A 288,358-nucleotide genomic window follows, 5' to 3' on the forward strand; every position below is an offset into this window, starting at 1 on the left:
AGAAGTGTGATTATCCCAAGACTGCCATGTTTGAAAGAGACTTGGAGGTGCTCCGGTTGACAGTTCTAACTCAGTCCATTCTCTCAGCCATCCCCACTAAGGCACCAAGCGTGGTACTTATCAGCCTTAGGAAACTCGAGACCAGTTTATCTGTCAGCTGTGTAGAATCAAGTGACCTCAGTCGATGACACAAGGAATAGAAAAATCACTTAACTGAGACCTGCGCAATTCCCTGGCCCACAAAATGGTGAAATAAAAAGTCTTTCAATATAGTAAAATGATTGTGTTTAGCCATAAGAGAGGTAGTTTGTTATGTAGCTATTAATATCTCGAACATTACTAGAGACATATTTTAACTCATAAGATTTTTTTACATGTTTGAATGGCAGTTTTCCTTAGGTTGATTTTTAGTAACTATTTCCCCAAATGTTTAGTAATTCTCAATGCTCTCTGAGGGTTTAGTGGGACCTGTGCCTTCGAATAGCAGGATTTTGGACGGGAGGGCAGGGTTCCCTCTTATTTTGGGGGATCATAAATTACCTGTCATTCTTCACTGCCTTTTTGGTCTCCGTTAGAGCTTCTTGTGTCAGAAAACCCACCTTAGAGAAGTGGCTGATTTACTTATTCCCTTTCTCTTCTCTCTGTCTCTTCCATCAGCACGGATGTTTAGAGTTACATCATTGCCCTTCTCTCAGGAGCTCCTGACGCTAGTATTCCAGGCAGACTGCTTTGGGGAAAGGGACACAAACAATAGTAGCCACCCCTTATGACTTTCAGGGGGAGGAAAAGCTCTGACTCAGGTAGCTCATTCAAAGACCACATTTAATGAATCACTCTGACAATTGTGCAGAAGCTACTGTAATTTTCTTTTTTATTGACTTTAATCCTTTTTATAAATTTTAAAAATTTATTTATTTTAGTGAGATACTAAGGGAGAGAGAGAGAGATAGGAACATCGATCTGTTCCTTTATGTGCCCTGACTAGGGATCGAACAGGCACCCTCTGTGCTTTCAGAAGATGCTCTAACCTGCCGAGCTATCGGCCAGGGCTGTTGACTCTCATCTTAGCATATATCTGGAATGCTCTTATTTTTATGGTGGAGTTTATTATATTCATGCTTAATTTTTCAGAATTCAATTATGTTGTAGGGGAAACTGGGCAAATGAGTTTGTAATATTTTTATTTTTTGAGTTTGCTCACTTTTATTGTTAAAAAATGGCGCTGGGCAGCCACGTGTATGCTTGCCCTCAGAGCAGGGCAGTGATTGCAAATTGCAGATTGCATTCTTGCTTGGGAGGGGCCATTGTTTTCGCTAATATTTGCTGGAGGAGAGGTCTTTGTGGGCTCAGCCAGTTTTGCAGGGAAAGCAGAGAGAACGCAGAGTGACTGAAGAAGAAGCCAGTTTTGCCCAGAGAGAGAAGGTGTGCAGATGGGGAGCCAGAACTGAGGGGCTTTGCGAGCTCCACTGAGACTGGCGGGGCTTTTGATTCTAGGATGAACCAGAAAAGATTCTCTGGGTTGTGGAACTGGAGAATGAGACAGGGTTTTGAGAGCCCTGAATGAAAGGGAAATGATTTCCCTGCCTGTTTTATTATTATTATTATTTGTATATTTCTGAAGTGAGAAGCAGGGAGACAGGGAAACAGACTCCCGCATGCGCCCAACGGGATCCACCCAGCATGCCCACTAGGGGGTGCTGCTCTGCCCATCTGGGCTGTTGCTTCATTGCAACTGGAGCCATTCTAACACCTGAGGTGGAGGCTATGGAGCCATACTCAGTGCCCGGGCCAATTTTGCTCCAATGGAGCCTTGGTTGAGGAAAGGGAAGACAGAGATAGAAAGAAAGGAGAGGGGGAAGGGTGGAGAAGCAGATGAGCACTTATCCTGTGTGCCCTGGCCAGGAATCGAACCCAGGACTTCCACATGCTGGGCTGATGCTCTAGCACTGTGCCAAACGGCAGGGCCACCCTGCCTGTTTGCTTGTTGGCCAGTGTGAGACTTTAAGAAAGAAATGGGCCTGACCGGGTGGTGGCGCAGTAGATAGAGTGTCAGACTGGGATGCGGAAGACCCAAGTTCGAGACCCCAAGGTCGCCAGCTTGAACGAGGGCTCATCTGGTTTGAGCAAAAGCTCACCAGCTTGGACCCAAGGTCGCTGGCTCGAGCAAGGGGTTACTCGGTCTGCTGAAGGCCCACAGTCAAGACACATATGAGAAAGCAATCAATGAACAACTAAGGTGTTGCAATGCGCAATGAAAAACTAATGATTGATGTTTCTCATCTCTCTCCGTTCCTGTCTGTCTGTCCCTATCTGTCCCTCTCTCTGTCTCTGTCACACACACACACAAAAAAGTGAAAGATTTTGATCTCTGAGAAAAGAGAAATAAATGAGGTGACCCCAACAATCACTTAGCTTTCTGCGTAAAGGCACTTCCCAGAAATCAATTCAGAGAGAGAAAACCAGACTGGGAATGGAACCCGAGACTTCCACACGCCGGACCAGCACTCTGCCACTGAGCCAACCAGCAGGGCCTGGCTTTCTTGTTAACTATAGTGTTTTTATGATTCAGCCATGATTTTGCTTAAAGCAGTAGTTTGTTCCTTTTTATTTCTGATTAGTATTCCATTACATGAATGTATCACAATTTGTTTATTGTGTTACCAGTTGATGGACATTAAGTTGTTTTCTGTTTGAGGATATTATGAATAAAGCTACTATGAACATTCACTTGCAAGTCTTTTTGTGGACATATATTTTTATATCTCTTAGGTATATACTAAGGAGTGGAATTGCTAGGTGGTATACGGGAAACAGATGTTTAACTTTGTAAGAATATACCAAATGGTACTCAAAAGCAGCTGTGCTATTTTGTATCCCTACCAGGTTCAATTCCCAGTCAGAGCACCCAGGAGAAGTGACTATCTGCTTCTCCACGCCTTCCCCCTCCCCTCTCTCTATCTCTTTCTATCTCTCTCTTTTCCCCTCCTGCAGCCATTGCTCAAATGATTCAAGCAAAGTTGGACCTGGGGGCTGATGATGACTCCATGGCCTCGCTTCAGGTGCTAAAATAGTTTGGTTGCCAAGCAACAGAGCAGAGCCCAGCCGGGCAGAGCATCACCTGGTAGGAGGCTTGCTGGGTGGATCCGGGGGTTGGGGCACATACAGGAGTTGTCTCTGCCTCCCTGCCTCTCACTTAAAAAAAAAAAAGCCAGGCATAAATAACTACAAATTATATGGTTCTACTTACATAAAATTCTAGGACAGACAAAATTAATCTATAATGATTAATTTTAGATCAATAGTTGCCTGGAGCCCTGGTGGGTTAGCTCAGTGGGCACAGCATCAGCCTGGCATATAGACATCCTGGGTTCGATCCCCTGTCATGCTACACAAGAGAAGTGGCCATCTATGTTTCTCCCATCCCTCCCTCCCTTATCTCCATCTTCCCCTGCCCAGCCGGTGGTTTGACTGGTTTGAGCATTGGCCCCAGGCGCTGAGGATAGCTCCGTTGGTCAAGAATGTCAGCCTCAGGAGGTAAGGATGGCTTTGACCCCAGACAGGGGTTGCGAGGTGGATCACAATAGGGGTGCATGCGGAAGTCTATCTCTTTAAATCACTTAAAAAAATAGTTGCCTGTTAGAAGGAGAAAGGGAGGGTACTGACTGCATTGAGGGCCAAGGAGACTTGGAGGTGATGAAAATGTCCTAATTAGAGTAGTATATTTTCTATACACTTGAGTGCATATGTTTGTTAAAACCCATCTAACAACTTAAAATATGACTATTTCATTGTATATATATATTATACCCATATAAAATGATTTTAAAAAATAAACCTTTATCTTATAAATTTAAAAAAAGTGTTTCTGATATACAACTTCAATAGGTAAAATAAATATGGAAGACTCAATGATCAAATTGGTGAGCTAAAAGATCAAAAGTAAGTCTCTTAGCCCCAAAAAACATAGCAATGTTATTGAATAGTTGGATATTTTGGATAATTAAAAAGATTCAGCAGCCTGATCAGCCAGTGGCACACAGTACAGGACTCTAAGGACTCAGGTTAAACCCTGAGGTCACCAGCTTGAGTGCAGGTGGCCAGCTGAGTGTGGGATCATAGATATGTCCCCATGGTCACTGGCTTGAGCCTAAGGTCACTGGCTTGAGCAAGGGGTCACTGGCTCAGCTGAAGCCCCCCAGGCAAGGCACAGATGAGAAGCAATCAATGAACAACTAAGGTGCCACAACTATGAGTTGATGCTTTCTCCTCTCTCTCCCATCCTTTCTGTCTATCCCTATCTCTCTCTCTCTCTCTCTCTCTCTGTCTTAAAAAAAAATTCAACAACCACCAACAGTGGCTCTATATGGTAGAAATAGAGAGGAAGAATGGAGAATTTTCTAGAAGAAAAATACAATTTCCCAGACCTGAAGGAAGTCAAGGGACTTCACACCTGGCTACAGAGAAATCAGGACGTATGGGGAAAAAAACAACAACAATATTTTAAATACTGGTGAAATTTCAGAATTTCAGGAGAGCACAAAAATTCTAAAATTTTTTAGACACAAAACTATCTACAAAGAAACAAGCATTGATTAGAGTCAGATTTTGCATTGGTAAGACTGATTGTTAGAAGATAATAAAACATCTTTAGTATTCTAAGAAAAGAGCCATTTGTAGTCTAAAATTGAACCAAGTCAAAAGCAGCATTCACCTGGGAGGGTAGAATAAAGATATTTTCAGATATACAAGAACTCAGAAAATTCATCCTCCTGAGACTTTTCATGAAATACTTCCGATCTTTCCCCTTATTTCCGTCTCTTTTCGGTTTACTGCTGCATAGCCTCTCTGCCTCTGGTCTTGCCTCTGTTCCATATCTTTTTTACTTTAGAGTTGCGGTGAACTTTTTTAAAGGCAAATTTCATCATTTACTTGTTTAGTAAAAGCCTTCTCTGAATGTCTTGTCCACACTCATTTCTAGCCATTCTCCTTCCCCTCCAGTTTCTTCTGATCTCCTGAGAGCCCTTCCTTCTCCCCCTCTCTCTGGGCTATTGTCTCTGAGTCTGTGGAACGCACCATGTTTCTTCCTGATTGCCTCCACTGGGAATTCTCCACCCCTGGCTCGTAGTTCACCTTTCTTCAGGTCTTTCTTAGTCTTGTTATTGTTTCCTTAGAAAAGTGTTCCATGAATCCCAAGTCCACCCCTGCCCCTCCATCAGAGTACATTTGACTGCTTTGTTATTGACCCTAACAGATCTGTACTTTTACTTATAATGAGCAGTTGTACTATACAGCTATAAATATAACTATGTATTTGTATAATCACTTAATGTTTTTCTTCCAAATAGATAATAAGCTCTAGAAATGTAGTTTCATTTTATCTACAGCTCTGTGGGTGAGAATGCTGTCTGTCCCTACTATTTGTTCTCTACTTCTCCAGTAACTAGACTAGATTTTCCAGTCTCCCTTGGCTATGTGGCTACGTTCTGGCTAATGGGATGTGAGCAGAAACAACACATGCAATGGGCTGTGTCCTTAAAGGAAACAGCTTTGGCCTTCACTTCTCCATTTCACCTTCCTACTGGCTAGTAAGCCATCATAAAACTGACTGAGGTCAAAACTGCAAGGACAGAGGACCCCTAAGGCAGGAGCAAGCGTCCCTGTCTCTGAGGAGCGACCTCCTATCAGTCTTGGAATGATATTCTTGGGCTGTTACTGCAGATTAGATTGGCAGGCCCCCGGATTCCTCCTGAAAAATATACCTCTCTCAGCAAAGAAACAACTCTAGACTTGCCTGTCATTTCACTTGTGATTTCTTACATGCTTTTTTCTTTCACTCATGGGTACCATAAATATTTATTATATTCAATGATCTATTTATATAACCTTTCAATTTTTTATTATTCAGTTATCTAGATGCCCTCTGTAAGACCCAGTGCTTTCACATTATCAATCTTAAATTATAATGGGGGAAAGGATGTAACTGCAAAATACCTTCTTACAAGTTATTTTTAGAGTCCTACACATGTCCTCACCCCAAGGAGAGATAGGATATCCATGCCCAAAGAAGCAAAATGTGAGTCAGTATGGAAAGGTCTTACTGTAGCTTAAGTTTCAAGGGGCATTGCCCAAAATGGCCTCACACACAGATGAGCAGTCAGCTGTGTATGTGCAAGGATCTATGGACGAGTGCAGAAGTCTCATAATTGATCCACCTGCTTCCACTATGAACCCCTCAAATCTGTCTGCCAAAGTGATCTTTCCAAACTAAAAATCTGATCATGTCACTTCCCCACTCAAAAGTAGTCACTGGATTTTTATCACTCTTGGGATAAACACCAAAATCCTCAGCGTAGCTTGCAAGCCTCTTAGGATCCTCTGCCTCCTTCTCCCTTGTTCTGTGTGACAATCAAATTACCTTTTTTCTTCAGTTCCCTCCAAAGCACCATTTCCTTCCCCCTCTGAGCCTTCACACAGGTTGTTCCTTTTGCTTGAAATAGTCTCGCCCTATGCCTCCCTCGACTTGTATAACCACTACTCAAATGTCACACTTTTAGGGAAGCAAGACTTCCCTGAATCTTCAGACTTATTCACATTTCTCATTTTAGACATTTATACTATTATACTTTTTGATAAATTGACTAAGTTTTAATTATGTGTATTTGTAAGCATATTTGTGGCCTTATTGGCTACAAGACTCATGAGAACAAGGACCATGTCTCTTGCACACCATTGTATGTCATGGCTTAGGGGGGACTTAATAAATATTGGTCAAATAAAATGAATGAATGAATGAATGAATGAAATGTGATATGTAAGGGAAGGGAAAGGTCACCGTGTTTACCTTCTCCATCTGCCTGCTGTGAGGGCTTGGGATTCTTTCCACTGTTTAATTTACTGAAACAACATGGGATGGGACTGGGATTCTCTCCACTGTTTAACTTAATGAAACAACATGGGATGGGACACTTGTTACGGGTTTCTACAATTTGATTGTTGAGCCTGAGATAGATGCTTATCAGGCTGTAGTTCTACCTGTAACTTCCAACTAGAAACACTGTGAAGCGTAATGGCCTTATGGAGCTGTAGGCAAAGCCCTACATACGTACAGAATACTCTGGAGTGCAAGCGCCAGCGTGGAGAGGGGGGCGGAGGCTTGCCGAGGAGCAGCAGCGGGGGTGGGGATGAGCTCAGACTTCCCAGCCTGACTCTCTGGTTTTGAATCTCTGTCCCATATCACTTAGGAGCTATTACTCATAGGCAGGCTTCTGTCCTCTCTGTGCCTCATGTTCTAACTGTAAAATGGAGCTAAATACTGTGTGCCTCACAGGCTTATGAGGATTCGATGAGTTAGCATTAGCAAAGTGCTTAGAAGAGTACCTGACAGAGGACAAGGGCACAGTGAGTATTTGTAGGTAAAACATATTGCATGAGAGATGCTGTCACCAGAGAGGCAAAGATCTATTACTGGTCACAACAGTCAGGTATAGATAAATGCAACTTCAGAGGACAGACATCAGGTCCGCCCCCATTTTTGCCATCCTCAACACATTGCTTCGGGATAAGGAATTGTGCCGCTTAGGAGTTTCTTGTTGTATACAGGTGTCTTTTAGGAACTATAAACAGGGAGCTATTTTACCACATCCACCCTTCTTAGCAAACTCATAGTGCAAGGCCTAGGATGATTTATTTTAATAAACAGAGGCTGGATAAAAGTCATTCATTTAATCTAGCAAATATTTACCGCCAATGGCAGAGATGGCTAACTGTTCCGTCACCCATTCTCTCTGCCTCCTTGGTACCCGGTGGTCTGCGTGACCCAGGCCCTGGCACCTAGGAAGGGAGTGAAAGAGCTCTCCCAGGTGCACTGTGTGGGCTGTGAGCAGAGGGGCAGTGGGATGTCAGGCCATGGCAATTGACAGCAGGTGTTCTGCTGCTTTACCCCCCTACCTGAGGACCTGCTGGAGGACAGGGGCATCCTGCACACAGCAGAGCTCCCAGCTCCCTCCCTTAAACTCAACCCAGGCTCTCCCTTTGCTCTTGAGTTTAAGTTGGAACCAAGGAGTTATTTTAAGGAGGCTTCATTACCAAGAAACTTGATGAATAGTTTTATATTTAAAACTAGCTTTGCTATTCAAGGTATTCATTCATTTTAGACTGCTTTGTGAGCAAGAAATTGTGTTAAACCAGACAGTTGGGGGCCATGTGTTATGGCCGTTAGCCTACACTGACTAACAGCCAAGGACTAGGCCAGGCACTCTGATCAATTTATGTAACTCAGTTCCAGCTGAGGTTTCCACATCCACTGTAACCCAATGTGCTGCTCAGGTCTCAAGTCCTCTTCCAAGATTATGGCAACATATGAAGTTGTTTCCTATGCTCGCCTCTGGCACTGAGCGCTTGGTCTGCAGAACTAGAAGAGCTTATTCCTGCCCTTTCTCAAGTGCTTTCTCTACTTCCAGCAGCCTCAACGAAACATGAAATGCAACCTCTACTCAGTTTCCAGCTCCTTCCCCCTGCAAATTCCACTCTGACAAAGCCTGGTTATTCAGCTGGCTTGACTGAATGTGGGGGTGCAGGAGAAAGTGGTGGTATTTACTTTGCACCATCCATGAACCTCAAAGAGAGCAGCAGACATTTTTTTCTTAGAAGTCCTTCACCTCTACTCCACCCCAAAATACTACAAGAGCTAGTCCTCAACCTCACTAAAATTCTTTTTTCTTCTTAACCCTCTGCTTTGGACTGTCCCTAACTTGAGAACTCCAAATTTTTCTCCTTACAGTATGTAAGTCAGCAGTTTTAACTTAATGAAATTCATTCCTGTACCTAAACTCACTTTTAGGTCCATCTTTGCAATGCTATACCCATTAAGGTCATCTTCCATGCAAGAGGGTGCATCGACCCTTTTCACAAACACAAAAAAAGGCACGGTCACTCCCACGGGGGCATACAGTCCCACAGAAAAGATAAGACAGCTACACAAATAATTATAAATCAGAATAGATTATTATACCGCGTTAACCAGCCTCCTTCCCTCACACCAGCAGGACGCAGAGAAAGGCGCAAAACCGGCATGAACAGCCCCTCCACACTCCACTCACTAACAAAGACCTCGGAGCTTTCAGGGAATTAAAAATCTTTTCCTCTGACAAAAGGGGAAGGACCTTTGGTCTACAGCTGCTTTTAAACTTCATGAGAGGCTTCCCTCTCCCCATGGAGAGAGAATTAAATCCAACCTCACTACTCTAACCCCTCAAATAGTAAATTGAGACTATAAAAACAATTCCAATTCAAGGTTTCTTTTTGTTATGTGAGCTTAAATTGGAACCCTGGAGTTATTTTAATGATACTTTCTTTGCTGAACAGTATTATGAATGGTTTTATATTTAATATTAGCTTTGTTATTGAAGCTATAGATAAATGATTCTTGGTAATAGTAACCTTCGGTGCTTCAGTTTCTGGGTTATTACATTTTAAGTAAAGTACAATGCAGAAAACAATGCAGCACCTTAAAGGCCCAGGATAGTGTGATTTCATTATATTACTCATTCTGGGTCAAATGGTATATTGCATCAGTGATAGCACTGAAGTTAGATTGCAGAAGAGAATGTTGAGAAATCCATTACAAAGCTGATATTTGAAAGAACGCATTAATTTATTTTTGTTAAGTGTCCACCGGAAATGCAGATGCTATCATAGTAATATGATCTCTGAAAAGAAGGCTCATATTTTTATTAGAATCTCATAGCTAAATGTATCTTAATTGGTAGATTGAAATAATAAAACTTTTTTAGTCTCAAAATCCTTGTTTTCTCTTTTGCCCTTTAAACATTAATAGCTATAATCTTTATTTTACTGTCATCATAAAGAAAAGTTAAATTTCATTGCTACTTATTTTAAAATATAGAGTTTAAGTTTCCTCTCTGAATCACTAACTTTATTCCTTTTATGTGGCAGATGTAAAGATTAATAAGAAACTGATGTGAGTTAAAAATATTTTTTCTGCACTTATTTAATAATGAAAAATAAAAATATCACATGATTCCCAAGCCTTCTATATTAACTCCACTGAATTAACATTCAAAACCAGATGAAAGCATATCTTAGGTAAACCCTGTGTTCTAAATTATAATTGGTTGACTGCTGTACCTTTGAATCAGTATGTTATCCTCTCCCAGAAACAGCTGCATTTCAATATATCTTTTCTGTTAGCATGTTACCCACCAAGATAGAGTTGGACCTGCCAACTGTTTGCATATCTTTCCAACATCTATACGACTGTCTGAAATAAAAGCACAGATTTTCAGAACCACAGTGACTCTGGACTCTTCAGTTATCTCAACAGCCCACTTGCCATTTGTCAGGTAGTGTCTGTTTGAATAACAAGGCAAATCTTAATCAGGCTTTGAAAAAGAGTAAAATGTAACTTTGAAAGCCACATTTTAATAACTTAAACAATGGGTAAGCTGTTAAGTAGTAACAGAAGTGAGATTACTTTATTATCTTGGTTTTAATTTGCTTTTTAAAAATGATTCAAGAGTTTTGTTTTTAACTTAATTCTCCTTTGTTTTCACTGTGCTGTTGTTATACACAGTGCCTGGGCTGCAGGGAAAACCACATGGGGCCTGGGGAGATTAGGAGGAGACCCAGAAGATGAATGACAGAGACCAGAAGGTGACCTGGTCTAGTGCATCCCAGCCTGCAACGCAGCAGAGCCCTTGAGGGGAGAGGGGTCTTGAAAACGCAGATTCCCAAGTGTTACCTAGAGATCTTGACTTAATAGTTCTAAGTCAAAATCCAGGAACATATATATGTATATTAAATTTCTCGGGTAATTCAGATGATCAATGAACCTTACTTTAACCCAGTCTCCTCATTTTCTGGAGTATCTGAAAATGGCTTTAACAAAAATAATTAATAATCAGAATTGAGCTTAAATACAAGTATCCATATCCCATGTAGAATAAGTAATGATTCTAATTAATAACCAGAATTGAGATTGGAATCCACATCCCATGGATTGCCGTATCCTTGTGTCTTCCATGTCACTGTGCTTAAGGAAGGGAAGGAGGAGGGACTATGGGCTGTACACTGAGAACAGAGGGCCTAAGCTATCTGATTTCACGTTGGTTAGTCCTGGCGTTTGTTCTGAAGAATTTGAGTCAGCACTCTCACTAGCATTATGATAGTGGGAAAGCTGGAAACAACTTAATTGACCAACAAGATACATAAATTACAATAGAAATGATAGCACAAGAAAGAAATATGGAGCCTCTACCAGAGATGATGTAGATGTATACTTCAGACATGGAAATAGATTCCCGATATACATATATCTGCAGGAAGAAAGATCTGCATCACAACATCGACATGGTTTTCTCAGTGAACGGCTTTTCTCACTCAGTGGCACAGAGATCACAGGAATCTTGTCAGAAGTTTGCTAACCAATTTTCATATATTTTGTCAATAGTTACATTGATTACAATCAATATATGCATACATCATACTCATGAACCAATTCCGAGGTGTTATGATTTTGGAGGCAACACGTTATATAGTTCAATGATTCTGTTGAACCAATGTTGAGCCCAAACAAGAGTAAAGGTGATGAGAAGGTTGCAGGATTTTCCCTTGATACACTTTCCTGTGGGTTGTATGTGTGTGTGTACATGTGTCTTATAAAACTGTAATAAAATCATACATAATGTGTATATTTGAACTAATTGTGTGCTTGTTGAAGGTATGTGGTTAAATGAAGGCTCTTCCATATAGTTCCTAGCATATCAATGTTTGCATCCAATATGTTAGTTTCCCTCTCCCTAAGGAAGGTAAACTGGTGGATTAGAAGGGCTATAATAGGCCCTGGCTGGTTGGCTCAGTGGTAGAGCGTCGGCCTGGCGTGCGGAAGTCCCGGGTTCGATTCCCGGCCAGGGCACACAGGAGAAGCGCCCATCTGCTTCTCCACCCCTCCCCCTCTCCTTCCTCTCTGTCTCTCGCTTCCCCTCCCGCAGCCAAGGCTCCATTGGAACAAAGATGGCCCGGGTGCTGAGGATGGCTCGATGGCCTCTGCCTCAGGTGCTAGACTGGCTCTGGTCGCAACAGAGCCACGCCCCGGATGGGCAGAGCATTGCCCCCTGGTGGGCGTGCCGGGTGGATCCCAGTTGGGCGCATGCGGGAGTCTGTCTGACTGCCTCCCCATTTCCAGCTTCAGAAAAATACCAAAAAAAAAAAAGAAGGGCTATAATAATACAAATGTATAGTAGGTTTGGATAGAAGGAAAGAAATGGGATTTTATAATTGACTTAACATTAGATCTACAGTTCTACTAAAGACCTTGCCTTCTACACTGTTTATTAATAATTTAGCTACAGTGGTATACAAAGGAAGTGGTATGTAGTTATAGAAAAAACGTTAAAACCTCCGTTGAAGATAAGCTTATATGGTCCAGCAATAAAAATATGTACATGTGTAATACATTACTATCTTTTCCATGTTGACTGTACCTCTAGTAAGTCAAAGGTGGTTATTTCTTTTATGAGACAGGGTTGTGATGGAAAGAGCATTTGCTGATTTCATGATTCTAATCTCTTCTCTTCTACTGAGCTGTTTTGTGATTCTGGGTAACAGATAAATGCTAAGTTCAGAGTTCAAAACAAATATGACACCCTCTACAGAAAGTATCCCATTTATATGTGTGTGTATAATCTAAACAATTGTAAGCACATGTTTATATATGCAATATGTACCCATAAACTAAATATACAAAGTTCTTAAAATATATTCTTAAGCTAAGAATTTCAGCATCCATAAGCTAGACTTATCACTCTTTTATAGGCCATTTAAAAATAGATTACTATCTTTTGTGAAGTCAGATGCTCTGGAACATTAAATATTAAACATTAAAAATAGAGGGATGACAGCACAAGCGGTACTGTTCATAGCCCCTGCTTCTTATTGCCTTGCGACTTCTCTGCTAGTTTTTTAATGGTGAATACACCATGCTGAGGCAGAAGGCAAAATTCTAGGCTGTGAGTGTGAGCTGGTGACGTTGGCTCCACATTTGGAGAGTATAGCTCTATATACCCTTAAAGCACACGGGTGTATCCCAGGCCCATGGTCCCAGCAGTGAGGATAACTAATGTCGAATGCCTATTGCTTGTCAAGCCCTGCACTAAAAGTTTTACACACATTAACTCATTTACTCTTAGTTTTGTTGATGAGGAAATCAAGCACTGAAAGGTTAATTAACTTGCCTAATGTTACTCAGCTACTGAGAGACATAGCCAGGACTCATGTAGGACACCCAGCCCTAGCACCACACCCCTAACAGTTCCCTGCATGGCTTCCTCTCTGGGGCTACGGCCCAGCCCGGGAGGACAGAGGCTGGGTCTCTTGTATGCTCATTCTATTCACAGAGCCTGGTTCTGAATATATACGGAATAAATATACCTAAACAATAAATAAATAATACTGGTGTTTCACAAATCAGATGCAAGGTATTTTGCAAATGATTTGTTTCAAATAAGAAAGTACCAAAGTTTCAAATTGTCTACTTCAAAAATAAATAAATAAAGTAGAGCAGAACCTAGGTTGACTGAGAAATGGAGTCATTCTTAATTCATTTCTTTTTCATGTTGTAGTAAACAAGCCCAAATATTTCTATCACTTAGCACGTAAGAGTTTGTTCACTGTAGGTTGATCAAGTCAGCCTGTCGTCTTCCATATAGTATCTCAGTCCACAGGCTGCTTTCCAATGACCACCATCCCAATGTAAGGATCAGGAAAAATAAAGCTGCAAGGTCAAGCAGGATTTTACACCTCATCCTGAAGTGACAGTGTAAATGACATGTCACTTCCACTCCGTTGTTAGTGGACAGAATGAGGTATACAGCCCCAACTAGCTACATAAGATTAATGAGTACAGTCATCCGTGTGCCCAGGAGAGCTAGAATAGACGAGACCTACTAATGCCTTTCCCAGAGAGAAAGGAATGGATGTAGAGTAGGAGCTGGCATCGCTCAGAACATTAGAAGGGCCTGTTGAAATGTGTCACAGTGACCAGTGCTGCCTCGGGGGGAGGAGGAAAATGACTAGGTGGGGAAGAAGCATAATTAAAATGGTGCAGGGAGAGAGTATGATCATGTATTCTTTCTGTTCATGAGGTGAAGAATTTGTACACAGTTTGTCATACACACATGCAGAATGAAGAAAATTACCTCACCGTAAACAAACAAAACATTTTCAATGGGTTAAAGAGCTGACTATAAAAAGAAAATCTATAATGTGTTTGCAAACATATAGGAGAGGAACATTATTTCCTTGGCTTGGAAAGTCCATCTTAAGCAAGACACAGTATAAAAACTATAGAACCCTGACCAGGCAGTGGTGCAGTGGATAGAGCATCAGACTGGGACACAGAGGACCCAGGTTCGAAACCCCAAGGTCACCAGCTTGAGCCCAAGGTCACTTGAGCAAGGGGTCACTTGGTCTGCTATAGTCCCCCTGGCCAAGGCACATATGAAAAAGCTATCAGTGAACAACTAAGGTACCGCAATGAAGAATTGATGCTTTTCATCTCTTTCCCTTCCTAACTGTCCTTATCTGTCCCTCTCTCTGACTCTCTTTCTGTAAAAAAAAAAAAAGAAAATAAAAACCTATAGAAGAAAAAGATTAATTTTTAACTACGTGAAATGTAAAGCTTCTTTTACAAAAGACTGAGCAAACAAAGTTGAAAAGCAATTGATATACTGGGAGAATGTGTTTTCAATTTGTCCAACAGAAAAAAAAGAATTAACAATCAAAATATATAAGAAGTCCAGCACATAAAAAAGACAAAAAAAAATCAAAGCATTGAAGAAGAAATACCAAGTGCCAATAAGCTAATTAAAAGATGCTTTACCACCTGCTCAGGTGATGGTGCAGTGAATAAAGCATTGGACTGAGATGCAGAGGACCCAGGTTCATAACCCTGAGGTCGCTTGCTTGAGAGCAGGCTTACCATCTTGAGCGCAGGGTTGCTGGCTTGAGCATGGGATTATAGACATGACCCCATGGTCACTGGCTTGAGCCCAAAGGTCGCTGGCATGAGCCCAAGGTTGCTGGCTTGAACAAGGGGTCACTCACTTTGCTATAGCCCCTCCGGGTTAAGGCACATATGAGAAAGCAGTCAATGAACAGCTAAGGAGCCACAACAAAGAGCCACAATGAAGAACTGATGCTTCTCATCTCTCCCTTCCTGTCTGTCCCTCTCTCTGTCTCTCTCTTTGTCTCTGTCACCGAGAAAAAAAAAAAAGCGCTTTACCTCAGTAATAATTAAGAAAGAGCAAATTAAACAGCAAGAAGATACTTTTAACTCATCAGACTGGCAAAAATGAATATGATTAATAAGAGCCTTAGAAATATTCTATATAGAGTTATATATACCTTTCTGTATAATGTTGGTGGGAATGGAGACAGCAATACGTTTCTGAAAGTTATTCAACGGTTGTTATTAAAATGCACATCCCACCTGACCTGTGGTGGCACAGTGGATAAAGCTACCTGGAACTCTGAGGTCACAGGTTCGAAACCCTGGGCTTTCCTGGTCAAGGCATGTATGGGAGTTGATGCTTCCTGCTCCTTCCCTCCTTCTCTGTCTCTCTCCTCTCTAAAATGAATAAAAATAAATAATAATAAAATACACATCCTCTTAAACACAGCAATTCAACCTCTAGATTTTATTCTACAGAAATGTGGATGGATATAAAAATGCACGGGCAAGATATTTGTTAAAGCATTATATGTATTAGGAAAAAAATAAAAACAAATGTTCAACAACATTGAATCATGAAGTAAATTATAGTGTATCTATGCCATAGAATATATTTAGCAGTAAAAAAGAGTGAGATGAAGGTAGTTAGAAACACCAGGAAGAATAAAAATAAAACTCCATAAGTAAAGGTATAATGCTAATATTTTTAAATGTACCGCAGTATGATTTTGAACAAGGGCCAGACTGAAATAGAAAGAATTCATTGTAATATTCTGCCTATAGACAGTGTTGTGACATTGGAACAATAAATAAGGGAAGACATTGCACTGTTTATCTCTGCGGTGAACAGTATTTACATAGTCATGATAATGTAAGTGCTACTTATTAATTTTCATCTTTTAGGATCAACCTATGAAGCATTACAGATTTAATTAAGGTTATAAAATATTCAAAAAGTTACCAGCAAAAAATTGTTACCAACTTGAACAACCCTACAATAAAGATAACCATGGCCTGAGGTGCTGGGTGGGAGGAGCCGCGAAGCGGGTGGCAGCAGCGTCAGCATAATGACACCCTCGTTTCTCAGGGAGGACTGTTTCCCATCTGGTAACAATATATAATGGAATATAAATACACTCATATAGTTTTGTGTACTTAATCATAAATTTCAACTTTTAAATTCAATTTTTTTAATGAAAATGAAAACAAAGTGTGAGAATTATTTCCGAGAGCCCTTGAAGACCTATCTGAATATCTAGATATAACTATCAGTACATTTAAATCTAAGTATCTGGAAAATTCTTTCTATTTTCCTCTTTCGGTATATAGAGCAGAATCATTCTTCAACTCCAATACTTTTTATAAATGTTTTCTAATATATCCTGTAAAGAATCCAAAGTATCCCTCTTTAATTTTCCCATTGAGATCAATGTATATTACATAATACCATTGGAATCCTTATAATATGGTATTAATATAAAACCAAATGAGAAAAATAGAACAAGAAAATCACCCTACAATGTATTATTACCCTACGGCACTGCCAGCTGTCTTGGGTCATAGATAAAAGAGGTGGCATAAAAACAAAAGCAGAGGCCCTGGCCTGTTAGCTCAGTGGTAGAGCATCGGCCTGGTGGGCAGGAGTCCCGGGTTCGATTCCCGGCCAGGGCACATAGGAGAAGTGCCCATCTGCTTCTTCACCCCTCCCCCTCCTTCCTCTCTGTCTCTCTCTTCCCCTCCTGCAGCCGAGGCTCCATTGGAGCAAAGTTGGCCCGGGCACTGAGGATGGCTCCATGGCCTCTGCCCCAGGCGCTAGAATGGCTCTGGTTGCAACAGAGCAACGCCCCAGATGGGCAGAGCATCGGCCCCTGGTGGGCATGCCGGGTGGATCCCGGTTGGGCACATGCGGGAGTCTGTCTGACTGCTTCCCCGTTTCCAACTTCGGAAAAATACAAAAAAAAAAAGAAGAAGAAGAACTCACGTGCCTGCCTGGTGGTGGTGCAGTGGACAGGGCATCAGTCTAGGATGCAGAGGTCTGAGGTTCAAAACTTGAAGTCACTGGCTTGTCATCTGGTTTGAGCACAGGCTCACCAGCTTGAGCATGGGATCACTGACATGTTCCCATGGTCACTGGCTTGAGCCCAAAAGTCGCTGGCTTGAAGCCAAGGTTGCTGTCACTGGCTGAGCTGGAGCCAGCCTGCCCACCCCCCAGGTGCCTGAAGGCACCTAGAAGCAGCAATCAATGAACAACTAAAGTTGTTCTCATCTTCTCCCTTCTTGTCTCTCTCTCTTTAAAAAAAAAAGGGGGGGACCTGACCAGGTGGTGGTGCAGTGGAGAGAGCGTCGGACTGGGATGCGGAAGGACCCAGGTTCGAGACCCCGAGGTCACCAGCTTGAGCGCGGGCTCAACTGGTTTGAGCAAAGCTCACCAGCTTGGACCAAGTTCGCTGGCTCAAGCAAGGGGTTACTTGGTCTGCTGAAGGCCTGCGGTCAAGGCACATATGAGAAAGCAATCAATGAACAACTAAGGAACAGCAACGAAAAACTGATGATTGATGCTTCTCATCTCTCTCCGTTCCTGTCTGTCTGTCCCTATCTATCCCTCTGACTCTCTCTCTGTCTCTGTAAAAAAGAAAAAAAGAAAAAAAGGCTCTGACCTGTTGGCTCAGTAGTAGAGCATCTGCCTGGTGTGTGAAAGTCCTGGGTTGGATTCCTATTCCTGGTCAGGGCACACAGAAGAAGCACTCATCTGCTTCTTCACCCCTTCCCCTCTCGCTTTTCTTTCTCTCTCTCTCTCTCTCTCTCTCTCTCTCTTCTCCTCCCCTTCTACAGCCATGGCTCAATTAGAGCAAGTTGCCACCCCCAGGCACTGAGGATGGCTCCATGGCCTTTGCCTCAGGCACTAAAAAATGGCTCCGTTACAATGGAGCAAGGGGCACAGAGGGCAGAGCATTGCCCCCTAATGGGCTTGCTGAGTGGATCCCAGTCATAGGGATGCATGTGGGAGTCTGTCTCAGCCTCCCCTCCTCTCACTAAAAAAAAAGAACTCCTGGTCTGATAGTCAATACCTATTTACTATTTTAAAAACCTTGGTGTCCTCTAAGTTCCTGTGCTAAGTTTCTTCTAATCAAAAATTAAAATGAAGAGCAAGTAGAGGCATAAAGTATGCTAATGAGAGCTTATTTCTACTCAGACCTATGATTTGTTCCCTCTGTATCTTCCCCGGAGAGCAGGGTGGTGACTGGGATGTCCTTCCGCAAAGCAGGAAAGAGCATCTGCCTGCCAGAGTCTGGGTTGCTGAAAACCTTGCTGACCTCACAGTTGTTTGTTTGTTTGTTTGTTTGTTTTTTGGTGTCAGAGACAGAGACAGACAGAGAGAGAGACAGATAGGGACAGACAGACAAGAAGGGAGATGAGAAGCATCAATTCTTCGTTGCAGCACCTTAGTTGTTCATTGATTGCTTTCTCATCTGTGCCTTGACTGGGGTGAGGGGGGGCTACAGCAGACCAAGTGACTCCTTGCTAAAGCCAGTGACCTTGGGCTTGAGCTGGTGAGCCTTGCTCAAACCAGATGAGCCCACGCTCAAGCTGGTGACCTCAGGGTCTCGAACCTGGGTCCTCTGTGTCCCAGTCCTACACTCTATCCACTGTGCTACTGCCTGGTCAGGCTGACCTCACAGTCTCAAGCCCCAGGGAGGTGAAATGGTCAAAGGCTGCCTGCCCATCACCATCAACAGAAGGAAAAGACAAGGGTAGCTGTCTTCTCTCTTCTCCCTTCCAAATCTCTCACCAATACATTTAACTGGTAGAGCCCACATTTTATATAAAACCATACTGGCAATGAAATATGAAAAATGCTGTTCCCAGGTTTCTAGCTTCTCCAAAATAGGGGAGATATAAGAGTGTATAGGGGGCCAGATACCTGTAGACAATGTGGACAGACCCATGGTGTATTGCCAAATTAATAGGAGTAGCCGTGTTTGACTAGAAAAGAAGCATTTAATATGTATAGAGAGGATTGATTCCTGGTTGAAGAGAGTGGGAGAAGGGGAAGGGAAGGGAGAGAAAGCTAGAACTAAAGATGAAATGGGTTAAATGGACATTTACAGGAGCTCTATTATAGCCCATAGCAAGGAAGCTTGCATCATGTAGAGCAGTGTTTAGGACAGTGATAGCACTGGAGTGGTTGGAAGGACTCTGTCTGGTGTGGGAGTAGAAAGAAAGGAGGAAGGTAGAGCCTGGAAGTGGGCAAACCTCTTTAAGGGAATTTCAGGAATCCACAAGTGAGCTCGTGGAAATTGTAGATTAGGATAAAAGTGGTAAGAATAGAGACAAAAAGGCAAGGTCATTTTGAAGGAGTAGGTCCCTGGGTCCAGAAAGTGAACTCTGTCCCTAAGAGCAGTCCAGTGTCAAGCAGCAGCCGCATTAACTACTGACACCTGTGCGTGTCCCGAGGAGCACCAGCAGACTGTGAGGGGCGCGGCCACAGCCTCACCCGCCAGCCTGTCAGCAAACCTCCCTTTTCTCAGAAAGGACCCAGGCTTGCTTCTGCATTTTTATCTCCTATTTCAGTTTCTTGGGAGTACTTACATTAAATATGGAAATAGGAGGTAAGATGAGCCAAGGAATGCCATCATATTCCCTCTATCCCATTGCCTAAAGCAGCGTTTTTCAACCGTCAGTCCCTGATGTTGAATAAAGAGTACAGAGTCTACAATCCCTGGGCCCAAGAAACCACTGGCCTAGAGAACTGCAGACTCTTGTCTCAAATCCAGCCTCCTTACAACGGTGTTATCTACTCCAACCCCCCTGGAACACTGCTTCTGTCGGGCTGACCTTCACCTATTCATTCCCTCAGTCACTCACTCGCGTGCTCTTCAGTCAACAGAAATTTAGTGAGTACCTACTCTATGCCAGGGTCCACTGAGGATCTCAAAGTTAAAACAACAGCATTAACAACAAAAATCCCTCGTCACGGAGCATGTGTCCACATAGGGAGACGCAAACAAGAAGTAAAATACCGAGTATGTTAGAAAGTAAGTGCAGGGAAGAAAAATAGTGCAATGACCACCTTCATAGAATCCTCTCTCTCTCTCTCTCTTTTTTTTTTTTTTTGCCTTTCTAAACCCAGCTTACTTTTCAAGATTTAGAGCAAATTTTCTTTCTGCTCTGTGCTTTGCCTAACTCCTTCAGCCCACAACCACCTCATCTTTTCCAGTGCCGCTTATTGGCCGCCTCATGCCTGTGTGCTGTTTATGCATACAGCACTCCCCTCTTCTTAGAAGCACTGCATACAATAGATGCGGTTACATGTAAACAGAAGGGCTCAAGAAGTTTTCTTTTAAATGTTCAGTGAGATCACATGGTGTCTGTAGCAAGATGATAATGTTGTCTAAAAGTCTAATTGATGTATCTGCAGTAATGAAATAAAAGGTTGGGAGAAAAAGACATAATGACCTAGACAGGAAATTGGGAATTAGGCGGAAAAAGGGAGAACTGGGGTCAGAGCTGGATTGGGGCAGACTTAACAAGAGGTCTTCGTAATGATGCCATGGAAACAGAAGAGGGAAAGAGGAAAATGTAATCCGTATGGAGTAAAACACTTTGAAAGGAACATTATGAGAGGAATACTTACAGAAAAAATATGAGGACATAGAAAATAGAAGCAGCAGCTGAAGGGTAACAGTGTATTACTATAGCTCTGATCATGGTAATGGAAGGCTAATCAGAGATATCCTTTGGATCAGTAATCCTCAAATTTGTTTGATAAGAAAAATCCACTGGCATATTTTTTTTTGACAGAGAGACAGTAAAGGAGAGAGATGAGAAGCATCAACTTGTAGTTGTAGCACTTTACTTGTTTATCGATGGCTTCTCATATGTGCCTTGACCAGGGGCTCTAGCTGAGCCAGTGACCTTGGGCTCAAGCCAGCGACCATGGGATCATATCAATAATCCTATACTCGGCCGGTTGGCTCAGTGGTAGAGCATCGGCCTGGCATGCAGGAGTCCCGGGTTCGATTCCTGGTCAGGGCACACAGGAGAAGTGCCCATCTGCTTCTCCATTCCCCTCCTTCCTCTCTGTCTCTCTCTTCCCCTCCCACAGCCAAGGCTCCATTGGAGCAAAGTTGGCCCGGGTGCTGAGGATGGCTCTGTGGCCTCTGCCTCAGGTGCTAGAATGGCTCTGGTCGCAACAGAGCGACGCCCCAGATGGGCAGAGCATCGCCTCCTGGTGGGCGTGCTGGGTGGATCCCAGTTGGGCACATGCGGGAGTCTGTCTGACTGACACCCCGTTTCCAACTTCGGAAAAATACAAAAAAAAAATCCTATACTCAATCGGCAACCCTGCGCTCAACCTGCTGAGCCTACACTCAAGCCAATGAGCCTGTAATCAAGTCAGCAAACTCACAGTTTTGAACCTGGGACCTTAGCATTCCAGGTTGACATTCTATCCACTGGGCCACCACTGGTCAGGCACCACTGGCATGTTTCTTTTTTCTTTTTTTTTTTTTTTTTGACAGAGACAGAGAGTCAGAGAGAGGGACAGATAGGGACAGACAAGAAGGGAGAGAGATGAGAAGCATCAATTCTTCGTTGCAGCTCCTTAGTTGTTCATTGATTGCATCCTCATATGTGCCTTGACTAGGGGGCCACAGCAGAGCAAGTGACCCTTTGCACAAGCCAGTGACCTTGGGCTTCAAGCCAGTGACCTTTGGGCTCAAGCTAGCAACCACGGGGTCATATCTATGATCCCACACTCAAGCCAGTAACCTCTCACTCAAGCCGATGAACCCATGCTCAAGCCAGTGATGTTGGGGTTTCGAACCTGGGTCCTCCGCGTCCCAGTCTGACGCTCTATCTACTGTGCCACTGCCTGGTCAGGCTGGCATGTTTCTTTAAAAATATAAATTCCTTATCACCAGTTTGAAACCCCAGGCTTACCCAGTCAAGGCTCATATAAGAAGAAACTATGAGTTGATGCTTCTCACTCCTACACTCCACTTCCCTGCCTTTCTCTCTCTCTTTCCTGTCTCTAAAATCAATAAATAAAATCTTAAAAATAAAATAAAGAAAAAAATACTTGAAAAAAAAAAATATATATATATAAATTCCTGACTCTGTATCTAGACCAACTGAATTAGACTCCTCTGTGGATGACCAAAAGAGTGTGTACTTCTGTTTAATATGTATTCTAAGTGATTCTTGAGTCAGCAAAGTTTGGAAAATACAGGTTGGCAAAGCCCATGGAAGTGGGTATTAGATCTTACTATCTACAATGCTTTCTGGTTATCATTGGCGTCGAGAAGAACCATAAATAACAATGGTCCAGGTCTAGGATAATATTAGCAAAGCTGGTATGTCAAATCTCTGCCAGTTTATACTGAAAAGCTGTGGTAGATGCTGTTAGTTGGCTGACCAAGAGTAATTCCAACTCCTTCACCACTTTCACTATAGCATCCGGAAAAGCTAAATACTTACTTTGCCAAGTATATTTGCTGCTAGGCATGTCCATGCAACACATATGAGTTGATTAGATATAAGCTCGTTTCCTGGAGGTTTCTGTGAATGCTTTTGTTTTCTGGGTATAAAAGATGAACAAGACTGGTGCTACCCCTGCTTTTCCCTGCTGGAAGCCAGGTATGATGCCTCTCTCAGCACAGTAGACCTTTTGAGACTGAAGAAAACTAGCATAAAGGACAAGCCAAGGGAGATAATGACCCGAGTATTGTTGACCTGGACGGCTAGTTGAGAAGAAGAAGGAGAAGAAGGGGAGGGAGAAAAGACGAGGAGCAGGAAGGGAAGACTTCTATTTTTAAAAGCCATTTTAAAAGTTGGTTTTCTTTTACTTGCAACTGAGCATACATCCATAACTGAAGCAAAGGAAAAGTGAAGTAAGCCAAGACTCCTCCTCTTTAGAAATACACATGCGTGAAAGAATAGGCTCACTTTCACATTCAGGGATGGGTGAGGTAAGAGTGTCAGGATGTTGAGCCTTAGGATCTGAGTCTGAGTGAGGAGTCTCTAGGGGGAATAAAACAAAGAAAAATGACACATTATGCCTGTGCTGTCCTAATAAGAGGGTATTTGCCTGGGATAAAGCAAAATTAATTTGCCTTAACAGGATATATATTGTAACTCCACATTCCCTCAACAAAATGCTAAATGGTCACAAGCAAGTAAAGGGGGCGTCAGCTGCCAGGGCATCTGTGGGAGGTGTAAAAGCAAAGCATCTGATAAAGTAATCACTTGATTTCTGAGCATTTCGTCTCCCGTACTGTAAAGGAAACAACCAGATGAACTGCTGCTTTGTATTTAATTCTAGCCGAGAGAGAGAGAGAGAGAGAGAGAGAGGGAGAGAGAGAGAAAGAGAGAGAGAAACTAGTTGTGAAATGGATGTGGAGTCTGAGGAGAAAGTGCCCAGGTCACCTTAGATTGTGTGATATCAAAAAATGTCAAAGGTGCTTCTAAACTCCAGGAAATGAGATTTTAGGAAGTTGAAGAGAAAGCTAAGTCAGATACAAAGGCCTAAAACTCTGAAGGAAGGATTATATTTGGAAAGCCTTTCAAAAATGAAAATTTCAGCTCAACTAATATGCATTGATCACCAGCAACATGGAACAACCAGGAGCAATGACTCATACCCTCAAAGAATTTATAGTCTGTGTGGGCAAAAAAGGAGATGAGCTCTCAAATGCATGGCTACTGCTTATTGAACACTGACTGTGAAAAACAATATGATTAATAATTTACATATAATATTTTAAATATTTACAAATGCTCTGCAAGGTAGATATTAGCCTCAGTTAACAAACGAAGAGACTAAACATTTAGCCTGGTTATAAATTGCTTCAAAGCATCCCAGCTCAGGAGGAAGCGAACCTCCACCCTCTCGCATTTATTAGAGCAGCATGATTCCAGGGGCTTCCCTAGTGAGGCCAAAGGAAGCCTCCTCTCCTCTGCTTTCTCCCAGGGATATTAAAGAAACCCAAGAGTTTGTTCCAGTGGATTTGGACCCTAAAACTAGCAGCTTTTAACAACTGACTACAAAGGAGTAAAATTAGTTCCATCTTTGAAACTGTAATTCTTGCTCACCTCTGGTAGCATTCACTCCCTAAATGAAGGACCATCATCAATCCTTCGATATTTAAAATCATCCTCTTAAACTGTCAGGAACTTTGGTATATCAGCACCTAAAATACAACAGCCTAATGAGAGAATGTGTAAAAAATAGTTCTCAGCATTCTAAGAGGAACTACATGCTTAAAAAAATAGATCAACTCTTCAGTGTTGAAAATAAGTTAGTGGTTCAATGTTTAGAAGCCTAAAATGTTAAGAAGTAGATAAAGTTGTAACAGAAGAGTTTTACTTTAGACATTTAGTGAATTATATACAGATTATATGGTTGACTAAATAAAACTGAAGACTTAACCAATTATATTCCAATCAATTTTGGCGTGCGTGTGTGTGTGTGTGTGTGTGTGTGTGTGTATTTCAGTTTGAGTGAAACAAGCTAAACATTCATTTTCTCCTCTACTGCAGTTAATCCTTGACTGAATTATTGGGAAATTAGATTTTCACCACTCATTTATTTACCTATGGAAACTCAACTTATAGGTTTTAGTTAAAAATAAGAGAACCAATGAGGTCACTAGATGTGAGTAGTCTAAGAATTATGTCTTCAGAGGTTTGTTGCTGGTTAAGACACCAGCAATGAGAGGTAGTTTCAGCCAAAGAACTTCAGAGTGGAAAGGGCCACAGAACTAACCACACCTCCTTTCCCATGGAAGGGAAAGCACCCAATATACTGAAGTTTGTATTACAGCAATTATTAGTGTACACACCCGCTTTCCTGGAAGTTGAGGGGAAAGTCTTCTATGCTTCTTTTTTTAGTAGCAAAAACAAAAAAGGACAATGTTTAGAAGTAAATAATGGTGAAATCTGATTCGTTCACATCTCTCTATACACAGAGAAATTAGAGGAAAATCACAAAGCACATTTAGTCAGTTATTTGCTTTGTACAGAGACATGCTTACATATTTCCAAATTCTCTTAGGACCTATAAGGCTGCTGTGTTGTTACTAGCGCCAGCACAAGTGGCATGGGTGAGTGTTAGCACCCTACCTGCTTCGCCTGGTCATGCCTGCTGCCCTGCACAGTGGCAGTCTCAGTGGATGGAGAAAGCTGTATCGAGTTCTAGCTGGTCCACTCAGAGGGGCACAGAGGACCTAGGTGTGCTGGTTGAGGCCCTCAGTGGCCCTGGCCCTGCTGTCCTGAGTGAGGAGTACAAAGGAGGTAGCCTGGAAAGAGGCATTCTTATGGAGACATCAGAATAAACGTATAAATGTGACTTTCACTTGGTACTCCTGCATTTTGGACAGCGCTGATCTGAGGCTGCTGAGTGCAGGCCGCATCACTGCCGCTTTGCTAGAGGGGATGGGATAGACCCACTCCTGCACACAAACATGCACTTCTCAACCAGAGGGCATTTATATGATCCTGGTGGCTCTCAGGGAATATATTATTTTTCTGCCGAAAATCTGTCCTTAAATAGACCCATGACCAATACTTTTCTATGGCTCTGATGGGAAAAAAGTATTCAATAATTTGCTCTTCTCCCTCTTCCTTATAGTCTTTCCCCCCCTTGAACCTAATTACTCCTTGACCTTGAATCCAGGGTATTAGAAAGTGAAGGGTCCTTGGAGACCAAACCCAGCAGCGTCTTGCTTTCCGCACGGTAACACTGAAGCCGCTTTGTGCCTTCTGCCCCACTTAATTTTTCTGGTATCTGCTCACATTTTGCATCACTCACAACTCCTGGAAAATATGAGTTAGAAAAATCTGCTCACTGCAAATCCTGCTCTGCCTAGTCCCAAATCAAAACTAAAGAGTACTAGAAGAGTAAGAAAGAAAATGAGAAACCTACCTGCTTTCAAAACTTAAAGCACGCTAATATTTATTATACTATTTGTACTTCATACAAACCTTTTATTTCATTAGTTAAAAACTTCTTTGAGAGTAGGGGCTGTCTTTTAGAGTATCTTTTAATATATATGAAATGTAGCACAGTATCATGAATGCCCAGGAGTTTAATAAATATTATTTGTTGATGATGAGCTGGTCTATCCCCTGGCCTACTAGCAGTATCCCGAATAATCATCCCAGACCTAGGAGAATCCATCCTGCTTTTACAGACCTCCAGGGAACGAGAGTCTTAACCTTCTTCCATAACTCATTTCAGGGTCTAATGGGGCTTACTGTCTGCTGCAAGATTCTTCCCATGAAGGTGGCATTTAGGAATGTTGCATAGTAAATGCTGGACTCCCTGTAAGGCATTGAAGCCAGTCCCTGCAATGACTAGGACCTATCCTGGGGGGTAGGGTAGAGGAGGCTGGGTGGGTGCTGGTGTGGATGGTAAAATGAGGAATAAAAAGGCAGCATGACCTGTGGTGGTGCAGTGGATAAAGCGTCAACCTGGAACACTGAGGTCACCAGTTCAAAACCCAGGTTTGCCCTGTCTAGGCACATATGGGAGTTGATACTTCCTGTTCCTCCGCCCTTTCTCTTTCTCTCACTCTTTCTTCTTTAAAATAAATAAAGTCTTTAAAAAAAAGCAGACACTAGGTTCTTTTCTGGCTCAGAGGAAGTGGCACTGTTCACACCTGTTGTGGAACTGCTTAGTGTTGAAGGAATTTAGGATGGGTAGATGTCAGGAAGTCGTGGAGCTAGGGAGGGCTCTATGATGGTGGAAGGCAAGGCTGCCACTGACTCCCTAGCTTTTTGCACTCGCTGAGGATAGCACTGCCATGACCATGCCGCAGTACTATTCCGTGGATATCAGTGTTCGTTCCCGTTAATAGAGAAGGAATCTTCATACCCTAGACATCATACTACAAGTGATCTGATTACTTCCTTTGCAGTGTGTGTGTGTGTACACACGTGTGTGCATGTGCCTGTGCATACCTGTGGAAGTGCAAAGCTAGAGTGATAGGAGGTGAAAAAATAAGGATCGGTGTGAACGTAGCAACCTCTCAAGCAGAAGGGACTGCAAAGTCAGTGAAACCCTAGGAGAGGAGGTGGGAGGACAGAGCCGGAGGGAGCACAGGACGGAAGGAGTAAGTACAAGCCTGCTGAGGCCTCTGCACTGGAAGGGAGGAAACAGAGCTGGGCCTCTGGGAAAACGGGTTGGCAAGATCCAGTTGAGCAGTGAGTTTCAGCCTAATGGCTGGGATACAATCCAGGCTTCCATCCACTCTGTGTGCATATCCTAGGCTGACGGAAGGACCTTAGGACGGTTGTGGTCAGAAGACGTAGGCAGAAGGAAGGTAGATGGGTGGCCTATCCTCCTTTCTGGAAACTTGAGATGAAATTCAACTGGATGAAGTCAGTATCACTGGATCCAAAAAACTATTCAGATGGGGAACAACCAAAACAAACATTCAGAAATTCAGTTGTTCCCTGATGGATGAAGGTGAGAACATGGCCTGCACCGAGCTGGAAGCTTGCTCTGAGGTAGCTGAGACTAGGCAAGTTTGGGGTATGTAAGGCCAGCAGAGAGAACTAGTACCTGATAACAATCCTATAATTAGTCACTTAGAAGAATCTAGGTCAGTCAGGTTGAAAAACACCCTGATGCACCCTCCCGCAGCCAGTCTTTCTCAGGGTCTGCACACGCAGAATGCAGCTGATTGGAGAACAGTAGGAAGCAGTGGGATTAGAAAGCTGGGATAACATAAGAAGCCCTAAGTGGCATTAAGAGCTTGAAAAGGAAGTGTAGGTGGAAGGGAGTGAGTCATAAATAGTGGTTTATAAGCCTTCTAAGGACTGTCACCCCTGGGAGTGGAACAAAGGTTCCACACTCTTGTTCTATCCCCTGTTTCTTATCAGCCCCCACAAGTCCTTTTCTATAGCTCTGCAGGAACCTGATGTTATTTTGCTTAAATTGTAAATGATTTTTTAGAATGCTGAATCACAGGACAATGGTTAAAGAAAATGAACTCCACATATAAGAAAAGAATCCCTCATCTGCTCCCCAACTCTTCTCTTCCTCCTTCCTCTGAGTGTGTGTTGTTGGGATGCTGGTCTAGGCATCAGCCTTCATGTTGTCTGTGAAGCACAAGTTTGAGCGGCTTTCAGGTCAAAAACTTGAATTCAAATCCAAAGCTGCCTAGAGCCCTAAATACCATTCCCGCTTTTCTTGGCACTTGCTAATTACTCGGGCACATATTTATGAATAATAATGAAATGCCATGTATTACAATTTCTGGTTAGAGTGGACCTTTTGTACACTTTTGCTTATGCCCTATTGTGTACCACCTAGTTTACATTTAATCAAATGTCTACCAGACACAAGCTTGACCTATGATAATATTGGGATTTCTATAACACTCTACTAGCTCAAATATTTCCTCTGTAAATCAGGGTTGTGTGTGTGTGTGTGTTGTTTTAAAGCTATGATTATGTATTTTATTTTCTTATTTTCTCCATGTTTAATTTTTTTATTTATTGATTTTAGAAAGAGAGGAAGGGAAAGAGACAGAAACATAAATCTGCTCCTCTATGTACCCTGACTAGGGGGTCAAACCCACAGCATTTATGTGTTGGGGTGATGCTCCAACCAACTGAGCTTTCTGGCCAGGGTAAAACATTGTTTTTTCTAAAAAAAAAAAAAATGTTTATTTTATTGATTTTAGAGAGAGAGGAAGGAAGAGAGTGAGAGAGAGACAGAAACATCAATCTGTTCCTGTATGTGCCCTGACCAGGGATCGAACTGGCAACCTCTGTGCTTCGGGATGATGTTCTAACCAACTGAGCTATCTGGCCAGGGCAACATTGTTTTTTCAAATACATAATCTGCCCTGGCTGAATAGCTCTGTTGGTTGAAGCATTGTTTGGAAGCACGGGGGTTGCCAGTTCAATCCCCAGTCAAGGCACATACAAAAACAGATCAGTGTTCCTGTCTCTCTCTCTCCCTACCTTTCTCTCTAAAATCAATAAATAAATTAAAAAGAAAACGATGTTTTGCTATATACTGATTTTGGTTTAAGAAATTGCTAGGCTGTAGGCATGCATCTCATTACTAACACTGGTCACACAGTTTTAAAATGATAGAGGAAAAGGAATCCTTTCTACATATTTATACTGAGTTTTATAATCCTCTTCTAAGTGCTTCTCACATTCCCACCATGTTATACTCAATAGTGGAACTGGTGCCCCTGTAGGCTGGCCCCTGTGAGGTGGGCAGATAGGGGTGTCTGAGGGTGTGTCCAAAGTGCGCTGCCTGCAGTTCAAGTGGTCTTTAAAAATTCTTTTATCTTAAAATTCCATAATATCTCTCTTTTTAAATTACTTTTAATGGGGTGACATTCATAAATCAGGGTACATATGTTCATAGAAAACATCTCTAGGTAATTTCGACATTTGATTATGTTGCATACTCCTCACTCAAAGTCCAATTGTCTTCTGTCACCTTCTATCTGGTTTTCTTTGTGCCTCTCCCCTCCCCATCTCTCCTCCTCCCCTCTCCCCCAGGTAACCATTACACTTTTGTCCATGTCTCTAAGTCTCATTTTTATGTCCCACCTATGTATGGAATCATATATTGATAGTTCTTAGTTTTTTCTGATTTACTTATTTCGCTCAGTATAATGTTATCAAGGTCCATCCATGTTGTTGTAAATGATCCAATGTCATCATTTCTTATGGCTGAGTAGTATTCCATAGTATATATCAGGGGTCTCAAACTCGCGGCCCGCCCACCAATTTTGTGCGGCCCGCAGACTAATCAAACTTCGTGGATTAGTCTGCGGGCCAGTCTGCGGCCGCACAAAATTGGTGGGCGGGCCGCGAGTTTGAGACCCCTGGTATATATGTACCAAAGCTTTTTAATCCACTCGTCCACAGACGGACACTTGGGCTGTTTTCAGATCTTTGCTATTGTGAACAATTCTGCCATAAACATGGGGGTGCATTTCTCCTTTTGAAACAGTGCTATGGTGTTTTTGGGGTATATTCCTAAAAGTGGGATAGCTGGGTCAAAAAGCAGTTCCATTTTTAGAGGAATCTCCATACTGTTTTCCACAGTGGTTGCAACAGTCTGTATTCCCACCAGCAGCGCAGGAGGGTTCCCTTTTCTCCACATCCTCACCAGCACTTATTCTGTGTTGTTTTGTTAATGAGCGCCATTCTGACTGGTGTGAGGTGATATCTCATTGTGGTTTTAATTTGCATTTCTCTAATGATTAGTGATGTTGAGCATTTTTTCATATGCCTATTGGCCATCTGTATGTCCTCTTTGGAGAAGTGTCTATTCATTTCTTTTGCCTATTTTTTGATTGGATTGATTGTCTTCTTGGTGTTGAGTTTTACAAGTTCTTTATAAATTTTGGTTATTAACCCCTTATCAGATGTATTGTCAAATATGTTCTCCCATTGTGTGGTTTGTATTTTTATTGTCTCTTGTCTTTAGCTGTGCAAAAGCTTTTCAGTTTGATATAGTCCCATTTGTTTATCCTGTCTTTTATTTCACTTGCCCGTGGAGATAAATTGGCAAAAATATTGCTGTGAGAGATGTCAGAGAGCTTATTGCCTATGTTTTCTTCTAAGATGCTTATGGTTTCACGGCTTACATTTAAGTCTTTTATCCATTTTGAGTTTATTTTTGTAAATGGTGTCAGTTGGTGGTCTAGGTTTATTTCTTTACATGAAGATGTCCAATTTCCCCAACACCATTTCTTTTTTTTTTTTTTCTTTTTTTTTTATCATTTTTTTTCTATTTTTCTTATTCTTTTTTTTATTTTATTTTAATAATTTTATTTTTTTAATGGGGCAACATCAATAAATCAGGATACATATATTCAAAGATAACAAGTCCAGGTTATCTTGTCGTTCAATTATGTTGCATACACATCACCCAAAGTCAGATTGTCCTGTCACCTTCTATCTAGTTTTCTTTGTGCCCCTCCCCCTCCCCCTTTCCCTCTCCCTCCCCCTTCCCCCCATAACCACCACACTCTTATCAATGTCTCTTAGTTTCACTTTTATGTCCCACCTACATATGGAATAATGCAGTTCCTGGTTTTTTCTGATTTACTTATTTCACTTCGTATAATGTTATCAAGATCCCACCATTTAGCTGTAAATGATCCGATGTCATCATTTCTTATTTCTTAAAGAGGCTGTCTTTACTCCATTGTATGCTCTTACCTCCTTTGTCAAATATCAGTTGTCCATAAAGGTGTGGGATTATTTCTGGGTGCTCTGTTCTGTTCCATTGATCTATATGCCTGTTCTTATGCCAATACCAGGCTGTTTTGAGTACAATGGCCTTGTACTTGGTATCAGGAAGTGTGATATCTCCCACTTTATTCTTCCTTTTCAAGATTGCTGAGGCTATTCGTGTTCTTTTTTGGTTCCATATAAATTTTTGAAATATGTGTTCTATATCTTTGAAGTATGTCATTGATATTTTAATTGGTATTGCATTGTATTTATAAATTGCTTTGTGTAATATAGACTTTTAATGATGTTTATTCTTTCTAACCATGAGCACGGTATATGCTTCCACTTGTCTGTATCTTCCTTTATTTCTTTTATGAATGTTTCATAATTTTCCGAGTACAAGTCTTTAATCTCCTTGGTTAAATTTACTCCTAGGTACTTTATTTTTTTGGTTGCACTAGTGAAGGGGATTGTTTCCTTAATTTCTCTTTCTGATAGTTTATTGTTAGTGTATAAAAATGCCTCTGATTTCTGAGTATTAATTTTATATCCTGCCACATTGCTGAATTCATTTATAAGGTCCAGTAGTATTTTGACTGAGACTTTAGGGTTTTCTATATATAATATCATATCATCTGCAAAAATGATAGTTTTACTTCTTCTTTTCAATTTGGATGCCTTTTATTTCTTCTTCTTGTCTGATTGCTGTGGCTAGGACTTCCAGAACTATGTTGAATAAGAGTGGTGAGCCTGACCAGGCAGTGGCACAGTGGATAGAGTGTCGGACTGGGATGCAGAGGACCCAGGTTCGAAACCCCAAGGTCGCCAGCTTGAGCGCGGGCTCATCTAGTTTGAGCAAAAGCCCACCAACTTGAACCCAAGGTCGCTGACTCCAGCAAGGGGTTACTCGGTCTGCTGAAGGCCTGCGGTCAAGGCACATATGAGAAAGCAATCAATGAACAACTAAGGTGTTGCAATGCACAATGAAAAACTAATAATTGATGCTTCTCATCTCTTTCCGTTCCTGTCTGTCTGTTCCTGTCTATCCCTCTCTCTGACTCACTCTAAAAAAAAAAAAAAGTGGTGAAAGGGGGCAACCCTGCCTTGTTCCTGATCTTAAGGGGATTGTTTTTAATATTTGCCCACTGAGTATGATCTTTGCTGTGGGTTTGTCATAGATGGCCTTTATCACATCGAGGTATGTTCCCTGTATTACCACTTTGCTGAGAGTTTTGATCATGAATGGGTGCTGGATTTTATCAAATGTTTTTCTGCATCTATTGAAATTATCATGTGGTTTTTCTCTTTCCTTTTGTTTATGTGATGAATCACATTGATTGATTTGCGAATATTGTACCAGCCTTGCTCCCGAGAATAAATCCCACTTGATCATGATGTGTGCTTTTTTCATATATTGCTGGATCCAGTTTGCTAATATTTTGTTGAGGATTTTAGCATCTAAATTCATCAGGGATATTGGCCTATAATTTTCTTTGTGTTGTCTTTGCCTGGTTTTGGAATCAGAATTATGCACGCATCATAAAAGAAGCTTGGAAGTCTTCCTTCCTCTTGAATTTTTTGAAATAGCTTGAGAAGGATAGGAGTTAGTTCTTCTTTGAATATTTGGTAGAATTCACTTGTAAAGCCATCAGGCCCCGGACTTTTCTTTTTTGGGAGTTTTTTGATAACTGTTTCAATCTCATTTCTTGTAATCGGTCTGTTTAGGTTTTCTGATTCTTCCAGATTAATTTTTGGAAGATTATATGTTTCATGGAATTTGTCCATTTCATCTAGGTTGTCTAGTTTTTTGGCATACAATTCTTCACAGTATTTTCTTACAATATTTTGTATTTCTGTTGTGTCAGTTGTTATTTCTCCACTCCCATTTTTAATTTTATTTATTTGAATCCACTCTCTTTTTTTCTTGGTGAGTCCGGTTAAAGCTTCATCAATCTTTTTTACCTTTTCAAAGAACCAGCTCCTGGTTTCATTGATCTTCTATATTGTTTCTTTAGCCTCTATGTCATTTATTTCCACTCTGATCTTTATTATTTCCTTCCTTCTACTACCTATGGGCTTTACTTGCTGTATTTTTTCTAGTTCTTTTAGATGCAGGGTCAAGTTATATATTTGAGCTTTTTCTAGCTTCTTAAGGTAAACCTGTAATGCTATGAACTTCCCTCTCAGGACTGCTTTTGCTGTGTCCCATAAATTGTGAGTTGATGTATGCTCATTATCATTCGTTTCTAGGAATTTTTTTTTTTTTTTTTCATTTTTCTCAAGCTGGAAACGGGGAGAGACAGTCAGACAGACTCCCGCATGCGCCCGACCGGGATCCACCCGGCACGCCCACAAGGGGCGACGCTCTGCCCACCAGGGGGCGATGCTCTGCCCATCCTGGGCGTCGCCATATTGCGACCAGAGCCACTCTAGCGCCTGAGGCAGAGGCCACAGAGCCATCCCCAGCGCCCGGGCCATCTTTGCTCCAATGGAGCCTTGGCTGCGGGAGGGGAAGAGAGAGACAGAGAGGAAAGCGCGGCGGAGGGGTGGAGAAGCAAATGGGCGCTTCTCCTGTGTGCCCTGGCCGGGAATCGAACCCGGGTCCTCCACACGCTAGGCCGACGCTCTACCGCTGAGCCAACCGGCCAGGGCTCTAGGAATTTTTTTATTTCTTCTTTAATCTCATTGTTAACCCATTTATTATTTAATCACATGCTATTTAGTTTCCAAGTGTTTGAGTATTTTTCAGTTTTTCTGTTGTGGTTGATTTCTAGTTTCATGCCATTGTGATCAGAGAAAATGCTTGATATGATTTCAATCTTCTTAAATTTGTTGAGACAGCTTTTGTGTCCTAACATGTGGTCTATCCTAGAGAATGTACCATGAGCACTTGAAAAGAATGTATATTCTGCTGCTTTAGGGTGAAAGGTTCTGAAGATATCATATCGAGTTGATCTAGTGTGTCTTTTAAGTCTGCTGTTTCTTTGTTAATTTTCTTTCTTGAGGATCTATCTAGTGATGTTAGTGGGGTATTGAAATCCCCTACTATTATAGTATTGCTGGTGATCTCACCCTTATATCCATCAAAGTCTGCTTTATATATTTAGATGCTCTTATATTAGGTGCGTAGATATTTATAATGGTTATATCTTCCTGTTGGATTGCTCCCTTTATCATTATGTAGTGACTTTCTTTATCTCTTACTATAGCCCTTGCTTTAAAGTCCATTTTGTCTGGTATAAGTATTGCTACCCCAGCTTTTTTTTTTCATTTCCATTTGCATGAAATATTTTTTTTTTATCCTTTTACTTTCAGTCTATGTGCATCTTTTATTTTAAGGCCTGTCTCTTGTAGAGAGCATATGTATGGGTCCTGTTTTCTTATTCATGCAGCTACCCTATGTCTTTTGATCGGATCATTTAATCCATTTACATTTAAGGTTATTATTGGCATGTAGTTGTTTATTGCCATTTTATTCTTTAAAGCTGTTTTCCTCTTTTGCTATATTCTTTTTCCCCTTTGATCTGTTTACAACAGGCCCCTTAGCTTTTCTTGCAGCATTGGTTTGGTTGTAGTGAATTCCTTTAGTTTTTTTTTGGTCTGGGAAGCTTTTTATTTCTCCTTCAGTTTTAAACAATAGCTTTGCTGGATAAAGTAGTCTTGGTTGTAGGCTCTTGTTCTGCATTACTTTGAATATTTCTTGCCATTCCCTCTGGCCTCAAGTGTTTCTGTTGAGAAGTCGGACGTCATCCTTATGGGGGCTCCTTTTAAGTGATAGTCTTTTTTTCTCTAGCAGCTTTTAATATTTTCTCTTTATCACTTAGCTTTGGTATTTTAATTATGATATGTCTTAGTGTAGATTTCTTTGGGTTTCTCTTTAATGGAGTTCTCTGTGCTTTTTGAACTTGTGAGACTTTTTCCTGCATTAATTTAGGGAAGTTTTCTGCTATAATATAATTGAACAGTCTCTATCCCTTGTTCTTTCTCTTCTTCTTCAGGAACTCCTATGACATGGATGTTATTTTTCTCCATGTTGTCACAGAGCTCTCTTTGAGTTTCATCAGTCTTTTTGAGTCTCTTTCCTTTTTTCTGCTCTGCTTCCATGCCTTCATTTATCTTGTCCTCTAACTCGCTGATTCACTCCTCAGCTTCATCCATCCTGCTTTTAATTCCTTCCATTGTGTTCTTCATTTCTGATATTGTATTTGTTATTTTTGACTGATTCTTTTTTATTATTTCAATGTCCTTTTTTATATTTGCTATCTCTTTATTTAGGTGTTCATAATGACCATCTATTGTTGTTCTAACATCTTTGAGCATCCTAACCATCATTATTTTAAACTCTGCATCCAGTAATTTGGTTATATCTGACTCATTCAGATCCTTTTCCGGGGATTTCTCTTGATTCATTTTGGTTGCACTTCTTTGCCTTCCCATTTTGTCTGTGTATAAGAAGGTTTTGGCCACTGGAGTCCAGTGGGTGTGGCTTCTGTGTTCCCTAGGTGTGGTCTGTCTGCAGGCCCACCACCCCTTCTGATGCTGCTGCCTAGGGCCTTCGGGTATGGGCCCTAGGCCCTAGGCAGTGCCAGCCCGCTGGGGCTGTTGCTGCGGTTTCTGCCTCTCCTCCACCAGAGGGGCTGTGATCACATGCCCGGGTCTCCAAGCCTCGGTAGCCTTGGCCTTCACCCCGTCCCCGTGGGTGGGGTTATGTCCTGTGCCTGGGCTGCAAGACTTGGCATCGCAGGCAGCGGTGAGTTCCTTTGCTCTGCTTTGGGTCTCTGCCTGATTCCGGGCTTTTGCCCCGCCCTCGCAAGATGAGCCCACTTGCCGGTGGGCTGCAAGCCTCACTCTGCTGGCCAGGCAGGGCTGCATGCCTACACTTAGTCCCAGGACTCCGCCTATTCTGGGCTTTTGCCCCACTGCCGGGGTAGGAGCCAGCTCGCCAGTAGGGCAGCAGTTCTGCAGGCCAGGGAGGCAGCATGCCCACGTGTCCTTGCTCAGCAGCGAGTCTCCACCCCTTCCAGGCTTCCACTCTCCCTACCCTCCCCCCACAGGGGGGACTGCAAGTAGAGCCGGCTACTGGGACTAACCACTTTCGCCTGTCCCCTCCACCCCCAGTGGGCAAGACTGAGCTCATGCCAGGGCCTCTGTTGTGGCCGGCTGGCTTCCACCCTTACCAATGGAACCATGCTTTTGCGGCCAACTGCCACTTGCCCTCCGGCAAGCCCTCAGCAGTGTGGGTGGGGGCACTGCAGCTCAGACCCAAACACTCACTACTGTAGTCCGGAAAGCTCCCTCCTTCTAAGCAGCTCTGCTCTGAGTGCCACGGGAGAGCTTGTTTGGCTGGTGTCCTGCTTCCCTTTGCTGGTATTACTTTTTCCAGGGGAAATATTCGCTTCAGATTTGGGGAGTGACTCGCCCCATGGGTTAGGGTGGCTTTCTCCCAAAATGTTTCTCCCTGTGCCTCCTAGATTACACTGTCTTCCTGCTGCTCCAGTCCTCCTCTCTCTCCCTGACCCCCAGAACCCTGGATGGGTGTTTGTGAGAAAGGTTTTCTGCGTGGTCCCTTTAAGAAGAATCCTGGGTCTGAGAAATCTGTCTGTTTCTCACAAAAAGTATCCTGACTTGTTTTGCGGCTAAATACTGTCTGTAGCCTCTTCTAGGCTCTGGGGCTGCAGGCTGGGGCTTTGGTCCTGGGGCTCAGGACCCTCTCCTCTCGGCTAAACTCACTTCCTGCCACGTGAGTCTCTCTGGGCTGCCGTTAGCTCCGAGGAGCTGGGCAGCCCTCTCTGCGTTTCCGCTTTTCCTACCAGTCTCAGTGTGCCTTCTTCAGTGTTCCATGGTTGAAGAGTCCTCTTAGTTTAGTCCAAAGTTGGTTTTTCCAGATGATGGTTCTTAAAACTAAGTTGTAATTCACTTTGGTTCTGGAAGGTGGAAGTTGGTACGTCTGCCTACTCCATAGCCATCTTGCTGCTCTTAATATCTCTTTGTTATGTATAAAAACACTGCCCCTCCCCAACACCAACTACCCTATGAATAAATTGACCCTTCAGAACAATACATCATGTTTGTCTAGTAGATTTGTTTCTATTAATTTGTCAGATTGAGTAGTTTTGCATCATCTTTATGCACTGGTTAAATTTTGGGGGGTCAAATTTTAAGCAGTAAACTTGCAGATAGCATTCCAAAAAACTCCAAATGAAAAGTTGATCTTTTTCAGATGTATATAATAATGACAGCTCACCTTGAATGTTTAGTCTGTGTCTTGTACACTAATAAATAAAACAAACACAAATCTTTGCCATCAAGAAGCTCATGGTCTAGTGCAGGGGTCGGGAACCTATGGCTCGCAAGCCAGATGTGGCTATTTTGATGGCTGCATCTGGCTCGCAGACAAATCTTTAATAAAAAATAATGTTAAAAATATAAAACATTCTCACGTATTACAATCCATTCATTTCCTACTGCTTATGTTCATGGTTGCGAGTGGCTGGAGCCAATCACAGCTGTCCTCTAGGACAACACCAAATTTTTATTGGATAATGTGTAACCAACACAGGCCATTGTATGGCTCTCACAGAATTAGATTTTAAAATATATGGCTTTCATGGCTCTCTCAGCCAAAAAGATTCCCTACCCCTGGTCTAGTGGATGATAGAGACTGTAAATCACATAATCAGACAAAAACAAACAAAATGGCCACCATGATAAGCACTGTGAAGGCGCAGACCTGTTGTAAAGACCAAGCAGATTCAGTAGCTTTAGTGCAGGGGGGTCCCTAAACTACAGCCCATGGGCCGCATACGGCCCCCGAGGCCATTTATCTGCCCCCCCGCTGCACTTCCGGAAAGGGCACCTCTTTCATTAGTGGTCAGTGAGAGGATCATAGTTCCCATTGAAATACTGGTCAGTTTGTTGATTTAAATTTACTTGTTCTTTATTTTAAATATTGTATTTGTTCTCGTTTTGTTTTTTTACTTTAAAATAAGATATATGCAGTGTGCATAGGGATTTGTTCATAGTTTTTTTTATAGTCCGGCCCTCCAACAGTCTGAGGGACAGTGAACTGGCCCCCTGTGTAAAAAGTTTGGGGACTGTAGCATCCACCGGGTACGAGAACAAATGTTGGAGACTTTCAGGAGTTAAGATGTTACTTTATTGGCCAGTTTAACCTGCGCAGGGGCGAACTCCCGAGATGTCCGGAGACACCTTGCCCACAAGGAGCTGCAAATGGGAGCCGCGCCTGGAGCTTACAGCCAGGCCCTTATATATCCTAAGTGAGCAAGCATAGACAGAAGCAGATGTGGCAGTTTAGCTATTGGCTAGGGAGGTCACACGCAGCATAGCAACAGGGGCTGGCATAGCAACAGGGGCCGGTTTTAGCTTAGTGGCGAATTTCAAACCTAAACTTCTGATAAGGGTCTCTGACCTTCTTTGTTCCCAGCCTCACAGGAGCCATATCAGCACTTACTGTTCCTGCAATAGTTACACTCTTTGGCAGCTCCAGTACTCCCTGAATCTAACAGGGACCCCTGCTTTAGTGATTACAGTGATTAGCTAAAGATGGGAAGAGAAGACTGTTTTGTGTCTAGTTATGAGACAGATGGTTTGGGCAGTTGGTAGGGCAATGAGCTGTCCCTCTAATAACAAAATATCTAATAAAAAATTTGAAATGACCTGGTTTTACAGCTGATCTTCCTTATTGCATAACTGGGCTCTTTAAAGGAGACATTAAAGCTGAGAGTCAAGTTTACTAACAGCTATACTTTCTTCTCGCTGAGGGCAGGCTAGGCTCTTCTCAAAGACATGGAGACATTCCATTTAAGGGTACTGAGAGGGAAAGGTTGCTACTTCGTGTCCCCTGAAATATAGTAATACTGAGGTTCACTGCTCTCCAATATTGTTTTAGGCATCGGTTCCCAAATGGAATGTGGCATGAAACATAATTCTTGCAGAGTTGCTCACGCATGCAGCTGAGCATGGCATAAAAATCCCCAAAGCAAACCTTCAGGTTGCCAGACCGAGTCAGTCCGGAGGCACGTCTGCAGAACATACCTCGGAGTCACAAAGCATCACCAGTCGGAATCTGTATGCCCCCTTCCTCATCATAGTGGCCCTCCCACTCCTAGGCGGCCCTGATTTGAGTGAAATGGCCAATTGGAGAGGAGACGGGGTCAGACTCAGGTAAACAGTAGATTTTAAAGATTATTATTTCCTTAATAATCTTTAAATTGGCAAAGAAGTTGGCAAACTGTAACCCACAGATGAAATCCAGCCACAGCCTGGGGCTTCAAATACATTTTTATGGGATTGAAGCAAACAACAACTGGTAAGGCAATGCCTAAAATAGTTACTATCTAACCTTTACAATTCAGAAGGCTCCCGTCTCCCATTCTCTGCCCTCACTCCTCAGATTCCTCCGACTCCTCTGTAGGAAGTCTGGGCCTAGTCTCAGCTCCAGGTTTGTTTACTCAGCAATTAGAGCTAATCTTCGTACCTAAGCAAACCCTTTGAACTGACAGCCTTTCCCAGCGGGAGGGAGGACTGCTGTTCTGCCTCTTTCTCTCCCTTTCCCCGCCCCCTACACCGGTCCCCACGGCTTCCACTTTGAAGTGGAGCTGCCCCTTTGCAGGCTGTGGGTACCCCAGCTCTCAGTGCCCTGGGGGCTAGGGTTCCTGCAGCAAGGAGCTTCTGGAGGTCAGGGTTTGGGTATCCTCTGCCAGAGCCGTGAGGAGGTCTGCTTCTTGGGCCTCCCTTGGGTTATGACACCTGTGGTCCTGAGGCAGGATAGCAAGTAGCTAGGGAAGGTCCTTGGCAAGTAGAATGGGGAAACTGAGACAAATGGCTGAACAGACTGCTGAGCAATTTACAGCCAGATGCTGTAATTGCAGTTACCTCCCTAGAGATAACATCTAGGCCTCTCTTGTATTTTAGTTCCAGGCCCAGGTGGGCGATGCCAGGACCAGCTACAATGACTAATAACTCCCACCCCTGGGGCTAACAATATGAATATTCTATTGACAACCTTCCCTAAGACCAACCCCTAAACTCGCAGACTTTAAAAAAGTCTCAAAACAAGGACTCTTGGCTCTCCTGGGAGTACTCGTCCTGCGGCCCTTTCCCTTCCACCTTCCCCTCTCCTTCCCACCACAGGCGTGGATCGCCTAAACTTTAAGAGTTCCTCTGAGACTTGCAAACCGGGTAGCAATGTGCAGTGGCAGCTGGTCTGGGGCCAAGCCCCTGAACCTGTCTCCAAGGCCCCTTTTCTCTGACCTCCCAGGGAACCAGAGCAGGCCCGCCCAGGCCCATTTCTTCCCTCTAACATTTCTAGAGAGAGACAAAGCAGCCCCGCCTGGGCTCTCCTGTTGTCTCCAATATCCTAAGCCTTCCTTGTTTCACTGTCCTGAGCTTTAATAAACACACTCTCAAAATCACCTGGATGCACAAGGGAGATGTTGAGGGGAACACGGGAACGGGGTGCATTCGGGGCGACACTAGAATCTATGTAAACACAATACATTAAAATCAATAAAAATAAATAAATAAATAATAATACAATAAAACATCACCTGGACTCATGTTATGAAATTTTTCCTGCATGAAGTCAAGAACCCTCACATTACTGGCTGGCTTTAGGCAGACCTGAAGGGCCAGGTACCCTGTCTGGTAACACTCCTAAGAGACGCTTCCCAGGACTGGGCTCAGCTGGTGACCCATAATGCTCTCTGGCTGCCAGCCTTTCAGCACACACCAGACTCAGATCTGTTTGCTCTCTAGACTAGTGGTTAGGGCATTAACTAAAGCATCCAGATGAGAACCGAGCTGTGACATTACCTAGCTAAGGAACCTCCTGCAAGTCCCTTAATCAGCCTGTGACAGTTGTCTCATCTGTGTACAGGGGATAATAATAGTTCCTCCCTCATCTGGTTGTGGAGAGGATTAAATGAGTTAATCTGGCCCTGGCCGGTTGGCTCAGTGGTAGAGCGTCGGCCTGGCGTGCGGGGGACCAGGGTTTGATTCCCGGCCAGGGCACATGGGAGAAGCGCCCATTTGCTTCTCCACCCCTCCCCCCCTCCTTCCTCTCTGTCTCTCTCTTCCCCTCCCGCAGCCAAGGCTCCATTGGAGCAAAGATGGCCCGGGCGCGCTGGGGATGGCTCCTTGGCCTCTGCCCCAGGCGCTAGAGTGGCTCTGGTCGTGGCAAAGCGACGCCCCAGAGGGGCAGAGCATCACCCCCTGGTGGGTAGAGCTTCGCCCCTGGTGGGCGTGCCGGGTGGATCCCGGTCAGGCGCATGCGGGAGTCTGTCTGACTGTCTCTCCCCGTTTCCAGCTTCAGAAAAATACACACACACACACACACACACACACACACACACACAAAAAGAGTTAATCTGCATAAAATTGTTTTGAACAGGGCCTAACACATGGTAAGTACTCAATAAAGTGCTAGCTTTTACTACTATTTGATGTTTTGAGGTTAAGCTGTGTGGAGGGCTGGTCTGGGCTCAGGTTTCTACTTCCTCAGGCTCAAGGTGGTGTGTGCTCTCAAACCTAGGCTAGGCCACCCCAAAGGACAGGCAAGACTGTGAAACAGGTCAAGTGCATGTGTGGGCTTTTTTTTTTCAATGTGTTTAACAGATTTCCTACTCCCTTATTCTCTGTGCCTTTTACCATACAGAATAATAATGACTAAAAGTACTTTTGTTTTTGTTAAGCCAGGAGCCGTCATTGTGGCCATTCACATGCAGGTTCTCATTAGATTCAGACAGATGGTAATGAAACAACGGAGCCAAGAACTGGTGGGCCATCATCTTTAATCCTAGCTTGCACCCGGCGGGCAAGTAAAAACACACACTGGGCTCCAAAACCCACTCATTCAGTGCTCACAAAGCTACTTACTGACTTATCCGAGTTTCCTAGAATCAAAGGTTTCTAGCTCACCAGACTTATTCACCTCTGTTCCCCATCTCCTTCTCTCTGCACAAACTCTGCACAAACTGGCTTCTTCTTCAGCACTCTGCCATCTTGGCTGCTTCTCCTGGCCTCCTCCACGTGGCCTTTCCCTGTTCTCCTCTCTGCTCTCTCCTCTAATGCTAATCTCAGGAACCGAGAGAGAGCAAGCTCCCAGTCTGCCCCACTTTACAGTGCAGAAATCAAAACATTTAATCCAATATACAAAATGGGGAAGTCTCTGATACAAAGTTCACCCCACATCAAAAAGGGTGGGAAAGGCTTAGTCCTAAAACCAAGCCCCAGGCTACAAGGATCCTGCCTGCCCACAGCCCACCCCCAACACACATCAACATCACCTGGGCGATGGCTTCCACATGGGCAGTGCCATCTTTAACAAAGTGAGCATAATATATTTTATCTGCCCAACACTTTTGTATGCAAATTGTAATCTGCTTTCAGAAACTTTTCATTTGTGGTATACAACAGCGCTGTGAAACAGCTGGCACATTGTAGGCACCCATAACCGCTGACCAAATGAGGAAGATGAGCCCAGAGCCTGCCAGGAGGCAGAATGATTGGGTATGGCTGACCAGTCAGTGGTCATGCACAACTGGTTGATAAATATTTTGAACATCTACTCTGAAACAATAAGTGTGATCTCTATATTATCAATGAGGATGCTGAGTTATCGAGTTGTTTGTTACTTGGTATAAGATCACACAGCAACCAGGGTAGACCTACATCTAGAAGCCAGATCCCCTGGTCCTAAGCTAGGCCTGTGGCTGATATACCTACTACTAAATATGCATAAAAATCAAGTTTGTTTTATTTGATTCTGATAATAACCTGGGTAACGACATGCAGTCTTCCAGCATTTTGCTTGTTAAGGTAACAGTATTAGAAGGCTGATATGGGGAGTTCTCTGCACTCTGTGTAGCCCACCCTCCCAATGAAGAGTGACTTCCCAGATTGTGGGAAGAAGGTGAATGAGCACCAAGTGCTCAGTGACTTCCCCTCTTTTTTTTTTAAAGTGGGGGGGACTCGCCTCAGGGCACAAACGCCCTTGGCTCCTGGGTAGACAGTTTACCCTGGGGGAAGGACTGTTCAGTTCCCACTGTGGCTGGGTGAGATAAGTTTAGGAAAATTTTAGGAAGCCCATTAGTTGTATAATTAACATTTGATCCCTCAATAAATAAGTAAAAGATAAATAAAAACATTTTACCAAATACAAACGCAATATACCAGTATTCCACAGAATACTAGGTATGCAAAATTTTGAAAATCTTTAAAAAGGGAGTTCAATGGGTTTGAGAGGCTTTTATATTGCAAGGCTTCTTGGTCTTTTAATATGCTAATAAACACTACAAATCTCTAGACGGTGCATTTGACATGTGAGATTTTCCAAACTTCTTTAATGTTGGAACCTTTTAATCCCCAAAGCACAGGCTATGTGCCCATGATAAGTGGAACACAGTTGGAGAAATCTTGACATAAAAACATGATAGTAGCCCTGGCTACATCTTGGTTGGTTGGAGCATTGTCCCGGATCACGCAGGTTGCTGGGTTCAATTCCTCGGTTAGGGCACATAAAGGAGCAGCTCGATGTTTCTGTATCTCTCTATCTCTCCCTCTCTCTCTCTCTTTCTCTCTCTCTCTCTCTCTCCTTCTCTCAAACCAACCAACCAACCAACCAAAAAAAACAAAAACAAAACAAAACAAAAGAAAACCATGATAGAAATTGTGGGGAAAAAAAGGAAAGGAAAAGGCAGTTACCTACTGTTGGTCAAATAAGTTTGTAAATATGATATATAGGTTTGCTCGCTTATAGTTTGCATTGGGTGTGGGGGAGAGGCTGTAAGGAGGCAGGGTTGTTATACCCTAAGGCTTAATTTTTTTTTTTTTTTTTTTTTTTACAGAGGCAGAGATAGACAGGGACAGACAGACAGGAACGGAGAGAGATGAGAAGAATCAATCATCAGTTTCTCGTTGCGTGTTGCAACTTCTTAGTTGTTCATTGATTGCTTTCTCACATGTGCCTTGACCGTGGGCCTTCAGCAGACCGAGTAACCCCTTGCTGGAGCCAGCGACCTTGGGTCCAAGCTGGTGAGCTCTTTGCTCAAGCCAGATGAGCCCGCGCTCAAGCTGGCGACCTCGGGGTCTCGAACCTGGGTCCTTCCGCATCCCAGTCCGACGCTCTATCCACTGCGCCACCACCTGGTCAGGCATAAGGCTTAATTTTAAGACTAAGCCTTTTCCACCCTAAGTGACTTTGTATCAGAGACTTACTTGTTTGTATATTAAAGGTTTTGATTTCTACAGTATAAAATGGGGCAGACTGGGAGCTTGCACTCTCTCAGTTCCTGAGATTAGCATTAGAGGAGAGAGCAGAGAAAGGCCACGTGGGGGAAAGGAGAAGCAGCCAAGATGGTGGAGTGCTGAAGGAGAAGCCAGTTAATGCAGAGTTTGTACAGAGAGAAGGAGATGAGGAACAGAGGTGAATAAGGCTGGTGAGGTAGAAATCTTTGATTCTAGGAAACTCGGCTAAGGCAGTGGCTTTGGAAGCCCTGAATGGAAGGGGAAGTCTTTTCCCACTGTGTGTATTTCTTGCCCGCCGGTGCAAGCTAGGATTAAAGCTAATGGTCCACCGGTTCTTGGCTTCGTTGTTTTATTACTGTCTGCTGAATCAAATGCGAACCTGCATGGGCCAGACGGCTCGGATGGTGGCCGTGGCTACTGGCTTTACACCTACCAAAAGACATTTAGGGCATTGTGCTCAAATAGTGAAGTCAGCTCACTTTCTAGTGGCTACAGAGTCATGCACCACAGAATGATGTTTCCATCAACAGGTGGACCACATATAATCTTCCATAAGATTATAATGGAAATGTTCTATTGCCTAGTGACATCACAGACATCATAAATGTCACAGCACATTACTCTCGTTTGTGGTGATGACTCGGGTGTAAACCAACCTACTGTGCTGCCATTCATATAACAGTGTAGCAAATAATATGTACAGTACAAAATACTCGCTAATGATCATAAATGACTATGTTACTGGTTTATGTATTTACCATACTGTCATTTTTATTGTTATTTAGAGAGTACTCTTTCTACTTACAAAAAAAAAAAAAAAAGGCTTGCCATAAAACAGTGTGCTGTGATATAATGGCCGCAGCCTCATACAGCCCAGGTTTACTGTGTCTCTTGGTTGCATCATTTTCTCATGTGCTTAAGTTAATCTCATGTTTTATAAATTTAGTGTAGCCTACATGTAGTGTTTATAAAGTCCTCAGTAGTGCACAATTGTTGGTCAAATAAGTTTTTAAATATGATATATGTTTGCTTGCTTATAGTTTGCATTGAGTTTGGGGGACAGTCTGTAAGCAGGCAGGGACGTTATAGCCTAAAGCTTAGTTTTAAGACTAAGCCTTTCCCACTCCCCCCCCCCCCTTTTTTTTACAGAGACAGAGAGAGAACCAGAGAGAGGGATAGACAGGGACAGACAGACAGGAACGGAGAGATGAGAAGCATCAATCATTAGTTTTTCGTTGTGCGTTGCGACACCTTAGTTGTTCATTAATTGCTTTCTCATATGTGCCTTGACCGCGGGCCTTCAGCAGACCGAGTAGCCCCTTGCTCGAGCCAGTGACCTTGGGTCCAAGCTGGTGAGCTTTTGCTCAAACCAGATGAGGCCACGCTCAAGCTGGCGACCTTGGGGTCTCGAACCTGGGTCCTCTGCATCCCAGTCTGACGCTCTATCCACTGCGCAATCTCCTGGTCAGTCTCCCACCCATTTTGAGGTGGGGTGGTGCACTCTTATGAGGAATCCCATTATGCCTCAGATAAGTGACTTTGTATCAGAGACTTCCTTGTTTGTATATTGGATTAAAGGTTTTGATTCTATACTATAAAGTGGGGCAGACTGGGAGCTTGCTCTCTCTCGGTTCCTGAGATTAGCATTAGAGCAGAGAGCAGAGAAAGGAGAGCAGATAAAGGTCACGTGGAAAAGAGGAGAAGCAGTCAAGATGGCAGAATGCTAAAGGAGAAGCCAGTTTGTGCAGAGTTTGTGTAGAGAGAAGGAGATGGGAAACAGAGGTGAATAAGTCTGGTGAGCTAGAAACCTTCGATTCTAGGAAACTCGGATAAGTCAGTAGCTTTGTGAGCACTGAATGAGTAGGCTGTGGAGCCCAGTGTGTGTTTTTATTTGCCCGCCGGGTGCAAGCTAGGATTAAAGCTAATGACCCACCAGTTCTTGGCTCTGTTGTTTCATTACCGTCTGTCCGAATCAAAGGTGAACCTGCATGGGCCAGGCTGCTGTGATGGTGGCTGTGGCTACTGGCTTTACAACAGTAATGTCCTAGGTCTTCATGTGCACTCACTGCTCACTCTCTGACCCAGAAGAACTTGTAGTCCTGCAAGTTCCATTCATGGTAAGGGCCCTATAAAGGTGTAGCATTTTTACCTTTTTACTGTACTTTACCTCTTCTATATTTAGGTACACAAATACTTACCATTGTGTTCCAACTGCCTACAGTATTCAGTACAGTAATCACTGGACAGGTTTGTGGCTGAGGAGCTATAGGATATACCATATAGCCTAGGGGTGCAGTAGGCTAAACCAAGTAGGTTTGTGTAAGCGCACTCCATGATATTCACACAACTATGAAATGACCTAATGACACATCTCTCAGAACATATCCTGGTTAAGTGGAGCTTGACTGTAATAAGGTTTTGGGGTCGGTGTGTGTATCTGTGTGTGTGTGTTCAAAACTGCAGAGCCAGCTATAGACAGGAGAGCATGAACAGTTACTTTCTATAAAAATTATAGCCCCATCAGAAGGAAAAAATGAAAATAATTCAAATTCATAGTAAAATGAAGAATATAAATTGGTTAAACTCAGCTCTGTGTGTCAACAATTTACCAGTAGGGGTACAAATTCAAATCATTTGGAAGAAATAGATGCAGCCAGAATCTGTGGACAGAACTGTGGTGAGACCCCCCCATTTGACAGCAAGAAGAACTTGGGGTTCCCATAGGTGGGTATTAAGGATGGTTTAGCATGTCTTATCAACTGGGAGAAATACTACCCTGATGTCTGCATCTGCAGCCAGAACCTCTCAGAATAAGCCACTCAACTCAGCCCACGGGAAAGGCATCCCAACTCAACAGAGTCAACAGAATTGTTTATTTAAAGCATACATTTCTTTTAGCCGCAGGCAAGCATAAAGTTGAGTAAAGGAATATAGTAAGCTCCTAAAATTACTTTATTTTTAATTTAGAAATAACCTTTGCATTTTTGTATTCAGTATTTTAAACATTTGTAATGTTTTGTTTCCTGAAGGTAATTTTACATTTTAGAATGTCTTAACAGGTTATCCTTGTGCCATTTTAAAATATCTAAATGAGCCCTGTAATTGATTTAGATATGAGATTTTCGAAAATAAATGAGAATTTTATTAAATCTATAAACCTTTTTCTAACATTCAATGGAATTTAAGCTTCATATTTTATAAAATTAATGTATTATATTTATGAACGTTACTTAATTACTTGTGATTTTTATTTGTTGAGCAATTGAAGCATTTTAAAAAGAAGACTGAATATGTTGAATGTATAAATGCAGTTTAATAATTCAAGGGAGTTTAATTAATCAAACTGTAAACATTCCCTTAGAGGGGAGAGTTAGATTTGGATCTTGAAATTCAAAGCTTGAAAGAAAATTAGCTTATCAAGTTTGTAATAAACGAAACTGAATTCCAGTGGATTGTTTCTGTTGCCCACAAAACCTGTCTGTAAGAACACTCCACACCCAAATTGCCCTGTGATGGCAGGGAGGTGGCATGAGAGGCAGGGAGGAAGTGGGACAAAGGTTTTGCTTGTGTAATCAGCAGATACACTAATAGTGTCAAAGAGTACAACAGTGAATCCAATTGATTAATTATAACCCATCTGCATTCAATAAACACTTTTTGAGATTCTGATCTAGGAAATGTGGGTTATATAAATGTAACTGAGACGGGGTTCTTCTCCTCAAGCAGTTTCTCCTTTTACCACTTTGCATTTCTCTGCTCTCCTCCTGCAGTGAGACTTCAGCAAACACTTGCGCTTTCTTGCCTTGACCTGCTTAGTTTCACTTGGTTGAAAAATAGACGCTGCACTCAGAAAACACTGAGTTCAAATCCTCATTTGCCATTTCCAGCCTGACCTTTAGGAAAGCTGTCTGGTCTCATTACTTTAGTTTCCTCATGTAGTAAACTGAGATAACATTATTTACCTCTCCAGGTTGTTGAGAAAATTAAGACAACAAAAATAAAACTGCTTGGCAACATGCTCAATAAATGACAGCAATTAATTTACCTATGGTTTCCATCAGTGTCCTTGCCCAGACAGTATGTCACCTTATGTTCCCCTATGATAAAATGTTTTCGATTTCTGATCACATCAAAAGCAGGGGAGCATTGGTAATAAAAGAAAACATTTAGGGCAGCAGATAACTGGAAGTAACAGAGAATTTTTCTTTACCCCTACTCACTCTAGTTCATTGTACCTGGACCTACGATTTTAAATATTATTACTGACGTGTCCCAAAATTCTATTTCCAGCTCTGATACCTCCTCTGAACGGCAAATTAGTTTATCTAGCTTCCCACCCTGTATCTTCATGGGATATCCAACAGGCCCATCAAATTCTAAAACAAAAACCCTTAATTTTTCTCTCATTAACTTTCTCCTCTTCCAGCCTCTATTTCAATAGAAGGCAACTCCATTCTTCTACTTTTCTGGTCTGAAATCTTGGAATCATTGCTTAAAATGTATAGAGTGTAGCTTCTTTGAGCTAGCTCCTTCCAGCATTACCCTGCTACGTTCTCTCCTTGGGATCTGTGCACCGGGTCCTCTGACTAGCTGTTCTCCTTGCTCTGCTGCGCTATTGCACCGGGTCCTCTGACTAGCTGTTCTCCTTGATCTGCTGTGCTATTGCACTGGGTCCCTGACTTAGCTGTTCTCCTTGCTCTGCTGTGCTATTGCACTGGGTCCTCTGACTAGCTGTCCTCCTTGCTCTGCTGTGCTATTGCACCGTGCCCCTGACTAGCTGTTCTCCTTGCTCTGCTGTGCTACTGCACCGTGCCCCTGACTAGCTGTTCTCCTTGCTCTGCTGTGCTACTGCACCGTGCCCCTGACTAGCTGTTCTCCTTGCTCTGCTGTGCTATTGCACTGTGCCCCTGACTAGCTGTTCTCCTTGCTCTGCTGTGCTATTGCACTGGGTCCCTGACTAGCTGTTCTCCTTGCTCTGCTGTGCTATTGCACCGTGCCCCTGACTAGCTGTTTTCCTTGCTCTGCTGTGCTATTGCACTGGGTCCTCTGAATGGCACAGGTCTTTTAAAACAGAGGATCATGGCACTTCTGCTTTCAAAACCTTCCACTGGTTTCCCATCTCACAAGAAGAAAAAGGCCTTTCACATTTGGCCCTGGCTTCCTCCCCTGCCATGTCTTTGCTTACTTCATGCCACCAGTCAACTGGCACTATTTTTATTCCTAGAATACAGCACACTTGCTTTAACCTCAGTTCCTTTGTGCTTGATATACCCTCTGCTTGGACTGATTCTTGTTATGCTATTAGCACACTCACCCACTTGTGTCATTTCATTTTCTGCTCACATGTTACCTTAAGTGAGCAGTCTTCTTTAAAGTAACATACACTTTCAACCTCCTCCCCACCTTGTTTTACATAAGCTTGGTACCTGTCCTTTACCTGACTTGCTAGCAGCTAGGGGTAGCCATGTGCTCAAGTTTTGGCCAATGGAGTAGAAATGGAAATGATAATTGGTAAGTCAGGACAAGTCCTGAAAGAGAATGCGTAAGGCCGCAAATTGCTCCTTTTTAGCCTGGCGGCTGGAATTTGAATGTGATAGCAGGAGCTAGAAAAGCCATCTTAGACTGCCGGGTGGAAGGTGTGTTTTGAGACAGTAGAGAAACCTGGACCTTTAACACCTTGTCAGCTCTGGAATGCTTACATTTGAATGGCCTCCTAAGAGAATAAGCTTTTACCTTGTGCAAGCCACTTTCATATTACCTTTGTTATAGAAGTCAAACTATAGATTAATACAGACATGTTTTTTTTGCAAGTCTGACTGCCCTCCCAACCCCCACCCACAATGGGACTGAAGTGTAAATTCCGTGAAAGTGGAAGCAAGCTGTTTGGTTCACAATAAACAGCTTTCTGAACAGTGTACACTAAGCATTTAGTAAATGAGTGTTGAATGACTGAGCGGCAAAACTACCAACATAATGGAAGGCCTTGACTGTTGCCCTGGGGAAGCACATGGCTGGTCCGCATAAGTAAGTGATTGGTACTGTGTGTGGCTGAATTTCTGTTCTGACTGGAGCACAAAGACAGGATACAACCTGCTATTTCCATTATCGGAGAGGCATAAATACTTGTTAGATGGTTGTGTGTTTCTTTTGTAATTTAAATGAAGGCTCCCAAGTAAAGTTCATGGTTGTAATGAAATCGGGTCACAGAGTCATGGAAAATTGTGACAAGGTTCACACTGATGAGGAAAGGTCACAAGTCGCATGCTAAGCACGGATGAAGAAAGGGAACCTGTGTGCAAAGATCTCGAGATGTGTGGCCAAGATGTGCATCAGCGCAGATGGCAAAAGCTGATAGCTGAAAGAACCACAGACAAAGAATTGCACAAGCTGAGTCAAAATGAAAGACAGACACATCACAGGGTAACAGCAAGATGCTTGGGGGCAAACGCTACAGACATAAAGCCACCAGGTTCCTGGGTGAGTAAGAATATAAAACGATTTATAGTGCCAGGATAATATTTTTGGTATCAAATATCTTTTTCATGCTATTAAGTTTGTTTTGAGCACATTAATTACATAGATCAACCAATGCAAACAACTTAAACCATCATGGTGGCTTAAAAAATATATATGGGAACCAGATCCCGTGGGCCTGGGATTAAATCACCTTAGCTTTAAAATGTTCTATTTCCTGAGTGATGAAAGTTGTAGGCTATCTTGCCATACCACACCCCTGGGTGTACTATTACTGAAATAAAACAAGTCAAGATTTGTTTAGTCATTTTATAATATATATGTAACTTCTGGTAGTAGTTACTGGTATGAGGTTTCTCTTTGTTCAGTAATTAGCTAGAAAGTTCAAGAGAGCTTTCTTAATAATGTTCCTCTTTGCTTGAGAATTTCTTAGTAACAGAGTAATTTCTCCTTTCTAGAAACATAACACTTATTCAAAGCATAAGGACAGCTTTTAGATTAGGACAAAGCACTGAAAATTAGTAACAATAGTTACTTCTTTGTCCTTTACCTCTTTCTTGTGTCTAATTATTGCTTGAATTTTGGCGAGGCCTTTCTTCTTGTATAGTGGATGTATTAGGATGACTGAGGGTAGAGTTAACTATACATACCACCTTTATATGGTGGCTCATTTATCTGAGGATTTCATGTTACAGCCATCCGTCATTTCAGATAGGACCCAGAATATATCAATGAAAGTGATCCAAATACGGTTTCATTGAAAAGTCCTTCACGGGGAAAATCAAGGCTTTTCTACGTCTAGTGCTTTTTAAGTCTTTTCAGTGAACATGGCAGGTGACATGCCCTTTACTGGAGCTAGTTGATGACACAGGTCCCTCTTTTGGTGATTTTTATCATGATGTGCAAATTAATTAATTTATGCACAGAAATACCTCATAAACTACAAGTATGTAAAAAACACACGGATTATTATCATTATGATAACTTCAGTTAGAAAAAAAAAGGCAACTTGGTATGGCATATAAACTTCAGGCTGGAAGCCTCATACCCTATAAAATTGAGAAGGATGGGCCTACCCTCGTAGAGAGAAAGGGGTCATTTTGAGAGAGAATGGGGGTGTTGTTGAAGACCCTAATAAGAATCATGTAGTTGGGAAGTTCACAATCACTGGAAGGGTGGTTTGATTTTTATATAGTAGCTGCTGCCTGAAGACCCATGCATGCAATGCTAAACTTCAGAAACAATCTAGGCTAATAAGAGTTGTTTCACAGGGTGGATGAGATAATGAACCCTAATTGTATTGAGATAGTTTACTTAGTGAAGAGAGGATTATGTTTAGTAACCTACTATAACATTAATCAACTCTTTAAAAAATTAAAACACACAGGAAACTACTGTATTCTCATCACTTCTGAAATAGTCTTTGCAAAGGTGCTAGTTCTGCAGTAAATAAGCCCTGGTTTTAGAATCTTACTGAAAGCAAAACTCGCTTTCCGTGTGCTGTTTCCCTGTACACTCAACGCAGTGTTTTGGAAACCTGCAGTTATCTAAATTCCCATCGGGTGACATTGTTTAATCTAACATTCCCTCTTTCATACATGAAGATAGCTCCAAGGACAGATCCACCAAGATCCTTTGAACTCTACGGGGGTTGGGAGGGAGTTTCCAATCCCACTCCTTTTCCTCTGATGGTTTTCCTGCCCTCCATTTCCCCGTGCGGGTCAGGAGCGCCTCTGGATGCTCCCCCTCACCCCAATCAAGGGCTAATCTGGGGAAACAGCCTTTGACCTTGGCTATAAAAGCACCTGTCTAATCATTGAGTTTATTAGGCCACCCGCAGTACATGCAGTCCAGATGCATGAAAATTACTTTAAATGAACTTTTTTGAGGTGTGTTTGAAAATTTAGGTCTCTGATTTTGAGAAAAAAAGACTTCCTTAAAATAACGACTACACTTATTTTCAAATATTGTGATCAAAGTATGAAAACACAACCCCGCACATAAAGAAGGCTGCAAAAATGTTACTTTGAAGACAGTAATCATTGAAAATAACACGAAACAGGTTTCTTTCAGGTCATATCTTAAAAGGGTAGCTGCTTTTTATGTCTTAGGCTTATACATTTGGTCTTAAAAGAGCCTGACCCCTGCTTTCTGAAGGCCTTAGGAAGATTAACACATTTGTTTTAAAAACTGTGAGGTGCCAGCCTTTTTAAAAACAACCGGCTGCACCCCTTTCTCCAATCATACTGTCACAACATCCCTCATTTGAGGTATACTTTCTTTATAAACCACCTTGGTTTCTACACACATGCAAAAAGTACACAAAATGGGTAAACTTCTACCGTGGATACTACGTATCTTTAGTAATCACTTACATTTTGTGTGTGTGTGTGTGAAATAAGAACTGATCGACCAAACCTTTCAAACAGACTCACCAGAAGATAAATATCACCATATGTTTGATTCACAGTACACTTGGGCATAAACACTTCAATTACAGCTTCGTGTTTAGTATCAAAAACCTTTACTTGTGTGCGTATTTTCTTTACAGAGCCCGTGCTCTGGATTACATTTTGAAAATTGCTTATTACAGATAAAGCACCTTTCCAGGTACGCTTCTGAGAAACATGTATTTTACGCACACAAGGCTGCGCGCACATCTTCACACACAAGCGTCCACATGATGCCTGCGCCGCGCTCCCGGCACACGCCTACTGCGTGTGTGTGCTCGGCCGCGCACCCGCGCGGGGACAGGCTGCCCGGACACGCGAGGGCCCCGTCGGCCTCCCCAGCAAACTTCATCGGCCTTGCCACCCCGGCTGCGGCGAGCGCCGCGCGGCCCACACCCACCCGAGCCGCTGGGCACCCGGCCGCGCGCGGCGGTGGGGGCGGGGCGGCCAGTGCCCCCGAGGCGCCTCGGAGCGCCCGCGGGTCTTTCTCTTTATTTTTGAAAGGCTGCGCCGCACACACCCAACCCCCAGCGCTACCGCGGCGGGCGGCGGGCGGCGGGCCGGCGAGCAGCGAGGCCAGCAGAGCCCCCAGCCCCACCCCAGCCGCGCCGCCGCCGCCGCCGCCGCCGCCGCCTGCCCGCGTCCGCGTCCGCGCCGCCCCTCCCCCGCCGGCCCCTCCCCCGCGCGCCCGCTCGGCGCAGGCCGCTCGGGTTTGTTTTGCTGCGCGGCCGCCGCCGCCGCCGCCGCCGCCGCCGCGGGCCTCGCGAGCTCATTTGTGCCTGGCTGGTCCCCATTCCTCTCTCCCCAGTGTTGAGTGTCTGAGCCGTTGGCTGCTCCGAACCGTTTGGCTCTTTCCCTTAGTAACAGCTTTTACCTTCTGCCTCAATTCCTCTCCCAGCCCGCGCCCTTCCCCCGCGCGCGGCCCCCCCACCGCCGCCGCGTGCGCCCCCGCCCCTCCCCCGCGGCGGGAGCACCTCCGTCCGCCACCTGGGGACCCGCGCCGCGCTCCGCGCCCCCGCCCGCGCAGCGCCCATCCCCCGCGCCCTCCGCTCGCCGGGGTTATAATTGCCTCTCACCCCCCGGAGGGGTTATTTTGGGGGTGGTTGGAGGCGGCGGCGGCGGCGAGGAGGGGAATTTCCTTGTGCCTCCATTCCCGGGAGGGGGGAGCGGCGTCAGAGGCTACCGTTTCCAGGTAAGCGTTGGGGGCCGGACCCTGGGGTGGAGGCGGCCGCCGGGCCCGGGTGGGGGGCGCGGGCGGGGGCGGCCGGGGGGCGCCGGGCAGCGGGGGAGCGGGCGCAACTGGAACATGCATTTTTCAACTTGGCCCTTTGGGGAGCCGGGGCTTGGGTGGGGGAGGGGAAGGCATTTAGGGTGTCCCATCCCCCCCTTCCTCTCAGGATTCTTTGAAATGCTCACGTGCCTGCCCAACCCCTACTCTCTCCTGGTCTTGGGGGATTCTTACCCTTATTATGTTGTCCCCGAAAATGTGCAGCAGGGCCTTCTGCCCCTCTTCCACCCTTGGTGCATTTACACCCCCTTTTTGTGTGTGTCTGTGTGGGGGGGAGGCTTTCAGAAACAATTTGCAGCAAATTGAATCAAGGAGCCATTATGAGGCCGACTCCTTTATAGCCTATTTTTAGCAGAGGAGAGGGATCTTTTTGGTGCACGTTATTTTGTTAAACCTTCGGCGGCAATGGAAATGTGGTTCCCTCCTTGGGCGCAGGTCGGGCCCAGGAGTGGCGACCCCGGCCGGCGTGCCGGGGGGCTGCGGGCGGCTGTCGCGGCCGCGGTCCCGGGCGGGGGCGCCGGCGGGGGAGGGGCGCGGGGCTGTGGGGCCGCACTTCTGGACTTGTTTTTTTGTGACTTAGTGCTTTTTGTCGTCCTGAGGAGGTATTTTGAGTTTCTTTGAAGTTGGGCTCAGAAGTGTAGAATTGGCAAAGTTATTGCCAGCTTCCTGGTAAGTTTTGGGTGGCACAGAGTCACATTATTTTCTGACAGTGTAAAGGCCACGTTGTGTGGGGTGGTTTCTCGGTTACTTCCTCTTTGCAATCGATGTCATTTTTTGAACTGAAACAGACTTTGATTTAAGTGAATTATTAATCTTAAATGGCAGCTCGAGGGAAGCCATGCATGTGCTAACATGTTCAGTATTTTTGGAAGTTCTTAAATTTGCTGATACAGGCATCACTTTGCAGTGGCAACCGAGATTAAATGTAGGTTGTGGAAATGGTGTGTTTCATGTAAAATGTGGGTTGCAATGTCTCTTTAAAAATGCTTCTGTTCGGTTATCTAATAACATTGTCTAAAATAATTTGGTGATTGTAAATGACAAGATTTGGAACCTAGTGAAAAACTAGATTTTCCTCAGTGTCTGGAGTTCACTTAAAACCTTGACGGTGCAGGCACCGAGGTGAATAGTTTTAGTACCTATGTGTTTTACAGCTGACTTAGGGAAGTTTACTATTGGCTTTCTTGTTTACCAAACAAGAACCTTATGTTGATCTAAACAAGCTTCCTAATAAAATATGGTGGGTGAATTGGTGGGTTATTTTTAGTCTAAATAGTTTTGTGCTCCCCCATCTAATTAAGTAATTATCTTCTTCCTCCTTTCTTTTCCCCTTAAGACTCCTGTATCAGATTGGAAATAGAAGGCCCTGGTGGTGTTTTTTATCTACTTACCTAAAACAAATTGTAATAAATGTCCTGGTTATACCTTGAAGATACAGTGAGTGACTTTTTGGCTATCCCAGTGTGGTTCATTTTCACTTTTGGTAGATCAGATCCATGCTACATTGGTGTATTTTAGTAATCCTGACTTCCTGAGACTGTATGTTATAACTATTTTAATAAGTTTATATTCTGAAGAAATAGAGCAGATTTGTCTCCATGAAAACGATGTATATGTTGGGTTGTATAATGAGAATTCATGGCAAGCAAGCTTCGGAAATTATCATTGAGTGTTCTAGAAATAGTTAGTATTTACCTGTGGAGGAGGGGCGGCAGATAGAAAATATGCCTGAGAGTGGTTAGACATGTAACGCGTTGTTTATATGTTTTGCTCTTAAATCAAGGTTTTCCTACTTGTTTTGAATATAATTGTTCTCCAGTTCTTTTATTATGAGCTTTATGACGTATGTAATCATAACTGTTAAATCTATAAATAACTACTATTTTTGCCATTTGAGTATTTAAATGTATTAGACCAATAGGGGAAAATTCTAAATTGTTTGGGGTGAGAACAATATTTACCTGGAAAGAGTTTTTCTTACTGTTAAGGAACTTAATTAAGGGGCTCGTTATGGCTTTATTTTTTAAAATACTTTACTTAGTGAATTTAGAGAGAGGAGAGAAAGAGAGCGAGAAAGGAGGGGAGGAGTGGGAAGCATCAGCTCATAGTAGTTGCTTCCCGTATGTGCCTTGACAGGCAAGCCCAGGGTTTCGAACCGGCGACTTCAGCATTCCAGGTCAATGCTTTATCCACCGGGCAACCACAGATCAGGCTCCTTAATGGCTTTAAACATTGTTGCATAGCTCACTATCATGTTAATGGAGTGAAGGTTGGTTATTTATTTCATGGAGGTACATTGTGCACAAATAAAAGTGGTCCCTTGTGGAGGTTGTCTTTTTGCATTGGTTGCTTTAAAAAATTGTTAAACATTTTAATAGATTTCTTATGTGTCCAGGAATCTTTTTATTAACTTGTGTTCTCAACATCTAATTAAGGTTTACCATTATTACCGTGATGCTAGTCTACCAAGAGACCAAGAAGTAACTGTTTCCTGGGTACAGGGAGCCTTTCAAGCTAATATGCAGAAACAGTAGATTAGGATAAACAGAGGGGTTACTGATGAAAAGAAATGTGACTAATGGACCTTTTGAACAACAACCTGTTGAATAAATAACATCCGTTCATATATTAAAATGAAATATAAGTACAGTCTTGTCAAATGAGTAGCTGACAAAGGAATCCTATGATTTGCTACAGCATTATTACTGCAAAGAATTTCTGACTTGACACATGTTGATGAAATTAGTAGAAATAATTTGGTTTGTTCAGTTTCTTTATTGCTTACATAAAAAGAATTAAGAGGAATGTGAATGGTGCTAAGTCAGGGGAGAGAGATGACAAATACTGGCACTGTCTGGGACTTTGTGTTTTTCTAGTACAAGTGATTTTGACTCACTTCACAAGTGACATTTATAGTATATATTTCACTAAAATTAGAAGAAAGTAGCTAATATGGAGACATTGATGTATCTCCATAAAACAAGGGCCAAGTCCTCAAGGCTGAGTAGTCAAGTGTAAGTAAGAGTGTGGTCCAGTTAGGAGACTACCATGCTGTTATCTCCTGCTCTGCCACCAACAGAACACTTGAATTAAACAAACAAACAAAAAAATCACGAGAGAGCTGTTGCTGGAGAAGTTTGTTGTTTACCATCTCTGAGATTGGACTCCATAAGAGCACACGGATTTGCCTGGTTACAGGAGCCAGAAGAAAGGGCCTGTGCTTGGGAGATGCTTTAGGGAAGATGCGAGTTGCTTTCTGTGCCATTTATACCTCAGGTTAATCCTGTGAGTGGGTGGTATTGGGCTTCATTTGTGAATGACAAAACAGAGGTGCAGAGAAGTTAATTTGCTTATCCAAGGCCACAAAATGATCAAATGATGCACTAGAACCCAAGCCTAGATCTGTCTGAGCCCTATCCATGTTCTTTCTGGAGGGCTGTAGCAGTGCCAAGTTTTCCCAGCTGTTTTGTCTGTCTTTTCTGTATATGTTCTTGCAAAAACTAGTGTTTCTAATCAAAGTTTATAATTATGTAGTTGTGTCTCTACTAACTGGGGCAAATGATTGCACGGATAAATGAAATTCATGGGATTTAAACATTGTCATGCTTAAATCTCTAGAACTGTTTAATAAGATGCAACCTTGTCAACTGCTGTACTTACCTGAAGATTGACAGCAATGAAGTGAAGTGGCTTCATCAAATACTTCCCGCAGAAATAGGAAAATGTGGTTTCAGGCCTACAATTAAGAGGGAAAAGCAAATAAGAGGATGCCCAACTATCATCAGAGGACATATTCCTTGAATGAAAATATATATCTTGTGTAGCATATTGATCGCCATTAGAGGTCCTTGAGGCCAACTGCCTGGGTTCAGACTGAGGCACCATCCCTTACTGTATGTGACCTTGGGGAGTAACCCCTGTGGTATCTCAGTTTCCTCTTCTGTGTCACGGGGACAGTTGACTGTGTATAGTTGAGGATTGCGAGAAGTGCATGTGTAAGGTGCTGAGAACAGAACTTGGTATACAACAAGCATCATAGAAACAGAAGGTGCTCAGGATGATGATGGGTTTGGATTTGAAGTTTGCTTCTTTGTAGTACATTTTATTTGTTTGTTACTTATTTTAAGTTGGGGCATAATGTCATAGAAAGCATTTGGCAACTTTTATATTCTGAATTCTTTGTCAAAATATTTGAAATAAATTTGGCTTAATTTATTCTTGAAGTTACCTTGAAGAATTAGATTAGCTTTTAATAATACCAGGTGACATGGTTGGTGTAGGGATGCTGGTGCGTCTTTTGCTCGCCTTTGTTGCTGTTCTGTCAGTTGGGCTTGGACTTTTTAAATCCACCTATATCATTTGAAGTATTTTCCAACTCTTTAAAATTTTGTTTGTTTTTCAAGGCCAGGTTTGGCAGTACCTAGAATCTGCTTTTTGGATGATTTCTAGTAGGTTATTGTTTCTCCAGCCTTGACCTTTTATCTGTGATCTTCCATATTTCAGCTGCTGTTAAGACATTTATACTTGGAAGTTCTGTTCCCCTGAAATATCTGAGAGCCTGGTCTTTTCACTTCCCATTTTTTACTGTTCTTAATTGAGCAAAAATGTTAATGATTATATAGTTATATGGACCAGGACTACACTGATGCTTTAACAGGTCTTGGTGACAATCTGAGTGAGTGATATCCTGATTTTAGCAGTGGGGAAACCAAGGCTTAGGTAGCAAGGGACATTAGGCCCAAAGGATCTATATTCTAGCTAGTGTTCTTCCTTGCAGTCTACGGTCTCTCAGTGAATGAATGAATGAATGGGTTTTGGTCTGGGTTATTGCATTAATTTTCTAGTAGGTTGCCCTGAGCGGCCATTCTTCTCCATCCCATCTTCTGCAACTACTGGCAATATAATTTATTTAAAATACTGATTTCATCATGTCTGTTCTCCTGCTGGAGAGCCAACCCACAATGGCTTCCCTTTGCCAACTGGATCGAGTTCATACGCTTCAGTCTGGCTTTTAAAGCTCCATTCTACCTATTCGGCTTAATTTCCCATTTCTTTTCTCTCTTTTTTTAAAGATTTTTAAAATTCATTGATTTTTTTTTAGGGAGGAAGAGAGAGAGAGAGAGAAGGAAAGGGGGGAAGAGGGGCAAGTATCAACTCGCAGCAGCTGCTACTTGTATGTGCCTTGACCGCGCAAGGCCAGGTTTTGAACCATTGACCTAAGCGCTCCAGGTCGTCTCTCTAGCTGCTGTGCCACCACAGGTCAGATAACTTCCCGCTCTTTCCCAACTAGGATTATTGCCTATCAGATACTGCAGTTTTCCACTCATTACTGCTTTTGCGCATGCTTTTTCTTCCTTTGTCCTTTGTAGGGTCTGATTTCAATTCTACTTTAGCTTTTTCTTGCCATCCATCAGGATATTTCCTCTCTGAGAGTTTGTTGATTTTGTGAATATCACAAACTCCCTAATTATTCATTGTTTTATGAGTATGTGTCACATCACCTCAACTACAAGTCATATTTTTTGGACCTTTTAAAGGTAGCATTTAGCAGAATTCTTGACTTTCTGTCATACCATCTTCATGTTAAATGTGTTATTTCTACAATGGTCAGGGCTAAAATAGCAATGGCAGTTCTTTTGATGTGGCGGAAGCTTTTTGAATTAGGCTTAAAGGTTTAGGTGTACTATAATCATATTTAGCTGTTAATTTAAATAAAAAAAAACTAATCAAAACTTAGAGTGAAATGAAAATGAATAATTTTGTCTTAACTTATGAATGGTAGCCACAGTATTGGTGAAAAACCAGCTCTAGTTGAGAATCATGTCACAGTAAGTTGGCTTTATCTTGCCTTTTTTTTTTTTTTTTTTTTGTATTTTTCTGAAGCTGGAAATGGGGAGGCAGTCAGACAGACTCCCGCATGCGCCCAACCGGGATCCACCCGGCATGCCCACCAGGGGGCGATGCTCTGCCCATCCGGGGCATTGCTCTGTTGCAACCAGAGCCATTCCAGCGCCTGAGGCAGAGGCCACAGAGCCATCCTTAGCGCCTGGGCCAACTTTGCTCCAATGGAGCCTCGGCTGCTGGAGGGGAAGAGAGAGACAGAGGAAGGAGAGGGGGAAGGGTGGAGAAGCAGATGGGCGCTTCTCCTCTGTGCCCTGGCCGGGAATCGAACCCGGTACTCCTGCACGCCAGGCCGACGCTCTACCACTGAGTATCTTGCTATTTTTGTTGCCAGTTATAACTTAAGATTTTGGGACTTAATTTATTTTTAATCTCTCAGGTTTTTGTTCATAATTTTCTTGGTAATGTGCCTCAGTAAGATTTTGTTTTTAGCTTTCAGTATGTGTGACAGCATTCTGACCACATTGGAGTCCCATTTGAGCCATTCCTATGAAAGTGTTAACATTCAGTATAGGTTGTATCTATTACGTTTTGTAAGGAGTTTAATCTGCCAGAAGAATGTCGTCATGGCATCTCCCTTCAATAGGTTTTTTTTTCCTTTTCTTTCTAGAAAGAGAGTCAGAGAGAGGGATGGATAGGGACAGACAGGAATGGAGAGAGATGAGAAGCATCAATCATTAATTTTTTGTTGCCACACCATAGTTCTTCATTGATTGCTTTCTCATATGTGCCTTGACTGTGGGCCTTCAGCAGACCGAGTAACCCCTTGTTCAAGCCAGCGACCTTGGGTCCAAGCTGGTGAGCTTTGCTCAAACCAGATGAGCCTGCACTCAAGCTGGCGACCTCGGGGTCTCGAACCTGGGTCCTCCACATCCCAGTCCGATGCTCTAGCCACTGCGCCACCACCTGGTCAGGCTCAATAAGTTTTTAAGGTAAGGCTGTGCTGCATTAGTTATAGTCAACCTGTGTAATTTATTCTAAATGCAACTAATTTGGTTATATGCTTCTGAAAATTTTAATATTTAGAATTTTAAAATGTTTTTTAAGTATGATTTTTATAGCAAACAAAATGACTTGGATATTACCCTACTTTTTGAGGACTTAGATGCTTTTTTTCATTGAATTTATTGGGGTGACATTGGTTCACAAACCCATACAGGTTTCACGTGTACAATTCCATAAAACATTCAGTGTATCATGTGCCCTTAGCTCCAGGCAAAGTCTCTGTTCCTCCAAGTGCTTGGATTATTTTTTTATTTTTTATTGTATTTTTCTGAAGTTGGAAGCAGGAAGGCAGTCAGACTCCCGCATGTGCCCCACTGGGATCTACATGGCATGCCCACCAGGGGATGATGCTCTGCCCATCTGGGGCATTGCTCTGTTGCAACTAGAGCCATTCTAGCTCCTGAGGCAGAGGCCATAGAGCCAACCTCAGTGCCTGGGCCAATTTTGCTCCAATGGAGCCTTCGCTGCGGGAGGGGAGGAGAGAGAGAGAAGAAGGAGGAGGGGAAGGGTAGAGAAGCAGATGGGCGCTTCTCCTGTGTGCCCTAACGGGGAATTGAACCTGGGACTTCCACACTTCAGGCGGATGCTTTACTGCTGAGCCAACTGATTAGAGCTGGGCTTGGATTCTTAACTCAGAATTAACACAATCAAACTCTGAGGGTCATGCTGAAAGATCAACAATTAAATTTCTATAAACAGATGGTATTCAGATTAAGGAAAAGATTTGTGTAAAATAAATAGTTTGAGGAATGAAGTGAGGAAGAATAGATATTGAATACTTAATCTGGGAGTTTGCCACCTTTTTTCCTCTGTAGTTGTGAAAGTTTCTTTCAGGAGGTAGAATTTAAAAAACCAAAGAGAATATGAGAATAGGTCAGAGATGGCCATTCCAATATTTTAATAGAATCGAAAAATTCTTTTTATGAAATGGTACTTGGTACTCTTAAAGTGGTTTTGTTTTTTGTTGTTTGTTTTTGTGACAGAGAGAGGAACAGACAAGACTGGAAGGGAGAGAGATGAGAAGCATCAATTCTTTGTTGTGGCTCCTTAGTTTCTCAGTGATTGCTTTCTCTTATGTGCTTTGACCAGGGGGCTACAGCAGACTGAGTGACCCTTTGCTCAAGCCAGCGACCTTGGGCTCAAGGTGGTGAGCCTTGCTCAACCAGATGAGCCCATGCTCAAACTAGCAACCTTGGGGTTTCAAACCTGGGTCCTCCGGGTCTCAGTCTGACGCTCTATCCACTGTGCCACCACCTGGTCAGGCTCAAACTGTTTTTGAAAACTAAAGATGTTTAAAAATTTTAAATTACTTTAAAATAAAAACAGTGAAGAATTTTTACTTTTTAGGAACTAGATTTTAATCTACTTGATATCTTCATTGTTTTGAGAACAAGGTGGTATCTGAGCTTTTCTTTTCTACCTTTTTTTGCACTGTCCTTTTCAACACTGAATGATAGGACATTATAAAGAGGTCATCAGTGACTTTTTATTTTTACTGCTTATCTATTTGAATGGTGTGTAGCATTTTAAATTTTAACGTGGGTTCACTATTAAGCAAATGCATTTTATCAGTTTTTGCAAAGCCGTAGTTCTGTGGGTGAAAGGATTTAGCTTCTAGAAATGTGTATTAAGAGGATCCTGTGAAATAGTACCTAAAGCCTGACCTGTGGTGGCGCAGTGGGTCAAGAGTCTACCTGGGACTGAGGTCACCCGTTAGGAACCCTGGGCTTGCCAAAATGGTTAAGGCCCATATGGGAGTTGATGCTTCCTGCTCCTTCATATTCTCTCTCTCTCTCTCTCTCTCTCTCTCTCTCTCTCTCCTCTGTCTCTCTCCTCTGTCTCTCCCCTCTCTAAATGAATAAATTTAAAAAAATTCTAAAAAAGAAATAGTATCTAAAGTTTGCTCAGTTACCCAAACAATACTTATATGTATAGTCAATACCTATATTAAAATTCTCAGATTATGTCACTTGGGTTCTTTTTTTTTTTTTTTTTTGAGATGTAATGGAAAATTTGCTTAATTTAAGGTGTTTAAAGACTAAAAATCGACAATCTTACACTGAATAATAGTCAGGAAGTACTTGATATTTGTAATATCCTATTTTCATGGTTACCTTCTGCTATCAGAACACAGATTAGGGGCTGGGGGAGGTGTTTTATGCTTTTCCCTTAATTTGAACAGGGTAATTGTGTAGGGTGTACACTTAATTCTGTTCCATCTCTGTTTTGCCGCTACAGATGTCAGTAACTCGCAGAAGGCAATTGGGTCATCTACTTTGGATTTTAGAAATAAGGTGGTAGGAATAATGAATGAATTGCCTTAACATCTTGTTTTCTCTCTTTTTTTTTTAAAAAAATTATCCTTGTATGGGATAGGATTTTTTTATATTTGGGTTGATATTTAGATACTGTTTGTAGCTGTAGCAATGTTCTTTGGCGCCTTTTTTATTTATTTTTATTTTTTTATTTTATTCATTCATTTTAGAGAGGAGAGAGAGAGACAGAGAGAGGAGAGAGAGACAGGGGGGAGGAGCTGGAAGCATCAACTCCCATATGTGCCTTGACCAGGCAAGCCCAGGGTTTCGAACTGGCGACCTCAGCATTTCCAGGTCGACGCTTTATCCACTGCGCCACCACAGATCAGGCCATTTGGCGCCTTTTTATATAAAAATGTAATATGCCATATACTTAAAAAAATTTTTTCTCCGGTAGAAGGAAGGATTTTATCTTTGTAACCTTTCTCTGTTTTTCTTAGTAAGCATTGTGCATTTGTGAGATTATAGACAGGTTAGGAGTGCGGCCTGTTACTGTATCAGGGAAATAGTTTTTCTGTTTTTGTGCAAAAACTTGAACAGGCCCTCCCTAGAAGTATTTTTGACCTTGGACTTCCTTATATCCTGCCAGCAGAGGTCACCAGTTTTAACACCTGGTGAGAGAGGTTTGTGTGGATTGAATTGGTCTTTTACAGATTTGTTTAGATTTGATGTTTATGACTTTGTTATTATTTATAGCATCTTCTCAAAGATACATTTGAATGAAAAAACAAGGAGGCAGAAGATCTTGTCTAGTCACCGGCATTTGAGTTTAGAGAGGGTGAGAGGCATGGAGAAGCCGCACTCGATGGAGACAGCGTGAATGTGTGCTTGTCTGCGTGTTGACGGCGGCTCCAGAGAGATGATACAAGGGTCTAGTGACAGTGGTTTGGGGATTGGAGTGGGGTTGGGGGGGTCAAGAGGTCAGAAAACTACTTATTTTTGTGCATAACTTAATTTTTTGAACTGTTTGAATTTTGTGTTAGTTTTACTGTTTCAAAAAAAGAAAAGATTGAAAAATCAAGGCTTCCAGTTAAGAATTCCTAATCTTTTCTGTGCCTTTCAATTTGGACAGCTAAAAGAAGAGAAAACTGTTCCTTTCATGCTTTTCAGTTCTTAAAAAGCTGGAGCTCAGCTGTGGCTGGATGGTTCAGTGGATAGTGTTGTCCCAGCATGCCGAGGTCATGGGTTCTGTCACCAGGCAGGGCACATACGAGAAGCAGCCAATCAGTGTACAGCTAAATGGAACAATTAGTGGAATGATGAGTGGATGCTTCTCTCTCCCTTTATCTCTTCCAAATCAATGGAAAATTTAAAAAAAAAGCTGAAACTGGATATATTTCTGCATGTACTTAAATTTTTATTTCTCAGATTTGTTGGGAGAATTAGAGCCACTTCATATGATTAAAAAGTGTTGATTCTGTTTCATGATGGGGTCGTCAGACCAGTGGAAATATTTAGTGATAGTGAAATGGTGATGTTTGAGTCCTATCCAAGGTTGATAATTAGAAATTAATTCATTGCAAACTTTAAAAGATTTTGGTTGTATAGAAGTGGTGGTGCTTGACTTCAAAGGTTGTTTTGCCATTGATTTGGAAATTGGGTGAAAACTGGAGTTCTCATAGTTTAGTAGTTGATTTTAATAATTATAATTTTTGATAAAATGGGATTTGTGGAACTGTATATTCTAATATTGTATGGATCCTAACATGACTTGTGAATTTAGATATGTGTATTATTGACCTCAAGGAAATGGATATTAGACTTGGATTCAATTTTTGGTTGCAGTCGGTGTTATTTGTAATTGTACAATGGCTGTTGCAAGACCAAAGAGCCTTCAAACCTAGTTGTGCTCATCAGCTTTAACTTAACCTGGAGCAACCTCAGAGAAAGGTACTGTTTTTTTGTTTTTGTTTTTGTTTTTTTTACAGAGACAGAGTCAGAGAGAGGGATAGACAGGGACAGACAGACAGGAATGGAGAGATGAGAAGCATCAATCATTAGTTTTTCATTGCGCATTGCAACACCTTAATTGTTCATTGAATGCTTTCTCATACGTGCCTTGACTATGGGCTTTCAGCAGACCAGGTAACCCCTTGCTCGAGCCAGCGACCTTGGGTTCAAGCTGGTGAGCTTTTGCTCAAACCAGATGAGCCCTCGCTCAAGCTGGCGACCTTGGGGTCTTGAACCTGGGTCTTCCGCATCCCAGTCCGACGCTCTATCCACTGCGCCACCGCCCGGTCAGGTGGTACTGTTTTTGTGCATTTAATTCTGCTGCTGTGACCTGACACTAGCTAGCCTTTCCTGAGAGCAGCACTTCTTTTTTTTTTAGCGTAGGAGGACTAGGTAGGGTCTGTGTCTGATTTTTGGCAATAACCCCTAACTGTAAAGTGTTAATGTGGTGAAGAGCTCACCTCTGAAGCCAGCCATACCTGGTTTGAATCCTGTCACCCTACTTACTGGTTATATGATATTGAGTAGTTATGTAATCATTCCAGTTGGTTTCTTCTCAAAAAATAATAACGGATAGTTAATACTTTTCTTAATACAGTATTTGTGGGGATTGAAATGTGAATTCATGTAAAACAATTGTTACAGGGCCTGGCACATAGGAAGTACTTAAATGCTAGCTACTACTTGGTGCCTTTCTTAACTGCAGAAGAAACAGCTGTAGAGACAGGCAGGAAAGTGATACCCCTCCTGTAAACCAGTCACGGCTTCCTGTGGAGACGGCAGAGAACGGGATGGTTCGAATTCCCAAGTTAGAGGGTGAAGACTACCACGTTTGGTGACTGAGCTTTTGCTGCTCACTCTAGTGACGGGACTGTGTGGAGCTCGGTTATGTCTCTGATACGTATGTTTTACAGTAATACACTCACAGAAAGGAGGGATATTCTAGAGCTTCATAGTCATTTTGAAATATCCCCTCCTTTTTGTGAGCAGTGTATTTTATGTTGAATTTGGTCACATCTTGATGTGATGTTCCAAGAGAAAATGGTTATTTCCTTTATTGATTAAATAGTCTTTTTGCTTTCTGGGAAGGACTGTCGACTCCTCTTTTCCAGTCTCTGGGAGATCAAACACTGCTCTGGCTCTCAGTGGAGATTGCTTGTGGATGGACCAGTCATTTCAAATAGGCATGCTAGACACTGCGCAAATTTCCTCTCAGTGGGTTGAAACAGGCAAGGTCCTGCCTGGCTGGATAACTCGCTCCAGATAATGCAAAGGTTGCCAGTTCGATCCCTGGTCAGTGTACATACAGGGACAGATCATTGTTTCTGTCTTTCTCTCTCTGTCCCTTCCTGTCTCCTTGGATTCTTACTAAGAAATACATATGATATAATACAGGATGTGTATATGTGCAAAAATACGGAAGTATTCAGGAAATTATACTTGCTTTAATTTAATACATAGTACACATTTTCTGTATTCTTCTTTTTTTGTTTAAAAACATGCAGGGTGATTCAGATATACAAAATGATTTTACAGGGTTTTATCCATTTTTTTCAAATTTATTGACCTTTGTCATACTACCGGAGTTGTGAGGGTTCACTAGCATCCTGCTGTGCAGCTTTGGGCATCTTCAGAGAATGAGTATGCTCAGAACATGAGTTAAAAGAGACAGTTTGATGGACTTGCCCACATGGTCGTCATACTTGTGTACTCTTTCTAGTTTATTTCCCCTTGGTTCTTTCTTCCTCCCTAATTGGGACCCTAGCCTTTACTGATTCTTACTCCTGGTTCTTAACCTTAGCATATACGCTCAGTCTGTACACCTGCTGATGCTCCCCCCTTCTGCCTCAGTCTTCCCTCGGGGTTCCGAGTGTGGACACATTCCATGCCCTTTGTCTTTTTTTTTTTTTTTTAGCGAGAGAGAGACAAAGAGAGGGACAGACAGGCAGGAAGGGAGAGAAATGAGAATCATCAGTTCTTCATTGTGGCACCTTAGTTCATTGCTTGCTTTCTCAGATGTGCCTTGACCAGGCACAGCAGAGCGAGTGACCCCTTGCTCAAGCCAGCGGCTATGGGGTCATGTCTCTGTTCCCACGCTCAAGTTGGTGATCCCGTGCTCAAGTGGGCGACCTCGGGGTTTCAAACCTGGGTCCTCTGCATCCCAGGCCGATGCTCTGTCCACAGTGCCACCGCCTGGTCAGGCTGTGCCCTTTGTCTCTTTAATCCAGCCATACTGTACAAGTGATTCTGTGGTCCAGGTTGGCTTTCTGACCTCCTCTTCTGATCTACTATTGCCCACGTTCTAGTATGCAAACATCCTGTACTTTCTTCCTGTGTTTTTACTGTTGAGTGTAGGCTGGCAGTAGCATTAGCTTTTCATTTACTTATAAGTGGTGATGAGACAGAGTTGGAAGGTAGAGGAGGGTCAGAGTTGGAAGAAATAGGAGTAGGTCATGGCAACACTGTCAGGGTGAGCTAGAGCAACATTTCTTCTGGCTGCTGGTGAAAACACCCGGGCAGTTTGAGATCCTGGGTGGTTGGTGCAGAGGGAGGTTTGTTTTGGAGCCTTCTTCCTCGGTATAAGGGGATTTTTTCCCCCTCCATTTTTATTCAAGATCCTTTTGTCAGAGGGAGATCGTTGAGCTGTTTTCTGGAAACCAAAATTTGCTATAAAGGAAGATAAGATTTTGACTTAGAACTAAAATCATTGCCACAGTATTTCATTGCTATTTTAGGAAATATGCTTTTTTTTTTTTTAAGTCATATGTTTTTTTTTTTTAATTATTTTTATTTATTTATTCATTTTAGAGGAGAGAGAGAGAGATTGAGAGAGAGAGAGAGAGAAGGGGGGAGGAGCAGGAAGCTTCAACTCCCATATGTGCCTTGACCGGGCAAGCCCAGGGTTTTGAACCGACAACCTCAGCATTCCAGGTCAACGCTTTATCCACTGCGCCACCACAGGTCAGGCAGGAAATATACTTTTAAATAAAAATTTTTAGAATTTAGCAGAAACAAAAAACTACCAAGCATAGTACATTTAAAACTAACATTTACATTTTCCTCTTAATGTGTTGAAACAGGCAAGGTCCTGCCTGGCTGGATAACTCGCTCCAGATAATGCAAAGTTGCCAGTTCGATCCCTGATCAGTGTACATACAGGGACAGATCATTGTTTCTGTCTTTCTCTCTCTGTCCCTTTCTGTCTCTAAAATAAGTAAAATAAATTTAAAAGAAAAGGAACTTAAACAAAACCTAGGCAGTGTTCTATTAAAAAGAGACATGAAGCTTATTTAAGAAGCTTTTGTGTTTTTACCCTTTGTGTATTTGTCTGCTGGAGTGTACTTTTGTTTAGGTAGATAACTTAATCTTTTGTATCCCTATGCTCTCTCTTTATGTGGATATGTTTTCTAATTTGTTTCTTCTCTATTTGGTTCTATTTTACTGGGTCATACACTCATGAGTAGCTGGCTGCCTCATTTCATCTAAGCTCATTTGCCTTTCTTGCATTTTCTCCCAGGTGACTCATGTGTATTGCTAGTAGGTAACATTAGTTAGTTGGTTCCTTCGGTCAGACAAACCAGCATAGAAGTGACTTCCTACAAGTGAGAACTGGTAGTAACAGGAAAAGTGGCTTCTTTCTTAAAGTTTGTGCATAAGAACATACTGATTTTTTGATAAATATTACGATAAATGCACATGGCATAATTTATGTGAATGCAAATATGGCTTTATTATAGTGCATAGCAAAAAAACCACTTATACCTACTATTTTGTCTGGCATTATATAAGATGCTCAGTAAATGTCAGTTTTCTTCCCTTTACTTTTCTCTGTGGGTTATCCATCATACTACGGTTTGTATGCCTTTCCTTAGCCTGTGAGGGTCTCCAGCCACTTGATCCTGCCCGTGGCCATCTCGGAAACCCTGTTGTATTTCACAGCACCCTCCTCCATGTTCACTGTGCCCAGCCATGCCAGCTCCACACCCACTGAACAAGCTTGTTCCTGTCTCAGGGCTTTAATTGCTTTGCTCTGTGCCTCAGGCTTGGCCCAGAGATTGTCATATGGCTAATTCTTTTATGTCATTCAGATTTCAGTTCCAACGCCAGCACCACAGAGAGGTCACATTGGGAAGTCACACTGAAGTGTAGCTGCCCACTCCTTAGCCATTTTCAGTCACAAGAGCCTCTTATTTTCCTTATTGCACTTATCTCTGAAACAGGCCTGATCATTGATATATATCAAACATATAATATATATGTATATATTTTCACTTCTATAGTTTAAGCTCCATGAGAACAGTTAAGGACTCTGTCATGTCACTCCAGGACCCAAGACAGGACCTGGTACATGTTCAGTAAATATTTGACTTGTTCTCTTAGGAATGTTTTCATGAGCAGCTGACAGCCTTAACCTGGTTCATCCTTACGGTAGAACACTGGAAAGAATGTATTAAAAAGTCAGCGTTGGAGGGAAGGCTGGAGGAGCTGCACTGCACTGGGAATGTCTGTGTATTTGGAAGCCTAGGGACCATGTGAGTGCCCTCCACTTTTCTTGTGGGAATATACTTACTGATGGTATTTGAATCAATCTGGAGAAAATAAGTGGTGATTGATGAAATTTGAAAATGTGTTTGTGCTAATCATAACTGCTAGATTTTAAGAGGTTAACAGTTTATTTTTCTTTAGAGATAAATGTATCATTCAAGCGATAAGATGAGGGCTAGGTACTTTCATTTATGCTGTATACAGGCTTTGGAGATTTTGTAACTTGTCCTTTAATTACATTTACCAGTGATATTGTTTTGATTAATTATGGTCAACTTCCCACAGTTGATATCTGAGTCAAAACACTTTTAGTTGTGTGGTGGAAGCTCATTCAGATTAGTTTAACCCGAAAAGGGAGATTAATAGGCATGTGGAAATCAAAAAATGGACTGAGTTAGCCACGCTTTAGGACAACTAGAACCAGATCTATTTGAATGCTACCAGGAATTTCTGTTAACATCTTTTCTTTTTTTTGGTAGGTTAGCTTCATTCTGCACAGTAAATTGGCTTTCTTTACACGGAGGAACATAACTTGCCAGTGCCATTTTTTTTTTTTTTTTTTTTTTTTTTGTATTTTTCTGAAGCTGGAAACGGGGAGAGACAGACAGACTCCCGCATGCGCCCGACTGGGATCCACCCGGCACACCCACCAGGGGCTACGCTCTGCCCACCAGGGGGCGATGCTCTGCCCCTCCGGGTCGTCGTTCTGCCACGACCAGAGCCACTGTAGCGCCTGGGGCAGAGGCCAAGGAGCCATCCCCAGCGCCGGGGCCATCTTTGCTCCAATGGAGCTTCGGCTGTGGGAGGGGAAGAGAGAGACAGAGAGGAAGGAGGGGGGCAGGGTGGAGAAGCAAATGGGCGCTTCTCCTGTGTGCCCTGGCCGGGAATCGAACCCGGGTCCCCCACACGCCAGGCCGACGCTCTACCACTGAGCCAACCGGCCAGGTCCGCCAGTGCCAGTTTTTATTCTCTATTACCCATGTGTAGAGTAGGGACTACGTCTTTTTCTATTTTGTTTGGGAAGTTCTTGAAACACTGATCAGTTTGGTTTGGGAAAGTGCTTGCCATGACCAAAGGCCCCACATACACTATGTCTGCTCCGGAGTACCGGTGGGAGGGGGAGGAGAGTAGTGGGAATGACAGTTGAGTAAACAAGGAAGCTGCTGGGCAGACAGCCTGTCCCCGCCCCACTCCTCACCCAAAATGTGTGTTCATTTATAGTTGGGAATGTTGTGCCTTTAATCCATGATAACAAGTTGACTTAAAATTCTCTTTTAATTGGAACTGGCACTTCTTTTTTTCTCTGTTGTTTCCAGCCTTTTCAAATACAAATCCATTTTTTTTTAAAATTTTATTTATTTATTTATTTATTTTTTACAGAGACAGAGAGTGAGTCAGAGAGAGGGATAGACAGGGACAGACAGACAGGAATGGAGAGAGATGAGCAGCATCAATCATTAGTTTTTCATTGCGCATTGCAACACCTTAGTTGTTCATTGATTGCTTTCTCATATGTTCCTTGACCGTGGGCCTTCAGCAGACCGAGTAAGCCCTTGCTCAAGCCAGCGACCTTGGGTTCAAGCTGGTGAGCTTTTGCTCAAACGAGATGAGCCTGCGCTCAAGCTGGTGACCTTGGGATCTCAAACCTGGGTCCTCCTCATCCCAGTCCGACGCTCTATTCACTGCGCCACCGCCTGGTCAGGCTACAAATCCATTTTTAAAATGAAAAATTGAGGTCCCTCGTGATAGTTATTGTAATTTTACGTATCCTGCCTGTTGCTAATACCAGTATTCAAATAAATTTGACTTCCCCAAAATGAGTTACGCAGTAAAGAAAATTTTTTTTTAAATTTTTAAATTTTTATTTTTTAATTTTTTTTACAGGGACAGAGAGAGTCAGATAGAGGGATAGATAGGGACAGACAGACAGGAACGGAGAGAGATAAGAACCATCAATCATCAGTTTTTCGTTGAGACACTGTAGTTGTTCATTGATTGCTTTCTCATATGTGCCATGACCGTGGGCCTTCAGCAGATTGAGTAACCCCCCGCTTGAACCAGCGACCTTGGGTCCATGCTAGTGAGCTTTTTGCTCAAGCCAGATGAGCCCGCGCTCAAGCTGGCAACCCCGGGGTCTCGAACCTGGGTCCTTCCGCATCCCAGTCCGATGCTCTATCCACTGCACCACCGCCTGGTCAGGCAGTAAAGAAAAATTGATGCTATCTATTTTGGTATTGTTTTTAACATTACTCTGCTAATTTAACAGATCATGGAAGCCAATATTTGAAGGGAGTTAGAAAATTATCAATAGGTTAATTATACATACTTAAGGGATATTTTAATCTCTGAGGAAAATAATCACCTACTTCCTAACCAGATAGTTAAATAATTTCTGGCATGTAACAAAATTAACACGCTACGTTTTTGTAAGTTACTATTTTGAGCAATGTTTAATCAGCTCACTAAGAAAATAGTAGTATAATAAAGAACCTTTTCTGATTCGAAATACTCATCTTTCTGGACTTCAGTTGCTTCATCTTTAAAACATTGAACTGAGCCTCTGAGGTCTCTTCGGGATGTAATGCTCTTTGACCCTGTGATTACACATTAAAATTTAAAAATTAAGTCAGTGTTCAGCCAAATTAAATGAATACTATACAGTACTGGTCCTTTCAGGTTAATAATTACCTGAACTGATTTTTCCTAAAGAAAACATTGGCATTTCTCTGAAACCTCAGTTTTGAGCAGGTTAGCTGTACTGAAAATAGTTCCTAGGTATGTATTATAAGAAACTACTGTTTTATCCATTAATCTCTTGAGTTCAGGAGCATCTGTTACACCTCATTTCAGTAAAGAGAAAATTAAAAGAAATAGCATCACATTTTGAGAGTAATTTTTCATAATGCCCTTATTTTTATTGTACGATTGTTGAGTATCAAGGCCAATAATTTTCAGCACTTGAGATTTTATTTTCTGTGTACCACACAGTTTCAAAATTGTACTAAAAGTATATCTCTGAACTACTGTGAGGAAATGCTGTTCACACTCATAATTTTTAAATACTAAAATAAATGACAAGTGTTGCCCATATTAATTGAGAACCTGTGTATATTAAAATAATTTACAATAAAAATATATAGTGAGTGGTGTGACGGGAGAAGGAGCGGATATGCATTAGGGCAGGAAGCTGCCAAACAAGCCGGTCTTTTCCGGCAAGCAGTTCGCCTTATGTCCAGCGTATGGTTAAGTCAGAAGGTAATGTGAATGGACAGGAAAAGTAAGAAGGGATCATATCATGAACTGACTTTTTTGCTGTGATCTGTGGAGCTTGGACATTCTTCTGTGACAGGGAACTTGTGAAGGACTTGAAACAAAACAGCAGGATTATGTTTCAATCCTGGATAGGTGGTACATGATGGATTGAGATACTGGTTTGGGAGGGAATGGGGCTTAGCGCTGGACAGAAAGACCACGTTGAGCTGGTAGTGTGGTAGGCAAGAATGACATTTCATAATTATTATAGTATTGCAAACTGGTCCACATTTCTGAATTCTGAAAGAAAGTGGTTGGAAATTCAGGAGACAGTGTTAATTGAAAAGGGCTAAGCATCCAGGTATTCTTTTTCTGGTTTGCTGTTGCTCCTGTTTTGGGGTGCACGGGGGCATGAGGATTTGGGGTTTGTGGGGGATGGGGAATTAATTTGACTTCCAGGTAGGTCATGGACAAAACCAGAAGGACAACCCAAGGAAGGAAGAGTTGCTGCATAGGAATGAGGAATCTGCTTGTCATTATGACACCTTAAAAACAAAGGTATAATTGATTTAGGTGCTTACTTGAGAATAGTCAGAAAAAGAGTTTGATATAGTATAGCTCAGTGGTTGGCAAACTCATTAGTTAACAGAGCCAAATATCAACAGTACAACAATTGAAATTTCTTTTGAGAGCCAAATTTTTTAAACTTAAACTATATAGGTAGGTACATTCCTTATTGAGGTAGCGCCCGCATGTGGTATTTTGTGGAGAGCCACACAAGGAGCCAGAGAGCCTCATCTGGCTCGCAAGCCACTTGCCGACCTCTGATAGAGCTAGTTAACGAGGTTTCTAGTGAGTATAATTTGTATTCTAGGTTAGTTTTTTTTTTTTTTTTCCCCTATTAATTTAAAACTCTTCTAACGATTTTACATTAAGGCCTGCTTGGGTAGCTTAGTTGGTTAGAGTATCATCCCAGTATGTGCCAAGGTTGTGGGTTCTAGTCTTGGATATGACACTTAGAAGAATCAACTGGTGAATGTATAAATAAGTAGAATAACAAATTGATGTTTCTCTCCTCTAAAATCAATAAAGTTTTTAAAAATTAAGAAACAATTTTACATTAATGTAAGTCATTAGAATCTGTTTGGTAAGGTTGGAAAGTTAATGTCAAGTACTATTTAATTAAAATTACATAAATATTATAATTCTTGATGTTTCTGTGGTGTCAGTCATCACTTTCATTTCTGATTTTATTTACTTTGATAAGTCTGGTTAAAGGTTAATCTTGTTTATCTTTCCAAGAACTAGCACTTGGTTATATTGAGCTTTTTTATATATTTTTTACTCTGTTACATTTGTTTCCACTCTGATTTTTATTATTTTCTTTCTTCTACTCTGGGGTTTATTCTTCTTTTTCCTGTTACTTTAGGTGTAAAGATACATTGTTTATTTGAAAATTTCTTGTTTTTTGAGGTAGGCCTCTGTACTGCTCTGAATTTCCCTCTTAGAATTGCTTTGGATGTCTTGCATAGAAAATGAAATTTTTTTTTTTTTTTTTTTTTTTTTTTTTTTTTGAGAGAGAGAGAGAGAGAAAGAAAGGACGAGCAGACAGGGACAGACATGAGAAGCATCAACTCATAGTTGCGGCACTTGAGTTGTTCATTGATTGCTTTCTCATCTGTGCCTTGACTAGGGCGGGGTGAGGGGCTTCAGCGGAGCCAGTGACCCCTTGCTTAAGCCAGCGACCTTGGGCTTCAAGCCAACGACCTTTGGGCTCAAGCCAGAGATCCTGGAATCATGTTTATGGTCCCACACTCAAGTTGGTGAGCCTGCTCTCAAGCTAGCAACCTCAGGTTTTTGAACCAGAGTCCTCAGTGTCGCACGCTGATGCTCTATGCACTGTGCCACTGCCTGGTCAGGCCAGATTATTATTATTATTATTTTTTTTTAGCTCATTATGTTTTAGTTAACATTTGTATCAAGGTTTCTTTTGATTCTTTTGATCTTGTTTACCCATTCATTGTTCAGTAGCATGTTATTTATTCATGTGTTGGTGCGTTTTCAGTTTTCTTTTTCTAATTGAATTCTAGTTGCATACCATTTTGATCAAAGATGCTAGACATGATTTCAATTTTCTTAAATTTATTGAGACTTGTTTTGTGGCCTAACATGTGGTCTATCTTGGAAAAGGCTCCATATGTACTTGAAAAGAATATATTATGCTACTTTGGGGTAAAGTACTCTTAAAATATATAAATCAATCTGGTCTTAATGTGTCAGTTACGGCTGCTGTTTCCTTGTTGGTTTTCTTTCTGGATGATCTATCCATTGATATCAATGGTGTGTTAACATTCCCTACTTTGACTTTATTACTGTCAATCTCCCTTTATGTCCATCAATGTTTGCATTTTATATTTAGTGCTCTGTGTTGGACATATAAATGTTTGCAAGAGTTATAGTCTCTTGTTGAATTGATCCCATTATCGTTACATAATGTCCTCCTTTGTCTCTTATTCTAACCTTGAGTTTTGTGTGTGTGTGTGACAGAAAGAGAGACAGAGAGAGGGAGGGACAGACAGACAGGAAGGGAGAGAGATGAGCTGCATCTTTTCTTTGTTGCTGCACCTTAGTTGTTAATTGATTGCTTTCTTATAGACCTTGACCAGGGGGTGATAGCAGAGCCAGTGATCCCTTGCTTAAGCCAGCGACCTTGGGCTTCAAGCCAGCGACCTTGGGGCTCAATCCAGCTACCATGGGGTCATGTTTATGATCCTACGCCCAAGCCAGTGACCTCGGGGTCTCAAATCTGGGTCCTCTGCATTCCATTCCAAAGATCCATCCACTGTGCCACCACTTGGTCAGGCTCTAGCCTTGGTTTTAAGGTATATTTTGTCTGATACAAGTTTTGCTACCACAGCCTTTTCCCCCCTTTTCATTTGTATGAAATTTCTTTCAATCCCTTTCAGTCTGTGCCTGTCTTTGGATCTGAAGCAGATCTCTCATAAGTAGCATATATGTGGGTCTCATTTTTCTCTCCATTCAGCCACTTGTGTCTTTGATTGGAACACTTCATCACTTTACATTTAAAGTAATTATTGATAAGTGTATAGTTATTGCCATTTTATTATTCATATTTTTAAATCATTTTCCTCTTCTTAAAGGGAATGGGATCACTCAGCAGTTTGTTGAGTGATTCCAAACAAGAGTTACTATGTACCAGTATTCTTGGACACTGGGATCCAGGTACAAGTAAGACATGGCCATTGATTCCAAGGTGTCTAGATGTGAGAAAGAAAGCTTTCCCCACCGCAATCATTTTATTGAGTGATTGTTTTGTGCCAGGTATTGAGCTATAAGTTGACAAGAAGTAATAAGGATTTGATAAGGAAGGCACAGATTGCTTTTAGGAGCCAGTGGGTGAGGTGTTTATTCTAGTGTTGGGCCAGGTGGAGCATGGAACAAGTTTGTTTTTTTTTTGTTGTTGTTTTTTTTGTGTGGCAGAGACAGAGTCGGAGAGAGGGACAGATAGGGACAGACAGACAAGAAGGGAGAGAGATGAGAAGCATCAATTCTTCATTGCTGCTCCTTAGTTCATTGATTTCTCATATATTCATTGATCGGGGGTTACAGCAGATCGAGTGACCCCTTGCTCGAGCCAGCGACCTTGGGCTCAAGCAGGTGAGCCTTGCTCAAACCAGATGAGCCCTCGCTCAAGCTGGCGACCTCGGGGTCTTGAACCTGGGTCCTCCGCATCCCAGTCCGATGCTGTATCCACTGCACCACCGCCTGGTCAGGTGGAACAAGTATTAAAATGACTTGATTTTTAACTGTATGTGGTTGAGTGGAGAGAGAGAGCAAGGATAAAGGGAGGGGAGCCATTCCAAGAGGTGGGATAGCAGTGTAGAGCCCACTAGGGGTAATTGTTCATGAGTTAGGTCTAAGGATAAGTATGTGTGTGAAATGGTGGTGTTTGGGGTTATGGGAGGAAGTGATGGCAGGATCCATTTTATGAAGGCCTTTGTGAGTAAGCCAAGGCTTTGGAAAGTTGAGGGACCTTTTGAAGGAATTTAGGTTGAAGGGGAATGGATTCAGACCCTGACATCACTTTGGAGAGTATTTCTGTGCTAGAGATGAGAAGTGAGAGTTGTAATTAAGAACTGCAGCCTGACCAGGTGGTGGCGCAGTGGATAGAGCGTCAGACTGGGATGCGGAAGGACCCAGGTTCGAGACCCCGAGGTCGCCAGCTTGAGTGCGGGCTCATCTGGCTTGAGCAAAGAGCTCACCAGCTTAGACCCAAGGTTGCTGGCTCCAGCAGGGGGTTACTCGGTCTGCTGAAGGCCCGAGGTCAAGGCACATGTGAGAAAGCAATCAATGAACAACTAAGAAGTCGCAACGCGCAAGGAGAAACTGATGATTGATGCTTCTCATCTCTCTCTGTCCCTGTCTCTCTCTGCCTCTGTGAAAAAAAAAAAGAACTGCAGCAGTGGCCCCAGGCTGGTGTGAGTCAGTGGAGAGCCCGCTGACCATGCGCAGCTCCACCCAGAGTTTCTGAGTCAGTTGGTCAGGGGAGGGGGCTGAGAATTTGCATTTCCAGCAGGTTATCTGGTAATGCTGATACTGATATTCCTGGTTTGGGGATCACATTTTGATACTTACTAGGCTGTAACATAGAGAATGACCATTGTGGATTATAGAGTCACTCCCTGATCTTTTAAAATTTATCTTTAAAATTTTTTTTAAAAGATTTTATTTATTGATTTTAAAGAGAGGCGAGAGAGTAAGGAAGGAGGAGCAGGAAGCATCACCTTGTAGTTGCGTCTCTTATGTTCCTCGACCAGGCAAGCCTGGGGTTTCGAATCAGTGACCTTAGTGTACCAGGTCGATCCTTCATCGATTGAGCCACCACAGATCAGGCAAGACACTCCCTGTTCTTTTCGTTCACTGCTCCTGTGCAGTCTTGGTCTCTTAGATTTTTAGAGGTGCTGGCTTTTTGACTAGTGGAGGGTGGGGATCAGTTTTGGAAATATTCATATAGGTAAATGTGCAAATTTTTTTGTATTACTAGAAACTTGCCATTTTACTATTGAGCTCCAATTATAATAGTCACTGGTTTTACAGTGGCTTTGTCTAGTATACATGTAGCGCTCAGTTTCCAAAATGTTTTAATGTGGTAGAATTATCAGGGTGGTTTTTTTACTGAGCGCATTTGCTTTGACCCTACATCTTTTTAGCTTTGATTCTTTGATGTCTCTTGGAAAAATGTGACAGAAATGTGAATTTGATTTTTTTATAACTATGCATCTGAACATATTGAAAGTGTTTTTTAAAAAGCGTGAATAGTTATAAAATTTGGAGATTGAGCTCTTTTTGTGGCTGCAAGGTGGTATAATAATAATATTCTTTAGACTGATGATTCCACAAGGTATAACCCTAGATTTAAAGTCTTCAAAGAAATCAGTATCCATGGGATTCAGTCTATTGATTTTTGAACATACTGGTGATAAATTCTCATTTTTTCCTATCAATTAATGTACATTATTATCCAAGAAAGTGGTAAAATATAAATACCATCGCTACTTTAACAACTGAAATGGAATTTTTATTTTGTTAAGAGAATAACGTGTGTGTATGTAAACATGCAGTTAAGCTCTAGGGATTCAAACATCCTAAAATAATAAGGGAAGTAAGTTGTAGAAGGTTAGAGGACAGAAAGACAAACTCACTTAGTTTAAGATGATTGACTTGTTAATGGGATAATTGGATTGGTAAGGCAAAGGCAACCCCTACCGTCCCATCCATGTTCTTCTAGAAAAAGAAAGTTGGCTGCAGATTTTAATAAACTGAAGAAGTTTTATATTTTAAATCAAATAGTGATGTTTTTAGGTTTAATAGGTAATATACTTCAGAAATAATTGGCTATTTTAAAATTAAATACACTAAACTATTTTTTAAAGTCGGTGTTAATATTTTAGTATTAAATGTGCACAATTTTGTAAAAAGAGAACTTGAATATATTCTTGTCTGTCCATTTATGAGTACAAGTGAAGCAGTGTGAAACATGTTGTATTTGGAGCATTTAGAAACTGGTTTATAATTATGTAGTTTCTTCCATAGTGATTTTTTTTCATTAGGAGTAGTGATGTAGGTCTTAAAACTTTATGTGACCAGGTGAACACTTAAATTAAGAAAAAAGATTCATAAATTATTTTAATTGTGATAGAAGCCTGATTTTCATTATATAATGTACCTAATACCTGATATGTTTATATGTATTTATGTCATCACATGTTAAGAATTCAACTTAACTGTAAAAATACTGAAAGTTGTGTATTATTTTTCACTTTATGGTTTGGAAGTCCAAAGTAGTAATTATAAAACTTGGAATAGAGTTTTTGTCCCATAACAATTTTTTAGATACTAAGAGGAAGGAAATCATTAAGGTAAAGGTAAGTAAAATTATAGTACTATCATTTATATTTTTACCATTGTAAAAAATTTTGAAAGAATATAAAAAGAAATAACAATATTGTAGTAGCTCTAAACATGGACTCATTTTTAGTGTCACGGCAAACAGCTATAATAGACCAGGCCACAGTGAATTTTACTCAGCTGTGGAAGTAGGATTTTGGAGATATTTCAGTTTAGTTAAGATATGTTGTTGAATGTATGCATGTATAAAATAAGTTGGATCCTGACCAGGTGGTGGCGCATTGGATAGAGCATCGGACTGGGATGCGGAGGACCCCGGTTCAAGACCCTGAGGTTGCCAGCTTGAGCGCGGGCTCATCTGGTTTGAACAAGGCTCACTAGCTTGGACCCAAGCTCACTGGCTCAAGCAAGGGGTTGCTCGGTCTGCTGTAGTCCCCTGGTCAAGGCACATGTGAGAAAGCAATCAATGAACAACTAAGGTGTTGCAGTGAAAAACTAATGATTGATGCTTCTCATCTCTCTCCGTTCCTGTCTGTCCCTATCTCTCCCTCTCTCTGATTCTCTCTCTGTTTCTGTAAAAAAATAAAAAATAAAAAATAAATTAAAAAAATAAGTTGGAGTTGAATTTATAATTTACTTAGTCTTTCTCTGTAGTCAATTTGTTGCTAATCTCTGATTGAAGAAAAAGATTTCCTTTTCAGGAATATATTGGGAATATATATTTGAGATCTTTTTGGGACTTGGACAAAGTAATGCTGATTAGTCCCTATTAGTCCCTGTTTGATTATAATAAACTTAAATTCAGACTATTGGCATTTTTTAAGATTAAAAGGAAAACAAAACAATTTTAATCCACAATTAGGTATTTTTTGGGTGGGAATCTGTAATCATTATACATTTCAGACATTTATAGAAGTATATCTTTGAGTGTATAGCAGGTGATATGTAGCAAGTAGAGCTCTTCAAAAATGGTTTGACTAGGTAATACATTCACATTGTCCACATGTGTTCCTTCTCATCATCCCCCAAGCCACCCACTACTTCCCTGAAGACATCCAGTGTTACCAGTTTCTTCTGTATCATTCCAGAGAAATACTATACATATATTAAAGCCAGTAAGTATATAATTTACACTCTCATCCCAGCGTTGTTTTGTTTTTATTGTTTGTTTTTTTTTTTTTTTCCTTGAGAGAGAGAGAGACAAGGGAGAGAGATGAGAAGCATCAACTTATGGTTGTGGCACTTTAGTTGTTCATTGATTTCTTCTCCTATTTGCCTTGACGGGTGAGGGGTGATGCGGTTCTGAGCCAGTGACCATGGAATTATGTCGATGATCTTGCACTCAAGCTGGATGGCCCCGTTCTCAAGCCGAATGAGCCTGCGCTTAAGCCAGCGACCTTGGGGTTTCAGATCTGGGACCTCAGCGTCCCAGGGTGATTCACTGTCCACTGTGTCACCACCGGTCAGGCTCTAGATTGATCTTTTAAAATTATTTTCCTAAATGAAAAATCCAGATGTTTGTCCTGTTCAATAATTGTAGGTTTTATTTTAAGATTTTTTTTTGGTTGTTACTGATTTTAGCACGGGGGGAGGGGGAAGGGAGAAAGACAGAGGACCATCAATCTGTTCTTGTATGTGCCCTGACCAGGGCTCAAAAAGGCAACCTCTTTGCCTGGGGATGACGCTCTAACCAAACTGAATGATATAACGATGGCTTATAGATTTTATTTACTGGTTTTAGTGAGAGGAGGCTTCTTGGATGTGCCTTGATCCGGTGAGCTTGGGCTTTTGAACCGGCGACCTCAGCATTCCAGGTTGAAGCTCTATCCACTGTGCCACCACAGGTCAGGCAGTAACTGCAGGTTTTTTTAAAAAAAATGTGTATACTTAGTTCACAGAAGAAGGAAAAAAAAGCTATCATATACCTTGCTGAGTTATTTACTGCCATCTGAATATTCACGGCCTTGGGCCCATGCTGCATGGAGGACTCAGTCTGGTGCTAGTGATCATTTCACAGTAATTATCTTTTATGTAGGACTGTACATGCTTACTGCTGAGTTCAAAGGCTTTGACTTACATTTTATTAATTGCAGATGGAATTAACAGGTTCGTAAGGTACATAACAGATGTGAGGTAGGTGCAGGTAATAATGTGTTTGTGTACTGCTTATAGATATTTATTTTGTTAACCACATGAGAAATGAAGAAGGCACAAACTGGCTTGAGTTATCTGAGATAATAAATGGGCAACATTATCAGAAAAATAGCAAAGCACAACTTAGAATACAATAGAAATGTAAAATACTGTGTTAACATTTACCAAATTATAAAAAAACAAACCTAGCTATGTTGTGTGCATTTAATGTATATAAGATTGTTGTGTAACTGGCTTTGACTGTTTAGTAATTATACCTTTATTGTTTTCTTAAGCGTCTGTGTTGTAGTCTTTAGACTTCTTTTATGATTTTTTGAGTTATAAATAACAAAACCCAGTAATTGAGAGCTTGATAAAAGAAGAATTTCTTGGAAAGTATCTCATGAAACTTGGTGCAGGGATATATCCTGGAATTGGGGACAGAGTGGGAACTAGGGACTCAGGGGAGACTGTCTGGACGTTGTTTCCCTCTTTCTCTCTGCAAACAGCAGGTACTCCTACTTACCCAGACGGAAAGTCGGTAACACAAGGCTTCCAGCAGCTCTTTAATTTGTATGTCACTTATCCAAACTCCTAGAAGAAGTGCTATTACTTATATTTCCTCACTCTATTCTTTTTCCTCTTAGATTAAGTAATATTGTCAGTATCAGTGCAAATCTGCTTTCTAACCATGCTCTTAACCAAGTAGTTAATATTATTAAGTAATTGAGCTCTAAACTATGAGGCTAGACACATGAATGTGGTGGTATCAGTGACCTTGACCCAATGATAAATTAAGTTTTAAAAATTTTAAGCAGATAGCCTGACCAGGTGGTGGCACAGTGGATAGAGCGTCAGACTGGGATGAGGAGGACCCAGGTTTGAGACCCTGAGGTTGCTTGCTTGAGCGTGGGCTCATCTGGTTTGAGCAAGGCTCACCAGCTTGAGCCCAAGGTCGCTGGCTCTAGCAAGGGGTCACTCGGTCTGCTGTAGCCCCCCCAGTCAAGGCACATATGAGAAATCAATCAATGAACAACTAAAGAACCGCAACGAAGAATTGATGTTTCTCATCTCTCTTCCTGTCTGTCTGTCCCTCTCTCTGACTGTCTCTGCCAACAAAAAAAAAGAAAAAAAAAGAAAAGGGCAGATAAACAGGCTGAATTTTACTGAGTAAAAATGTTGAGTCTTATGAAGATGTATAACTATTGTCTTATTTATTTATTTAGACAAAGAGTGGGAGAGATAGGGATAGATAGACAGGAAGGGAGAGAGATGAGAGGCATCATTTCTTTGTTCCAGCTCCATAGTTGTTTAAGATTGCTTTCTTATATGGGCCTTGACGGGGGTTGGGGTGGCTACAGCAGAGTGAGTGATTCCTTTTTTAAACCAGCAACCTTTGGCTTCAAGCCAGCGACCTTTGGGCTCAAGCCAGTGACCATGGGGTCATGTCTATGATCCCATGCTCAAGCCAGCGGCCCTGCACTCAAGCTGGTGAGCCTGTGCTCAAGCCAGATGAGCCTGCGCTCAAGCGATCTCAGGGTTATGAACCTGGGTCCTCTGCGTCCCAGTCCCATGCTCCAACCACGGTGCCACTAACCTGATCAGGCACTAGTGTCTTTGACACTCAGCAGCATAGCCAGCTGAGTTTGAGGCCAGTCTAGCTTGTTTTGAAAACGTGAAGGGTCACCATCAGTCTACACTACTAAGCCCTGCTTTGTACCAGGCAGCTGCAAGTAATGTTACTTGCTCAGAGAGGACTTTCTTGGTGTGACAAGAGCTGGTACTTTTTCATAACATTTACCACTTATTATAATTATTTATTTACTTGGGTGATTTTTTCTTCTCCTTTTCCCACGAGAATGTTATTAAGGACTGACATACCTTTAGTGCTTGGAAGGGGTATTGTAAATGCTTATTTTAAGAATGAAGAGAGAATGAATATGAGAACTCGTGCTGCTAAAAGTGTGATGAGAATTTTGTCTTGATGTTTTCAAGTAGTTTTTTTTTTTTTTTTTTTTTTCTTTCATTTTTCTGAAGCTGGAAACAGGGAGAGACAGTCAGACAGACTCCCGCATGCGCCCGACCGGGATCCACCCGGCACGCCCACCAGGGGCGACGCTCTGCCCACCAGGGGGCGATGCTCTGCCCATCCTGGGCGTCGCCATGTTGCGACCAGAGCCACTCTAGCGCCTGAGGCAGAGGCTACAGAGCCATCCCCAGCACCCGGGCCATCTTTGCTCCAATGGAGCCTTGGCTGCGGGAGGGGAAGAGAGAGACAGAGAGGAAAGCGCGGCGGAGGGGTGGATAAGCAAATGGGCGCTTCTCCTGTGTGCCCTGGCCAGGAATCGAACCCGGGTCCTCCACACGCTAGGCCGACGCTCTACCACTGAGCCAACCGGCCAGGGCCTCAAGTAGTTTTTTGATCAGACTTGTCATCTATATGTGTGTCAATTATATAAATTGACTTTTATATAGTTTTTCTTTTTAATAAATCACCATATTTTTTGTAGCATATGTGCATTTATTATTTTTATTAATGGGGTGACATTAATAAATCAGGGTACATATGTTCAGAGAAAACATCTCCAGGTTATTTTGACTTTTAATTATGTTGCATACCCCTCACCCAAAGTCCAGTTGTCTTCTGTCACCTTCTATCTGTTTTTTTTGCCCCCCCCCCAACCACCACACTCTTGTCCATGTCTCTGAGTCTCATTTTTATGTCCCACCTATGTATGGAATCATATACTTCTTAGTTTTTCTGATTTACTTATTTCACTTTGTATAATGTTATCAAGTTCCATCCATGTTATTGTAAATGATCCGATGTCATCATTTCTTATGGCTGAATAGTATTCCATAGTATATATGTACCACATCTTCTTTATCCAGTCATCTATTGAAGGGCTTTTTGGTTGTTTCCATGTCTTGGCCACTGCAATGAACATGGGGCTGCATGTGGCTCTACGTACCAATGGTTTTGAGTTTTGGGGGTATATACCCAGTAGAGGGATTGCTGGGTCATATGGTAGTTCCAAAATCACCCTATTCTTATAACAACATTGAAATGCTCATTTTAAAATAGAACGTCCTTATTTTTTATAAAGTGATGTTCTAAATCATGCCATAAGTGGTAATTTAATTTTTTTTTAGTTTTTATTTTTTTTACAGAGACAGAGTCAGAGGGATAGATAGGGACAGACAGATAGGAATGGAAAGAGATGAGAAGCATCAATCATTAGTTTTTTGTTGCGACACCTTAGTTGTTCATTGACTGCTTTCTCATATGTGCCTTGACCGTGGGCCTTCAGCACACCAAGTAACCCCTTGCTCGAGCCAGCGACCTTGGGTCCAAGCTGGCGACCTCGGGGTCTCAAACCTGGGTCCTCCGCATCCCTGTCTGATACTCTGTCCACTGCGCCACCACCTGGTCAGGCTACTTACCATTTTTGAGAGAATCTTTTTAGTATTAGAAAGAAGTGATATATTTTTGAGAAGTTTGTTCATTAACTTTTGAAAGTAAGCTCTTTACTTTTCTCAGCAGCAAGAATCAGGCCCAGCGTTTTAAACGCATAAATTTCTCCCTTCTTTCCTCCCATTGAGAACCCCCTTCCCACAAACAAACAAACAAACAAACAAACAGAAAAACACATCTTTGTCACTTCAGGAATTAGAAAAGAATTCTTCATATTATTTTTCTATTTTAGCACATAGAGCTAAAACACTAATCATCTTAGAGACCTTTTTTTTTGTTATAGCTTTAGTTTTGGAGGTGGAAGATTTGTCCTTTCAGTGGCTCCAGTAGTTTAAATGTGGCTCATAGAATGGATATTTCTGTTCTTTAAATGTTATTTAAAAAATTTATTTATTGATTTTAGAGGGTGGGGGAAAGGGAGGAGAAAGTCAGAGAGAGAGAGAGAGAGAAAGAGAAAGAGAGAAACATGGATTTCTTATTTATGCTCTCATTGGTTGATTCTTGTATGTGCCCTGATGGGATTGAACCTGCAACCTCGGCGTATTGGGACAATGTTCTAACCAACTGAGCGGCCTGGCCAGGGACTGGATGTTCCTCCTCTTGATTTATAGTGAATGGTGTATAGAAGAATGGCTTTTATTTAGTATTACTACAGAATAGTAAGGTTAATTTTCTGGATTTACATAACGTTAAGGTTGCTAGTGGTTGTTCAGTTTTCTTTAAGCTAGTGTTGTTTGACCAGAGTGTGCAAGTACCATATGATTTCCTAATCACATCCACACACAAGTCAGTTGGCTTCTTACCTCCTCTTAGTTGATGCTTCTGAACTATCTCCTAGAAACAACATCATAGCAACACACAGAATTTTCAGCCCTTAATTTGAATGTACCGCTGCCCAACTTGTGGCCGTGTTCTAAATTCCCATATGTCAACTGGGATTTTCAACAGGTTTTTCTTCAGTTTAGTGGGTTTTTGTTGTTGTTGTTTGTTTGTTTGTTTTTTGAGAGAGAGAGGCAAGGAGGAGAGTGAGAAGCATCAGCTCATAGATGCATCACTTTAATTCAAAATAAATGAATGACTTAACACACTTTTGTCAAAAATTAGATTTTTGGAGGTTTACATTTCTTAAGATCTGTGTATGTGATCATGATCAATAAAGACAATTTATTCTATTTTTATGATCTGTATGCCTTTTGTTTGAACTGGCTAGGGCCTCCAGGACAATGTTGCATAAGTTGGTGATGCCAGGATATTGTTGCTTTGTTCCCAGTTTCACTATCAAGTATGATGCTAGCTGCAGGTTTTTCATAAATCTTTATCAGATTGTGGATGTTTCTTTTTCCTTTCACTGAAATTTTTATTATGAGTGGGTATTGAATTTTGTCAGGTTTTCCCCTGCATATACTGAGATGATGATATACGTGTTTTTTCCTCTATTATTTAATATTTTCAAATGTTAACTCATCCTTGTTTGCCTTTCAGAGTCATGAAGTACTATTTTTTTAATGATTTTTCTGTCTGTGTTCATGAGGAACATGAATAGTTTTGTGTTTTGCTACTGTCTTTGTCTGGCTTTCACATTGGGGTAATGGTAATTTCAGAAAATAAGATGAACTGTTTGCCTTTTTTATTTTCAGTTTGTATAGGTTTGGCTTAAAAAAAAATGTTTGATTTTTTTTTTTTTTTTTTTTGTATTTTTCTGAAGCTGGAAATGGGGAGAGACAGTCAGACAGACTCCCCGCATGCGCCCGACCGGGATTCACCCGGCATGCCCACCAGGGGCGATGCTCTGCCCACCAGGGGGCGATGCTCTGCCGCGACCAGAGCCACTCTAGCGCCTGGGGCAGCGGCCAAGGAGCCATCCCCAGCGCCCGGGCCATCTTTGCTCCAATGGAGCCTCGGCTGCGGGAGGGGAAGAGAGAGACAGAGAGGAAGGAGGGGGGGTGGTGAAGCAAATGGGCGCTTCTCCTATGTGCCCTGGCCGGGAATCGAACCCTGGTCCCCCGCATGCCAGGCCGACGCTCTACCGCTGAGCCAACCGGCCAGGGCCTGTTTGTTGATTTTAGAGAGAGAAAGGGAGGAGAGAGAGAGTCTGTTTGTTCTTGTATGTTCCCTGACTGGGGATCAAACCGGCAACCTCAGTGCTTTGGGATGATGCTCTGATCACCTGAGCTATCTGGCCAGGGTATAGGTTTGCTGTTCTTTTCTGCAGATGTTTGATACAGTCCCAGAAAAGGTCATCGAAGCCTGCAGTTTTACTTGAGGGAAAGTTTTTAATAACACCACATTTCTTTTATGTATATAGGAATTGTTGTTTTTTCTCTTTTTGAGTCATTTTGGTATTCATGTCTTTCAAAATAATTTTTTTCTTATAATTGCACAACTTTATAGCTTAATATCTCATTCTTTTAATGAGTGTAGAATCTATATTACCTTACTCATTTCTTATAATTAGCAACATATGTCCTGTTCTTGATCACTTTAGGAGGAGAGGTATATCAATTTCATTGATTATTATTCAGTGACACAGATTTTTGTTTTACTGCTTTCTTCAATTGTGTGTCCACTTTCAATTGCATTAATTTCCATGTTACTTTCTGCCATTTACTAAATATATTGTAATTTGCTCTTGGTTTTCTAACTTCTGAAGTTTCTCTTGGTGATATCAATCCCTAGTTCTCTTGTAATATAGATCTACGGGCCTGACCAGGCGGTGGCTCAGTGGATAGAACTTTGGACTGGGATGCAGAGAACCCAGGTTCACAGAGGTCACTGGCTTGAGTACAGGCTGATCTGGCTTGAGCGCAGGCTCACCAGCTTGAGCATAGGCTTGCTGGCTTGAGTTTGGGATCATAGATAGGACCCTATGGTCGATGGCTTGAGCCCACACTGGTTTGAGCAAGGAATCACTCACTCTGCTGGAGCTCCCCCCCCCCCCCCATCAAGGCACATATGAGGAAGCAATCAATGAACAACTAAGGTGCCACAACAAAGACTTGATGCTTTTCATCTCTCTCCTTTCCTGTCTGTTCCTATCTGTCCCTCTGTCTGTCTGTCACCAAAAACAAACAAAAATATATATAAATAATTATAGACCAGCAGCTTACTCACACAACATCAGGGTGGTGTTAAGTCTTGTGCACTGGCATGACATTTCTGGCAGAATGGCACTTGTTTGAGGACTGGTGGCTGACAATATAGACCACGTAGAACTATAAATCTCCCATTAAGTGCTCTTGTAGCTTACATCGTAAAATAAAAGGATAAGCTTCTTTTATTTTTCAATTCAAAATGATTTCTAATCTTTGTGATTTCTTTTCTGACCTTTTGCTAATTTTAGGCACGGTTGTCTGATTTCCAGATATTTAAGAACTCTGTACTGTCTTTCCTTTGTGGTCAGAGGAAATACTTTGTTACATCTTTTAGATTTGTATCTGTTTAATAGCTCGGCATGTAGATTGTTGTGGTGATGTTCTCTTTGCTCTTTGTTTTTGTTGGGTGGTATTTTGTCAGTTTGAATTAATTTAGTCAGGTGTTCCAATATTCTATATAGTCTTACGATTTTTATATTTAGTTTTATTATTTACAGAGGGGAGTGTTACTCTGCAACAATAGATGTGATTTGTCTGTCACTTAAGTTCTATAACTCATGTTTTACATTTCCAGGTTAAGTTGTGAAGTGTACACATTTCAGTGTATTACTTATTTTTTTTAGTGACAGAGTGAGACAGAGAGATAGATAGGGACAGACAGACAGGAAGGGAGAGAGATGAGAAGCATCGGTTCTTCTTTGCAGTACATTAATTGTTCATTGATTGCTTTCTCCTGTGTGCCTTGGCTGGGCAGGGGGCGGGCTACAGCCAAGCCAGTGACCCCTTGCTCAAGCCAGTGACCTTGGGCTTCAAGCCAAGCGACCTTTGGGCTCAGGCCAGCAACCATGGGGTCATTCATGTCTGTGATTCCATGCTCAAGCCGGTGACCTCAGGATTTTGAACCTGGGTCCTCTGCGTCCCAGGCAGACCCTCTATCCACTGCACCACCTCCTGGCCAGGCTGGATATGTTTATAATGGATTAATCATTTTCTCAGTATGAAGTGTTGCTCTTAGTCCTTGTCACAAAAGTGCCATGTTTCATATTAATACAATTACTACAGCTTCTTTATACCTAATTTTTGCATGATATGTTTCTATTCCTTTACTTTTTCCTTTTGTTTTAAAGATTTTATTTATTGATTTTTACAGAGAGGAGGTGTGGAGTGAGAAGTATCAACTCATAGTTGCTTTACTTTAGTTTCATTGCTTGCTTGTTGAATGTGCCTTGACCAGGCAAGCCCAGGGTTTTTAACCGGTGACCTCAGAGTTCCAGGTCAGTGCTCTATACACTGTACCACTCTAGGCCAGGTGCCTTTACTTTTGATTTCTGTATATTTTTATAGTTAAATGGGATTTTTAAAAATTTATTTTTATTTTTATTCATTTTTTGAGAGAGAGGGACAGACAGGAAGGGAGAGAGATGAGAAGCATCAACTCACAGTTGCGGCACCTTAGTTGTTCATTGATTGCTTTCTCATATGCGCCTTGACCAGCAAACTTGAGCCAGCCATCTTGGGCTCAAGCCAATGACCTCTGGGGTTCTGTCTATGATCCCATGCTCAAGCTGGCGACTTCAGGGTTTCCGACCTGGGTCCTCAGAATCCCAGGCCAATGCTCTATCTACTGCACCACCCCTGGTCAGGCTAAACTGGGTTTCCTTTAAAGAGCATGCAGTTGGGTCTTTTTAGTTTTTTAAATCTGGGCTAACAGTTGGTCATTGATTTGAATTTATGTCATTTACATTTAATGTAATTATTAATATGGTTGAGTTTAAGTATACAATCTTGCTATTAGTTGTCTCATTTAAAAAGAAATTGCCTTGTTGATTCAGTAATTTTTTAGCATTTTTTTCATTATTTATTAGCAATATTTTTGTTTACTTTTTTTAGTTGTTGCCTTATAGTTTACTTTTTTGCATACTTTCACAATCTGTTCAGGGAGTATTATTATAGCACTTCACATATAATGTTACTTATTATAGTCTTTCTTTTTTTGTACTATTTTCTACATTTTATTCCTGTAGATATTATAAACTTGAGACTAGAGTATTATTTTTGCTTTATAGTTAGTTACTTTTTAGAGGAATTTAAAAAATAAGGTAAAGGTCCCTTTGTATTAGCATGCATGTCTACCAGTTCTGGCGCTCTTCATTCTTTTGAGAACAGAGTTTTTACCTGCTTGTGTTTTCTTTCTGCTTAAGAATTTCCTTCAACATTTCTACTATTCTGTTGGTGAGGATTTCTAGAAACTTTAGTTTGCCAGATAAAGTATTTATTTCACTTTTTTTTTTGAAAGATATTTTCATTGAATATGGAATTCTGTGTTTTTACCTTTTTGTTTGAGTACTTTAAAGAGATCTTTTCAGCCCTGGCCAGTTAGCTCAGTCGGTTGGAGCACAGTCACAGTACGCCAAGGTTGCGGGTCTGAAGAGCGTAGTCACAGTGCGCCAAGGTTGCGGGTCTGAAGAGCACAGTCACAGTGCGCCAAGGTTGCGGGTCTGAAGAGCACAGTCACAGTGCGCCAAGGTTGTGGGTGTGAAGAGCGTAGTCACACTGCGCCAAGGTTGTGGGTGTGAAGAGCACAGTCACAGTGCGCCAAGGTTGCGGGTCTGAAGAGCACAGTCACAGTGCGCCAAGGTTGCGGGTCTGAAGAGCACAGTCACAGTGCGCCAAGGTTGCGGGTGTGAAGAGCACAGTCACAGTGCGCCAAGGTTGCGGGTCTGAAGAGCACAGTCACAGTGCGCCAAGGTTGCGGGTCTGAAGAGCACAGTCACAGTGCGCCAAGGTTGCGGGTCTGAAGAGCGTAGTCACAGTGCGCCAAGGTTGCGGGTCTGAAGAGCGTAGTCACAGTGCGCCAAGGTTGCGGGTCTGAAGAGCGTAGTCACACTGCGCCAAGGTTGCGGGTCTGAAGAGCGTAGTCACAGTGCGCCAAGGTTGCGGGTCTGAAGAGCTTAGTCACAGTGCGCCAAGGTTGCGGGTCTGAAGAGCGTAGTCACACTGCGCCAAGGTTGCGGGTCTGAAGAGCACAGTCACAGTGCGCCAAGGTTGCGGGTCTGAAGAGCACAGTCACAGTGCGCCAAGGTTGCGGGTGTGAAGAGCGTAGTCACAGTGCGCCAAGGTTGCGGGTGTGAAGAGCACAGTCACAGTGCGCCAAGGTTGCGGGTCTGAAGAGCGCAGTCACAGTGCGCCAAGGTTGCGGGTCTGAAGAGCGTAGTCACAGTGCGCCAAGGTTGCGGGTCTGAAGAGCTTAGTCACAGTGCGCCAAGGTTGCGGGTCTGAAGAGCTTAGTCACAGTGCGCCAAGGTTGCGGGTCTGAAGAGCTTAGTCACAGTGCGCCAAGGTTGCGGGTCTGAAGAGCTTAGTCACAGTGCGCCAAGGTTGCGGGTCTGAAGAGCTTAGTCACAGTGCGCCAAGGTTGCGGGTCTGAAGAGCACAGTCACAGTGCGCCAAGGTTGCGGGTCTGAAGAGCGTAGTCACAGTGCGCCAAGGTTGCGGGTCTGAAGAGCACAGTCACACTGCGCCAAGGTTGCGGGTCTGAAGAGCACAGTCACAGTGCGCCAAGGTTGCGGGTGTGAAGAGCACAGTCACAGTGCGCCAAGGTTGCGGGTCTGAAGAGCACAGTCACAGTGCGCCAAGGTTGCGGGTGTGAAGAGCACAGTCACAGTGCGCCAAGGTTGCGGGTCTGAAGAGCGTAGTCACAGTGCGCCAAGGTTGCGGGTCTGAAGAGCACAGTCACAGTGCGCCAAGGTTGCGGGTCTGAAGAGCGTAGTCACAGTGCGCCAAGGTTGCGGGTGTGAAGAGCACAGTCACAGTGCGCCAAGGTTGCGGGTGTGAAGAGCGTAGTCACAGTGCGCCAAGGTTGCGGGTCTGAAGAGCGTAGTCACAGTGCGCCAAGGTTGCGGGTCTGAAGAGCACAGTCACAGTGCGCCAAGGTTGCGGGTCTGAAGAGCGTAGTCACAGTGCGCCAAGGTTGCGGGTCTGAAGAGCACAGTCACAGTGCGCCAAGGTTGCGGGTCTGAAGAGCGTAGTCACAGTGCGCCAAGGTTGCGGGTCTGAAGAGCACAGTCACAGTGCGCCAAGGTTGCGGGTCTGAAGAGCACAGTCACAGTGCGCCAAGGTTGCGGGTCTGAAGAGCACAGTCACAGTGCGCCAAGGTTGCGGGTCTGAAGAGCGTAGTCACAGTGCGCCAAGGTTGCGGGTGTGAAGAGCGTAGTCACAGTGCGCCAAGGTTGCGGGTGTGAAGAGCGTAGTCACAGTGCGCCAAGGTTGCGGGTCTGAAGAGCACAGTCACAGTGCGCCAAGGTTGCGGGTCTGAAGAGCACAGTCACAGTGCGCCAAGGTTGCGGGTCTGAAGAGCACAGTCACAGTGCGCCAAGGTTGCGGGTCTGAAGAGCACAGTCACAGTGCGCCAAGGTTGCGGGTCTGAAGAGCGCAGTCACAGTGCGCCAAGGTTGCGGGTCTGAAGAGCGCAGTCACAGTGCGCCAAGGTTGCGGGTCTGAAGAGCGTAGTCACAGTGCGCCAAGGTTGCGGGTCTGAAGAGCGTAGTCACAGTGCGCCAAGGTTGCGGGTCTGAAGAGCACAGTCACAGTGCGCCAAGGTTGCGGGTCTGAAGAGCGTAGTCACAGTGCGCCAAGGTTGCGGGTCTGAAGAGCACAGTCACAGTGCGCCAAGGTTGCGGGTCTGAAGAGCACAGTCACAGTGCGCCAAGGTTGCGGGTCTGAAGAGCACAGTCACAGTGCGCCAAGGTTGCGGGTCTGAAGAGCGTAGTCACAGTGCGCCAAGGTTGCGGGTCTGAAGAGCGTAGTCACAGTGCGCCAAGGTTGCGGGTCTGAAGAGCACAGTCACAGTGCGCCAAGGTTGCGGGTCTGAAGAGCACAGTCACAGTGCGCCAAGGTTGCGGGTCTGAAGAGCACAGTCACAGTGCGCCAAGGTTGCGGGTCTGAAGAGCGCAGTCACAGTGCGCCAAGGTTGCGGGTCTGAAGAGCGCAGTCACAGTGCGCCAAGGTTGCGGGTGTGAAGAGCGTAGTCACAGTGCGCCAAGGTTGCGGGTCTGAAGAGCGCAGTCACAGTGCGCCAAGGTTGCGGGTCTGAAGAGCGTAGTCACAGTGCGCCAAGGTTGCGGGTCTGAAGAGCGTAGTCACAGTGCGCCAAGGTTGCGGGTCTGAAGAGCACAGTCACAGTGCGCCAAGGTTGCGGGTCTGAAGAGCACAGTCACAGTGCGCCAAGGTTGCGGGTGTGAAGAGCACAGTCACAGTGCGCCAAGGTTGCGGGTCTGAAGAGCGCAGTCACAGTGCGCCAAGGTTGCGGGTGTGAAGAGCACAGTCACAGTGCGCCAAGGTTGCGGGTCTGAAGAGCGCAGTCACAGTGCGCCAAGGTTGCGGGTCTGAAGAGCACAGTCACAGTGCGCCAAGGTTGCGGGTCTGAAGAGCGTAGTCACAGTGCGCCAAGGTTGCGGGTCTGAAGAGCGTAGTCACAGTGCGCCAAGGTTGCGGGTCTGAAGAGCGTAGTCACACTGCGCCAAGGTTGCGGGTCTGAAGAGCGTAGTCACAGTGCGCCAAGGTTGTGGGTCTGAAGAGCTTAGTCACAGTGCGCCAAGGTTGCGGGTCTGAAGAGCGTAGTCACACTGCGCCAAGGTTGCGGGTCTGAAGAGCACAGTCACAGTGCGCCAAGGTTGCGGGTCTGAAGAGCACAGTCACAGTGCGCCAAGGTTGCGGGTGTGAAGAGCGTAGTCACAGTGCGCCAAGGTTGCGGGTCTGAAGAGCGTAGTCACAGTGCGCCAAGGTTGCGGGTCTGAAGAGCTTAGTCACAGTGCGCCAAGGTTGCGGGTCTGAAGAGCTTAGTCACAGTGCGCCAAGGTTGCGGGTCTGAAGAGCTTAGTCACAGTGCGCCAAGGTTGCGGGTCTGAAGAGCTTAGTCACAGTGCGCCAAGGTTGCGGGTCTGAAGAGCTTAGTCACAGTGCGCCAAGGTTGCGGGTGTGAAGAGCACAGTCACAGTGCGCCAAGGTTGCGGGTCTGAAGAGCGTAGTCACAGTGCGCCAAGGTTGCGGGTCTGAAGAGCACAGTCACACTGCGCCAAGGTTGCGGGTCTGAAGAGCACAGTCACAGTGCGCCAAGGTTGCGGGTCTGAAGAGCACAGTCACAGTGCGCCAAGGTTGCGGGTCTGAAGAGCACAGTCACAGTGCGCCAAGGTTGCGGGTCTGAAGAGCACAGTCACAGTGCGCCAAGGTTGCGGGTCTGAAGAGCACAGTCACAGTGCGCCAAGGTTGCGGGTGTGAAGAGCACAGTCACAGTGCGCCAAGGTTGCGGGTCTGAAGAGCGTAGTCACAGTGCGCCAAGGTTGCGGGTCTGAAGAGCACAGTCACAGTGCGCCAAGGTTGCGGGTCTGAAGAGCGTAGTCACAGTGCGCCAAGGTTGCGGGTGTGAAGAGCACAGTCACAGTGCGCCAAGGTTGCGGGTCTGAAGAGCGTAGTCACAGTGCGCCAAGGTTGCGGGTCTGAAGAGCGTAGTCACAGTGCGCCAAGGTTGCGGGTCTGAAGAGCACAGTCACAGTGCGCCAAGGTTGCGGGTCTGAAGAGCGTAGTCACAGTGCGCCAAGGTTGCGGGTCTGAAGAGCACAGTCACAGTGCGCCAAGGTTGCGGGTGTGAAGAGCGTAGTCACAGTGCGCCAAGGTTGCGGGTCTGAAGAGCACAGTCACAGTGCGCCAAGGTTGCGGGTCTGAAGAGCGTAGTCACAGTGCGCCAAGGTTGCGGGTCTGAAGAGCACAGTCACAGTGCGCCAAGGTTGCGGGTCTGAAGAGCGTAGTCACAGTGCGCCAAGGTTGCGGGTCTGAAGAGCACAGTCACAGTGCGCCAAGGTTGCGGGTCTGAAGAGCACAGTCACAGTGCGCCAAGGTTGCGGGTCTGAAGAGCACAGTCACAGTGCGCCAAGGTTGCGGGTCTGAAGAGCACAGTCACAGTGCGCCAAGGTTGCGGGTCTGAAGAGCACAGTCACAGTGCGCCAAGGTTGCGGGTCTGAAGAGCACAGTCACAGTGCGCCAAGGTTGTGGGTTCGATCTCCAGTCAGAGCACATATGGAAAGTGACCAAGTGACCAATGAATGCACAACTAAGTGGAATAACAAAATGAATGCCTCCCTCTCTCTTTCTCTCTTTTTTCCGTTTTCTGTCCTTCTAAAATCAATTAATAGAAATGTAAATAAATGAATAAATTAAGATTTTCTTCTCCTTCTGCAACATCAGTTAAATGTATGCTTGACTGCTTGTTATTGTCACACAGAGTGCTATGGCTTTTCTTATTTCTTTGTTTATAAAAACACCTAACTTGTTTTAAAAATGTTTCTGATAGATGCTTTGTATCTCCGTTTTCTCCCCAAAGTTATAATACTTTGTGTTGCCCTTTGAGTTCATTCTAGCCCTCCAGGGTTCCTAGTTAAAGCTCCAGGGTTCCTGTTTAAAACTGTGGGTCTGTGGATGGATTCAGACATTTTATTAAGGTCTCGAGATATACTACTTATGTTATAGAAGATGCTGTTCATTATGTACCAATCAATGTCCCTTTCTGGAGGGCTTAATGACAGAAATATCTGTGGTTTTAGGAACAGTAATTGATGTGCAGCCTTTTTTCTCTTTGCATCTTTAAGCCAACTTTGGTTCTCTCTCTTTTTCTTCTTTTTTTAATTGCTGCTGAAATATGACTTTTTAAAAACAGTACAATATATATAATATAAAATATACCATTTCATCTAATTTTAAGTATGTAGTTTAGTGGCATGAAGTACATTTACAGTGTTGTGAACCATCACCAGAATTCATTTCCAGAACTACTTTTTTTTTTTTTTTTCATTTTTCCGAAGCTGGAAACGGGGAGGCAGTCAGACAGACTCCCGCATGCGCCCGACCGGGATCCACCTGGCCTGCCCACCAGGGGGCGATGCTTTGCCCCTCTGGGGCGTTGCTCTGTTGCGTCCAGAGCCACTCTAGCGCCTGAGGCAGAGGCCACAGAGCCATCCCCAGCGCCCGGGCCATCTTTGCTCCAATGGAGCCTCGCTGCGGGAGGGGAAGAAAGAGACAGAGAGGAAGGAGAGGGGGAGGGGTGGAGAAGCAGATGGGCGCTTCTCCTGTGTGCCCTGGCCTGAATCGAACCTGGGACTCCTGCACGCCAGGCCGACGCTCTACCGCTGAGCCAACCGGCCAGGGCCTCCAGAACCTCTTTATTATCTCAAGCACAAACTCTTGACCCATCAAACCAGTGATTTTCTACCTTTTTCATCTCCTGGCACGTAACAAATTACTAGAATTCTGTGTGGCACACCATAAAATAGATTTTTTGCCACTTGGACAAAAAAAATAGGTGTAATTTTCATTCACACTGAATGGCTATTCCTGTGTTGGCTGTTGTCATTTTTTATTTGACAATATACAGAGAAAAGAGGGAAGTGTGCCTGACTAATCAGGTATTACATGTTTTGAAAATTCTTGTAGCACATCAGTTGGAAATCACTTCATTAAATAAGTCCTCTCACTCCCTCCTGTCCCCAGCCCTTGGTAAGCGTTCTGTCTCTAAGAATTTGCCATATAGATACCTCGTGTAAATGGGATCATAGAATATTTGTTGTCTGGCTTTTTTCATTAGTACAATGTCCTCAAGGTTCAACCTTTTGACAGACAGGAAAGGAGAGAGATGAGAAGCATCAGTTCTTTGTTGTGGCTCCTTAGATTGCTTTCTCATATGTGCTGTGACTGGGGGACTACAGCTGAGCTAGTGACGCCTCGCTCAAGCCAGTGACCTGCGCTCAGGCTGGTGAGCTTGCACTCAAGCCGGGTGAGACCGTGTCCAAGCTGGTGACCTCGGTTTCAAACCTGGGTGCTCTGTGACCCAGGCCGACGCTCTTATCTACTGTGCCACCACCTGGTCAGGCTCAAGGTTCACCTTTTAAAAAATTTTTAAAATTTTACTTATTCATTTTAGAGAGGTGGTGGAGGGGGAGAGAGGAGAGAGAAAGGAAGGGAGAGAGAAGGGGGGAGGAGCAGGAAGCATCAACTCCCATACGTGCCTTGACCAGATGAGCCCACAGTTTTGAACTGGCGACCTCAGCGTTCCAGGTTGATGCTTTTATCCACTGCGCCACCACAGGTCAGGCTCAAGGTTCATCTTAAATGTTGTATATAGACATTTCATTTCATTTTTAAAACAATTTTCTCCAATTTTATTGAGATGTGATATACAACATTATATAAGTTAAAATATACAACATAATGATTGGATATCTGTATGTGAAATGATGATTACAATACGTTTAGTTAACATTCATAACCTTGCATGGTTAGAGATTTTTTTTCTGATGAGAATTTTTAAGATTTCCTTTCTTTTTTTTTTAGTTTTTTTTTAAAATTAATTAATTAATTTATTTCAGAGACAGAGCGAGAGTCAGAGAGAGAGATAGATAGGGACAGACAGAAAGGAACGGAAAGAGATGAGAAGCATCAATCATCAGTTTTTCGTTGCAACACCATAGTTGTTCATTGATTGCTTTCTCATATGTGCCTTGACCGCGGGCCCTCAGCAGACCGAGTAACCCCTTGCTCAAGTCAGCGACTTTGGGTCCAAGCTGGTGAGCTTTTTCTCACACCAGATGAGCCCACGCTCAAGCTGGCGACCTCGGGGTCTCGAACCTGGGTCCTTCCTCATCCCAGTCCGACGCTCTATTCACTGCACCACCACATCACCTTTTTGTTATTGCGAATAATGGCTGCTGTAAACATAGGTCTGTAAGTATCTCTTGGAGAGCCTGCTTTCAGTACTTTTGAGGGTAATACCCAGAAGTGGAATTGCTAGATCATACAGCAATTTAATTTTTAGTTTTTTGTTATTTTTTTTACTAAGGGGGAGGCAGGAAGGCAGGGATACAGACTCCTGCATGCACCCTGATGGGGATCCACCCAGCAAGCCCACTAAGGGGTGGTGCTCTGTCCGTCGTGGGCTGCTGCTCTGTTGCTGTGAACAGAGCCATTTCAGTGCTTGAGGCAAGGTCATGAAGCCATCCTCAGTGCCCAGGACCACATTGCTCGAACCATTGGCTCCATGGCTGCAGGAGGAGAGGGAGGACAGAGAGGGAGAGAAGGGGGAGAGGTGGAGAAGCGGAGAGTTGCTAATCCTGTGTGAGTTGCTAATCCTGTGTGCCCTGACGGGGAATTGAACCTGGGACTTCACATGCTCTCTTCACATGGGCCACTGCTCTCCTGTTGAGCCAACCAGCCAGGGTCTATTTTTAGGTTTTTTTTTTTAAGAATCGCCATACTGTTTACACAGTACTCACCAACAGTGCACAAAGGTTCCAGTTTCTCCACATTCTTGCCATCACTTGTCCTCCCCTCTCCCCTCCCCCACCCCACCCTTCCCTCTCATCCCTCCCCTTCTCCTCTTCTTTCCTGTCCCCTTTTTCCTTTTCTCCTTGCCCTCCCCTCTCCTCCCTTTTTTGGATAATAGCCAATAAAAGGGTTATTAGGTGATACTGTCATTTTGAGTTGCAGTTCCCTAATGATTAGTGGTGTTGAACATCTTTTCATATGCATTGGAAAAATATTTTGCAAATATTTTCTAGTATTTTAGGATGCTTTCTTATTCTGTTGATTGTATACTTTGATTTATTTTCCATTTATTTGATAATAGCTATACTGATCAATGTGAAGGTGGTATGTCACTGTGGTTTTGATTTGCAGTTCCCTGACACCTAGTGAGGTTGAGCATTTTTATGTGCTTATTGGCTTATTTGTTGTGTACATTATCTTTGGGAAGCTTAAGATTTTAACAAGTATTTTTGTTAAAATAAAACACTAGCTTTATTACTATTTTTATTTTCTGTTATTTGTATTATGCATTGCTTTAAATTTATTTAGTTCATATTGCTCTCTTCATTTTTACATGCCCCTTTAACTATTATTACTTCTACTATTATTATTATTATTTCTGAAATGAGAAGTGGAGAGGCAGAGAGACAGACTCCCACATGTGCCTAACCAGGATCCACCCAGCATGCCCACTAGGTGGAGGCCATAGAGCCATCCTCAGCACCCCGGCCAACTTTGCTCCAATGGAGGCTTGGCTGTGGGAAGGGAAGAGAGAGACAGAGAGGAAGGAGAGGGGGAGGGGTGGAGAAGCAGATGGGCGCTTCTCCTGTGTGCCATGACCGGAAATTGAACCTGGGACTTCCACATGCCAGGCTGATGCTCTACCACTGAACCTACTGGCCAGGGCTAAATTATTTTTTGAAACAATTTTTATTTTATTATTCTAGGGAAGATGAATTTTTGGTTGGTGAAGAACTGTCCTGCTAGTATTAAGTCTTGACCTACCATTAATAAAACATGAGGCACTGGGTGGGTCAGCTTAGCTTTCTCTGGATCTAGAAAATGTAATGATAGTGCATGTCTCACTTCCACCAGTCTTTAGGCAGCGTGGTCCTGCAGAGGAGTGTCCACTGAATAGCAGTGTGAGAGCAGGAATTGTGAAGAGCAAGATCTAAACAGGTTTTTAGGAAAGGTATGTGGAAAGGGAAGAAGAGGGAGATGGAAGCAATAATTTAATTAGGGCTAATATAGAGCAAAATAATGAAAATTGCAAACTTTGAAGAAGCTCTGTGAATGAGGGTTGGAGAGATCGACATAGAAGATAAACCTTGCCTGAGTAGGTGAGGGAAGTGAGCATGGATGCAGAGCTTTCTGCCAAAGCTTACAGTGGCGCGGAAGGAGTCCCTGGCTCTGGAAAAGCCAGAGAGGAGGGCCAGCGGTGTGGAGGTGCAGTACTCTAAGATGCCCAATTCCAAGTGGGTGTAGGAACTTCAGAGTCGTGTGGACTGAAGAAGAAGGGCGATAGCTGGAACGTCTTGGAAGTTGTTTTGCAGTACAGCCAGGTCAACTGAGTAGTCTTAACAAAACTTGTTATAGTTTAATCTAATTTTCTTTTCTTTTTTGACAGAGGCAGAGAGAGTCAGAGAGGGGACAGATAGGGACAGACACGCAGGAAGGGAGAGAGATGAGAAGCATCAATTCTTCATTGCGCGGCTCCTTAGTTGTTCAGAGATTGCTTTCTCATATAAACCTTGACTGGGGGCTCCAGCAGAACAAGTGACCCCTTGCGCAAGCCAGCGACCTTGGGGTCATGTCTATCATCCCACGCTTAAGCCAGCAACCTCTCACTCAAGCTAGTGAGCCCACACTCAAGCCAGTGACCTCAGGGTTTCAAACCTAGATCCTCCGCGTCCCCAGTCCAACGCTCTAGCCGCTGCGCCACCACCTCGTCAGGCATAATTGTATTTAATTTATTCCTGTAATTCCCTCACATTGTTATCAATATGAATCATATTGGAACAAATTGTAGTATTTAGCAGTGTTTAGGACAAAAGAGTTCTGTATCTAGTGAGAAAACTTCTTTTACTCTTGGGTGGTGAAAAACTGGGATTTTACTAGTGCAGAGAGAGAATCTACCTCAGGTGTTCTGGAATACCTACTGCTGGTTCACATTTGACCTGTTTACGATATTATGTAAGCACTACTAACAGAATGTCATGCAACTGTTTTTTAATATTTATTGCTTCTGATATACATTGATAAAGTTAAGCTATATTGGAGCATAGATATTGAAACTTCATAAGCAGAGATAGTGTAAACCAAACCCTAAGGAGTCATAGAGCTGGATCTCTTCTGAGCTTTGATTTTACACACACTGTGGTGATATGGGCAAGGGCTGTGTTATCTGTAAAGTAAAATAAAGGCCTCAGATAACATCTTTAATCATCATCTATCATATTCTCTGATCTGGGTTTTTGTTTATTACTAGCTTTTCTGAACTGTCTTAGAAACATAACCTTATTTCCAAAAGAGATTGAGTTTTAAGTTCTTAACAACCAACTCACATTCCAAACTTTTTTTATCAATGGAGGACTGATATATTGAGGTCGGATCTCATAGATTTTCACAAGTGGTTCTAGATTGTCTCAATTTTTAAATGAAGGTAAAATAAAAACCTTTGTAGCTACTTCTCCTTATTTATGAATGCCTCCCTCTACTCTTTTCTCAGCCTGCCTTAGCTGGGATTATGTCACAAAATTTTTAGATATTTATTTTCTGTTAATGGTCTTTTTCATGGCACTTGAACAAAGGGTTATATATGATGTGTTTTTCCATACAGAGAAGTCATTTTGGGAGTTGGAGATAGTGCTGAAAATACCACCAACAAATGGGAACAAATTTTCCAAGAACATTTTTAAACTACATGGCAGTATTTGAATCTGAATATTTCAAAGGGACAAATGATTTTTGTGCAAGCTGACTCAGTTTGTAGTTGCTGAAAGAGGAAGACAGAATCAGGGACTAGTCAATTTTCAAATTAAGTGACCTGGTGACTTTTGGAACGCATAGAAGGCACCCTGCTATGGACGTTTTTTGGCAACTCCATGTTCTTTGTCTTTCCACTCGTTTTGCTTAGTTTTAAGGAGTTGAGGACTCTTTCTCCTGCTAAAATGTCAACTTCTTTGACACTTCACTTTTTTGTCCCTCCTGCTGAGTTCTTGAATTCTGCCCTACCTTCCTAGTTGTTTTTTTTAATTTCTTTTTTTAATTCTAGAGAATTAACTTTTTTAATTTCTAGAGAAGATGAATAGTTAGGTACATTTGGCTCTTGGTTACCAGCATCCTGATTGTCCTGAAAATTAATCCTCCTTGAAAGTTACTTTTAGTGTGATATGCTTACCCTTGCTACAGCAGCAAAGGCAGGTGAAAATGAGACCTTCTTGTTTAACTTTGACTATGGAGTAAATTTTGCTGTTGCTGCATGTCTCATGTTGTTGAAGTAGGTAATTAAGGATAATAGAAATGCATATACTGTATGTCTACTCTAGTACACTGCTCACAAAAATTTGGGGATATTTTATCACTTCATATTCATTTTGAAATATCCCCTAATTTTTGTAAGCAGTATATTTGTTTACATTTGACATTTTCTTAGTCGTTTTAGAATAATTTTAGAGTGTAAATTGACATACTGTTTCTCTAATGAGTCAGACAGTAAATATCAGGCAACTGTTCAAGTCTGCTTGCTATAGTGGGAAACTAGCCTTAGCTAATATGTAAATGAGTGGACATGGTTGTGTTCCAATAAAAGTTTATTTATGATAGACATTGAATGTGGGGTCATATGATTTTCACATTTCCCGGCACCTCACCATTTAGAAATGTTAAAAGCAGATTGGATTTGACCCATGGACCATAGTTTGCCAACTCCTGTTTTAGAACAGTGATGACCCTGTCTTATTACGATTTAAATAAGTAATTGTATAATATAAAATTAGCAAAATAAGCTTTCAGATCTAAAAGAACCTGTTATCAGCAGATTACCTAGCCATCTTAAACATCAGTTTTCTTATATATAGAATGGCAATAATACAGACACTAGAGATGACAGTTTTTTATTGTCAATAACAACCCGCCCTGGCTATTGTAAACAGAGTAGGGAATTATTAAAGAATATTAGATAGATTACAGAATCATCGGAGAGTGCTAGATAAAAATTTGAGTCCAAACTTCTGGGAACATTTCCCAAAACCTTCCTGCAGAATTAGGTTTGAAAAAGCCACTGATACTGAGTACTAAATGTCAGGTTCTCAACTTGATTGTAGGTGCTGCTACTGTTCCTGCTGGTGCTTTTTCAGCAACAGGGAATTAAATTATAACCGTGGGGGAATGGCTGACGCTGCTGCCGCCGCCATCTAAACCCAGATGTATCTGCTGCCTTGGGTTTGAGCGAAAGTGAAAGTTGTATTCATTACTTCCAAATCAGTCTCTCTAAGGTTAGAAATAGAATAATACACTAGCTGTTTGAGGATGCTGGGAATTTTAAATTCTAATTTCTAAATTAGAAATAATATTAATGCATTAAGTGGTAGATCATAAAATGTAGGAATGGCCATGAGCTAAAGTCTGCTCACACTTTTAGTCATGACGAATATGAGGGCTGTCCACCACAGGAGACCTTAAACTTTCTCATATTAGCATGTACACTTCATTTTGTACTTAAACAAACTCTTACCTAAAATCCATAGTTTGATAAGTTTTTGGTTCAGGTTGGTATGTGAGTTGCTTATGTTGAACCTAAAGCTTTTTTTTTTCTTCTTTAAACAACTTTATAAGTGAACTTACAAAAGCCAAGTGTCTACTTCATGGCAATAAGTTTTTTACTTATAGATTCTCAGTGTTACCAGCTTGCTACGAGGTGGCTGTTTGTTCACTGTGGAATAAGGTACTATTTGGTGTGGTGGTGAGAGGTACTCAGACTTGTTGCTTATTGTGGATTGTCTTACTCAAAAATATTTGTTTCCCTTTATTGAGGTTTTCTCTACTGAGTCCCTGCCTATGGGAGGAATACTTCCTCCTTCTGACTGACACAAGGCTTGGCGATGGACTTGCTTTAATCATGGGGAAATGAGATGTTATGTATGTCATGTGTAAGCAGAAACTTTAGGAGGTAGTGCATGAATCAATTTTTTGCTCATTTACCTCTTCCATTAGAAAAACAGATGCCCGATAAAGGTGTTTCTTTTGCCAGGATCCCAGAATGAAGAATATATTTTTGTTCTAGTAAAACAGTTCTTATATCACTGTTTATTGAACCTCAGACCCTTTCAGGGTTAAAACAGTTTTAATGATAATACTAAGTGCACTTTTCTGTTTTGACCTTTCACTATGTTTCAGAAGGGATAGTGGGGAAAATTGCTGGTGCCATTTTGGAAAAATCTATGCGGTTCCTTCAAATTATGCTCTGCATCAAAATGTATTTACAAACAAAATACTTTACTTAAGAATATCTTTTTTTGAGAGAGAGAGAAAGAAAAGCATCATCTCATTGTTTCATTAGTTGTTGCCTCTCATATGTGTCCTGACCAGGTCTTGAATTGGCAATCTCAGGGTCAGGCCCTAATTGGGGTTTGAACTGGTGACCTTGTGGTTGAGCTGGTGCCCTCTGTGGTCGAACTGGCAACGTTGCTTTATCCACTGCTGCCAGCCAGGGGATTTAAGAATATCTTTGGTGAAGTGATAAAAGTTACTAACTGAAAGGCTTGATCCTGAGTGATCCTGAGTATGCATCTTGATACAGCCTTTGTGATACCATAGGAAATGTTGAAGCACATGTGTGTGCTGAAGAATGATGGTTGTTGCGGGGAACAGCACTTGTGCCATTGTCTTTTTAGGGAATATCATTTTCCCTTGAAACAGTTATTCAATAGGGTTAATCTGACATGAGCATTTAACAGACATTTCTCAAATGAAGTGAACCTTTACTTCAAGGAAAACTACTGGCAGAATTGGTTACATATATATACATATATGTATGTATGTTTGTATGTATGTATCTGCATATCTGCAAATAAATGTTTTGGAGTTTTTCAGTTAGATATCTAGAAGAAGGATTTCTGGGTTATATGGTAACTGTACTTTAAAAATTTTTTTTTTTAAGAGAGAGAGAGAGAGAAGAACAGACAGGTAGGGAGAGAGATGAGAAGCATCAATTCTTCGTTGTGGCACCTTTGTTGTTCATTGATTGCTTTCTCATATGTGCCTTGACTGGAGGGCTACAGCTGAGCCAGTGACCCCTTGCTCAAGCCAGTGGCCTTTGGGCTCAAGCCGGCAACCATGGGCTCATGTCTATGATCCCACGCTCAAGCTGCAACCCCGCACCAAGCTGGTGACCTTGAGGTTTTGAACCTGGGTCCTCTGTTTGAGGCCGATGCTCTGTCCACTGCGCCACCGCCTGGTCAGGCCACTTTTAATCTCTAAAAAAATTTTATTTACTTATTTATTTAAATATCTATCTAATCTATCTAGCTATATTTATTTATTTTAGAGACAGGGAAGGCAGAGAGAGAGAGAGAGAGAGACAGAAATGTTAGTCTGTTTATGTATGTGCCCTGTCTGGGGATCAAACCAGCAACCCTTGCATACCAGGACGATGCTATCCAGCTAGGTCTCTATTTTTAATTTTGTAAGGAATCACTCCACTGTTTTCTATAGTGGCTGTACCAGTATACATCCCCACCAGCAGTGAACAAGGGTTCCTTCTTTCCCCCACAACCTTGTCAACACTTGTTATTACCTGTCCAGTTGATAATGGCCATTTTAACAAGTGTGAGGTGTTATCTCAAGTAATTTGATTTGCGTTTTCCTAATAGATAGTGAAGTTGAACATCTTTCATATGTCTGTTGGCCGTATGTATTATTTTGGAAGAGGTGTCCAGGTCCTCGGCCCATTTTTTAACTGGATTGTTTGCTTGGTGTTGAGTTTAGTTCTTGATATATTTTGGATATTAACCCCTTGTAGGAGCTATTTGCAAATACAGGTTTGGGCAAAATTTGGTTTACAGTTGTGAGTATGAGAAAGTTTATTCATGTATGATTATTTATTGTATTATTTTATATATGAACAAACTGTAAACCAACTTTTGCCCCATCCTGTATCATCTCCTATTCAGTTGGTTGCTGTTTTGTTTTGTTTTTGGTGGTTTTTTGTTTGTTTGTTTGGTTGTGTCTTTTTTGCTGTGTAGAAGCTTTTTAGTTTGATATAGTCATTATTAGGAGGGGGCCTTTACTTCCCTTGTCTTTGGGGTCAAATTCATAAAATCTTCTCTTTATACCAATAAATACACATTTCAAAGGTGCTTCTTTTTTACTTCTAATAGAGTAAATATAGCTGTAATTCTGTGTTAAAGAGTTTTGTAAGCTGTCCTTTTTTTTTTTTTTTGTATTTTTCTGAAGTTGGAAATGGGGAGGCAGTCAGACTCCTGCATGTGCCCGACTGGGATCCACCCGGCACACCCACCAGGGGGCGATGCTCTGCCTATCTGGGGCATCGCTTTGTTGCAACCAGAGCCATTCTAGCGCCTGAGGCAGAGACCACAGAGCCATCCTTAGCGCCTGGGCCAACTTTGCTCCAATGGAGCCTTGGCTGCGGGAGGGGAAGAGAGAGACAGAGAGGAAGGAGAGGGGAAGGGGTGGAGAAGCAGATGGGCGCTTCTCCTGTGTGCCCTGACTAGGAATCGAACCCGGGACTCCTGCATGCCAGGCTGACGCTCTACCAGCTATCCTTACTTTTTAAGAGTATAAAGGTATTGTGAACTCAAAATATTTAAGAACCATTGGTATAAACTATTACTATTTTTAGGATTATTTGTGACCCTTTACACTGGCAAAGTAAATAAGTCAGTTTTGTTAAGAAGTACAAGTTGGTACAGTTTGTTGAGCCTCTGTTTTATTACTATAGCTTTAAAATTAAAAAAATTTTTTTGTGAGGCCACTGATTAGGCCTTGAGGTTGCTGAGAAAGATTTTGACATTCAGTGAATGGCTTATCTATATGATTCCACCCAATTACAGAAGTATCGACAGCTAGACTTTTTGGTGAGCCTTCATGTGGACAGAAATATTTTCACACTTGGTCAATTCTAACAGGCCCATCCTTGTATCTCGACTTTAAATTATTCTCCATACCTTTTTCTTTGGAGGACCTGACCTAGAAATCTATATGATTACTTCCTTTTCAGTAGTTGTTTTGAACCTTACTCTGTTTCTCTGTCTTGATAGTGTGGACCACAAGATATACTGTCCATGTGGAAGATTTCTCTTTTCAACTTTTCCTTAAGAATGGGGCAGTACAGGATAGTTGAGTCGATTACTAGGTAATACTTGTAATCCAGGCTCATATTTTTTTCCTTCTCAGTTAGCTGGTAATAGAGAATACCCTTTGTGTAGGTATAGACCTGTTTGAAGAAGAAATAGCAGTGCATCAGAAGTAGGCACACTGAAAATGTGAGCCATCTTCTCATGTTCTACAACCAGCCTGAATTCTTTCTATATGCCATAACTAGTTGATGATGTAGTCTTTCTATAGACATAGCAGCTTTGACTTGATGGATCAGATGATAATTACTGATGGGCAGCTCAGGTTTTATAGTTACCTGTGGCTAAATGTTGAGTCTCTACCAAACAGAGATACAGGAATTAACAAAAAAAAGGAAATCTTGGTTTGCCCTAGAAACTCTGCTGTGATTGTACTGGATGGGTTTGCCCATGGCTTCTTAAGGCATTGATCTGTTGGCACTTTGAGCTTCATTGCGGTCAGAGGGTCATTGTGGTCAACTGGCAAAGCTTTGGCAGCCTTGTTTGTCAAGAGAATCTTCTCTTCCTCAGGGCCACATTTAAACTGGTGGATTACAGATCACTCAGATCTGTAATTCATCAGATCTGTAATCTGTAAATAGAACAGCACACCAAATTGGTATATGTTGTTTCCAGCATGCAAAAAGGAGGTCCAGCAAGCTTTCTGCTTTTTTCTTTGTTGTAGGAGGTGCAAGATATAGTGATGTGGTTTTCATTTGGAGGGAATATCTTTTTTTTTTTTTGACAGAGACAGAAAGTCAGAGAGAAGGACAGATAGGGACAGACAGGAAGGTGGGGGGAAAAGAGATGAGAAGCACCAATTCTTCATTGTAGCATCTTAGTTGTTTGTTGATTGTTTGTTTATTGATTGCTTTCTCATATGTTCCTTGACAGGGGTGGGGGCTATAGCAGAGCATGTGACCTCTTGCTCAAGGCAGTGACCTTGGGTTCAAGCCAGTGACCTAGGGCTTCAAGCCAGCAACCCTTGGGCTCAAGCCAGTAGTCATAGGGTCATATCCATGATCCCATGCTCAAGCCGGCGACCTCAGGATTTTGAACCTGCGTTCCCTGCGTCCCCTGCGTCCCCTGCGTCCCCTGCGTCCCAGTCCAATGCTCTATCCACTGTACCACTGCCTGGTCAGGCTGGAGGGGATATCTTGACTTGCCACATCCCACTAGCTCCTCAAAATTTTTAGTGGTGTTAGGAACCTACTGGTATATTTATAAGGGACTTACTCTGTCTTTGGCATACATGTCTTAAGGCACTTGGAATACTACTCTTGCCGCCTCGGTAGGTCCTATTGACTTGATTTTATCAGTGCAGTGTCCGGTGGTGTGGTGAAATAACTAAGGTGGTATGAAAGCTAGAAACTGGACTTTGTTTGAGACAGTGTAGTGAATATGTAGTGCCTTTTAAGCCAGATGAAAGTACATTGCTTCTGGAGTTCTTTGTAGAGATAGAGAACCATTTGCCTGGACTATAGCTGCATACCAGGTACTGGACTGCACTAAGAAGATCAAATTTGGATTATCAGCCATTAAGTTTAAAATATTGTTATTCTCTAAAAATATTTGTGTGTTCTGCATTAGCCAAACAGTTGTATTAAATGAATATCTTCTAGGGATACAACCTGTGCATCTTTAGATTCTTTGATAATTCCCAGGAATATAGTATTTTATTTGGAGGGAGAGCTCCAGGGCCCTCTATCTGCCCTTTCCTGATACAATACAACCCTCTACTTGTCATGGCATCAGTGTGGGGAATTTTGCTAGGAGGATATCAGCTGAGACTCCTTTTTTTTAACTGTACATTCTGCATTTGGGGAATTAACCATAAGATGGGAGGAATGATCTACTCTCTGATAAATGGACTTGAGCCGGAACTTCATGTGTTATTTGCCTACTATAATCCCTTATTCATTCATTCATTTATTTGTTATAAGTCCTCATTCTGATACATATATATCACAGTAGTGCTATGTGTGTCCTCAGAAATTAGTTTAAGAGCTAGATTTTCTAGTCCCCAAAAGGTCAGATTATTTCCCTTTCCCAAGTGTGTGGTTATCCTGAGAAGTGGGCATTATTTGTGAAAAGCCAAGAGGAAAATCACATTGCTTATTATGAAGTAATAGAGCCAGTTGAAGGGCACTTTGCTGTACCTTTATTCTGGAGGCCCTGGGTTTGGGAACTTTGAGAGTCACCTCTGGTCTCTCTGTATGCCATACCTAGAGCTGTTTATTTGTATAGATTAGGGATTAGCAACCCCTTTCTGTAGGGGCCACGTGTTAAATATTTTAGTCTTTATGTGCTGTACAGTCTCTGAAAAAACTACCCAGCACAGTCATTGCAGTGCTGTAATAGCCGTAGGCACTTTGTAATAAATGGCGTGTCTGTGTTTCCATAAACTTTACAGAAACACAGTGGGTCAAATTTGGACCACAGGTTGTAGTTTCTGTTCCCCTGGTACAAATAATACAGGATTGTGGTGGGATGTTCTAATACGATTTTAGGAACTCTCCAAGATTCTTCCAGACAAACCAGTTTGATAATAACCACTGGGTTCCTGTTCCCTCAGCCTTGACTGGTACCATTGATGTTATAATGAAGCAGTTGGGAGACTGCAGCCTTCAGGCGGAACATTGCCTGTACTTGTTTCTTTATGACCCACAGGCTAAACATGATTTTTTTTTACATTTTTAAGTAATTAAAAAATCAAATGAATGATAATCTATGACAAGTGAAAATTATATGAAATTTACATTTTCATATATAAGGTTTTTTATTGGAGCACAGCCAACATTAATTTGTTTATGTATAGTTTATGGCTGCTGTCACTTCCCAACAACAGAGTTGGATAGTTGCAACAGGTACCTTATGGCCTTTGAAAAAATTTACTCTCTGGCCTGTTATAGAAAAAAGTTTGCTGATTCCTGCCCTAGAGATTGGAGAGAAATTCTTTTGACATATTTAGTAACTATCTTGTTCTTTGTCAGTACCTCGAGGCAAGAATTTACACTGTGAATGTCACTTCTCTTTTTTCTGCACTCTCCAATGCTGTTAGAAGCAGTAGTCATACTCCACTGTCCTTGTCCTCATGCCCTTCATAGCTTTCTACTACTGTCTCCACTTTGTCCCCAAAGTCTTGTTTTCAGTAGGCACTTCAATACAGATGACAGTTGATAGTTCTGTCATAGCCTGAATGAACTACCAGAGGCTCAGTTTACATACTGTGTCTTCACTGCCTTCAGACCCAACCAGATTAGATCATGCTCAGATTTCCGTTACCTTGAAGGCTTTCTCATCGCCTCCGTAAGGCTGGTGACTGTGGCCGTGCAGATTCCCATTGAATTCAGGTGGACAGTAAAGGAACTGTGGGGCTGGATGGTGGTCCATTCGGTTTAAAAGGGTCTCGCAACAGCGGATGAGCAAGCAGGCAGGGAAAACTGCTTCTCTCTCTCCCGGCTGACTAGCAAACAGGTGAGGGTGAGGGGAACCCCTTCTCCCACAAACAATAGCAAAAAAATGGCTCCTCCCAATGGCAGCAGGTAATCTGCATTCTGCACTCTGCAGCCCTGAGGGCAAGCTCCCGCAGCCTCACATAGACTGCACACAGGTGGTGCTGTCCCTGCTCACGCACCAGTCAGGAAAGGACAAGCGAGCCAAACCTAACACACCTGTTTGCCCAACAACCTCACAGAGTGATTGTAAGAATTTAATGGTGTAAATAGTATTAGTTACTGATATATTGAATTTTTACTGTGAGCAGGCACTGAGCTAAGTGCTTTTCACACATTAAGAAGTGCTGAGTAGAGTACCCAGTGAATAAGTAAGTAGTTAATAAAGGTTAGCCAATATTTTTAAATTTAGAAGTAAATGTCTCCCTTCCTTGAACCCTTCATGTACTGTAAAAAACTTCATTAGCTATTAAATATTTTAAATCACATTAAGGATAATTGTAATGATTGACACGAATTAATAATTTTTGCCTATAATCCTCGTTTTTTAAAATTTGTAGATACATACAGTCAGTTCTCATTGTTCACAGTAGTTTATAAAGTTGCTGTGAACGCTGAATTAGCAAATATTGAGCTGCTGCTCCTACGGGAGATACAGGGTTAGGTTCCTGTGAGCCTCTGGTCACAACGTTTTTGTCAGCTGATCAATAATAAACTTGTTTTGTGTATTTCTGTTCAAGAACACGTTATGTTGATTCATTAGCACTGCACTAGTGGCAACAGCGCTGTGATTGCTGCATGAAGGAAGCACATCTCCCACTTCCTCCTCCATCAGGCACAGCCCAGTCTCATAGTAGACAGGCTGCCTTTCAGCGCTATGCTTGGGGCTGTTTTAAATAGTGAAATTACCAACAGAAAACACAGAAATAAACAATGACACTAAGTGGACCATACCAAGGATATGTGTTAGAGCAGGGGTCCCCAAACTACGGCCCAGCCGGCGGCCACATGCGGCCCCCTGAGGCCATTTATCCGGCCCCGCCGCACTTCCGGAAGGGGCACCTCTTTCATTGGTGGTCAGTGAGAGGAGCATAGTTCCCATTGAAATACTGGTCAGTTTGTTGATTTAAATTTACTTGTTCTTTATTTTAAATATTGTATTTGTTCCCGTTTTGTTTTTTTTTTACTTTAAAATAAGATCTGTGCAGTGTGCATAGGGATTTGTTTATAGTTTTTTTTATAGTCCGGCCCTCCAATGGTCTGAGGGACAGTGAACTGGCCCCCTGTGTATAAAGTTTGGGGACCCCTGTGTTAGAGGATGAAGCTGAAACTAGGCAGGACATTTACTGATGTGTAGGAGAGACAACTCCAGTTTTCCCTGTTCTGCACCTGTCTAAAGGCTGTGGTGGCACCACAGGTTTAACGTGGGTGTTGCGTATAAACCGTAGCATATAGGCAGACTTCACAAATCTGAAATCCGTGATTAATGACGATTGTATCTTTCCAGATTTCACAGTTTATATTTGTATTGTAGAAACATAGTTTGTTGTTGAGTGATGCCTGTTTTTCCTGATTTGTTTTCTCTCTTCATCGTGCTCCTCCTTTAAGGTTAGTTAGGTTTCCCCAACTGTGTGGTGCATCTGGGCAGTTGAAATGTGCCTGATGCAGTATGTAGTTCTTTCTCTGTTAGGCCTCTGTCTTGAATGGTGGTTCTGCTGTGTTGGGGGTCTATGAAATGGGATTAGGTCTAGACCAGCAGAGAAGACCTCCAGGGAGGGTGGTGAGGAGTGAGCAGACTGGCGCCCTTCTCACTTATGGAACTGATGTCTTTACTGCTGGAGGGCAGTGCTTTGGCAGAGTTCACTGCATTGGTTTTAAGAGCTTGCTCCCTACCCCCCCCCCCCCCCATTTCTGTATTTGTGTTAGAGGGCTCGTGTGCCCTTTGTGTCTCTGTTCTGCTTTTCTCTCAGGCCTGGCTTCTCTCACAGGAAGCGTATGGGTAGGAATGCCTACTTTATAGAACCCAGCTCTCTGGCTTTATCCTAAAGGCACAAGCTGCCACCACCAGCATCTCTGTTCACAAAGTGAGAAGAGAAGAGGTCACCTGCCCAGAATAGGTAATGCAGCACCCCAATGAAATATCTTGACTTTTCCTTCTTGGACTTGTGATTAGTTTGGTTATAACTTGGAACTTCTTTGTGGTGTCCTTGGGTAGCTTTTGATGTCTTATATGTGGTTTCTGTTTTATCCCTTTGTGAATTGCGTCTTCTGCTTTCTGTCTGTCTGCCCAGAATTCTTTAAAATTTATGATCATCCAGGGATGTGTTTTCTTGTTTTGCAACAATGCTATTGTTTCATTTTATTTTAAATTTTGTTCCTGCCATTTTAGTGGACTCTTGGGAAACGAGAAGAAAATAGGTGAATACATTTGTTCAGTCTGCTGCCTTCAACTGTGACTGACTGATTTGTGACTGACTTTAAAAGGTAGATAAGTTCCTAAATACATTCCTTTCAACATGCATGACTTCTTTTTGTGCCTTAGAAGATTTACTAAGTCGTTTATTTTCCCCCAGTAACAAAGAACAGTTTAATTTTCAGTCTCTGCTCAAATACTCATGCTCCTGTCTGGGCATGTGGCCTCTTGAAGAAAACAGCTCAGCCACGGTGACATTGCTGCCACCACTCTCTGATCTGAGTGCCTTTTTAAAAAAATGTTGCATATGTGAGTGAAGTTATCTTTTTTTGACACATGTTGTATAATATTTATCTAATCAGTCATGAAAATGGTCAGAAAAAATTAGGTTTTGATCTCTAGTGATGCAAAGAAAGGAATCATTTTTGAAAATGATCTAGTAAAATCCTGGGGAAAGAGAAGGAAAGAATGAGTAGATCATTTTTGTTCTTTCCATCTTATCTAGATGTGCAATGTAGTCTTAGAATTTTGCTAGAAGGGGAAAACTATGGTACTTCCGTCCCAGCCAGCCACCTTTTTGTTTAATACGTTGTAAATCTTGTGTTTTGTTGTTGTAATGCCTTTAGGATATTGAAGGATTTTCCTACCCACATGTTATAAACCATTAGGCCTTTGATAAGAAATCATGATGTGTCAGTGTAATCACCCGAAGTAAAGACAGTGCTTATGTGGGTAGCATTTAGACTCCTCTGGTCTGTGGTCCACAGTAAAACATACCTGCATTATTGCCTTGTACATGTGTGTTTGACACTGGAATTTGTGAATTCCATAAAACAGTAATTGCCCTTCATATGATCCACTCATATTGCCTATTTAATTAACAAAAAGGATAGCCTCCCCTGCCCCCACTTTATTTCATGATCCACTAGTTGGTTGTGACCTGCAGTTTGAAAACCCCGGGTGTAGATCCTGATCTGCTAGAATAATGGGAGGATGGAGGAATTAGAATTCAAGTCGACCTAAATGGTTCTACCTTAATGTATTTGGGTAATTTCCTTTTATATGTCTGTTTTTGTAACTGTAAATTGGGAATAATGATAATCTTGGTAGTTTGCTTAAGAGGATTGGAAATAAATGTGAAGTGTCTAGCAGTGCTAGGAATGATGTCGATACTTAATAATTGGAAAGTTTTTATTATTGTCCATATTATTTCTGTATGCTACCTGTCATACTAAGTAGGCACTGAGATTCAAACATTCTTGTCTTTAGGGTGGTAGGTAACACTTTTTCAGTGTAGACACACATAGACATACCTTCCCTACAGGGTGAGGAGTAGAAGGTAGAGTATGTAAGAAAGTGGTAGAGTAACTAACAGAGGAGTCAGAGTTGGGAAATGACAGAGGTGCCTTTTTTTTTTTTCCTTTTAAGAAGAATCTCTAAAGCAGCGGTTCTCAACCTGTGGGTCGCGACCCCGGCGGGGGTCGAATGACCAAAACACAGGGGTCACCTAAAGCCATCGGAAAATACATATCACGACCCACAGGTTGAGAACCGCTGCTCTAAAGTTACCTTCAGCTAAAGGGGGCTGTACTTCAGGGATATATAAGGGAGGCTAGGGAAAACAGGAATTATTTTAAAACTGCAAATCTAGGCATTTCAGAGAATTATATACTGTTTTGACCATAAGTGATTGTTTTTATTTTCACACTTTGTGGATAATTGGCATGTCTCTTAGACTGTAACAGTCTTAAGGACAAATTTCATGGTTGCCTTCAGTGGCAGCAGTACTGTACTCTGCCATCATAACTCAGTCTGTCTCCCACGAAGTTTAGTTCTGCTCTCCTGTGCTGTACAATCCACTACAGTGTGACTTCTGACTTCTGTCACACTCCTGGTTTCTTGACTGCTGGTTTTTTGGTTGTAAGCAACAGACATGACTTCTAAGTAATGGAAGCAAAAAGGAGGGAAGATGTGTTCAGTGAAACAAAGAAAAACTGAAGAACGACCAATCTAGTTACAGGAATCAGTGGGCTGAGGTGAGTGGTTAATAACTATTTCCAGTTGTTTTCCTTGATAATTTCTCTCCCTACATTCAGATGTGTAAGACAGAGTGTGTCTTGCGGAGCTGGAGCTGTGTTCCCTTCCCTTGCTGGGGTAGGAGAGGACTCGGGGCAAGTTCAGCGCAGACTTCGCAGCAGGAGCTGTGTAGCCGCCCCCCGCCCCCCCCCCCCCCCCAGGCCAGAGCAGCGTGAGTGCTGCTCGGTGGGAGACGGGCGCGGCAGCCGGGAACAGGCGTCCAGCGGGGTGTGCGTGTGTTCAAGCCCCAGAGAGAAGCGGTGTCTGGCTCTTACTCATTATCCAGTACAGAATATGTTTACTGGGCACATATCTGGTGTAAAAAGTGAACAAAACTTTGAAGCAGCATATGACTATGGCTTAGGGATAAGTATCTTAATACTAAGTGATATGAGAGGAGAGAGAGAATAAGCAAAGATAATGTCATCCCCAAGGATTCTGGATTCATTTATTTTAAGCTGTCAAATGGTATGATTATATTTACCTTTTAGAATATCTAATTTGAAGGCATTAAAAGGGTTGTAGTGCGAGTGAAGGGCTGTGTGAGCAGATAGAGGCAGCAAGAACGCTGCTGGATTAGTTGAAATCTAAATGTATAAGGTCTTCTCTGGTCTGGCCCCTCCTACCTCTCAGTTAATTTTCTGCTATTTCTCCCTTGCTCTCTAGCCACACGTAGCTTTTCTTCAAGTCAGTTTGTTTTTGCTTCCGAGCCTTTTCACTTGCTTGGAATTCTCTTCCCTTTAGTGTCAGTTGCTTGGATTCTTCTCATTCATACCTGAGCTCCTGTGTCCCTTCTTCCTTTCCCGCCGTTGTTTCCAGTCCCACTGCCTTGATGGCATTTTGGTACTAACACCCCAAACTCATTGGACCCATGGTTTCAAAGCAGCGTTATTACTCAGTATGTTTTGTGCTTTGATCAGGCATCAGTGCCATGCGGGTCCTTCTTTTATTTCAGGAATATACTCGGGCCAACTTCAAGCCTTTTGGAATTGACCCTTAGCATGCTTTTTGCTAACATGTTCATCTTTCTCTTCCACTAGACTGTAAAAGCTGTTATAGCAGGAATTGTGTCTTTGTTGGAAGATGTCAATAATTTTGTTAATGTGTTTACAATTGACAGTGGATATTCAGAATGACCAAAAGTATCTTTTCCATTTAGGTTATTTTCTTTTTTTTCAACTTTTATGTTTGGGATCTAATTATCTTTGGAAGGAGCAGGCACTTTGTATGGCGAGTGATAAGAAGGAATGGGTATAAAAGTGAGTGCAATTCTTATTCCTTCATTTTTCCTTGATTTCCCCTTAAGACTCTTCATGACTAGGCAAATAGGTAATTTCCCCTTTTTTGATCTCTGTGAACTGTCTTCTAGAAAAAGAAATAACTATTTTTACAGACAGACGAGGCATGAATATCTACCCATTTTTGGAGTACCTTTTATTCACCAAGTGACGTGGTAAGGTTTTTACTTTTTTAAACATTATCTTTGATTTTTAAGAGAACACTACAAGATGAATAGTAATATTTTTTGAAGAAATATAATTTGAGGCTCAAAAATGAAGTGTACTACATTCATTTTCTTTTTAATTTTTTTTTTGAGACAGACACAGAGAGGGACAGATAGGGACAGACAGACAGGAAGGGAGAGAAATGAGAAGCATCAATTCTTTGTTGCAGCTCCTTAGTTGTTTATTGATTGCTTTCTCATATGAGCCTTGACTGGGGGGCTACTACAGAGTGGGTGACCCCTTGCTCAAGCCAGTGATCCCACACTCAAGCTGGATGAGCCTGTGCTCAAGCTGGTGGCCTCAGGGTTTTGAACCTGGGTCCTCCACATCTTAGTCCAATGCTCTATCTATTGCACCACCGTGGCCTGGAAAATGCTATACCCATTTTCTTAATAATTACTTGGCAGAGGTAGGTTTGAACCTAGATCATGAGGGCTTCAGAACCAAACCTCACTGTACCATTACCATGTAGAAGTAGATGGTGATGAGAACCTGATAGTGAATATTTGCTAGCATTACCTTTAAACATATGGTGGGAATATATGTAGATAGGAAAAACATTCAAGGTTCTGCCTCTTACAGCTTGGTGATCCAACATTAACCATAAGTTGGGGGAGTGCTGTGTCTTGTTCATTTCTTTGTTTCCTTTTATATTTAAGTATTTAGACCACTCTGAGGTCTTTTATTTGGAGGCACTTCAAATAGTTAAATAGGTATCTGAAATAGATGCCCCTGTTACGCTAAGTAAGTTTTCCTTATTATGCTCACAGAAGTATAGTTTTCTTTTGGTGATGTGTCTGGTGAGCACACAGTAAATCTTAGTAATTTAACTGATTTCCTAGTATATCTAAATCCTAGTATATCTAAATTACAGGCTTTTAAAAAAAATTTAAATTGATTAGAAAGGGAGAAGAAGGGTGAAAGAGGAGAGAAACATTGTTGTCCCACTTATTTATGCTTTCATCGGTTGATTCTAGTATGTGCCCTGACTGGAGATTGAATCCACAACCTTCGCCTGTTGGGATGATGTTCTAACCAACTGAGCTATCCAGCCTGGGTGCTTTTTTTTTTAAAAAAAAAACACTTGTAGATAGACCTCTCAGGAGTTGTCAGCAAGTATTTTAATCTAGGCTCTGATTATCTCTTTATGGGTCTGTTTTTGCTTCCCTTTTAGGTTCTTTCTTTTAACTTGTTTTGAATATTTGAACATTTTAGATGGCTCAGTTTAAAATGTTTAAATGTAAATACATTGAAAAATCTTCTGGTGTCTGTCCGCAGTCACTTGGTTCTCTTTGCAGCAACCAGTTTTTATCATTTTCTTAGGCTAGTTCTCCAAGAAATGATGCAATTATATCTAAACAGGTATATTTTCTCTCAACTTAAAAAACAATACTGTATATTATAAAAAATGTTTTTTCCTCTTTTAGTCTAAAAGTATAGCTTGATGATTATGCCTTTATCAGTACCTGAAGGGTCTTTTTCTTTTCTTTTTTCCTTTTTAGACTGATTATCAATATGACCAGCTACTATTGATGGACAGTAGGTTAATTTCTTTTGCTAATGCTGCAATGAATAACTTTGTACATAAGTTATTTTGCATATATGCAAACATTTTGTTCCCCACAGTGGGATTTTAGCATGAAAAGGATATATGCATTTTTAACTTCCACTGCCCAATTGTTTCCATGGAGGTTGTACTAATGGACATACCTACCAGCTATGGTAGAGTCTAACACTACAAAGTACCAAACTGGTAGATGAAGAAATTCTGTCTTGTATTTTTAAATGATTTGTGTTTTATTATGTAACAGACATGATACATTAAAAGGCACAAAAGTAAACCCTGATGACTTTCACAAATGGAACATACTCGTGTAAGCACAGTCCTGGTCGTTGCTTTATTCCCAGCCTCTGGAAAAATAACTCTCACTCTGACTTAGATCATCAATTCATTATTTTCAGATTTTAAGTTACACAGTATGTGTCCTTATATGTGAATTTTTTTACTTAGTATTATATCTGAAATTCATCCAGGTTGTATCAAAAGATCTTGGTGTAAATTGTGATTTGCATTTTTTTTTTTTTTTAACAGAGAGAGAGAGGGATAGACAGGGACAGACAGAGAGGAACAGAGAGATAAGAAGCATTAATCATTAGTTTTTCGTTGCGCATTGTGACACCTTAGTTGTTCATTGATTACTTTCTCATACGTGCCTTGACCGTGGGCCTTCAGCAGACCGAGTAACCCCTTGCTCGAGCCAGAGACTTTGGGTCCAAGCTGGTGAGCTTTGCTCAAACCAGATGAGCCCGCGCTCAAGCTGGCAACCTCAGGGTCTCGAACCTGGTCCTCAGCATCCCAGTCCGATGCTCTATCCACTGCGCGCCACCGCCTGGTCAGGCTGATTTGCATATTTATTATGAGAGAACCTTTTCGTGTTTCAAGCTTTAAATTTTTATGTGCATCTTTTCATGTTTAACTTAAACACTTTTATACTGCTCACAAGAATTAGGGGATATTTCAAAATGAATATGAAGCAATAAAAAGAAGCATTTGATTTTTTTAATTAAAGAAAACATTAGAAAAGCAAACATCAAGTCAAAGATAGTTGTTTGATTATGCAGATGAGATGCAGACCAACTTTTACTTCATTGGTGAAAACGCACTATGCAGAGGGCTGAAAGTACTGGAGTATCTGCAAGTTCCCTGATCTCCTAATTTTTGTGAACAATATATTTTCTGTAAGCTTTTTATTTCCTGTACCTATGAATGGAGGATCATTTTCTTATGGATCTCTTTGTATATAAAGGGAATGAACTCTTTACCTGGGATATGAGTTGAACTATTTTCAGTTAGTCCTGCCTTTTGATTTTGCATATAATGAGTCCTGCATGATTTAAAAAATTATATAATCTAATTAGTTTTTATGTACATTAAAAATTTTGCCTTTTATCAATTATTTTCTCAGTAGGCCTGTCTTCTGAGCATAACATAACTTTTACTAAACCACATTTTAGTGTCAGTAAAAATGAAAGTGCAAGAAAAATGAAAGTTGATCACTCTGAAAGTGAAATTTGAATCAAATGGAACTGGAGTTCTAGAAGAATAGATTGTTTCCCCTGCCACTGTTCAAGGGACTCCAGATGTGCACTCGGGGGAACTTAATGAAGACAGACTCGATGGACAAATGAGGAAAGTGGTGTGATAAAAAAGGCATGTCCCAGAGGAAGTGACTCTAGCAGAAAACTTCACACTAATGGAGCTTTCACTGAGATATTTTATGATATTGAAAATGCAAAGGATAAAATGTTAGAAGTTGATTTCAACATAGAAAGGCATATGACAGTTTCCCAAGTTGTATAAAAATTAAAGATGCTTACTCTGTATCCTAAGTTAGTGTTTTTCAACTGCCAGTCTGTGAATCAGTGCTCATCCACTAGAAATTTTGTGTTAGTCCATGAGAGAGTTAACCACCTTGATGTTGTATGATAATTATAGAGTTCGTAATCATTGGGTCTATAATCTTCATTCAACATCAGGGAGGTGAACTCTTTTGTGGACTGGCATGAAATTTCTGGTGGACTAGCAGTTGAAACTACTGGCATAAGTTATATGATGATAGGAGACAAGTGCTGTTCAAACTACTGGATAGTAGTCTGTAAATGAATAAACCATAGTTCACAATGGTTCTCATTCAGGATTAGTTTTGCTATATTTTTATTTTTTCCACACTTTAAACTGACAGTTTTTAATGTTTTTGACAATTTCAGAGATCATGAGACAGTTCCCACTGCTAAGGTCACTTTGCTGGCTTCGTCTCACATGGTCATTGTTGTGGTCCAGTGCTGCTGTTCAGAATAATGAGGACTGCCTGTATATGCTTCAACAACCTCCCTTCCCCCAGCTTTTTAAATTGACCTGTTTTCAGAAGGGAATCCCTTCACTGTCTTTTCTGACCTTTTACTCCACCATGGGTTAAATAGAACTCCTAATGTGGGATGTTTTTCTTGATTTAGGACTTAAGTTCCTTGAGCTTCTATGGATCTCATTACTTCTCTAAATTGCCAGATGTAGATACTGGGCGTCTCATGAGCTATAGGAAGAAGAGTATGTAAGATAATGAAAAGCAATAATGGTTTGTGTGTTTCAAGCACTTGCTATGTATTAGGCACCAAGTCCCTAAATTGCTGAATTCTTTGCTTTGTTCTGTAAATTGAAAATATGACAATGTTTCTTTTCAGGGACATTGGTGCAAATTATGTATACAAACTGAACCTCATATCTGTCAAGTGGTAGCATATTTATTACATGCCATAACATATTTTTAATACAAATAACATTATGGAAATAATATTGTAAATTGTCTATGGCAGATTAATCTTGAAAACAACTACCCTGCTTTGGGATTGTGAATGCATTTTTAAAGTTATTGTTAAAGCTAGATTTTGATATCTAAACACAATAAATTAAAATCAATAAAAATTAAAAAAAAAAAGAAACCATTACTAATCCCAGGCATTTAAGTCTTTGATCCATTTTGAATTAATTCCATATATAGAATGAATTAGGGTCCCAACTTTATTCTTTTGTCCCACACCCATTTGTTAGAATTTTTTATGAATTTTTGCCTGTATTTTCTAGATCAAGAGATTGTGTTTTACTGACTATACCCTATTGTCCAAAATAAGACTATTACTAAGTATTGGAGAATAAATGTTGTGAATGGAGCACTGTGTTCCATCTCAGGAGCCATATTTTTAGGACACAGACTGGAGCAGAGGTTTGTATTTGTTATGTTACAAATTTTTTTTAAAATTTTTATTCATTTTAGAGAAGAGAGAGAGAGAGGGAGAGAGAGATACAGAGAGAGAGAGAGGGGAGAGAGAGACAGGGGGGAGGAGCTGGAAGCATCAACTCCCATATGTGCCTTGACCAAGCAAGCCCAGGGTTTCGAACCGGCGACCTCGGCATTTCCAGGTCGATGCTTTATCCACTGCGCCACCACAGGTCAGGCACAAATTTTTAAAATAGGAAATAGAAGACTTAAGAGTGAGAGAAAGTCCTTCCAATACCTAGAGATTTTCATGTGGGGCAGAGGTAAGCTTATTTTGTGTAGCCCTAGAGCCTTAAGTAGAAGTTACTTTTGAATCCTAGAGAAGAGACAACTTTGAAACAATTAGAGCTGTCTAATAATTTAGTGAAATAGTCCCCCTCACATGAAAGCGCTCTCATGATTGGAGGAGCTCACACAGAGGTTTGAGTCATTCTGTCATTAAAATTACAGAATGGGTTTCTGTGTAAAACGTGTTGGTTTCCATTTTCCTGTTCTAATTTGCTTTCATGTTCGTGACTAGTTTTCTGTTTTGGGTTCATTGTTTTCCAGACTTCTATCAAGTAGCAGACTATGATTGAAAATAGAAGGTTATTGTCTTCAAGGATAAAATGATAGAAGTAGTTCAGTTTTTTTTTTCTTTTTGTATTTCTCTGAAGTTGGAAACGGGGAGGCAGTCACACAGACTCCTGCATGCGCCCGACCGGGATCCACCTGGCACGCCCACCAGGGGGTGATGCTCTGCCCATCTTGGGGCGTTGCTCTGCCGCAATCAGAACCATTCTAGCGCCTGGGGCAGAGGCCACAGAGCCATCCCCAGCGCCCAGGCAAACTTTGCTCCAATGGAGCCTTGGCTGCAGGAGGGGAAGAGAGAGACAGAGAGGAAGGAGAGGGGGAGGGGTGGAGAAGCAGATGGGCACTTCTCCTGTGTGCCCTGGCCAGGAATCGAACCCGGGACTCCTGCACGCCAGGCCGATGCTCTACCACTGATCCAACCGGCCAGGGCCAGAAGTAGTCCAGTTTTTGATGAGCTAACATTATTATGCATTACCCTGAAAATTAGTCCCATTGCTTGAGCTAGTTCTTTTCTTTTTGGCTTCTCTGATATTGTTGGAAAACAGTTAACAGTGGGAGTGAGATACTGTAGTAAGTGTGAAACCTGGTGAGAAATAAAAATTAAAGTTATAAGTCTAACATCACATTTGTGCATGGTTGGGATTTGTAAATTGTGGATTGAAGAATGCTCGCATCAGTTGCAGTAAAATACAAATTGTTACAGTGTAAATGGAATTTCATTGTTATCCTTCTAAGAAAATCTAAGTTATTTCCTTGATTTGGGGAATTATACTCTTTGGAAATTATTATTATTAATATGTATTTTTCTGAAGTGAGAAGCAGGGAGGCAGAGAAAGACTCCCACATGTGCCTGACTGGGATCCACCTGGCATGCCCACCAGGGGGCGATGCTCTGCCCATCTGGGGCCTTGCTCTGTTGCAACTGGAGCCATTCTAGTGCCTGAGGTGGAGGCCATGGAGCCATCCTCAGTGCCCGGGCCAACTTGCTCCAGTGGAGCCTTGGCTGCAGGAGGGGAAGAGAGAGAGAGAAAAGGGAAAGGGGGAAGGGTAGAGAAGCAGATGGGTGCTTCTCCTGTGTACCCTGGCCGGGAATCGAACCCGGGGCATCTAAATGCTGGGCCGAGATGCTACCACTGAACCAACCAGCCAGAGTGTAAATAATTCTTTATAAGAACATATTACTTAAAGGAGAAAATGTACTAGTGCATATTTGTACTTATGTGATGGTGTATTTTAATTATATATAAACCAGGTTTGGAGAAATTTGATCATTATATATGCTGATTGAGGCAAATGAATTTAAATTCCTAGCCTTTAGAATAATTTAAAGACCTTTGGTGATGAAACTCTCAGACTGTTGCCTAAAATAGAATTGGGAACATGAAATTCTACACAATAGGGAAAAACTTTTGAGCTTAGCCTGTATATACTGGGTTTTAAACATTTATCCTGTTTGTTCAATTTTTTTTTTCAACAGAGACAGACAGAGGGACTGATAGGGACAAACAGACAGGAAGGGAGAGAGATGAAAAGCATCAATTCTGCACTGTGGCACCTTAGTTGTTCATTGATTGCTTTCTTATATGTGCCTTGACACCGGGTATGGGTGTAGGGGATACAGCAGAGTGAGTGACCCCTTGCTCAAGCCAGCAACCTTTGGGTTCAAGTCAGTGACTATGGGGTCATGTCTGTGATTCCATGCTCAAGCTGGTGAGCCCACGCTCAAGCCAGAGACCTTGGAGTTTTGAACCTGTATCCTCTGTGTCCCAGTCTGACGCTCTATCCACTGTACCACTGCCTGGTCAGGCTTGTTTGTTCAATTTTAGGGGCTTTTCCTTATTTTAAAGATTATTTCAAAAATCTTACTTTGAGCATAGCCTGGATCTTGGTTGGGAACAACTGACTTCAAACAAAACCTTTCTTTCTGTGATGTTAGTTAGGATGAATGTGCCTCAATGGGCAGTTGGTTACAAATTGATTAAAGTGAAGATGTTTTTGTATAATTGTAATCTTTTAAAGTTTAAATAAAAAAAATTAGTGTGTGTATTCTTTTATATTTAAGAAGGTAAAAATATTGTTTGTAATGTATGAGCTTTCCCCTACAGTTACAATACATTAAAAATTATTAAAATTTTGCTCAGTTTTCTTTCCCTTTGCCTGTTTTTGAATGGATCACCTAAAGACTGATACTGCTCAAGGTCTCTGTCCATGACCCTACCAGAAGTTAGTAAAAGATTTTACTTCTCTCAACATATATAAGACATATTTGCAGTGCAGGACAGAATGTGAGGCAAGACTGCACAGCAGGGTCTTTTCCTGTGGCTGACTTGGCTTGTAATGTTTAACAGCACTCTTACTTAAATTTAGAGAGGAATTCGTTCAACTAAAGGTAGCTATATTTTATGTAAATGCTTTTGGAGTTGAAAGATGAAGATGCTGTTGATACTAATTATTTGACATTTGTGAATAAGCCTGATATCTGACCATCAGTCCTTTCTGCACATATGTGATGGGCTGTGCTTTGATTTGTGGCTACTACCACTATTCAAAGAACTGCTGTTCTTTGAAACTGCCTAATTTTGCTCTGTCAGCCAGAAGCCATTAATCTAAAACAGCAGTTCTTAACCTGTGGGTCGCGACCCACAGGCGCCTACCGCCATCGGAAAATACATATTTATTATACAATACATTTTTAAATAAAATATGTATTTCCGATGGCTTTAGGCGACCCCTGTATTTTGGTCGTTCGACCCCCGCCGGGGTCGCGACCCACATGTTGAGAACCGCTGATCTAAAAACTCTGCTTTTTCTCAGACTTGACTATAATATAGCTATATGAAAGCTAGCCCAGCAAAATTGAATTTCCAGTTATGTGGCTTCACTGTTGGTGAACTTGCTGTATTTTAGGTTCTCACAGTTCAGGTCAGAGATTTTGTCTTAAGGTACGTGAGTTCAAATTTAAATGTTAGAGCCAAGTTGGACAACTGTGTTAGAGGCAGATCTCATGACCATAGTAAGGACTTTGGGTCAGTACTTTATACTTCTCAGGGGACTTGCTATCCTTGTTCTGTCATTTCACTTCCTGCATGACCCCACCCAGGAGTGAGCCTTGCCTGCATTCCTAGGTGCTTTGACAAAGGCTTAGAGTGCCATCACATTTGTCTTATATGGCAGTTATATGTCTTTATATATTTTACTTTAGAGGAGGAGGAAATATTTGAATTGTTGTATACTCTGAGGTACCTAATAGAACAGGGGTCCCCAAACTACGGCCCACGGGCCACATGTGGCCCCCTGAGGCCATTTATCCGGCCCGCCGCACTTCCGGAAGGGGCACCTCTTTCATTGGTGGTCAGTGAGAGGAGCAATTTTCCCATTGAAATATTGGTCAGTTTGTTGATTTAAATTTATTTGTTCTTTATTTTAAATATTGTATTTGTTCCTGTTTTGTTTTCTTTTACTTTAAAATAAGATATGTGCAGTGTGCATAGGGATTTGTTCATAGTTTTTTTTTATAGTCCGGCCCTCCAACGGTCTGAGGGACAGTGAGCTGGCCCCCTGTATAAAAAGTTTGGGGACCCCTGTAATAGAATGAATGTATTTTAGTAGACACAATATTATGGAATAATGAAATTTGACAGTAGTGTTCAGAAGCAGAAATTTGGTGAATCTGAGAACATGTAGATATACTGTAGTTATATCTTCTAATAGGATAAAATTTTCTTACTAATACTGTGATAGTTTTAAAATGTACTTGATGGTTTAGACTTCATATCAAATTGGAGTGCTGGGATTACCTTCGTTTCTTCATCTATGGCAGTGGTAGTCAACCTGGTCCCTACCGCCCACTAGTGGGCGTTCCAGCTTTCATGATGGGCGATAGTGCAGCAACCAAAGTATAAATAAAAAGATAGATTTAACTCTAGTAAGTTGTTTTATAAAGATTTATTCTGCAAAACTTAGCGAAAATCCGACATAAAGTACTTGGTAAGTAATTATTATTATATGCTTTAACTTGCTGTAACTCTGCTTTAAAATTTTATAAAGTAAAGTTACTTCTCTACTTTATAAATCACCATTACTGTGGAACGGGTGGGCAATTTGAAAATTTTACTACTAACAGAGATACAAAAGTTGGGTGGTAGGTATAAAAAGGTTGACTACCCCTGATCTATGGGAGTGTGGATGAAGATTATTATTTCTTTTTTAATTTTTTTAATTCTGTGAGAGGTGGGGAGACGGAGACAGACTCCTGCATACACCCGACGGGATCCACCTGACAAGCCCCTACCAGGCGATGCTGGACTGCAGCTCCTTTGGTCGGCAGCCAAGCTATTTTAGCACCTGAGGCTGAGGTGATGGGGCCATCCTCGGCTCCCAGGGCCAACTTTGCTCAAACCATTTGAGCAATGGCTGCAGGAAGGGAAGATAGAGAGATGGGGTTGAGGGTGGGGGGAGAAGCAGATGGTCACTTCTCCTTTGTGCTCTGACCAGGAATTGAACCTGGAACTTCCACATGCCAGTCTGACACTCTACCTCTGAGCCACCTGGACAGGGTCGAGGATTCTTGTCTTGTAATTGCCTTCAACCCTGTCTCATTCTACATTTCTAGTAATCTATGGCTTTTAAATTAGTTGCAACTTCCATTGATTCTACTTCCTATTTATTTGTGACACACACAGAGAGAGAGAGGGGCAGATAGGGACAGAGAGAGAGAGAGAGATGAGAAGCATCAATTTTTCATTGCGGCTCCTTAGTTCATTGATTGCTTTCTCATGTACCTTGATGGGGGCAGCGGGGGTGGGGGGAGGCAGCTACAGCAGAGCACGTGACCTCTTGCTCAAGCCAGCGACCATGGGGTCATGTCTACGATCCCATGCTCCAGCTGGCGACCCTGCGCTCAAGCCAGATGAGCCCGCGCTTAAGCTGGAGACCTCAGAGTTTAAACCCTGGGTGCTCCGTGCTCCAGTCTGACGCTCTGTCCACTGTGCCACCGCCTGGTCAGGCTGATTATACTTCTTTAGTTAAGAAAAACCTTGTAAAATCTAAAGGTATATCAGCTATGAAGGCAGCTTTACTAAAAACATGCTTAGTGGAGTTGTGGAAGTTTCATCTCCTGTGTGTTCAAGAGAGGCTTGAGTTCACACCAAATTTATGTAATTGTCAGTTAAGACCCTTTTCCTTAGGAACTTTAAAATTTAAAGAGAGAGTTAATGCATGCAATCTAAATTTTTTAATTTTTAAAACTTTTCACTTTTTATAAATTTTTATTAACTTTAATGGGGTGACATCAATAAATCAGGGTACATATGTTTAAAGACAACATGTCCAGGTTATCTTGTCATTCAATTATGTTGCATACCCATCACCCAAAGTCAGATTTCCTCCGTCACCTTCTATCTAGTTTTCTTTGTGCCCCTCCCCCTCCCCCTTCCCCTCTTCCTTCCTCTCCTCCCCACCCCTCTCCCCGGTAACCACCACACTCTTGTCCACGTCTCTTAGTCTCGTTTTTATGTCCCACCTACATATGGAATAATGCAGTTCTTAGTTTTTTCTGATTTACTTATTTCACTCTATATAATATTATCAAGGTCCATCCATGTTGTTGTAAATGATCTGATGTCATCATTTCTTATGGCTGAGTAGTATTCCATAGTATATATGTGCCACATCTTCTTTATCCAGTCTTCTATTGAAGGGCTTTTTGGTTGTTTCCATGTCTTGGCCACTGTGAACAATGCTGCAGTGAACATGGGGCTACATGTGTCTTTACATATCATTATCTCTGAGTTTTGGGGTATATACCCAGTAGAGGAATTGCTGGGTCATAAGGTAGTTCTATTTTCAGTTTTTTGAGGAACCACTATACTTTCTTCCATAGTGGTTGTATTACTTTACATTCCCTCCAACAGTAAATGAGGGTTCCTTTTTCTCCACAGCCTCTCCAACACTTGCTATTACTTGTCTTGTTGATAATAGCTAATCTAACAGGTGTGAGGTGGAAATTTTCACCTTTTGAGAGAGAGAAAGAGGAGAAAGATGAGAAGTCATCAACTTGTAGTTATGTCATTTTAGTTCATGGATTGTTTTTCATATGTGGATTGACTGAGGGGCTCAAGCCAGAGACCCCTTGCTCAAGCCAGCCACCTTGGACTCAAGCCAGTGATCCTGCGCTCAAGTCAGCGAACCTGTGCTCTAGCCTGAGACCTCAGGGTTTTGAACTGGGGTCGCTATTCTCTGTGCCACTATTATTCAGGTGCAATCTAAATTAATTTAGTCTATTTGAAAAACTTGCATATTGTTTGGAAGGTAGGTTAATAATTGAAAGAACAAAACTGTGTAAAGTCAAATTGGGACTTTTCTAGAGGTGGTAACCTGGAAGGGAAGAAAGAGTAACGTATAGAAAGATATCTAAGTGAAAAGTTTTATTTTTAAACTTCATTATGAGCCTGGCCGGGCGGTGGCGCAGTGGATATAGCGTCGGGCTGGGATGCGGAGGACCCAGGTTCGAGACCCCGAGGTCACCAGCTTGAGCATGGGCTCATCTGGTTTGAGCAAAAATTCACCAGCTTGGATCCAAGGTCACTGGCTCAAGCAAGGGGTTGCTCAGTCTGCTGAAGGCCCGCGGTCGAGGCACATATGAGAAAGCAATCAATGAACAACTAAGATGTCTCAATGTGCAATGAAAAACTAATGATTGATGCTTCTCATCTCTCCATTCTTGTCTGTCTGTCCCTGTCTGTCCCTCTCTCTGACTCTCTGTCTCTGTAAAAAAATTAAAAAAACCCCAAAAAACAAAAAAAACACTTCATTATTAAAAATTTCAAAATATGTAAAAGAATAATAAATATATAATGGTCCCATTGCTTAGTATTCAACAGTTATCAACACATGGCTGATCTTTTTCATCTGGATCATGGTTCAGCAAACTAAAGCCTGCTTTTGAAAGAATGGTTATATTGGAACATAGCTCTCCTGTTCATTTACATATTATTGCCTGTCAACTGTCCTTTGCTGCATTGACAACACTGAACATTGAGAAGTTGTGACAGGAACTGTCTGGCCTTCAAAGCCTGAAACATTCATTGTCTGGCCCTTTACAGAAAGCATTGCCATCTCTGATCTACATGCTCATCCACTCTCTCAATATATATATATTGTTTAAATTTGAACTCTGGCATATATTTTACATAGATTTACCAATTTTTTACATATTTGCACATTTGCTTTACATTGGTATTAATCATCTCTTTTATCATTGTTTTTATCTCATTTTAGCTGAGCCATTTGAGAATAAATTGTGCACATCATGATCCCTTTACTTCTAAATACTTTTTTAAAAAATACTGATTTTAGAGAGAGGAGAGAGAAGTGGGGAAGAGCAGGAAGCATCAACTCAGAGTAGTTGCTTCTCATATGTGCCCTGCTTGACCAGGCGAGCTCAGGGTTTTGAACTGGTGACCTCAGCATTTCAGGTCAATGCTTTATCTACTTTGCCCCCACAGGTCAGGCTCTTTATCTCTAAATATTTTTCTCTCTTAGGAACAAGGACACTCTCCTACATAACCTCAGTGTATTGATCAAATTTAGTGATGTTTAACATTGATACAAGATCGACACAACACTATTAGCCCGTATTCAGAGTTCTGCCAGTTTTCCTCATAACCTTCCTAGCACCTGTTTTGCCCTAACTTGGGGTTCAGTCATTCATTGACTCTTCTGGCACAGCTGCATTCACATTGACAGTTTTAAAGAAAGTTTCTCAGATTCAAATTATGTTAACTGGTTTTAAAGGGATGAAAAGGATGAACTCCTATGACAATAAAAGTCTACAGGTTATAACTGAAAGAATTCTGGACCAAGAATCAAGAGTTAGTCCTAAATTCTTGTTATAAGAAAAAAATTGCTTATCTACTATCTCTACATACTATAGTTGTGTGTGTATGTGTGTTAGAATAAAAAATTTTATAGTGTGCTGTATTTAGAGAGCATAGACTTTGGAGGTGGTGACATAGTTTTAAAATGCAGCTCTTTGTGTTGTAACTGCTGTGAATAATTGTAAAACTGAGCAGATTACTTAATGTGTAGGACCATTGTAAAATATGGCTGATCTATTCCTGCCTTTTCAAGTTGTTTGGGGAACCAACTGAGATAACACATGCAAAGTAAAAAGAAGCAATATTGTGTATTGATTAAAATATAGTAAATCTGTAACAGAGGAAAATCCATATGGGCCAGAACTGTCAAAAATAAATTTGAATGGGTAACATTGCACTGGACCTGTGATGTGAAGGATGGGTTTACTTTGGGTAAAATACAACTACTCACAACAATTAGGAGATATTTTATAGCTCCATATTCATTTTGAAATATCCGCTAATTTTTGTGAGCAGTATATTTTGGTGTGGAGAATCCACTGGAAATTTTTACGTGTGAATAGGATGTGGTCAATTAAGTGTGGGAAATGTTAGATGAGGGTGGAAGAACAAGTAACCCTTGGAGTTTTGAGTTTGAAGGTCGGGGTTATAGTCCAGCCTTTGCCATTGCCTAGCTGTATGGTTTGGGGGAAGTTATTTAATTGCCTGGACTGTATTTTCTAGCACTACAAAATAACTGATATATTACTAGTATTCTTCAAAGAGGCAAATTTCACTAATTGATGGGAGTAGTTTTTAGCAGGAAGAGGATGAGCTGTATATTGACAAATGGATAGGTTCTGGAGGAGAATGAAAGGAAAGCCATTGGGAAAAGTATGTTGAAGTCATCGTTGGGAATTAACCTATTGTATTACAGGTTAAGGAGTGAAGCATGTTGAAAAGTAATGAAAAATTAAGGATAAGAATTTTGAGCTCTATAGGGCCTTTATGTTTGTTATTTAGAGTTGGTGGAGTAGGAAAATGACCCTTTTTAGTTTTTTAAACAAAGGTTGATAAGATGCCTATTGGAATATAATAACTAGATTCACTTTATGCAGCATTTTGGGATGATTGTTTGTGGGTAGTTTGCTTAGGGAGCCAACCTAGAGGCTTTCTATTGTAGAGGATGCTTCTCTTCTTGCAGAAGTTTGATGTGAGAGAGAACCAACGCTTAGTGGGAGGGAAGGGCAGTGACAGCACCTTGAGGAGAACATGGGTGAGGTTGTAGGTGTGGAGAACAAACTGATGGTTGCCGTATGTTATGGGGTGTGGGGATTAGGTGAAAAAGGTGAGGGGATTAAGTAGAGATTGGCAGTTACAAAATAGTCATGTGGATATAAATACTGCATAGGGATACAGTCAGTAATATTTTAATAACTATGGTGCCAGGTGGATACTAGACTTACGGGGAAGGGGATCACTAGACTAATGGTAAGTGTCTAACCATTATGCTGTACATCTGAAACTAACATAATACTGAATGTGAACTGTAATTGAAAAATTAGAAAGAAATAAAAATAGTGGTGAGGTTGAACAATAGGCAAGTGATTCAGTGTCCAGGCGTTAAGAGTTCCATTGCACGGTTCTGCATGTCACTTGATTCTGGAGGTCTTGCAGACACAGCCACACAGGTGTGGCAGTTGCGCTTGTAGGAACAATAAATGGGTGTGGAAATATAAACTAAAACAGTCTGCAAAATTAGTAGCCGGTATCTAGACTTGTAGCATAATCACGATACAATGAATGACCACTACTTATTCAGAGCAAATTTCAACTATCCTGTCATGTGACAGTAAAGGAAACCTGTGTATGAATTACTGTTCTTTATAGATCTCTCTCTGCGTCGGAGTTAAATATCTTTCTTACGTCAGTTGTTCTTATCTATTTATCTGTCTATAAATGAAATCAGTGGAAGTCCCGATTAATATGAATCCAGCCATTTATTGGAGAAATAAGAGAAATGGGACCGTATCTGATCACAAGTTGTTGAAATAGGTTCCAGGAACAAACTTAAAATTGGGTAGGGAGGGGTATTCTTGATATGCAGAGCTGCTATGGTTTCTTTCTTTCAGAACCTGACTTCTCAGGTTTTTCTGAACTACTGCTTTCGGTATATCCCATTTTCCAGAGTTTTCTGGTGTATGCAGTCAATGAGTCTAAGTGGGTACTGTGCTAAAATGTAAGGACCTCCTGGTTTTATAAAAATTTTGTTGAGAAATTGAGAGAAGACTGTCCCCATATATTCTAATGTACTCATTTTATTTGTCCTCCCATTAGAATTAAACCTCAAGGAGTTCTTTTTACTGCTCTGTGCTTTGGCATCTGAAGTGATGCCTGGCATGTATAGTAGGCACTCAGTACACAGTAATCAAATAAATGAAGAACTGTGGTGTTTCACCACATAACACACAATTAAGCCTAATAAAAGAATTCACAAACAGATTCTTTTAAAGTGTTCCTCAAGTCTTTCTTCTTACTCCCTTTCTCCCCCATTAGTTTATGGGCTTTGCTTTGATCAGTGAAGGGGTATAACAAGCCACATTTTAATTTTGTCTGGGAATCTAGTCATGCCTCTGGATAAAAATACCATGGCCAGAGTTTTAGCCTTAATTGGAAAGGACACTTAACATTCTCTAACAGAATAAAGCCAGTAATTTAAAATTTTATTTTATACTAATGATTATCTAAAATTTAAATCTTATGTGGTAAAAGTCCATACTTAAAACACTTCTATATAAACATATTAATCTTTTGAAATGACCAAATATACCCAGTGAATGTGGTTGTGCAAAAGGCATGTTTAGTTAATGTTTGTTATAGTCATAAAGGAAATTTGTTTCCTGGCCCTCAATGACCTAGATAATCAGAAATTTCAGCACTTGTTTTTTTATAATACCATGGAGGTAATGCATGCAAGTCATAGAATGGAAAAGACGGGACTTGGTTCTAGCCTCCCCTCGGGATAGGGCTACAGCCCTGTTCAGGGCTCGTGCTTTGGGTTCTCTTCGTGGCTGACCATTATATGTTTCTTATAGTCTTGCTTGATCTATTAGCTTTAGACACAATTGATTGTCTTCCTTCAACTTTAAAAGAAAATGCTGTTGATAATGTCTTAGTGAAATAGGTGTTCTTTGAATAAACCCTTGGGAGAAATTGTTGTAGACATAAAGGAAAGATGGGAATGCAGTAAGAGGTTTATTGGGCGGGAGACATAACAGTAGCTGATCAGTTCAACGAAAGCATTCCTGGGTTTTCTTTTATGCACACACAAAACACTTCTGATCACCAAATGTGTGGTGCTTTGTTTCCACATCAGTTAATTCTCTGCAACACCATCTGGGTGTCTTACAAGTCGGTTCAGTTCTAATACTACAGCTGCTCACAAAAATTAGAGGATATTTCAAAGTGAATGTGAAGCGATAAAAAAAGCATTTGATTTTTTTTATTAAATGAGAACATCAGGAAAGCAAATGACAAGTCAAAAAAAGTTGTCTAAATGAGATGCAAACTCAATTATCATGATTGAGTAGCAAGTGACATACTGGTGGGGGGGAAGAGAAGCATGTCAGACTGGACAAGAGTGCCACACACTGACTGTTCAGTAGGGTGTATGGTCACCCAAGACTGCCAAACACACTGACAGCGATGGGACATGGACAGGATCAGACTGTTCAGCAGTTCTTGTGGGATCCTCTGCCACTCTCGCTCCAGGACAACTTCCAGCTCAAGAAGTGTTGTGGGAGGCACTGGATGGTTTGCCAGACGTCTTCCCAGTGCATCCCAAGCATGTTCAATGGGATTCAGGTCTGGAGAACGTGAAGGCCAGTCCGTGCGTTCAATTCCTGCCTCCTGAAGCATGTTGTTAAAGTGATGTGCATGGAGGGCCTTGTATTATCATCCATGAAAAGAACGTTGTTTCCAACTGCTCCAGCACAGGTACCACTGTAGGATGCCGGACCTCATCTCGATATCTGACAGCAGTCAGCGATCTGTTTCTGATGACCTGGAGGTCAGTACGACCACCAATGCTGATGCCAGCCTACACCATGATTCCACCACCACCACCACCACCGAAGGAGTCTCTTTCTTGCATGAAATGTGGCTTCTCCTGTGTTCTTGTTCACGCCAGATCAGGACACGGTGATTGTCAGGCTGCAGACTGAACTGCCACTCATCAGAGAAGACAGTTGACCACTCATCACAGGTCCAGTGATGATGCTCATCAGCACACCTTCTACGGGTTCTACGATGTTCAGCAGATAGCAGAGTGCATACCATTGGTGGCCAGGCACGCAGTCCAGCACGATGGAGCTGATTTTACCTGGTCTGGGTGCATAACTGTTGTGTAGTGGCAGCAAGAAACTGTCCCCACAGCTCTGTTGCATTGTTGCACCTGTCCCTTCTTGCCAATAAGGTCAAGTAGCAGTCATCTCTTGCTGTTGTGGCAGATGGGCGACCCTGCCCTCGTCTTCTTCGTACTGTGCCAGTCTCTTGAAAGTGATTCCACAGTCTGCTAATCACACTTTCGGATGTTCCAAGTACTATTGCCACTGTCATCTGTGTTTGACCAGCTTTAAGATGGCTTGTGGCTCTCCAGGCTTTGCATTTGGGCACATGGTGTTGCAGGGGCATTGCAAGGACTGGGAGATTGCAGGATGTGCACTTTCAAGATCAGGGAACGTGCAGATACTCCAGCACTTTCAGCCTTCTGTGTAGTGCATTTTCACCAATGAAATAAAAGTTGGTTTGGTCTCTCATTTGCATAATTGAATCACTTTTTTTGACTTGCCATTTGTTTATCTGATGTTTTCGTTTAATTAAAAAATGCTTTTTTAAATTGCTTCATATTTATTTGAAATATCCCCTAATTTTTGGAGTTAGCATTCAGATCCCCCAAGGTAAGTGGTCGTTTCCACAAGACTGCCCTCACTTCAGATGCCAAATGCAAACCCCAGGTTGTTGCTTCTCAGTGACTGGCTATAAATTAGGGTTCACATAAGCCCCTCCTTGGGTTTGATAGTTTGTTAGAATGGCTCACAGCAATCAGGAAGTCCCTTACCAGTTTACTATGGAGGGATATAACAGAGGCTCCAGCTGAGCGTCCTGTGGAGAGATGTGTAGGGAAAGGGTGCGAAGCTTGCCCGCCCTCGCTGGGTGGAACACTGCCCCAGTACCTCTGTGTATTCCACCCACTGGAAGCCTTCTGAATCCCTCCACACTGGTGAGATTGCAGTGGAGGTTCCGTCATGTAGGCATGGTCAGTTCTTAGCCCAGTCACTAGTCCCCTCTCCTTCCCAGGAGATTGGGGGGTTGGTGTGAACTGGAACATTCCCAGCCTCTAATCTCCGCTTGGTCTTTGGTGACCAGCCCCACCCTGCAGTTATCCAGGCGCTCATCAAGAGCAGTCTCACAAGAACAAAGGACATTCCTCTACCACCCTGCAAATTTCAAGGAGTTTAGGAGCTCTGTCAGAAACCAGGGTCAAAGACCAGCTATTAGAAGAAAGAAAATGTTCCCAGTACCTTACTGTTAGGAAGTTCCAAGGGTTTTTAGTAGCTCTGTACCAGGAACTGTGGGCAGACACAACACACACAGACACACACCTATTTCATAGCAACAAATGGACCACCTTAACCAGTAGGGGGGACATTCTAGACATACTTTGAATGAAAGTCTGGTATTTTCTGTGTCCTCCTTGTAGATTTAACCTTAGTCTAGGAATACATGTCTACGTGGATTTGGGGACTTGGCCCTTGAAGCAGTCCAGATGTTTTTGCATGTGCAGTGTGGTTAAACAGTGTAAAAGTCTGTGGTTACATAGGCTGTGAATGAGTGAATGAATGGATATTCAAGGACACTTGAGAGTTTGAAGAGACAAAGTGGTTTTGAAAGAACAGACCTTCCGTATTGGCATGGAGTGAAACTGGTTTCTTAGAATATGACTTAATGGTGGTCATGACTTGAACATTCTACAACTGTGTTCTGAATCTCTGGCTAAGAACAGTGAATAAAATAAGGAAGGAAATGAAGAAAACTTAAAGTTTATATACTGTTAAAAAGATGTGTAACCATTGGCTCTACATTCCTCATTTCTAACGGCTTTCTACCTTTCACAATGTGAAAATTGACAAATTGGTTGGGTCAGAGCTCAGTGGTTCTTGTTTGATACACTGAGATCTTTCTGCTCTTCAGTACTGCTTCTCTGCCCTTTGAAGTTTTCAGTTTTACTTTACGTATTTTCCAATCAGTGGAATTTATTAAAGCTCAAAGTATGACTTGCTAACTTGCTTTCTAATTAGAAAATTAGTCACTGTACTAGTGACATTTGAAGTTAGATTGAATCAAAACTGTTAATATCTTATTATGACACCAGAAAAGAGTCACATTAATAAAATTTATAGAGCACATTAAATTGTCCAGGGTAGCAAACGTCAGGGAGAAAGGAACGCTTGCACTGCCTGTGAGGAAGTTCTGGATGGGAGCCAGCAACGGAGTTTTTCACATTAATATTTTGAAATTATTTTGATGTTCTGTCTAGAAGGAAAAGAATTTCATACTGCACAGAATTCTGTAATCTACATGGTATTCAAAACCAAAATAAAGGTACTAGTGTTAAATACTGTATAATTTTGGAGAAGGCTTAATGAAACCTTATTAAATTTACCCATTATTTTTATCACTGAAAGTAAATTCTTCCCAGGATTTCAGTGTTGCTGTTTTAGGCACTAGTTTCATTGCTTCTCAGCTACTATTAGGAAGCCAGGAAATAGGAATAGTAACATCACACTGATATTTCTTTAAAACGTGGACATTTGATTAGTACATACCCAATATAGATGGATTATGATGTTAATTAAAAATGTGGGCCCTGGCCGGTTGGCTCAGTGGTAGAGTGTCGGCCTGGCGTGCAGGAGTCCCGGGTTCAATTCCCGGCCGGGGCACACAGGAGAAGCGCCCATCTGCTTCTCCACCCCTCCCCCTCTCCTTCCTCTCTGTCTCTCTCTTCCCTTCCTGCAGCCAAGGCTCCATTGGAGCAAAGTTGGCCCCGGCGCTGAGGATGGCTCTGTGGCCTCTGCCTCAGGCACTAGAATGGCTCTGGTTGCAACAGAGCAACGCCCTAGATGGGCAGAGCATCGCCCCCTGGTGGGCATGCCCGGTGGGTTCTGGTCGGGGGCATGTGGAATCTGTCTGACTGCCTCCCTGTTTCCAGCTTCAGAAAAATACCAAAAAAAAAAAGTGTATCATTTCTTAGAGGTCAAAAATCTTGAACTACTGCTTCTCTCTCCAGTAATATTCTTTTTTCCTCTTACTTTATATCCAATATTTAACCCAGAAATGATACCTTATATTCAGAATGCTAACAGCGGTGTGTGTAAAAACAAAGTTGCACTTAAAAAATTTTTTTTTTTTATTTAAGTGAGAAGCGGGGAGGCAGAGAGACAGACTCCCACATGTGCCTGACCGGGATACACTCGGCAAGCCCACTAGAGGGCAATGCTCTGCCTATCTGGGGCGTTGCCCCATTGCAACCAGAGCCATTTTAGCACCTGAGTGAGGCCATTTTGTGCTATCCTCAGTGCCTAGGCCAACTCACTCCAATGGAGCCATGGCTGTGGGAGGGGAAGAGATAGAAGGCAGAGGGGAAGGGTAAAGAATCAGATGGTTGCTTCTCCTATGTGCCCTGACTGGGAATTGAACCCGGGACATCCACACGCTGGGCCAGTGCTCTGCCACTGAGCCAACCAGCCAAGGCCAAAGTTACATTTTTGTTTTTATAAAATAAAAACATATTGCCTGACCAGGTGGTGGCACAGTGGATAGAGCGTCAGACTGGGACGCAGAGGACCCAGGTTCGAAACCCTGAGGTCACCGGCTTGAGCACAGGGTTGCTGACTTGAGCAAGGAGTCACTCACTGTGCTGTGCCCCCCCCCCCCCCAGCCATCAAGGCACATATGAGAAAGAAATCAATGAGCAATGAAGATGCTTCTCATATCTCTCCCTTCCATCCTGTCTCTCCCTGTCAGTCCCCCTCTCTGTCTCTTTGTCTCTGTCACAGAAAAACAACAACATGAAAACACAAAGTAAAACATTCTAGTCATTTAGATTGGGTGTATCAACAATTTATTTCAGTAAATCTGGTTCTGTTAAGGGACGAGACTCAGTGTGTCCCATCATACACAAAATGTAGTCAAGTAACTGTGTCTACTATCAGTTACTTCTTACTATCTCAGGTACTATCACCTGTTTGACAGGTGTTATCCTTTTTAGTTCTCATAACAACATCCCTCTGTGGGTACAGTAGATAAGAGTGAGTTAAAATCCTTTACAGATGAGAAAACAGGTTTAGAATAACTAGCCTAATGTCTCATGCTTAGTAAGTGGTAGAGTCACAGTATTCTTGTAGTTCTAGTTCTTTGTAGTTTCTGGTGAAGAATGATGAAGGTGAATGGAAGGCCATGCAATATTAGTAAGTGACTGCAAAAATATAATTGAGGAATTGTAAAGAACCAGGCATTTTTTTTCTGGCAGTTGTATTTTGTAATACAAGAAGAAACGGCCTGGCATAGTATTATTAAGTGCATGTGGAAAACAGGGAGTCTGGTGTGGTTAGAGGAGAATAAGGACATAAAATATTCACAGTATTAGGAGAAGGGAAAGCAAGAAATAAAAGTGATAGGAGGTATGAGATAGGGATATAATTTCATAGTAGCTACCAGTAAACCTAGAAGATTTGAAAATGCATACACAGCTCGTTAGTAAATGTGTAGGAGGCATCTGTATCCTTTCAGATTTGATTCCCTCTAGTGATAAAATGCCAATAGAACAAATTTGTCTTTCTTTCCAGGATCTTGGGGTCAGAAAGTGATGACAAAAGGAGTCCCTGCGAATTGTAAGCTGTCTGATATGTTCAGTGTCTGTAGAACATTGAAGGAAAGCACCAAAAATAAAAAACATCTCTTAACCCTTTCTCAGCAGAGTCCTGGCTGTTCACACTTCCTTTCTGCAGTTCTCTGCTTTCTTTCCCAGTTCCTCTATTCTGGCCTAAGGTAATCAGTGGGATCAAAGTCAAACCACACAGCCTGAAAGAGCGAAACTAAGGAACTGCCTTTTAGAAGCAACTGTTCTATTTTAAATTGGCACCTGCATTTGTAACAGAGTAATACTGCATTAAAATGCTCTTAAAGTGTTTTATCAAGATGTGATAGTAGTTATGATAATATGTACAGTATTTCAGAGATAAGTGAGGTTGTTAAATAATCGGTCATAGTTATTTTTCTTAGCATTTTGAACAAAAAATTATACTTACAATATTCTGAATTTCAGATATGGTTTGCATCAGATGCAGTTTGCATTTGTCTTTGTTCTTCCCAAATTTTATTTTACGAGAGAGTAAAAAGCAACCCAACAATTTTGTCATTGATTTTTATAATACCTGTGTGGATAAGGTCTTTATTTTAACCATTAGCTTTTTCTGGTGAGAGGGATATATTTTAAAATGTTTTCCATGCTTTGTTCTAGGCAATCTAGTATTATAAGGCTGAATAAGGAATCTTTCAAGGTACATAGACCTTTTATTGAAAGGTAATAGGCATGTAAAACGAGTATCTGCAGTGGTGGTAGAGCTTAGGTAGGATTTAGAGGACCTGTAATTTAGTTAGAGGATACAGCATGTCCAAAGTCATGAGAGTATGGGGGTTTGGAGGACTAAAAACATACTTGTGAGGTAATACCCTAGACATAGAATGTAATAGTGTTTCAAGATTGATTAGCTGTAGGAGATGAAGGAGGACAATGAGCCATTATTTTTAGCTTGGGTGAGTGGGAGGTTGGAGCGATACACAAAGGTAGGGATATTGGAAGAGGAACAAGTTTGGGTGGCAGGTGAATTAGATTTACACATAGTAAGTTTAAAATGCTTTGGAGACATCTCTGGGAAAATATGGGAGAGGAAAAAACTTTTCTGTACCCTCCCAAGTTCTTTCAGATGGTCTAATAATTAAAGCTACCTGAGACAGGTTAACGAGAAAATACCCACATTTCATTACATACATATGTATGGGAACCCCACATACATAATAGAGTCAGAACCCCCACATATGAGATGTTCAAAGACAGAAAGTTAAAATGAAGTTAATATTCTGAATTAACTCTGCGTTGTGAGTTTTTTTCATGCTTGCTGACCCCCGGGAGTGAGTTTTTTTTCAAAAAGTGAAATTAGTTCGTTACACTTTATTTTTTATTTTTTATTTTTCTGAAGCTGGAAACAGGGAGAGACAGACAGATTCCTGCATGCGCCCCACCGGGATCCACCCGGCACGCCCACCAGGGGCGATGCTCTGCCCCTCCGGGGCACTGCTCCGCCGTGACCAGAGCCACTCTAGCACCTGGGGCAGAGGCCAAGGAGCCATCCCCAGCGCCCAGGCCATCTTTGCTCCAATGGAGCCTCGGCTGTGGGAGGAGAAGAGAGAGACAGAGAGGAAGGAGAGGGGGAGGGGTGGAGAAGCAGATGGGCGCTTCTCCTGTGTGCCCTGGCCGGGAATCGAACCCAGGACTTCTGCACGCCAGGCCGATGCTCTACCACTGTCGTTACACTTTTATTGACTTAAAATCATGTTTGTTGGATAACCAATTTATCGAAACAAGAAGAACATACATTGCTTTTTTTATTTAATGTTGCCTTACATATTTTTAAAATACGAATTTTTGCACGATCGTACTCAGGGCGGTCAGAAGGTACCAGGACCTACATGAACTGGCGGTGCTCCTCAGATGGGTAAGGAGTGAGGGAGGCCCCTGAGGGCTTGAGGGGGAGGAGGTCATTGCAAGGTGGTCAGAGGAGTGGATGTTCAGTAAGTAGTGGTTTGCCCTGCCATGCAGATATGAGTAAGGCCCCTAATTTAAATTCTTTAAGGGAGAGGTAAAACTTTCTTACAAGCACTGGGTTCTTGATGGCCTTTAGCTCAAAATACTCTGCATGCCGAAGTGGCACCCTGTTGGACGGGCCTGTTTTGAACCCCTACAGGGAGAATGATTGCAGTTGGCTTCAAGGTCAGTAGACCACTATTTTAAAATTATCAGACAAATTGAGAGCATGTCCTTGATGGATTGGGTACCCTGGGAGCTATGCCGAGGAGACTATTATAAGAGGATATTAGTTCCTCTGTGCAGCTCGGGGTTTCTCAGCCAGGTTAGACTCCATACCCTTCTGTTAGTTCTTGCCCCTGGTACCTGAGTAATCACGTGTGGTCAGGGTGTGTGTGTGTGCAGAGTCCTGGATTGCGTGTTTTGCTGACCTGTCTGTCCTGATACTAACTACCCTGATAGCCTTCTTGTCCTATAACCTGAGCAAACAGGTTCTGGGTGTGGCCTTCTTAGAGTTTGTGAGTTCCTCTTCATTGAGTCTACCTCATCAAAGTACTTTTCATCTATTTGATTAGCCTGGACTTGAGCTTGATTGGCCAGTGAACAGTCACAACAGATTTTCATCCTCTTTATGGGAAAGGATATTTTCTGGGTTATTTTTCCTCTTAAAAGGAAGAGGTAAGATTTTGTTGCTACTCCCTTACCTTCAGAGATTTGCCCTCCATTAATCTCATTTAGTGCTCGTTGGGATCCGGGATTATATATAATTTAATGATGATATAAATTACAAGTTTTAAAGATACTCTTACTTCTTTCCAGTTTACAATCGAAGGTATTGAAAAGAGTTTAAGCCAGTGTTCACAGTTCTAGCTTTGTGTGTTTGCACAAACCATTTTCATTTTCTTCCTCTTTGTTTGTTCTACTAGAGAGTATTGAACACAGTGGGAAAAAACAGACAAGACCAGAGGTTCTTAAGCATGTTTGAAGAAGTGTTGATCTGTATCTACATTTGTGTTTCATTATTTTCACCTAACTAGGTATTTATGGTAGTAATGGTAGTTAAATAAATGTAGTAGTACTAGGACCAATGTAAACATTTGCTGGATATTTAGACGTGTCTGTCTTCTAAACTCTAGTAGGATTTAAGTGACCAGACATTTCATTTCATTCGCATTTTTTTTTGTTTTTCAGTATTATGTGTCTTGAAAAAGTTTGAAGCTTTTTTGATGTTAATTTTGTAAGAATGCTTGTATGAAAAATAATTTGACTGCAGAGGGTCTGGGTGACAATTATGAAAGTTTCTCTAATTTAGCATATGTTCTGGTTTACATTGGATAACTTTTCTGATGACCTCCATAATATTACAGTGCTGAACATTTAAATACTCCTGTCATTCATAATTAATGGCTAGTATCTCTCCTAGGAATTACAGCTTTATAATATACAGGAGATATAGGATAAGCAAAAATGGATAGTTTAGGAAGAAATTGGTGTAATTGAAACATAAACGACCTATTTTGTGAATGTGGATGTTCTAGGTATAGTTTCCAACACTAAGGTGACAACAAGATAAAGTCCATTTTCTTGCATGATTGCCTGCAGAGAACATAGAATGTACGATAGCTACCTGATATCTTGCCAGCTCTCAGTTGAAATACAAACTAGTTCTGATCATTCTACTTACTGCAGCCTGGAGACAAGAACTCCTCCCTCCTCCCTCAAACTTTTGAGTCCCCTACCCCTTCTCAGCTTTTTTTTTTTTTCATAGCGCATGTCACTATCTGTGTGCTCCATAATTCTAAATTCTGCTGGCATTTAAATTCTGGGAGGGCATGGGTCTTTATTCACTGATCTGTTTTAGTAAATTTTGTTCAATTGTTGGTAAAGGGCTAACTTAATAGTAACAATATTTAATAGAGAGGTTAATAAACTTTTCTTCCTTTTTCCCCTCTCTTTTCTTCTGTCCTTTCTCCCCACAGTTCTGTTGTCTGTTGCAGGATAAATCTTACTTACAATCAGGTAAAAAAGAAAGGAAAACCCTACTATATAACTTGGCTTTCAGATAAACATGGGTTTTAAATTACATTACTTCCTGGCCTCCTGAAGAAGAATTGGACTTTCTTCTTGGTGTGCTATTTTTGTTTTTTTCTTGTTTTTTTTTTTTTTTTAGTAACTAATGCATTGCTAATGGAGAGAGTTCATTTATAGTAGGCAGGTCCTTTGTTGTTAATGGAATCTTTGGTTGCTTTGATATTAGAGAACTTGAAAAAGATAAGAACATTAACAGTTTGTCTTAAATATAATTTAGTCTATAGATTTATGGATTGGTTTAAAAACTAATTACATTGGCCCTGGCCGGTTGGCTCAGTGGTAGAGTGTCGGCCTGGCGTGCAGGAGTCCCGGGTTCAATTCCCGGCCAGGGCACACAGGAGAAGCGCCCATCTGCTTCTCCACTCCTCCCCCTCTCCTTCCTCTCTGTCTCTCTCTTTCCCTCCTGCAGCCAAGGCTCCATTGGAGCAAAGTTGGCCCAGGCGCTGAGGATGGCTCTGTGGCCTCTGCCCCAGGCGCTAGAATGGCTCTGGTTGTGGCAGAGCAACGCCCCAGATGAGCAGAGTATCGCCCCCTGGTGGGCATGCCAGGTGGATCCCAGTCAGGCATATGCGGGAGTCTTTCTGCCTCCCCGTTTCCAACTTCAGAAAAATACAAAAAAAAAATATATATAATAATAATAATAAAAACCCCAAAAACAAACAAACAAAAAAACTAATTACAAATACACAATTCACTTGTTCATTTCCAGATTTATCTGTAAATTATATTATGATTTAGGATTGTTAGAAAATGTGAAAACATCTTTTGTGGTCAGACTTTAGTTTACATTATAGAAGGGGTTTTTGGTATCTGATATTAATTATATCAGAAAGCTAAAATATAAGCTCAGTTACTCTTAGTTTAAAATACATGTAATAACTCATTTCTTTCACTTACTACTGGGTGAACATTGGATAGTATTGGCAAAATTTATGGGTAACATTTTAATTTGTTGCCTCTGTTTGCTCTGGTCAAGAGGATCCATTTCCAGGACTACTCTGTTATTTCTGTGGCTTCGTTGTTGTTGTTTGTTTGTTGGTTTTTAAAATACTTCCCATAATGACTAATATCATGGAAAGTCATTAACAGCTTCTTGCTTAGAACCTAAAGTTTTTTCTCTCTCAACACTATATATATATACATTCTTAACCGTTTTGTGCCCCCCTTTAGTTTTATTTATTTTTGTTTTTTGTTTTTGTATTTTTCTGAAGTTGGAAACGGAGGCAGTCAGACAGACTCCTGCATGTGCCGGACCGGGATCCACCCGGCACGTCCATCAGAGGGCGATGCTCTGCCCATCCGGGGCGTCGCTCTGTTGCATCCAGAGCCACTCTAGCGCCTGAGGCAGAGGCCACAGAGCCATCCTCAGTGCCCGGGCCATCTTTGCTCCAATGGAGCCTCGGCTGTGGGAGGGGAAGAGAGAGACAGAGAGGAAGGAGAGGGGGAGGGGTGGAGAAGCAGATGGGCGCTTCTCCTGTGTGCCCTGGCCGGGAATCGAACCCGGGACTCCTGCACGCCAGGCTGACGCTCTACCACTGCGCCAACCAGCCAGGCCCCCCCTCCCTTTATTTTTGACAGAGACAGAGTCAGAGAGAGGGACAGATAGGGACAGACAGACAGGAAGGGAGAGAGATAAGAAACATCACTTCTTCCTTGCAGCACCTTAGTTGTTCATTGATTGCTTTCTCTTCTGTGCCTTGATGGGGGGGGGGGGCTACAACAGAGTGAGTGACCCCTTGCTCAAGGCAGTGACCTTGGGCTTCAGGCTAGTGACCATGAGGTCGTGTCTGTGATCCCATGCTCAAGCCAGTGACTTTGCACTCAAGCTGGTGAGCCCATGCTCAAGCCGACAATCTTGAGGTTTTGAGCCTGGGTCCTCTGCATCCCAGTCTGATGCTCTATGCACTGCGCCACCGCCTGGTTGGGCACCCTTTTGTGTCCTTTTAAGCTATATAGTATTTGTAATTAGCTGATATTTATTAGTACTCTGTGAGAAAACATCTTTAGGGATTTAATAGGATTGGTACTCTCTTATTTTTAAATTGTAGTTAAAAAAAATAAAATAATAGCCAAACTCTGTATCCCTGTTGTCAAGTCATTTAATACACCATCTCTGCAGAGTGGAGCATTATGTAATAGCCTCCTTGTACCGGCCACGAGTCTGTGGGACTGCTCATGGTTTCATGGGTGTAATGTGAAAGAGCTGAGTTTTCAAACAGAAAGAGCCCAAATCCTTTGTTCTTTCCTTCTTACTTCCACTGTTTTTTAAATGTCTGAAGATGGCAGAGAATACTGAAGTGTTAATACTCTTTTTTGATTGAACTTCATTATTATGTATAGTGCCACATGGTATGCTCAAATGCCTTAGAAAATTTTCTTCCCATAGGATGATTACCATATTTTTCGCTCTGTAAGACGCCCCCCCCCCCCCCCCCCCCCCCCGTGCGAATGGAGGGGAAAATGCCCGTGCATCTTATGGAGCGAGTGTTCATTTTTATTAGCTGCTGTGGGTTCCTGGACAACTAGAAAGAAGAGTATTTGAGCATTAAAGTCTCTTCTCATTTGTTAATAACAGTGCTAATGGTTGTTAATACTGCTGTTGAGTTTACATTGTTGAAATATTATTGTGGTATATTTTATTAAATTTTTTAACACACCATTTGATTCAGAATATTTTTTTTCTTATTTTCCTCTGTAAAACCCTAGGTGTGTCTTATGGAGCAAAAAATACGGTCTATAGTTTTAGGAGAGAGAAGCCTTGATCTGTCCCTTTTTTTTTCTGTTACTTTAAGAAACAAACAAAAATAGTCTTTATACCTCATTTAACCTAAATGCTTCATCCTGGATCTGTGGAAGTTTGTGTGGTCTGAATTACTTTATGGCCAACACAGTATCTTCTGTTGCTTTTTTGTGTTTCTGAATAAAGTTTTACTGGAAACAGTAATACTCGTTTATTTAAATATTGTCGCTGGCTGCTTTGCACTTTAATAGCAGAGTTGAGTACCTTTGACAGAGACCATGTGACCTGCAAAACCAAAAATATTTTCTGGCCATAGCTTGACAGCTCGGACATCTTGGTATAGCGATGACTGGAGAGTAAGTAAGAAGGAGTGTTCGTACCCACCTCGTTTCAGTGAGTGCTTATTGTAGTTGAGCGATGGGCAGGGAGACTAGCAGTGTTTTGTATTGAAGTAAATAACCATTTAAGAAGGGTTGTCTTCTTTTTTTCCATGACTCCTGAAATGGGATAAGGGTGTGGGGGTGGGGGATGCATGAGCCTTTATCCCCTTTGTTTGTATGTTCTGAGTGAATCAGTCAGAAAGACAGCACTGCATGTATTTCCTGGTTTAAATGTTTGCTTTTAAATTGGTGCAACTGTAATTGAAAACAGTTCAATTTGGCAAACCAACATCAGGTGAGAATTTGGCAATTTTTACAATTATGAATATGTCATTTATTTTATTGTGTACTTAGAATGAATTATGTTAGAAGATAGGCTATCCCTGTTTTTTAAAAAGAATGTAGTATTTCTGAGAGCCACTTTAACTGTGGTAGTTAAATGAGCAATTTGTTTTAACTTACTGAAGGTAAAGCATATGTATCAATTTAAAAAATACAAAGTCAAAACAACCGGTTTTAAGTTTTTTCATGTGAAAACCTGTATAGACATTCTCTTAGTAAGGACACACAAGAGTTACTTCTTTTAACTCTTTCAGTAGTAGATAGAAATATAACATTTAAAAATTTTGAACCCAGGCCCTGGCAGGTTGGCTCAGCAGTAGAGCATCAGCCCAGCATGTGTAAGTCCTGGGTTCGAGTCCCAGTCAGGGCACAGAGAAGTGACCATCTGCTTCTCCACCCCTTCCCCTCCCATAGCCACAGCTTGAGTGGTTCAGTCAAGCTGGCCCTGGGTGCTGAGGATGGCTCCATGGCCTCACCTCAGGTGATGAAATAACTGGCTGCTGAGCAACAGAGCAGCAGTCCCAGGTGGGCAGAGCATCGCAGGTTTGGAGACTTGCCAGGTGGATCCCTGTCAGGGCGCATGTGGAAGTCTGTCTCTGCCTCCCTGCTTGTCACTTAATTAAAAAAAATAAATTAAAAATTTGGATCCAACACCTAGTTTATTTAATTTTTTTAACTATTTTTTTCATTTTTTAATTATTTATTTTATTTATTCATTTTTAGAGAGGAGAGAGAGAGAGAGAGAGAGAAGAGAGAGTCAGAGAGAAAGAAGGGGGAGGAGCTAGAAGCATCAACTCCCATATGTGCTTGACCAGGCAAGCCCAGGGTTTCGAACCGGCGACCTCAGCATTCCAGGTCGACGCTTTATCCACTGCGCCACCACAGGTCAGGCCTTGTTTAATGTAAATACAGTTTTTCTTTGTGTCCAAAGTATTTTAATGACAATTTTTATTTTATTAGTCATTTGCTGGCATTTTTTAGTTAAAAGAAATAATTTAAAAGCTTATCCCTTTCTGTTACAAAGTGAAAGTTGAAGACTTAGGTTTTCAAGTGTGATTGGCTCTCTGCTTCAGCGAGAGGCCACATGTATCTATTGTCACTGTATTGTTACGCTGGTTAGGTATGTTCATTTTTACTCAGCGTGGTCACACTAGCCAAGGCAGCTACAATGTTCAGGCACACTCCAAATATGATTTGAAGGTAGTATCTCAATGATTAACCTTTCTTTGAGTAGTTATGCTATCATATTAACTCACAAAAGACAACAAAACTAGACAGTGCAGTCATGGGACACAGCAGAGCAGGATGTGAATGGGCAGTTTGTGTCTTGCACGGAAGTACACAGCCAGAGGCGAGTGGTGCTGACGTGCTGGGCATGCTCTCACCACAGTGTTCCCCATATGGGGCTGTGTCCTCTCAGGTGGGAGGGCTCCTTTTCATATCTCTGTATTATTTTTAAATGATTGCATTTGAATCATACGCTGGGCACTATTGAGCACTTTATAAATATTGTTATTCAACTCGACTATTTTACAGAGGAAAGAACTGAGGCATGGAGAGGTTAAGTAACCTTAGTTTTAGGTCCTGGTTGGGAGTGAAATCTAAGCTTTGTGGCTCTGCAGTTCAGGATCTGAACCCTCTGTGCTGTAATAGGGCTTCTCTTTTTTTTTCTAATTTATCCTGCTTGATTCTGATTTGTACAAAGGTGCTCTGGGTGCTCTGATGACAGCACATTGGAATGCCACATTGGAAGGAATTGGCAGGGCACATACCACCTTGTGGGCAAATGAGTTTGTAAACTCTGTACTTTTTGAGTTTGCTTGCTTTTATTGTTAAAACCGGCGCTGGTCTGAAATTGCTAAATTACCTTCCTGCTTGGGAAGGGCCATTGTTATGCTAATGTATGCTGGAGGAGGGGTGTTTGTGAGCTCAGGTAATTTTTTAGAAGGAAGAAGAAGGAGGAGAAGAGAAAGAAGCCAAGATAGAAGGGAAAGAGAGAGAAGCAGTTTTTCAGAGTAAGAAGCCATGTTGGCAGATGGAGAACCAGAGGTGGCTGAGACTGGCGGGGGCCTTTGATTCTAAGAAAAACCAGATGAGGCAGTGGCTTTGGGAGCCCTGAATGGAAAGGGAAGTGTTATCCCGCTTTTGTTTACTCGCCAGTGGGTTGCGAGGCTAGAATAAAGAAATGGCCCACCATTTTTTGGCTCTGCTGTTTCTTTACCGTTTGCTCGAATTCAATGAGAACCTGCATGTGCATGGCCGTGACAATGATGGCAGCAACTACTGGTCATACACACCCCTTATCTTCACCTATGATGACTTCCTATCCCTGGTGGGCAAAGCGCGGCTCGGCTCGTGAGACACCTGCGGCTCTTTGGCTCCTTGAGTGTGGCTCTTCCACAAAATACCACATGTGGGCACTACCTCAATAAGGAATGTACCTACCTATATAGTTTAAGTTTAAAAAATTTGGCTCTCAAAAGAAATTTCAATCATTGTACTGTTGATATTTGGTTCTGTTGACTGATGAGTTTGCCGACCTAATTGAATGAGAGATCTGGGTTTTGTTTGAACATTTCCATTGATTTGTGTAACAGTTTTTTTAAAAGCAGAAAAAATACCTTTCTATAATTTCTACCTACTACTTACAGTTCTATTACATGAAGCCAGTCTCATTTTGTCTTTATGTATCTCTATTTAAATGCAGGTACCAGCTGTGCTCCTTCTGTTCTCTTACTGTGGTAACTCCCTTGTCTTACTGGGTCTCTTTCTGTCTGAGGTGTTCTCATTATTATTGTTCCTTTTCTAATTACTTTTTAGGAAAAGGGTTTGAGTTGAGATGTTAATCTTAAAATTAAATTAATAAAATGTTTAATTTACTTGATATAGTGTGTCTCTCACTCTAGTTCTGAGAACCACTCACTTTGCTATTCTTTATTTGAAAGAAGTGATTCTTTGGGACCTCCTCATCAGATTAATAATTAGAATCTGACTAGTAAAATTTCTCATCCTGCTTTTTGGTGCCCCCATTGGAATCATGTGGGGGAGCTTTAAAATGCACCAATGTGCAGATTTGACCCTAGACCAATTAAATCTAAGAGAGGCACCCACTCTGTTGCAGTTAGGTTAGAATCTGGTAAGGTATTTCTGTGGGACACAGTTAACCGAAGACCCAGCATCCCTGGTAGAACTGTTTTTGTTTCTTCTTGGAATGTATTGTTCAGCAGACTGATTTTTGTGTCATCCTAGCCTAATTATTCAGATTTTTAGTCTCTTGAATCAAATATTCAGTCTTTGGGAAGGGTGAGAAACCTAATAAGATCAAGGAATTATGTCAGGTTTTTTTCTTTTAACTTGTTAAGTGCCAAGGTATTGTTTATGTGATCTGAAGCAAATTTGGAGAAGGCTAAGTTTGATTTTTTTCTTCATCCTGTTATTTCTTACATCCTTATACTATTCCTGCCACCTCCCATCACCCTTCTACTTGTTTCTACCAAACTACTATAATAAATGTTTAGCTGCTAGCAGCTTTGTGTTAAGAAGAAACAGTGTAATACCTGTCATATTTCTAAGGCGTCATAAATTATAAGGTGCACTATTAACTTAGTAACAGTTTTTTGAAAGCGAAAAAGAAATTAGTTACAGTTACACATCATTAATGTACCAATATTTAAAAAGTTACTGATAACAGCCTGACCTGGCAGTGGATAGAGCATTGACCTGGGAGGCTGAAGACCCAGGTTTGAAACCCTGAGGTCACCTACTTGAGTGTGAGGTTACCAGCTTGAGCGTGGAATCATAGACTTGACCCCATGGTCTCTGGCTTGAGCAAGGGGTCACTGGCTCAGCTGGAGCCCCCCTCTCCCAGTCAAGGCACGTTTCAAAAGCAATCAGTGAACAACTGAAGTGCTACAACTACGAGTTGATACTTCTCATCTCTACCTTCCTATCTGTCTCTCTCTCTTGCTTAAAAAAAGAAAGGAAAAAAGATGTTCATCAAATCACTATTGTGATTTTTCCCTTAAAGCAGCAGTTCTCAACCTGTGGGTCGTGACCCCGGCGGGGGTCGAACTACCAAACACGGGTTTTCCGATGGCTTTAGGCGACCCCTGTGTTTTGGTCATTTGACCCCTACTTGGGTTGCGACCCACAGGTTGAGAACCACTGCCTTAAAGACTGTAATCTAGCCTGATCAGGCAGTGGCGCAGTTGGATAGAGCATCGGCCTGGGACGCAGAAGACTCAGGTTCGAAACCCCACGGTCACTGGCTTTTAGCCCAAAGGTTGCTGGCTTGAGCAAGGGGTCACAAACTAATGTAGGCCCCCTTCCCCTCTCCCCTTACCGATTAAGGCACATATGTGTAAAAGCAATTTGAACAACAAAGAGGCTGCAATGAAGAATTGATGCTTCTCATCTCTCTCCCTTCCTGTCTGTCTGTCCCTTCCTGTTTCTGTCTGTCACACACCCCCACACAAAAAGACTATAGTCGAGCAGGAAAAGTTAAATGAGTGAGTGAAGAAAACAAGGGAAGAGAAAAGAGAAACTGAGATTTGAGACATATTTGAGCGTGGTGAGAGAAAGACTCATTGACCCACAGAAAAGGAAGGGTGGAGTACCAGGAGAGGAGGAAAAAGACTGACCGCTCGGATGATCTGATTCGGTATTTTCCCGAGGTGGATGTTGGTGTTGTACACATCCCAGTAGTGAAAACAAGTATCTATCCTAGAGCTCAGTGCTTTATTGGTCTATTTATGTTCATTTTAAATTAAAAACTTACTTATGTTTAATGTAGAGGTTCAAATATATATACCCCTGTTGTTGGCTTTGGTATCAGTTATGTATAACATATGGAATGCTGAGGTGGCCGGTTCAAAACCCTGGGCTTGCCTGGTCAGGGCACATACAAGAAGCAACTTGAGTTGATACTCCCCCCACCCCTTCTTTCTCTCTCTCCTCTCTCTAAAAAAACAAAATCAGTAAATTAAATCTAAAAAAACCAATAGTAACAAGAAAATGGTAGAGCCCCTCCAGCTACTAGAATGAGCTTTTCCTCTGCCATAATCTCATCATTTTAAAAACTGAGATTATCAAGCAAGCTGCCTTCACTGTTGGTATCGATGAGCCGTGCTCTAAGAGTAAGTTGTGCCTTGAGATATCAGTTAATGATGCAAAACCACGATTAAAGGACATTTAAAAGTTAAGAAACTAGAATGTTTTAAACAATATAATAGCACTGTAAATAATCTTTCTAAAAAAATTTGGCTTTGTGTATTTTACAGTGTACATAATTCAGTAGCACATATGAACTATTTATAAATAAATAGAATGAATGTATGCCCCAACTTTTTTCTGATAAGGGTGCTCTGCAGATTTTTGGATAACAAATTGCCCTATGTGGCTCAAAATTACAGCTCAAAACATGAAAATTTTCTAGTAAAATAATTGATGTTCATAACAAACAGCCCTGAGGTAAACAGAACCTAGCAGTAATCTATATAATTTTTGTTGGGACTCAGTCATGATATCTATAGAACATTTCTTCAGTGGGTGGTGGAAAGGATCTGCCAACTAGCTCAACAAGTGTTTTGTACCAAAAAGCACTGGGGCTCATTCCTCCTCTTGAAACACCAAAGGTGGATGGGATATTATATGTCTATGTAACCAATTGTAATTTCAGTTAAGTGTGTGACATGTTTAATAAATGTGATTTTAATTTCTAGATTTTCTTATAATTTAAGTTATATAGTAGCACTAAAGTTTTATATGGCTGTGGAATTGGCAGTCAGCACCAATGAGAGTTCCAGTCAATTAAAGATAAATCTGAGAGGTCCAAACTTCAAGGATTAAATATTTTGAGTTATTCAGTGTATTTGCTTAGTTATCTTTTTAGTATATCCTTACTTAATTTACTTGTTAGGTGACTGAGGTAAAGCTCTTATATTCCTTTCTGTGGCATCAGCTTGTGTGCTTAAGAAAACTGCTCTGCCCCAGTACATGGTGGAACTTGCACTGCTCAGTGTCTCCTGTGGGAGTCACCGTTCTGGCAGGGTGTGTGGAAAACCACTTGTATATTTACCTAAAGGTTTATGGAAAATAATGTGCTGTGACCTAGCAATTTAGAAGACTGGGTAAACTCTGTACAATGTAAACTCTGAAGAGATTAAAGTTCAATACAGTTTCGTTGAGATGGTTTCAAATCCAAGCGTGTATTTCTCTTTATTAAATAGAATATAAAGACTGTAAGTTTAATACCATTCTTCAAGGCTCCTTGTCGTAGATTACTAACATACTATACTGGACCCTTTTACAGGAATATTTGCATAAGTTGAGTTGAATCTGGGTCAGTTTGAGCAAACTTACCTCTTGAGTCTCATTTTGTTCATTGTGCCAATTTTTAAGGAATGTTTTAAAGATTCAGTGCCTGCTGCATGTTATGTACTCAGAAATTACTTTTCTTGTGTATATTAATAATTGCTTAGGGGAGAAATATAGTCACAGGTGGAGACCTTAAAGACATAAGTGAAGAGTATTTTGTACATAGAGCATTTGGCAGGAGGAGTCTTTTAAACGGAATTTGTTTAGGGTACACTGAACATTCTACTTTCCTCTCTCTTAGCGTCAGCAACAGCAGCTTGTGATTGGTGGTACCAGATACTCAGTTGTACACCCCACATCAATGCACTGCCAATGGTAAGAATCCTCCCACTCTGAATGCTGAGTGTTCTAATTGCTTTTTAGTATTCACTTATTTTTAGGAATCTATTAAACATTTTGAAAGTTTCTCACACGCTCACAAAATATACATGTGTTCCCAAACTAAAGAAGTGTTTTTTTTAAATGTGTAATTTAAGGTACTTAAAGTATTTTTTGATTATTTAGTATAAAAAATTAAAAAGGCAGATCCTTGTTTTGAAGCTTTTTATTTTCTATAGATTTATAACCTCTTTGTTATGGTCATCGGGATGGAAAGTATTATTGTGTAATGATAACCCTGTATTTTAACAAGTAGACTATATTTTGTGAATAGAATTTTCATGTTAAACTTATAGCAGCAGTAAATAGCTTCTGTTTTTATCCACTTTATCATAGTAGTCTGTTTTTGTATATTTATCACAATATTAATAGTTGCCTGTTTTTAGCTAGTAAATAATTTTCAGGAGAACCATTTTTATCTAAAAAATGTCATTTAGAAGCCTTTCTCTGTGGAATAAAAATCTGTCAGCTGTGTGATAATAGCAGAAACATCACTGGACTCTGTCGGAGTTGGTATTTGCTTTCTTTCTTACATGTGTCTTGGATGATTTTGGCAAGAACTCTTATAAAATTCAGTGATAGAATTGGACTAAATTTCCAAAGTTCATTTCTAGCTGTAGGCCAAGTGCTGCCATCACTGTTAATTAGAATTCAGAATGATTCTCTCTTACATAAAGTAATTCCTTACCTAAATAATGTTACTGTGTATTTTGGGGATCAATAAATAGCAGGAGAATTAAAGTTTACTTAAAAAAATTAATTACTTAATATATATTTCAAATAGTGCATCATCAAAAATTTAAATTATTTTTACTTAATCAGATTTTTACCTTAAACACTTAAATCAGGGATTAAGGTTTATAGAATTTTGTGGGAAATGACAGATGCATTAATATAAAATAAAACTAAAAGTTAATTAGAACCAGGATAAAAGGGTGAGATAAGTTATCTGTGAAAATATTCCTAAGAGTGATCCATTTTAAAGATGGATTTGTCAGTATGTTGATAGGAAGAGCATTTCCTTTGTCTAAAACTATTTTGTGAATTCTTACGGGGGGGGGGGGGGGGATGACTTCTCTTTACCATATCCTCCCCTCCCCTGCCCTGCCCTCCTGTTCCTCTCCTTTTCTCTCTCTCTCTCTCCCTCTCCCTCCCTCCCTCTCTCCTTCCCTCCCTCCCTCCCTCTCTCTCTCTCCCTCCCTCTCTCTCTCTCCCTCCCTCCCTCTCTCTCTCCCTCCCTCCCTCTCTCCCCTCCTCCTCTCCCTCCCTCCCTCCCCCTCTCCCCTCCCCCTCTCTCTTTCCCCTCCCCTCCCCTCCCCTCCCCCAGCAGTTGATGGGGAATGTTGGGGAAAACAGGAATTTTTTTCTTTTTTCTTTTTTTTTTTAGGAATTTTTTTCTGTTTTTGCCTAATTCAAAGGATTACATGTTCTTCAGTAATTTCTGAAACACTGGCTGGGTTCTTTAGGCTGGTTATGTGACTCATTAACTATGATTAGCTGTCATTAGATCTGCAGTTTCCTCCGGAGCTCTATAGAGTTTCTATTGTAAGCAGCAGGCAGCTCCATGGTAAATCATCTTTGGCATTTGGAGTGTCTGCCCTTGATTTTGTTTGAAGTTCACATTTGAAACCTGTTAGTTTACTAGGTTATTGGAGTCTTAACTATTTGTGACCTAGTCCCCTGAGAATTAGTTTAAGAACAGGCTCTTGGTGTCTGAGCTGTGGGTGCCGCTGCAACTGGCTGGCTCATCTGAATGCCTGCTCTCAAGTGAGGTTGTTTGTTTGTTTATTTATTTATTTATTTATTTATTTATTTATTTATTTATTTTGACTTTATTTATTTATTTTAGAGAGGAGAGAAGGAGGAGAGAGAGAGAGGGAGAGGGAGAGGGGGAGAGAGAGAGAGAGAAAAGGGGAGGAGCAAGAAGCATCAACTCCCATATGTGCCTTGACCAGGTAATCCCAGGGTTTTGAACCGGCGATCTCAGCGTTCCAGGTCGACACTTTATCCACTGCGCCACCACAGGTCAGGCTCAAGTGAGGTTTTAACTTGTGCTGCTCACATAGGCTGTATGTTGTTTTGTTTTTGGAACAGCTCGTTGGCTGTATTTTAAATTAGATTATCTCACATTGCCAATTTTGCTGAAAGTCATTTTTAAGTCTTGATCACAGAAATTTATTTATGTTAGTGTTCTATATATGTGTGTATATTAAAGACGAAGTACATAAAAACCATTTCTACACATTTGTATGCAATACTTGTAAATTGATACATACTGGCCCAGAATGGTGGTTTTTCTATGGACTTGAGGAATGTTACAGTGTTCAGGGTTATGCCTGTACTATGATTTCATCTCTCCCCTGAACATACCATAAAGAAAAGCTTTGTGGGAACAGTTGACTCTACCCCCCCCCCTACATACACCCTCAACTTTGTTCTTGATGTGATAATAACATTTATTTTTGTCTCACTGTTCACTTGCCTTAAGTACAAGTTATTTTATCTCTAATTACACTTTGAATCATCATGATTTACAGCTACTTTCCTATATAAATGATTTTCTTTTAATTAAAAATTTTTTTCCATTGATCTTAGAGAGAAGGAGGGAAGGAGAGAAACATCAACTCGTTTTTCCACTTAGTTCCATTTAGTTGTACCCTCACTGGTTGCTGCTTGTGTGTGCCATAACCAGGGATTGAGCCTGTGACCTTGGTGTGCCGGGACAGTGCTGTATCCACTGAATCACCTGGACAGGGCCCCTATAAAATGTTCTGTATTCTACTCTTTAATTATCTTATTGCATTAATAGAACCCATTGGCCAACAGGTGTGTATTATTTCAATTTTTTATTTTGAAAAATTTCAAACACACGCTAGAGAGAATAGCATAATCAACTCTCACCCAGCTGAAGTAGTCACCAGCTTTGTTTCATTTAACCATCTTGTGACCGCTTACCACTCCACATGCCTGATTAGTTTGAAGCCAACACTTTATCACATTATTTCATTTATCAATATTTTAGTATGTATTTATTTAAAAATATGGACTATTTAAAAATATTTACCACAATACCATTATCACACTAAAAACTGGCAATTTTTTATTTGAGAAGAAATTTAAATATACTTTAAAAATTGTAATAAAACAAAATTTATTTAAAAAATTTTAAGTGTGCAGTTAGTATACATATTTAGTGTTAACTTTATTCACGTTATGCAAAAGATCTCTTGAACTTTTCATCATGCAAAATTGAAACTACCTGTTGAACCACAACTCCCATTTCTCCTTTTCCCCAGCCATTAGCAAGAACCAGTTTACTTTTTGTTTCCATGAGTTTGACTACTGTGGCTATCTTATGTAAGTGGAATCATAGAGTATTTTTCTTTTGTGACTGCCTTATTTAAATTAGCATAATGTCCTCTAGGTTCAAACATGCTGTAGCATATGTCAGGATTTCTCTTTTTTATGGAATAATATTCCATTGTGTGTGTGTATCATATTTTTTCTATTCATTGTCAGTGGACATTTGGGTTGCTTGCATCTTTGACTGTAGTGAATAATGCTGCGATGAACATGGGTGTGACTTTGTCTCTTTGAGATCCTACTTTCAATTCTTTTGGCTATATACCCAGGTGTGAGATTGTTGGATTATATGGTATTTTGGTTACTTTTTATATTTTATATTTTATTCTTTTTTTTTTAAATTCTGAAGTTGGAAACGGGGAGGCAGTTAGACAGACTCCCGCATGCGCCGGACCGGGATGGGCAATGCTTCGCCCATCTGGAGTGTCACTCTGTTGCAACCAGGGCCATTCTAGTGCCTGGGGCAGAGACCACAGAGCCATCCTCAGCATCCGGGCCAACTTTGCTCCAATGGAGCCTTGGCTGTGGGAGGGGAAGAGAGAGACAGAGAGGAAGGAGAGGGGGGGGGGAGGGGTGGAGAAGCAGATTGGCACTTCTCCTGTGTGCCCTGGCCGGGAATTGAACCCAGGACTCCTGCACGCCAGGCCGATGCTCTACCACTGAGCCAACTGGCCAGGGCCCTGGTTACTTTTTTAAGGAATCTCCAATTGTGTTCCACAGTGGCAGCACCATTTTATATTCCCAACAATAGTGCAAAAATGTTCTGATTTCTCTACGTTCTGTCCAATACTTGCTATTTTCTGTGGGCTTTTGTTTTAGATAATAGACATCCTAATGGGTGTGATGTGATGATATTAATATTTTTAATATCACCATATAGCCTTTTAGTTTGTTTTCCCCATCTGCTCATACATAATGTTTTTACAAAATTATAGCAAAACCCACAAATTACATTTGGTTGGAATGTATCACTAATGCTTTTAACTCTTTATTTACTAATTTTTTCCCTTTTAAGAAAAACCCTGTAAGAGTTCCTCATTCTCTATTTCATTAATTGCATTTCTGTAGTAAAATGCCCCTCAATTTTGTATTTCAGTAAATTAGTAGTTATATATAAAAGCTTAATCTAATTCAGGTTATTTTGCTTTATTAGTAGGGGTGGGTTAGGGCAGCAGAATATTTCATGGGTGGCGCTAAGCAATTCCCTGGAAGCACATAATATTTGGTTGCCTCTGTTTGTTATATTAGGTGCCATTGCTGATCATTGCCTTGATCCATTATTTCCATGAATGTTGGCATCCTAATTGTGTCAAGTAATCTGTGATATTTCTACACAGAGAAACTTCCCTCATCAGATACTCATTATTGCACCATTTTTTTTTTTACACCATTTTTTTTTTCTTGTATTTTTCCGAAGCTGGAAACGGGAGAGACAGTCAGACTCCCACATGCGCCCTGCTCCTGACCGGGATCCACCCGGCATGCCCACCAGGGGCAACGCTCTGCCCACCAGGGGGGCGATGCTCTGCCCCTCCGGGGCGTCGCTCTGTTGCGACCAGAGCCACTCTAGCGCCTGGGGCAGAGGCCAAGGAGCCATCCCCAGTGCCCGGGCCATCTTTGCTCCAATGGAGCCTCGGCTGCGGGAGGGGAAGAGAGAGACAGAGAGGAAGGAGAGGGGGAGGAGGTGGAGAAGCAGATGGGCGCTTCTCCTGTGTGCCCTGGCCAGGAATCGAACCCGGGACTTCTGCACGCCAGGCTGATGCTCTACCACTGAGCCAACCGGCCAGGGCTGTAGATACTCATTATTCCATAGCACAGTTAGTTGGCTTAGGAAAGGCATACTAAGTATTTGATTCATTTTTTTCTACAATTTTCAAAGTATTGTTGATTTTTAGAATTCTGGAAAGATAGACCAATGAGGACTTTTTTGTTTGTTTGTTTGTTTGACAGAGAGAGGGACAGATGGGGACAGACAGACAAGAAGTGAGAGAGATGAGAAGCATCAATTCTTCGTTGCAATATCTTAGTTCCTTGATTGCTTGTTCATTGATTGCTTTCTAGTACGTGCCTTGACTGGGGTGAGAGGGCTTCGTCTGAGCAAGTGACCCACTGGCTCAAGCCACATACCTTTGGGCTCAAGCCAGCGACCATGGGGTCATGTCTATGATTCCACGCTCAAACCAGCGACCCTTCACTCAGGCTGGTGAGCCCGTGTTCAAGCCGAGGACCTTGGGGTTTCAAACTTGGGTACTCTGCATCGCAGTCCGACGCTCTATCCACTGTGCAACCACCTAGTCAGGCGAATGAGGACTTTTTAAGGTGTTACTGTGAGCTTGTGGATTTAAATATTAGATATATTTGTTGCATTGTACTTTTTATTCTTATTCTGAGGGATGCTTACATTGTCTTGGCCAAAGGAGCCTTCTGAGTTGACCTTGGAGTCTTTTTGACAATGGCTTTCATAAAAATAAATGCTTGTTAATGTATTTATTTTGAAATGATACATAAGCATCTAGCTTTTTTTCTTTTGGGTGCTACCCATAGTAAAGGCGGATATTTATTTCAAAAACAGACTTTGTACTCTCTCTCCCTGCCATATAACAAGGCAGTTCTCATTACCACCCCCAACACAGGTGCATGTGTCTATACTGAGCACTTGAAATATGACTAGTTATTGTTGAGTTGTGCATGCTGTAAGCTGAAGTTAATTTTTAAAAAGTAAAATCACAATTTCAAAATACTGATTATAAGAAATAATATTTTGATGTATTAGGGTAAATAAATTATTAAAATCAGTTGCCATTTATTTCTTTTTAACTTTAAAATCTTTTCATGTCTACAAAAAGTTTAAAATTATGTGGTATGCATTATGGCTGGCATTGGATATCTGTCGACACTGTTGTTCTAGGCCTTGCCAGTCTCAGCTGCCTGACCTATATATATATTCTGCTTATTTGTCAGAAACAAATAATTAGCACAGTGAAAACTTGGCTAATGTAAGATCTGGGGAAACTAGAATGACCCGCAGAGGGTTCCTAAAGTTAGATCATGGGACTGCATTACATAGCTGAGTTAAGTTCTCAGTATTCATTGTGTAGGCCTTCATTTGGCGGAGGCTTAGATAAATGATGCTATAACATTAACTTTGTCAGTTTCAGAACCAGGACTTGAACCAGATCTCCTCATTTGCAGTCCAGCATTTAAAAAAATTCTGTCATACAAATTATATGGAGTCTGAATAATCTTCAAACGTTAATCATCAGAGCTTGATGGGACTCTGGAGGAGATAGAAGAATAGGGTTAAAGCATTTTAGTTAGACTTCCAGTGTTTTTCTTTACTGTTAAGAACTAAAGGTGCAAGCTCTCAGGGAAAATTTTAATTAAAATTAAAGTTGTTTCCCTTATCTATTTGCATTCTCTTATTCAGAAAAAAATCAGTTATTCCTTGTTTGCTCTCCCTTGTCTGTCTGTCATTCCCCTGCCGCCCTGCCCCCTGCACACACACATTTTTCAGTTGCAACATTTCCATTTGTTTCTTTTTATACTTTTATTTCAAGTGTATACTTTTACCCTCTGAAGGATGGAATAAAGTAGCTGTTTGATAATTCTCATGTCTGGATCATACCAATATTGGCATCTGTTGCCTTTTCTTTCCCCCTAGAATTGTTCAGATTTTCTTGATTCTTAGTGTATTGAGTGCTTTTTTTTATTGTATCCTCTTGGAAGAATGATGATTTTTCTTTTCTTCTGATTAAAGCAGGAGGTTGATCTGCATGTTTATGTTCAGACTACAAGTTCTGTCTCACTATGGTGTGGGCAGTGGTTCCAATGTTGGTTCACTTTTCAACCTTTGCTAAGCAGCTTTGGGTTTGTTCCGCATATGCACCATTTAGGATCAGTGTGGGGCCTGCACAGTGATTTATATCTTTAGTTCTCAGAATCTTTGCTGCTTTGGGTGTGCTCTGCACAGACACCGTGGGAGGAACTTGGCTGTGTTGGTTCATATGGAGATAGATGCACAGGATCCCTTTTCTCGGCTTTCAGCTCCCAGAGGCCTCTTTTTTCTGGTGTAGTTAGGCTCTTTTGATTAAAGGGATTGGCTTAATCAAGCTTAGAAAAAACAGAAATAGGTTTGTCAATTACAGCCCTTGGCAAGTGTGTTCAGAAGAATAATATGGAGGTAGAATTGTAAAAAATGGAATTTTGGCCCTGAACAGTTGGCTCAGTGGATAGAGTATCAGCCTGGCAGATGGATGTCCCAAGGTTCCTCCCCAGTCAGGGCACACAACAGAAGCGACCATCTGCTTTTATCCTCCTTCCTCTCCCCTTTCTCTCCCTCTTCACCTCCCGCAGTCAGTGGCTTGATTGGTTTGAGTTGGCCTGGGTGTTGAGGATAGCTTGGTTGATCTGAGCATCTGCCTCAGGTGCTGAAGATCGCTCAGTTGATTCAAGCGTCAGCCCCAGTGTGTGTGTGTGGGGGGGGGGGCTTGCCAGATAGATCCCTGTCAGGGTGCATGAGGAAGTCTGTCTCACTATGTCCCCTCCTCTCATTTATACACACACACAACCACAATGGAATATTGGCTCCTGTCAGACAAATCCTTCCACAAACCATGACCACAATTTCTGGACAAGGAATGAAAACAGCATAAGGACACTGTAGTACAAACAAAAACTAGTAGAAACTGGACTGGCCTTGAGTGAGTTGCCTCGTCTTGACAGTTTTACCTGAGGGCAGGCTCCTCCTGTTGGTTTGTTTGCAGTCTTACTGAGTTGAGAAATTAGAGACAGTTTAGATCTACACGGAAGCTGCAGAGTAATGGGGTCAGCAGGAGGTAGAGGGAGGAAATCCCAGAACCCCGGAGGTGAGGTACCAAATACTATATATAACCTCTGCAAATATGGGGCTAACCCCTAACCTGGAAACAGTTCAGTGTCTGTCAACATGAAGATAGATAAACTGTGCTGTATTTGTGCAACAGAATATTACTGAGCAATGGAAAGGAAGAAATTTATTGATGCCCGCAGCAACATTGAAACATCATGCTGAATGAACGCAGCCATACATAAAACAGGACATATGTGTGATTTCATTTATATGAAGTCCTAAAAACAAAAACCAGCAGATTTATTCTGTTGAAAAGATGGGGTGGAGGAAGCAGGACTTACTTAAATTAGGAAAAATGTGGTTGTCCTGGCTTAGAAATGTATGCTGTGGGTATTGGGGACAGGGATTACGTGGGAAGAGCATGTGGGAACTTTGTAAGGCATTGGTAATATCCTGTATTCTGTATTAGGGAATTCAGTTACTTGAGCATATACACATGTCCAAATCACTAAATGTTATATCTAGAATATATATATATATCCACTGTATTTTGTGTAAATTTTTCCTTAAAAGAAAATCCATATTAAATACTGTAGTTAATGATAGGCAGGCTGAAGAAGATACGGGGAAATTATACTGCGGTCGGTCTGCAACTTCTTTTGAAATGCTTCACAAATTAAGACAGATTAGTCGATGTGGCAAAACAAATTCAAAGAAATGTTAATTTTTTTTTTAGTTTTATTAATTTTTAGAGCGGAGGGAGAGAGAGAGAGAGAGAGAGAAGGGGGAGGGAGGAGCAGGAAGCATCAACTTCCATATGTGCCTTGACCAGGCAAGCCCAGGGTTTTGAACCAGCGACCTCAGCATTTCCAGGTCGACGCTTTATCCACTGCGCCACCACAGGTCAGGCCAGAAATGTTAATTTTAAAGTCTTAGTGGTAGCTGTGTTAATATTCTCTGTACAGTTCTTTAAATTTCTCTGTTTACAATTTTTTTTTAATTTTTATTTATTTATTCATTTTAGAGAGGAGAGAGAGAGGGAGAAAGAGAGACAGAGAGAGAGAGAGAGACAGGGGGGAGGAGCTGGAAGCATCAACTCCCACATGGGCCTTGACCAGGCAAGCCCAGGGTTTCGAACCGGCGACCTCAGCATTTCCAGGTCAATGCTTTATGCACTGCGCCACCACAGGTCAGGCATGTTTACAAATTTTTATAATGAAATGTTATAAAGATACTACTAGGCAGTATTTCTATAAGTCTCACTCATGCCTTTTGTTAACATGTTGTTTTTGTGGCTTTCCTCAAAATTGATATCATTTCTTGAATTTGGAAATAGTTGAGTTTATCAGTGACATTTTCCTGACTGTGCACTGAATTCTGAACTGTTTAGGATGCGGAGAATATAGAAATATAAACAATAAAAGTGAGAAGACAAAACATATTCACACAATAATTTGATTACTTCAAAGTGACATAACCAGGACTCATTAGGATAATTTATAATACATCAATTTTGAGGGATTGGATGCATAATTAGAGTATGCTTGGAGTCAAGTATGATTAATGGGAGATGGAATCCCTGGGGTTGCTTATTTTGAACAAATTTGAAAATGCTATTAGAGAAAATTACTAGACTCTCTTTCCATTCTTTTAATTGACCAATAGTCATTTATGAAGTATGGCTTAAGAGACATTTTTTAGTACATTGTATTATTTTTCAGAGAAGGAGGGCGGCTTAATTTTTATACTAGAATTGTTAGATTGGATGATTAGAATTTCTTTATAAAAAATAATCTGTATTTTAGGAATATGTTTAACAGTATGTTAATGAGTTGTTAGGTTGAAAAGCAAATGATCCTTGTTCCAGAATTTTGTGGTTCTTTTATAAATTTCTGAGAGACAATATAGTGCTATTAAAACCTACTAACGGGCCCTGGCCTGTTGGCTCAGCGGTAGAGCGTCGGCCTAGCGTGCGGAGGACCCGGGTTCGATTTCCGGCCAGGGCACACAGGAGAAGCGCCCATTTGCTTCTCCACCCCTCCGCCGCGCCTTCCTCTCTGCCTCTCTCTTCCCCTCCCGCAGCCGAGGCTCCATTGGAGCAAAGATGGCCCGGGCGCTGGGGATGGCTCTGTGGCCTTTGCCTCAAGCGCTGGAGTGGCGCTGGTCGCAACATGGCGACGCCCAGGATGGGCAGAGCATCGCCCCCTGGTGGGCAGAGTGCCACCCCATGGTGGGCGTGCCGGGTGGATCCCGGTCGGGCGCATGCGGGAGTCTGTCTGACTGTCTTTCCCTGTTTCCAGCTTCAGAAAAATGCAAAAAACAAAACAAAACAAAAAACCTACTAACATAAGCCTGACCAAGTGGTGGAGCAGTGCATAGAACATCGGACTGGGACGCAGAGGACCCAGGTTCAAAGCCTTGAGGTTGCCAGCCTGAGTGTGGGCTCATCTGGCTTGAGTGCGGGGTCGCTGGCTTGAACCCACGTTTGCTGGCTTATGCAGGGGGTCACTTATTCTGCTGTAGCCCCTCGGTCAAGGCACATATAAGAAAGCAGTCAATGCACATCTAAGGCAGTGGTTCTCAAACTTTTTGAAGTCGGGGCGCATTTAAAATCCTACAAATAATTGTAGGCACACTATATACAAATTTCTGAGAAATATGTTATAATAATTAAGTCAAATATTAAAGAAAAAATATAAAGTCCAAGTGTGCTTTTATGGTAATTAAGTGAAATAAATATGACAAAACTAAATTTATTCTGACATTAAAAAACATTTTTATGTTACATTTTTTGAGTTATGCTTTTTAGAATTTGTATAAAAGAGGGGTTAAAAAATAAAATGACAAAAAAATTATCTTTTTATATATATGATATATAGGTACATTGTTAGTAAGATTTAGTAAATTCGGCAGGTCCCGGTGCAAATGTCTTAAGTTTTTTCATTCTTGTGTTTATGAGAAACATGAGCCTGATGTGTCCTAGCGATTTCTTCAATGTTGTTTGGACATATATTTGAAAGGCAAACTCTCATTTCCTCATTAATACATTGAAGAATTTCTCTCTTTTCACTCTTGTGTTGAGGATAGAAAATCCTAATTCACATAAATAGGATGTTGAAAATTGTAGTAAAATGTTCAAAGCCTTTTTAGAAATTGCCACATATTCTGCTTTTATAGAAATCCAAAAGGCTTCAAGAGACAATTCCTTATGTTTAATCATTAATCCACAGTCAGTGGATATAGCTGCCAGTTTTTTTTTCTGTTAATGTTAAACCAAAATCACTTGAAGCTTCTATGAATAGGTTTCTAATCCAATCGTATTGTTCAGTGTTAAGTGATGGAAAATGCTGTAAATTAAATTCTGCCCATCAGCCTTCAGGTCCTGTTTTATTTACACTTAACTTTAGCTTACTTCTAGAATAGGATTCTTCAATATCACGCTTCTTTTTGAGAAATCTCTCCATTTTATTTGGGTGTATTTATCTAAAAATAATATAATGATATGTTAATGATAAATATAATAATGATGTGTTAACAAAAAGAGTGGTATTTCCATAATGAAATGGTATAATAGAGTAACTATATTTATTTTTATATCTGTGCACATGCCACGAACCAGCACAGCTAGTAATTCCAGGTCCCGAATGGGAACAGTGTAAAATTAAGAAAATACGGAGTCGGGAGGGCCCTGTAATTGCTGCTAGCAAGAACAAAGCAGTGCCCAAAAACCGCATCTTGCTTTATTTATAGAGCAAAGTGGGCCATTAGAAAATCAATGAGATCTTTGATCATGTTTCTAGGCAACCTAAGAATTTTACCAAGTGCAGCAAACCCCTACCATACATATCATCTGAACTTTACACCAAACAAAAGATAGAAGAAACTTGCCTCCAGTCTTTCCTGGGAACATGGGGGGTAGTGTAAACAATCCCATCACCACAGCTTAACAGCCTTTTGCAACCTAATCAGGCGGGGGTTTGGGCAGACTGTCAGATTACAGCCAATCTCCACACCTCTGTCCCCCCCAAATTTAAACTCCAAAAACCCTGTTAGTTTTTTGGTCCCCAACAGGCACATATTTCTCTGGAATACCATAGGATGCACCTGGAAATCTTCTAGAGTGCACCAGTGTGCCCTGGTGCACACTTTGAGAACCACTGGTCTAAGGTGCTGCAATGAAGGATTGATGCTACTCATCTCTCTCCCTTCCTGTCTGTCTGTCCCTATATGTGCCTCTCTCTGTCACCAAAAAAATATATTAACATAGTATCTGACATTAAATATAACCTTTGTGAAGTACTAATTCTTTTTTTTTCCATTTAATTTACTCTTAGGAAACCTATTCTGATAGACTGAACTTTTAAAAATGTACATATCAGAATTAGTTGTAAGTGGGTGACCATAAGAGAAAAATAAAATAAAATATAAATTATAAATATGTGATTTTTTTTTTTTTGAGAGAAAGAAAGAGGGAGAAAGATAGGAAGGGAGAGAGAGAGAGAGAAGCATCAACTTGTTCCACTTAGTTGTGCTATGATTGCTTCTCTTGTGTGCCCTGACTGGAGCATAGACTGGGAAGCTCAGGTGTTGAGCTGGCGCCCCTGTGTTCACTTCTGACGGGCTCAAATCAGCGACATTGGGGTCAATCCCACACCATCAGGATTGAGCAGGTGACCCCAGGCTCAAACCTGCGACCTCAGTGCTCAGCGTCATCGCTTTATTCACTGTGCCACTGTGCAGGGCTCTGAAATGTGATACATTTATCATCGATTTGATCGTTTTAATTTTTTATAGCCAATTTTTTCTTCCCCAGTTCTGAAATGAGGACTTCCAACAAAACTAAGTAGTTACTAATATATTTTAGAAAATGTAAAAATTATATGTAATTACTTGATATTATAGTGGCTTTTTGTTGTTCTGATGACCTAAAATAATTAGATTTGAACTTGTTTTTGGCCTCCCCCCCCCCCTTTAAGTGACAGAGAGGTGGGGGGGCGGAAGGGAGAGAGATGAGAAGCATCAACTTGTAGTTTCGGCACTTCAGTTGTTCATTGATTGCTTCTCCTATGTGCCTTGACGGGGAGGGATCATGGGGACTGTGCTCCAGCCAAGCCAGTGACTCCTTGCTCAGGCCAGTGACCGTAGGCTCAAGCCAGCAACCATAGGCTCAAGCCAGCAACCATGGAGTCACGTTGGTGCTCCTGCGCTCAAGCCATCCACCTCTGGGTTTCGAGGCTGGGACCTCAGCATCCCAGGTCGATGTTCTGTCTCCTGGACCACCACCAGTTAGGCTGGCCTTTGTATTTTTCCAATGTTATTGCAATAACAAAAATAAATACTATTTTTTCCTAGATATTATAACTTCCTCAAAGCAAATGGGCTGCTATGTTGTATCCAGCTTTAGCCATTTATATTGTTCCAGGAATTCTGTATTTTTGATATCTAAGATATTTTCGTCTTTGAGAAAATTGTGTGCTGACTTATATAAGTAGTAGAAAGGATTACAAATGTACTTGTGTTCTACAGATAGACACTTATTGAGAGACAATCTATTGAGCTTCACATGACATACCAACTAGTTATTTTAAATATCACATCCTCATTTAATTGCTGGTCTTGGTACCAACCCCATCCTGGAGGAGACTATTTTAGCCAAGACAGTGGTTCAGGCGTCGGTTTTTGCAGGAGCTGTTTTACATCGTACAATATTGGCTAAAAACAGTACTACATGTGGTATATATTATCATTAGTAATAGTATTTTTATTGGTAAATAAGCTAATGTTTAAGTCTCTCTGAAAAAGCTATGGGGAAGATAAGTGATTGAGAAAATTGCTGAGAGCAGTTGATGCTCAAAATAGAACCTTAAAGTATGCTTTGCATCTCCATCCTGATTTTTGTTGTTTGCCCTTAAGGTAATCTTAATCAGCTCATTAGGATTATAAATCAAAATACCCAAATTAAGATGGAAAATGTATTCAGTATAGCAGATAATTTTGTTTTCAGATTTTCTCTCTCAGACACGCATAGATGTCAATAATCATTTTTAGACTAGCCAATATCAAATTTCATTACCATGAAGACTTTTATTTTTGCTTTTGTTTCTGCCAACCAGAGAAACATTTAATTAGAAATTCTGAATAACATATTAGGTAGAATATATTGCCAAGGTGAAATGTTCAGATGAATGATTAATGGAATTGTGTGGCTGCCAGCTTATTTTATAATTCCTTAGGTAATTTGCATAAAATCAGCTTTAAAATACAAGGGTTTTTTTTCATTAGATGTTTCATTATATCTTTAAATCCTTTAAAAATAGACATTACATCCTTTAATAGAGTAGATTTTTGACACATTTTTTGATTGTTGAGGTGTGCTTATTGGTTCTCGTCCCTGGAGTTTCAGGTCAGCCATGTCAGAACCATAGCATCAACATAAGCAGATTAAATATTAAGTAGAATATCAGTTAATCTATGAACTTAAAACTTGTAATTTAATTTATTAGACCTTGGAGGACTGGACCTAGCTCAGACCAAACGAGTAATTGTATTTAGGAAATTACAGTTAGAAAACCACCATTTTTTGAGGCACCAGAGCCTTTCAATTATTTGTTATTGATAGAAGCTTGATTTCATTCAGTATAGAAAACTTATCCACAAAGACACCCTTTTTTATGTTTCTGTGTCACCGGGGGTGAGGGGTGATTTATTTCAGTTAGCCTTGTTAGAAGGAGAATCCAGGTTCTGTTTTGTGACCTAACCAGAAAATAATTGTCGAGTGGGGAAAATACACTCATTAACAAAGAAGGATATCACAGGTGTAATTATTGTTTTAGTGCATATTAAAGTTGAATAATTGTTTAATTTACTCTATTTTTCTTGTCATTTTACTCTCTTGTTCAGTTACTTAACCGAGGATAGTTATTTTATTTATTTTTTTGTATTTTTCTGAAGCTGGAAACGGGGAGAGACAGTCAGACAGACTCCCGCACGCACCCGACCCAGGATCCACCCGGCACGCCCACCAGGGGCGATGCTCTGCCCCTCCGGGGCGTCGCTCTGCCGCGACCAGAGCCACTCTAGCGCCTGGGGCAGAGGCCAAGGAGCCATCCCCAGCGCCCGGGTATCTTTGCTCCAATGGAGCCTTGGCTGCGGGAGGGGAAGAGAGAGACAGAGAGGAAGGAAGGGGGGGGGGTGGAGAAGCAAATGGGCGCTTCTCCTATGGGCCCTGGCTGGGAATCGAACCCGGGTCCCCCGCACGCCAGGCCGATGCTCTACCGCTGAGCCAACCGGCCAGGGCACTTAACCGAGGATAGTTATGAGAAACTTGATCACTTGAGACCACTAGTCCCAAGGTGTTCCTGTACCATTTTCTAGATCTACTCCAGCAGTCTGGCTAGCCAAAGGTGAAGAGATTTTTTCAGGTCATAATTTGGTCACGCATTACTGATCTTTTTAGATAGTAATGGTACTAAGGTAGTATAGCATAAAAACCGGTACAGCAGTTACGAGTTAGAAGGTAATTGCCTTTTGCAGTTCAAAATTTTATGAAAATTCTTTTCATCTGATTCCTGTTGCTTTTTCCATGTTAAGTTAAGCTTTACTGTTTGCAAAAGTCCTGCATTTTATTGCTTCCTAAATTTGTCCATAGAATCCCACAAGGTTAAAGCTAGAGGAGCCTTTTAGATTATTTAATTCAGGACCTTCATTTTACAGATGAGGAAACTGAAGCCTTGGGCCAGAACAGAGGTCTCCTGACTCAGCCCAGGACTCTTTCTTTCACATCCTTCTGTGGGATGTTGGCTTCTGTAACTCAGCAACAGTACATACGGTGTGAGCTTTTTTTGTTGTTGTTAAATGAACACAAAGTGATTTGCTCCTCTCATCAGCTGCTGGTTAGCATTCCTGTCCAGCTTTTCGTTTTCCTCTTTACCCATATCTACCGGTATTTTAAAATTCGTAACACAGTCCAGTTACTTGTGACTTTATTTTCCTGCTTCTACTTGACACTTGACCATTATTTATTTATTTATTTTTAGCTTTTGACTCTTTTTTAATTTTATTTATTTTAGATTTTTTATTTACTCTTTTTCGAGAGTGGGACAGAGAGAGAGAGAAGGGGTAAGGAGCAGGAAGCATCAACTCCCGTATGTGCCTTGACCAGGCAAGCCCAGGGTTTCAAACCGGCAACCTCAGCATTCCAGGTTGACACTTTACCCACTGCACCATCACAGGTCAGGCTTGACCATTATTTTTAAGAGTTAAACTCTTAGTAAGAAGGTTTCTTATCAGTAACTACTGTAGCTTTATCTGGCACTATTAAAATAATAGATTAAAATTTACAGGAATGATTTGTAGCGTTGTAAATTTAGATTTTAAAAATGAGTTATCAGTAAGTACTAGAGTGTGGATATGAGATCGAAGAGCAGATATGATATTAGGTACAAGGGCAGATTCTTGTAAAATGAAATGCCAAGAAATACTAGTCAACAGTGTTACATAATTGCAGTAAAAGTTGTTTCTGTTATGACCTCATAGATTTAAACACATTTGTGTTTTAGGTTATTGAGTTATTTTCTCTACTGATGCTCAGATAGTCCCATTTTTGGCTAATGATAGCCTCTTTAGGTTAGCTTGTATGTCCTTTAGACAAGATCCTAGCTGGTATAGGTAGCTTTCTTGCTTTCTGGTTTAACACGATACAGGCTTACGTGGTTTTCAAAGGTAACTCAAGGACTTGCAGATTCTCTTATGATTATAGATTTCTGTAGGACCAGAGCCATTTTCACTCTCTCTTTCTTTTTTGAATTTTTGTAAACGTTGTCCATAATTAGTTTGGCTTTTATAAAATTTGAAATAAAAAACTAAAATCTTTCAGTTTAATGAAAATTAGCATGCTTCTCTGGTATATTTAGTATTTCTTAATCTGTTGTTTTATGTCACTGGAATAACCATGATGTCAACCTTTAGAATTTTTTAATTTTAGGGTAAACTAAAGCACTAATGCTAAATTATGAATCCTAGATAAATTTGTTGGATTGGATAGGGTAGCCCCTTCACAAGTCACACAAACAAACAGCCACTTAAAATGGTTTCTTTCTACCTACTAGTTAACTGTGCTTCTGGTGAACTAAATCAGAGTTCTAGGTGTATTATGTGACAGTAGTTTTCCTGAAAAGATATCTGTGGGGAGAAGGATTGTAGATGTTTTATTTTGAACAAGGCATAATTATATATAAATTGTGCTTACATTATATAGTATTTCTTATGATAGAGCATGAGAACTATTTTATGATTTATGAAAGTTTTAAAAAATACTTGAATAGTTACTATGTGTTGGATGTTAGACTATAAAGAATAGACCGCATTTTAAATGCTTATAATTTGGTAGTGGTTGAAAAAACAAGTATGCATAATAAAAGGTAATGCAATAACAATATTAACACTTTGATTATAAACTGTTTTTTCATGCATTTCTACCTACCCATGAGGTTTGTAGATTAGATTTTATTTTTATTTTACAGAACAAGAAACTGGATCTCAGAGAATTTAAAATGACTTTGACTTATTTGAAAGCAGTAGTTTTTGAAAGAAAACATCAAGATTCTGATTTGTAGTCTTAATAATCTTTTCACTATTGCCACGTTTTGAAAAGAGTAAGAACACTATTCTTTGGTATACAGGGGAAAGCACCCAGCCATCCTTAATTTTGGTATTTGAATAGACTTCATAAGGAAATGGCATTTGAAGAACAGAAGAATTTCAACACCACTATTTGGAACAAAGAGCCAAAAAAGCAGGAATGTTGAAATTTGCGGGATGTTAGAATGGCACAAACATAACAGATGGTCCCAATTTGTGATTGTTCAACTTAAAAATTTTCGACTCTACAGTGGTGTGAAACAAAAGCATTCAGTAGAAAACATACTTTGAAATTTGAATTTGCTCTTTTCCCATATATCTGTGGCATGATACTCTTGTGATGTTGGACAGCAGCACAGTGATTTTGCTCACTGTAGTGTTCTGAGCACGTTTAAGGTACGCTAGGCAAAGATAATGATGTTCAGTCAGGTGTGATGAAATGCATTTCAACTTATGATAGGCTTATTGAGACATAACCCACTGTAAGTTGAGGAAAATCTGTGTTCATCTGAAGGGGTACATTTAAGGAAAGTGCTCTCTGGCTGTACTTTGAGACCATAGACTGGGGGGCATAAATGCCTGGCTAAATGTTTTAGAGTGAATGTGGGAGCTAATAGGTAGCAATAAATATACATGACATAATCACGTTATGTTTTAGTCTGGCGTCAAGATCAGAGGAAGAGACTAGGAGACATCGAAGCTGCTGTAGTGTGGGTAATAGGAGTTGTGGAAAGGAAGGCATGGCGGCTGAAAATGGTGGTGCATAGGGCATAGGAAGTAGAGTCTAAGATTGCAGGTGAAAGCTGAGATAGGAAGTTAAATCCAGCATGATAATAAAGTTTAAGGTGTGGTGAATGGTAGAATCAGTGATAGTTAGGGCAAGAGGAGAAACAAATTTGGGGCCTGGGACATAAATTGCCCCAGATTATGCTGCGTTAGAGGGTTCTGAGAAGAGGATTTGTGCCTCAGTCAAGTGGGATACTTGGAGTGGGAAAGGTCGGGATGTGTTAGATGGTCGTTTTCTAAATCTTCAGAGCGGATGAGAATATGAATGCGAGAGGAGAATGAAGTGCTGAAATGAAATCAGCTCTTACACATATTAGGCAGGTAGAAAAGTCTCAGTGAGGGATAAGAGGAAATAGGAGAGCCAGGAAGTCAAATATTGGAAGTTTGAAGACTGTTCTTTTCCATCTTCTCAAGTGCTGGACATGGAAAGAGTGGGAGTTGAAAAGTATGCAAACCCTTTTAAGTTTGGAGGTGATTAGTAATAAAGTTATTTGAATAGTCTGTCCATAAGATCACAATCAAAACCAACAATAAAAAATATTTTTTCTTCTTTATACACATGCACGTGTATTTTTTTGCTTAAATACATGAATGTGATTATATTTTTTGGTAATGTACTTTTTCTTTCCTCCCATCAGTTTGTTTTTAACATCTTATAATCTATGAATATTATCAATGTGCCACAATCTTATTTTGGGCACAGAATAACAGTGTTCCTAAAACAAATATCCTTAGGAACTTGTGCTTTTATTTCTCTAGGTTGTACAGTATATATTAGTTGAACTACATGACATTGTTAACTGGCCATTCTAACCTGAATAAAAGGGCAGATCTGTGGCCCGGTCTACTATGTACACTTTTAATAGAGATTGTCAGGTTTTTCAGAAGGGCTTCACATTGCCATTTGCAGTGTATGGGAATAACCTTTCCCACATTTCTGCCAGAAATATCAAATCTTTTACATTTTACCAATTTTAACAGGTAATATTTTTCTCCTTGTTACTTTGATTTGTTTTTATCCTTGATAACTAGTAGATCTTTCTGTACTCAGATATGCCTATCTTTTCTTTTGCAGTTTTTGAGTTTCTGGTCTTGGTTCAAAAGATTTTTTCCAACTCTAGATTGCCTTTGTGTTGTTTTTTTGTTTGTTTTTTTAGCAAGAGAGAGAGGAGCAGACAGGAAGAGAGAGAGATGAGAAGCATGAACTCACAGTTGCGGCACCTTAGTTGTTCATTGATTGCTTTCTCATGTGTGCCTTGACGGGATGGGGTGGGGGTGGCTCCAGCCGAGCCATTGACCTCTTCTTGCTCAAGTCAGTGACCATGAGGTCATGTCTATGAGTCCACACTCAAGCCAGTGACCTTGGGGTTCAAACCTGGGTCCTCAGCGTCCCAGGCCAAAACTTTATTCCCTGCACTGCAACCTACCTGGTCAGGCTACCATGTATTCTTACATGTTTAATGTGTATATGTGAAGTTTGTCTATGTATACACATATATACAAACATGTACACCACAGTTATTGAAATATGTAAGTGCTAAATCCATATGAAATGTATTGTTTACAGTATAACATGGGCCCACTTTTGTTTGCTTTCAGAGGGATAGTCACTTGCGACAGCACAAATCTGTATAGCAATCCATCCCTTTTCTTTGCTCAGATTTTGTATCTTTCAATGAAGTATATGCTTAGTCACATAAATTCTGTGTCTATTTTGTTAATTTTTTGGTAAATATTTAATAGGGAATTTGCTCTTGTAAATGGTATAGTTATCTTATTTATATTTTATAGATGCTTATTATTAGAATAGGGAAAAGCTATTGTTTCGTTAGCCACTGTATTAAATTTCTTATAAAGGGCTAGTAATTTTGCTGATGATCCAATAGATTCTATTTTAGAGATACTGTTTTCTCTTTTCTCTTTTTTTCTATTTCAGAGAGTCAGCATAAGATAATGTGAATAAAAGTAAACATTTTGAAGTGAGCAAAAAGTCAAGGAAGTTCTAATAACTATTATGAAAGGAGCAAAGTCACCTTAGATCGAGGGGCTTTCAGTGAGATGGGGCCCTTGAGGAAAGTTAAAATCTTTGAAAATCCATGATGGAACTTTTGATAAGTTAAAAAATATAATATAAAATGATTGTCGAATGGCTCAGGGGGCAGGATGGTTTTGGTTACCATCATTGTTTGGGTTCTGTGTATGTGTGCTTGAGTGGATTCAGCAGGACTGCTTGGGCTGGATATCAAGAACTTAGCACTTGTTGAAATGTCTAATCAGGCTCTGGCCGGTTGGTTCAGTGGTAGAGCGTCAGCCTGGCATGCAGGAGTCCCAGGTTCGATTCCCAGCCAGGGCACACAGGAGAAGCGCCTATCTGCTTCTCCACCCCTCCCCCTCTCCTTCCTCTCTGTCTCTCTCTTCCCCTCCCACAGCCAAGGCTACATTGGAGCAAAGTTGGCCCGGGCGCTGAGGATGGCTCTGTGGCTTCTGCCTCAGGCACTAGAATGGCTCTGGTTGCAACAGAGTGACGCCCAAGATGGGCAGAGCATCACCCCCTGGTGGGCATGCCGGGTGGATCCCGGTCGGGCGCATGCGGGAGTCTGTCTGATTGCCTCCCCGTTTCCAACTTCAGAAAAAAAAAAAGAAAAGAAAAGAAAAGAAATGTCTAATCAGCAGATTCACATGAAATTGGAGGGAGAACAGATAAAATCCAGGAGGATGATATTGGATTGGAGGATGCTGAGAAGTATGAGTAACTGAGGTGATCGTGAAAACCTAGATAGGAATTGAGGCTCAGATTTAAGGAGCTTATGTAAAAGAGAGGTGTGAGTGTGCACACATTTTGTTTTGCTTTGTTTTGTTTTATTTGACAGTTTCAGGATTTAAAGCTAGGTAAGTTTTGAAGTATGTGACGTGATGCAAGGCATGGTTGGCATAACGTGAGGAACTTTTAAGAATGTAGATGCTTGCCTGACCAGGCGGTGTCATAGTGGATAGAGCGTCGGACTGGGGTGCAGAGGACCCAGGTTCGAGATCCCGAGGTCGCTAGCTTGAGCGCGGGCTCATCTGGTTTGAGCAAAGCTCACCAGCTTGGACCCAAGATCACTGGCTCGAGCAAAGGGGTTACTCGGTCTGCTGTAGCCCCGCGGTCAAGGCACATATGAGAAAGCAATCAATGAACAACTGATGATTGATGCTTCTCATCTCTCTCTGTTCCTGTCTGTCCCTGTCTATCCCTCTCTCTGACTCTCTCTCTGTCACTGTTTAAAAAAAAAAAAAAAAGAATGTACATGCTTGGGGTGTACCTCTGAGTTGTTAAAACTTAATTAAGGTCTCTTAGGGTTGTCATGAAGTTTATGGCATTACTTTTTAAAGGTGCCTCATGTGATTGTGTGTGTGTGTGTTTGTATGTGTGGTCTTTCTGTTCTGGTGAAGAGCTCCTCTAAACAGTTCCTGTGATGGTAGTCTTGTAGTAAATGCTCTCCGTTTTCATTTATCTGGGAAAGCCTGTATTTCTCCTTCACATCTAAAGGATAACTTTTCTGGATCTATTATCCTTGGCTGATGGTTTCTCTCTTTTAATATTTTGTCAAGTTTTTTTCACTCTCATCTTGTACTGTTTATGCTGAAAACTTAGATTATAATCTAATGGAGTTTTCTTTGTAGATTATAGTAATTTTTTCCTCTGGCTACCTTGAAAATTGTCATTGATTTTTTTAATTGAATTTATTGGTTAATAAAATTATATAAGTTTTAGGTGTACAGTTGTTAGCACATCATCTGTATATTGTACTGTCTGCTCCCCACCTCAAGCCACATCTCCTTCCATCCCCATCTGTTCCTCCTTTTCCCCCTTCTACCTCCTCCAGCCATATGTTTCTCTTGTGATCACCATACTGTTGTCTGTGTCTGAGCAACCCCCCCCCCCCCCCCCCCCCCCGCTAGATCTCTTCTCCTTTTCACCCAGCCTCAATCAACACCTGCCACAAGTGATTTTGATATGCCACACTGAGCAAGAAACACTTGTGGGTAGGAACTGGAGCATGGACCTTTTTCTTCGTATTTAGTGTTTAGCCAAAGAGAAATGGAAATACAACTTTATTGAAATTGAGGAGGCAATGAAGATGAAGATGGGAGTGGATGAAAAGGAACATTGAGTTTTAGTCATCATTGAATATAATATTTTGGTCTTTTTAAACAATACTGATTAGTAAAACGAAGAGCTTCAGACCTGGCCGGTTGGCTCAGTAGTAGAGAGCTGGCCTGCTGTGTGGAAGTCCCAGGTTCAATTCCTGGTCAGGGAACCCAGGAGAAGCATCTGCTTCTCCACCCCTCCATTTTTTTCTTTTTCTCTTTCTCTCTCTCTCTTTCTCTCTTTCTCCTCCCCCCCCCCCCCACTCCGTCCCTTTCTCCCTCCCTCCCTCCCTCCCTGTCCTGCAGTCCTGGCTTCAAAGGTTCAAGTAAGTTGGCCCCAGGCACTAACCATGGCTCCAAGGCCTCACCTCAGGTGCTAAAATAGCTCTGTTGCCAAGCAACGAGCAGAGGCCCCAGATGAGCAGAGCATTACCCTTTAGGGGCTTGCTGGGTGGACCCCGGTCAGGGTTCATGTTGGAGTTTGTCTGTCTGCCTCCCTGCCTCTCACTTAATAAAAATAAATAAATATGTAAATAAATAAATAATGATAAAAAAAAAGAGGAGCTTTATTTGTGACTTGGGCTATCTGTATTCCAGACACAAATACAGTAGTAAATAATAACGGTCAAGTGTGTGCTGTTATATAGCTTTCATTTTTTAATGAATGTGAATAACTTGTTATTTCTAGAGTATTTGTTGAGTCATCACAGTGTTTGAAAAAAAATCTCACTTATCCCACACATTGTACAATCCACTATTTCTTTACAGTAATGGGTCTATATAAATAAAAAAATTAATTTTGAAATGAATGCTTTTACAAGTTGCCATTACCTATAGCTGCTTTTTTGTTATAAGTATTAACCTGAAAGCTTCCTTTGCCACCAATATGGGAAGGACTAACAAAAGAAAGGGGTGAGCCTGTTCATACTACATAATGAAAAAGAACCATTCTTTTAGTTCTAGCAGTCTTGAGTATGTGCACATATGCTTCTTAAATACAGAACAGATGAAAGGGAAACGATTTTATATTCTACCCTACTGTCCATGAATAGATCTAAAACTTTTCACAGTTAGCTAACCTGGTGGTATCTGATCAAGTAACCAGAACGAAGTGGAGGGGTAAAAGCTCTTTTTTGTTTCATTACAATATATTTATGTATAACATTTTTATTATAATAACTCTGTTGGAACATTAGGTATTTTAATTGAGGTTGAGTGTTTTTTAGATTTATGACCCAAACAACTTCATATTTTGAAAGAATATTCTTTTCATTTATTTGTTCAGAGAATTATGTAAGAAAATGTGCAAAAAAGGCAGCTTTTTAGTTACATGATTGAGGTAAAACAAAGTTTAATATCTGATTTCCAGAGGGTATTCAAGAAAGCTTTACTACCAGTTCCTTAATTCAGTATTTGTGCTATATGTCAGACTCACTCTGAAGTTGACGTATACACAGTGTCGTCTCCTCTCTAAATGCCATTTCGTCTCCAAGAAGCAGGTGAGGTGGAGTGGAGTGGGAGGAGCCGCTCCTGTGCTCACCTGCACCTTCATTCTCTCACTTCCCCCGCGCGCGCGCGCGCTTGGTGTGTGTGTGTGTGTGTTTCTCTCACTGTTCTTCCTCAGGATTTTCTTTTCTTTTAATTGATTTTAATTTATTGTGTTTAAATAGATTCTAGTGTTACCCCAAATGCATCCCCCTCCCTCGTGTTCCCCTCAACATCTCCCTTGTTCCCCTCCCCACAGAGCCCTCCCCACTTCCCTTCAGGATTTTCCCATCCTATCATCCCCTTTCCCTCTGTCCTCTTTTCCACTGGTCCCTTTGATCCCTCTTCTGTCTCAATTCCGTTCCTCAGTTCACATTATTCCTTGGATTCCTCAAATGAGTGAGGTCATATGATATTTTTCTTTCTCTACCTTGATTATTTCAGTTAGCATAATAGTTTCCAGGTCTATCTATGTTGTCACAAGAGGTAAGATTTCTTTGTTTTTCATGGCCCCATAGTATTCCATTGTATATATGTACCAAAGCTTTTTAATCCACTCGTCCACTGACTGACACTTGGGCTGTTTCCAGATCTTCGCTATTGTGAACAATGCTGCCACAAACATGGGGAGCATTTCTTTTTTTCAGTCGGTGATATGGTGTTCTTGGGATATATTCCTAAAAGTGGATGGCTGGGTCAAAAGGCGGTTTCATTTTTAATTTTTTGAGGAATCTCCATACTGTTGTCCACTGTGGCTGCACCAGTCTGCATTCCCACCAGCAGTGCAGGAGGGTTCCCCTTTCTCCACATCCTCACCAGCACCTGTAGTGTGTTGTTTTGTTGATGAGCGCCATTCTGACTGGTGTGAGGTGATATCTCATTGTGGTTTTAATTTGCATTTCTCTAATGATTAGTGATGTTGAACATTTTTCATCTGCCTAATGGCCATCTGTATGTCCTTTTTGGAGAAATGTCTATTCATTTCTTTTGCCAATTTTTTTTTTTTTTTTTTTGTATTTTTCTGAAGTTGGAAACAGGGAGGCAGTCAGACAGACTCCCGCATGCGCCCGACCGGGATCCACCCGGCACGCCCACCAGCGGGCGATGCTCTGCCCATCTGGGGCGTTGCTCTGTTGCAACCAGAGCCATTCTAGCGCCTGAGGCAGAGGTTATAGAGCCATCCTCAGCGCCCGGGCCAACTTTGCTCTAATGGAGCCTTGGCTGTGGGAGGGGAAGAGAGAGACAGAGAGGAAAGAGAGGAGAAGGGTGGAGAAGCAGATGGGCGCTTCTCCTGTTTGCCCTGGCCGGGAATCGAACCCGGGACTCCTGCACGCCAGGCTGACACTCTACCACTGAGCCAACTGACCAGGGCCCCAATTTTTTGATTGGATTGTTTATCCTCCTGGTGTTGAGTTTTACAAGTTCTTTATAAATTTTGGTTATTAACCCCTTATCAGACATATTGTTGAATATGTTCTCCCATTGTGTGGTTTGTCTTTTTATTCTGTTCATATTGTCTTTAGCTGTGTAAAAGCTTCTTAGTTTGATCTAGTCCCATTTGTTCATCCTGTCGTTGATATTTCACTTGCCCGTGGAGATAAATCAGCAAATATATTGCTGCAAGAGATGTCGGAGAGCTTACTGCCTGTGTTTTCTTCTAAGATGCTTATGGTTTCAGGACTTAACTTTTAAGTCTTTTATCCATTTTGAGTTTATTTTTGTGAATGGTGTAAGTTGGTGGTCTAGTTTAATTTTATTGCAGGCAGCTAACCAATTTTCCCAACACCATTTGTTAAAGAGGCTGTCTAATTTACTCCATTGTATGCTCTTACCTCCTTTGTCAAATATCAATTGTCCAAAGGTTTGGGTTTATTTCTGCCTCTCTGTTATGTTCCATTGATCTATATGCCTGTTCTTATGCCAGTTCCAAGCTGTTTTGAGTACAATGGCCTTGTAATTTAACTTGATATCAGGAAGTGTGATTCCACCCATTTTATTCTTTTTCAAGATTGCTGATGCTATTTGTGTTCCTTTTTGGTTCCCTATAAATTTTTGGAATATGTGTTCTGTATCTTTGAAGTATGTTATTATATTGCATTGAATTTATAAATTGCTTTGTGTAATACAGACATTTTAATGATGTTTATTCTTCCTAACGATGAACATGGTATATGCTTCACTTGTTTGTATCTTCTTTGATTTCTTTTATCAATGTTTTATAATTTTTCGAGTACAAGTCTGTAATTTTTGTTATTTAGATTTTATTGATTCATTTTAGAGAGAGGAGAAAGAGAGAGAGAGAGAGGAGGGAGGAGCAGAAAGTATCAACTCCCATATGTGCCTTCCCTGAGCAAGCCTAGGGTTTTGAACCAGTGACCTCAGCATTCCAGGTTGACACTTTACCCACTGTGCCACCACAGGTCAGGTCGAGTACAAGTCTTTAACCTCCTTCCTTGGTTAAGTTTACTCCTAGGTACTTTATTTCTTTGGTTGCAATAGTGAAGGGGATTGTTTCCTTAATTTCTCTTTCTGACAGATCATTGTTGGTGTATATAAATGCCTGTGATTTCCGAGTATTAAATTTATATCCTGCCACCTTGCTGAATTCATTTATCAGGTCCAGCAGTTTTTTGACTGAGATTATAGGGTTTTCTATATACAATATTATATCGTCTGCAAATAATGATAGTGTTACTTCTTTTTTTCCAATTTGGATGCCTTTTATTTCTTGTCAGATTGCTGTGGCTAAGACTTCCAGAACTATGTTGAATAAGAATGGTGAAAGGGGGTACCCCTGCCTTGTTCCTGATCTTAAGGGGATTGCTTTTAATTTTTGCCCATTGAGTATGATGTTGGCTGTGGGTTTGTCATAGATGACCTTTATGATGTTTGAGGTATGTTCTCTGTATTCCCACTTTGCTGAGAGTTTTGATCATAAATGGGTACTGGATTTTATTAAATGCTTTTTCTGCATCTTCTGATACTATCATGTGGTTTTTCTCCTTCCTTTTGTTTATGTGATGAATCACATTGATTGATTTGCGAATATTGTACCAGCCTTGCCTCCCCAGAATAAATCCCACTTGATCGTGATGTATGATTTTTTTTCATGTATTGCTGGATCCAGTTTGCTAATATTTTGTTGAGAATTTTAGCATCTAAATTCATCAGGGATATTTGCCTATAATTTTCTTTCTTTGTTTTGTATTTTCCTGGTTTGGGAATCAGAATTATGCTTGCCTTAAAAGGAACTTGGAAGTATTCCCTCCTCTTGAGTTTTTTGAAATAGTTTGAGAAGGATAGGCGTTAGTTCTTCTTTGAATATTTGATAGAATTCATTTGTGAAGCTATCTGGCCCAGGGCTTTTATTTGTTGGGAGTTTTTTGATAATTGTTTCGATCCCTTTTGTTGTAATCAGTCTGTGTAGGTTTTCTGATTCTTCCAGATTGACTTTTGAAAGATATGTTTCAAGGAATTTGTCCTTTTCACCTAGGTTTCTAATTTTTTGGCATACTGTTCTTCATAGTATTTTCTTACAATATTTTGTATTTCTGTTGTGTCAGTTGTTATTTCTCCAGGCTCATTTCTAATTTTATTTATTTGAGTTCTCTCTTTTTCTTGGTGAGTCTGGTTAAAGGTTCATTGATCTTATTTACATTTTCAAAGAACCAGCTCCTGGTTTCATTGATCCTCTGTATTGTTTCTTTAGCTCTATGTCATTTATTTCTTCTCTGATTTTTATTATTTCCTTCCTTCTACTAGCTCTGGGTTTTACTTGCTGTTCTTTTTCTAGTTCTTTTAGATGCTGGGTCAAGTTGTTTATTTGAGCTTTTTCTAGCTTCTTTGAGGTATGCCTGTCATGCTATAAACTTCCCTCTCAGGACTGCTTCTGCTGTGTTCCATAAATTTTGAGTTGATGTATACTCATTATCGTTCGTTTCTAGGAATTTTTTAATTTTTTCTTTGATCTCATTGTTAACCCATTCATTATTTAATAACATGCTATTTAGTTTCCAAGTGTTTGAGTATTTTTCACTTTTTCTGTTGTGGTTCATTTCTAGTGTCATGCCATTGTGATCAGAGAAAGTGCTCAATATGATTTCAATCTTCTTAAATCTGTTGAGACTGCTTTTGTGCCCTAACATGTGGTCTATCCTAAAGAATGTACCATGAGCACTTGAAAAGAATGTATATTCTGCTGCTTTAAGGTGAAAATTTCTGAAGATATGTATAAAATCAAGTTGATCTAATGCAGGGGTCTGAAACTCGCGGCCCGCCGAACAATTTTGTGCGGCCCGCAGACTAATCCACGAAGTTCAAAACCTAATCCATGAAGTTCAAAATGTTCAAAATATTTATTTGTTTTGAACTTCGTGGATTAGTCTGCGGGCCGCACAAAATTGTTCGTTGGGCCGTGAGTTTGAGACCCCTGATCTAATGTGTCCTTTAAGTCTGTTGTTTCTTTGTTAATTTTCTTTCTTGAGGATCTATCTAGTGATGTTAGTGGGGTATTAAAATCTCCTACTATTATAGTATTGCTGTTGATCTCACCCTTTATGTCCATCAAAATCTGCTTTATATATTTAGGTGCTCCTATATTAGGTGCGTAGATATTTATAATGATTATATCTTCCTGTTGGATTGCTTTGTTTATCATTATGTAGTGACCTTCTTTTTTCCTTACTATAGCCTTTTTTGAAAAGTCTATGTTGTCAGATAAAAATATTGCTACCCCAGCTTTTGTTTCATTTCCATTTTCGGTCTATGTGTAGCTTTTGGTTTGAGATGTTTCTCTGTAGACAGCATATGTATGGGTACTGTTTTCTTATCCACACAGGTACCCTATGTCTTTTCATAGGATCATTTAATCCATTTACATTTAAGGTTATTATTGATATGTAGTTGTTTATTGCCGTTTTATTCTTTAAATCTATATTCCTCTTTTACTATAACCCCCCCCCCCTTTATTCTGTTTACAACAGGCCCCTTAACATTTCTTGCAGCATTGGTTTGGTTGTATTGAATTCCTTGAGGGTTGTTTTGTTTTGTTTTGTTTTGTTTTGTCTGGGAACCTTTTTATTTCTCCTTCAATTTTAAATGATAGCCTTGTTGGATAAAGAACTCTTGGTTGTAGGCTCTTGTTCTGCAGTATTTTGAATACAGTGTGTCCGTAAAGTCATAGTGTACTTTTGACTGGTCACTGGAAAGCAACAAAAGACAATAGAAATGTGAAATCTGCACCAAATAAAAGGAAAACCCTCCCAGTTTCTGTAGGATGATGTGGCAGCATGTGCGCATGCGCAGATGATCACGTAACACTGTGTATACAGCGGAGCAGCCCACGGCCATTGTAGTGAAGATGTGGATGGTACAAAGGAAAGTTCAGTGTGTTCTGTGGCTCGCTAAATTTGAATTCATGACCAAAGTGCAACGTGAATATTGGTGCGTCTATAACGAAGCGCCACCACATAGGAATAACAATACTGGGTGGGATAAGCGGTTGAAGGAAATCGGCAGTTTGGTGGAGAAACCCCGTTCTGGTAGGCCATCAGTCAGTGACGAGTCTGTAGAGCCTATATGGGATAGTTACCTAAGGAGCCCTAAAAATCTGTGCATGAGCCCACATTGAACTGCACTGAATAGATATGAAACTGGGAGAGTTTTCCTTTTATTTGGTGCATATTTCACATTTCTATCGTCTTTTGTTGCTTTCCTGTGACTGGTCAAAAGTGCACCATGACTTTACAGACACACTGTATTTCTTGCCATTCCCTTCTGTCCTTAAGTGTTTCTGTTGAGAAGTTGGATGTCATCCTTATGGGGGATCCTTTGTAGGTGATTGCCTTTTTTTTGCAGCTTTTAGTATTTTTTCTTTATCTCTTAGCTTTGATGTTTTAATTATGATGTGTCTTGGTATAGGTTTCTTTATGTTTCTCTTTAATGGAATTCTCTGTGCTTCTTGAACTTGTGTGACTTTTTTCTGCATTAATTTAGGGAAGTTTTTAGCTAGGATTTCTTCAAACAGGCTCTCCATCCCTTGTTCTTTTTCTTCTCCTTCAGGAACCCCTATGATGCAGATGTTGTTTCTCTTCATGTTGTTTCAGAGCTCTCGTTTCCTCAGACTTTTTGAGCATCTTTTCTTTTGCTGCTCTGCTTACGTGCTTTTGTTTATCTTGTCTTCTAAATCACTGATTTGGTTCTCTGCTTCATCCAGCCTACTTTTAATTCCTTCTAGTACACTCTTCATTTCTGATATTTTATTTGTCATTTCTGACTGGTTCTTCTTTATTATTTCAATGTCCTTTTTGATGCTTGTTATCTATTTAGGTGCTCATTGTGTCCATCCATTGTTGCTCTAAGATCTCTGAGCATTCTAATGATCATTATTTTAACTCTGCATTCGGTAGTTTGGTTATTTCCATCTCACTCAATTCTTTTTGTTGGGATTTCTTTTGTTAACTCATTTGGATTGCATTTCTCTGTCTTCCCATTTTGTTTGTGTATACACTTCTCATTTGTGTGTGGTGTTTGTGAAGGTAACTAAGTCTAGGGTTGTTTTTGTCTGTCTCCAATTTTCAGTTGTGTTATTTCTAGGTCTTCTTGGGTTGGTATCATCTGTTGTTTGTAATCCACTGTGGGCTACTTATCTACTATCACTGTCCTTTTTGCTGTTTGTGTAGGTGTTTTCTATGTCTTAGCTGGGTCAGGAGTGAGGAGCCCTTCCTTAAGCTTCCATTCTGACAAGCGTTGTTAGGTCCTGAACTGGTGCTTTCTGTATATGGTCACTGACTGTGCCTGCCCAAGCCTCCAGGGGGCACTATGACTGGCTTTGATCAACCGTTGTGGAGCTACAGGCTATCCAGATCTTGTGGCTGCCTCTGCTGGGCCCAGATGCCTTTGTAAATATCAGCTGCACTCCTAGGCTTGCTTTCATCTACTCTTGTCCTTGGGGTAGTTCCTTTAAAAGTTCAAGTTCCCCTGAGATCTGCTTACTGTTGCCTCTTATTGCTGATTACTTGTTGGGCTCAGTACTGTAATTCAGTGATTAGGTACGTTATTGGATGTGGCCTGCCCCTTGGCCTCAGGTGTCATTCTACCCAGACTTTTTATTTTATTTTGTTTTTTCTTCTTCTTCAGCATTCAGGAGGGTGTAGTCACAGGGGTCCCATGGGTGTGGCTCCTGTGCTCCCATTGTGTGGTCTCTCCACCAGCCTGCCACTGCTGTTGCTGCCTGGGGCGCTAGGGCTCAGGTGCTGTGGGCGCCAGCCTGCCTCCTTGCCCGTGGTGGCCTCTGCTGACCGGGGCAGGCTCCCATGTGCCTGCTTGGCCCGCTTCCAAGGCTGCCCCAGCCTCTGCTGCTGCTGAGCAGGGGCTTGCGCCACGGACAAGTTTGCACGGGGCTTGGGTGTCTGCAGCGTCCATCGTGGCTTCTGCTTCTGCGGTTGAGCCCGCTTTCCGGGCAACCTAGGTCTCTGCTGCTGCCGAGTGTGGGGGGGTGGGGGGGTGTCGGCTCAGCCTTCCTCAGTAGTCACTGGACTCCCACCTCCATGAGCGCACACGTGTGCACCCGCTCTGACCACCTTCCGAGGTCGCCCGGCTTCTGCTGCCTCTGAGGGCACGCCTTTGGCACGAGCAGCTTTGGGCGCCGGTGGGGACTTCCACATTGGCCTCCGCAGCTTTCGCCCTACCTTGAGGGTTCCCACTTGCCTGCGCGCGGACCCCGTTCGCTGTCGCTTGTGCCTCTGCCCCGGCAAGGGTGAGCCCACGCTGCAGGCAGACTGTGTGCGAGGCCAGACCTCGGCAGTGGCTGCCTCGGTTTCGCCTCGCTGGCCAGCCCTCGCTGTTGCTCGGACCACCCTGGCCTCCGCTGCCGTGCTTTGTCACCTCCTGCTCCCGGCCCGCCCGCCCCCAGCGAGCACTCAGCAGCGCAGGGGGCGGTGTAGCTCAGAGCTCTGCACTCACTCTTTGTGTCCCTAACGTGCTACCTGCCTCTAAGCGCCTCTTTGTTCTAACTGGGGCAGAAGAGTCTCCAGGGGGTGCGGTAATTTCTTCCTTTTGCTGCTGATGCTGTTCCCAGGAAAAATGTTCACTTTAGATTTGGGGAGTGACTCATCCCAGGGGTTAGGGTGTCCATCCCTAAAAGTGTCTCCCCCTGTGCCTCTGAGACCGCTCTCCCCTGGCAACTCCAGTCCTTCCAGCGCTCTCCGCTCCTGGAGCTCCGGGAAAGGGCTGTGAGCCAGGCTCTCTGTGCAGATACGGAGCCTGGGTCCGAGCGTTCTGTCTCCTCTCAAAACAGTGCCTAGGCTCCTTTCTCAGCTAAATATAGTCCGTAAGCCCCTTCTAGGCTCCAGGCTCTAGGCTGGGATTCCGGTCTGGGGCTGTGGACCCACAAGGTGCTGGCTATCTTCCCTGTGGCAGAGTCCTCGGGCCGCGCTCTCCCGGGAGCCTTTCCTGCCAGTCTCAGTGGGGCTTCTTTGGTGGTCGTTGGCCATAGAATCCTCTTAGTTTAGTCCAAAGTTGGTCTTTCAAGATAAGTGTCCTCAGAATTAAGTTGTAATCCACCTTGGTTCTGGGAAGTGGGAGTTAGGGTGTCTGCCTACTCTGGCTATCTTGTCTCTTCTAGGATTTTCTTTCTTTAAAACTATTTGAGCACCTGGCATCTGTTTGCATTACATTGAAGAAATAAGACTGTTATAATACCTATACTTGGGAAATAGTAAATTGATCTGCAGTTTGATTGTAAATGGTATGTTTCTGATGAAAACCCTTGCAGTACGTCTAGGTAACCCCAGTGAGTCATTACATGAGGTGTGTACTTTCCAGAGAAAATAGTCATGCTTAGTATTTCACAGTCACATCAGGATCTTTAAACAAAGTAAGAATGAAAAGACTTGGATACATGCTGAATATGAAATAAAGAGTCCCTGTATTGTCTCTGTACTCACTACCTTCATTCTTGTATATAGTTTCCTCTACCCTTCCCATTAATGTACAGAAAAGGTTCAGCTTCATGTGTTAACAGTGGTCCAGGAAATAAAGAAACCCTAGGATAAAGTGGAAGCAGTAAAGGGAAGAACTTACTTTGTTTTTGTCTCCCAAATGACATTTTCAAATAGTTTTTGTTAGAACCCAAATTAGGTCTACACACTATTTTCAGTTGCTAAATTTAAGTCTCTTCCACTTATTGGTAGAAGTTATTCATTAATTTGTTCTGTTTGAAGATATCCTACATTCTAGATTGGCTAATCACATCCTTGTGGTATTGCAAACACATTCCACTGTTGTCCTGTAATTTTGGTAAAGTGGTAGTTAGAGGATTGATTAAATTCACTTTTAGGTCTTTGACGGTGAAGTCGTCTTTTCCTCATTTTGCACTAGACGGTGAGGCATAAACCATCCGGCTGTCTTGTGTTCAGTGATGTTGGTAGGGATTGGTGCTCAGTGTTGAGTACTCCTGAAGTAGTAATCTAGAAAGGAGTACGAAATAGGTCCTGGCAAGAGCTGCGTTTACTCAGCAGTCCTGCCTCAGCCTCAGTATCTCCACATGACAAATAATGGCTTATATACAGAGATTTCAAAAAGAAGAGAGGCCCTATATTTTATGGTTGAATTTCCTCTGTATCCACAGCAATTATTCATATACTCAGGAGTAGCACAATTAATGTGGACCAGTTACTTAGCCATTATTAAACACAGGTGTGCCTCTCCGTTTCCTAGATATCCTCCACTCCCTATGTCTCCTCTGTCCTATCTTTTGTCCTCAGAGTGTAAAGGGGCATGTAGGGAATTTGTACCATGTATATAACCTGCCAATTTGACTATAAAGAATTTCACATTTGTTACTCAGCTATCCACGTCTGTTTCTCATGAAGCTAACTGATTATGTGATTGAATGGATTCTGTGATGCCTAAATCCTGCGTTACTTGTTTCCACATGTATGGTGAAGAAGCTCTCCCATTGCTTGTGGTCTTGAATGCATTCTCTTTGGAAAATAAAGGCATTAGACAGAGACTAGCTTCATGTTACAGTTGGTGGGAAAGGGATTAAGCCCTTTGGAACCTTAGCATTTAATACACGTGATGAGGCTGGGCTCCCTGGCCGGCAGAGCGGGCCTGTACTTCAAGAGGAGAAAATGTGGTGTGGCGGTGCTCCTGCACCACAGTGTCCTTGCCATTCTGTAGCTTTTTATTTTAGAATTTGGTAAGAAATGGGGTGCAGTCTGAAATTTGCCTGTGAAGCCTGTTCTTCACAATATCACTCTTTTATATTAATGGGGTATCACAGTACCAGGTATGTATCAGTACAGTAAATGTTGGTTGAATGAATGATAACTAAATTTCAATAAAATTATTCAATTAGTTGAGTGTATTTAGAAGGAAGTCCATGTACAATTGGGTGTATTTAGAAGGAAGTGTATAGTCAGAAAATTTGTAATTTTTACTCCTTCATATTTTAGTAGATTACATGTGTTTTATCAAAACTAGAACTTTCGCATGAGAGTGTTTCTCTTTTTAAGTACATTTTTTTGTTTATTAGGTATAAATTTACTGAATAACTAATGTATATTTCCACACAAACAGAAGTCAGACTAAAGCTTTAGGTCATGTTACAATCCGAACAGTTTTCTGGTTTAAGAAGTTTTCTCAGAAATACTCTTGAACTTGGCCAACAAAATTAGCACCAATATTGCCAACAGGAAATTAAGTTTTAGCCTGTTAGGTGTCAAACATTTGGTTTTAATACCTCCTTACATTCTTAATTTATTAATGATCCCAAAGAACTTTTCTTTATGTGAGTTATAGCTATTGATATTTGTTGCATCATGGAGTAAAATTGAAATTTTATATTACTAACACATTTTAACATAACAGTAAACATTTTATGTAAAGCAGATATTTTCCAAAATGCAAACTTTTTATGATCAGAGTGGCATTATTTTACATTTTTCAAATTTTGGTTAATCCCTAGCTTAATAGAGACAGCTGGGTTTTTGTAGCTGCTTCTGCAATCACATATTGAGATATATTATTGTAGTTGAAATAATGAAAACTGGTCTTACAAAAATATATAGTTGTAAATATTTCAAATCAAAATAAAAATTATTTTTTCAAGAATTGTGGATGTTCTTTGATACTACACCAAATTTCAACAAATGGATAGTTTCTTAAGGGTTAGTTGTAATGCAGATCTGAAATTGTATTGATGAACTTTTTGTATTCTACTCATTAAAAAACATTGGTCTCTCTTGCACTTTGGATGGTTTCCACATGAGTACTTTTGTACTTGGTCATTGGGAAGATATTTGTTCACTGAGTTATGTAGGTCTTACATATGTTCATTATACAATATAAAAAAATCAGACTCATTGACATCACCATTGATCCCATTTAGAGTATTGGGAAGATCTCAAGCTCATGGTGGCTGATAAAATTTGCAAATGCCAATTTTCTCTTAAAAGCTTGTTTTATTCTTGCCAACATATACCATTAGTTGTTTTCTTTAAAGTGACTGTTTCACTTTATTTGCAAGGAAATGTCTGCAAAATTCTCAATCTGAAAAGCTGTACTTTTCAATTGTTCTTTGAAGTAAAAGTGGCATTTCATGAAAATAGTGGCTAGTTCACCTAGCAGTTCAAAGTTGCACAGGGCTTTTCTTTGAGACAGTCATTTTAGTATGCAACAAAAGTACTATTATGTGTTATACTTAAAGCTTTGTTACATAGGGCATTAAAATTATATTTGAGGTTTAAAACATTAATAAAGTAAGCATTTTTCCTGCTTTATCAAAGCTCTTTCTCAGTCAAGAATTTTTGTGAGTTACTCTTTTGAGTGCATGGTAGTGAAGAATATGATGACTACTAATAAAGTAAGGTGTTCCTACCCTGATTTTACCCACTGTTACTTTATAACATTGTGTAAATGTGGATTCAGTGAAAAGGCAAGTAATGTTTTAGTAACAGTATAAAAATACTTTTGAACTTGGGGACCCCTTAAAAGTCTTGGAACTTCTGGGTCTACAGACTTCACTTTGAGACCGAATTCCTGTACTGAATAAAAAGCAGACCAAACTGTCATCGGCTTGACAGATAATAAATCTGGTTTTTAGTTTTGAGTTTGAACAGTGTTAGTAGTGAAGTAACATTTACTATGAAATAGAAGTATCTTTTAAAAGGATATTGCTTAAAATATGTTTTTGCAGTTAGAGATTCTGTGACCTGACTGGATTGGTTAAAGGACCACAGCAGGACCTCAGCGTGATTATGTGATTATAGAGTAATAATATTTGATTTGTTCCCACGGGGGCATTTATTTATTTATTTATTTATCTTTTAAAACTCTAAATATAGGCTAGTGCGGCTGCTTTCTCTTATACTGTGAAACTGACCTTTGAGACTAATGGTGAATTTGCCCCAATTTTTTTTTCAATAAAACTTGAAAGCCTACTTCAGTTTATATCTGTCATTAATTTCTACTTCATTTGATTTTACCTTTGTTTTCCAGATTTACCAATAGCTGGTGTGTGTGCGTGCACACACATGTATCAGTTTGTTATCTTGAGTATTAAACTCGGTCTCAGTTGTCTGGACTTGATTTGAGCAGCACTGATTGCCTACTGAGACGAATGTTGATCTCTTCTTCACTGTTCTTCCCCTATATTTGGACACTAGATCTGTATTAATCACACAGTTCTGCTACCAAACAATCTTTTGCACATTTTTACTTCACTCTTCTGAAGAATTTGCCATGGACACTTGCTGTGATTCACTAGGTCTCAGTAGTCTTAATTTTGTCTGCCTGGTTGTTTTTTCTTAATTCTTTTGAGGAACCAAGGAATACCTATTCCTTACCCATAAACTGTTTTGAAGAGATGATTATAGGTCATTTTTATTTTATAACTCAATGGGTTTGTTATATGTGGTACCTTTTCTCTTTTTTGCCTGTAATTTCTCAGTTTTAAGCAAGGTTTAGGAGTACTCATGAGATGTCCTTTTAAAATTTTAGCTGTTTCAGTCCTTCATATCCTCATAACATGTCTGTTCCAATGCTAGAATAATAAATTTGAGAAAATTTGGTTATTTTCTTATATTTGCTCCCATTCAAACAAACTCAGAGCTTTTCTTTCTAATGGGAGGGGACTAGCTTCTTGATTTTTATATTCATACTGCCTTGAGTTTCCAGACTTTTTCTTCCCAGACTGGCCGTGGTTTCCCTGGAGTCCTGTGACTCATTACTGCTCAATAATTGAAAACAATTTCTTATTCTTCGTCCCTTGGTCAGTGGCAGTGTATCTTGACTATAATTTTATTTAATCATTCAACATTGTAAAGCCAGTAGCCAAGGCTACCATCTCAGCCGCCTGGTGTTCCCATTGGATTCGGACAGACGGTAATGAAACAGCGGAGCCAAGAACTGGTGGGCCATCATCTTTATCCTAGCTTGCACCTGGTGGGCAAAAAATACACACAGTGGGAAAACACTTCCCTTTCCATTCAGGGCTCCCAAAGCCACTGACTTATCCGAGTTTCTTAGAACCAAAGGTTTCTAGCTCACTAGCCTTATTCACCTCTGTTCCCCATCTCCTTCTCTCTGCACAAACTGGCTTCTCCTTTTCCATTCTGCCATCTTGGCTACTTCTCCTCTCCTCCACGTGGCCTTTCTCTGCTCTTCTCTCTAGTGCTAATCTCAGGAACTGAGAGAGAGCAAACTCCTGGTCTGCCCCATTTTATAGTGTAGAAATCAAAACCTTTAATCCAATATACAAACAAGGAAGTCTCTGATATAAAGTCACTTATCTGAGGCATAATGGGATTCCTCATGAGAATGCACCACCCCACATCAAAAAGGGGTGGGAAAGGCTTAGTCCCAAAACCAAGCCCCAGGCTACAAAGATCCTGCCTGCCCACAGCCCGCCCCCAACACACATTAATATAATCACCCCCATCCCAAGCAAGAAGGACAACCAGTACCATCACCTGGGCAACGGGCTTCCATGTGGGCAGTGCCATCTTTAACAAAGTGAGCATAATATATTTTATCTGCCAACAAACATGTATTTATTAAATCATGTAATTTTATATTTTAAAGAGATATTAGAAGACATCTGTGTAAAAAACCACTCCTTTATATGTTTGGAAAACTGAAGTCCACATCTGTGGGCTGAGGCTGATGAGAGGCCTTTTGGTTATAAAAGGAAATAGAGCTGTAGCTAATGTTATTTGAACTTAAAGGTGATTTGGATTGGTTGCTAGTTTACTGTTCTCAGTGTAGTTTTGTTAAGACTTAAATAGCTTAATTGAGATTCAAAATGTAGTGTTCCCTTTCATCAAATCAATTGCAAATGTTCTGTTAAAAATATTCTGTAAACACCGTTCTTTGTTATGTAAAGGCAACAGGGTATTGTGGGCTGTGAACAGAGGTGATGGGTTGGGTTTGACACACAGGCCATAGTTGAAACAAATGACTGCCATCCGTCTGTCACTAATGATAAATGATTTGGCATACCATTTGCCTGTCCTTATACATCACTGTTTATAAATAATAGTTGGTCCTAATAAGCATCATATCTAGTAAGTACTTAAATGCTTCTTAATGAAGTGGGCTCATTTGTTTTCTCTGCCCCTAATTCTTGGACATGTCCTGAGCTCTGACGGTTTTTAAAAGTCTTTTAATGCACATTTGTAACCAGAAGAAGAAATTCTCACAACATAGAAATTGTTCTTAAAAACAAACAATAAGTTAGTCTTTACATAAAATTTACACATTGCCAGTTACATTCTTAAGAAAATAATCAAAAAGATGCTCGTGTGCCAAAATTTGAAGGTGAAAAGCAATGCCAATGTCTGCTCATTCTCTCCCCAAACTGTCTTGTCGGTTTTGTTTAAAGGTGCATTTTTTCTCGTGAGATGGGGAAAAGGGTGCTGTAGACATTTTACTGGGACATAACGTTCAAATTATTAAAGATACCCTTTAAAAAACTTACTGACTTACTCTAAAAGGATATCTTTTCCTTTTTAATACTGTGAGTAAAAGTTACCTAATGAGATTGGGTCTTTAAAAATGGTAGTTTAAACTTAGCATTTATCCTAATATTAGGAATGTTAGAATTTTTGTTTGTTGTAAGGAAATACACTATTTACTTCTTTTGGACTTAATATTACTGGCAGTCATGAAAAGATATCCTTAAAATGTTTGACAAATAATACACAAAAAAAGTAAATATACTGTTGTTTGTCATTAATGCTTTAAGAAATCAGCCAAATAATTTGATTTTGTTGTACTGTTTTTGTTTGATTAGTATTATATTAAAAACAAGCTAAAATATTGTATTTTATTTAGAGTTTAGCATTTCTTCTTGTGATTGTTGAATTATTTCTAAAGCCTAATGTAACTTTACAGTTTATAAAAGAAATTTGATAAATATAATTTTATTTAGTAAAATTTTATAAAATCTTGCAAGATTGAGCATTGAGAAGTTGAGAATGTATTTTATATATATTTTAGCTATATTGCCAAAGACTTCAAAGCTAAGTTTTAAAACATAAACCTCCCTTCATTGTACCATATTTTATACACACAGGAGCATTTTAACCTAATCTTGGTAGAATTTTAATTATTGTTTATAATGAGGTGGAAATTGAGGGTAATGTGTTTTTGGTGCTGCTCCTGAGAATGGTTTCTGGGGGGAGGCGTGAGGAGAAGGGGCAAAGGAGGGCAGAAGATTATAAAATATTAGTGTATTCGCTTAATCTTGTTTTTGTTAATTACTCAATCCTTAAGATATAGGCAAATTCTCAGAAAGGCAGATCCTAGCAATTGTGAACTTAATTTTAAAGGTCTCTAATGGATGATCAGAGAGCTCTAAAGAATTTGTGGTGTACGATGGGTGTATATCTGTCTGCCAGGGCTATCTTAACAACGGACCACAGACTGGGTTTGGCTTAAGCAACAAATTTATTTTCTCACCGTTCTGGAAGTTGGAAGTCTAGGATGAAGGTGCCAGCGGGTTTGGTTTCTTTTCGGCCTCCCTCCTTGACTTGCAGATGGTTGACTTCTCACTGTGTCCTCATGTGGCCTTTCTGTGCACATCCATGCTGGTGTCTCTTCCTTCTCTTATAAGGACACCAGTCATATTGGGTTATATTTAGATCATTAAATGGCCACCCTATTGCCTCATTTTAACCTAATCACCTCTTTAAAGATCCCATCACCAAATAAAGTTGCATTAAGACAGTTTGACAGTTTTCTGTAACTCAGTGTGCTGTAGGAAAGTGGCTGAACTGTTACTTTGTTTCATAGCAGATTAAGAACTCACCCCAACAACAAAGTAATTTTGCTACATGATTCTGTGTGAGTTTAGAAGCTGTTATAAAGCACAGGGTATTGAAGTGGTCTGTCTGTGACTGCGGAAACTGGCTGATCTCTCAGGACTACTGTTCAAGTCATAGACCACGTCAGCTGTGCTGTGATTCCCACCTAGGACATTGCCGTTTATGTCCTAACTTGGAACTGGCAACTTCATAAGGACCCTCTAGTGCTAGGATTTGTTCTTTATAGTCATATAAACTGAGGAAAGTCAGTTTAGTATGTGAATAACATTTCTGAATACACAGATCTATATATAGAAATGGTGTTCTCATATATGCCAGTGCTCTAACATTAAAATGAGTAATATAATACCAAAGAGAATTAAATAATGTAAGACCTAGCTCCATACATAGCATATAATAATCGCTCAATAAGTGTGGATACGCTTTTGCCTCATTTCTCTTAATATGTAAATCAATGAGCACACAACAGCAAGGGTAACTTGATACACTTCAGATATTTTGAATTAAAAGGATATTAACTTCTACAATGCTATGCCTGTTACAAAAAACTGTAGGCCACTTACATCTTACATCCTTTGCCTACCTGAGCACTCAAACTCAGGGTGTGCATTCTCATAATTTTATATATTTTTTCTTAACTAAGTTACAATTAATTGTTGACTCGTTCCCCAACAACCTGTAAAGTCACAGAGTCAGCCCTGGTCTACTTTATTTAGCTATGTCTCCAGCTTCTGTCAGGATACCTGGCATATTGGAAGTACTCAAACCAAGTACTGAGTAAAAGAAATCTGTCAGGAAAAATAAGTGCTTTAGTGTACCCTCCCCATAGTCTTTGTTAATTTTATGGCTATTGTACTGTTCACTTTTCCCTGGCCACTACCTCACTCCACAGATGCATCTGGTCAGCGTTTGTTTGGACTGGCTTATCACCCCAAAGTGAAATAAGTACAGCAGCCCTGTTATCCGTGGTTTCACTTTCCATGCTTTGTTACTCATGGTCATCCATAGTCTAACAATGTTAAATTGAAAATTCCAGAAATAAATAATTCGCAAGTTTGAAATTGTGTTTCATACTGAGTAGCATGATGAAATCTCATGCCATCTTGCTCTGTCCTACCTGGAACATGAACCATCCTTTGTCCATGCTGTGTACAATGCTACCCGCTCATCAGTCACTTAGCCATCTGGGCTATTTGATCCACTGTCCTGGGATCGCAGTGCTTGTGTTGAAGTAACCCTTATTTTATTTAACACATAATTGAGTATGAAAGTGAAACATTCTAAATAAACTTCAGTCTACTTTCTACATAACGAATTTAAATAAAACTTTGTACATATCTGCTACGTATCATATTTTATACATATTATATATTTTAGTAATTTTTTAGGTGTGTTATACTGTATAGCAATCACCTACATGTAATGGTACGCAACATATTTTGCAAATGTATCTGGTTTTGCTGCACTTTCCTTTTGAAACACACACTTCACACATTCCAGTTGGATTGAACATGATGAAGAAAGATTTTACAATATCCTTGATATGTATATTCAAACTGTAAGCAGTTAGAAGATAGTCCAAGTTTAGACAGCTGGACACTGTGATTGTTTTTGTTGACTGTTCCTTGGATTTTGTGGTCTCACGCCTGGAGGAGTGGGAAGAAAAGGAGTCGCATGAGAACATAGAACGGTGGCTGTTTTGCAAACTTCGACCCTCAGGGCGAAGAGTCACAAATACAATAATCCTATATTACCCTGAGTTTCAGAAATTGAAATGGCTAAGGCAAGTGCAAACACGAGTTAACTCGTGAGCAGTCAACATAATAATGACCCCAAGAGTGCAAGAGTAGGGATGCTGGCAATTCAGATCTGCCAAAGAGAAGCCATAAAGTGCTTCCTTTAAGTGAAAAAGTGAACGTTCTCGATGTAATAAGCAAAGAGAAAAAGTATGCTGAAGTTGCTAAGATTTATCATAAGAATGTGTTTTCTAGTTTAGAAATTGTAAAGAAGGAAAAAGACATTTGTGCTAGTTTTGCTGTTGCACCTCACACTACAAAATATGGCCATAGTGTGTCGTCAGTGCTTAGTTAAGATAGAAAAAGCACTGAATTTTGGGTGGAAGACGTGAACAGAAAACACGTTTCTATCCAAAGCAGTGTGCTGTGCTAGAAGGCAGTGAGTCTAAGGCTTCAGCAGGGGGTCCCTGAAGCGAGTCACACTGACATAACTTAATATAGCTTATTATTATAATTGTTCAATTTTACTATTGTTGTTAATTTCTTACTATTCCTAATTTACAGGTTAAACTTTATCCTTTATATGAATGGGAGAGTACATAGTATGGGAAATACAGGTTTTGGTACTGGTGTTTCAGGCAGTGAGGTTCTTGGAATGTGTCCCCATGGATAAAGGAAGGTGGTACTATATAAAAACATCAGGTGATTAATTGTACTCTTTGAGTTTATTTCTGGGGGGAGAGAGGGTATCTTTTCCTTTGTATCAGGATAGTTGCTCTTCTTTCTCCTTAGTTTCTCGTGTCTGCCACCCATCCAGATGTCCCAAAAGAAACCTAGCCTTCCCTTTCTCACACCAGCGTCCGGTCCGTCACTTTGAGTCGCTTCCCGAGTGTCTTTGGAATGCAGTACTTCTCTCCAGCTCCAGTGTCCGAGTCCAGGTGTTTTAGTCTTGTGCTAGGTTTCCCACACCTTCCTAACTCTTGATTCTCTTTCCAGTCCAGTTTTTTTCTACTTTATTCTTTGTATCAGAGCCAGGATAACCTTTTAAAAATGTTAAGTCAGGTAATTCAGCTACCCTGTTTAGAACCTTGTCAGCGCATTCATTTTCTCTAGGTAATGCTTTCAAGGCCCTCCGGATACGGGTTTTGTCTGTTTCAGCCACACTTCATGTTCTGTGATTGTCTTTCCCAGTCCTTTCGGGGACTTTTACTGCTTACTGGATTACTTCCACTCTCTGCCTTCCCCCCACACGCCCTTGTTCTCACTGGCCTCAGGTCTGCGCACCAGTGACACTTTCCCGAAGCGGAACTCCCAGACTACTGAATTTGGTTAGGGTTTCCTCTGGGTATGCCCATTGGGAAATTGTTATTGCTTCCTTGGTTGTTTTTCTTCTTTCCCAGATACAAGCTTGGTGAGTACTTAGTCACCACTCCACAATGTAGGGCAGTAGCAATTCCTGTCACATGGCAGCCTACTCAAGTCTTGTTAATTTGTTATTTTACAATAGACTGTGAACTCTGCATCATAAAGGATCCATGATGTGGCAGGACTCTCAGCATGGGCTGTAATGTTAGATACCCCTTCATACTAGACATTAGTTTATCCTTTTTAAACAAAGGACCAAGAAACTGTAGTCTGTGTTAGCCTTTTATAAAGACCACAGCTAAGAGAGTTTTTAATTTTCATGTGCTTGGAAAGAAATCAAAAGAAAAATATTTTATGACACAATAAAACATACATATAACATTTAAAACTTAGTGTCCCTAAATGAAGTTTTACTGGAACATGGTCACACTCACTGTTCCCATAGTGTCTGCTGCTGCTTCTGTGCTCAGCTGCAGAGTTGAGCAGTAGTGACAGAGACTCTATGGTTGGCAAAGCTTGCTGTACTTAGTCTGGCTCTGCACAAAAAAACGTTGCTGACTCCTGCTTTAACTCACTCCTGTGACATGACAGTGGATACGTACAGTTAGACATATTTATGTCTGTTTCCTTTTTTCCTCTTCCTCGAAGTTCAAGGTTTGAGGATGTCCGTTGAGATAAGAGGTTATCATTTGAGTTTTCAGAATTGTATTCCAACCTCTCTGCCTTACATACCTAAAGCTTTTGGAAACTTGAACTTTACAGGTTAGATTTTTATTTGTTTTGTTTTTTTTCTTTTATATTTTTAAGATTTTATTTATTCATTTGGGGGGCAGGGAAGAGCAGGAAGCATCAACTCTCATATGTGCCTTAACCAGGCAAACCAGGGATTTGAACCAGTGACCTCAGTGTTCCAGATTGACGCTTTATTCACTGAGCCACCACAGGCCAGGCTGCGGGTTAGATGTTGACAAAATACAGACTTCAAATATTAAGAAATTATGTAAACAAAGTCAGTTCCTCCCTCACCCCCCAGTCTAAATCAGTCTTTTGTAAATAAATAATATTCTGATTCTTAAAATTTATTGGTTTTGCAGTTAAGGGAAAAAAAGGGACAACTTTTCATGTTACTTGATATAATCATTAAAATATGATGCTAAAGCCCTTTCATAAATTTTGAATTATTTTTTTCAGTATGTTATCTTGCAGAAATAAAGACCCAGCCATGTTTTGGTTTATAATCTATTACTATTGGAAGTAACCTTATTTGTTAGGGTTGATTGTTAGGCAATGTAGAATCTTCATTTTTCATCATTTAATAAAATCAAATGGTTATTACAACATTGTTTACATTTTGTTTAAAAATATTTTATTGAGAAAATACTTAATTAACTTTGTTTTATTTTTAGGGTTATATCCTGTGTTGTGACCTCATGGTTTAAGTGGGAATAAAGATGAGTATAAGCAGTGATGAGGTCAACTTCTTGGTATATAGATACTTGCAAGAGTCAGGTGAGTACTTTCATAAAGTAAATAGGCCTCAAATTATTTTAATATTCTCAAAATAACCTTTTATGCATTTGAAATTTGTATCAGTCCAAACTGTTGAACCTTGTATGTTTCCTTATATGTCTGGACTGCCATTTTAAAGCTATGTGTTACTGCATGGTTTAACTCTCTGACTCTTTCAAATATGTTGGAATCTTCTCAGGCAAATATTTGTAACAAATGGTTTGGCTTTTACTGTTCAAAGACCATTTTAATAATTTGTTCTGAAATGAGATTATTGTACACAGGAACATATAAACTCATATATCATTAATTTAATAATATATATTCAGAATCTTTAGTTAAATGTTACTGGTCCAAGTTGTAATTAGCATTTCAAAAGCTAAGTTAACCATATTTTTTTCAGAATGCTTTCATGAGTATTATCCCAACTGATTAAGTGTATCCTTGACCTGAATTCTTACTGATGCATTTATTGGGGGATTATTAATAAATATATACCATTGAAAGTCATTTGTAGTAAATATTAAATATAAGTGACCATCCAAGCTTTCTAGACAGATGAAGAAGTGTCATAAATCAGAATGAAACTATAAGTGGAAAAGCGGGCTGATTAAGCAAAACATGTAACAGTGTAAGAGGTTAAACCTGGGTTGGATAGGTCAGAAGTTGGTGGAAAAGATTGACTGCAGTGATAAGTGCAGCTTGTTAACGTGAGATGGAATTATTCGGTGCTTGAAAATATCAGGCTGGAGTGGTTGAATTGTAGAAATTATAGCTTGAATTTATTTTATATTTTAGTAGTAAGGTGAGGTGTGGTATAAAAAGATAATTTGGGTAGTTGTGTATGAGAAAAAACAGAAGAAATAGAGTAGGACATAAGCACTCAGTTTTGGTTTTGAAACACCAGTTACTCTTCTTCTATATAAGTTGTCCTTCCTTACAGAGGGAATGCAAACACAGGCTTACGTCTTTGAAACACCAGTTCCTCTTCTTCTATATAAGTTGTCCTTCCTTACAGAGGGAATGCAAACACAGGTTTACGTCTTAGATCCCCCTGCTGGCTGAAATGTTCCCAGCTGCACTCCAGTTCTGAGCTTTCTGTTCTCAGGCATTATCTCTGCTCCTTCCTGGCCTAGACAGCTGGGAAACGATGTGTACAACAAGGGTAGGAAGGAGAGAAGAGAAAAAACAAAAGTAACAAATTGATGCCGATTAATCTTGTTTTTTTTTTCAACTAGTAAACCGGTATGAAAGACAGATCCAAAGAGGACATCCATAGACTATTTTGAATAAATTAAAATGACTAATAAAGTGGAAAAAGTAGGGACCTAGTGATCGTTACATGTATAACATATATGCACATTTAGATATTGTTATATAGTACTTTTGCACAAAAGAATTTGTTGGGCCAAAACAAACTACTTTTTCTGTCTTTGAACCTGACTAAAGCCAGAGTTTTGATGCCTTGGACACTAAAGCAAAATACATTGTGAAAGATCAGTGATGGAAAATACATTGGAATGGCTTGTTGGTGTGTTGTAAAGGCATTCATTTAGGTCGAACCATATGAAACTGCTGTTTCTGGAGGTCAGAAACATTTGAATACCCAATAGCGTCCTGTGGGTCAGTCTGTGCTGAGGGGAAGTGGGGCAAGGTGAAGTCTGAGCTGTTGATGAACACCTAAGTTTGTTAGTTTCCAAACCAAAGTCCACAAAAGGATGTTTTATGTTGCTATAATAAGCAAGTACAGCAAGGAAAGGGGGCAGTAAAATAATACTCCGGGTTAATTTCTAAAAGAGTACCAAGTGATTAAATATTAACAAAAGTCTTTTTAAGAACAACAAAGAAAGGAAGAACGTCATCTTAAAGTTTCTATGTTCTTAGAGAAAATCCTTCTAAGTTTCAAATCTTAAGGTGTTTTATTTATGTTGAAGTAAAATTAAAGCAAGAGTTATATTTAAAGAAAATGTTGTATGACATACTGGTATTTATCATATTAAGTTTTTTATAATTGTTTACTATGTACTTATTCTTTGTGTATTCTTTAAGGCTTTATACTTTATCAGCAGTGTGCTGTTGATGAAGTATGATGTTAAGCCCTGTCTCTAAAAATGGGATCACCAGTCTCTTTATAAAATTTGTAACTTCCTATCACATTATGATTTATAGGGGAAAATGAGGCTCAACTGATGCCATTTTTTACTTAATGGCAGTTTTTGTAGGAATGCATAAATTTAAGAACCACCTGTTCCAGAATTCTAAAGTTTGTTCCTTTGACTACCTGCATTAGAATCTCAGAGAATGGTGGGCACATGGGTCCCAGGAATCTGAATATTACAAATGCCCCAGGGGATTCTTCTTCTTCTTTCTTTCTTTCTTTTTTTTTACAGAGACAAAGGGATAGATAGGGACAGACAGACAGGAACGGAGAGAGATGAGAAGCATCAATCATTAGTTTTTTTGTTGCGACACCTTAGTTCTTTATTGATTGCTTTCTCATATGTGCCTTGACTGTGGGGCTACAGAAGACCGAGTAACCCCTTGCTCAAGCCAGCGACCTTAGGTTCAAGCTGGTGAGCCTTGCTCAAACCAGATGATCCCGCGCTCAAGCTGGGATAATAGAAAATTTTTTTCTATTATAAATATTTACAAATTTAAAGCAATGTAGAAGACATTAGAATTTAATATTGCTACTATCCCCATAAAAGACCTCAGGGTCTCGAACCTGGGTTCTCCGCATCCCAGTCTGACGCTCTATCCACTGCACCACCGCCTGGTCAGGCCCCAGGTGATTCTTAAACATAATAAAGTTTGAAAGCCACTGGTCTATATTAGTTGTAGAACAATTAGAATTTGACAAAGTGACAAGAGGTATGTTGCTTGTTAACAATTTCTTAAAAGAAAAATTATATCTAGTAATTATTTGAGAGAAAGTAGTAAGCAAGAAATATATGTATTGAGATTTAGAATGGGATTATATCTCCTAAAGAGGGAGCTGCCAATAAAAGTGGTGTATTTGTTTGTAGGTAAGATTTTTCAGGAATGATGAGGCATGTTTATATCATAAAGGATACCATCAGACATTCTTTTGAAATTACTTTTAAAAATAGGAGAAATGTATAGTTCTGTCATCTAGGGACAGGTGTCAGAATCTAACCCATCTCAGCACTTGCCACTACTCCACAGACTCTTTCTCCACAGGCTCTGATTCCATTTGTACATAAAAATGGCCACTTTTGCAATTGAATTTATCTTGGAATCATGTAGTCCAGAAATCCGTTCTCTTGGGATTCAGTGTATTTATCACAATTTACAAAGGGATACTTACTGATATTTAGTCCTTAAGTATCTAAGAAATATGATGTAAAATTTTTTTCTATTATAAATATTTACAAATTTAAAGCAATGTAGAAGACATTAGAATTTAATATTGCTACTATCCCCATAAAAGAGTACTCATTCGGATTAGGAGATAGGAAAAAAATCATCGTAACTAAGAAAGTAGCTGGGCAAAAACATTAAAAGCTGGTTTGTAAATATTTGACACAAGAAAGTAAAATTCTTATTTGGTTGTCTCATTTCCTAAAAGTTCTCAGTCAGAAATTCCAAAAAACACCTTAGGAACGTTTGGTTCTGTTTTGACAAATGTGGAATTTAGAAATAATGTTTTTTAGTATAAGAATGTCTAATACATATTTGTGCTCTGCAAACAGTGTTTAATGTTGACTGGATGATGTTATCCATCTCCAGAGAGGATAAAATCATTTGAATTGTTTTCCTTTTAAATATTTTTATGTGGTGATCATTCTGTTATGACTTATCAACACTAGAAGATATTGTTAAAAAAGTCCCAGTCTTTCCCCCAAATTACTTAATTTTTCAGATGTTCAGTTTCCACATCCATAATCTTTGTTGCTCGTTAAAAAGGGGTTACATTGTAGTATGGCCTCAGATGTATTATAGATGTCTGTTTGAATTAAGCCATCCTGCCCTATTCATTAAAACTAATTACGAGAAAAGTAAATTTATTATAAGATTTTTTTATTAAGGGTTGTGACTTTATTTTTCTCATTTTTATCTCCGGAAAGCTCACCCTAAACAAATTACTTTGGTCATCAATATTTTGTGCTTTTGTGAACTAGAGTTCCATATTCAACAAATATTTACTATGGAATAAAATTAGTTGTTCTTTCTCTTTTGAGATGAAAATGAAATGTATTTGTCATGTAGTATTATAAATAACGATTGACTTGATTCAGTATGCTCCCTTTAATTAGTGCTTGCCCAAGGGCATCAATAATGAGATTGCCCTAATAACTCATATCTAGCAGCCATATGCAGAGTAAGTGCTAAGTGGTGCATGCTGACCTGTATCTATGTAACAGAACCTGATACAGTGTTACTTTGAGAAGAGCTGAACTGGTTTGGACCTTTTTAATCTCCCCTCTCCCACCTTTGCATTATTGCATTTTCCCTCGACTCTCCTATTTACAGTGTGGTTTATTATTTTTTTCTAGAGAAATTGTTCCTGGCAATTATTTGTGAACTTGGTGACACCCTTTTGTTGTTCTTTTGTGTAATATATAATTTTATTTTGCCTAAATTGTGAATTTGATTTGGGAGAGAATTCTTGATTGTAGATTTAACTGTCATCTGTTGCATGTTTGTTTATGATGTACGTGAATGCTGGATGTAATGACAGTTGTATTTTGATCTTATGATTGAAGACTAACTGCAAGGTGCAAAAGCAGTGTGTCCTTATTGCCGAGTTATTTTTTAGATTGTGATTCCGAATATACTATTTTTTAAAATCCTCATGTTTTTAAAACTGTTTCATCTTGCCACGTGGACCCTATTTATGAGAAGATAAGAATATATGCAGGCTTACAGGGTTGGCTCATGAGAGAGCATCTTGTCTCCCGCACCCAGGCCTCCGCACTGCCCTCTCGCCTGTGCTGAGGGTCTCCCGCACCCCAGCCCTCCGCACTGCCCTCTCGCCCGCACCCCAGCCCTCCGCACTGCCCTCTCGCCTGTGCTGAGGGTCTCCCGCACCCCAGCCCTCCGCACTGCCCTCTCGCCTGTGCTGAGGGTCTCCCGCACCCAGCCCTCCGCACTGCCCTCTCGCCTGTGCTGAGGGTCTCCCGCACCCCAGCCCTCCGCACTGCCCTCTCGCCTGTGCTGAGGGTCTCCCGCACCCCAGCCCTCCGCACTGCCCTCTCGCCCGCACCCCAGCCCTCCGCACTGCCCTCTCGCCTGTGCTGAGGGTCTCCCACACCCCAGCCCTCCGCACTGCCCTCTCGCCTGTGCTGAGGGTCTCCCACACCCCAGCCCTCCGCACTGCCCTCTCGCCCGCACCCCAGCCCTCCGCACTGCCCTCTCGCCTGTGCTGAGGGTCTCCCGCACCCCAGCCCTCCGCACTGCCCTCTCGCCCACACCCCAGCCCTCCGCACTGCCCTCTCGCCTGTGCTGAGGGTCTCCCACACCCCAGCCCTCCGCACTGCCCTCTCGCCCGCACCCCAGCCCTCCGCACTGCCCTCTCGCCTGTGCTGAGGGTCTCCCGCACCCCAGCCCTCCGCACTGCCCTCTCGCCCACACCCCAGCCCTCCGCACTGCCCTCTCGCCTGTGCTGAGGGTCTCCCACACCCCAGCCCTCCGCACTGCCCTCTCGCCCGCACCCCAGCCCTCCGCACTGCCCTCTCGCCCGCACCCCAGCCCTCCGCACTGCCCTCTCGCCTGTGCTAAGGGTCTCCCGCACCCCAGCCCTCTCGCCCGCACCCCAGGCCTCCGCACTGCCCTCTCGCCTGTGCTGAGGGGGTCTCCCTGGATGTAGGCCTTGTATAACCACTTTTTTGAGAGGGTGCTTACTTCCCAAATTTTATAAGATCACCTGTCAGATACACCACCCACCCACACACACTGAATTTAGAAATATAAATGTGATCATAGTAGGCACAAACTAACCTGAATGTTTATATATAATATTAAGGTTCTAACTAGTGGTAGGGTTTAGCCAGTTCGCACCAGTTCAGCAGAACTGATTTCTAATTTTTTGAGTTTTGCAAGCCAGTTGTTAAAATGACACCTGTAATCAGGGTTCTCTCTAATGTGGGCACCTGGGCAGCCACCCAATGTGGAAATCACAGATTTACATTCCTTACTCTTTTTTAATGTTCATCTGCGCAACAGCGTATTCTAAGCTCCCGTATTCATGTTCATCTCATCCAGAGGTGAAAAATATTTGACGGAACTATGCTTGTAATATTTATTTATTCATTTCATAAAACTCATTATTCCTTTGATGAAATACTACATTTTAATTCCCTTGCATTTTTTACTTCAGAAAACAAACATGTAACCTAAGAGAAAAAGTGCCAAACCAGGGGGTGACAAGCTGTCATTGGAAATACCTTAAATAACAGTTTTGTTTTTTGTCATGTATTAGTTAATATTTTTTCATTAATATTTTAAAACTCTTATTTATAACGGTTTAGTTTTGTGTACCTCTTTTATTCTTATTTAAGTATTAAATGCATGAAATCATAAACTACCTTTTGGTAAATTATTTTTTTTATACCTAGGGCAGAGAACTGGTTGTTAGATTATTTGAATCCCACCACTGGTTCTAACCTATAACACCAAAATCCATTCATTCATTTTTTAAGTTAATGATTTTGTATTAACCCTGCAATGGCTAGTAAACTGTCAGCTATATAATGACAGTGTAATTTCTCTGGACTCAGATAAAGGTATCTGGGCTAGATATACATTCCTGTCCACATGTTCTCCTGCTCTCGCCATTTATAGACAGATCCTAACAGCAGACAGGCTGGAGCCAGGGAAACTAGCTATCAGTGGGATGCCTCAGGTTATGAAGAACTGGAGTGAGGAAAGCTCTGGATCTGAAATGTCCTCCTTTAGTCTTTTAATTTAAATGGGTAGACTTGATCAGCTCCAAAAGAACAAGTAGGTACGCACAGTTTTGCTTTATACTCAAATGAAATATGCATTAACATTGATTTGATACATTGTTGTATATGCAACTAACACTACGTGGCAAGCAGTTGTCATAATGCTGGAAATTGCTATATTTTTATAGTTCTAAATCAGTTTTTCTTCTCTTTTTGTCACCTGAATGACTATTTTGGGGAGAGCAATTTGGCAATCATGAGAACTCCCTTTAAAACGCTCATGTTCCCTTTAACTTTTGAGGGAATCCATTCTAAGGAAAAAGAAAGTTTATACCTGGCAAAAAACCTATATACATAGATATTTGAGGTAAAATTCTTTTTAAATAGTGAACATTGAAAAGTCCAAATGTCAAGCTATGAGATGAATAATTTACTAGCTGAGTACATTTGTTGGTTGAATGTTATGATAATGTTAAAATTATTTCAGAAACTATAATTTACACGAAATGTTCATAGGTGTATATATTTTTTTACTTTTCTTTTTTTTAGGTGGGGACAGACAGGAAGGGAGAGAGATGAGAAGCATCAACTCATAGTTGTGGGACTTTTTTTAGTTGTTTATTGATTGCTTTCTCATATGTGTCTTGACCCATAGGCTCCAGCCGAACAAGTGACCTTGGGTTCAAGCCAGCAACTGTGGGGTCATGTCTGTGACCCCGCATTCAAACCGGTGACCTCGGGGCTTTGAACCTGAGTACTCAGTGTCCCAGGTCAACACTATCCACTGTGCCACAGTAGTTGTATATATTTTGCTGGAAAAAATACAATATGTAAAAAAAAAAGGAAATACAAACATTCACAGTTTTTCTTCACATTTTCCTTTTTTTTTTTTTTTAAGTGCTGGGATTAACTCAACATCAAAGATCTCATATAGCATTTTCTCTCTACTTTTTACATTTTCTCAAACCTCTAAGCGTTTGATTGTGGAACTTTTTTTGTTCAATTGAAGCGTGTTTTTATTTTTCTTAGTCAATATACCTGTGAGGAGGAGCAGATGGGTCATATTGTAATTTTAAGTTGAATTCCTTTACTTTTCAATTACAGTTGACATACAGAATTGTAATTGTTTCAGGTGTACAGCACCGTGATTAGACATTTATGTGACTTATGAAGTGATACCCCTAATACGTCTAGTGCCCACCTGGCACCATACATAGTTATTACAGTATTATTGACTATATTCCCTGTGCTGTGCTACTTTACATCTCTGTGACTAGTGCTTGTGGAACTTTTTTTTTTTTTTTTGTATTTTTCTGAAGCTGGAAACGGGGAGAGACAGTCAGACTCCCGCATGCGGGGATCCACCCGGCACGCCCACCAGGGGGCGATGCTCTGTTGCGACCAGAGCCACTCTAGCGCCTGGGGCAGAGGCCAAGGAGCCATCCCCAGCGCCCGGGCCATTTTTGCTCCAATGGAGCCTCGCTGCGGGAGGGGAAGAGAGAGACAGAGAGGAAGGAGAGGGGGAGGGGTGGAGAAGCAGATGGGTGCTTCTCCTGTGTGCCCTGGCCTGGAATCGAACCCGGGACTTCTGCACGCCAGGCCGACGCTCTACCACTGAGCCAACCGGCCAGGGCCTTGTGGAACTTTTTGTGCAATGATGGGAGCAGGGATATAATTTTTTAGGGTTTTCTGACCTGAAGCATAAGTAGGATCTTGTATAAATCAGATTTTCCTTCCTGACGGTGGCACTATGTTGTGGTAATAGTTAAGCTTTGCCTTCTTTTTTTTCCTTGTTCAGACACCCTGTACCATAACCACGAGTATCAAGGCCTATTTTCATGTTCCAGTCTTCTGTTTGTAGGGTTGGCCATCTCTGAGGGACTAACTCCCCTTTGAGAACACAATCCCCATCAGCCCAAGGGAAAGGATTCCCTAAAACCAGGAATAGCCAGGGTTTTGTGATCTCATTACTCACATGGGTTCGAAGTGTGGTCTCATGAGTAACCACACACGCCCCTGCTGGTCTTTGTCACTGAATTACAACATACTGATGCTGCTCATAGTTTTCAGCCTCATTCCTGTCTGGAATCTCCTTTCTGCCTCCCAAACCTTAATTGCCCTAGTGACTGTGTGGAGTACTTGATTACAGAGGTATTTTTATATCAGATTTACTCTTACCCCTGCAAAGAAGGGATGCTATTTTAGACAGTGGCCTCAGACTTCAGTATTTTATAGATTTAGGTTGATCTTCTACTTACAAGTCAAAAGCTGCTCCTGAAAAGTTATTTTCTACATATTTATTTCTAGATAAATGGAAATATTTTCCAGTCTAACCCTGGTTCAAGTTTTACTTTTGTTTTTCCAAGAAGATTTAAGTTGTATGCTTTTTCTGGATTCATAGATTTTCTGATGTGCCAAGATACATTATAGTAGAATTGCATTCTGACTTAACAAATATTTATTGAGTACTGGATAAATTAGGTAATGTTGTGTTCTTCCAAAATTAAAAGATTACTAGACATAAATCCTTTCCTTGTGCAGCGTGTGCTTGCGTGCGCATGCACACACACACACACACACACAAAACCATAGACACAGTGTCTGTGTTACCATAGTGTGGTAAGAGCCAGACAAATTAAAGTATTAGCATATGAGAGAATGATCAACCCTGGAGCAGTGCAAGGAAGGACTTCACCTCCATTTAGTTGGAGAAAAGAGCATAGGAACACATAACACCCAAAGGCATGTGGTAACACAGCACATTCAAGGTGTTACATACAATGTTAGTCATTTGAATTAAATGTGCAATGGGAAAGAAGTATGGGGGTGTAGAACTGGGGAGATGAACCTGGACAGGTAAGTAGAGTCAGATAACAAAAGTAAACGTGTGGCATGAAAGCCAAAGGGATGGTTGAAAGTGCTCAAGTAAGGAGAGAGGATTTGTTGTTGTTTGTTTTAAAAGCAATAGTCTAGCTGTAGGGTGGCAGGTATGCAAATTGGGGAAAGGAGTTATGGCAGTAATAATCCAGGTAAAGGATCATGGTGCTAAACTCCATGTTTTGGCAGAGAAGGAAAGCTAATGACTGAGACCAGAGAGTTAGTGTCTGTAGGATTGAAATGCCCGCTGCAGAGGTAGGAATGAGGGTGACTTTCAGGTGTAAGGCAGTTAAGGTCAGAAATTTCGAACGAAAAAAAAGTTTTAAAGAGAAGAAGAAAAGTAATTTTGAACATAATGATTTTAAGCTGCTGTGTAATGCTTTGACTAGAAGAAGAAAGGATAGTTGAAGCCAACATTTATTTATGCAGAGTGTTTAAGTGTGAACCTTCTTTAGAGTAAACATGAATGAGAAGTACCAAAACAATGCTAACGACCACTTCAGGGTTGTTTTCTTGCTATTTAAGAACATCCTAAGTCCGTGTACAGTAACTTGAGGTAGATGTAAGCACTGCTGATATCTTCTCTCCTGTCTGACAGAACAAATTGAGGATATCCAACATTTCAGCCAAAAGTTGACATCTTTAGAATGCCCAAATGCAGGTTTTAGGGTATTCTTGGACATAAGCTTGGACTATATTATCTAATCAAGTGAGGTTTAAATGTAATGATTTTGATTTTTTAATTTGTGATCACGAAGTGGAGAGTGCAGGAATTATGGACTTCACTATAATTTATAGGGTTTATGAAAACCAAAACACTTAAAACCTTACTAATGAGGTACCTTAACACTGTATTTCAGGCACAGCTGACACCACTTTCTAACACCTTAAGCTGAAATAGAACAATGATGTGTTTTTTTTTGTTTACTGTTAGTAAACTGGAGCTCACTTTTCCTTAGCTTTATTTTTGACCACATTCTAACTGTTGAGCGGGAACAGTAGTAGACTGTAGTAGCTATGGCCATGGTCTATGAATGATTATAAGATAGTAAAATTACATATGCGTGCATGGTGAAGTCCCACCATAAATACCATTTATCTTGAAATCTTATTTAAATCTTAATATCTTAAACCTCTAAGCCACTTGGCTATTTAATTTTTTTCCTATTCATAATTTATTGCAGAATTTATTTAGAGAGGGGTTTGTAATTGGAAGCAAAGTCTCCTACCTAACTGCTTATGGATTTCATGGCCATATCTCTCACCCTTTCTCCCCATCCTTCCTAGTCTTTATTCTCAGCTTTCTACCCTGATGATCTGGAATCTACTCATACTGCAAGTAGATGTGGGTTTCCTGATAAGGACAGTGTGCAAATGCTGGGGTTTTCCTATTGGTATGTTTCTTAGCCATCTCTGTGAGCTTAGATTAAGCTGGAAACTATAAATGTGTTTAATAATGATTTTGTTTGTTGGCAAAATTATGACGTTAAAATGAAAGTCTGAAAGGTAACATTTTTTCATGTTTTGCTATGGTTAGTTCCAGGAATGGAATGGTTATGTGTTTCATAGAGGGAAGGAGCCATTAGGAAAATCAGCTTAGGTGAACTTTGTCTGTTAAACAGTTGATATATGTCCTAGCTATATACTGTTTGTGAGCCCACAATACTTTACTGTAGACTGTTCACAAGTGCCTAAAAGTGGAAGCAAAAAGAAAAGAAAGACATGGACTGAGCACTAAGAAACTAGGCTAGGCCCTTGCCAGGGGCCCAGTGGATAGAGCATTGGCCTGGCATCTGGACGTCCTGGGTTTGATTCCCAGTCGGGGCACACAAGAGAAGTGGCCATCTACTTCTTCCCCCACCCTCCCTTCTCTCCTTCTTCCCCTCTAGCAGCCAGTGGGTCAGTTGGTTCAAGTGTGGCCCGAGGCGCTGAGGATAACACCACTTGAGTGAAACAGCCTCAGGCCCCAAATATAGCTAGGTACTCGAAAATTGGCCCCAAATCGGGTTCCTGGGGATCTTGGCTAGGGAGCATGCGGGAGTCTGACTTACTATCTTCCCTCCTCTCACCTAAAAGAAAAATAATAAATTTAAAAAATAAAAATTCTGGATAAACAGGCTAGACAAAGTTATATAGATTAAGTCAGTTTAACCAAGACCCAAATAAGCCCATAATCTTTTATTTAATGTGACGGTTTCTTAACATTTTATGTTACATGTATAATCATTTAAAATACGTTAGCGACAATTACTACTTAATGATAAGCTCTGTTGGATATTTTCGTAAGGAGAATAATCACCCTTGAAGGTCTATCACTTTACTAGGATTTTACTTTTCACTGAACTTAGCATGCATAAGAAGAAAGGTTAACATAAATTTTTGTTATGTGATGGTTTTGGTTTTAAGTTTTTCAAATAAAAATGAAAGAATTGCTAACATAGACAGACTGGAATTTCACTTACTAACTCATTTTCTAAAGCTTTCATTTAGGGTGGGTTATAACTAAATGGCAAATACATTTTTTTAGCACTTAACTTATACACTGGGTTTTAAGCATAAAGTTAGGTATTTTTCTCTAAATTTCAGCTTTTATTTTTATTAGTTCTAGTTTGCTTTTTATTTCCTAAGTAGTTTTTAAAAACCTGCAAATGATAGAATTTATAAGGTGTTTGACAATTTGTATGTAGAGGTTTAAATATACTACAGAAATATTAAATGTCACTTAATTTATCTTGGCCTAAATGATCTTGAGTGAAGCAGTTAAGTCCCATGACTTCCAAATGCTTTTTTCTCAACTTTCAAGTTTGACAGTATTTGTTGAGAGAAATTATATGCCATTGCTAAATTTTATATGTTCTAGAAAATTTAAATAGTACAATACAGAATTAAAGTGAAAAGGAAAATACATAAAAATTAACATGCTGGATTTTTATATTTATTTTAAAAATATATATTTGACCTTAGCTAACAGTCTGGGATTTCAAATGGGTGGAATGTGATTTTAAAAGAGTATAGAGGCCTTTGTTTGTATCTCATGTTGCCACTAGGAGAATAACTTCTTAAACCTTCTCTTTTGTTTTTAGGATTTTCTCATTCAGCGTTTACCTTTGGTATAGAAAGCCATATCAGTCAATCAAACATAAATGGTGCCCTCGTCCCACCAGCTGCATTGATTTCTATCATCCAAAAAGGTCTACAGTATGTAGAGGCAGAAGTTAGTATTAATGAGGTAAGGAAGACTTATTTCAAATATTCTTACTCTTAAATATGTTCTTAAATCTGATATCTTATTTGATTATTCGTTATCTGACTTCAACTTTTCTGGGTTAACATAATTAAAGGGCATTGTTCCTTATACAGTGTCAAGTGGTGCAGGTAAGGCATGTTGGCTCCAGCTCTAAGGACCACTATCCATAGCTTAGTTCACTTTAAGTGGTTTTATAAGTAAAGAGTAAGAAATAATGTTCTTTAAAACAACAGCATTGTGCTGTGAAGTGCTTAAGACCATAATTGATGGTCTGAAACATTAGAAAATCTCAGATTATTTGATTAGACCTGATTTTGGAATGCAGTTCATAATTAAAGCTAATTCTTGATACTATTGCCTATTTAAGGTCCATTTACTGGTAGTTTAACTCAAGTGTCGGCCACCTAGGTCCCATGGACCAAATTCTGCCTGCTACTTGTTTTTGTAAAGTTTGATTGGAACACCTTCATGCTGATTCATTGACATACTTTCTGGCTGTTCTGTGCTACCACGGCAGAATTGAGTAGTTATGACAGAATATCCAGTCTGCAAAGCCAAGTATTTGCTATTTGGTCTTTTACAGAAAAAGTACGCAAAACATGGTCAGGATGAAAATTTTCATAATATGGTCAGGATTTATGATATATGGAGCTTTTACCTTATTTTTCTTTCAGAGATTAATGTTCTGGAAAACTTTTTTTTTTTTGTATTTTTCTGAGGTTGGAAACGGGGAGGCAGTCAGACAGACTCCCGCATGCGCCCGACTGGGATCCACCTGGCATGCCCACCAGGGGGCGGGGGCGATGCTCTGCCCATCTTGGGCATCGCTCTGCCACAACCAGAGCCATTCTAGCGCTTGAGGCAGAGGCCACAGAGCCATCCTCAGCGCCCAGGCCAACTTTGCTCCAATGGAGCCTTGGTTGCAGGAGGGGAAGAGAGAGACAGAGAGGAAGGGGAGAGGGGGAGGGATGGAGAAGCAGATGGGCACTTCTACTGTGTGCCCTGGCAGGGAATCGAACCCAGGACTCCCGCACGCCAGGCCGACGCTTTACCACTGAGACAACCGGCCAGGGCCTGGAAAACTTTTTATAGATTTAATATAGCGCTCTATAATGCGCCGCCTGTGTTGATTTTAATATTTTTAAGTTACTTGCCAATTTAAATTCACCTTCTCCTCAAACATTACATATTGACAGCTTGGAAAGATGTGCTGTGTTTTTTTGCAACTCGGAGTACCCATCACACCACTCCAGATTGTCATAGTGCTCGCTCACCGGTTCAGCAGCCGAAGTGAGCCAGGCTTCACATGCGCATATTGTTAGCTAATTTGCACTCTACTTCTGGCTTGCTCTGTGTTTGTGTCACTTGTGCTCACTGGAGAACTTTTATTAATTGTGAGCTTCTTAATATCCAGGAGAAGAGATTTAGAAAATTGTAGCAGGTCCATAAAATTAAAGAGCACCTGGCCATGAGTTAAGATGGCATGTCTCAAATATTAGTGCACATGAGACTCCCTCAGACAGCTTGTTAAAACATAATGCCTAAGCCCTTCAGACTAAATCTTTTAATGTATGAGTGATTTTATATTGGTCAATGCTTTTGACTAACAGAATTTGAGAATATAATTAGTAAACCTTTATTATATGGGCCTACTTGTTATTCCTTTCAATATTTCAGCTTTATCTGTACAACATATAACAGTAAGAACCAGGAAAAGAGGAAAAATTAAACAGCAATTTGCAGTTGCTTCTTAAAGTTTCCTTCTTCCCTCTGACTCCTTTCCTTCTTACATGCATTCAAAAATTTAAGTGTTTTGTCTTGGAATGAATCTTTTAATTTTGCTGTTTACCTGTATGAATACAAATCGCCCTAAATGTGTTACCTTTGATTTTGTTTTTCATTTTCTCACAATTTCCCAAACCTAGGATGGTACCTTGTTCGACGGTCGACCAATAGAGTCTCTGTCACTGATAGATGCCGTAATGCCCGATGTCGTACAAACAAGACAACAGGCTTATAGAGATAAGCTTGCACAGCAACAAGCAGCAGCTGCTGCAGCTGCTGCAGCTGCCACAAACCAACAAGGATCTGCAAAAAATGGAGAAAACACAGCAAATGGGGAGGAGAATGGAGCACATACTCTAGCAAGTGAGCTGAGATAGAATTTCTTAAAGTTCCTGTTCAGAAATGTTTTGCTTTATAGGGTTGTTGCCTCTTCTAAGCTGAAATAACATCATCTCTGTCATTCATGCCAACTTGTTTCTTGTTCTCCTAACTCGTATCACACAATTCAGATTTCTATTCCTAAAGCTACAAAAAGCTAGATTTACATTGATAATGTTTATTTTTAAAAATATTCAAGCACCATTTTTCTGTGGTTAAATGATTTTTGTGCCTGCATTTGATTTCTCAATACAATTTGTAATGCTAGTCATTAAATACAGTGAGGCTGGGCATGGAGGTGTAAAGGGAGCTCTCCTGTTATAGGAGTGATCTGAGCACCCCCTACTGGCAGGAACGCAGAACAGTATCTTCATGGGTTTTATTTAATTCAAACCCTTTTATCGTAGTCATGTTTGTGGGTCTAACGTCTGTAGTCCTTCTCTGTCCTCACTCCCACCCCCACCTCTGTAATCACACACTCACATATAGAAATAGTCTGATCATACTTAACCGATTGTTATCTGATCAAGATAACAATTTGTTTTCCATGTGATAAGTGCTGTGTATTCAAGTTATACTATGTAATATAAAGGAGGGATTTCCCCCAGCATGTTGTAATATCATCTGACTGAAATTTCCCCCTCGTTTCATATGCTGCAGATAATCATACCGATATGATGGAAGTGGATGGGGATGTTGAAATCCCTCCGAATAAGGCAGTCGTGTTACGGGGCCATGAATCCGAAGTGTTCATCTGTGCCTGGAACCCCGTTAGCGATCTCTTGGCGTCGGGGTATGTTTCTCAAAGTGAAACTGAAATGGACTTAAAGAAATACCTTACTGAACCTGTTGCATTTTATGAATACTTATGTTTTCAGGTGTCTGTTCTTTTGTTAGTGGTCATATTGCCTCTGTAAATCTTCATGCCATCATAAAGTAATTTTAGGAGTTTTCATTAAATGTACTACTTTAGGAATGCTTGGGGCCCTCCAACTAGAGACAGAAAAAATACGGAAAATGGAAATTCCTGATACTCTGGTTTTATTTGTCTTAATAATTTAGGATGTAAATGTTTTTATTTTTTAATTCTGGGATACTTAAGAACATTATTAAGATTTAAAATAATATTGCATCCTTATAGGTCTGGAGACTCAACAGCAAGAATCTGGAATCTTAGTGAGAACAGCACTAGCGGCTCCACACAGTTAGTACTCAGACATTGTATACGGGAAGGAGGGCAAGATGTCCCGAGCAACAAGGACGTGACCTCTCTAGATTGGAATGTGAGTATCACTGGGTTGTCCATGGTGGTTGTGGTTACTAATATTCTTAACTTATCTGAGCCTTATTCTAACGGCAGGGTTTGTCCCTTTGTTCAGATATTTTTAGATTTCACTAACTAGTGAGAACCACAAACTAGGCGTTCGCATTCCCAAATGTGGTGTTAAACACAGACTGGCCCTGGCGCAGGCAGACCAGGGTTCTGCTTCCCGCGCTCAGTTTATCTAGCAGTAGAGCCTTCCTCAAAGTGGTGGCCAACCACTCTGCTTCATTTCCCTTACTTGTCCAGTAAGTGAGTTAATAGGTGCATGTCAGTAACAGGCACATACTAAGTCCTTGAGTCCTTTGCTGGGGAATAAGAGAAATCTATGTCATAAAAGCATGTTCTTGTTTTTCTCATTTTGCTGTGATCTGATGAAAACTTCTTTGCCAGTTGCCTTGTAGGGACCATTAGACTAAATTACTTTCATGCTTTATTCTATCTGTAGTAATCTTAGAATTCTCGTTTTCACTGTATGATTTCATATCTTTTAGGGATAACTGGATTACACTGACGTACTAGAGAGTTTTTTTTTATTGTTGATAAAGTTTCACCCTCTCAGTTTCACATACAAGATTGATATCTTTGTTTCTTTCTGTTCCCATGGTTAATATTGTGGAAGACTGGCATTTTTAGGGTTCCTGTTATATTTTCCTTTGTCCATGTTGCCTTTTAACTTTGCGTCCATTTTTTAATCTCCTCCTCCTCCCGCCCCCAAGCCTTTTAGACTGTTGTAGTGTTACCCAGAACTTTAGGAGTTGGCTATTTTTGACTCAGTAAATCAACATCTTTTTTTCCTCTGGCTTCCGCTTAACAACTTTTTCCAAAGGATCTTACAAATGTCATTCCAAGGAATGAGAGCTGTCTTTAAAAAAAAAAATTACTCTAGCTAAATTTCTCTTTCTATGAAATTCTCCCAGAACTCATAGCTGAGGGTTTTTTGTTTTGTTTTAGCATTCTCTTCTAAAATTCCCAATAATGTATTTACCCTTCCCCTATAAAGTTGACATTTGTAAAAATAAAAAGAGGTTTATCACATTGCAGTATTATTTGGTTGTAGGGTCAGCACTAATATCTTCTTAATGTGGGACTTTATTATATCCTAGATCAAAAACCTTACATACAGCATTCTTAAGCTATTTGGTTCAGAGACTGTGTTAAGTTAATGAAATTTAAGTTGACACTGAAAAGGATGCTAACCAAACAATTTGTTGAGCTTGGTGATTCTGAACTGCAAGTTACAGTTTTAAAATGTGGACTTTTCAAAAATATATTATTCACTATGTACTTGGATCTTTCACTAAAAGGCAAAAACATTATCCTTGATTGATGGTTCTTTTTCATGACTAAAGCAGGAGCCTGGCATATTTGATGTTCATTCTTTTACAACTTTAGTGGCCCATGAACTAAAACATTTGGGGACCGTTAGTTTAAAAGAAACTTCCCGTTGTGTGGAGTCTGGAAGTAAGCTGTCACTGTGGCTGCAATGTGGCTGCTTCTTCCTCAGAAGCAGAGCGGATTTCTCATCCTGGCAGGACTACCTTGCAACCCCCACAACAAGCATTGGTCACTCTCCTGTACAGCTAAGTGGCTGGAGAGGTCTGAAGGGGCCGATGGTGTTTTCCGTTCCCTTACGGAATGGCGCCTCAAGGAAGTACTTGGGGAGACGGGATCTCATCCTGCGTGTCCAGTGAGCTGTACCCACCCAGCAGTAGTTTTTCAGAGGACTCTGTCACTTGCATGTCCACAGAACGTTAGATCTCCTCGTCTTTGTGTCATTCATCCAGGCAAGGCACAGCAGAGGAATTTTAAATTAGAAAAATTGGAATGGATGGGTTTCTCCTCCCAGTAAAGTTGTTTCAGGCAACTGGACGTGGCTTTTTATACCATCAAGTCACCTACACTCTATTATGGCTTTTTTTCTTGTATTGCATTTTTTATTGGTAAGGATTTCATATTGGAAAAGAGTTAACAAAGGAAAGAAATATTCAGTGATATTTAAGGATCTGATCATCTGAAATAGCAGATAGTAAACAATTTAAAGAGAACTGTGCCATATGAAGTCTTTGAAACATAGTGGAGTATTTTGGAAGATTTTGCTTTTCACTTCTAGAAAATTACTGGAAGATTATGATTTTGATGTCCTTCCCAGGCTACCAGGCTTCCCATCTTTAGGCGTGTGTGTCTGCAACACAGAAGACCTCAGCGCGGAGCGGGGTGAGGTGCGTCCCGCTCCAGAGCTGCTCTGCCGTGTCTGAGCTTTGGACATAGGCTTGCACACTTGCACACTTGCTGACTGAGTGCTGCCAAACTCGAGCCTCACAGCGGTGAAGGGTGTGTCGTAGGCCTTAGTGAGCTTCCAAATGGACAAAGCTGGAAAGTTTTGAAGCAGAGAATGTCAAGGATCTGCCACACCTAGAATTTAAACATGAACTATTCTAGAAACAATTAAATGCCCTCTCTGGATAACGTAATTGAAAGAATGTGTTTCTCTGACAGAGTGAAGGTACACTTCTAGCAACTGGTTCATACGATGGGTTTGCCAGAATATGGACTAAAGATGGTAATTAAAGCATTTTTATTTTCATTTGTTGTTGGTCAAAGTTATAAAGCTTGAAGTAACTTTAATTTTTTTTTAATATTAGGTAATCTTGCTAGCACCTTGGGGCAGCATAAAGGCCCTATATTTGCATTAAAATGGAATAAGAAAGGAAATTTCATCTTAAGTGCTGGAGTAGACAAGGTAAAAGAACGTTAAACTAAATTCTGTAAAGATTAATGTGTTACAGAGTAATTGAATGTAGTATTTTCTCTGCTAATTACAGAAACAAGAAAACATTCATATTTGGGAAATTCAGGTGTGAATTTATGATAGTAATAGAAATATTTTCTTAGATTTTTCTGTCACTTCACTCCTGAACCTACTCTTCAGGATGTCTTTCATTCTTTATCTGTTTGTCTATGTACTCCCCGATTCTGCTGGAGTTTGAGCCTTAATGAATGTCATCCCTCGCATACTCTTCGTTTCCCTTCTTAAGTTTTTAGTTTATCTCATTAGTGAGTATGGCTCTGGAGTGATTCCATGGGAGATCTTAGAGCCAGTCTAGTAGCTGAAGTCCTGGCGCTTAATTGAAAATGTATGATATGCAGGGTCTCTACAGCTTTTTTCACCTAATTATGCTGCTGTATATACATAGGTTGAAAATATGACCGTTCTCCTTTATTCTCCTAGGTCATTCCCTTAACTACACCTCCTAAAGTGAATACAGGTTTAGGATTATTTGAATTTAGGAAAATACATGCTTGTAGGTAACGGGTGTGTTGTCAAAAGGGAAATAGAAAAAAAAGGAAGAAAAGTGAAGGAGGCCAGGAACGGGAGGGAAAAGCCCTGTTAACAGTCACTGTGCTGTGCAACAGTTTACATCCCCAAAGTTCCAACTCAGTGATGGGAGAGTGTGAAAAGGAATGGTGAATATAGCATGTATATTTCTGTGACATACTTTGATATATAAAAGGCATTGTTTTAAATATTGTCAAAATTCAAGCTGCCTGTATATGTCAATGTGAGCTTTAAAAATCTTAATACTGAGAATTAGCTGACTACTTTGTTAACTGAGAATTTTTTTATTGCTAAATAGCTACAAAAGTCTTATATTAACTATACCTTTGCAGTGCAATTCTTTAAGCAATCTATAAAATATAATGTCTAGTGTTTTGTAGACAAACCAATAATTATTATTTCAAGTAAGTTGACTGATGAAAAACCGTCAAAGAAAAACAAAACTGCTTAATAGTTATAACCCCTGAAAGTGGAATATAACCTCATTGTACTGGTTGGGAAAAGTAAATATTAAAAAGTAAATCCACTCTGACATTTCATATTGCTTTGCTATCGTTAGTAATCTAACTTAAGCATCTATAAATTACTTATAACTTCTTAGCCATATATATATTTCTTTTTCATCTCAGACAACAATTATCTGGGATGCACATACTGGGGAAGCCAAGCAGCAGTTTCCTTTTCATTCAGGTGAGTCTTTACCGCTTACACACGAGACCTGGGGCTGTTGTCTGTTTTTCTAAGTAAACTTTTAACAGCTAAGTTTATTTTAAAATCTTGAAATACCAAATATATCTTGTTGCTAGTCTTTCAGGGGTTCATGTTCCATGACTTTCAGATTGTTATTTATCAGAGGATTGTCAGAAGTTTTCTGTGAACTGTACCATAAACAAAGCGTTGAGGCCTGGTTGGCATATTTAATGGTAAGGACATAGATTTTTGAATCAGGAGGTCTAGATTTGAATGTCAGTTTCACCCCACTTAACAGGCTTTAAGATTAAGCAAGTCACTTAACTTTTCTGAGCTTCATTTTCTCTATCTGTAAATGAAGGATAATAGTAGCTACCTGTGATGAGGCTAAGACTAAGTAATGTATATAAAAATACCATATAAACACCTTCAGATTTAGATATTGTTATCATTTCTCATTTTGGATTGATGTATCTAAATCACCTGTGTAAGTAAAATAAAAATTAGGCCTTTTCTTTCCTGACCTGTGGTGGTGCAATGGATAGAGCATAGACCAGGGACACTGAGGCGCCCCCGGTTCAAAACCTGAGGTCACTGGTTAGAGCATGGGCTTGTTGGCTTGAGTGCAGGCTCACTAGCGTGAGCATGGGGTCATCAACCTGAGCCCAAAGGTGCTGGCTTGAGCAAGGGGTCACTAGCTCGGCTTGAGGGCCCCCCCCCCTTCAAGGCATGTATCAGAAGTAGCCGGGGATGAACTACATATATGTGTGTGTGTGTGTGTGTGTGTATACATATACATATATATATATATATTTTTTTTTATGTATATCTTTAAAAAAAAGTAAGCTTTCCAGTGTTCTTGGAACTTTGGTGCTATACGACTTTTTTTTAAGAAATAATTTGATACTTAAATCAATAACTGACCCCTAAAATAGTGTGCTCCATACTCTGTGACACATAGCTGTGCACCAAGGCGTGCAGCCCGATGAGGAGAGAGCGCTCGGTTTCAGCACCTGGGCTCCTGCGCAGCCGGGACCTTGGTACCTGCTCAGGGAGTTTCCTGAGGACAGAGCTGATACTGAACTGGGACAAGGTGCCTAGTAACTGTTAGGACAGGAGTTTGGGTAGTACCTGATTTAACTGCTTCTTTCAAGGTTTTGGTCATTCAGAGGAGCCTTTGTTTGGAGGCCGACTAAAGTAACCGGGTGTTTCCAATCGTTGTAGCGGCTTTTTCACAGTGCCACAGCTCCACTTTTAAAACAAATGTACAGCTTCTGGCAATTTGGTCTTTTGTCTCTATGTAGTGTGACTAAACAATCAAATAAGGTACAAACTGATTTTTCTGTAGGATCTGAGTAGCACAGTCTTGCAAGCCTAATGTTTAGTTTGATTAAAGTTAACCACATTTGTAGGCATTTACACATAAGTTTTTGTTCACCTTTCCTCCTGGTCTTTACCTAAATAGAATTCTGTTACACCTCTGGTTATTTCACCTAAAGGTTTCTCCTCTCTCCTGGAAGCGATGGAACATCAGCAGGTGTGGTGCTGTTACTAGCTGCTGTATGATGTATACGTATCACCTTTGTGCTAGAGATGCTGCTCTTTGTGTACATGGTCGCATTTAGTCCTGGTGATAACCTCTTGGGTAGATGGTCTTCAAGTCATGTCTCTAGTAAATAAGTGTTTTATTCATACTATTCTTTCTTGCAATGCCTTTTGTTTTTTTAAACAGCTTTATTAGGGTTTAAATAACAGAACAGAGTGGGGGGAAAGTAGATAGTTGTGAAGATGTGAAACATAGAATTTATTTTTGTATTATTATTTATTATTATATATTTTCCATATGAACAACTGTAAACCTACCTTTGCCCCACCGTGTATACATATTTAAATGTACAATTTGATATGTTTTGACATGGATATACCACTGAATCCATCAGCACCCTTAGGACATTGAAGTGCTTGTGTGGGCCCCAGGCGTTTCCTCCTGCCCCTTTGTAACATCTCCCCTCTGCCCAGGCAGCCACTGGTAGTCTTTCTGTGGCCAGAAATTAGTCTACATGTAAATGAAATCATGCAGTATGCTTTCTTTTTTGGTCTGGCTTGTTTTGGGCTGCGTACTTATTTTGCTCTCTTTTCAATTGATGATTAGTATTCCACTATGTAGGTACATACACCACAATTTTTTTTTTGTATTTTTCTGAAGCTGGAAATGGGGAGAGACAGTCAGACAGACTCCCGCATGCGCCTGGCCGGGATCCACCCGGCACGCCCACCAGGGGGCGATGCTCTGCCCCTCCGGGGCGTCGCTCTGCCGAGACCAGAGCCACTCTAGCACCTGGGGCAGGGGCCAAGGAGCCATCCCCAGCGCCCGGGCCATCTTTGCTCCAGTTGGAGCCTTGGCTGCGGGAGGGGAAGAGAGAGACAGAGAGGAAGGGGGGGGGGTGGAGAAGCAAATGGGCGCTTCTCCTATGTGTCCTGGCCGGGAATCGAACCCGGGTCCCCTGCACGCCAGGCCGACGCTCTACCGCAGAGCCAACCGGCCAGGGCCCATACACCACAATTTATTCATCACCTTCTGAAGCACATTTGGGTTATTTCCAGGTTTTGCTTATTACAAATGAAACTGCTATCAACATTCCTGTACACAAGCATTCTTCATGTGTACTGTGCTTTCATTTCTCCTGTGTGAATACTGAGGCATTGAATGGCTAGATCATATGGTAGCTGTATATTTAGCTTATTAATAAACTGCCAAACTGTTTTCCACAGTACATTTTCCAAACTCGTTTACATTCTCACCAGCAGTGGGTGTTCTGGTTCCTCTGTATTCTTGCCAGCGCTTTTTTTGTGGTCAGTCTTTTTCATTGTAGCCACTCTAAAGATGTGTGTATTGGTATCTCACTGTGGTTTTAATTTGCATTTCCTAATGACTAATGATGTTGAGCGTCTTGTCATGTGCTCACTTATTACCTTTATGTCTTCTTTGGTGAAGTGCCTATTCAAATCGTAGGACCTTCTATTTAATTTTGTCTTCTTACTGATTATTGTGAGTTCTTTATGTATTCTAGATGCAAGTCTCTCATTAGGGATTTACAAATACTGTCTTGCAGTTAGTGGCTTGTCTTTGTATTGTTTTGACAGTGTTCTTGGAGATCACAAGTTATTAATGTTGATGAATTCCATAATTTATTATAACTTCTTTTATGTGTCATGCTTTTGGAAACTGAGGTCACTGATTAGAGACCTTTCTGCTTTTCTAATATGGATATCTAGTACTGTAAATTACTTCTACTTACAATTTAGTGACATCTCACAATTTTTATATTTTCATTCAATTCAAAATACTTTCCACTTTGATTTCTTTGACCTTGGAAGAGTATTAATTTCTGAGTATTTGGGAAGTTTCCAGAGATCTTTGTAATATTGACTTCTAATTTAATTCCATTGTTCCCATAAAAATCATCTAGGTCAAGTTGTTTGATAATGTTGTTCAGATCTTTTCTATCCTTACTGATTTTTCTGTCTACTCATGCCATCCATTGAGAGAGGGGTATTGAAATTGTTAACAAGCTTGAAACAACTTTCTGTTTCTTTTGAAGCTCTTGTCAGTTTTTCCTTTATATATTTTGGAACAATGTTATTTTAGGGTATTTCTATATCTTCTCCTCTTTTTCTGTTTTCTTTTGGATTAATTGTGTGTGTGTGTGTGTGTGTGTGTGTGTGTGTGTGTGTGTGTGTGACAGAGACAGAGAGAGGGACAGATAGGGACAGACAGGAAGGGAGAGAGATGAGAAGCATCAATTCTTTGTTGCAGCACTGTAATTGTTCACTGATTGCTTTCTCATGTGCCCTGACCAGGGGGCTCCAGCAGAGTGAGTGACCCCTTGCTCAAGCCAGCGACCTTGGGCTCAAGGTGGTGAGCCTTGCTCAAACCAGATGAGCCCATGCTCAAGCTAGCGACCTTGAGGTTTCAAACCTGGGTCCTCCGCATCCCAGTCTGACGCTCTATCCACTGCATCACTGCGTGGTCAGGCGGATTAATATTTTTATGATTACATTTTTTTTTATCTTTGGTGGATTAATAACTAAATTTTTTATTTTAATGGTTACATTAGGATTTATAGAACACATCTTTATCACCATCTACCTTCAAGTAATATTTTAAAGGGGTTAAATATATAATTAAATAGGTTTTGCTTATATAGCTACCATTTCTGTCACTTTATTCCTTTGCATCGATACATAGTTCCATTTGATGTCTCTCTCTCTCTCTCTTTTTTTTGTGCCTGAACTACTTTAATGTTTCTTTTTCTGTTTTTTCTTTTAATTTTTATTTATTGATTTTAGCAAAAGAGGAAGGGAGAAAGAAAGATAGGAACATCTATCTGTTCCTGTATGTGCCTTGACTGGGGATTGAACCGGCAACTTCTGTGCTTCTGGATAATGGCCCCACCAAATGAGCTGTTGGGCCGGGGGGCTCAGTATTTCTTATAGTGCAAATCTGATGATGATGAATTCTTTTATCTATTGTATAGCTGAATAAATCTTTATTTCTTCATCATTTTTTATAAGATTTTTATTGGGTATAGAATTCTAGGATTTTTTACAGGTTTTTTTTTTTTCAGAACTCTAAAGAAAATGCTCCATTTTCTTCTCATTTACATTATTTTCAATTTGAAATGGCCACCACTTTTATCCTCTGTACATAATTGTCTTGTTTTCTCTCCTTATCACTCATTTTGGAAAATTTGAATATCGTGCCTTGGTAATGTTTTCTCTGTCTCTTGTCCTTGGCATTTCTTGGATGTATTGGTTCATAGTTCCTTTAAATTAAAAAAACATTGACTATTTTTTCAAAAATTTTCCCCCCTTTATTTTTAAACCTAAGAATCTGATTTCATGTTCATTAGTCTGCTTAACATCATCCTACAATTCACTGATGCTGTTAATTATTTTTTCCAATCTTTCTGTTTTTTCAAATTTTGGATTATTTCTTTGCTGTTTCCAAGTTCACAAATCTTGTCTTCTGCAGTTTATCCCATCTAATGCATTTTTCATTTCATGTATCAGTTTTCATCTGTATCTGCCTTGTTCAGCTGTTGACTATAGTTGGAAGTGCTTTTGATGTCTTTGCCAATTCTAACATTATTTTTCTTTTCATGTTGGTCATATTTTCCTGCAACTTTGCATGCCTTGTTACTTTTGGTTGGGAGTGAGATGTTTTGTGTTTTACCTTGTTGGTTGCTGGATATTTCTGTATTCTTATAAAAATATTTGTGAACTTTGTTCCAGGATACTCTTAAGAAATTGTTTGTTCCTTTTGGGTCTTGCTTATAAGATTATTAAATGGCAGTGAAATGGTGCTCAGTTTAGGGTTAGTTACTTCCTAGCACTGATGCAAGTTTCTTCGAATCTTTTTGAGTTGTTCATTTCCATATCTTAGCTAGTATCCTCGCACACTTGTGCTAATTATAATTAGTACTCAGCTGAATATGTAAGTAGGGCCCACTGCCTGTCTTTATAGAGTTCTCTGTGTAGCTCTTACCTTTCCAGTACTCTGTCCTGTGTATTCTAGCTGCCTTTGTCTCCCCAGATTCTCGGCTTTCTCAGTTCAACTCAGGAATTGCATGGATCTCTGCCTAGAGAGATTCCTCTTTCCTATGCCAAGACCTGGATATTTCTTTTCCAGATTGTAAGCGTGGGCAATTTTGAAGACACATCATTTATTGAGTTTCTCTTCCATTCAGACATTTATGTTGGATGTCTTGAACTATATTTGCATATATTTTGTAAGTTTTTTGGTTGTTTGTGGCAGGAGGTAAATGCGGTCCCTGTCATTTTTATCTTGACCAGAAATATAAGTCACCATGTTTTTTATTTTTAATTTTTAAAAAAGATTTTATTTATTGACTTTTACAGAAAGGTGGGAGCAAGAAGTATCAACTCATAGTTGCTTTACTTTAGTTGTTCATTGATTGCGTGTTGCATGTGCCTTGACCCGGCAAGCCTGGGATTTCGAATCGGAGACCTCCGTGTTCCAGGTTGATGCTTTATCCACTGTGCCACCACAGGTCAGGCACCATGCATTTTAAATTACTGAGGGATTGAGCAAAAAGGGGAAAAAGATAAGTCACTTTATTTAAATTTTTGTACTAAATGTTCTCTTCTGTACATTCTTGTAATAAGCCATAACATGATTGTAAATGAGTTACAGTGACTTACCACTTCATACCCATTAGAACATCTATAAGAAATGATACAGAGTTCGTGAGAATGTGGAGAAATGACTCTTTATACTTTTCTAGTAGTTATATAAAACGATACATTCTTAGGAAAACAGTATGGCAGTTACTGTAAAAACTAAACAAACATAATACCATGTGACCTAGCAGTTCTACTCCCAGGTATATATCCAAAAGAACTGAAAACAGGGTCTTGGACAGATTATTGGCAGCATTATTCACAGTAGCAAGAAGGTGGAAATGACCCAGTGCCCCATACACACATGGATGGATAAACACAATGTGGTCTATATATACAATTGATGATTAATCAGCCGTAAAGAGAATGAAGTTCTGACGCATGCTGCACCATCAGGGAATCTTGTGCACATTATGCTAAGTGAAGTAAACCAGACACAAGTAGACAAATAGTAAGATTCTACTTAAATGAAATAAATGTAGAGATTATAGGTTAGCAGGGGTTAGAGGTGGGAGAAATGGGGAGTTATTACTTAATGGTTAGAGTTTCTGTTTGGGGTGATGAAAAAGTTTGGAAGTAGTGGTGATAGTTGCACAACATTATGCCTGTAATTAATAGCCTTGAATTGTATTAATAAAATTTCAAATTTTATGTTACATAGTATATTAGTAATGTAATACACCACACACCAGTGACTCATATACTTTCAATGGGTGAGTTTTATGCTTTGTGACTTATATGTGACTAAAGCTGTTAAAGAAAAAAGCAAATGGATAATGAATGCCTTTCTTCCCTGTCCTCATGGATTGATTTATTGTCTTTTCAACCTATGAATAATAGGTTATCAAAAATAAATCAGAATTGGAGGACAAAAATTTAAATCTTAGCTTCAGGATTTTAAAAGTTTGTATAACCCTGAGAAATTAACTTTTCTTAGACTCTTATGTGTAAAATGAGGCCAGAAATAGCAAACAGACCTCTCGTATATCATTTACATAAAAGTACATTTTATTAGTGGTCTTTTTCTATCCTAAAGAACTTGTATTACCTGGACTCATTTTATTTTAGGAACAAATATAAAGTAAGGAAGCATGTGTTCTAGGTTACACCAACCCTATAACCATAGCTTCTTTGGAGCCTGACATATCACAGAAGCATTAGTCATACAACTCATGTTGCAGCCTTTATCGGAGTCCTCCAGTGATCTCTACCTGGTTATACAGTTTGTTTCTGTTTTGCTTTGAACCTAACGGTGTGTGTGTTTGAATGCTGCTTCTTACTCTTCCAATATTTTGCAGATAGCTCTGTACCATGTTGATACCCTGGTGCATCATGACACATACTTGGCCTTCTTCATAGCATTTTATTATATCTTTAATTATATTCTAAATTAATTTGATTTTAAGTGTTTTTTCCCCTTACTTTTTAATGCTTGAACAAATTATTTACCCGAGAAACATTTTGTTAATATTGTTTTCGAAATATCTTAAGTAATATATGTAATGTCAGAAGGAAAGTGTAGTGGAAGTAGGTACTGAATCAGGTCCCAGGCACGAGGGCAGAATGTAAACCAGGTAATCCAAGAGAGGGAATTTAATACAAGGAATAGGTGCAGAGGTGTTGGGAGAGTGGAAACCAGAGGGAGATGAGGTAACTCAGAGTTCAACCGCTGCCGGAAACCTAAGACTTAGGGACAGCGGCAGGGTCCCAGTGCCCAGTGTGAACAGAAACCTTAGAGGACAGGCTCCCTGGCAGCTGCCAGAGACCCAGCCTGGAAGACAGAAATGGGAGCAGCATGGCCTGTCTTCTTTCTTTCTCCTGACCTTGGGCTCTTGACAGTCTTCACTGTGAACCCTTGTGGAAAGCTGTAGGCACAGGAGGCCAGGATATGTAACCTGAGAGAGTCAGCCCTCTGGCTGCAGCGCCGGCGGGCAGAGCATGGTCAGGAAGGATGCACCTGAGAGCACGGTGACAAGAAATAGGCCGGCAGGTCATGTGTTTTGCTCTGGGAACTTGTGATGCACACAGACAGCAGCACAGTTCACACTCAGTGCTGGTCGAGGTTGCCAGTGTTTTTATTTCCTGGCTGGTTTATGTTGGATTCCCTCAGAAGCAGACCTTGAGCCAGGCATTTGAGCAAAGTGATTTATTAAGGAAACCTTCCCGGGAGAAGCAGGTGATTAGCTGTGGGAAGCAGGATGGGAGAGAAGGGAGGAGCCAGTGAAGGGAGGAGTTTCTGGTGAAGCAGGCCCGTTTTCAGTGGAGTCTAAACACACCTCTGGAGTGTTGATTTCCACGTCAGAGTTTTTCTTAAAGCAAACCTATCCAAGGGTGCTAGGTTTTTTAACCTGCTCCTCGTCCTCCAACTCCGTACCACCAGTTGTTGGGTGCTAGCCACATTTTGGGGAAGTAGGCAGCAACAGAGCAGGGTGGTTCTCTGCAGTTCTGCGGGAGCCCTGGGCCCACTGGGGTGACGCCCAGCACGGGGGAGGGGCTCTGCGGGGAGGGGGACAGAGCCCTCCAGAGGGTGTTTTCCGTGTGGCAGTAAGAGTCACTGCACTTCACTTCGCTGGCCTGCTCTAAAGCTTATTTTTCTAAAATCTGGCAGAAATCCTTATAATTTGACATTTTTGTACAACAGGTGGACTTAGGTGAATAGTTTTGATACACCACAGCAGTTTTCATAGCGTGGCTTGGGAAGAAGATTTAATATTTTGTACTCCCTGCATAGTAAATTTCTAGTGGACGTGTCTTTTTCCATCTTGTATTACTTTTCTGTACTGACTCCGTCCAGGTAGTGTCCTGATTCCTGGTTTTTCACTGTAGAAATGTACTTGCAGCTAGTTCTTCAGTAATGTCTGATTGTATCACTACCATTAGCTTCTTTAACTATACACTGGATTTTAGTTTTTTACTCTGTCTCTAGCCAGTTAATGAAGTCAGCTTCACTGTTGACTATTTTCCTTTGCCTTTTAAAAAATGTGTTGTTATAGTTCTGAATATTCTGATTAAATATTTCTGAGTCGTAAATGCTTAATTCTTCTTCTTGCTGCTTCTTTCCATAGTTGCAAGCCCTTACACATGACATACACTTTGGCTTATCATTCTGAGTGCTCGAAACACCCATTTATAAGGTTTAGTCTCAACATGCCAATTACTATTTATAATTAGATATTCACAAAGTGGCTTTGTTTTTCCCTTCCCACAGACACCACTTCTGATTGCCTTTAAAATGCTTTGTATCTCTAGTAATGAGGATAGACAGCTTTAATTTAACCTTTCTGTGTTTTTTCCCCCCTTTTTTTCTTCTGTTTCCTCTAAAGGTTAAAGTTGTTCTGTAAAGGTTTAGGCTTTGTAAACTTGAGAATCTAAGTTGCAACTCGTCAGGCCCTTGCAGTGCAAAAGCAGACATAGATATTATGTAACCTAATGAACTTGGCTGAGTTTTAATAAAACTTTATATATGGACACCAAAATTGAATTGTATGTGATTTTTACATTCATGGGTCTTTTGATCAGGTGTAATCTTGATTTTTTTTTCTACCCAGCAAATTGAAATGTAAAACCTATTTTTGGCTAATGGGCCATACTACCCCTGCTCTAAATCCACTGTTTTTGGTTTGCTCCTATTGCTTAACCCAGTTACTTGATATTATTACCTTAATCTGCATTGCTAATTATAGACTGCACCTTGCAGCAGGAAAAAATGAGAGGAATGAATCTTTAATCATAGTAGAGCCAAAATAAGTATTACATGCCAGCCAGCTTTTGGGCCTCTGAGGTTTGAAATTCAATGACATAGATTTTAAGAGATATTTGACAGGAATCTCTTAGAAGAAAATGTATTTGTGAACCGTATACAATATTCCATTTAGTAGTCGAATAGATACTTAGAAGTGATACTTATTTAGTATAATATTTGTCTAACTTATAATTTACAAAGTACTTCCCATATATATCATCTCACTTGCACAATATCCTTGTGCACTAACCTGAAAGATTTTATTCCCATTTTTAGATAAGGAAAATACCCTGAGAGGTTAAGTGACTTGCATAGGGCCACTACTGTGTAGGGATGGCCAGCCCAAAGCTTCTTGTTTATTGAACACTCACTGGGCTTTAGAAGTGAAAAATATAGCATTATGTTTAATTTTGTCATTTACAAATGAGAAATCAAAAGTCCAGTGCTAGTTCACAGAGAATGCTCTTGGGAACACTATAGTCTCCTGATTACCAGACCACTGAACTATCTATTAGGTTGTGTCTGCTGTAGAGGCAGCTAACCTGAAAGTTACTGATATTTTTTATACTTAGATATAGCTTTTAAAAATTCTATTTAAAAAGTACAAAGTAGAACTTTATGTTTCTGCCTGCATACTTAATGTCGACCATGGTGTAAAGCCCAGGCTCCTGGATCTCAGTCCCCATGGCCCATGCGAACCCAGCTTCTTTCCTTTGCAGCTCCGGCCCTGGATGTGGACTGGCAGAGCAACAACACCTTCGCTTCCTGCAGCACAGACATGTGCATTCACGTCTGCAAACTAGGACAAGACAGACCTATTAAAACATTCCAGGGACACACGGTGAGAAACACTTTTCACCTCTTCAAATGATGATGAGGAATAAGTAATATTTCAAAGTGATGTTGAAATGTGTGTGTTTACTATTTGAAGAGCAACCCCATCTATGAAGTGAAAATGTAAATATTTACTGTTATTTTTAGAATGAAGTAAATGCTATCAAATGGGACCCGACTGGCAATCTCCTGGCCTCTTGTTCTGACGACATGACCCTGAAGGTAACTGGACAGTGAAGAGAAATGGGGTGATGATGTCACACAGTGCCGCTGCTCAGGCCACGGGAACATGGTTTAGAATGTCTTTCTTATAGTTAATTGAGTGCTTAAGCCTTGTTTTTATGTTTTCTTTTATGAAATTTTTTACATGTTTGAATATAGCAAGTAAATTTTGTTGAAAAGATGGCTGCATGATGGGAATTCTGATACTCAGAGATGTGCTGTTATAAATTGTCTTTACTATTAGAAAGTCATATATTGGTGCAATAAGTGTATTTGAACATGTAAAGATTTGACTAATAAGTAACGAAGATCTCTGTAGCATTCATGTATTTGAAATTCTATGAATTGTATTAATTCAATTTTGCTCTGATGTTAATGTGTGTCACCCTTGTCTGAAAACTGGTTAGATAGCAGAGAATCACTTAATTGGTGAGTGAGCCTATTTGATAGGCCAGTATCCACATTTCAGCATGAATTTACATTTTTCTTGTGTGACTAAAAACAAAACTAACATCTCTGCACATCACATGTCACCATTAGAGGAAAAAGACTGATATAAAGAACAACCTAATACTAATCTACATAACTGATGAAGCCCTTTCCTGCAATGTACTAACTCCTTAAAATAATTTTATTCTTGACTGTGCAGTGCCAGACGGGTTGGCTGTGGCAGTTAGTATAATCATTAGGGAAAAGTGCTTTTCTTGTTCCCATGAACAGACTAAATGTAACGTTGGTAACCTGGTAGGTTTTTTTTCCCCTTAAATAAATACTTGCTGTGTTTTTTAGTTAGTTTTTTCTCAAGCCTGGGCTTCCTCGCAAACATTGCGAGTAAAAATTCTTTTCTAGTATTACAGGTTTTTGCTGTTGAGTGTAGGAGGAGTTTCTAATATTTTTTATGGAAATTAATTGTATATTGGATATATGATTTGCAAATATTTTCTCTCATTTTGTAGGTTGCCTTTTTATTTTACTTTACTGTTTTCTTGGTTGGGCAGAAGCTTTTTAGTTTTATGTGGTCCCATGTGGCTTCTTTTGCTTTTGCTGCCTATGCATTGGTATCATACATGAATCTCTTTATTTGTAAGTTGCTTATCTATTTTCTCTGTTGCAAAATATCTCCTGATTTTAAATTCTAAGAGCAATTTATAAGGTTGATTTTGTATTTTAAGAGACAGCATAAAAAGTAATGCCTTAAACATTTTAGAAACATTACCCAAGGAACTTATGAATGTTCGAGTTTATACCTGAAGCTATCAGAAGCAATCTTAGAACTACATTTATTTCAGTCCTGTAGCCTCACAGTAGCGAATATTTGGAAAGGATTGTCATTATAAAGAGAGAAATATTACACATATTCTGTGTTTTCATTTCTCTCCAAATATTTCCTTGATTTTTGTAGACATTATTCTGGTTTTACCACTTATATTTTGAATTGACAAGATAATATTTTAAATGTACCTTTTGTATGGAAAAATAATAATTACATACATTTTTCTTTTTTGCTTAGATATGGAGTATGAAACAAGACAATTGTGTCCATGATTTGCAAGCACATAATAAAGAAATTTACACTATCAAATGGAGTCCAACAGGGCCAGGAACAAATAATCCAAATGCCAACCTAATGTTAGCAAGGTAATATTGATGTTTTACTCTTCCTTTTATGAGTCTTCCGCAAGTTAAACTTCTAATAAATATGACAGAAAATTAGGGAAGATTCCCTGATGTGGGAATGTATCCTGCAAGGAATATTTTTTTTAAATGTGGACTTTCCAAAGAGAGTTTTTCTTTTAGGTCATAATGGGATTTTTTGTCTGGAGATATCAAATATTTGCTGATGATTACCCATATAGTTGAAGCACAGTGCAGTAAAATTTCCTCAGCATTAAAAATAACTATAATGTTAAAAATATAGTAAACACAGTGTTTAAAACCATGATGAATCAATATAAAGGAATTATTTAAAGTGCAGAAGGAATACAGCCATGTAGCTCGTTTCTGTTTCCGGTTCAGGGACTTGGAGATGCCCCGCAGCTGCCTGGTCTCACTGGGAGGTCTGCCCCCAGTCTGCTCCTCCTGAGGGGTGGGGCCAGCTGTTCGGAGTGGCTGCATAGTGTACATTGGGGTGGGCCTGAGCATTTCCTAACTTGTAAACTCATATTTTTTTTCTTTTCTGTCAGTGCGTCCTTTGACTCTACTGTTAGATTATGGGATGTAGACCGAGGAATATGCATCCATACTTTGACAAAACACCAAGAGCCTGTGTACAGTGTAGCTTTCAGTCCTGATGGCAGGTATCTGGCAAGTGGTTCTTTTGACAAATGTGTGCACATCTGGAACACACAGGTAGGTCTGAGTTTCTGAAATAGGCAAGTATTTTTATATTTAGTAAGAAGCACTGACTGGCTTGTCCAAATGTTTTCTTTTTGGTGTCATTCCTTTTGTGGCATGAATTCAGTTCTTGTTTTTAAATGAGTACTTAAAAAATTTTTTTTGTAGCTAAGATTGAAACCAACTGAAGTTACATTTTTGTGGTATAGACTGTAGAAATACATTTAGATTTTTCATTTTATTTTTCCAGCAGTTTTGCAGACATAAACTGTGAGAGTTTAAGATGCATTAAACATTTTCTATAAGAATTGTCTTTGAAGGACCTATATATGAGCAGTAAAAAATTACTAAAAGACAAGATTTTATGACTGAACACACTGAAACAAGCTTAAAATTATACTACCTGTTTAGGGTCAGTGCTACAGGGAGTCTTTCCTAAAAGTGAAGAAAGTGACCTGTTGCTTTCATTTTAAAGCTCTGTCCAGTGTTTCGGTTTTTACTCTCCTGCAGCTTCCTTAGGAGCAGCCGCTGGACTCCGCGCTCCCTGAGCAAGCGCTTCTCCGGGTGTTAGTCAGGTGCCAGTCCCCCAAACTCAACACCGTTTCTTTTTTGCTCTAATCGAGATTGCATGTTTAAGAGCAATATGATTCTTTCATTTTATACTTTCATTATTTTCCTTTTTCATTTGCAGTTTGAACACTCTGGATTTTTTTTTAATGATCTGAGGCAGAGATCTAAATGTATGTTCCTAGATGGATAACCAGTTGTCTCAGCACTACTTATTGTCCCTTTAATGTTTCATAATGCTACTTCTTTCATGTACCAAGTTCTCACATGGTTTATCCATGGATGCTCTTGTATTCCATTGATATACTTGTGTGGGCCTGCATAATTACTATAGTCTTAATGTTGTAACCTTGTAAGGCCCCCTAGTTAAGTCTTTTTTCCCCTTCAATAAGAAATTTTTTTATAAAGACCATCCCTTTTCTTAATTTATTCTGAGTTCTTTTATGGACTTATTATTAACCATGAATAGCATCTTTTTAAAAAATATATTTCGTTGCGTTACCAGTTGCTGCTCGTGTTTGGAACATGCGGATTTTGGCATATTGCTGTGCTCTTAGTCTAATAATTCATACTTCCCCTTGGCTTTCTTGTCACAGTAATCTTCCTGTTGTGATCGGATAGCAAGGCTTTTCAGATGTACTGTATAGCTAGTCTGTCTGTTGTATACCTTTCCAATCACTCCTTTACTCCATTGTGAGAAAATCAATTGAAATGAAAGTTAGGTATAGGACTTTACAGTTCTAATGCAAAATACTAGTTGGTCGTTAAGGGCATTTGAGCAACTATATATACCGTCTTGTTGTATCACTGTTATGTATCAAAATATCATTTTACTATTTTTTTAATGTTTAAAAATAGTAAAATGTATCTAACGAGTTTTTAGTCCTTTCATCATATATATCATATACACATGTGATCTTTCATTACTTGGGTGATCTCTTACCTGAGCATTTGACAAGTAAATTGTTTAAGTCTGGTCTGACTATACATGTATATTTCAACAGATGCTAATGATCTGTTGCCCTTTGTTACTGTCATGGCTCAGGCTTTTTGACCATGCTCTTTTGGTTCAGTTATAGCTTCATTCAAGCTTAGAAATTGGTAAGTACTTTAGAAAGAAAGTTTTTGTTTTGTTAAACCCCAAGGTTTAGTGTTCTATAGATTTTAAGTTCTCTGTATCAGCAAATTTTAGATTTTGTTGGTGCTACTCTCTCCCCTAATTGTAGACACTCAACACCTACTGTATTCACACTCTTTCATTAATCTCTTAAATTGTTAGAAATTTTAGGTAGGAAAAAAAATGAAAAGCCAGTAGAGCCTTCTGAGTGTGGTCAGCTCTAGCAGTGCAGCTGCGGTTTCTGCACAGCGTTACCAGCCTGACTCGGAAGACAGGAATCGAGGAAAAACTGTCTTTCACCTGAGTGATATACTTAGGGTTGGCTGTTGACTTGGAAGACAGAAATCGAGGAAAAACTGTCTTTCACCTGAGTGATATACTTAGGGAAGTATTTACAAGGTACATGTCTGGCTCACATGTTGTTTTTAGGTAGGTGTGTTACCTCTGGTTTGACCTGCTGGCTCCTTTAAAAGCTAGGAGATACTGTCCTGGTTTGGCAGGGAAGAACACCAGAAGCATATTTTTTATTGTTTTCCAATTTCTCACTGCAGAACCTCTGACCTTTGCCCTGTTTAATGACTAGTTTCTTAGGAGAATATAGTTTTATACTTAGTTTTAATTATTCATTGGCAGTTGAATGATTTTGGTTCTGTTGCTGAAGGAATAAAGTAATTTATGATTCGACTAAATTGTTAATAAAGTTATTAGTGTTTCTAGTTATAGACTTAAATTTTTTATTTCACCTTTCAAGAATAATGTAGTATATTCCTTTAGCTTCTTTCATAACTCTTTTTTTTTTTTCACTTTTTTTTTTTTTTTCCCCCTGAAGCTAGAAACCAGGAGAGACAGACAGACTCCCGCATGTGCCTGACCGGGATCCACCCGGCACGCCCACCAGGGGGCGACGCTCTGCCCACCAGGGGGCAATGCTCTGCCACGACCAGAGCCACTCTAGCGCCTGGGGCAGAGGCCAAGGAGCCATCCCCAGCGCCCTGGCCATCTTTGCTCCAATGGAGCCTCGGCTGCGGGAGGGGGAGAGAGAGAGAGAGGAAGGAGAGGGGGAGGGGTGGAGAAGTAAATGGGCGCTTCTTCTGTGTGCCCTGGCTGGGAATCAAACCCCGGACTTCTACAGGCCAGAGCGACGCTCTACCACTGAGCCAACCGGCCAGGGCCCTCATAACTCTTGTAGCTTAGATTGGAGGGGTCATAGACTGTCTAACAGAGTCACACTGGAATTATCTTTACTAGTTCATTGTATGTCCTCTTCAGGATGTTTGTCCAAAAAATTCTGACTTAATTGTGTTTTTTTACAGATTGATCAAACTCATGCATCTTTTAATAACATCAAAAATTTATTTACAGTCATACTTTGAATGCTTGCTTCTAGCCATTGTTAATTGTGTCAGAGAGGCCATGATTGCCTTAGCTAAAATGTGTATCTGTACTGGAGACACTGAACTTGTGTGTAAACGATCTGTTGAGAACATACCAGTGTTAGCTTTTTGTAAAAGAACCATTAAGTCACATTTCTAGTATTTTGGAACTTGTATTTATTTTGGATTTGAAGCTAAATCTTACCTTTGATTGTTAGAAATATAGCCTTAATTTTTACTTCAATATGTTAATATTTATAAAATTCTGTTTTTTGTGTTTTTAGACAGGTGCTCTAGTTCACAGCTATAGGGGAACAGGTGGAATTTTTGAAGTTTGCTGGAATGCAGCAGGAGACAAGGTTGGAGCCAGTGCATCAGATGGTTCAGTAAGTATAATATAGTGTTTCCAAAAGGGGGGTGTGTGTGTATACATGTGTGCACACACACGTGTGTGTGTGCGCGCGCGCGCGTGCATAGTGGATAAATGTGCCTTAGTGTTCTTTTCAAAATAAGTTATATGATTTAGCAGTGATCTTTTTTTTACTGAAGGCCGTATACTTTTCATCTTCGTTTTATTGACATACTATATACAAAATTTAGGCTAATTTTGCCAAAAGAGTATCTTCATAATCAAGAAATGGACCATTACTTTTAAAGTAAAACTTCACAGTGACATTAAGTATAGCAGAATACCACTCTGAGGGATTTGAGTTTTCAATGCCTGTTTCTATTTTCTCTTCCCCACAGAAGAGTATTCGCGGCCCAGGGAATGGAGAATAGAGATAGTTGAGTCATGCATTTGAGGAATGGGTGATCCTGAGTGACTTTCAGGATGAGGTTAGCCAATTCTTTACAGAAATGCTGGTTGTTGCTTTCAAAGTTCTGAAAGCAAAGGGAAGCTGGAAAGGATATATATATAGCATTAGCTATTTACTGATGCTATTATTTTAATGTAATCTGTAATAGCTTTTGTTAGGAACCAAGAGATAGGAAATGGTCTGTTTTGAGCATATTTCTACTTCTTAAGGAGAATAAACCTTCAAAACTTTAGCCATGGTTCTTCATGGTGTTAGCCCAGTGGTTCTCAAACTTTTTGAAGTTGGGGCGCATTTAAAAATCGTACAAGTAATTGTAGGTGCACTATATACAAATTTCTGAGAAATATGTTATAATAATTAAGTCAAATATTTTTTTCCTTTTTTAAAAATTTTAATTTGTGTTTAAATAGATTCTAGTGTCCCCCTGGAATGCATCCCCCTCCCCTGTGTTCCCCCCAACGTCCTTCTTTCCCCTCTCCCCACAACGCCCTCCCTCTTTCCCTCCAGGATTAGCTTTTCTGCTCTCTATAATGCTGTGTTATGTGTGTATAATTCCTGATCCCTTCCTCTCATCCCCTTTTCCTCTGTCTGCTTTCCCTGTGGACCCATTAATCCCACCTCTGTCTATTTCATTCCTCATATTCTGAGAAATGTGGTATAATAATTAAGTCAGGTATTAAAGAAAAAATATATAAAGTACAAGTGTGCTTTTATGGTAATTAAACAATAAACAAGACAAAATTAAATTTATTCTGACATTAAAAATATTTTTGTTACATGTTTTGAGTTATGCTTTTTAAAATTAGTAAAAAGGGTTAAAAAACGACAAAAAAGTTATCTTTTTTTATATATAGATACATTGTTAGTAAGATTTAGTAATTTCGGCAGGTCCCAGTGTGAATGTGTTCAGTTTTTTCATTCTTGTGTCTATGAGAAACATGAGCCTGATGTGTCCTAGCGATTTCTTCAATGTTTGGGCATATCTTTGAAAAACAAACTCTCATTTCCTCATCAATTCATTGAAGAATTCCTCTCTTTTTACTCTTAATTGTGTTGAGGGTAGGAAATCCTAATTCTCATAAATAGGATGTTGAAAATTGTAGTAAAATCTAAACTCCAAAAACCTTGTTGGTTTTTTGGTCCCCAACAGGCACATATTTTCTCTGGAATACCATAGGGCACACCTGGAAATCTAGGCGCACACTTTGAGAACCACTGTGCTAGCCCATCATTTCCTCCAGCTACTTGATGATTTACTTGATCTCTGTTAGTTAAGTGCACATTGCCATGATTACTGTTGCTTTACAACTCTTATGAATGAAGTAGATTTCAAACTGTACTCTAGAAAAGTTGAGCTAAAAATGTGCAATGAAATTCTTAACACACTGGTTGATTGTTTTAATTTTTTACAGGTTTGTGTATTAGACCTTCGGAAATAGCGCTACTAGTTGGAAGCCATGGACCGACTATGAATGTGTACATAGCCAAAATGACTGTCCCTGACCCATGTACTGCTATAGTCCCACTTGAACCATGGCCAGTCCACTACAGCCAAATTTAAAAGAAATATATACATACAGTGTATATAACAAAATCGCACCCTGAAGATGACAGAATTTTGTCACAGCTTGTGAGTTCTGTTCACCAAGTGCTGGAATCTAATCTGCTGTGCCCCTAAAATAGCATTTAGAAGTTTTGGATATGAAAAACAGAAGAAAAAATATGCATTATAAAAGCAGCCCATACATGTACCAGTTTTTGGATACTAATAACCAGCCTTCTTTCTCCCCTTTGAATCAGCAGACACCATGGATTCTATTCCTTTTTTCCCTTCAGTAGTTGAGCAGTTTGTATGTACAGAGAAAATGGACTTACAAAACCTTACAGCAGTAGTTTGTTCTTGCTTTTAAACTTTGTTCTTGGTTTAGTTTATGGATGCATGAAGTAAGGGAGTGAATCAGTTTCTTGTTTATATTTTTTTCACCTTTTAAACAAAAAATTCTTAAAAATATTTTAATGCATTCTTTTGAAAAGATAAATGTTTGGTACATTTTATGGCTCCCAGAGCATATATTCAATTGGTGCATGTTGTGGAAGGGGAAATTGGAAATTAAATGAAAATATATGACTTTGATCACGTCAATCTGTAAGACACATCAGTAAAAGGGTGTTATGCTCTGCTTTTTGTTTGTTTTGTTTTGTTTTTTTGTTTTTGTTTTGGTGATGTGGCTTAAATGCAGTAGTTTCTTTTTTGGGGACATATTTTTGCCAATTAATGACTAGAAGGGCACAAAATTTTTTTTGATACCATAGAGAAGATGCATAAAAAAGAAAATCTTCTGATGTTTTGTAGCCATAACTAAATTTATGGTTAAAATGTGCACTATTGTAAAAGGAGCAAAGTAGGTTTGGGGTTTTTGTTGTTTGTTTATTTGTTTGTTTTGCTTTGTTTTTTAAGAGATTAAAATGTTTCTGGATAAGGATTAGCTTCTCAAAGTGTCCATCATTCTGTGTAGAAGCTTAAATATGTAATGTAACCAAACTCCAGTATTAAAAATCTCTCATGTTATTTTTCTTTATACAAAGCAAGATAACGGCATATAACACTGCCATTACATAGCAAATGTTAGCTACCTTAATGTAAAAACAATCTTTAAAACAAAAGACTTGCTTCAAGGTGTTTATAAATAGCAGTGATTCAGATTTTTTTTTTAAAAGGATAATTGCACTAACCTCCCTGCTGCTCTGATTCTGCATTTGTGGTACCTGTGACTACATTTTTTTCAAATATAGATAGATTTAAGCTGCTGCGGTTATATTTGTTGGGGTTTTTTTCGGTAATCACTATTATATCATGTCTTTTACTCTGTTTATAATATCAAATATTTTCTTAAGGATATAGGTATCAATCAGATAAAACTTTTCGTGCTCATGCAACTGAAAGTGAAAATTTATAGAATTTGCAAATGATAGCATGGGGCTGTTAGGTTGATGTGTGAGATTGACAGGGTGTACCATGGTCAAGGTAAGCATCCAGAACTGTCAGGTTTGAAGAGAATAGTTGTCAGATTTATATATCAAAGATTTATTGCTTATTATCAAGTTTAGCAAATTTATAACACTATTTCCATCACCAATTATTAGAGGCCTTTACTACTAAAATTTTAACTGTGTTTTGAGTAGAAGCTGATTTAGCCCAAGTAATGCAGCTTTGATTTCCAGCATTTGTTTTGCTATTTTACAAAAGAACATTGATTGAAGCAAGTCTTGGTTTTACTAAGGTAGAATAGCATTTGCTATTGTTAAAGAATAAATACACTTAATTCCATAATACATTGTTATATGTACCCCAGTTGTTGTTAGTGGGGACTATGATACTGTAATATTTTTAAAAACTTACATCCAGAGAGGCAGTCATTCATGATGGTTTTGTGCCAGCTGTTTTTAGGGTTCTGGATCACATTATAGATATTTAGAACTATTACACCCTGTGATTTATGTAGGAAACCTAATATGCTGAGTATCTGGCACTTGAAATCCTGCTTTTATTGCTAGAGGTCCACATCTGTGGTTGACCTCTGTTATTGTTTTAAAATAAATAAATAAAAATAAAAAAATCTGTGCAATAATTTTTAAATGTGCTCCCAGGAATAGACACAAATGTTTTGAGTATGTTTAAGCTGCATTTTCCTTTAATGATGCATTTGTCAATTGCACTGAATTTAAATCTGAAAGTCAGAGGTGATTATTGATAGTACTTTTGTATTTTGATATTGACAATTTATTCATTTACATGCAGTTATTGACTTTCCCCCCAGCTGATTAAAAGATAGTTAAGAAGTTCTGCAGTATAGCTGCCAAAATAGACAGCTACATTTTTATGGTATTGTCATCTTTTCTGTTTGTGTTTTTTTGTTTTTTAATTTTTAGCTATTTTACTTAAGCGTAATAGACACAATAGGACATATGAAAGATTATAAATACAGAGCTTTATTATCCTGATGTCTTGGGTCTTTTAAGTATAAAGTTTATCTGGAAGGTATCCATTTTGTAGGCTTGGGTTCTTGATGAGCATACAGTTGTTTGTTTTTGCTGCTGTCCTCAACATCATCGTTGCCTCATTGCCTGCTGATGTGCCATGATGCTGCTCCAGTAGACAAAATCAGCTTGCCTCTCATTTGAGCAGTGACATGATAGCAAGAGACCAGGTTTCACAGGTTCGCACATGTTTTCTTTTATTTTTTCTGAGAATTTGTTCCTGAAGTTCAGCTGATTCCAGTAGATTTTCTGTGGTATTCATTATCTATCATTATTGTATAGCCTACTGTAAGAAACTTATCATAAGGAAAAATAGAAAGGAAAGCTTGAAGAATAGAATACTCACTGATTAAAATAAAGAGCATCTGTCACTCTTTAGCATCATAAAGGGATATCTGCTTTCCTCTCCATGTAGGAGAGCCCACAAGCTCTTATATTTGTTCCAGTCCCTATTTCTTACTGTTGATCAGGTACCATCATTGACTTTCAGGTGACTTTTAGAATTGGTAACTTACAATTTCCTAATAGGTCTTAGAGTGTATTGAATTCTGTTTTAACTAATTATTTTCTAAGTAAGTGTGTTTTAGGATCAAACACCTTTTACAGATACTGAAAGTGCCTCCTTTTTGTGGTGTAAAAACAAATTATGGTGCAAAAGTAATCATAAGATTGAATTACATGAAGGTTTTTTTTCCTTTTTTTCTTTTTGACATATAAAATGTCAAGAGAAAGGCCAAAGATTTGTACATTTTCACTTAACTTATAAAGCACTCCTTTTTTCTTTAAACTTCTTTCTGTCAAATTAGATTTAATGAGAGAGTACTATTTTTAAGGAGCTGTGTATGTAGAATGATTTTGTTAAAGAGTATTGTGAACTATTGAATAGAGGCCTGACGAAGAGTATGCATTTTTGCTATTTAAAGGAATCACAAGTGACCATCCTTATGTGAGCAAAAATACTAAGTTTCACTAGAGAAGCAGAAAAATAAACTTCAAATGCAGTACTATTTGCTTATCTCAAAACAGTTTTCATTTTTTAAAGCGCATTGTACGCTTCTGTAGAACCTGCGTTTGTTCTCGCATGCTAAGGATGGGACTTGAATTTGGTGAATTACTGTTCACAGCCTCCATAGAAATCCTATTTCAGTGGACCAACATTGTGGCATGGCAGCAAATGCCAACATTTTGGGGAACAGCAGCAAATCTACAAGAGACCCTGGTTGTTTGTGGATTTATTTGTTTATTGTTTTTGTTTTTTCCCTTCTGAATCAGCAGGGATAGAAGGAGGGTAGGGAAGTTATGAATTATTACTCCTTCTGGTAGTAGCTCTGAAGTGTCACATTCAGCATCTGTTTGTTTTTAACATGATTCTAGTTACCGTAGAGGAGAGAAAAAAGAGGATGTGCTCACTTTTTTAATACACTGATTTAGAAATTTGATGTCTTATCAGTCGTTCTGAAATATTAATAGCATTCTATATTTCTGTATTTCTGCCTTTATGTTGACAGTGTTGAAGCAGGGTGAATAACTAAGGCGCTTTTTTTATTCCTAGTAAGTTGTTTCATGATGTTTTCTTTGGAGTTTCTGGATAAGTTCAAAATACATTCTGCATGTTGTATCTAGTTTGATGTACTTATCCATCTCATTAAAAACAAAAACACAGACTGCATTTTGTAGCTCTGTAATCCCTAAATACAGAATTTTCTTCTTTCCTGACTTTGACATTGTAGCTGTAATGTTCTAATTTTGATTTTTACAAATCTTTTGGGTCTAATTCTGTGAGCCTACCTATAGCACTGGATTAAAATGTCTGCATCATTTCTTTAGTTATCCAGTTAACTTTAAAGCTGTTGTAAAAGTGTAAACCAGCCCATGACAGTTTTTTGTACATGTTAAAGAACTTTATTGTTCAGTTTTCATGATTATTGTGTAAGGAAGACTGATTATAGATGTTCTATGCTGTCCTGGACCATGTTAATTACACTTATGATGTATTTTGGTTTCACATCACAATGATTTGTCCCCAGTGACCCTTGATCCTTTCTAGGCACATTTTTGTTGTTGTTGTTGTTGTTGCAGTTTCCCTTTGCATTGTATTGCTTTGACAACTGTAATTTGAATCAGATCTGAAAGAGGTCCAGAATAAAATATATTTTGATATTATGTTGGTTGTGTACATATGTAAAACCTTTGAAACCTATGTAGTTTGTATAGACTATTTAGTCAAGTAAAGAGAGAGGGATGCTATTTCTTGTTTACAATTTCTTGTTTACATTTTAATTGCATTTACTCCTCCAGTGTTCTATTGTAGAATACACTTTTTTTGCTCTGAGTTAGACTTCATAACATCTAACATGTTTGTTCTCTCCCAGACTGGTGTTGCCACTTATAACAACTGCCATAAGAACCCAACCCACTGTTTTCATAATTATATTGTTTTCCAAGATATATACATTAAAGTAAGCCCATAGATAAAATTACAAATTTTACTATTTTATTACTTCTCGCCGGAGATAAGATTTTTTAAATGAAGGAATTATTTACTATTTTTATTAAAGAAAAAATAGAGCATTTAATCAGCTAAGGAATAATAATTTTGAATTATTTTGAAAAATAATTATTGTACTTAAAGGACATTGTTTCACGTAATCAAACTAAAAGAGACCTCAGATTTATTTGCTTAGCATGCAATTGAGCACAAAACAATTATTTTGTTGAAGACTTTTAGGACAAGATGCTCAACTTTCTTAATGTCATTTTTTCTGCATATAACCCTATTACAATTTAATAATTTCCTCCTTAGTTGCTTATGTTGCTAACATCATACCTATAATCTATTAGGAAAGATACTAGGCACCTTCCAGTTTTAATTAATCCCAGCTCCTTTAGAGTTCCTTAAAGACTTTTTAAAAGAATCATTGATCACATTGTTTGTTTTGTAAAAGCTTGTATTCTCCAGGTCTTTTACCATTCTCTTTCATTTCCTTAAATAGAAACTGATACAGGCATAGCCTTGTCATGTTTTATTAAATGATAAGCTACTGCAGTTGCTAGAACCTTCCAACAGCCTTTCATTTTCAAAGGGTTAACTTTTATTGCATGGCATAGATTATTAATCATATTCTGCATTTTACACTTTTCAAGAAGTGTTGGTCTACTAAGGATTATAATTCATATAAACTTGAGGTAAACCTAAAATCAATTTGAGTAGTCATAGAAGGATTTATTTTTAATTTCATAGTTCTTAAACTTTATACAATAGGTCAGATTTCTTACCTATGATAGTACATAGCAGATCAGGTTAAAGTTGACTGTCCTCAGTATATTTATTCATTTGCAAACTGCAGTGGAGGAAAGGACACTGACTAGACAGTAGTTTCGTGGTGCTTTTTCTCTGCTGTACTAGCGCACTCTGTCAACAATGAAATGTTAACCCTCTGCTACTTTTCCTGCATGTTTCTTCTCAAATGTCATATCTCAATGCTATTTGTCCTAACTTGTAATATTTTTGTATTAAATTTTTTAGGCATTCCTTGTAATTTCTTTATAATTTAAAGTATATTAAACATGAAGTGTTTAGTAAAGTACAGAAGACAATTATTAATGTTTCTTGGTTGTTGGGTTTGTATGATCAATTATGCAAACAAATCACATTTTAAGAACTAGAACCATTGGGTGGAATCTGCAAAGGAAAAGATACCACAATTCTACTAAAAAAAGAAACAACTTTACACTTGATCTTAGCCAAAAGGCTGAGAAACAATAAAAAAACCACCTTAATACGTTATACCAATCCAGTGTCAGAATGGTCTCTACCAGAAATATTAAAAGCATTGATTAGGGCTACTGGGTAGGACTACTTTGCATTCAAGCACTGAGTGGAAACCTCAAGTCATTTAACTTGCATTAAAAATCTAGTCATACTGAACTCAGCCTGAGATCAGACACTTGAAAATATAGCTTCCAGAATCACATGTTCAAATTAGCGCGTTTTGAAAATCTACATATTGTTAAGTCCTTTTCCACATAAACTTTTATTGTGTGAATTTACATCTGTGGAAAGATTTTTAAAAAAGGGCATTGGCAAACAAACTACTTCACCCTAGGTTAATTTTTCGGTTTTCCATCTCGGGTGCCTGAGGAGCGCTGTCCTTCGCTGGTGGCAGGCAGGAGCTGGCACGCCAGCAGAAACGGAGAGCTGCACATTTGGACGGGTGTCACAGTAGAGGCCTGCAGTCATCAGTTAACTCAAACTGAGTTTACTGTGACAAAAATGGAGCTTACAATACGTTTTTATATATTTCCAGTGAAGTGGTTGAAATATTTTAGCATATGGAAATAAAATTAAGTTTGAAGTTGGAGAAATGGGTTGAAATAAATTGTCTTATGCTAAGTCAAGACTAAATTAGAAGTAAATTTTACTTTTTTAGCAATGTTGATTAACCTAGAGTTCACTAAAACCCTCTTTAAAATAAGACGCCTGGACCTACCTTTAACCTTGTAGGTAATAAGGTAGTACTAGGTATGGATGCTCTTTTTAATGCTTCCTTGTATGGCACAGGTGATGGGTGGGGAGGGGAGGGGTGGTTTTATTGGCATACTGTTTATTATAAAGGGCATGATGGTAAAGAAATTGAAAAATACTAAATTGCCATTTCCAAGCTCCTTACAATTCCTCTTCAGTAGTAACTACTGTTAATACTTGGTATGTGTCCTTCACGACCCTTTCAATATGTACTTCTAAAAAATGGGGTTGTAGTATGCATGGATTTCAGAAACACTTCCACTGAAGTCATCAGGGACTTCTGTCCTGTAAATCCAGGCCTAGGCCACTTCCCTAGCCTAGACCACAGCAGTTAGTTCTGCCTGACTGCCTTGGGCGAATCCCAGCTCCATCGTTTCCTAGCTGTGTGACCTGAGGAGTTACTGTCCTCTTTCCTATCTGTAAAACGGACTAGTGGTATGAGGGAGGAGGATTAAAACTGTTAACATGGTGGGGCGGGGGCAAAAGTAGGCTTACAGTTGTAAGTGAAACAGTTTATTCTTATTATTTATTGTATTACTTTTCATATTCACAACTATAAACCTACTTGTGCTCTCCCCCCCCCCCCCCTATTTATGGCCCTTTGGGAATAGTGCCTGATTGTATAAAGCACACTATGTGCTAACATTATTTTGATTTTTAATGATTGTGTTGTATTACCTTAATTGAACTAGCCCCTATGATGTATATTTACTTAATCACAAACACTGTCTCCTATTATAAACAATGGTGCAGTAAACAGACATTTGTAGGACAAATTCAACAGTTGATTCTGGTGCATGCTTGATAGCACTTCCGAAGACTTGCAGCTCACCCATTTTATGGCATTCAATGAATGTTATTTCAAAATGAGGCATTTAGGAATTTGTAGAAGGGAGATTTTTTGGGGGGGGAGGTGCTTTGTATGTTGACTCCATGTGCAAAAAGGAATAGGAAAATAATTTAGACCACTAAATGACAACCATTTGGCAGAAAACAAGTAATTTTTTAAGCCTGTGTTACTAGTCAGTAAGTGTTAAGGACATGATTAAGGTTTGGTAAACATGGAAGAAAATATTTCTGCCAGGGCAAAATAAATAGGTTAAGTTTAATTATATACTTAATAGAATTACCAGAATACTTAGTGGTACTTACTTATATTGCTGGAAATTAAATTTCTATTCCATGTGCAAATGAAGAGCAGACATTCACATACATATTTTTCATATATTTTTTAAAAAGATTTATTGATTTTACAGAGAGTGGAGGGGGGGAGGAGCTAGAAAATATCAACTCGGTTGCTTCACTACAGTTGTTCATTGCTTGTCACGTGTTTCTTGACCTGGCAAGCCCAGTGTTGAACCAGCAACCTCAGCATTCCAGGTCCATTGCGCCACCTCAGGCCAGGCGTAGACATTGAGTTTTTTTCAGGACATTTTTTTTAATGCCATTCTTGTACATTTTATCTTCTTGAGTATTGGGTCCTCTTTAGTTCCTTTCTTCAGCAAATACTTGTTGAATATCTAGTCTGTCTCTGGAAGTGTGTTACCAGTATAAGTATGCCTGTTACATCAGCTTCCTGGGAGAGATTAGAAACTTGGCTGCAGTCAGAGGGACTGTCCAATAGGTAATAGCTATGGTTGCTCAGAGTTGTCGATGGGAACTTGTGGCATTGCCTAGGGGTGGGGGGCTGTGTAATAGAGGCTATTAGGAACCGGGTGTTCTGGTTAGTAATTGTGAGGGCACTTGTCTCCTGCATTCATTGGTTTTCTCACCTAGCTATAGGGAAATTCCTGTGCCTCCCCTTTGTCACGTAGTCACCTCTTCCTGGATCCCCTCTTCCTTCTCCCCTCCCTCATTGGGTTCATTCTTAACTGTTGGGTTCATTCAAGTCAAGTGCTTCTGGGAAGGCAGGCCACCCACCACTGATTGCCCACTGCCTCTGCCTCTGCCTTCACTCTGAGTTAGGTGCCCGTCCCCTCCCACAGCGCCTAGACATAACCCCTTGTAGAATTGCTCTAATAGTATATACTGACTCCTGAAGGGCAGATCTGTTGTACTCCTCTCTGAATCCCCAGAGCCGAGAACAGTGCCTGGAAAATAGTGGGTGGTTGACTCATGTGAGGTGGTCGCTAGTGAGGGAAGTCATTCCTGGAGAGTAAATTTTAAAAACGAGAAGATTAACACTAGTGAAAGTGTCATCTCTTTCCTATAGACATGAACTTGAACAACAGTTACTTCACATCTGAGCATTAGTTTCTTATCTGTAATTAGTCTGTGGGAGATATCTTGTTTTTGAGGTTTTAGGGATTAGCAGTCATATAAATTATTTAAGCCAATAACTAGCATAATTAGGCTTTTATACTTGGCATGATTATCACTATTTTTACTATTAGAAACGTGCCAGAGGAAACATTTGTTTCACAGGATAATTTGTTGAAAATAATGGGTTGTAATTAGATATACAAAGTACTACTATTACGTGAATGTGAAAGTAGTTTATTGAGCAAACTGTTATTTACAATTACATTTTGTTATGATGGGACTTCTTAAAATATGTCATTGTTTTTTGCTTGTGCCCTAGTTGAATGATGATGTCTGTGTCATCAGTTCCTGTTACTTTATCTAGTTTTTGTTTGTTTGTTTTTGTTTTTTAAGATTTTATTTATTCATTGTAGAGAGGAGAGGGAGAGAGAGAGAAGGGGGGAGGAGTAGGAAGCATCAACTCCCGTATGTGCCTTGACCAGGCAAGCCCAGGGTTTTGAACCGGCAACCTCAGGGTTTCCAGGTCGACGCTTTATCCACTGCGCCACCACAGGTCAGGCTCTAGTTTTTTGTGTGTGTGTCTTGCCCTTAGTCGCCACAAAGTTTTTGTTTGTTTTGCATTGTCAGGAATTGGAAAATGCACTTTTAAAAGCAACTCTGCCAAACAGCCATTTTGTAATTTATTATTTATAGAAAAACATCAGAAACTGCATTAATATTAAGAACCAAGGTTCTAAAGGCGTAGAGCTTGACGGTTCAGTCTGGGCTTCTACTTCAGTGATCTCACCTGGACTTCAGTTTGAAACAGTAATCAAGGTCAGAGAAAGCACTCTACTTTTGTGGGTGTTTGGTCACCTTTTTCTTCAGGCATGGACGTTTTGTTGTATGTAGTTTTTCCCCCTTGCGGTAGTAATACATTTTAATTTTAGAAATTTTTAAAGTAAAAAAGTGTGTGTCTGTGTGTAAAGAAAGAGAAAAATCACAGGTGTAAATTTTATCTAGTTTTGAGCAGGATTCTTTTTTTTTAATAAATAATTTTTTATTAATTTTAATGGGGTGACATCAATAAATCAGGGTACATATATTCAAAGAAAACATGTCCAGGTTATCTTGTCATTCAATTATGTTGCATACTCATCACCTGAAGTCAGATTGTCCTCCATCACCTTCTATCTAGTTTTCTTTGTGCCCCTCCCCTCCCCTCCCCTTCCCCTCTCCCCCCCCACAAACACCATACTCTTGTCCATGTCTCTTAGTCTCATTTTTATGTCCCACCAATGCATGGAATCATGCAGTTCTTGTTTTTTTCTGATTTACTTATTTCACTTCATATAATGTTATCAAGATCCCACCATTTTGTTGTAAATGATCCGATGTCATCATTTCTTATGGCTGAGTAGTATTCCATAGTGTATATGTGCCACATCTTCTTTATCCAGTCTTCTATTGAAGGGCTTTTTGGTTGTTTCCATGTCTTGGCCAGTGTGAACAATGCTACAATGAACATGGGGCTACATGTGTCTACGTATCAATGTTTCTGAGTTTTGGGGATATATACCCAGTAGAGGGATTGCTGGGTCATAAGGTAGTTCTATTTTCAGTTTTTTGAGGAACCACCATACTTGCTTCTATAATGGTTGTACTACTTTACATTCCCACCAACAGTGAATGAGTTCATTTTCTCCACAGCCTCTCCAACATTTGCTATTACCTATCTTGTTGATAATAGCTAATCTAACAGGTGTGAGGTGGTATCTCATTATAGTTTTGATTTGCATTTCTCTAATAACTAATGAAGATGAGCATCTTTTCTTATATCTGTTGGCCATTTGTATTTCTTCCTGGGAGAAGTGTCTGTTCATGTCCTCTTCCCATTTTTTTATTGGCTTATTTGTTTGTTTGTTGTTGAGTTTTATGAGTTCTTTGTATATTTTGGATATTAGGCCCTTATCTGAGCTGTTGTTTGAAAATATCATTTCCCATTTAGTTTTCTGTCTATTTTGTTGTCAGTTTCTCTTGCTGAGCAAAAACTTTTTAGTCTGATGTAGTCCCATTCATTTATCTTTGCCTTCACTTCTCTTGCCTTTGGAGTCAAATTCATAAAAAGTTGAGCAGCATTCTTAAGTGCTGTTAGTTACTGGCCTTTAAGCCATTTCAGGACTAGAGCTTCCTGCTGGCCTGCACGGGGCACGCAGCATGAGTAGGAGAGAGAACTTCCTTAGCTCAGGGCCCTGCCGTGTGGATTGTCTGTCAGGGTCTCAAGCCCACTCGACTCCTTCCTCTGACCCACCAGGACTTTCTCTACTGCAGTAGCCTCTGTTAATTACAAATACACTGCTGTGCATTTTTTTTCTTTTTTTAAGAAATTAATTTATTCATTTTAGAGAGGGGAGGGGGGGGAGGAGCAGGAAGCATCAACTCTCATAGGTGCCTTGATCAGGCAAGCCCAGTTTCAAACTGTCAACCTCAGCGTTCCAGGTCAGCGCTGTACCCACTGCGCCACCACAGGTCAGTCCACACTACTGTGCATTTAGAAACAAAACCAGTAAGTTGTGTTATGTTTTTGTTTATCCAGTAAGTTGTATTTTCACATAAAGTAGATTATGCTCTTGTTTTTGGGTGTCTTGATTTTATTTCACTTAATATATTAAAACATCTTTCCATGTCCTTCTTTTAAAGACTAGTTTATTGAGCTCTAATTGACATAAAGTAAATATTTAAATTGTACAAGTGTGTATGAAAGAGTCACACAAAATGAACTCACTCCTTCACAAATTTTTTCTCACTTTGAGTGTCCCTCCTCGCCTCTGCCCCACCATTGTCAGGGAACCACCAGTTTGCTTTCTGTCACTGAATTGTTTACATTTTGTAGGATCCTTTTTTTTTTTTTTCTGAAGCTGGAAACGGGGAGGCAGTCAGATTCCCGCATGCGCCCGACCAGAATCCACCCGGCACGCCCACCAGGGGGCGATGCTCTGCCCATCTGGGGCGTCGCTCTGTCACAACCAGAGCCACTCTTAGCGCCTGGGGCAGAGGCCAAGGAGCCATCCCCAGCGCCTGGGCCATCTTTTGCTCCAAGGGAGCCTCGGCTGTGGGAGGGGAAGAGAGAGACAGAGAGGAAGGAGAGGGGGAGGGGTGGAGAAGTAGATGGGCGCCTCTCCTGTGTGCCCTGGCCGGGAATCGAACCCGGGACTTCCGCACGCCAGGCCGACGCTCTACCATTGAGCCAACCGGCCAGGGCCTGTAGGATCTTATAAAAATAGAATATTATGTCCTTTTTTGTTGGTGAGGAGCAATCTAGTTTTTTTCACTCAACATAATTATTTGGAGAGTCATCCATGTTCTATAAATTAATACTTCATTATGTTTTATTGCTAAGAAGTATTCTATTTTATGGATATACCATAAATTATTTAACCAATAACCTGTTGATAAATATTTGGGTTCTTTCATTATTGGCTATTGCCAATAATGTTGCTGTGAAGATTCATGTGCAGACTTTTTTGTGTATAAGATATATTCTTTTCGTTTCTTTTGGGTAAATAACCAGGAATGGAATGGAATGGCTGAGAATATTAGTTGTATGCTTATTTTCCTAAGAAACTGTCAAACTGTTTTCTAAAGGGGTTTTGTCATTTATTAACATTTCAGCCAGCAGTGCATGAGTTCTAGTTGCTCTATATTCTCATCAACTTGGCATGGTCAGTCTTTTAAAAAGTTCTTTTGCCTGACCAGGCAGTGGTGCAAGTGGATAGAGCTTCAGCCTGGGATGCTGAGGACCAGGTTCAAAACCCCAAGGTCACTGGCTTGAGCAAGAAGTCACTGGCCTGGCTGGAGTCCCGTGGTCAAGGCACATATGAGAAAGCAATCAACGAACAACTATGGTGCCACAACTGAATTGATGCTTCTCATCTCTCTCCCTGCCTGTTTCTATCTATCCCTCTCTTTCACTTGTTTTTTTTTTTAGAAAAAAGGTTTTTTGGAAAAATTTTAGATTTACAGAAGAGTTGCAAAGATAGTACAGTAAGTTCTTATATCCTTGACCCAGCACCTCCTAGTAGTAGTATATTAGGGTTACTTGTCAAAACTAAGAAATTAACATAGGCACAATACTTTTAACAAAACTAAAATGTATTGAGATATCACCAGTTTTCCTATCAGGGTTCTTTTCCCGTTCCAGGATCCAGTTGAGGACCCCACACCGCACTGAGCCATCATGTCTCCTTGATCTCCAATCAGTAACACTATCTCAGCCTCCCTGTTTTTCATGCCTTTTTAAAAAAGTTGTCTGGCCAAGTATTTTATAGAATGCCTTTCAAGCTGGGTTTGTCTGATATTTTCTCATGATCAGACTGGCACTTTGGATTTGGGGGGAAAATATAACAAAGTTTAAATTGCCTAATCACATCGTTACAAGAAGTGCGCCAGGTCAGCGTGATACTGGCAGTGTTCACTTTGATCATTTGGAAAGACAGTGTCTCCAAGGTTCTCCACTGTGAATTTACTCGGTTTCTTTTTACATACTCTATTAGAAGTGAGTTACTGATTCTGTACTCTTGGGGAAGAGAAATGAAGCTCTACCTTCTGGAGGAAGAGCAGCAGGTAATCTGGATGTGTGTTAAACCCACATCAGTTATTAGTACATATTTGGGGGATTCTCTGAGGTTGTGCAAACATCCTGTTTCTCATGTTCACATTCATCAGTGGACCTTCTGCCTCAGTTACTACTGTAGTGTTTTAATGGTGATTTTCTACTTCCCTCATCCCTTCTACATTATTTGGAATTCTGTAAGGAAGATGGTATCCCTATTCTCGTGTATTTAATCATTTTTATCAGTGCAAAGTTTGATAATCTCCTAAGGCCACCCTCGCTTCTGACATCAACTGCAAATTTGAGGGTTCTTAGGATTGCCTTCAATTTTTTTTTTTTTTTTGTATTTTTCTGAAGTTGGAAACGGGGAGGCAGTCAGACAGACTCCCACATGCACCCGACCGGGATCCACCCGGCACGCCCACCAGGGGCGATGCTCTGCCCATCTGGGGCGTTGCTCTGTTGCAACCAGAGCCATTCTAGCGCCTGAGGCAGAGGCCACAGAGCCATCCTCATCCCCTGGGCCAACTTTGCTCCAATGGAGCCTTGTCTGCGGGAGGGGAAGAGAGAGAAGAAGGAGAGGGGGAGGGGTGGAGAAGCAGATGGGCGCTTCTCCTGTGTGCCCTGGCCGGGAATCGAACCCAGGACTCCTGCACGCCAGGCTGACGCTCTACCACTGAGCCAACCGGCCAGGGCTTGCCTTTAATTTTTATAATTCACTAGGAGTTACAGAACTCAACCAAGCCATTTTACTCACAGTTACAGTTTTATTATAGAAATTAGAATCAACCAAGAGAAGAGATGCATGGGACAGGTTCCTGAGGCACCAAGTGTAGAATTCCCATTTATATACCAACCACTAAAATACCATGAACAGGTTCGTTACCCTAAAAATTGCCATTCCAGAGTCAACCCCTCCCTCCTTCAGCCTGCAGTGTCATGGCGGCGGGCGTGGAGGCTGGTTCTGGGAGGAGTTGTTAGTCTCTGGACTCGGAGCTTCCCAGTGTTTTCAGCTTTCCCTTCCCACTGAGGTGGGACAGGGTGGGCAGAGCAGTTGGGTGGTTCCCCTCTCGCAGGTCAGTGCGGCTCTGGTGAGAGCAGGTGAGGCTGCAGGTGACTAGTTCCTCCCGGGGACAGGCCTTAGTAGGAACAGAGCACTGGGCACAACTCGGAATGTTTCCTTTTTCCTCCCTCCACCAGAGTGTGAGGGCATTTTTCTCAGGTGGTGTTTTTTTTTACCATGAGAACCTAGTCAAGCTCCTGTAGATAAAACTCAAAAAAGTTTGGGTCTCCCTGCTATGACGGGCTTGTCCTCACCGAACCTCCAGCAGTCTATTGGTGACGGTTGAGGTTTCTCTGTCCGGGCACTAGGTCCCATGGCTGTTCCCACTCTTGAAGTTCTGCTTCAAGAAGCCATATTCACCTGCGTTCACCCCCATCTGTGTCTCAGTCTTTGAGGCAGAGTTTTGCCTGTATCCTCATCTCATGGATCCAAGAAAAGTTGATCTTTTTGAGCCTGTTCCACTTTTATTTTTAACTTGTTAAAACAGAGCTGGAACTTCTGAGGTACTTGTGAGAGGGGAAACAGGAAGTTATCTCCCACCTTCTAAGGACTTTTATTTACATTGGAATAACTTGAATAATCCAAAGTAATCAATTTTAAAATCGGCCAATAAGCAACCTCAATTCCTCTCTGCCTTGTAGCATAACCTGTCGTCTTAGGTTCCGGGGGTTGGAGGTGGGCGTCCTTTGGGATGTCACCCTGCCTACCACATGCCACTGGATCTTTTTTTTAAAAAAATCGACTTTAAAGAAGATGAAATGTTCAGGAATACAGAGTTAGAAATCACACCTGCTATGTCTGCAAAGCAGCACTTTGTTGCTGCTGGGTGATCCTTAGAAATGCTGAGCTCTGCCCTTCCTTTCATTCTGACGGGAGCAGCTCTGTGCATTGCCTCAGAAAAGGTGGAAGGCAGTGCAGAAAACAAAGCTCCAGCTCTTTCTGAGTTTTGTTTCCAAAAGCTCAGGTTCTTAGGAGAACTTAATGGATTTTTTATCACAGTAAGAGTGTTGTAAAGAAACTTGAAGGGAGAGGGAGAGGGATTTTTTTCTCCAGACTTCACAGCTAGTGGCTAGGGGTCCGGGGAGCCCACAGAGAAAGTCGGAAAGAATGGCAAGTCTGGAGTCCAAGAGCAGAGAAGACCATTTCCTGCTTCCAGACAGCACTACTGGGTAGTTCAAAAGATGCTGAGAGGAACAGCATACATTGTATCTAGGTATATGGGAGCTTGCAGCCAAACATTTTCATGTACCAAGAAGAGCCTAGAATAGCAAAAAATTGTCAGTCTAAAGAGGCCATAAGTTTAGGAGAAAGTGTTCTAATCTCTTGTACTAATAAAAGATTATCTGAAAAACACATCCCTCCCCATACTTTCGCATACGGGGCAAGGGTTGTGGAAGGTCATGTTTTCTCTGTGACCTTGTGAGGTTGACAGGAGGGTGGCTCAGAGTCAGATATTAAGCTTTATTTTTTTAAAAATTGTGTTCATTTAACATTTTGTGGAATGGCATTCATGCTTGGTGCTTTGTGGCTATTTTATTGAAAAGTCATTTCTTCTGCCTGAGTTCACAAAGTAAACTTCTTTCATGTTCAGCTGTTGAGAGAGAGTAAAAATAAGATTTGTTTTTTTAATGTATATCTCTCTTAGCAATTCTGTGACAAATGAAACTTACTTTAAAAATCTTCATTGCAGAATATAATAAAAGTCTAAATGTAAATTATACTTTGGCAGTCAATTTGCTTTGAGACATTTTAGGCAAATAATTGTAGTCAGATCCAGGGAAGATTTCATCTCAATCTGCTTAAAAAATTTTCCCTCTAAAGTCTAATATTGTAACTTGATAACATATTCTCAAATTCTTCATCATTCTTTAAAAGAAATTCACTAAAATTGCTTCTTGACAGGTAATGACAGCGTTTTAGACAAATAGCTTGAAATGGTATTGCTTCATTTTCACTAGTGTGTTTCAAAATGAAATTAGGGTTCTTTAGAGTGAAGACTGTTCCTTGAATAGTCAAATTTTAACTGAGGGGAAATAGAAAACGTCTCAGTAAATCTGAACGCAATGATTTGAAAATCTTTGCATGGTCCTCGCTCTGTACTAAGGAAGGAAGTTGATGAAGGCGCTCTCCAGAAACAAGGACTTCTGAATGAAGTGTTTGGATGCCATGTTATTGATCGTTACCATGTTATACTGCTTACTGTGAAAGCAGCCATTGTAGAACCACAGTCTCCTCCCTAGCAAGGCCTTTCTTTATTTTATTTTTTGTCATTTCGTAATTCCAGAACCTACCATGTAAGTGTTTTGAGTGAATTACTGCCTGAATAACTGGATGAATGAATTGGACTAATTTATTTTGTACCACTTATATTTAGGAGAGTCTCTGGCACATGGTCAGTACTCAAACATCTTTTTAGGTTGAAGGAAGGAAAGAACAAATAAATGAACTAGTTATGTTAACGTGGGGTTAGGAAGGTCCAGTGTTTGCTATCCTCACAACGGTTTAGATGGCTGTACATTCAGGATGGCTGTTCACTACTGCAGCACCTGGGTGCCTGGGCTGGGCCAGCTCCTGAGCAGTTTACTTTGCTCTGGTCTATGAATAGAGTAGAGCAGTGATTTTCAACTGGCATGCCAATGCAGGTGCACTGGTGTGCTGCAATAATTTTTTTTTTTTAGTTCGGTGAGAAGAGGTGAGGCAGAGATAGACTCCTCCATGCTCCCTGACCAGGATCCACCTGGCAAGCCCAGTCTGGGACATTGCTCTGTTGCACAGCAACTGAGGTCTTAGCATTTGAGGTTGACGCCATGGAGCCATCCTCAGTACCTGGGGCCAACTCGCTTCAATCGAGCCATGGCTGCAGGAGGGGGAGAGAGAGAGAAGTGAAAGGGAGAGGGGTGGAGAAGCAGATGGGAGCTTCTGTGTGCCCTGACCAGGAATCGAACCTAGGGCATCCACAAGCAGGGTCGATGCTCTTACTACTGTGCTACCTGGCCAGGGCTGCAAAAAATTTTAAAACATAGTACGTGACTATTTAATCAGGGACAATGACTTATTTTTCCTTTGTCAAATAAAAAATTGACAATAGCCAATGTAACAATAGTCCACTGTGAATGAATCAAAATTTTACCTAATTTATTTTTTGCCAGATTGGCAAAAAAAAACCCACGTTTTTTGGTGTGCTGCAGAATTTTGGTAATTAGTGTGTGTGCCATGAGATGAAAGGTTGAAAATCACTGGAGTAGAGGACCAAGTGTCTGTGTTTGAATCAGTGGAGCTTGTGCATGTCACCTAACCTCTCAGAAATGCTCGCTTGTTTGTGACATGAGAGCCACAGTGCAGATTTAAGAGGGCTGCTGTGGGCGGGGTGACCAAAATCCAAAATCATACAAGGACGTGACACACTGCAGATGCTCAATATTGTTTATTGGGAAAAGAAAGGTTCTGGGATTATGGTAATTATCTTTTTAGGGAAAAATAATTATGAAAGTACCTAATGGTTTTGTTCTTGCAGCTGATGTTTAATTTGGATCAGTTGATTTATTATTAGGTTATATGTTCTAGGGGTTAATCTTATGCAAATTCAGAGAATTATGTGTTTCTGTAAATGCAAACTGTTGTTATCAGTCTTCCTCTTACCTTTATCTCTTATTCAAACTCATTTAGCTAACTTCTTAAAAACTTTGATAATGGGAAAAAAATCACGGTTATATCATAAAGATAGGTTTATGTAATTGCTTATGGGACTTAAACCAGTGTCCATTAATAGCTTCTCTGTGCATTTACTGAGATGAGAATAGTAAATTACAAAATAATGACAATACATTAAGGATGAAATTAAAAATACATTTTGCATAAATATTTGAGATAATGAACCTGAATGAAATGTCAAGATTGTCAGTGTGAAGACTAAGAAGAGTTAATGTTAAAAAGTTTGAAGTAATTTTTGATAAGAAGGTTAAGATGACAGGTGATATTCTAATAATCTAAAAGAACTTTAGAATTTGGAGGGAATTGCATGATAAGCAACTGTTAAGCTTAACGTGTGTGTGTGTGTGTGTGTGTGTGTGTGTGTGTGTGTGTAACAGATGGAAAGACTGAGGCCATGAGAGGCTAAGTGAAGGTCATCTGAGGGTTAACAGCTGTTAGTGAATATTGAAGTGGTGGTACGCAGAAGACGTGTTCTAGAAGCAGGAACTAGGCCTATGGTATATATACTAATAATGTTTTGTTACTTTATAAACTGAGTAAGTTTTATGGACATACTAATATTTGGTCCCAGTTAATATTTTTCTCTAATTTATTATTCACTTAAAATGTGGCAGTGCAGTAGAAATCTGACTCTGAAAGAAACAACTTGCATACTCTCAGGCAAATCTGAGCTTTCTTTTAATCTGTAGAATATATACAGCGGTCCTTCGTTCATCGAAGAGGTCAGGTTCCAGAACACCCCGCGATAGGCGAAAACCCGTGAAGTAGCGACCTTATATTTATTTTATTATATATATTTTAAGACTTTATAAACCTTCCCCACACTGTTGATGACCTTTCCAACACTCTTATAAACACTTCCTATCTCTTAAACCCTTCTACACTCTTAAACCTATGTTATTTTAACAACATATAAAATTCTATATGGGTCCTCGCCAGTGAGTATACTACAATTTGAAGAAGATAATGAATTAGCTGCGCAGTACTGATGATGATGAAGGTGATGGCGGTGAGATGAATGTACTGCACAGCCAAGAAGAGCATTACAATGTATAAAATACCTATATACCACAAAATCACGCAATATAGCGAAAATTCTGCGATACAAAATTAGATACACAATTTAAAAATGCACGATACAGTGAGACTGTGAAAAGTGAACCATGATATGGTGAGGGACAACTAAATAATGTTCATCACCTCTCTGGTGACCACAGGGTGTATGCAGAAAAACTTAGAAAACAATAGCTAACTTATGTCCAAAAGTAATTTTTGTATTAATATCCTACCTATTAGGGTGTTCAAGTGCTAGGATTTGTGACCATGACCTTAAGTGAACTGACATTGTGAGCTCAGCATCTTAATGTTTGGCCTTATGATGAGTTGATGTGGTGGTGACGTGGTGACAATTGTCTGATATATGGTTCCCCCATTGTTGGGACACTGCCAGCATTCCCTATCCTTGGCTCCAAAAAACTTGTACAATGACGATTAATTTATAGTGACAGTTCAGTGACCACAAAAATGGAGATCAGTTTTAGTTGAATGATTTTAAGATATACTTAAAAAATACTGATTTTGATACTTGAACAGTAAACTCAATCTTTTTCTCTACTTTTTACTTTCACTAGGGTGGTTCTCAGGAGGAGGATCTCTCGTCCCGGCCCTGGAGGCATAGGGGGAGATGTGGCTGTTGTCACAATGACTGGACGACACTTGGTGTTTGGTTAGCACTAACATCTTAACGCATGCTCGAGTCTCCCAGGGGGAACTCCGCTCCTCTCACAGTGAGGGCAGGCGCACTGGCTCTCGGGGTGTCTTCCCTCGAAGAAGAGCTAGTAACATCCCCACTCCACACCCAGGACTTGCCAGAGTTCTGCTCTGCTGACCGAGACCCTGGGCTTCGGTGCCCAGAGCTTGCTTCTACATTACATGTGATTTTGAAATATAGTTCAACCTCTTTCTCGCTGGGCAATCTTCAAGTTTATAAATTCTTTAATGCTCACTTTTCTCCCATTTATAAGGTTGGGATAATACTACTTTCTGGGCTGTTGTCAGTATGGAATATGTATATATGAATGCTCACAGATGCAGAAAGTTAGTTCAGCCGTGTTCACCCAGCATGGCACAAGAATATTTAAAACATGTAAGGCCTGACTAGTTAGGGGCACTGACCTCTTTCCCCTTAGGTTGTCCAATTAAAAAATGACAACAGCTAATGCAACTATAGTAGTGCAGTGTGAATCAAGATTCTGCTTATATCTTTTTGTCAGATTGGTGAAAAAAAATTGTTTTGGTGTGCTGCAGAATTTTAGTAATTAGTTTATGTGTGCCATGAGATGAAAAAGGGTGAAAATCACCGGATCAGTTCCTTTCTTCTAATGGAGAGAGATGCACAGTTGTTCCACATGGGTGTCTGCTCTGGGAAAAGGTGGAGAAGTATGGGACCATCCACAAGCTGCAGGGACACAATTACTGCCCCTGCCGGACCGCCTGGGCTCCCCACGGAGGATGGCCGACACCCCTGGTTTCCGGAAAGGCGGCCGGGTCAAGCTTTCATAGCCCCAGGTGGTCCCCGTGGGGCATGTGTGTCAGCAATTTGAAAAGGTCCTCTCCCCAGTTTGTGGGCAGTGCTGCCACAGTGTGGCATATAGGGTGCCAGTGTACCCCAAGAACAGTGAGGTCAGGACAGTGTCTTCAGCAGAGCTGGGCTGGGTGGTGGAGCAGGGAGGGCACGACGGGCACAGCCACGCTGGGCACTGGCGTGGGCGCGAGCCGGCGTTGACCACACACACATCCCAATCAAGGTGAGGGTGGGTCTGGATTCTGAAAGCCCCTGAAATCCCGACTAGCAGGAGTTTAATGCAAAAGCAGAGTTCTTCACTGACCTCAGAGTAATTCAGATTCCTTCAAATGGCTTTCACTGCCTTGTCAAGATATGAGCAGAGGCCATGACTCCAGCATCATCTGCTTTTTGTGTAGACTATGCTCAGACACGGGGAAAGAGTTTCTGTCCTGCGTCCCCGGGCCTGTTCTTTACCCTTCAGCCTATTTCTTCTCCCAAGGACGGCCCCCTGGCCCCACTTCTGTCAACTGTCCTTCAGGCCACATCTTGACATTTCCTCGGGACCTGCACACTCCTCTCTGGGTGTCCTTCCACGTGCTTTTATGGTACTAAGGAATTAATCCAATAATTTAGCTCCCATTATGTAATAAGTATGAATATTTGTACCTCAACTAAGAAACAAATAAAACTTTATTTTTTAATACTTCATAGCTGGCTTTGAGCTCTAATTCAACCAAATTAGAGGAAAAATCTAACCTTAGAACTTCCCAGACCTACTCTCAGGAACCCCCAGGGTTAAGCTCCAGTTCTAGAATTCCATGCATGAGGTGGTACTTGGTGCTCACAGTTGTTCCTGAGGAGCTTACTGTCCCTGCCTGTATGGTCCCTTCAGGTCCAGCTTCTCCCTGCCTTCACCTGCTCTCCAGAGACGCAGGAATCCTGCCCTTACCTTCCGTGAACTCCCTGCCAGTATCAGCCAGGGAGCAGGGCGAGGGATGGTCCCTCAGGTCCAGCTTCTCCCTGCCTCTCACCTGCTCTCCAAAGACGCAGGAATCCTGCCGTTACATTCTGTGAACTCCCGGCCAGTATCAGCAAGGGAGCAGGGCGAAGGTCCCTGCTCCTATCATCAAAGAACTTCCTTCCTGCCTCATTTCCCTCCAGCTCAGGAGACTCTATAAATCTGGAAGCTCTTTTCTATCTTTCACTTTATTAACAAATTATCTAAGGGGCTTAAGTCTTTTGGAAAACAAAGACTCCTCCCCTGAGGCGATGAATACACAATTGACTACCTGTCAGAAGGTGTAAGCCACTCACTGCTGACCATAGAAAACAGAGCCTAAAACAATAGGCAGTTTAGACATACTTCTGCATACCCAAATCCTAGGATGAATCATGCCATGTTACAATTATTCCATTACCTTTACTCCAGCATTTATTTTTGGGCAGCTCATGTCCCTTGCTACTTTTCCCAAGATCCTTTAAATGTCTCTACATCAGAGTTAACTATACTGCTCACAAAAAAAATAGGGGATATTTTATAGCTTCGTATTCATTTGGAAATATCCCTTAATTTTTGTGAGCGGTATATTTGGACAAAGCATATTTTCCAATTGGAGTATTCAGAATAATGGCATGCAGAGAAGCAGGTGAAACTGTTCTTCTGTCACTTAAGCATATGCATGGTTGGTTTACTTGTCTGTGAAAGGATGTTCTGTTGCGGGCCCTGGCTGGGTGCTCAGGTGATGAGAGCATCATCCCAATATGCCAAGGTTGCAGATTTGATCCCTGTCAGGGAACATATGGGAATCAACCAATGAATGCATAAATAAGTCAAACAACAGGTCATTGTTTCTCTAAAAATCAATAAATTAGTCAGTTAGAAGAAAGGAATGTTCTATTACAAATCAAGGTCTTGAATAATTTCAGCTTGTGCCGGGGGGGGGGGGGGGGGAGTGTAAATTTTTTCCACACATTCTTTATTTGGTATTTATACTATTTTACTGTTTTCCAGGGAGGAGAAAGAAAACAGCAATAAATAACATGCATTCAAAAGTAGATTTCATTTCTTCTTAAATTACACATTGTTGCTTTTAATCACCAAGTCCAGTACTGCAGCATATTAAGTTCTTAGGCTTTTTTAGAGAAGACACTAATCACTAGTGTAGTTCTCTCTCCATACATGCCACGGTGCCTGCCTGCTGTGGGGCAGAACGCTGCCCTGGGAGGCATGGGCTGTGTTCACATACATATTAATGAAACCACGACTTTCCTAGTCTGACTTCAACACTTGCTGCCTCTTCAGCTGATTATGGCCCTGGATAATTGCCACAGTGAAGCCCATATTTAGTGGAAACAGAATGGATTGATGACAAACATGTTTCCTCTCAGGAAACCGGGAAGATGGATCGGAATTCAGATTGTGCAGTAAAAACAAGTATGTAAACTCATTAGCTAGACATGATGCAAATTTACAGAGCCTGGGGGAAACGGTGAGGACAGCTTCAAATCTGCGGGAGGAGACAGCATCAGGCCTCATTACTGCGAGGGCTTGGCTAACAAATGGGTTTTTCAGGGCACCCTCATGGGAAGGGGAGTATTAAATCTGTAGCCTCCTGGGAGGCGGCCGAGTAAATGCTCAGTGATTGTGGTGGAGCAGCTAATGGTCTGGAATCACTGGGATCAGGATTGTCATTCCTTGTGCTTGTGTGCCAGTCCTGAATAATCAGAGGATGGTTCCAATAATTTAGGGCCATGGATTTTCTCATTATATGGGCTAGGTGGCTGTCTTAGTTCGTTCGGGCTGCCAAAATAAAACAAACATTTATTTCTCACTGTTCTGGAGGCTGGGAAGTCCAAGATCAAGACACTGACAGATCCAGTGTCTGGTGAGGGCCTGCTCCCTGCTTCCGATGGCCGTCTGCCCGCTGTGTCCTCCCTCTTTCATGGTGGAAGCAGCACGGGAACTCTCTGGGGTCATTAATCCCACCTGTGAGGACTCCACCCTCATGACCTCATCATCTCAAAGCCCCACATACAAATACCTATTCAACATATGAATTTTAGGGAGACACACAGACACTCAGTTTACAGCAATGGATTTACAGTTCAAAAAATAATTTAGTTTTTATATACTGTGCAGCTAACCTCAGTTGTATGTTCTGTCCATACAAATGATACAAATGCCTTAACCCAAACCGGGCCTTCAGGATTACACACACACACACACACACACACACACACACACACACACACACACACTACGCAGGCTAACTCCTAAAGAATCTCTATAGTCCTACTTAAAAAAATGATCTCTGTGGTAGGCTGAACAGTGACATCCCAAAAGATACTCATGTTCTAACACTTGGAACTGGTGGATGTTATCTTATGTAACAAAGACATAACTTTGCAGATATGATAGTTAAGGATATTGAGATGGGGAGGTTATCCTGGATTATTTAGGTGGGTACAAAATGCCATCACACACATCTTTGTAAGAGGGAGGAAGAAAGAGATTTGCCATAGAAGAGGGGAAGGTGACTTTGGAGGGAGAGAATGGATAAGCCCAAGATAACCGACAGTCACCGGAAGCTGGAAAAGGCAAGGAAAGGTTCTCCCGAGAGCCTTTAGAGGGAACACAGCCCTGCAGACACCCTGATTTCAGTCCAGGAAGACTGATTTCAGATTTACAGCTTTCAGAGCTGGGAGAGAATATGTTTCAGTTACTTGAAGCTACCTAGTTTGTAGTAATGTCCAAGCAGGCCACTAGGAAGCTAACAGCTGCCCTCACAGCTGGGTACCTGCCAGGCATCCCCAAACTACGACAGCCCGGCCTGCGAGCCACATGCGGCCCCCCGAGGCCAGTTATCCAGGTCCCCCCCCCCCCGCCGCACTTCCGGAAGGGGAACCTTGTTCATTGGTGGTCAGTGAGAGGAGCACTGTATGTGGCGGCCCTCCAACGGTCTGAGGGACAGTGAGCTGGCCCCCTGTGTAAAAAAGTTTGGGGACCCCTGTTACACACTTGAGACACTAGTACTTGGGCATCATGGCACAAAGGACTCTGCTTAGTAATTTCGTCTCTCTGGGTCTTGTGCCTGCTGGATAGAAGTAGAGGTAGAAAGTTTGTCCTGTTGTGTTGACCGGAATGTTCAACAAATATTGTAAAATAAATTAACATTAAATATTGCACAGTCAATGACACCCAACTAAGAGTAACTTATTCAACTCCTTCAATTTAACAGTATTTCCTGAGGACTCAGTAGCTAAATAAAGCATGTTCTACAGTAGTGTTGTTTGACTTGAATGTTGAGAAGTTGATCTTAAAGGATGTGGCATTCACATTCTGAGTCAATGAAATTTCCTTTCTTTAAAGGTTTTTTTCCCTGAGTCGACATTGAGTTTACTTAATAAAAAGCTTTTGTAACAAAGCGATCGTATATAGGGAAAATAGCTCAGACTTTGGGACATGTGCCAGCATCAGGCTATGTTTTTATCTTTGTCTTGTTGGTACTCTAAGCTCCAGACCGTCCACTGTAATGACGTGTGAAGGGAATGATGTCCTCATGGTCAGTCATCATGGGTAGAGGCAAATCCGGACAGTAAGAGGTGGGAGGGAAGGACTCCCTTACTTCCTGGCACTGGAAGTGAGTTGGATCCAAATTCCCAGGCGGGAAGAAGCTTCAAGTTGTTTTAGGAGTGAGATTGAGCTGCTCCTGGCCATCTGGAGGCATGCTGAGGAAAATAGCTAGAGCAATTTTCTTTTTTTTTTTTTGGAAGCAATAACACTACTGACAGGGTAGATGGTGGTTAACTTATATCTGGGGAAATGATGGTGAAGTCTTCTGGTCACAGGAAGATGCCTTTGATTTTTGGTGTGATTAGTAATGGTAAGAGTAATGTGAAATGTTACATGGAGTTTTGGACATGGGAAACGGGGCCTTGGGAATAACCAGACTTTCCGCTAATCTGTGTGTGTAAGCTCTTAAAGTTAGCACACTTGAAAACAAAATTGTTTACCCCATGCTAGCAGGGATGGGTGTTTTGAAAGGTACAATAGGTAGGGTTGTACAGCTTCCCTATAGGGTTTCGTCAGCTTTCTTAACTCCTTCCCATAGCACCAACACCAGTGACACCCCTGGTGTACCCTCCTCCTCTCCCACTACTCCTGCAGCCCTCATTTAGTGGCCACATGATGAAATTTGAGCCAGTAGGACATAAGCAGAATTGTTATGTGTGACTTCTAAGTACACTTTCACTAAAAAAGAAGCTTCTATCCTTGGATTTTTTTCCCCTTTCTGTGGGCTGGTATATTGATACAGGGTTGACTCAGCTTCAACCATGAAGGACAATGCCCTGGGGTAATGCAGAGCAACAAGAGGAGAAGAACTGGAGGAGCCCCTGAATGAACTCCTGAAGGGCTACCCCCCTAGCACAGACCTACCAAGATGTTCATGAGAGAAAAACAGAAATCAATCTATTTAAATCACTTGTTTTTGGTGCCTTATTTTTACATCATTCTTATTCTAAGTAATACAGATATTGGTCTTGATCATTATAAAGACTTTTTTTTTTTTTAATTTTTTATTTATTCATTTTAGAGAGGAGAGGGAGAGACAGAGAGGAGAAACAGAGAGAGACAAGTGGGGGAGGAGCTGGAAGCATCAACTCCCATATGTGCCTTGACCAGGCAAGCCCAGGGTTTCGAACCGGCGACCTCAGCATTTCCAGGTCAATGTTTTATCCACTGCACCACCACAGGTCAGGCTATAAAGACTTTAAATGTGTGGCATTGCCCTCAACGTTGTAAAATAGAAAAATAAAATTGAAGTTGAAGATATTGGATAGCGGGTAAACTTTGTAATGTCATGGCAACATTTAGTAAAATTGTCTTTTGCAGTTAGTTGGAAGACAAACCCATGTCTATATAATCATTAGCCCTAAAGAAAGCAGTTGGAAAGTATTAGGCTTAAATCCAGAGCCCCCTTTAAAACTCAAATTCCCCTTACCCAATTTCTGACCCAGACTCAAAATAGAACATTCTCACCACCACCACCACCACCACCCCTGTGAAGTTGTAGGTAATTGGATTGCTAGTCTATAGCTTAATGGCTTCCTGGCCTTCTCTTTGAAATGTAGCAAAAAGTTTATCTTTGCAGAAATGTTAGGGAAAGCTTGCATTGGGAAGGAACCTGACAATTAGGGGAGTTTAGATCACAACAGTTGTTTGTAAAAGCCTAGCCACAGGCCCAGAGACGCTGTCTTCTGATAGATCAGCCACTAGGGCAAATGCACAGGAGAAGGGGGGACTGGCTTGTGTGAAGGCCCAGCACCTTTGAACAAGACCAGGCCTCCTGTAGACAGTCAAGCTGGGAGACACACAATGTGGAGGAGCTGTGGCGCCTCTCCAATCCTTGTACCTATAGAGGCCGTGACGGCAGCCACTTTTTCCAAGACCCCTGACTAAACTATAAAAATCGTGCCCCAGTCCTCCCCGACGCCAACACGGCTTTGGTCTGTCTCTGCACGCTTGCACCCAGGCGTGTTAAATAGAGTTTCCTTTTGGAACAGATCAGCCTTGTGTTTTCAGTTGGCTCTCCCCGGTACCCCCCCCCCCCATAGACCCAGGGAGGGGTTTAGCCTGTCAGCTCTCTCATGCGGGATATGGCAGTCCAGCTGGAGTTCCCTCCAGGTCTGACCTAGTCGGGGTTTATGCTGACCTGCCTGTTGCCCAGGAGACTGACAGTAGGCTTTGCCCCTCCCCAGTGGACCAGCCACCCAGGTTCAACCTTTCAGAAAGAGCTAGAATACTTGTATGTTGGCTGTTCTTTGCTGCTTTTCACAGGTTACTATAAAAAAGATTTGAGCCCAGGCAAGAACTGGCCAATTTACAAGAGGAACAAGAGGATAATAGAACCTTGTGTGGTTGGAAAAATCAACTGCTCTGAATCCCACAATGGCAGAAGATACGGTATTACTGTTTTTCAAAGCCCTGCCATTAAATGATTCTCAACCAAAGAAAAAGAGACCCAGCAACAAAGATTAGATTAAGTCTATTGTGTCAGATAGCCACAAGGGATCTGCCATTTCTGTAGGGTGACAGTGATAGCTAAACTCTGAAGCCAGGAATTAAGGCTAGTCAAGCAATAATGCCCAGTAAAGAGTTCTGGAGGGTTACTGACACATTAGATTAGACCAAGATCAAACAGACCAGAAACCTGCCATGTAGTTGAGCAAATTTTAATGTCAGAAAACTATAGACTTGTGATTGTTCAACACTAATATAAATCTCAGGCTCCTAAAACTGTAGCAGTCTAAAAACCCTTGGGCTTTCTTGAAGGAGGGCTCAGGAAAGAAATGTCTCCGAACTCAGATGTGGTCATGAGGGACAGTGGACAAGGAAGAATCACCCAGGCAAAACCATAGGCTCAGGGGACAATGAACAAGGGAATTCCTCCCAGACACCAGAACCAAAGTCTTACCAGGGAAATACTCCACTTCTAAGGCAGGACTCTACTGCCCAGCGAGACTCCGTCATTACTGAGGGCCAATGGCTGCTGTGTGTTTTGATTCTTCCCCTTTCTGAAAGCAAATTTGTACAGTGCATATCTCATTTTATTCACCTTTGGTAATTGGGGATGTTGTGGGTACAAGGATGGGTCAGGTGGGAGATGGGGATGGGGGAACAACTTGAGACACATCCAGACCTGCTGGAGGAGACTGCATATTGCCCAGATATCTTGGGTTTTAACGTGGGTACAGTAGCTGATGGAACCATGACCTCTTCTAGGGGAGGGGTGAGTATGTTTGTGTGAGGGAAGAAAAGGGTATGCACAGATATTTGGATTATCTGAGGGGTGGGCTTTGGGAAATTGCTACATATTTTCCAGCTCTCTTTTCAGCTAGGTATGGACTTGTGATGAATGTTTGGCAAAAAGAAAGTGAGCTGAAATGGTATGTGTAACTTGGAAGTAATTTGCAATTTAAAGACAAGCATGTTTCCCTCGATATTAGCCTTCTACCTCGTCCCATCAGCTGTGGTATGCATGTTGAGGCAACCTAGCCCTAACAGTGGGTGAGGACAGTACCCTTGGGGACGAGAAGACAATTAGAAAGAAGCTATGTCCCTGAGCTGTAGAAGCCTCTCCAGCTCATACTGGACATAGTGTTCTTGAGAGGACTCTTTTATCTTATTTAAGGCACTGAATTTTTAGGACTTTTTGTTATAGCAGCTTTTTCTTTATCCCAGCTGACATACACCTCACATTGGCCTCAGTGTCAGTGTTTAATAGTGGACGCATGAAAACTATTCTGGATTATATATAGCTAGTTTTTACTATTCTAAAAACATGAGTCCTTTTCTCACAGCATTACTTGAGTGACCATTGACACAGGTGAGAGGAAGTAGGTGTCAGTCTGTTTTGGCTGCTGTAACAAAATACCACAGACTGGCTAGTTTATAAACATAGAAATTTATTTCTCATGGTCCTGGAAGCTGGAAGTCTGAGATCAGGTGCAGCATGATCGGAGGGTTTTCTCCTGGATTGCTGACGTTCTTTTGTATCCTCACCCGGCAGAATGGACTAGGGAGCTCTGTGGCCCTTTTGTGAAAAGGGCCCTAGTCCCATTCATGAGGTCAGAGGTCTCATCTACTAATATCATTACCTTTAGTCAGGTTTCCAACCTATGAATTTTTGGGAGAATGCAAACATTCAGATCATGGCAATAGGTAATTGTTCTTGAACAGTACTCTGAAAGTCTACTTGAGGAGGGTTAGGACAAGACAAGGTTCTGTAGTTCTCTGTGCCATGTTCTCACATCTGGATCCATCAATTTTAGGGTGAATCGCCACTCCTGCAGCTTTTGGAAGCTGGCCTTTTTCTTTCAGAAACCTTCATCTAGTTCCTAACAATTCCTGCTTGCACACTATGTAACTTGGAAGCACTGTGGAAAAGTCAGCAGGAGATCCCCTTTCAATCCCCAAGACCTCCAAAATATATCCACGATCAGTGAGAAGACAGCACTTAAAATCCTGCTCATGCTGGCTCTCCCTGGTTAGAATCCTTTCTCCCATGTCTTCCCATGGGAGCTCTACAATATGGTGTATCCATAAACCTGATCATTGGTAGAGAAATCAGTAGAATACAGTCTAAAAACATCATCTTATTTTACAATTCTGTCCTCATTATACTACCCTTATTTGCAAAGAGGTTTCCTGATGATGAAAATTGTGCAGAAGTAGGTGGGCTTCCTGTTTGGGACCAACCAAAACACTTCTCAGTTTCACTTCTCCTTGTCCTCAGAGTACCTCTAGTACTGTATTCCTACCTTTGCTTTCAAGTATGAGAATATGATGTTAATGGGTGGCATTCTCCTTGAGTGTGTTATAACTGGTGACCTTGAATAAATACCCTTATGCCTCCTTGTAGGTGACTGCCACTTAATAATTGTCATCCTGGGTGTGAAAGAAAACCAGTAAGTATCTAAAAGTTTCTTATTCTGTTTCGGTTCTAGGTTTTTGGTTTGTTTGTTTGTTTGTTTGTTTGTTTTTTCCAGAGACAGATTGAGAGTCAGAGAGAGGGACAGATAGGGACAGATAGACAGGAAAGTAGAGAGATGAGAAGCATCAATCATCAGTTTTTCATTGTGGCACTTTAGTTGTTCATTGATTGCTTTCTCATATGTGCCTTGACTGCGGGCCTACAGCAGACCAAGTAACCCCTTGCTTGAGCCAGTGACCTCGGGTCCAAGCTGGTGAGCTTTGCTCAAACCAGATGAGCCCGCGCTCAAGTTGGCGACCTCAGGGTCTCAAACCTGTGTCCTCTGCATCCCAGTCCGATGCTCTATCCACTGCGCCACCGCCTGGTCAGGCTGGTTCTAGGTTTTAAACACCCTTGAGTTATTCTTTTTTTTGTCATTTTTTAAATTTTATTTTTTAAACTTTTTATTAATTTTAACTTATTGTGTTAACATGGATTCAAGTGTCCCACTGAATGTAACACCCTCACCCCCATCCCCACTTTTCCCATTATACCTCTTTTGCCCCTCCCACTAACTCCCTCCCCCCTCCCCTCTGGGACTTGCTGCTCTCTTATCTATATCTCTGTGTTATGTATTTATAATTTCACTAACCCCTTCACCTTCTCTGATCCCATCCTCTCATCCCCCTTCCCTCTGATAGCTGTCCCTCTGCTCCCTGTGACCCTGCCTCTGCCTCTATTCCATTCCTCAGTTCACTATGTTTATTGGATTTCAAATATAAGTGAGATCATATGATATTTGTCTTTTTCTGCCTGGTTTATTCCACTTAGCATAATGATCTCCAGGTCCATCTATGCCATCGCTAAAGGTAAAAATTCCTTCCTTTTTAAGGCTGTATATTATTTCATTGTGTATATGTACCACAGCTTTTAATCTACTCATCCACTGATGGACACTTTGCTATTGTAAATAATGATGCAATAAACATGGGGGTGCATATCTTCTTTTGAATCAGTGATTTGGTATTTTAGGATATACTTATTCTTCTTAAAGTGAAATAGCTGGGTCAAAAAGCAGTTCCATTTATAATTTTTTGAAGAAACACCATACAGTTCTTCACAGTGTCTGCACCAGTATGCATTCCCACCAGCAGTGCAGGAGGGTTCCCTTTTCTCCACACCCTTGCCAACACTTATTGTGTGTTGCTTTTTAATGAGCGCCATTCTGACAGGTGTGAGGTGGTATCTCGTTGTGGCTTTATTTTGCATTTCTCTGATGATTAATGACATTGAACATTTTTTTCATATGCCTATTGGCCATCTGTAGGTTCTCTTTGGAGAAGTGTCTGTTCAGTCTCTTTAGCCCAGGGCTTGGGAACTTATGGCTTGCAAGCCAGATGTTGCTCTTTTGATGGCTGCATCTGCCTCACAGACAAATATTTAATAAAAAATAATAACATTAAAAATATAAAACAGGAGAAGACAAGATCGTGATGGAGTAGGTGGACATACCAACTTCCACCTCCCAGAACCCAAGTGGATTACAAACCAATTTTAAGAACCATCATCCGGAAAAACCAACTTTGGACTAAACTAAGAGGACTCTTCAACCAAGGAACACTGATGGAGCCACACTGAGACTGGTAGGAAAAGCAGAAATGCGGAGAGGGCTTCCCAGCTCCCGGGGCGCAAATGGCAGCCGAGAGAGACTCCTGTGGCGGGAAGTGAGTTTAGCAGAGAGGGGAGGGTCCTTAGTCCCAGGAACAAAGCCCCAACCTGCAGCCCCAGAGCCTAGAAGAGGCATACGGACAGTATTTAGCTGGAAACAAGACAGGATACTGTTTGTGAGAAAGAGACTGATTTCTCAGACCCAGGATTCTTCTTAAAGGGACCGCTCAGAAAACCTTTCTCACAACCCCTCACCTGGGGCTCTGGGGGACAAGGAGAGAGGAGAGGACCGGAGTAGCAGGAAGACAGTGTAATCTAGGAGGCACAGGGAGAAACATTTTGAGAGACAGCCACCCTAACCCCTGGGATGAGTCACTCCCCAAATCTGAAGTGAATATTTCCCCTGGAAACAGCAATACCAGCAAAGGGAAGCAGGACACCAGCCAAACAAGCTCTCCCGCAGCACTCAGAGCAGAGTCGCTTAGAAGGAGGGAGCTTTCGGGACTACAGTAGTGAGTGTTAGGGTCTGAGCTGCAGCGCCCCCTCCCACACTGCTGAAGGCTCGCCCGAGGGCGGGCAGCGGCGGGATGCGGAAGCGTGGTTCTGTCAGCAAGGGTGTAAGCCACATGGCCACCACTGAGGCCCAGCTATGAGCTCAGTCTTGCCCAGCTGGGGAGGAGGGGACATGCAAAAGTGGTCAATCCCAGCTGTGGACCACCTGCAATTCAGCCTGTGGGGGAAGGGCAGAAGCCTGGAAGGGGCGGAGACCTGCCCTTGAGCAAGGGCGCAGGAGCACAGCCTTGCCCTGCCCACAGAACCGAGGCTTGTGGCCTGACTTGGGAGCCAGCTCCTCCTGTGGGGGAGGAGCCAAAAGCCCAGAACAGGCAGAGTCCCGCTACTGAGCGTGGGCACGCAGTCCTGCCCAGCCCATGGAACCAAGGCTTGCAGCCATCCCACGAGCAGGCTCCTCCTGCAGGGGCAGGGCAAAATCCTGGAATCAGGCGGAGACCCGCAGCTGAGCAAAGGTGCTTACCCCTGCCCTCAGGGCTGAGCATAATGCCACCCACGGGGACGGAGTGAAGGCTGAGACCACTGAGGCTTGTACACCCGAGCACGTGATCATAGCCACTCCTGGGAAGGAGAGTCAGAAACCACAACAGCCCCAGTGGGCAGGCACTGGCAATGCCCATACCCGAACACCCTAGACAGCAACAGTAGAGGGAGTGGCAGGCCTGCAGACAGACCACACCTAGGGAACACAGAAGCCACACCCAGTGGACTCCAGTGGCCAAAACCTTCTTTTACACAGAGAAAATGAGAAGACAGAGAAATGCAACACAAATGAATCAAGAGAAATCCCCATAAAAGGACCTGAATGAATCAGGTCCTCTGCATCCCAGTCCAATGCTCTGTCCACTGCACCACCGCCTGGTCAGGCACCCTTTTCATTACTTAATGGTAACCACCCTTGAAAAACCACCACAGAAGCACATGACTTAGAAAAGGTAGCAACAGAGGTAAGAAGTATGGAATACAAACAAACTGAAACAATAGAAAAACAAAAGAGAAGAATCAAACAAGATACAAAACTAACAGAAAGCAATTTATAAAATGGCAATAGGGAACCCACAAGTGTCAATAATTACACTAAATGTAAATGGATTAAACTCACCAATAAAAAGAACAGAGTAGCAGAATGGATTAAAAAAGAAAATCCAACTGTATGCTGCCTACAAGAAATATATCTAAGCAACAAGGATAAAAACAAATTCAAAGTGAAAGCCTGGAAAACAATACTCCAAGCAAATAACATCCAAAAAAACCAGGTATAGCAATACTCATATCTAATAATGCTGACTACAAGACAGAAAAAGTACTCAGAGACAAAAATGATCATTTCATAATGATTAAGGGGACACTGAATCAAGAAGACATAACAATCCTTAATATATGTGCACCAAACCAAGGAACACCAAAATATATAAGACAGCTACTTATTGACCTAAAAAAAATAAACTGACAAAAGTACAATCTTACTTGGAGACCTCAATACACTGCTGACAGCTCTAGATCGGTCATCCAAACAGAGCATCAATAAAGATATATTGGCCTTAAACGAAACACTAGAGCACCTGGATAGGCTAGACATCTATAGGACACTTCATCCCAAAGTGACAGAGTATACACTTTTCTCTAGTGTACATGGAACATTCTCAAGAATTGACCATATGTTGGGCCACAAAAATAACATCAGCAAATTCAGAAAAATTGAAATTGTACCAAGCATATTTTCTGATCATAAAGCCTTGAAACTAGAATTCAACTGCAAAAAGAGGGAAAAAACCCCACAAAAATGTGGAAACTAAACAACATACTTTTAAAAACTGAATGTGTCTGGAGTGTGGTGGTTACGGGGGTTGGGGGAGGGAAGGAGGGAGAGGGGAAAGGGGAGGGGGAGGGGTACAAAAAAAAACTGGATAGAGGGTGACGGAGGACAATCTCTCTTTTGGTGATGGGTATGCAGCAGAACTGAATGACAAGATAACCTGGAAATGTTTTCTTTGAATATATGTACCCTGATTTATTGATGTCACCCCATTAAAATAAAAATTTATTTATAAAAAAAAACAAACAAAAAAAAACTGAATGTGTCAAAGAAGAAATAAGCGCAGAGATCAAAAGATATATACAGACAAATGAAACTGATAATACGACATATCAGAATCTCTGGGATGCAGCAAAAGCAGTAATAAGAGGGAAGTTCATATCACTTCAGGCCTATACGAACAAACAAGACAGAGCCCAAGTGAACCATTTAACTTCACACCTTAAGGAACTAGAAAAAGAAGAACAAAGACAACCCAAAACCAGCCGAAGAAAGGAAATAATAAAAATCAGAGAAAAAATAAATCAAATAGAGAACAGAAAAACCTATAGAAAAAATTAATAAAACAAGGAGCTGATTCTTTGAAAATATCAACAAAATTGACAAACCCTTGGCAAGACTCACCAAGGAAAATAGAGAAAGGACTCATATAAACAAAATCCAAAATGAAAGAGGAGAAATCACCACAGACATCATAGATATACAAAGAATTATTGTATAATACTATGAAAAACTATATGCCACCAAATTTAACAATCTAGAAGAAATGGATAAATTCCTAGAACAATACGACCTTCCTAGACTGAGTCATGAAGAAGCAGAAAGCCTAAACAGACCAATTGCAGGGAGGAAATAGAAAAAACTATTAAAAACCTCCCCAAAAATAAAAGTACAGGCCCAGATGGTTATACTAGTGAATTCTATCAAACATTCAAAGAAGACTTGGTTCCTATTCTACTCGATGTCTTCCAAAAAATTGAAGAAGAAGCAATATTTCCAAACACATTTTATGAAGCCAACATAACCCTCATACTGAAACCTGGCAAAAATGGCACAAAAAAAGAAAACTACAGATCAATATCCCTAATGAATACAGATGCTAAAATACTAAACAAAATACTGGCAAATTGAATACAACAACATATTAAAAAAATAATACATCATGATCAAGTGGGATTCATCCCACAATCTCAAGGATGGTTCAACATACATAAAATGGTTAATGTACATAGAAGAAGACATACAAACTAAACTCACTGACCTAGGTTTTAAAGAGCATTTTATGAATTTGACTCCAAAGGCAAGAGAAGTGAAGACAAAGATAAATGAATGGGACTACATCAGACTAAAAAGTTTTTCTCAGCAAGAGAAACTGACAACAAAATAAACAGACAGCCAACTAAATGGGAAATGATATTTTCAAACAACAGCTCAGATAAGGGCCTAATATCCAAAATATACAAAGAACTCATAAAACTCAACAACAAATAGCCAATAAAAAAATGGAAAGAGGACATGTACAGATACTTCTCCCAAGAAGAAATACAAATGGCCAACAGATATATGAAAAGATGCTCATATTCATTAGTTATTAGAGAAATGCAAATCAAAACTACAATGAGATATCACCTCACACCTGTTAGATTAGCTATTATCAACAAAACAGGTAATAACAAGTGCTAAAGAGGCTGTGGAAAAAAAGGAACCCTCATTCACTGTTGGTGGGAATGTAAAGTAGTACAACCATTATGGAAGAAAGTATGGTGGTTCCTCAAAAAACTGAAAATAGAACTACCTTATGACCCAGCAATCCCACTGGGTATACCCCCAAAACTAAGAAACATTGATACATAAAGACACATGTAGCCCCATGTTCATTGCAGCATTGTTCACACTGGCCAAGACATGGAAACAACCAAAAATCCCTTCAATAGAAGACTGGATAAAGAAGATGTGGCACATATACACTATGGAATACTACTCAGCCATAAGAAATGATGACATTGGATAATTTACAACAAAATGGTGGGATCTTGATAACATTATACGAAGTGAAATAAGTAAATCAGAAAAAAACAAGAACTACATGATTCCATACATTGGTGGGACATAAAAATGAGACTAAGAAACATGGACAAGAGTGTGGTGGTTACTGGGGATGGGGGGAGGGGGGGCATGGGAGGGAAGGAGGGAGAGGGGAAGGAGGAGGGGGAACGGCACAAGGAAAACTAGATAGAGGGTGACGGAGGACAATCTGACTTTCGGTGATGGGTATGCAACATAATTGAATGACAAGATAACCTGGACATGTTTTCTTTGAATATATGTACCCTGATTTATTGATGTCACCCCATTAACATTAATAAAAATTAATTTATTAAAAAAAAGAAAAGGAATATAGCAAAAGAGTAATACAGTTTTAAAGAATAAAGTGGCAATAAACAATTAAATATCAATAATAACCTTAAATGTAAATGGTTTAAATGATCTGATCAAAAGATATAGGGTAAGAAAACAGGACCCATACATATGCTGTCTACAAGAGACACACCTTAAAACAAAAGATGCACATAGACTGAAAATAAAAGGATGGAAAAAAAAATATTTCACGCAAATGGAAATGAAAAAAAAGCTGGGGTAGCAATACTTATATCAGACAAAATGGACTTTAAAACAAAGACTATAGTAAGAGATAAAGAAGGTCATACATAATGATAAAAGGAGGAATCCATCAGGAAGATATAACCATTATAAATATCTATGCACCTAATATAGGAGTACCTAAATATATAAAGCAAACTTTGATGGATTTAAAGGGTGAGATCAACAGCAACACTATAATAGTAGGGGATTTCAAAACCCCACAAACATCACTAGATATATCCTCAAGAAAGAAAATTAACAAAGAAACAGCAGACTTAAGGACATACTAGATCAACTTGATTTAATAGATATCTTCAGAACCTTTCATCTTAAAGCAGCAGAATATACATTCTTTTCAAGTGCTCATAGTACATTCTCTAGGATAGACCACATGTTAGGGTACAAAAGCAGTCTCAATAAATTTAAGAAGATTGAAATCATATTGAGCACTTTCTCTGATCACAATGGCATGAAACTAGAAATCAACCATAACAGAAAAAATGAAAAATACTCAAACACTTGGAAACTAAATAGCATGTTATTAAATAATGAATGGATTAACAATGAGATCAAAAAAGAAATTTAAAAATTCCTAGAAATGAACGATAACGAGCATACATCAACTCAAAATTTATGGGACACAGCAGAAGCAGTCCTGAGAGGGAAATTCATAACATTACAGGCATACCTCAAGAAGCTAGAAAAAGCTCAAATAAACAACTTGACCCAGCATCTAAAAGAACTAGAAAAATAACAGCAAGTAAAACCCAGAGCTAGTAGAAGGAAGGAAATAATAAAAATCAGAGAAGAAATAAATGACATAGAGCTAAAGAAACAATACAGAGGATCAATGAAACCAGGAGCTGGTTCTTTGAAAATGTAAATAAGATCAATAAACCTTTAACCAGACTCACCAAGAAAAAAAGAGAGAGAACTCAAATCAATAAAAATTAGAATTGAAACTGGAGAAATAACAACTGATACAACAGAAATACAAACTATTGTAAAAAAAATACTATGAAGATATGAAGAACAGTATGCCAAAAAGTTAGAAACCTAGGTGAAAAGGACAAATTCTTTGAAACATATAATCTTCCAAAAATTAATCTGGAAGAATTAGAAAACCTAAACAGACCGATTATAACAAATGAGATTGAAACAGTTATCAAAAATCCCCAAAAAGAAAAATCCTGGGCCTGATGGCTTCACAAGTGAGTTCTATCAAATATTTAAAGAAAAATTAACTCCTATTCTTCTCAAGCTATTTCCAAAAATCGAAGAGGATGGAACACTTTCAAGCTCCTTTTATGAGGTGAGTATAATTCTGATTCCAAAACCAGGCAAAGACAACACAAAGAAAGAAAATTATAGGTCAATATCCCTGATGAATTTAGATGCTAAAATCCTCAACAAAATATTAGCAAACCAGATCCAGCAATATATGAAAAAAATTATACACCATGATCAACTGGGATTTATTCTGGGGAGGCAAGGCTGGTTCAATATTCGCAAATCAATCAATGTGATTCATCACATAAACAAAAGGAAGGAGAAAAACTACATGATAATTTCAATAGATGCAGAAAAAGCATTTGATAAAATCCAGCACCCATTCATGATCAAAACTCTCAGCAAAGTGGGAATACAGGGAACATACCTCAACATGATAAAGGTCATCTGTGACAAACCCACAGCCAACATCATACTCAATGGACAAAAATTAAAAGCAACCCCCTTAAGGTCAGGAACAAGGCAGGGGTACCCCCTTTCACCATTCTTATTCTACATAGTTCTGGAAGTCTTAGCCACAGCAATCAGACAAGAAGAAGAAATAAAAGGCATCCAAATTGGAAAAGAAGAAGTAAAACTATCATTTGCAGATGATATGATATTGTATATAGAAAATCCTAAAGTCTCAGTCAAAAAACTACTAGACTAATAAATGAATTCTGCAAGGTGGCAGGATGTAAAATTATTACTCAGAAATCAGAGGCATTTTTATAAACTAACTATGAACTGTCAGAAAGAGAAATTAAAGAAGCAATCCCCTTTATCATTGCAACCAAAAAATAAAGTATTTAGGAATAAATTTAACCAGGGAGATTAAAGACTTGTACTCGGAAAATTATAAAACATTGATAAAAGAAATCAGGGAAGATACAAACAAGTGGAAGCATATACTGTGCTCATGGTTAGGAAGAATAAACATCATTAAAATGTCTATATTACTCAAAGCAATTTATAAATTCAATGCAATAACAATTACAATACCAATGACTTACTTCAAAGATATAGAACACATATTCCAAAATGTTATATGAAACCAAAAGAGAATTCGAATAGCCTCAGCAATCTTGAAAAGGAAGAATAAAGTAGGAGGTATCATACTTCCGGATATCAAGTTATACTACAAGGCCATTGTACTCAAAACAGCCTGGTACTGGCATAAGAACAGGCATATAGATCAATGGAACAGAACAGAGAACCCAGAGATAAACCCACAGCTCTATGGACAACCGATATTTGACAAAGGAAGTAAGAGCATACAATGGAGTAAAGATAGCCTCTTTAACAAATGGTGTTGGGAAAATTGGACAACTATAGAACAGAACATAGGCAGTAAGCTCTTTGACATCTCTTGCAGCAATATATTTGCTAATTTATCTCCATTGGCAAGTGAAATAAAAGACAGAATAAACAAATGGGATTATATAAACCTAAAAAGCTTCTGCACAGCTAAATACAATAAGAACAGAAGAAAAAGACAAACTACACAATGGGAGAACATATTCAACAATATGTCTGATAAGGGGTTAATAACCAAAATTTATAAAGAACTTGTAAAACTGAAGACCAGGAAGACACACAATCTAATCAAAAAATGGGCAAAAGAAATGAATAAACACTTCTCCAAAGAGGACATACTGATGGCCAATAAGCATATGAAAAAATACTCAACATCACTAATCATTAGAGAAATGCAAATTAAAACCACAATGAGATATCACCTCACACCAGTCAGAATGGCTCTCATCAACAAAAGAACACAGAATATGTGCTGGTGAGGATGTGGAGAAAAGGGAACCCTTCTGCACTACTGGTGGGAATGCAGACTGGTGCAGCCACTGTGGGAAACAGTATGGAGATTCCGCAAGAAATTAAAAATCGAACTGCCTTTTGACCCAGCTATCCCACTTTTAGAAATATACCCCAAGAACACCTCAGCACTGTTTGAAAAGAGGAAATGCACCCCCATGTTTATGGCAGCATTGTTTACAATAGCGAAGATCTGGAAACAGCCCAAGTGTTTGTCAGTGGACGAGTGGATTAAAAAGCTTTGGTACATATATACAATGTAATACTACTCAGCCATAAGAAATGATGACATTCAATTATTTAGAACAACATGGATGGACCTTGATAACATTATACTGAGGGAAATAAGTAAATCAGAAAAAACTAAGAACTATATGATTCCATACATAGGAGGGACATAAAAATGAAACTCAGAGACATGGACAAGAGTGTGCGGGTTACGGGGTGGGGGGGGAGGAGAGGGAGAGGGTTGGCGGAGGGGCGGGGTACAAAGAAAAGCAGTTAGAAGTTGACAGAAGACAATTGGACTTTGGGTGATGGGAATGCAGCATAATCAAATGTCAAAATAACCTAGAGATGTTTTCTCTGAACATATGTACCCTGATTTATCAATGTCACCCCATTAAAATTAATTTTAAAAAATTAAAATTAAAATTAAAAAAAAGAGGAAAAAAATATAAAACATTCTCATGTATTACAATCCATTTATTTCCTACTGCTCATGTTCATGGTTGCAAGTGGTTGGAGCCAATCACAGCTGTACTCCGGGACAACACCAAATTTTTATTGTATAATGCATAACGTACATGGATTCTTGTGAGGTCAGGAAGTAAACTTCCCTCCTTTTAATCAAGTAGTCAATTAGCTAATTGCAGAAACCCTTTTGATGAAGAAGATGGCTAAAAGAAAAAAAGATGAGAAGTATCGTACTTTTCAGCAGGATTAGACAGAGGAATTTGCCTTTGTGGAGAGAGGAGGTTCTGCAGTGTGTCTAAATGCAATGATAAAATTGCATCTATGAAATGGTCAAATATAAAGTGGCTCTTCAACACACACCATACTACATTTGCATCGAAATATCCAATGGGGGCACCAGGAAGAAAGCATGTCAAGAGCTGCTGTGCAGAGTGCAAACTAGTCAGCAGCAACTCCGTGTTTGGACCCAACAAGTTGACTGCAATTCGGCTAGCTTTGCTGGTGCTTTAGCACTTGTGAGAAATGGAAAGCCATTCACAGATGGGGAGTATGTCAAAACATTCATGCTTAATGTTGCCAATGAACTTTTTGACGACTTTTCAGATAAAGACAAGATAATCAAATGAATAAAAGACATGCCTTTGTTGGCAAGAACTGTGCACGATCGTACCATTATGATGGCAAATCAAATTGAGGCAACACAAGTGAAGGACATAAATGCAGCACCATTCTTTTCTCTTGCTTTGGATGAATCAACAGACGTAAGCCATTTATCCCAGTTCAGCGTGATTGCAAGGTATGCTGTTGGTGACACACTGCGTGAGGAAAGTCTTGCTGTTTTGCCTGAGACAACAAGAGGGGAGGATTTATTCAAGTCTTTCACTGAGTTCGCTAAAGAAAAAAATCTACCGATGGATAAACTTATTTCGATATGTACCGATGTTGCTCCGTGCATGGTGGGGAAAAGCAGAGGATTCGTAGCGCTTCTTTGTGAACATGAAAAGAGACCCATCCTAAGTTTTCACTGCATCCTGCATCAGGAGGCGCTTTGTGCTCAGATGTGTGGCGAGCAGCATGGTGAGGGTATGTCGCTGGTCATTCGGATGGTCAACTTTATTGTTGCCCGAGCTTTAAATAATCGCCAGTTTAAAACACTGCTAGATAAAGTTAGGAATAACTATCCTGGTCTGCTTCTGCACAGCAATGTGCGTTGGTTGTCAAGAGGGAAGTTGCTCAGCCATTTCGCAGCTTGTTTGAGCAAAATCCGGACTTTTCTTGAAATGAAAAACGTCAAGCATCCTGAGTTAGCTAACACTGAGTGGCTCCTGAAGTTCTACTATCTCATGGACATGACTGAACATCTGAACCAGCTCAATGTGAAAATGCAAGGCGTTGAAAATACAGTCTTATCCCTTCAACAAGCAGTGTTTGCACTTGAAAACAAGCTGGAACTCTTCATCACTGATGTTGAAACAGGTTGTTTACTACACTTTGAAAAACTGGGAGAGTTTAAAGATGCATGCACAGCAAGTGACCCTGCTCAACATTTTGATCTCCAGCAGCTAGAGGGCTTCACATCTAATCTTCTGCAGTTATTCAAAGCACGCTTTGGAGAATTTTGTGAGCACACTATTCTTTTTAAGTTCATCACCCATCCACACGAGTGTGCAGTGGATAGCGCCAACCTGAATAGACATCCCCGGTGTCTCCATCAGAGATTTTGAGCTACAAGCTGCTGACCTGAAGGCCTCAGACATGTGAGTGAATAAGTTCAAGTCACTGAATGAAGATTTGGAAAGTCTTGCACGACAGCAAGCAGAGTTGGCGAGCAAACACAAGTGGGGAGAAATAAAAAAACTTCTACCCGCGGACCAGCTGATTGTCAAAACTTGGAACGCACTTCCTGTCACATACCACACACTGCAGCGTGTGAGTATTGCTGTACTGACAATGTTTGGCTCTACATATGCATGTGAGCAGTCTTTCTCACATCTAAAGAATGTTAAGACCAACCTTTGATCACATTTAACGGATGGAAGTCTCAACGCCTGCAAGAAGCTTAACCTCACCACGTATCAACCAGACTACAAAGCCATCAGCAAAACCATGCAGCACCAGAAGTCGCATTAATGGTAAGAAGTACTTTATTCATCATTGTTTAGCAACAGCATAACAACGTTATTAAAAAGAATTCAGAGACTTATTGTACTTTAAAAGTCTTAGTCTTACATAGATGCACACATTTACTTGTATTTAGTGTTAAACATATTGTATGGCTCTCACAGAATTACATTTTAAAATATGTGGCATCCATGGCTCTCTCAGCCAAAAAGTTTCTTGACCCCTGCTTTAGCCCATTTTTTAATTGGATTGTTTACTTCCTGGTGTTAAGTTTTTCATAAATTTTGGTTATTATCCCCTTATTAGACATATTGGCGAATATGTTCTCCCATTGTATGGACTGTTTTATTTTGTTCATGGTGTCTTTTGCTGTGCAAAAGCTTTTTAGTTTGATATAGTCCCATTTGTTCATCCTGTCCTTTATTTCACTTGCCTGTGGAGATAAATTGGCAAAAATATTGCTACGAGAGAAATCTGAGAGTTTACTGCCTAACTATTCTTCCAAGATGTTTAAAGTTTTGCAACTTACATTTAGTCTTTTATCCATTTTGAGTTTATTTTTGTGAATGGTGTAAGTTGGTGGTCTAGTTTCATTTTTTTTGCATGTACCTGTCCAGTTTTCCCAACACCATTTATTACAGAGACTGTCTTTACTCCATTGTATACTCTTACCTCCTTTGTCAAATATCAATTGACCATAAAAACATGGGTTTATTTCTGAGTTCTTTGTTCTGTTCCATTGATCTGTATGTCTGTTCTTATGCCAGTATCAAGCTGTTTTGATTACTATGGCCTTGTAGTATAACTTGATATCAGAAAGTGTGATACCTCCCACTTTATTCTTCATTTTCAAGATTGCTGAGGCTATTCATAGTTTTTTTTCTATCCATATAAATTTTTGGAATATTTGCTCTATATTGTTGAAGTATGCCATTGGTATTTTAATAGGAAATGCATTGATTTTTTTTTGTATTTTTCTGAAGTGAGAAACTGTGATAAAGTGCCAAGGAATTGAAAAATTGTTAACATTAGTATTTTAAAAGGAAGAATCAGGCCCCCTTACCCCTCCTTTCTGAAGAGAAAAAAAATCCTAGAGAAAGAGATTAAAGGGGCAAAAGTTAGTAACTAATCATAATTTAACTATAGTTCTCTGGAAGGACTGAGGCCACTTGCTAGACAGCAAAGAAAGTAAAACTTATCTGAAAACTTCCTATTCCCCTTCCGTAAGAGCCTTTAGGAGACAATGTTTACATATCTTAATTAAAAATTCCTACACTGATTCTAACTCTTTCTCCCCTTCTGGAGTCCTGAGAGAGACATATTCTTCTAGACAAAGGGATCACCAGCCCACTCCCTTTGCTGGAAAAACCTGCATTCTGTAACATTTTATATACTTTCTAATAATCTTCCCTTTTGAAATTCTTTATATGTATAAAACTTGTAAACTGAGCAAGTGGGGACTACTAGCTTATTAGGTTTCCTAATAAGCTAGCCCCAACACTCTTAGCAAAAGTAATTTCATTTAGCTTCTCTCCTTATCCTAAGCTAAACATTTCATTGTGGTATAGGTGGTAGACACTAGAAGATCTGGGAATGTCTTTGCCGGGTATGTAAAACATTTGTCACTACTGTGTTATCTTGTGGTCTTGATATGTGGAATGCTTTTTCCTTTTAATAGATCCTATAGATAGATGTTGTAAGCTTGTTAGTAATTGACTATTGCACCATGCTCCCCATCCTTACCCACCCCAACCAGGACTTGATTTTGTATAAAAGAAGGCTCAGAACTGTATGAGAGCCTACATGATTTGGGACTGTGCTCCATGTCGCTAGCTGGTTAATTAATAAACTCAAATTTCTTCTGTAACCTGCCTTGGTGTCACTATGTAACCCATGGATTACAGTACTTTATAACAAAGTGGGGAGGCAGAGAGACAGACTCCGGCATGCACCTGACCAGGATCCACCCAGCAAGCCCAACAAGGGACGATGCTCTGCACATCTGGGACGTTGCTCTGTTGCAGCTGGAGCTGTTCTAGTGCCTGAGGCAGAAGCCATGGAGCATTCCTCAGTGCCCAAGCCAACTTTGCTCCAATGGAGCCTTGACTGCAGGGGGGTGAGAAGGGGAGAGAGAGAAAGGGGGGGGGGAGAGGGGGAAAGGGTGGGGAAGCAGATGGGTGCTTTTTTGTGCCTGACTGGGAATCAAACACAGGACATCCATATGCCAGGCTGATGCTCTCTCACTGAGCCAACTGGCCAGGGCCAGGAAACACATTGAATTTATAGATTGCTTTGGGTAGTATAAACATTTTAATGATCTATGAACATGGTATATGCTTTCACTTGTTTGTATCTTCTTTGATTTCTTTTTTCAATGTCTTATAATTTTCTGAGAACAAGTCTTTTATCTCTTTGGTTAAATTTATTCCTAGGTACTTTATTCTTTTTATTGCAATAGTGAAGGAGATTGTTTCCTTAATTTCTCTCAGAGAGTTTATTGTTGGTGTATAAAAATGCCACTGATTTCTGAATATTAATTTTATATCCTGCCACCTTGCCAAATTCATTTATCAGGTCTAGTTGTTTTTTGACTGAGACTTTAGGGTTTCCTATGTACAGTATCATATCATCAGCAAATAATGATAGTTTCACTTCTTCTTTTCCAATTTGGATGCCTTTTATTTCTTCTTGTCTGATTGCTGTGGCTAGGACTTCCAGAATTATGCTGAGTAAGAGTGGTGAAAGAGGGGTCTGCTGCCTTGTTCCTGATCTTAAGGGGATTGCTTTTAATTCTTGTCCATTAAGTATGATGCTGTTTGTGAGTTTGTCATAGATGGCCTTTATATGTTGACGTATGTTCCCTGTATCACCAGTTTGCTGAGAGTTTTGATCATGAATGGGTGCTGGATTTTATCAAATGTTTTTTCTGCATCTATTGATAAAATCATGTGCTTTTTATCCTTTTTTTTTGTTTATGTGACTAATCATATTTATTGATTTGTGCATATTGTACCAGCTTTGCCTCTCTGGAATGAATCCCACTTGATCATGATATATGATCTTTTTGATGTATTGCTGGATCCAGTTTCCTAATATATTGTTGAGAATATTAGCATCTATGTTCATAAGGGATATTGGCCAATAGTTTTCTTTCTTTGTTTTGTCTTTACCTGGTTTTGGAATGAGAATCATGCTTGCCTCAGAAAAAAGAGTTTGGAAGGCTTCCCTCCTCTTGAATTTTTTGAAATAGCTTGAGAAGGATAGGTGTTAGTTTTTCTTGAATGTTTGGTAAAATTTGCCTTTGAAGCCATCAGGTCTAGGACTTTTGTTTGCTGAGAGTTTTTTGAAAACTGTTTCAATTTCATTTGTTATAATCAGTCTATTTAGGTTTAATGATTCTTCCAGATTGAGTTTTGGAAGATTGTATGTTTCTAGGAATTTATCCATTTTGCCTAGGTTGTCCAATTTTTTGGCATATAGATATTCATAGTATTTTCTTGCAATCCTTTGTATTTCTGCTGTGTCAATTTTTACTTCTCTACTTTCATTTCTAATTTTATTTATTTGAGTCTTCTCTCTTTTTTTCTTGATTAATTTGGTTAAGGGTTCATGAGTCTTGTTTACCTTTTCAAAGAACCAACTCTTAGTTTCATTGATCTTTTGTATTGTTTTATTAGCCTCTATGTAATTTATTTCTGCTCTGATCTTTATTATTTTTACCTTCTATTTCCTCTGGGCTTTATTTATTGTTTTTTTCTAGCTCTTTTAGTTGTTTATTTGAGCTTTTTCTTGCTTCTTAAGGTATACCTATAATTATATGGACTTGCCTCTCAGGACTACTTTAGCTGTGTTCCATAAATTTTGAGTTGTATGTTCATTTTCATTTGTTTCAAGGAAATTTTTGATTTCTTCCTTGATCTCATTTTTAATCCATTCATTATTTACTATCATGCTATTTAACTTCCAAGTGTTTGAATGTTTATTAGTTTTTTTATTGTAGTTGATTTCTAGTTTCATGCCATTGTGATTAGAGAAGATGCTTGATATAATTTTAATCTTCTTAAATTTACTGAGAATTGTTTTGTGTCCTAACATGTGGTCAATTCTAGAGAATGTACCATGAGCACTTGAAAAGAATGTATATTCTGCTGCTTTGGGGTGAAAAGTTTTGAAGATATAAATTAATTCCATTGATCTAGTATGTCATTTAAGGCTGCTGTTTCTTTGTTAATTTTCTGTCTGGAGGATCTGTCCAAAGATATTAATGGGGTATTAAAATCTCTTACTATTATAGTATTGCTATCAATCTTACCCTTTATGTCCATCAAAATCAGCTTTATATATTTAGGTGTTCCTATATTAGGCATATAAATATTTATAATGGTTATATCCTCCGGTTGGATTGCTCCCTTTGTCATTATGTAGTGACCTTCTTTATCTCTTACTATAACCTTGGTTTTAAAGGCTACTTTGTCAGATATAAGTATTGCTACCCCAGTTTTTTTTTATTTCCATTTGCATGAAATACTTTTTTTCATTCTTTTACCTTTAGTCTATGTGTATCTTTTGTTCTGAGGTGAGTCTCTTATAGACAGCATATGTATGGGTCCTGTTTTCTTATCCATGCAGCTACCCTAGGTTTCTTGATTGGAGCATTTAATTTATTCACATTTAAGGTTATTGTGGATATGCACTTATTTATTGCCATTTATTGTTTAAGTCTACAATCATCTTTTACTCTAGTTCTTTTTTTCCTTTGTGCTATTTACAGCAGGCCCCTTAACATTTCTTGCAGTACTGGTTTGGTTGTAATGAATTCCTTGAGTCTTTTTTTTTGTCTGGGAAGCTTTTTATTTCTTCTTTAATTTTAAACAATAGCCTTGTTGGATAACATAGTCTTGGTTATAGGTTCTTGTTTTGTATCACTTTGAATATTTCTTGCCAATCTCTTCTGGCCTCAAGTGTTTCTGTTGAGAAGTCAGATGTCATCCTTATGGGGGCTCCTCTGTAGGTAATTAACTGCCTTTCTCTTGCAACTTTTAGTATTCTTTCTTTGACTCTTAACTTTGGCATTTTAATTATGATGTGTTTTGGTGTAGGCCTCCTTGGGTTCCTCTTTAATGGGACTCTATGCTTCTTGAATTTGTGTGACTTTTTCCTTAATCAATTTAGGGAAATTTTCAGCTACAATTTCTTCAAACAGGTTCTCTATTCCTTATTTGTTCTCTTCTCCTTCAGGCACTCCTATGATATGGATGTTGTTTCTCTTCATATTGTCACAGAGCTCTCTTAGTGTTTTCTCAGACTTTTTATGCCTCTTTTCATTTTGCTGCTCTGCTTCTGTGCTTCTGCTTATCTTTTTTTCTAAATCATTGATTCTATCCTGTGCTTCATCCAGTGTGCTGTTGATGCTGTCTGGTGCCGCCTTCATTTATGATATTGTATTTGTCATTTCTGACTGGTTCTTTCTTATGATTTCAGTGTCCTTTTTGATGTTTGCTATTTTTTAAATTCCTTTTTATTATTTATTCATTTTAGAAAGGAGAGTGACTAAAATTAATATGCATTATAGAAGTTATAAAAAATAGATGGAAATCTTATAGTTCATACTGAAAATGTTGGCTATTTAAAAAAGTATTGTGGATAATTGAAAGTAAAATACCAGCATTTTCTGAAGAGAACATTAATGAAGGTATTTGATGATACTGAAGATAAACGACAAGTCAAAACCATCATTTATCAATAAGGGAGTTTGGGGAACTCATGGAGCTCCCCAAAAGATAATTGAATATGAAGAGGTTGTCATGGTATTTAAATCCTTGGTAGTAGGATATTCTCACCCAGAAAAATTCCTAAGGGTTTGCTTCACTTTTACACATAATCCATAAGATCAGTTCAAAAAAATTTTTGGCAAGTTCATTTGTGAAATTAATGATAAAAGCTGTATAGTTCTCACTTTCTTAAATTAGAAAGATTTCAGAAATTATCTTTTCTCAAGTGAATAATTGACCAAATACCATGTATAAAGATTGTGCAGTGATCCATTTGCTGCCAAATGTAGACTTAGATAAATTCTTTTATTTTGTCCTTGTTTAATGAGCAGCTACTTTATAAAATTTGATAACTGAAAGATTATAAAAAAGTCAAGTTAATACTCTTATCTCCAAAGGAAGATAAATAGTTACCACCAAGAAACCCACAGTAATGAAAAACCTGTGGTGAGTGAAAAAAGCAAGGCATTGAACTGAGAGTGGAAACTGTTAGTTGCCTGTTCAGTGTAGTAACTGAGTAATTTTAAAAATGTTATTCAGAGATTATAAGGAAGCACTGTTAACAATTGAGTGTATATTCTTTCTTTATCTAATGTTATAACTTTTATTAAAAAAAGTCTTTTAACAATGCATGATTTTACAAAGTAATCTGGAAAATTTACTTACAATGTGATGTGAGATTTTATCAGGACATCCTCATACTAAAGTTTGTTACGTAGTCAAATTTGTTACAATGTCATTTTTTTTGGGGGGGGATGTTGAAAAGACTCATACTTCCACAGTCATAAAACATGGTAATTTTAAATGCTTTATTAAACAAGGGTTGGCATTTATAGCCTTTACAGTTTACAGCCCTTAATTTGAGGGAGACAGGTAGATTTTCTCATTGATAATTGACAAAGAGAAATACATTTTACCTCTTCTTAAGCCTGTTGGCCAAATAGGTAATGATAGATGTCCAGATTATACTCATTACCATAAATTATATTTCTATTGCTATAATTAAAAAAAATCTGGTTAATTGTAATGACTATACAAATACATTTAAAGTAAATAGACTTTTCTTTCATTATCTAATATTCAAATGAAAATAATTGAGTTCACAAGAAAAATAGTTGCCTGAGCTCCTTAATCTTGAAT

The 288,358-nt window shown here is 40.5% G+C and overlaps 1 protein-coding gene across 5 annotated transcripts; it reads left to right on the forward strand.

Moving 5' to 3' along the window:
• The first annotated feature begins 54,392 nt into the window (after positions 1 to 54,392).
• TBL1XR1 (TBL1X/Y related 1) lies at positions 54,393 to 242,809 on the forward strand. 5 transcript variants are annotated; one of them, XM_066347914.1, is made up of 17 exons: positions 54,394 to 54,847; positions 55,543 to 55,612; positions 153,545 to 153,618; positions 198,749 to 198,851; positions 211,720 to 211,865; positions 213,809 to 214,031; positions 214,707 to 214,839; positions 215,188 to 215,329; positions 217,867 to 217,930; positions 218,013 to 218,110; positions 219,337 to 219,397; positions 230,063 to 230,184; positions 230,325 to 230,399; positions 231,910 to 232,037; positions 232,583 to 232,748; positions 236,075 to 236,176; positions 238,021 to 242,809. In XM_066347914.1, the coding sequence occupies exons 4-17, from the start codon at positions 198,794 to 198,796 to the stop codon at positions 238,045 to 238,047; spliced, it is 1,545 nt and encodes a 514-aa protein (XP_066204011.1). In that variant the 5' UTR covers positions 54,394 to 54,847; positions 55,543 to 55,612; positions 153,545 to 153,618; positions 198,749 to 198,793; the 3' UTR covers positions 238,048 to 242,809. The 5 variants fall into 5 exon arrangements, with proteins under 5 accessions (XP_066204013.1, XP_066204011.1, XP_066204010.1 ...); XM_066347913.1 differs by lacking the exon at positions 55,543 to 55,612; XM_066347915.1 differs by lacking the exons at positions 54,394 to 54,847; positions 55,543 to 55,612 and adding an exon at positions 147,720 to 147,813.
• The last annotated feature ends 45,549 nt before the right edge of the window (positions 242,810 to 288,358 follow it).

This window comes from Saccopteryx leptura, chromosome 8 (genome assembly GCF_036850995.1).
Source record: "Saccopteryx leptura isolate mSacLep1 chromosome 8, mSacLep1_pri_phased_curated, whole genome shotgun sequence".
Taxonomy (NCBI): Eukaryota; Metazoa; Chordata; class Mammalia; order Chiroptera; family Emballonuridae; genus Saccopteryx; species Saccopteryx leptura.

What these genes read in the sequence shown, in the direction of transcription:
- TBL1XR1 (XM_066347916.1), top strand. Translation starts at nt 198,794, where the DNA reads ATGAGTATAAGCAGTGATGAGGTCAACTTCTTGGTATATAGATACTTG. An exon ending in GCAGTTTCCTTTTCATTCAG is followed by an intron (nt 219,398 to 230,062) that starts GTGAGTCTTTAC and finishes TTTCCTTTGCAG; the next exon opens with CTCCGGCCCTGGATGTGGAC. An exon ending in CTGACGACATGACCCTGAAG is followed by an intron (nt 230,400 to 231,909) that starts GTAACTGGACAG and finishes TTTTTTGCTTAG; the next exon opens with ATATGGAGTATGAAACAAGA.